This window comes from Lontra canadensis, unplaced genomic scaffold (assembly GCF_010015895.1).
Source record: "Lontra canadensis isolate GAN:19392208 unplaced genomic scaffold, GSC_riverotter_1.0 scaffold239, whole genome shotgun sequence".
NCBI lineage: Eukaryota > Metazoa > Chordata > Mammalia > Carnivora > Mustelidae > Lontra > Lontra canadensis.
The window spans coordinates 149,323-412,651 of NW_022631233.1; the positions used below are offsets into that span (position 1 = coordinate 149,323).

A 263,329-nucleotide genomic window follows, 5' to 3' on the forward strand; every position below is an offset into this window, starting at 1 on the left:
GGGGAATGGGAATGACAAGGACACACCGACTCACTAGGATTTCTCGGGAAGGGCTGAAATCACTCGCGTTCGGGTCCCGCCAGACACACCTGAGCGGCGCCGTAAGGGTTTGATTTCCTAAATGCCAACATGGACCACACGCTGGAGCTTCTGTCCCTGCGGAACTAAGCAAACCTGTGACAAAGATGTTGCAAAGATAATGGATATGTTGGGGGAAAACGTGGTCTTGAAAAATTCCTTCAGTGGGAGCCGGATTGAGTGGCTCCGGGACGACTGGCCTGCAAGGAGGAGGCGCCGGGACCCCCGCAGCGCTGTCCCTGCCCCGCCGTGGCGACGCTGTCCGCACTGGCACTGGCCGCGGCTCCTCCGGGGTCAGGAGGTCCCGCCGCAGGCCAAGCACCTTACCGTGCGGAAGGACCGCAGGGGCCTTTGTGAAACAACAACAGCCAGAGTTAAGGGGTGGAAGGGCCACGGTAGCTTCAAGAACAGGCTCTCCGCTGGCTTCACGGTGGCTTGAAGCGAGCTGGGACTCCATGCGCCCCGGTGACAGCCTGAGAGACTTCCAAGGTTTCCCTCCGGGCCGGTCTTGTCACAGGCGATGCCACAGGAGACCACTAGAGGGCAGGGAAAGCCTCCCTATGCCTGCCTGGGTGGGGGGGTGGCGATATGGGGGGGTGGGGGGGGGGATATGGGGATATGGGGTGGGGTGTTGAGGCTCCCAGGCCTGAAGGCCCAGATAACTTCCCCAAAAGACTTTGCTTAGGCTTTCCCATCGTCCTGCTCTAGAACTTTCCTAATATTGGTTAGTTGCCTCACCTGCTACCAAAGGAAGTCGAAATGTCACAATTTCTCAGCGTCTTCAAGCCTCTCAATGGCAGATTTCCCCCACAGAGCCCAGCACCCTTCCTCCCAGCGTCCTGTCTTCCTCAGTCAACATTTGCAGAAGTCCGTGGCGCGCCTGCCACAGCAGCACGGTCCTAAGTGTGCTCATGTGTACACGGACGTGTATACTCACCCCTCCGGAGCCCAGGTTCCCAGTGCATCTAAGTGGAGGCTGCCATGGAATTCCAGAAAATGCGGGTGCTATGCCAGGGAGACCCAGCGAGTGGGTATCTAGTTGCTTAGGAGATATTAATGCCTGGTGGTGCAAAACGATCGGCTCAAATATTAAGTACGGACCCTCCAGGAAGAAGCTTTCATCTGATGAATGTAAAAGCGAAAGGGGGTGCCTTCCTCACAATAATCTTGTAAAGTAGAAGTTATTGTGCCCATTGCACGAGTCAGGAAGTTGAGGCCCAAAGTGACGTAACTCCCCAAAGGCCAGTCAGTCAGTAACTACCAGAGCAGAAGGTGCCTCCGGATCTCGTTTGCTCTATAGGCCATACTCAACACATCCTTCCCACCTCCCTTCTTATAGAACATTTTAAGTAGAAATTAGAGGTTTATTTTTACTGCATTTTTAAATTTTTAAAAAATTTTATGGAATTTTACTTGTATTTCTGTATTTCTTTAACACATTTACATTAAGAAAACTGGAGGGGCGCCTGGGTGGCTCAGTGGGTTAGGCCGCTGCCTTCGGCTCAGGTCATGATCTCAGGGTCCTGGGATCGAGTCCCGCATCGGGCTCTCTGCTCAGCAGGGAGCCTGCTTCCCTCTCTCTCTCTCTCTGCCTGCCTCTCCATCTACTTGTGATCTCTGTCTGTCAAATAAATAAATAAAATCTTTAAAAAAAAAAAAAGAAAACTGGAAAGTCAAGGTTAAGTTCAAGAAAAAGAAATCAGGGGCGCCTGGGTGGCTCAGTGGGTTGGGCCGCTGCCTTCGGCTCGGGTCGTGATCTCAGGGTCCTGGGATCGAGTCCCGCATCGGGCTCTCTGCTCAGCGGGGAGCCTGCTTCCCTCTCTCTCTCTGCCCTTCTCTCTGTCTACTTGTGATCTCTCTCTCTGTCAAATAAATAAATAAATAAAAATCTTAAAAAAAAAAAAAAAGAAAAAGAAAAAGAAATCACCAGAAAGCTCACTATTTAGCAATCATTCCATTAATACATTGATATCTTATCCCAGAAATGTAAACACACACATACACACACAATTGTCTTATGTGTATATTGTAAAATGTGTATAACAAAAAATGGGTTCCTGCTTAATACACTTTTAGTGTCCGTAATGGTATTATATTCTATGAATGGACAATCTCACAAACTCTCTTATAGACAAACATTTAGAATGTTTCTTTTCTCTCTCTCTCTCTTTGCTATGGCAAATAACTCTCTCTCTTTGCTATGGCAAATAACACAAACAACATTGTACTTCTATCAAAATGTCCTTATTCACTTCTCTAGAATAAGACTCAATATTATGCAAAATGGTAAAGCTTTTAATATATACTGTTCAGAAGTTTGTACCAACTTATACTCCCACCAGCAGGAGTGTCTGAGAGCACCTACTCCCTGCGTTTTTATTCTTTTTTTTTTTAAAGATTTTATTTATTTATTTGACAGACAGAGATTACAAGTAGGCAGAGAAGCAGTCAGAGAGAGGAGGAAGCAGGCTCCCTGCTGAGCAGAGAGCCCGATGTGGGGCTTGATCCCAGGACCCTGGGATTATGACCTGAGCCGAAAGCAGAGGCTTTAACCCACTGAGCCACCCAGGTGCCACCCCCTGCGTTTTTATTCTTGAAGAGTTCTTTTTTCTTTTCATCTCTGCCAGTCAGACACATGAACACCGAGGGCTGGTTGTTTAGTAAAGCTTACATTCTCTTAGTTGAGTTCAACTTTTTAAATGTATATTTATCATTGTAAATTCTTCTATCAATTGCCTGTACAAGTTTTTTGGGTTTGTTTGTTTTTTTTTTTTAATTGGAACAATTTTATTGACTTATAAGCACCCTATCTATTTTTAAGTTAATTAGCCTTTGTCTCATATATTGTGAATGATACATCCCAGGGATTTTTGGGTTCGGGATTTCTCTACCTTACAGGAGGCTTTAATCTATACGTAGTGGGAGAGGGAGAAGCAGGCTCCCTGCTGAGCAGAGAGTCCAACATGGGGCTCTATCCCAGGACCCTGAAACCATGACCTGAGCCAAAGACAGAGGTTTAGCCGACTGGGCCACCCATGCGCCCCGCATCCCACATATTCTTACAGTTTTGTCTTGATGTGATGTTGACATTCCTCCCACCGAGAAGAATGCTTCCGTTCCTTCCTTTGAATCTAAGGGGGCCCGTGACTAGAGAGGGGCTACCTTGTCATGCCTGGGCTAGACTGTGCGAGATAGAAGAGTTTCCTGGTTGCACTGGATTCTCTCTCTAGCATCCCGGCCTCCACAATGTGAGGAGGCTCAGGCCGCATGGGGAGGCCACGTGGACGTGTCTGGCCTGGAGGCCCCGCTGAGGCCCCAGCCTAGAGCAGGCATCGACCACCAGACATTCAGGTGAGGAGACCTCCCAGGTGACTCCAGTCCATACTGCTAACAGCAACCCTGTGGCCGCAGTCTGGTGACCCTAGTCAGCCCTGTGTTGCCTGGGCCAGCCCTGTTTTAAATCAGAACCTCAGAGGCCGGGAGCAGGCTCAGTATTCTTTTGAGCTCTGCACGAGTGACTCTGGTATGTGGCAGGATGAGAATCACTGAAAAAGTTTCTGGGGGAACAAAGAACCTTATGAGATGTTGATAGGGAGCTGTTTGCATCCATAGATAAATCGGGGAAGAATCATTATCTTTTTTTTTCCTTTAAAGATTTATTTGCGAGAGAGAGTTGAGTGGGAGGGGAAAGGGGAGAGACTCTCAGCAGACTCCCCACTGAGCATGGAGCCCGTGCAGGGCTGGATTGCACGACCTGACCCGAGATCACGACCTGAGCCGAAACCAAGGGTCAGATGCTCAATGCACTGAGCCACCCAGGCACGGTGAGAATCAACGTCTTGATAACACTGAGGTTTCCAATCCACCAATACGGAAAGTCTCTCCATTTATTTAAGAAGAACTATAATTCCTGAGCAATTAGGACACTCTGGTCCTTAGCCTAAATCATGTATATAATCATATTTTTACTGATGTGTCATCCGGGCCCAGAGAGGTTAAGACACCTCCAAAGACCACACAGTGAGCGTGCCAGAATTCCGAGCTTGATCTGTCTAATGCTCTTTCTCCTTCAATCTGCTGCCTCTTCTCACTAGTAAGGAGGCAGACAGCTCCCAGCCAGTTCTGGTTTAGAGCATTTTATTGGTATAATCAATTGCCTTTAAAGAGAGATGAGGGATTGATAAAAACGAAAGAGAAATAAGGTTATCTAGAGTAACATGGAAATATGTCCAAAATACCAAGCTAAGTGAATAAGGAAGGCATAGAACACTGTGTATCCTACTACCCATTCTGGAACAACCAACCACATGTGTTTGCACATGGGGAAGGCCTGGAGGGGACACGAGAAATTCCTCACAGTGGCTCAAGGTGGGGGGATGGTTGGGTGCTGGTGGGGTTAGCGGGGTTAGTGAAAAGGATTTTAACTTTCCATTGTAGACTATCCTCTGCTGTCTTCAGAGTGCTTTATTATAAGCATGAGTTACCTTTACAATTAAAAGAATTTCTAGTTATGAGAGATGGGGAAGAGGGTCCCCATGTTGCCAATTGCAGAATCTTGAAAATGAGAAGCTCCTCGGTTCCCCTTCCCCACTGTGGTGACTGTGGAGTAACTCCATCCTTCTGAAGGTCACGGGTACGGGCTGCGCCTGGCAGGGGCGGGGGCGGGGGAGGCAGGTGTGTATGCCTGTGGGAGCAGACCTGTCCCTGTCGTGCCCCGTGTTCCCCCGGGAGGCAGGCTGGGTGTGTCGCTGTAGCCGCTGCCTGCAGGATGAGGCTGTGGGCTGTCCCCGGGGTGTGCACAGACTGCTGACCCCATCTCCAGGGCCGCTCAGCCATGGCTCACGAGGGCTTGCAGCAGTTCCTGTCCACGGACAAGGGCACCATGTGGAAGTGACAAAGAGGAAGCTGTGGCTCTGGGGAGGGCCGCCTGCTCCTGCACTTTGGGGGATGAAGGGCTCCTGCAAAAGGCTCAGCAGGATGGGCCATGCCCCCTAGTGCAGCCTCGGGGGTCCCCGGAGACCCAGGAGTGGATGAAGTCTTCACTCTGGCTCTCTCTCTCCCTTGTGTCATTGCCCACAGCCAACTGCACCCAACAACTCGCCCTCCCCAGGGCACTTTTCACACAGCACTGAAATGGCCTATTTCTGTGTCCACATCCCACACTGGCCTGCGAGTGTTTTGAAGGCAAGAACACCGTCTTACTCCTCTTTGCTTTCCCGATGCCTGGAATCCTGCAGGCAAACAACAGGGATATAACAGGCACACCCTAAGTTTTGGAGGGAGGGACGGAGGCACGGACGGGGCTAATGCAGGGGAAGCTGACATATTCCCACAAAAATGAACGTGCCTCCAGCCCAAACTCTATCTTGTCGCCTAGATGTGGCCCCGCACACACCAGCCCGCTGCCCCATGAGTGTGGGCCGGAGAGGTGCGTCTTGCTCTGCACACACAACACACCCCAGAGACACTGGGTGTCTGTCCTCACTGGTGCTCCTGGGTGTCCAAGAAGAGAGCAGCCTTATGAAGGCTGGTTTGCAGAGCCCCAGGTGGCGCAGGTCGGCCATGAGCACTGTTGGCCACTACTTATGGGGGGTCACTAAGTGGGAGACATGCGGGACAGGTGCAGGCTGTTGCAGGCTCAGGGCCGGGGAGTCTGCCGGGGTGCTGGCCGGCTCCCGACTCACACCTGTGTCACCGCAAAGCCGAGCTACATAGACTGAGCGCAACGCGAGTCCTGAAACATGGTCTGGGTGAGCCTCGGGAGTCGAGAACCCGGCTTTGGGGACCGAGCCCGGTGAGGGAACAGCGCAGCCACCGCCTGTTCACCTAGGGGGTGATTTGACCGACGACGTTGGTTCTTAACACTCGTGGGAGCTTCCCCAGTATAATCTGAGACTACCCCACACACGGAGGTCAGGGGGAGGCCGAAGGAAGAGGCAGGCTACTCCTGGTCGGTGGGTGAGAGATGGTTTTTGTTTTTGTTTTGTTTTTTAAGATTTTATCTATTTATTTGAAAGAGAGAGAGCACAAGCAGGGAGCGAGAGGAGCAGACTCCCCACTGAGCAAGGAGCCCGATGCAGGACTTGATCCCAGGATCTTGAGATCATTCCCCGAGCCAAAGGCAGGTGCTTCGCCGACTGAGCCAGCCAGGCGCCCCCGGTGTCAGGTTTAATACACAAAGGGAACTTGGATAGAAGGCTCATCTTGGGCAGAGGCAAGGGGAATGGATCCCTACAGCTGCTCACCAGATCTTAACAGTTTCTACAGAGAGAGGCCTTAACTGGGGCCAGTTAAGTAGACTGGGCAGGTGTTCTCAACACCACGTCATTATCTCGGGGCTGCGTCCTTGGAGCCGCCTCTAGGAACAGGAGAGGCAAGCAAGACCCCCCATTCTGAGGACGGGGGAGGGGCCGAGAAGCTTCTGATTGCCTGGGCCTGGCTTGGGTCAACTGGTGGTCACATCTTTTTGAAGACTTCGCCCAGAAGCTGGGCACCGGGGCCCTAAGCATAAGCAGATGACGCTTTCTGCCCAGAGGTAAGCGGACATGTTATTTTAGGACAAATGATTCTATTTAATGACTATGAATGTTTAATGCTTCTCCTCTTGCCAAAAAGAATTGAGACAGCTGCCCACATCTTCAGGGAAGTGGATTTTGATATGTTAGGGAGTTCTGTGTTCTGGAAGGCTTCAGGCTTCTCTCAAAGGCTTTGTGGCCATTTGCATGTGAGATTCCTGTGACCCTGGCTTGAGTCACAGGGTCACAGGGGACAGTGGGGAGTAAAGCAGCCTTGAGCCAAGCAAACTGTGTGAGGCTGAACGGGGGGTGCCCAAGGAGCTGGGGAGGAAACAAACGACTGCTGTGGGCGTCCCTCCTCAGCGGGTCCTACGGTCCTGGCAGAGGGTCACATCACTGAACTGTCCTCTTCAGGGGCCAGAAACTGGCCACCGTGTGGAGAAGCCGTATCTGTTCATTTCACTGCGATGTTATGATCATCCCAGCCCTGAGTTTAGTGACTCCTTTAATATTTTTATTCCCTTCGCTCTTCCTGCCTTTGACGTACCCTGGTGATACAACTGAGGAATCATTCCTTTATTTTGAAAAGCTAGAATTTGCTGGTCACCCATTTCATTTTTTTTTTAATAGTATTTGCTTGTGCATCTGGAGTTGAAGCAAAGATAAAAGCTCCTCTCCCCAGGGCAGTGTATCATCTGCTCATTATTAACAAGTACTTTGAACACGGAGGAGAATCGGGATTTTAGCGTGGGGTTAGTTGGCGATTAGAGCTCCTCTGCTGTATTCTTTTTGTATTATTCATTCACTACTCAAAGATCCACTCCGTGCTTATATGTTGCTTACAGAACCTCATGGCTATTTGTAAAAATTCCTTTTTTTTCGAGCTATAATTGACAGATAACATGATATTAGTTCCAGGTGTCCCCCATCAGGATTTGACGTCTGCACACATGGCGAAGCGATCACCACAGTAACTCTAGATAATAGCCATCACCATACAGAGTTGCATGTTCTCTTCCTTGTGATGAAAACTTGCAACATCTCTTACCAATTTTCAAACGTGCAATACAGTATCGTTGACAATATAGTCAGCATGGTACCCATGACGAGCCCAGGATTTATTTTTTTCATTTAATAAGTGGAAGTTTGCATCTTTTGGCCCCCTTCACAGTTATTTAAATTCCCAACAACATGTATTGTTTGCTCTACAAAACTGTTGTTAGGAGGCATCCACACTCCCGGCGGGGCTGGGCTGGAGGAACCCAGCATGTGCAGGTGCTTACTCACTGTGCCGGGTGCCGGTGCCGGAGAGCCTCGGCTGACATCCAGCGCACCCCTAAGCCAGAAGCACGACAGGACTGGGGAGGCTGTTCTCGAAGCTGGATCGCACGGGTCGTGAGGCCTCTGCCCGACTGAGTCCGTCCATCCCTGGGACAATTCCACCTCTCTACGATCACACTCCAGGGAGCCAGTCTGTCCCACGGCCGTATGTCCTTCTTTATAACGACGGGAATGCCCGCAGGAGGGCAGCCGGCGGAGGGCGGGACCTGTGTGCGCCCCCAGTGAATGTTAACATGTTAACCTCACACACAGGCTTATCTCTGCAAAACAGCTGATGTATCGCTGTCTTGGGCCACCAGCCTTCACTGGGGTTTTGTCCACAAACCTCCTCTCTCTCAGCGACCATGACCTGCATCTAGAGGGCAGCAGCGACACACGGGTTCCAGCCTGAGCAGGTCCAAGAACACTGCCGTGGGCAGCATCTCGAGGGAAGGTGAGCCCAGCCCAGGCTGCGGATCCCTGGCCCGGGTCACGGAATTGCCAGAATTTCTGGATGACCCGCTGAATCCAAGGGGAAAAGCGCTGGCGGAGAGGAGATGCTGGGGTAGGAGGACTGGGAGGACTGGGAGGACTGGGTCTTCATCGGGTCGCAGAAGGCCTGGAGTCTCTGCCCAGCCCTGTTGCAACGCGATCTTGGGCAAGGCCAGCTGTGAGTGCCCTGTTGCAAAGTGACGCTTCCCTGAAGGGGCAGGTGGGCGGGAATTCTCTGTGGGCAGAAAGCGGAACCGAAGCTCTGTCCCTGCGGGTGAAAGTCCAGCCCACGAGCCACCCCGCCTCGGTGTGCCTCCACATGTCACCAAATCAGCCCTGGCCGCAGGGCCACCCCACGGCGGCTGTGACCCAGACTCCCAGGGAAGTGCCCTGGCCTGGGGCCCTCTTTGCCCCGGTGCGTGACCTTTCTGCCCTCCACACAAATCCTAATTTTTGTAAGCAGACCTCACCCGTCGTTTGAAAAACATCATTCTCGGGTCTCAGGCCTAATTTTCAATTTCTGGTATTTTTCCTCTAGGCTCAGTGTAGCTTCTTTTTCCAGACCTCAACTGTGAAAGACCCGTTCTCACACCCAACGCCCTCAGGCTTTGGCCCAGGCCCCTCACCACCCTCCTTGTCAAGCCTCCTTGTCCTCCAGCAGCCCCGGAGCGTATGCGTGCGAGCGTGCGAGCGTGCGAGCGTGTGTGCGTGTGTGTGTCTGTATATGTGTGTGTGTGTGAGACTTTCCCCCATGAGGCAGAAGCCAGTAGATGGAACAACATCCAGTCAGTCAGTCAACAAACATTGATTAGGAACTTCCGTGTGCGTGGCCCAGGGCCAGAGCAGTGAGAAAACAAAATCCCTGTCTTTCCGGTGGGGGACGGCCCGGCAGTCACTGCTGAGAAGAGCAGGGTTTTGAGGCGACCGGACCAGGCAGGGCCACGCCGCTAACACCAGAAAAAGGCGAAGCGGGTCTCGAGCTGACCCAGCCGTGCACACCCATCCCGGGCGGGGCTCGCCTTCTGCTCAGTGCCCGAGGGCCTCGGGTTTCATCTAGGGAAACCTTAGGAAAGCATTGTTTCTCCCACCAGGGTCTGAACGCTGTGAGATCTCCGAGAGTCTTCACATCTGCCTGCAGGCTGCTCTCTTTTAAGGAGAGGTTGGGAGGAGAGAAGATGCGTTTCTTTCCAGGCCTCACAGTCTGGAACTGACTCCAGACATTTGACACCCGGGCAGTGGCGGGGATGCCCCAGGGGGGAAATCAGAGGAAGGTGGATCTGGGGCGGGGGGTGAGAGGAGCTGGACGCGAGCCAGGCCAGGTAAGGTGGGAAGAAGCAGGGACCCGAGGGTCACAGGACCACCAGTAAATGACGTTCCTTGAGTGCCGAGAGGAGGTCAGGCACTCGTCACAGTGGTAGCCCATGGGGGGTGTGGGCATTGCACGGTGAGGAGGCCCCATGTCAGTCCTCCTGTTCATCTCCAGCTGTGTGTCCCCTCGTGAGTTACTTAGCCTCTCTGGGCCTCATTTCACTCATCTGGGAAACACTTCTAATGATGCCTCTTTTAGGGGATGGTAGAGATAATGTCTGGAAGGGAATGGGCACAGGAGAGGCCTTCCATAAATAACGCCCATCTTAGTTACCATACATGCGTACAACGAGTCTGGGAGGTTTATTCCCTCGCAGAAATCTTAGAGATCGTCCAGTCCAGTGGTTCTCGAACTTGGATCAGAACTACCCAAAGACACATTAACACGTACATTTCTGAGCTTTACCCCGCAGAGGTTCTGATTCAGTATGTCTGGGTAGAACCTGAGAATGTGCGTTTCTAATAAGTCCCAGGTGATCCTGATGCTCTTGGTTCGAAGACCACACTCTGAGAAACACTGCGGTACCGACGTTACTGATTTTAGAGGTAAGAGTCCTGAGGCTCAGAGCGTTTGCTCCTCGCCCATGGTCAACAGAATCTAGGCTTCCCAGCTCCTGTCCAGGCGAAGGTTGGAGACAGGAGAGCAAAGTGCCAGGCACCCATGGAGTGCCAGATGCAAGAAGAAGTCAGAGACCAGGCAAAGGGCTCCAGGATGCATCCAAGGTTCTAGTAAGAGGACTGAGATTGACAGGGAGCAAAGGAAGGGAACAGGCCTCAGTGCAGGCCTGAGCCACAGCAGCCTAAGTCTCTGGGCTCAAGGAAGTGTGTGTGAGGATAAGGTGTGGGTGTGCAAGTAGATCAATAATTACACAGATGGTGTGGGTGTGGATGGGAGATGAATGTGTGTCTGTGCATGAGTGTGTAAGTGTGAGTGAGTGTGTTTGAATATGTGAGTCTTGTGTGTCTGTGAGAGAGAATGTATTCATCTTTGGGAATGAGTATGTGAGTGTTCGGGTGTGAGTCTGGGTAATAAGTGTGAGTGAGCAAGAGTATGAGTGAGTGTGTTTGAGATGAGTGTGAGCATTTTGGGTGGGTGAGTATAGAAGGTGTGTGATTTGTGTGTGTATAAGTGTGTGAGGATATGTGTGTGAGTGTGTTTGAATACATGAGTCTGGATGGTGTTTAAGTATGTGAGTTTGTGTGTATGTGAATGGGGGTGTTTCTATGTGAGTTTCTATAGGAGTGAGAGGACGTGTGAATGTGGGTGTACTAGTCCGCTTGGGCTGCCACAAATTACCACAGGCCGAGCAGCTTAAACTATATAAGTTAATTTTCTCACAGATCTGGAGGCAAGAGGTCTGAGATCAAGGTGTTGACCATGTAGGTCAGGAAATATTTTCCTTCTACCCCTCTATGTTCTTCGCTGATACACTAAATTGACATGAGATAGATTAACAGGGAGAAATCAAATTTAACTTTGTATGTGCAGGAGCCCCATAAAAATATGAGACCTTGAGGGAGTCAGACAACTGAGGCTTATTGTGCCATCCTAAGCTGGAGCAGATAGAGGTCTGGGGCTTTGGCGGAGGAGGGGGTGGTCTACGGCACAGACCACGAGAAGAACAGATGCTTGTCGTGCCTTGCAGGTTCGTCTTTCAGGTAAGACCGTTATCTCTGGCCATTGCTGTTATTTGAGGCCAGGACCCCATTTAAATTCTTCTAGGCAATTAAGAGAGAGAGAAAATTTTGTCTCTGAATGTTCTGGGTCTTGACTGCCTTCAGCTCAAAATAATAAAAAAGCAGCACATTCTGAGGTCACATACTCTCCGCCTCAGCAGGTTTGGCTTCTTCTAAGGTCTCTGTCCGTGGCTTTAAGGTGGCCACCTTCCCCTGTGTCTTCACATGGTCATCCCTCTGTGTGTCTGGGCCCTAATCTCATTTTATTATAATGACACCAATTAGAGTGGAGTAACTCCTTTTCTAATGACCTCATTTAACCTTAAATGCCTCTTTTAAAGGTCCTGTGTCCAAACGCTGTCACTTTACTGAGAGTCAAGACTTCAACACAGGAATATCAGGGGGAGAGAGTTGGGCCTGTGACAGTGTGTGTGTGTGTGTGTGTGTCTGTGCCTGTGCTTACAGAAAGTTCCAGAGGACACCCTCATCAGCGGCCTGTCCTTCAGGAGCCCTGGCATGTAAGAAATCTGCCTCATCCTGGGCTTGTGAGTTTATGAGGGAGGCTGAAGAGCTCTGACCTGCCACAGGTTCACGTGATTCTTGTCAGGATTGGAGACGAACTCCTCCTAAGTTCCCGTAGTGTGTCACCTGCGTTAGGTGATGCTTTCCCCCAAGCGCTGCCCCGTGACAGCCTCGCCTTCACAAGCCCGCCCTCGCTCACGTTCCCTGCACAGAAGAACAGTTCGAGAAGTGTGACTGCCCTCCAAGGACACGCTGGTTCTGCCCACACCAGCCCCCGTGGCCTTGCCTCCGTCAGGAAGCACTCCTCACACGCTCTGGTCCTTTGCTTGTCTCCGAGGCCAGATCCCATGATTTTTAAAGCTAGAAAAGATGTTTTCGAGACTCCTTCTAGTTAGGAAAGCTTGTTCTTTCATAGAGAAAGAACTGTTTGTGGGCCTGAGGGGGGATGTGGCAATAATTAATTTCAGGCCTTCTGAAAGGCGTGTTTTCCATTTGGAACGGATTATTACCCAATAGACCATCCTTTATAGGAACCGAACAAAGACTCGCTGACACAATCCCAACTGTTGGCTGTTCCCAGGACAGCTGGACGATTATTCTGCTTCTGGGTACGGCACACACAAAAGCAGGGACCCGAGTATGCAGGGACTCTTCGTTTGAACCGGACAAGTGCTGAGCAACGAGCCACCAGTAAAAGGTCTTGAGGGGTCTCTGGGGCTGCAGTCCTGTCACGAGGGTGGACGGCAGGCCGCAGGCCGGTAAGCATGGGGACTGGCTTACTAGTCCGACTCTGTCACCGGGCCCATGCCATCACTGGCACTCACTAAATGTTTGTTGACCGAATGACTGGCTGAATACTGAAAAATTCGAAGTAAAGGGAGGAAAAGAGAAAGCTGGAGAGATGTGATCACAGCCTTCCTTCTGGAAGGGTCACTGCCATGGTGACCCTTCCTTTCAGAAAAGCTTTTGGACAGGACACATGTCAGTCTACCTAAACTCCTTACGGAGCGCCCATTGTATGCAGAGCCCTGGAAGGGAATCAAAAGAGCTGTTCTCAAGAATTTTTATTTCCTGCTTCTGTGCTAGATTTAAAAAAACCATAATTGTAACTCTAGACATGAATTAGGGTTCTCCGGAGAAACAGAACCATTAGGAATATCGACAGGACCCAAAACGAGATTTCTTTTCCAGTTTACCAAGATGCAATTGGCATATGACATTGTCTAAGTTTAAGATGTACAACATAGAGGTGTTTCAGAAAAAGGTTTATCCTGAGGGACCGGCTCAGCAGTTACGGAGGCTGAGAAGTCCTACCGCCGGCTGTCTGCTGGCTGGAGGCCCAGGAAAGCCCATGGGGTCATCCCAGTCCAAAGCCGAAGGCCTGAGATCCAGGGGAGACAATAGTGTAAGTACCAGTCCAAGTCTGAAGGCCTGAGAGCCGGGAGCACTGATGGCCAAGGGCAGGAACAGATGAACTCCCAGCTCAGGAGGAGACAATTCACCCTTCCTTTGCCTTTCTGTTCTCTTCAGGCCCTCATGGACGAATGATGCCCATGGGCATTGGTGAGGCCATCGTTACTCAGTCTACTGATTGAAACGCTAATCTCTTTAGGAAAGGATCTCAGAGATACCTCCAGAATAATGTTTAACCAGCCCTCTATTCACCCCTTAGCCCATTAGGCAGGCACATAAAATTAACCATCACAAGACATGAGGAAAAGGACTGGATGGAAAATAAAAAAATAATGGTCATTGATCATACTGAGGTCGTGGGAATATGGCTAACTTCATTTCTTCGTCCTAACTTTCTATGTCATTTTTTGGCTTTTACCGTCAAAATAGGCTTTTTAAAGTGTGTGAAATGTCTGTGTTGTGGTCACTGCAGTCAGCTTGGACCAGGAGTGCCTCCCTGCAACCCCCTAGAGCCAGGATGGGGGCTCAGTAGCACATGGGGGACGACCCCAACAGGGGCAAACCCCAACCATTCTCGGGGCAGAGTAGGGCCCAGATGTGCACAGAGTGTTCTCTACACCCTCTGCCCCAATAACCTGAAAATCTGCCTCCATTTTTCGCTCTTCTCTGTCATATTTTCCCACTCATTCTTTCATTCAGCCGATCTTTGTTCAGTCGCACCCTATGAACCATGAGCTACCCCAGGCCCTGGGCAAAACAGACTGAGAATCAGGCCCTAGGCGCCCAGCTTTGGCTTCTAGAAGAGGTAGATATTTAAACAAATATGGAAACAGGAACAATGCTGTGACATCAGAGCTCGGGGCTGGGAACCTGAGCTGAAAGAAAGGGAGGCTTCATGGAGGAGGTGATGCATTTGAGGTGAGTCTCAAAGAAAACGTAGCAGATAAATAGTTCCAAAGACTTTCTGTGAGGCGGGAACTATGCCAGGAAGGCATGGAGGATTCAGCTGCTGTTGCCTCATGGGGGGCAATGGATGTTGTTTATAGGAAGTGGCTGTGAGGACATGAGCCCAGGCTCATCTGCAAAGGAGTGTGGACTTATCCTACGGGCAATGGCTTGCTTGGGTCTAAAAGCAGAGTGGGGACATAGTAACTGGCTATTTAGCAAGAGAATTCTGGGGCCATCAGAAGGGTGGGGAAGCCAGGTACCGGGCTAGAAGAGCAGAGAGAAGGCCGGGGCAGAGGGTCGATGAAGGTCTGATCTAAGGACCCAGCAGTGGCTGTTAACAAGCTACTGTATTACTGTGACTTTCCCATCAGTCAGGTGGGAGGGGGAACCCAGCAGATGCAGGCCATCTCCTCTAGTATGAACATACTCCCGACGCCAGGATACCCTCTTAGGTCCTTATGGACCCCTCTGTTTCTGCCGCTGACGCTATGCCTACAGGGTCCCTGGCTGCCCTCCTGCCCTTGTGCCTGGAAGGCAATCTCCAAAGCCCAGGGTTGGGCTCACCTCTTCCGTGAAGCCCACCAGGGAGACCACTCTCCCTCCTCTGATTGTCATGGCATTGATGTCCACACTCTTTCATCCTGGTTTTGCACGATAGTTACACCTTCTGAAAATGTGTCACATCTCAGAGTACAGACGAAGCTCTTTGTGGGGAAGACAACATGATCTAAAGCCTGTCTGGGCCTCAAGGTGCCGGCACGGTAAGCCGGCCTAACCGACAGCAATAGATGATTGAGTGACTGACGGATTGTCACCTGTCACTCTGCTGTCCTCAGTGCTATTTGTGGACAGATGGGGGAGTGGGGGGTGGTTTGTGAGAACAGGCACTGGGCGGGAAGCCAGAAGCCTCTGCACTTACCGTAAACTCACAACCTCGGGCCACTTCACATCTCTGGACTTACTTCCTCATCAACGAAAAAGCGAAGGCAGATCTGTAATCGCTAACTTCTTGTCCCTTTTCACTGACAACAGAATCCCCTTCCAAATGTGGGCTTATTAGAGACAATAGGTGGAAGTGAATCTGCTTTGCACCAAACCCTCCTCTCCCTCTCCTCCCTCCCTCCTCCTTCTCTCGGATCCGTAGCAGACTTAGAAAAACAGCTGCTACACTGCCAGCCTCGGTGGTTTCCTGCAAGACTCAAAGGCCTCCAGGCTCCAGGATGGCACAAGTGACCTGCGGGACAGCTCTAGGTCTGCGCACAGCTCTCGTCTGTTATGCTGTGGCTGGGTCTATGCTGGGGCCTTGGTCAAGCCCGTGCTACCTAACTATAGAGAAACAGTTACTGCAAAATTTCCCGAGGAAACCGAAGCCAGGGTTTGGTTTCCACTTCGATTGAGCAACTTCCTTCCAGGCACTCAGGCTCCTCAACAAAGTGTTCTCTTTCAACAGGGACAAGTCCGGCAACACACAGGGGTTGTGATTGTACGTGTGACATACATACACACACGCACTGTCGGGAGGAAGCCGGGCCCATGGTTACTCTCTTGTGGGGGACGTTTATCGAAGTTTGGCCACCTTAAAACTCTTAAGAACCTGGGCTAGGTTGAGTCATGTTGATGGGCAAGGTGGAGGCAAGGGACAGTGAAGGATGTGATGGCAGATTTAAGCTAATGAGGGTCACAGCAAATCCCAGAGGACAGTTCACGTCCCATAGGCAGCCACCTAAAAGTAGTTTAAATCCACGCTGAAGTGGTCCAAGACTCTCATGAAGAAACCTCCCTTTCAAAGTAGTGTCTTCTCTGCAGGACAGCTGAGGCTCGAGGTCCCCCACCAACCCAGCTGCTAGGCCCCCGCCTGGCCCCAAGCACCCCGGGCAGGACCCTCCACCAGCCTCGCCTGGCCCTGAGAAGGAACAGGAAACCCTTGGCCAACCTGGTCGCCTCAAAAAGGCCTAAATTCCTGGGTTTGCTTTTTTCTGACCTGTTCCTAGTTATGTTTGGGCTAGTTCGGGCTGAGGGACTACAGGCGCTCCTTTCAGGTTTCCCCTTTCTGTGGGTACCTTGATCCCAAACTTCCCAAACCCCACTGCCTACTGGTTACCACTTTTGCCAAATCTTGACTTCCGGGTCGCTAATCCATTTCCAGGCTGCTAATCGAGTCTGTGTCTCTCTCTCTCCCTGTCTGTCTCTGTCTCTCTGTCTGACTCTCGCTCTATATATGTTCAATCTCCACAAATAACTTCCAGCTTCAGCCTTTTCTGTCCCTAAAGGAACAACTGTAGTCAAAGATAGCCCACTGACCCTATCTACCTCTGAACAGCACAGTTCCTGTGCTCGCCTCTCGGGTGCTTGTCATAGGGACTCTTGGGAACTGTGTCATCTCCAACAGAAATGACCTGCAGAGTCATGGTGGTTAGTGTAGACAGGCAGAGGGCGGTGTTATTGTACATGTTTATGGGGGATTCGGCCCAAAGGACCCCTCGGTACTGTGATGGAGTGTGTGTGTGTGTGTGTGTCTAGAGAGAGACAGACAGAGATGGAGACAGAGTTGAGCGTTCTTACCAAGGGGCTTCTGTCAGCATAGATGGGACCCAAAGCGAATGAGCTGTTCGTTCAGTATATGTGCTGCCGGAGCGAGCACAAGCTGTTTGCTCATAGGACAGACGAAATATGGCCTTCCTTTGGCATTCCCTGCAGGCGACGGCAGCTCTGGTTCTGGACATTTACCCCACGATCCGGGAAGGGCCTTGGAAGCGAAGGTGGTCAGGAGAACCGCCCAGCGCTCTGCAGTGGATTCTGGTCATTCCGTGGGAGGTCCCCCTGCTCTACGTGCATTTCACATGTGACGATTTCCCTGTCTCAAGCCGGCTTCGTCTCTGCGGTCACTCATTTCCGTCTAATCACCTTTGGGCACCAATACAATTTAGGAGTAACCACCGGACAGGCCCAGGTTCCAAAAAGCTCCACACGATGATATGTTTATCGTGCTCCAAACACTTTTTTGGGCCCTTAACATGCTCTACCTCATTTAACCCCGGAAGGGTGCTTTTATAACCCTCATTTTTTTTGTTTGTTTGTTTGTTTTTTTAAGTAAACTCTACACCCAACATGGGGCTTGAACTCATGACCCCAAGATCAAGAGTCACATGCTCTATTGACCGAGAGAGCCAGGCACCTCATGTAAACCTTATTTTTAAAAAATCACTTTTGGCAGCTGAGGCTAGTAGCCTGCCCATGGCCACCCCGTCATGATGAGGGTGGGATTGGGAGTCTCCGCTGCAGTCCCCACCGGCGGAGGAAGGAGTTCTTGGAGCCGACCCGCCCAGCTTCAGTCCCCACTCGTCGCACGCCAGCTGCGAGTCTTGGGTGAGTTTCCGCACCTGTGGCGCGGGGCACTAACAATAAATGATACTTATTCTCGGGGCCGTAAGGGGCTCATCGTCATGTGGCTCATCCACCCTGCCTCGTGTTTACGAACACCAAGACAGACTGACAAATGTTTAATCTGAAAACGACAAGTTCAATGAACTCTATACAGCCTCCAGGTCCTCCGAGTACTAATGTTTTGCCGCCTTTTAAAATCTTTTCCTCCTCTGTGTACATGCTATCGTTACAGATATTTTTGTGGGACCATCTGAGAAGTGAATTGCAGTAATTGTAGTATTTTGCCCCTTGCTTCTAGGAATTGGGAGATATAGCTATCTATATAGATATAGCTAGCTAGATAGCTATATCTCCCAATTCCTGGGTTCACTTTCTTCTGACCTGCTCCTTGTTATGTTTGTACTAGTTTTGGTTGGTGGACTACAAGAGCTAGTTTCAGATTTCAGTTTCTAGATATATGTAAATACACACACACACAGATATATACATATATAAGTAAATTGACTACGCACACACACGTCTAAAGCGACAATACAATTGTCGTATTCAGGAAATTCAGCATCAATACAACATATGATCTACTATAGAGCCCATATTCAAATTTCACCAATCAACCCAATACTACCTTTTAGAGAAATTGCTTTTCCCTATTCCAGGAGCCAACCCAGCATCACACTTTGTCCGCAGTTTCGTGCCGCGCTCATCTCCTTCACTCTGGGATAGGCTCTTCAGCCTTGCTGTGTCACTCATGTCAAACCACACAGGGCTTCTAGAACGCCCCTCGCCTGGGCCTGTCTGATTGGTTCCTTGGGATTAGGTTCAGATGACGCACTTTGGGCAGAACCGCTACATAATGTTATGTCCTTTGTGCATCACGCAGAAAGGGACATGATGTTCGTTTGAATTTGTGGGGAGATACCAGGGCACTATATATATCCTGTTCCTCTCAAATTTGCACCCAGGGGTTTCTAGCACAGACCAGAAAGCGACACATTCCACGACACAGGCACCCAGTCTGCGCCTGGCTGCCCACGTCCGCCCACGTCCTGCTGTGGGTACCCCTGCGTTGTCCCCCTTCTCCCCCACTGTGAGGACAGGGTCGGCTCCCCATGCCTCCTCCTCACCCTTCCCCGCCTGTCACAGAAGTTTGGACAGAGAGGGACTCCATAAATACTTGTTAAATCTAAATAAATGTTAAACATGCGTGATCAGAGGTCCTGGGTATCTGGTCAGGATTAATGTCTCAATCATGGTGACGTAAAGAAAGATTTCATTTATACTGAATTGAAGTGAGGCTCAAGGAACACAAACATTCTTTGTTTCATCTGCCTGTGGGGGACTCCGACAAGGAACTTGGAGTGGAATGAATGTAAAAAAGAAGGAGGGAAGGAGAGACAGAGAGAGGGTGGGGGAAGGAGTGAGAGGGGAAGGCAGGGAGCGGGAGGGAAGGAAGGGCTGGGGGTGGGGGAAGGGAGGACTCAGTAGGAACGCACCTCCTGACCCAGCCACTCTCCTCCGTGCTGGGTTTACAGCAGCAGAGTAAGAGACCACCTGCGTGTCCTTCACCGGAGAAAAAGCACATTGTGGTGGATGTGGATTCATTCATTTAGTCAACAAATATTTACTGAGAACCTCTGCGGCCTGGCACAGTTCTATTTGTGGAGGCTATAAAGCAACGTCCCTACCTTGAAGGAACACACACTTGAGTGACGGCTAGCTGACAATGCACAACTATCCCCCACGTGCACACACCCGTGGGACCACACTTACACTCATACATACACATCGGGGTGCAGAGAGAGGCACAGAGGTACAACACCCTGGGCTGCCAGAAGCAATAAGCGAGATTCGAAAACCGAAGAAAACTTAAGAACACAGTCAGCTGAGAGAAGGCAACAGAGGGGACGCCGCAGTCCCATCTGTAGAACTTAGTGTCACACATATACTCACACACGTATACCCCATGCACGGGCAGGAGTGCACATTTACCTCAGGACAGGTACGGACTCGTGTAAGTGTGGAAGCCACACGGCGAGGACGGAAGTCGGCAGGGGATAGATGGGAAAGACGGACATGAAACAGACAAGCTCCACCCAGATGAAGGACAGGAGGCCGGGGACCAGGGTGTCTGAATGTACCGAGGCCAAAAGCCCCGGAAGGGAGACTCTGTCACCAAGGACAAGGAAATGGACACCTTCCCCCTCCTCCCCACATTCTGGAACCAGGGTGGCCTGCAGTCTTTGTGCTTCTCCCTTTGTCTGTGCTGCTCAGCGCCCTGGGGAGCAGCAGGAGTGAGCATGGTAACAGAAGGAGGGGCCAATGGCTCCACTTGGGAAAGCTCAGTTTTCCCCTCTGTGAAATGGGAATGATAAGAGCAACCATTTTTGGCCCCCGGGACCCGAGGCCTGTAAAGCTCTCATCACAAGACCTGGCTCACAGTGCATTCTTGGAAATTCTTTATTAACGTCCTTATCTTTTGCTGCCGTGAAAAGATTGCCAAACCCGCTGGGTGCCAGAGCCTATTCGGAAGACGGCTGATAAAAGTCTGGTAACTTTTGCCAAATGATGCCTGTGGCTTTCACTTTCTAAACACGGCAAACTTGACCCTTCTTGGTCAGTTCCCGGGATCGGGGGCTAGAGATCACTCTGGTACAAACCCCACCTGGGCGTGTTCTTGTGGAAGAACCAGAGGAAACCCAACACGGCCCTGCTGATCTGTCTGAGAACGTATCAGATTGCTCGTGTTTAGTTTTCAACGGACTGTGCTCAAGATGGATTGTTTTTTCTAGAAATTTGCTGTGGGATCCCACAAGTGACCGGGCCAGAGCCGCAGGAAGAAGCGGTGTGTGTGAATGCGGGTGTGCCAGCTTACTGCAGGTGCTTGCTGAGTTTCCATCCGTTTGTTGTATGGCCCCAAATCTCATGTTATGGCACCGGCACTCAACCCTCTGCTCAGACCGGCGTTTATGCCTGAAGTTGGCAGGGTAGCTCTGGCAGGAATTATGAGCACTGTTTGGAAATCTGTCCTTATCAGAGGCTCCAGGTTGCAGCATGGCGGTAATTACAGGCCGACCCAGAGTTTCACCAGAACAAAGGGTGGGGCAGCTCTTTTTGGCTGAGATTACAGAGCTGTCACGAGTGCTCAGCCCACTGAGTGGTTGGAGAACAGAGAGAAGGGTCCCCTGGGAGGACAGGGGGAGGACAGGGACACGCAGCTGTAAGTCCCAGGCAGCTGCATTTCTGCCCTCAAAAACACAAGTCGACAAGCACAACACTTGGGATTGACTCCTCAGAGGTCCGCAGAAGGTGCTGGACGGCGAACTCCTTGTGGTCAGGGACTGTGACTAATGGACCTTGTTCTCCCAGAGGCTGACACAAGACGTGTCTCAAAGCAGCCATTCAGTGTTTGCAAAATAGAGTCAAGGGTTGAGGGAATTTGATTAAAGCTAAAAACAAAGGTAGCTGTCATATCTTTTTGCAGGGCTGCTGTCAAAATGAATACCAGCTCTTATGTACAGAAGGGCACCTAACCACCACCTTATCAGCTTCTAAGATCTTTTTTCCCTTTAGAAATGCCAACTGCAGTGTCTCCCTGGGTGCAATTACCAGGAATGTTCTCGCCAGTTCAACCCTATATTCCTGTTTGCATCAATGGAATAGCGTGTATGCACCTGCCAAATGCTCTAATTCTCCGTTCCCACACTCACCAAAGCCAGGTCACTGGAGCATCTCTGATCTACAACTGCTGGCTCCCGCTGGGAGCAGGGCAGTGGGGTGGGTGGGGGGAGGAGTGGCAGTTGGGGAAGGGGAAGAGGAAAGGCTCCTTCTCTCTCCTGCCTCCTGGGGTCCAGTCTTTTCCTTAAACCTGCAGAGCCGGACCCACACACACATAAAGAAAGAAGAAACGGAGGTTCATTTTGCTCTCTGATGTCTCGCATCTGGTCTTCCCGATCATTTCAAGGTGTCTTCTTCTTCCAAGCAGCTGCCGACCAACCGCAGTCCGTGCTGGGCAGACAGGAGTCTCATGAACCCACACTCTCACCTTTCCCTGCGGACTCCCTTACTAGGCCATTTACTGTGAACACCTCTTTGTTTAGAACGAGCGCTTGTCTCTGCTACCTGAATCACAGATGAGTACAAATATATGATGGCGCATGGAAAATTTCCCTCAGTCTCCCCAGCCTTCTGAGCCAGTTTAGAGCCAAAGAAGTTCTCTCCCTCCCTGGATACACTACATCTATCAGAGCAAGTTCCTCTTCTTAGTCAGTGTCTTACAGACAACGGTAATGGAGTTGATCTTCTCAGTTCTGGAAAGAACCCGCTGAAAAGCTAGGACTCCAGCTCAGAACCAGGAGGACAGCTTTTCCCTTTACTCCTCATCAAATTCATCACTAGGTATCAGAGGAGATTTAGAATTGACAGGTGTAGTGGTTTCTTGATCAAAGAGCGGTGTCTGGCTGTGCATGTCCTGGCACCAGCGCCCACGCAGAGGATCTGGTGAAGAGCGTGGTGCTGAAGGGGGGTAACGTGGTTTGAATGGCGCTCTGCTGTGGCCATCTGCGTTGCCTTGAGCAGAACCGAGAACCGCTCTGGGCTGTCTGCACTGGGAGACGGTCTAGCCGAGCAGTTAGGGCCTGGCCTTCATGCCAAAGTGCCGGGGTTCAAATCCTGGTTCTGTGTTCTCTTTTTTAGCAACTTAACATCATGCACCTTGGACCCAGTTGTCATGATTATAAAAGGAGAATAGTAATTGTACCTATTTATAGACTAGTCCTGAGGATTCAACGATTTAATTTACATAAAGCTCGTAGAAGAACCCTGGGGACCAGGGCAATGGCTCAGAAAAAGAAAAAAAGAGTTGACACTATGGATAAAATGGGGCTCATGTTGCCCACCTTACGGGAGAGTCTTAGGAACGAAGAGCCCCAGCTCCGTATCGGGCGCCCACCAGGCCCTCAGTTGTGCCTCAGTCCCTCCCTTTCCGACGCTGGGGCACCCAGACACTTACTTACGTGAGCACACGTGGGAGCTGTGAAAGAAGAAAAGCAGGAAGCAGATGCCGTGGGTGATGGTGTGTTGGAGCACATGGGAGGTGGGAGTGTTGTTACCCACAGCGGCCTAGGACCCACAAGGTTCCCTGTCCTCTCTGCCATCCCTCTGCCTCCAGCTTGTCGCTCAGCAGGGCAGGCCCCTCGGAGGCACTGGACCAGACTCTCTCTCTCTTTGTTGAACCTCTCTCCGGAGGCTGCTGGATCAATATGGTGGCCCCCAGCACAAGCCCAAGACTCTGGGACAGTCTACGGTTCATCTGAAGAATCATCCATCTTCCAGAGCAAGCTTTGGCAAACTTCTTAAAGAGCCCCAGAGGAGGGGCGCCTGGTTGACTCAGCCTGTTAAGCGTCTGCCTTCAGCTCAGGTCGTAATCCCAGGTTCCTGAGATCGAGTCCCACGTTAGGCTCGGTGTTCAGCAAGGAGCCTGCCTCTCCCTCTGCCTCTCTCTCTCTCTGTATCTCATGAACAAATTAAAAAAAAAAAAAAAAAAGAACCACAGAAGAAACCTTTACTACTTTGTGACCATTTGCCCATATGCTCTCTGTCACCATCACTTGATTCTGCCTTGGAGTTCCAAATCACCAAGGACAATACCTACACGAATGGGCATTTACCAGGAAAAGTTTATTTAGGGGCACGGAAATTTCAACTGCATTTCATTTCCACGGCGCACGAAATGCATGTCTTCTTTTGATTTTTTTCTCAGCCATTAGAAAATCTGAAAACCATTCTTAGTTCACAAGCCACACAGAAACAGGCACGGGGCTGGACTTGGCAAAGAAGCCCTAGTTTGCCAATCCCTGCAAATCTCTTTCCTGGTTTAGAGGATTTCCTTTGGATGGCTAGACACTGTTATTTTTTTTTCTTTTAATGTGATGCTCAACTTACCGTTACCCTTGTAGGCTCACCCCAATGTATGTGGGGGGTCTTCTTAAGTGGATGTGGTTTGTGTATCTGTGAACAGTGTATGCCAAGGACTCCTGTGCAATTTTCTTCTCTTCATTCCATTTTTCTGGATCTGTGTCTGGTGGACACCCATTAATTAACTGATTATGATAAAGTACATGTAGGATAAAAACCACCAGTCTAACCATTGTGACAGGCAGGAAGTACGTTCACCAACTCTCTCCAGTCCCAAAACGTTTTATTCATGCCGCTGTTAATTTATTCTTTCTCCCCTCTGAAGTTATGTGTCCAATGCCTAGAGGAGAGGGCTCCCCTTGCAAGTAATGGTCACCTCCGCATAAACATGGCAATGACCCTGCCTTCCTGGAGTTAGAGTCGGAGAGGGAAACTAAAACAGCGAGTCTGATTTTCAGGAAAATAACAGCTGTCTAATTTATCTTAATATTTTGTCTTGATTTTTCTCTTATTCTAATATCATTTTAAAACATGCAGTTATAAACATCATGATTTTGTAGGTTTGGGGTTTCAAGATCTGTCCAAACAATGAATTATTTTCTCCTAAAATAGCTAGAACTTCTTTCTCCTAAAATAGCAAGAACTAGTTCCTCTTTCTTGGTGGAGAGTGGAACCCCTAGACGATGCAGGGACCAAACCCAACAGTGGCCGGTTGGCATGAGGGAGAGTACATGTGCATACAGTTTCCTCATTCTTTTTTGATACACATAGACGGCTTTGGTATGTCATGAAAACAACATAAGAAATGGCCTGAGCTATTACTGACTCTCTGTGGGAGATCTTGGCACTACGATGTGTAAGACAATTTTCCATTGAACACAGGGAAAGACCTAGCAGGTGTCTTTCACAGTCTTGAGCTGTTTGTCTCAATATCTGATTTCTCTGAACCGGACATCATCAGCCATCAGTCAGTGGACCGTGAAGGCTCCCCAACCTTATTTTGGAACCAAATCCCACTGAGTATGTAAAACTGAGTTACAGTTTTGCTAGAGCAGGGCTTTGACCCAGCCTTCCATCAAAAATCTTTTTAGGTGTGTTTTTGCTCACAGAGCCTTTCTTTCTTATCTTTTCTTTGTTTTTTTTTTTTTTTTAGATTTTATTTATTTATTTAAGAAAGATATTGAGAGAGAGAAGGTGAGAGGTGGGGAGAGGGAGAAGCAGACTCCCCGCTGAGCAGGGAGCCCGATGTGGGGCTTGATCCCAGGACCCTGGGATCACAACCTGAGTAGAAGGCAGATGCTTCACCGACTGAGCCGCCCAAGAGCCCCTCGTAGAGGCTCTTACCTGCCAATTCAAACATTGGGGAAAATGTGCTACGGGTCATGCTCCTGGCACTCCCAGCTGATGGTCTTCAAACTAGCCTCCCAATTCCTGTTTCTTTGCAGAACAGAGAAATGTACTTTAGGAATTTAGTGACTTGGCAAATCTGCGGGGTGGGCAGGGTTAGGGAAGGGAGCTTGAGATCTGCACACAGGTGATCTCAGTGCCCTGTCACAAGCAGACGTGGGGGAGCCCAGTCTCCCCCATACAGGTGACAGATTTCTCAGAATGGAGTTTATAGCTTCCCTAACACATTATTTTCCCCCCAAATAAATATTGACTGAAAAGTTGTCTTCATAGTCAGTGTTTTATAGATTCTATATACACAAATGTGTACACATATATGCAAATATTTGTATATACGTATATGCATATACACACACATATCCATATACACGCAAGCACATATGCATACATATGTACATACAGAGAGCTAAAGGACTGAGGTGTCACCTCTGAGCTAGATCTGTGGGCTACTAGCCTCAACAATTAGATCATCTTTTTTTTTTCCCTCCAGAAGGAGAGGAGATAACACATTCCTTCGATTCCTGAATTTGATGGAAGCAGGTATTTTCCCCGTGACCTGTTCTCAGGCAGGAGTGTTCAACATCAGAGCAGGAATCCAATTACCACGTTGCCACTCTTCTACCCGTCAGCGGTGCTGTACTCATGACAGAAAGGAAATAGACCCTTCAGAAGAGATGAGAGGCCTTTGATCTCTGGCGCCAAGACTGCACGGGAAACATGAGGAAAGTAACGAATGTGGCCAGCAGCACCCCGCCTCCTGGGGACTATTTGTACCGTTGCGACCGTTCTTGTGCCCTAGTCTAAATTAGAGCAGAACAGTAATCTTTGGCTGGGACAGGCTGAAGAATTTTGATATAGGAAGTCCCTGTGATTGAATTTTTGGGCAGAAGCCTTGAGGGACCTTTGCTCTGTCTTTGAGGCTGACTTGCCTGGCCCATGCTATGTCATTGACAAAGCCCTGAAGGGTTTTTAGCTGATAAAATGAAAGACTCAGCATTAGGGTGACTTTAGTGGGCGCTCTCAGAGCTGTTTTTCCCCAGTGCAGATGTCACCCCGAGGTGCCCAACAGCTTCTGCTCTAACACATGTAGCTCGGAGCTCACTGCCTTCCCTCCCCATGAAGCTAGCACACAGGGTTAGCCTCCCTGGAGAGTGACCTGCACAGTTGTGCAGGATGTGCACTCAGCAAAAGCCTGTGTTCATTTGCATGCTCTCCTGCTGTCTTGCAGTGCTCAAGTTTTGAGCAAAGAGGCTCTGCATTTTCATTTTGCACTGGGCCTGACAAACTGTATCTGGTTGTGCCCGCATACATAAGCTACCTTACTACAACACCCACAGCCTGTCTGTGCCAGTGTTCAGCAATGATCTAGAACCCTCTCCCCGGCAGCCCATCTGAATCACTCAGAGAGCGTGTTTGCCCACGTGTTCTGTGGCTGCCCCTCAGACCACCAAATCAGAGGCTCTGGGAGAAGCCCCTGGAGTCTGTGTATCTCAACAACTCAGCAGACTGAACCACATTTGGAAACTGCTACCCTAAAGGCAAGCCACCCAGACATAAACCTCATAAACGGTCCCTCAGTGGGCATCAATCCATTACCTGCATTAGGGTCGGTAGGTATTATTATCGCAATTTTATAGGAATAACCAAGAGACTGTGTGACTTGTCCAAGAGATAGAATGGGGCCAGGACTCAGTGTGTTTGCCTTCTGAGGGCTTCTCTTTCCACTGTCCACGGTACTGTCCCCGTGTGCACCTGTGTGCATGTGTGTTGGTGAGGGTAGGCAAGATCTATGAGCCTTCAGCACCTGCTTGCTGTTCCACATTCTAGACCATAACCTTGGAACCAGCCTGAGCACACAGGCCACATCCAGGCATCACCTGCTAGAAGCCACCTCTCACCGGCCTCCCCCACCCGAACCACTCCCTACTCTGCTCTCTTGTGATCTTGCCACAGAGCTGTGTGGAACTGTCAGGTGCTCATTTGCTCCCCTGTCTTTTCCCCATCATACTCTGGGCTGAGGTGGCCACCGTGCTGGGACATGGGCACTTGAATTGGATGGGGACAGACCCAGGTTAACCCCTCAGTTTGGCTGGCGTGTGAGTTTGCTAGGACTGCCATACAAAGTGCCACAGACTGCGTGGCTTTGAACAACATAAACATATTGTCTCATGGTGCTGAAGGTCAGAGAGCTGAAATCAGTTGTTGGCAGGTTTGGCTCCTAACGAGGGCTGGGAGGAGCATCTCCCCTCACTTATGTAGTGGCGGCAACCTTCGGCATTCCTTGCCTCATAGAGGCTCATCCCAATTCCCTCTTTGTCTTCATGGGGTGCTCTCCCTAGGTGCATGTCTGGGTCCAAATTTCCCTTTTTTTATAAGGACACCAGTCAAATCAGATTAGGGCCGACTCTGATGATTTCATCTTAACCTGATTGCTTCTGGAAAGATCCTGTCTCCAAAAAGGTCACGCTCTGTGGGACTAGAGGTTAGGACACCAGCATAATCTTTTGTAGGGGGTGGGGGTGAAGTTGGAGTGGGGAACGACACAGTTCAACCCATAATAGCCAGTAACTGGATTCATGACTTTGAGCAAGTAATCGAGACTCACAGAATCTCAATTTATCTGTGAAATCTGGATTTTAAAAATACCTATTAAAATTACCACACATTTTTTCTTAATTTTTATCAGATTACATATGACACTTAATATTTTTTCCTTTTTAAAGGTGAAGTACAGAATGATGGAGTTAGTGCTTTAATCTGGGTTCAAAGAGATGCGCGGAGAGATGGGCTACTCACCGTCCCGTCTGCTTGCATGTGTGTGGCGCATGCGCGCCCAGGTGTGCCTCAAAGGCTGGGACTATTTAAATCCTCCAACCGTCAGAGCCCGAGGCAGACCAATGGAGAACACGTATCACACATATATGATGACTTCAAGTTTTCACTCAAATGCAAGGGAATGTCAGCAATACAATCAAGAAGGAGGCGCTTTTGGGGGCACCTAGAATCAGCCTTGTCATTTTCTCCATAGTTAGCAGCATGCTCCCCAGACTTCCTGATCAGACCTATTGAAAGCATAGACCCTCTCTCCACAGAGTCAGGCCTGGTTCGCCTGGGCAGGGTCAGAGGACCTGCATTTTACCGGCTCCTGGGGTGAGCCTTATCGGGCAAGTCTGGGAACACAGGCATGGTGGGACCTGACTCCTCACCTTGGCTTCCCCTGCTGCAGACCAGCCGGGTTGAAGTCATTGAACCTGGGGTAACCTCCGTTTCCTCAACTTTGACCTTGTGCTTGACTTCGAGTTGAGATCTTCAAGTCCTTTCCAGCTTGCAGATGCCATCCCTGTCCGTGTTGGCTCAGACTTGTCTACACTGCTCCTTGAACTCTGTTGGCTCTCCTTCCACGTCCACCTGTCCTCCCACCTGCCGGAGAGGTGGCTGTTCTGTGCTCAGCAGGTGTCTAGCCAGGCTGACCCGCTGACGAACCTGTTCAAATGGGGAGAAGGGTAGCTGGCCAGGGGATTTAGTACAGGAGCCAAACGACCTCAGCACTGTTCTTCTCCCTGACCGCAGAGAGACAGACCAGCTGGTTCTGCCTTTCAAGATACTTTGCCGACCAGCTGGTTTTAGGCTCACCTTTTATTGTGGCTGCTTTGTGAACTTTGTTAGGAAATGTGCTGGGCTGTGTAAATGCCCTTGGCAGACTCTGTGTTTTAGGATGAGCTGATTATTTTCTTGACTTTGTTTTGTTTCCTTGGACAAGAGGACAAGAGAACCCTCTACTGTGCCGGGGGAGGGGCAGGTCCACAATGCCGCAGCCACTCTGGAAAACAGTTGGGCAGTTCATTGAAGTGTTCGACCTGGAGTTACCTCTGACCCTAGGGCATGGAAAGCAAACACCCACACAGAAACGTGTGTGTGAATATTCATAACAGCCGTGAGTGGAAACCACCCAAATGCCCATTGGCGAGGATGGGCTGAGTTGTGGTACATCAACACCAGGGAATAGTCTTCGACCATAAAAAAAGAACGGGGTCCTGTTCTATGCTACACCTTACGTGAGCCTCAAATACACAACACGAAGGGAAAGATACCAGATGCGAGAATTCACATGTCGCAGGATTCCTTTCCTATGAAATGTCTGCGGGAGCCACATCCGCCTGGGCGGGGAGGGGAAGCTGGAGCAACCGCGTCATGCCTTCGGGGACATTGTGGGGTGATGAAAAGTTTAGAAACTAGACAGAGGTGATGCTTGCCCAACAGTGTGAGGCATTAAATGGCACTGAGTCATATGCTTCAAAGTGGTTCCTTGTATGCTCTATGAATTTCACATCAGTAAAAATAGAGCAAAGAGTAAGGGAGGGTGTGGCGAGGACAGGAAGGAAGAATGGGACAGAGCACGAGGGAAGAACTAGCATGATGCCCAGAGAGCGTTTTCTTCGTCTTAAGGATAATGTGACCATTGTGTCCCTAAAATAGAACAGAGCCCTCCACTGAGCCCCTCTGAGCGCTGGGAGCTCTAGCCCTTCCTTCCACCAGGAGCAGCTTGGATACAGGAAGTCACAAGACGTGTTGGCCGCCATGAAGTCTACAGCTCGACTGCTGAGGCCCCCCTGGCTTTCTCCCTCATAAGCGCCTCCAGCTCAGTGGACTCTGCTCTGAGATGCACACACAAGGTCCTTCTGGCCCTGAGGTCTGGTCAAGCACCTGGAGGCTCAGTGGACCTGTGAGGTCCCAAGGGAGAGCAAGCCCTTCTGGGCTGCTGAGTCACTAGCCCACATGTAGGGACCCCTTTGTGTCACCTCTTAACTGTGTGCGTCCTCTCTCTCCCAGTGCTTGGCAGGGTGAAGACTGGATCAAACACCAGCTGCCTGGTGGGCGTTCATGTAGGACGTGTTCTACATGAGCCCCTCACCACTGGCTCTGCCGGTCTTCTGTCAGGTTCCTTTCAGAGGGGCCTGGATGAAGATCATGGTTCAGAATGAAGACAGAGTTCTGCAGGATTCATGAACGGGCCAGTCCAGTCCACACCTGCAGGCAGAACCACTGATCTCGGTTGCTTGCCTGGACTCACACCCCCAGGACCACTCTGCTAGGGGTTTGGAGTCTACTGGTAGGCTCTAGCGACCCACCAGCATCACCCTAAAGCCAAGGCTGCTTCCCGGGTCTCTGGCTGAATCTGTGTCCTGCTCACGGGGGCTCAGCACTAACTGACCATCCTTGCATTCGGGGTCTAGACTGACAGGTGCCGCTCCATCTTCGAAGGGCTGAGAAGCTATTTGAAAAGAGGAAGGTGTGACTCCAAAGCCCAGGCCTTGCCACAGTCAGAGTCAGGGTCTCGTGTTGGGAGCCTCGCCATTCCGTGTGCCCGCGGTCCTGTAGAGCCAAGCCGCTGGCGGCGCCCCGTAGACCAGGACCCTGCTGTGTCCGGGGCAGCCAGGCAGCTCCTTCCAGCAGTTCAAGCAGTGCTTGGTGGTTTGAGATCAATGCTCAGCGGGTGACCTTCTTAGCTTTATAGCTAATTGGTCCTGGAGGATCACTGCCGGAGTCCCTGCCCAAAGGGAGAGAAGGGGACGGTCCTCTGAGGAATGAAATCTATCAAGCCCTCTTTAGTAGTCCCCATGAAGAGCCTCTTCTGGGGTTTCTTATTTAAGGTTTTATTTATTTATTTATTTATTTATTTGAAAGAGAGCGAGCACGAGAAGGAGAGCCTGTTCTGGTGCAAAACTCACGGTTCCCTTAGAATCCGTTTGCTGTTGTCTACTTGAGTACTTGACACATGACTTCATTGCTCTCCAGCCTAAGACTTTCACTAAAGCACAAGGCTTTTTAATCAAATAATTAAAATTAGAGGAGCCTGGGTGGCTCGGTCGGTTGGGCATCTGCCTTCCCCTTAGGTCGTGGTCTTGCGGGCCTAGGATCGGGCCTGTGTTGGGCTCCTTGCTCAGTGGGGAGTCTGCTTGTCCCTTTCCCTCTGCCCCCCACCCTACTCATGCTCTCTCTCAAATTAATAAACTCTTTTTAAAAAAAAAGATATTTCCATTTAAAAAAATAATTAAAATTAAATGAAAATGTTAATTCCCATTAAAAAACTCAAATTTCATTTAAAGTTAAATGACCACTGAATTCTGTTTCCTTTAAAAAAAAAAATTGCAGCATGGGGGCCTGAGTGGCTCAGTTGGTTTAGAGTCTGACTCTTGATTTTAGCTTAGGTCATGCTCTCAGGGTCGTGAGACGGAGCCCCGCATCAGGGTCCCTGCTCAGCGGGGAGTCAGCTTCTCTCTCTCCCTCTGCCCCTCCGCCCATTCTCTCTCTCAAATAAATAAATAAAATCTTTAAAAAATACAAACATTTAAAGATGCAGCCTAGCTGTGAGACTGGAGGCCTGACCGTGCCTCCGCACCCCCCCCCCCCAACACCCTGAAACATCATCCCGCCTGGACACCAGCCTCCCACCCCCGGCAGAATCTGTGCCCAGTCTTGTCTCCAGGGCTGGTGCTCATCGCCTCTCGGTCACATGATGCGGCAACTCATGCTTCTTAATCAGGACATCAGATGACTTAGTTGATGCGGCTGTTTTATTTTTATGAAGCTGCTCCCTGGTGAGGCCTGCGCAGAGCTTGTGGGCCTTTTCTTGGCTCCACTTCAAGAGCTCGAGGACTTTCCTGTGCTGAGGTGCCCTCGAGCCAAGACATCTCACGTGAGTCACCACATTAGGTCCTGAACCTACTTCAGAGCGTTCCTCGGTGGGAGGGCTGTCCCTCTGGGGTTGGGGGCTCTGTAAATAGAGCCCTGGAAGGGGAGGCTGACGTCTGGCTTGAATTCCGGCTTTGCCCCTCAGTAGCTGTGCGACGTCCTACAAGTTAGTTAAGTATCTGGTCTCCCATGTCTGCATCCGTCCAAGAGGACTTACGAACAGGAAGCAAAGAGAGAAAGGAAGTCAGGCCACGGACTGGATCACAGGTTCCTTCACACCCAGCCCCTGGGCTTGCTTGTCTGGCGACCTTGGCAGCCCCCTGACCTTCCAGAGCCTCGGGTGTCTGCTTGGGTGAACGGGAGAGACTCAGCCTGACTCTGGGAGCTCTTGCAGAAATTAGAAGAGAAAGTGTACCTACCGCGCCCAGCCCGGGAAGGAATGTTTCTGTTGACTGTAAAATGACGATAAAACACACCATCTATGTCTACCTGGGGGGACTTCCAAAAGGACCCGATTCACAATATATGTGAAAATACACTGTAAACTATAAAGTCACGTAGGATGGTATTAGCACGATTAGAATCTATTTTTTCTTTTAGAACTTTCAAACCTTCAAAAAAGTTGGAAGAAAACAGTGCAATGAAGAACTGACCGTCCTTTCCCTGGATCTGCAGCGTTTGCTCACACTCTTTGTCTATAGCTACCTCGTTCTCTGTCTGTCTGTGGTCTGTCTGTAATTTGTCAAGCAGTTTGAAAGTAAGTTACAGGAGCGCTTGAGTGGCTCAGTTGGTTAAGCGTCTGCCTTCAGCTCAGGTGGTGATCCCAGGGCCCTGGGATAAAGCCCCACCTTGGGCTCCCTACTCAGCAGGGAGCCTGCTTCTCCCTCTGCCTCCCCACTCATGGTCTCTCTTGCTCTGTCTCTCAAATAAATAAATAAATCTTAAAAAAAAACAAAACAAAGTTATGGATATCAGACATCACACGTAACCAATTTAGCAAATACCTCCTAGGAATAACATCATTCTCCTGCATAACTGAGTACATTTATTACCAAGGACCTTAATGTATATACAAGTATATAGCAAATACACAGTCTACACTCCGTGCAATCTACAAATTTCCCCAGTTATCCCCACAACCTCCCTTAGAGGTATTTTTTTTCCTTCCAAAACAGGCTCCCACATTTCATTTGGTTTTATGACTCTTTAATCTGCTGTAATCTAGAACTATGCCACCCAACACAGAAGCCCCTGGCCAGCATGGTCACTGAGCATGGCCAAGGTAGCTGGGCCACTGATTGTACTAAAGACTCAGTACTAAAGACTCTGTGAGTTGTCTCATCAGCAACCCTGGATACGGACTGCATGCTGAAGTGATAGTACACACACTACACTGGACTAAAAAATAGGAAATTAGAATTCTGGATTAAAATGATTAATTAATAATTATTAATGAAAATTATTAACATTCATTTTACCCCTTTTCTTTTTAATGTGGCCATGTAAAATTTTTAAATTGCTTGTCTGGCTCTCATTGTATTTCTATTGGATCATGTTGTTCCAGAATATTCTCTCTTGCCTTTTTTTTTTTTTCTATTATGGGCACGGACATTTTTTAAGAATCCAAGCTAGTTGTCTTGTAGAATGGCCTACAATCTGCATTTGTCTGTTTCCCTTGATTAGATTCTGGTTCAGTCTTTCCAACAAGAATACAGCCTAAGTGGGTTGGTAACTCGAGAAGGCCTCATATCCATTTGTCTCACTGGGATTACAGAGACTGATCGCTTGGTTAAGCGGCATCTGCCAGATCTCTTTGATAAAAAGATGCCTTTCCTCCCTTGCAAGCAGCAAATAACCTCGAGGGAGATCCTCTGAGACCATGTGACATCCTCCTCCTACAATCACTTACCCGGTGGCGTTAGTGTCTAGTGATGATCTTTGTCTCTATCGATCATCATCAGCGGTTGCGGAAAACACACGCGTCTTAACTTTTCATTTTAACTCAGTGGCTTGACTGATTTCCTGTTTGTGTCTTTTCTGCTTAGACCGGATGTGAATAATTCACTGCTTCCTAAATCTCATCGTGTTGCTGGTGCCGTAGCGCTCTGCTCCATAGAACCTGGAATACAATGCAGTTTATAGAACCTTTCTTGATGATGGTTCAAGTCATTTCTCTTTCTTTGTTTACTGTTAGAAATATTGCTTCCATTAGCATCCTTCAGCCTTGCCCGTGCCGCCATCCATTGCCTTCTTTGAGATCTGTTCCTAGAGTGGGTGTTGCTGAGTATTGGTGAGTAGTCTGGTAGATTCTGACACGTGGAGTCAGGTTGCCGTCCAGAAAGACTGTGCACTTTTAAAAGTTCACACTTCTAGTGAATCATCCAGGAAGTTTTTGGCTGCAAAGGAACAATCCCAACACAAATTGGCTTGATTTTTCTGGCATAAACCTGAACTCCAGATGAAAGGTGTCACATTCTCTATTTGTACCCAATGTCATTTTTTGGGAAAGGAAAGCGCACAGGGTTGTGACCTACCAGATAAATGTTATGTTGCAGTGGGAAAAGCTCTGGCTTTGCAAACTCAGATTCCTTTCTGGTGTGGAGATAGGCAGCTGTGTGAAGGACTTCTGAGTCCTGCTGGGGAGAGGAGAGGAGAGGAGGGACGGACATCCATCACTTTATCTACACTGGGTAGCAGAGCACACTTTTCCCCAAGCCCTCCACACCCTGGACATCATCCAGCTTCCCAGTCTTTGTCAATCTAGTAAGTGATTAAACTCTCTCTCTCTCTTTGCTTAATTTCATCCATCACTGATATTTCAGGGGCAAGCAATATCTGATAGTACAGGCTCTTGCTAGAGGTTTGCCTGGGTTCAGTCTGGCACCAGGACCTGCTGTGTGACAATGAGCAAGTTACTTAACCTCTCTGTTAAAGAACCTCTTGTCTGAAGTGGGATAATAATAGCTGTCACATCTATACAATCTCATGTTCTACAGATAACAGGTGACACCAGTTATTGTAGGACAATGGTGACGTGGAAATTTCCAGGAACCTTAAAAAAATACTTGGGGTTTGCAGGAGATACTTCTTCGACCTTCACTGTGGGAAATAATCAAATCTAAGTCATCTTCATTCTGTGACTAATACTCTTTTCCAGGACTGTCAAATTATGCTACTGTAGACTCTATAATGGCCAAGCCACGAAGATTTTTTTCCTAATGACACATATTGCAAGGACCAAATTCTATTAAGCCAGCCTCTGAGTCTGGACCTGGAAGGTGATTGTATCTCTGCCTTTCACAACTGGGCTAAAAGGGGTGGTATCCATTAACATAATGGGGGCTGGGTTCCCTTCTTCTGGGATGCCTGACCCTTCCAGCTCAGTCCTACCTCTTTCCTAGTGAACCTGCTTTAGTCTCACTGTGGGGAGCTCACCATGACCTCGTCAGCCCGAGAAGCAAGGATATCACGGCCGGCCAGACTGAAATAAAGGCCACCTCAGTGCCCTCCCAGATTCTGTCTGCACCTCAGAGGGAGGTGCAGAAGCCAGATGGAGCTAAATTAAGGCAGCAAACCAGAAAAAAGCATCAATGCTTTTTTTTCCCCACTGGGTGTTATATGCAACTAATGAATCACTGAACATTATATCAAAAACTAATAATGTACTCTACCTTAGCTAATTTAATTTAAATAAAAAATAAAAATATTTACATTTTTTAAAAAGTGCTTTTATACTCAAGCCGACTCCCTCTGAGGTCCTTTCGTCTCTGACAGTCTACAGTTATGACCCCAATATACATTTACCTAGCCAACAGTGCGTAAATTAGTTGACGACTTCTCTCGTTGTTTACAGACTGCAAGGGTCAAAGGTAAAGAGCCAAGTTCAATTAAGTGCCTTGAAACTGAAATCATTTGAGTTGTTGAAACAGATTTACCAAAATTAAACTCTTTGAAATTGTCTGAGAAATTATTTGAGTTCTAGTGATTGATATATTTAATCTTTTCCCAACTAAAATCCTGGCTTTTTTCTCAGCTTCTGAGAATGGAGAAAATCCGATGAGGACATTCCCTTGTCAGTGGTTCCCCTTGTCCCTGGGGTAAAATCCGACACTTGTTGTGGTGAAGAGAGTTCTGCATAGTCCATCCTCTACTTCCGCCTCCCTATCGCTCAACACCCCTTACCTCTGCCCACAGCTAAGCATCAGTCCTACAGGACCAACACACCAGGGCCTCTCTGTGTCTTGCTGGGCCCATGGAACCCCCTCACCATGGAACATCCCCACCCCCTTGCCCCTCCCCCTCCCCTGGCTAAGTGAGTCTTCACACTTCTGTCTCAGCTAAGATGCCATTTCCTCTCCGAGCGGTTCCCCTGCCCTGCCAACCCCCACGCGTGTGGGTGACATTCTTCCATATTCCCACCAAAGGTTTCAGTGGTTTTCACACCGTGATGTAACAGCGTCGATTTACCCTTCTGTCTCTCTGACCTTAAATCCTTGAGAGCAACGACGGTGTTACTTCCCTTCACTGCCACATGCCCCACACCCCGCCCTAAGGTCTGCACTTTAGAAGATACTTGGTCAATTGTGACTGATTGTTATTCATGCCCCTTTGACTTTTGATATTTTTTTTGCTATTTGCAGAGTTATCTGTTCTCTTTATATATTCTCTGCTGCTCACTGAGAACAAGCAAGTGACTCATATTTTCTCCCACCCCGAGCTGACACCTCATAGTGCCATCCGGAAGGCCACCCTCTCCCCACCCCCTCACATGTTCTGAGCCAAGCCTCAACCCTACCGTGTAGGAACCTGAATGTTACTTTGAGGAATTGACTTTTATTCAACAAGAAGCATGAGTCAGTGGAAGTTTGTTTAGGACCAGTGAAATGTGTAATTACAGCTATGTGCCAAGATGAATGCTTCCACAAGGTATCAGATGGGTTGGTGGTAAGAAAAATGTGAGAACCAGAGAGAGATCGGCTAGGGAAGCATGACAATAATCAACATAAATCAGGCTATTGGGGAGAGGAACGGAGCAGAAGAGCCAGATTTGAACTGAGAGGAGGGACTTGGCAATTTGTCAGATAGAGAGACAAAAGAGAAAAAGAGGTTCAAAGTTGATTTCAAACTCTTGAGTCTAGACAATGGGAAAGCAGGCAATACCAGACACAGAGACAGGAATCCTGAGAGGGCCTGTGTCAGGTGATGGTGTTTGAGGGAGCAGAGGTCGGCTACTAGAGTCTGTGAGTGAAAAAGCTCAATTATTCAAATAAAAATTACAGATAACACAGATCAAATGATTCCTATGTGCCAATCACGTTACAAAATCCACTTCTGTAGCACTTACTACACCACCAAGAGGTACCGTCTATTATCCTCCCATTTTATAGACAAGGAAGCTGAGGCTAAAGTCACTTGTCCACATTCACACAGCTGTTCTGGGTGGCAGGGGTGGGATTCCCCCGGTGTGAATCCGGTAGGTGGAACCTGAGGTGGGAGAGAGAGAGAGAGGGGGCTCTGAGCTCTCTGTGACCATGGGGCAGTACACATTGGGAGGCTGATCACACCTCCTGGCCCTGGGATGGGATGAGGTCATCAAGGGAAATGACCTACAGAGGGGAGAGTTGAGAATCAAGAATGGAAATGGGAAAATGGACAGGCAGAAGCAAGAAGAGAAGACAGAGGGGGAGACTAAGTAGGCATAGCTAACAGGAGAAGTGGATAGAGTACAGCATCATAGAATAAGGTGGAAACATGTTCTAGAAGAGAACAAGGAAGGTGTCAAGTGCTGTAAAGAGAGGTCAAGTAAAGAAAGTATGTTAAGGCCAAGAGATTGTTTCTTATTGGTTCATTGGTCAGGTTAATAATCATCATGTTTCCCTGAGGGTTCCCAGGCATCCACAGTGCAGAAAGCAGAGTAACATGAAGGAACAGCACACACAGAATTGTACCGGGGACCAGTCCAGAAAGGTAGAGGGGAATGTGTGTTGTGGCTTCCATGTTTCAAAGATGCAAAGCTGTAACATGGCAGGTATCATCATTAGGTTGCTTGAAACCCACAGGGTGTCATTCCAGTCTAGCTAAAGCCTCAGGATCACGGTAGGTTAACAAACTGGTGTTTAGTTTGAACACATAATCTGGGAGAGCCTTGACTCCAGTGCACAGGGGCCCCTAAGATCATTTGCCGAAGATCCAGATCTGATTTCAAGCTCTCCTTTCAGGCTCCAGCACCAGGAAGCACGGAGTATGGCCATTTCCAGAATTAGCTACAGCCCTCGTTCATCTAGAACTACTCAAATACGACTTCATTATACACATTGGCAGAACTTACAAACTAAGACAATCCCCTTCAACTTTGCTAGTTGCTAAGTCGTGTTTCAGCTTGAGCTGCCCAGTTTCTGAAACTTGGGGAATTTAAGATGATCCCCTTTGGAAGAGGAGAGCTTTCTTTCCTTTTCCTTGGTTAAATAATAAATGAACTGACATCCAGGTCCCTATGACTGAACTCCCGTCAGGGGCTTCATGGCTTTGAAGCGAGTGTTCTAGAGAAGAGGAATAGGATGTACTGGTAGATTTTAGAAAGGGTAGAATGTTAAATTTAAAGGAACATGAAAAAACCATCTTGCGTGGTCACATCTCATTGAGGTTTTGATTTCTGTTTCCCTGATGCCAAGTGATATTGAGCATGTATTCGTGGGTCTCTTGGCAATTTGTATGTCTTCTCTGGAGAAATGTCTGTTCATGTCTTCTGCCCCTTTCTTGACTAGATTTATTTGTTCTTTGGGGGTTGAGTCTGATGCATTCATTTTGGATACTAACCTTTTATTTGATAAGACATTTGCAAATATCTTCTCCCATTCTGTTGGTTGTCTTTTGGTTTTGTCGACTGTTTCCTTTGCTGTGCAAAAGCTTTTTATCTTGTTGAAGTCCCAATAGTTCATTTTTGCTTTTGTTTCCTTTTTCTTTGAAGACTTGTCTAGCAAGAATTCGCTGCAGCCAAGATCAAAGAGGTTGCTGCCTGTGTCTCCTCTGGGATTTTGATGAGATCCAAGACCTCACACCAGTCAGAATGGTTAAAATTAACAAGTCGGGAAACAACAGATGTCAGTGAGGATGTGGGGAAGGAGAACCCTCTTAGACTGTTAGTGGGAACGCAGGCTGGTACAGCCATTCTGGAAAACAGTATGGAGGTTTCTCAGAAAGTTAAAAATAGAGCTGCCCTATGACCCAGCAATTGCACTGCTAGGTATTTACCCCAAGGATACAAATACAGTGATCCGAAGGGGCACCTGCCCCCCAGTGTTTATAACAGCTATATCCATAATTGCCAAACTATGGAAAGAACACAGATGTCCATCAACAGATGAATGGGTAAAGAAAATGTGGCATATGCATACAATGAAATATTACTCAGCGATCAAAAAAAAGAAACCTTACCATTTACGATGACTTGGGTGGACTTAGAGGGCATTATGATAAGCTAAATATGTCAGAAAAAGACAATTATCATGTGATTTCCCTCACATGTAGAATTTAAGAAATAAAACAGAGGGGAAAGGAGGGAAAAATAAAATAAGATGAAATCAGAGAGGGAGACAAACTCTAAGAGACTCTTAACTCCAGGAAACAAACTGAGGGTTGCTGGAGGGGAAGTGGGTGGGGGGAGGAGGTAACTGGGTGATGGGCATGAAGGAGGGCACGGGGTGTTCTATGCAACTGACGGGTCACTAAACTCTATCTCTGATAATAATAATACACCACACATTAATTAACAGACTTTAAACTAAATAAAAAAAAATCCTACACAAGCCCTTTTTGCATATGAGTAAAATGAGGCCCAGAAAGGTTTGCTCAAGTCTTGGAGCTAATTAATACCAGTACTAGGACTGGAGCGTCCATTGACCCAGTTCTCCTTCCGCTATACTACTCAAGAAACAGTTAACTGGCCCGTGGATGAGCTAGCATTCTAGCATGCTAGAATCGTCTGATACATCCTGCCGTCCCCCCAAGTGTACACTCCGCCGTGGGTGAGAGAGCAGAGAAGGAGACTGTTAGACCCGCTCTTCAGAACATGTCGAGCAAATACCCAAGGAATCTCAACAAGTAACAGAAGCTTTGGGGAAAACTGTCCAGGCTTTGGAATATTCACTCTTGGGTTTGGGGGGTTTCCCCACAGTTTTATGGAGATATAATCAATATCACTCTTGGTTTTAATCCTGGCTTCATCCCCTCTGGTTCGTGACATTGGACAAGTTTTCTATTTGCCGCTGTAATAAATTGCCATAAGCCTAGTGGCTTAAAATGACACAGACTTATTCTATGACAGTTCTAGAACAAGTCCAAAATGAGTCTCGCAGATAAAACCAAGTGTTGGGGGCACCTGGGTGGCTCAGTGGGTTAAGCCTCTGCCTTCGGCTCAGGTCATGATCTCGGGGTCCTGGGATCGAGCCCCACATCGGGTTCTGTGCTCAGCAGGGATCCTGCCTCCCTCTCCTCTCTCTGCCTGTCTCTCTGCCTACTTGTGATCTCTCTCTCTGTCGAGTAAATAAATAAAATCTTTAAAAAACAAAACAAAAAAAAACAAGTGTTGGCAGAGGGGTTCCTTCAGGAGCTTGGAAGGAGAATCCATTTTCTTGTTTTTTTTTTTCCGGCTTCTAGAGGCTGCCCACATTCCATGGCCCCTTCCTGCCACTACTCTAATCTCTTGCTTCTATATCCCACTGCTGACTTTGACCTTCCCTCCCTCTTATAGGGGATTACATGTGATTACACTGGGCCTACCCAGATAACTCAAGATAATCTCCCCATCTCCAGATTTTTCACTTAATCACATCAACAAAGTTTCTCCTGCCATACAAGGTAACATATTCACAGGTTCTGTGGATTAGGATGTGGGCGTCTTTGGGGGGCCAGTATTCTGCTTCCCCAGATTCTATTAGGCTGAAAGGTAACTCTGGAGATAGTAATTTCAAATAGTGCTTAGATATCACTTCCTCCAAGAAGAGGTCCATGGCACCCCACCCTGGCTTGGGGTCTCCTCCTATGTGCTCCCACAGCAATCTAGGCTCACCTCTCTGCCCTTGTAATACTGCATTATAAAATTGATCTTGATCATATCTTCCACACTAGACTACAGTTTTGGAGGGCTGGCACTATGCACAATTTATTTTTTCATATCTCCTGTCTCCAACAGTGTCGGGCACATGGGAGTTGCTTAATAAAGATTTGCTGTCATGAGGATTAAATGAGACCCCACAAAATACCCAGTGGTATCTGGCTTAAATTGGTGTTCAGTATATCATGGATGCTTTTGCTAACACTCATATTCCCAAGAAAGTGGGAGACTTTCTTTGGCTGACAAGTAAAATGTCTCCATCCCTAACAGGAAAATGCAAGATTGCTTATCTTCTGGCTCAGAGAAAAAGACCCTGTGGGGCAATTAGAAGAAATGTCTTGGTTCACCTTTTCTGTTTTCATTATAACATTGTTTTGCTCAGAAGCCAGCATACATTTGCTGAAGAAAGAGTGCTGGCAGACTTCCAAGGGCCAAGTAGGACACAAGCCTGTAAAGAAGGAAGAAACCCGCTACCTCCACTTCTCCACCCCAAACAGGGAGAACAGAAATGCAACCTGGGTCTGTCTCTACCCTTTCAAATGCTGTGAACTCTTGGCTTCTGTCTCTTCCCCTCTCAGTGGGCCACAATTTGCTTTTCTCTGTATGTTTGTACCTGGTACAGTGGAGGGATGAGAAAATGGGCAGTGCGCCCGGTCATTCCAGGCAACCTCATGGCCCTGGATTCACTGGATTCTTGGAGTTACTGTCCTGCCTTATGCAAGTCATGCCTCTGTCAGTTTCTCTATCTATAAAATGCATGACTCACCTCACAGATGCCCAGAAATTCAAAGACTTTGTGTTCCTGTCATTAAATGGGAAGAGTTAAAATTAAAAAGGCTGCCAAAGACCTACCTATCAGACTATTATTAGACCAAAGCTGAAGTCAAGACCAAAGCAAGCTTTGATTTCGTTTCAAAGCGTGGAGCAGGGGACCCAGTGCCAAACTCGACAGGTAGACGCTGTTAAGAGGGAGCCTGCCTACTTCTGTGACTTGGAATCAGATTCAAACATGTCTTGCCATAGGGACCGTGATTCCCCTACAGGTACACAGGGTAGGACTTGAACCTGAAGCCTTGCCTCTCTGGCCAACCGGTAGCGTACACTGATTGCAGGAACAGCCACGGCGTGATTGGAATACCCACCATTTTGATGACCAGGTGGGGTCATGTGGTCTGGAGAAGAAACTTTTAGATGATTTGTGAATGTTCTTCTGTGAAGAGTATAACAAAGAAACAAACATGAAACCGACCTCAGTTTTGCATTCAACATGATGCTCTCCTGCAGAACCGTCGGGCCACCATGGACTTCCTGGAGACCGCTTGCTGGGTTTTATTTCTCTTTAAACCCCCATCTTGAAGTAGTTTATGTTTGAATAAATGTTGACTGATTGATTAAATATTCAAAATCAACTCGTGAATCAAACACTAGTTCTATTGTCTGTTGCAGGGATCAAAGGGAACTAGAAGACATAATCTTTGCCATTCATGGAAGCAAGTAGAGCAAACAAAAAGGCAAAGGGACTTGGTACAAGTGACAACAATTTGCATTCCACATGAAACTTATGCAATTTGGTAACATGAGTCACTCATTTACTCTCTCATTTTTATCATCTAGCAAACATTTTGTAAGTAACTTCCTTCTGTGAGACAAAGAGGGAGCAGGCGATGTTAGCTAGCCTGCAGAGCCTGGGGCTCCCCATGGGCTACGCTTCTAGATCACCCAGATAGCTGGCCTGGCTGCCACTTCTCTGGGCAAGCTCAGCTGATGGGAAAGGCCAAGGTCATCATACATCTTGAAAATAGTATCTGTGGTAGTTCAAAATCTGTCACAGAGAGGTGAATAGATATCCTTTCCCGTTATGCTCCCACCTCCCTGGGGTCAAGGTGCAGCAAGCCATGCCTCCCAGAAGCTCTTGACCATTGGCCAATCACATCATAATAAAAACAACACATTCCTTGAATGCTTGCTGTGTGCCGAGGTAAGTGCTTTGGGCTTATTATCTTATTTAATCCTTATAGAGACCTATGAAGTAAGACAATCAGCATTGACATTTTCCCTGAAAGCAACCCAAGGCTCTAGGAGGTAGAGTCACATGAAGTCTGACAGAGAGATGTTCGGATCAGTCTCCAGAGGCTGCACGTCCTTCTTAACTTCTCTGGGCCTCAGTTTCCTAGGGGCAAAATGGGACCACAAACACCTCCCCATAGGAGTGTCCCATAGACCTTGTGACATAATGCATAAAGTCGGCGTTCCACAAAGTCAATTTTCATTAGCAGATTTTACCTATTCTTATAGTAGTGGAAATGGTTACATTTTAATAAAGGACTATAAAGGGAGAATGTGTGTGTGTTTGCATGAGTGTTTATATGTGTCCTGTGAGAAAGGACAATAATGACTAGGTCATAAATTAGAACACTGGTAGAAGAAATTTTGTGGACTTGAATGTGAGACTGGAAAAAAAATTTTTTTGTGCCTCAAATCCTATGGCATACAATAGTTCTTCAAGATGGTTTTCATTTTAATTTAATGATCACCACAATAAGTCTAGCTAACATCTATTATCACACAGTTACAAATTCTTTTTTTTCTTATGATGAGAACATCTAAGATCTACTCTATTAACAATTTTTAAATGTAACATACAATATTATTAACTATTGTCACTATGCTGTACATTATATTCCCATGGCTTATTATTTCATAACTGGAAGTTGGTACTTTTAGACTTTCTGCATCCATTTCATCTGTTCCCCACCCCAGCCAGCAACCTCCCTCCTGTTCTTTATGTCTATGAATTGTTTTTTGTTTTGTTGGTTTTTTTTTAAGATTCCACATATAAGTATGATGATATTGTATTTGTCTTTCTCCGTCTGACCTGTTTCATTTCGCATAATGCCCTCAAGGTCCATACATACAACAAAAGGCAAGATTCCCTTCTTTATTGTGGCTGAATAATATTCCATTGTGTGTAACATATACAATAATAGATACATTCCATTATGGTATATATATATATATATATATATATATGCATGTTATATATCTATATAGATATTATAGATAGATAATATATATCCATATAGATATTGTATATCACATTTTCTTTATCCATTCATCCATTGGTGAACAGTTAGGTTGTGTTTACATGTCTTAGCTATTGTAAATAAGGCCGCAATAAAAAAAGAAAAAATAAGGCTGCAATAAACATAAGGGTGTAGGTACTGTTTTGAGTTGGTAGTTTCATTTTATTCAGATAAACATCTGGAAGTGGGATTGCTGGATCATATGGTAATTCTATTTTTAATATTTTGAGGAGCCTCCATATTGTTTGCCATAGTGGCTACACCAATTTATACTCCCACCAACAGTGCACAAGGGTTCTCTTTCTCCAAGTCCTTGTCAGCTCTTGTTTTTTATTGTTTTCTTGGTAAGAGACATTCTAACAGGTGCAAGGTGATATCTCATTGTGGTTTTGATCTGCATTTCCCTGATGGCTATTGATGTTCAGCACCTTTTCATAAACCTATTGGCCATCTGTATGTCTTCTTTGGAAAAATGTCTATTCAGGTCCTCTGTGCATTTTTAATCAGATTTTTAATTAAATTGTATGAGTTCTTTATATATGTGAGATATCAATCCCTTATCAGATATATGATTTGCAAATATTTTCTCCCATTCTGTAGGTTATTTTTTCCATTTTGTTGATGATTTCCTTTGCCATGCTGAAGCTTTTTAGTTTGATGTCGTCCCACTTGTTTACTTTTACTTTGGTTGCTTTTGCTTTCAAAGTCATATCCAGAACAAATCATCTTCAAAACTGATGTCAAGGAGTTAACTATGTTTTTTTTTCTACGAGTTTTATGGTTTCCAGTCTTTCATTCATGTCTTCAATCCATTTTGAGTTTATTTTTGTGTATGGTGTAAGAGGGCAGTTTCATTCTTCGGCATGTGGTTGTCCAGTTTTCCCAACACCATTTACTCAAGAGTCTGTTCCTTCCCCATTATATAATCTTGCCTCCTGTGTTGTAAATTAATTAATCATATATGTATGGGTTTATTTTTTGGCTCTCTATTCTGTTCCATTAATCTATGTGTCTGTTTTTATGCCAATGTTATACTGTTTTGATTACTACAGCTTTGTGATATAGTTTGAAATCAGGAAATGTGATTCCTCCAGATTGGTTCTTCTTTCTCAAGATTGCTTTGGCTGTTTGGGGTCTTTTGTGGTTTCATAGAAGTTTTAGGATTTTTTTTTAAGTTTTAGGATTTTTTTGTTCTTTCTGTGAAAAATGCTGTTGGAATTTTGATAGGGATTACTTTCAGTAGTATGGACATTTTAATAACACTAATTCTTCTAATCCATGAGTATGAAATAGTTTTTCATTTATTTGTGTCTTCTTAATTTTTTTCATCAGTGTCATAGTTTTTAGTGTATAGGTTTTTCACTTTCTTGGCTATTTTTATTCTTACGTGTTTTATTCTTTTTGGTGCAATTACAAATGGGATTGTTTTCTTTATTTCTCTTTCTGATACTCCATTATTAGTGTAAGGAACACAACTAATTTCTACATATTGATTTTGTATCCTGAAACTTTACTGAATTTATTAGTTCTAACAGTTGTGGGGTTGGTTTTTTGTTTTTGTTTTTTTTTTTCAGTTATGGGTTTTTATGGGGGTTTTTTTGGTGGAATCTTTAGAGTTTTTTTTGTTTTGTTTTACATATAATATGTTGCCAACTGCAAATAGAGATAGTTTCAATTCTTCCTTTCTGCTTTTAATGCCTTTTTTCTTTTTCTTACTTAATTGCTCTGGCTAGGACTTCTAATACTATGTTGAATAAAAGTGTCAAGAGTGAGCATCCTTGTCCTATTCCTGATCTTAGAGTGAAAGCTTTTAGATAAGTAATATTTTAATGGAATATTTCCAAAAGATCAAACTGGCCAACTATGGCCTCTGGGCAACCACCTGTTTTATGTACATAAAGCTTTAACTTCTAATTTAAAAGCAGAATTCTTAATTACACTCCTATACCAGCAAGCATATAAAATGGTTCTAGAATATTTCTGGGTCAATAAGATGTTCATGTTCCTAGGATTGTATATTTTTTCTTTGATTGCCCTATTCAGGTCATCATTATCCAGCTTTGGATATAACTTCAAAAAATATAACATAACACAAAATATACACAAAAAGCTTTCTCTAAGATGACTAACTGATAAAGCAAGTCTTGGCTCTGTTCTCCAAAGTTACATAAGGAAGCTACAAAATAAAGCTATATAGTAACATTCTTTTACAGGAAAAGTGTTTTTGTTGTGGGTTTTTTGGGGGGGAGATGTTTTGTTTTGTTGAGAGAGAGCGCATGAGTAGGGACCGAGGGGCAGATGGAGAGGGAGAGAGAGAATCTTAAGCAGGCTCCATGCCCAGTGTGGAGCTTGGCAAGGGGCTTGATCTCACAACTCTGAGATCATGACCTGAGCTGAAATCAAGAGTCAGGTGCTTAACCAACTGAGCCACACAAGTGCCCTGGAAAAGTGATTTACAATATACTTTCAATCTTCAGAATTACAAAGGGAGGGTGGGGAAGACCCTTACAGTTTTCCTTGTCCCACAGGTGCCCCATTCAACCATGGAGCATTTATAACATGTGAGAGTTCCACTGATACTTACACAATTTGCAATCTCCTCCCTAATATGCTCATTCTAAAACAAGAGATATTTATAGGAATTGTGTACACATCAAAATAGTGCCACCCTGCCATACTCAGCTTGGAACTCAGTTCCAAACACTAGCATTTAACAGAAAAACCAAATTTTCTTTATAGGGCTAACTGGAATCTTGACCCCATTAAAAAGTTTAGTAATTTTTTAGTAATTCTTTAGGTCTTGGCAATGTTAACAGACAATATATTGTGAATGCATTTTTGTCTCTAGGATAAAGTCAGGGAGAGATAAAGAAAGTGTTTTATGAAGGACAATGTGGCAGACTTCCTCAAACAGAAGGATTTCTCCCCATTTAAGGTGGTTCCCCCATTATTGATAGTTTGACCTTGGGCAAGTCACTTATCCATGTGTCAGCTTTGTCATCTCAAAAAATGAAAACTACCTCCTGGTGCTCTTGTGAGGAGTCAAGAAATCAGTACAAGGAAAGCACTTTGAATATACAAAGCACATAGTAGGTGCTCGATAAATCATAGCTCTTGTTAGCTGTTAGAGATCGGCGGCCACCCAAGCCTAGGGGAGGTCTGAAGGCGATGGGTACAAAGTTAACAACCATGAAGGAATGATAACTAAAGGGGGTTCTAACTATATCTAACTTTCTCTCACTCCAGCTGAGAACAAATGTAGGGGTTTCTCCAGAATCCACTTTGGGCCTGCTGCTCTGTGCATCCTACATGCTCTTGGGGACAGGGGGTGATGACTCCAAAACCTAGAATTGCTGCCCTGGTCTCTGGGCCCATTTCTCCTGGGCAGGAACCAAGAGGTTTGCAAGACAAGCACCTCAGACCCAGCATATCTCCAGCATTACGTGTCACCTCACTCCCTCAAGCTCGCCGAACCTGCTTCCCTGGTGTTCTCCTGGTGGACGGAATTCCATCATAACTGCATCTGCCAAGCTATGGACTCTCCCCTTTCCTCAGCAGCCCCCCGGCCAATCTGCCCCACATTTAATCAGTAACCAGGTCCTGCTGGTTCCAGCTCTTCAAGGTTCTCAAAACTGACTCCCTCTCTCTCTCTCTCTCTCTCTCTCTCACTGTTACCTCTGCCCCAGGTCAGATCCTCGTGTTTATCTCGTTGTCCTGCCTCCCCACGCCACTGCCCACCTCCATTAAAACCCAGTGATCCCTTAAAAATCCAAGCTCACAACCAGGCTTCCAGGGCCCTCCTTGGTCAGCCCCTGCCCATCTGAATTCTTTTCCTGCGTTTTCTGATGTGCGCTTCATTTTCTAAACTGCTGTTTCCCTGCCCACAGACGGTTGCTTTTCCAGGCCCATATCTAGGCTCAGGCTGTTCCTCTGCCCGTTACGCTTTCCTCTTCTTCATCTGGCTCCGATCAAATCCCATGTCCTCCAGGAAGCGTCCTGGATCTTCCTTTCTCTCACACTAATTTAGACCCCCTTTCCCTGGGATACGCTCTTTGTCTTGTATTTGCTACACAGGACAATCATGCTTCCATCCCTAGACTGTGAGCTCCTGGAAGACAGGCAGTGTTGTATGTTAAACGTCTTTGTATCCTGAGTGCTTAACATAGTGCCTGGCACCTCACGAATAAATAGGGACCAAGTGACTGTTTACTGAGCCTTTCTCCGGCCCCACTCACAACAGAACGCCATTGGGAGAAACTAGGTTAGTATTAGAGGTCATGCCCTAAGGTGGGGGAAACAGTTCAAACACTGCACAAACAGCCTAAAATCACAGATATTCATTCCAGAGCAGCAGAAGGCAATTCAGAAACCAGTCTCAGGAGTGGAGCATGGGAGGGATCAGAAAGGGCCTGGCAGGGGCTCAGAACAGAAAGAGAGCCGCCAGGATGGACAAGTCACCAAGGTTTGGCAGCTGCCTCGCCATATTGCTGTGCTAGAGGCTTCCAGGCCACCCAACCAGAGGAAAGGTAAAAAGGTTATTCACTCATTCAGCCAATGGTTATTGAACAACTACTAATGCGGCAAGGCCTGAACAATGAACTAAAAAGGCCTTGTCTCTTCCCACCCAGCCGAGCTGGGGGCGGGGAGACAGAAAATACCAACACAATCAAAGAAAAGTGTAATTACACAGAGTAATGAGAAGCGAGGAGAGAAGAAACAGGATGCTGTGAGAGAAAATAGCAGGGCAGGGAAGGGCTCTCTCTAAGGATGTGGTTTTCAAGCTGAAGTCGGCAAAGGCAGGAAGGAGCAGGAGCCCACAGGCCCCTGGGGACTGGCCTGGGCAAGACACTGGAACAGCCTGACATGGCTTCAAAAAGGTGGGCAAGGGAAAGCGAGGCCTGACACCATTTGCTGGGGAGGTTGGCAAACGCAGCATAGGGGATTCAGATTAAGGCATTTGTTTTGTTTTGTTTTGTTTTGTTTTAAAGATTTTATTTATTTATTTGACAGGCAGAGATCACAAGTAGGCAGAGAGAGAGAGAGAGGAGGAAGCAGGCTCCCTGCTGAGCAGAGAGCCCGACACGGGGCTCGATCCCAGGACTCTGGGATCATGACCTGAGCCGAAGGCAGAGGCTTTAACCCGCTGAGCCACCCAGGCGCCCCAGATTAAAGCATTTTGATTCAGTTCTACGGATGGTGGTTGAGGAAGAGGTTGAAGAGAGGGCGTGATGCGGTGATGGGATGTGGTTTCCGTTCGCAGGAGGACGTCCAGGCTGCTGGGTGGAGACGGGACCCCGAAGGAGGTCGGGAAGAAGGGAGAGCAGGAGGAAGTGGCTGGGACTCTACTGAACGCTCCCCTTTGGGGCTTTCGGTAATGTGTCATTTACCCTGTTTTACAGCACAGGGAAACTGAGGCTGGGAGCTGGAATGTGGACCCAGGTCTGTTCTGTCCCAGAGTAGGAGCTTAGCCCCCTACTGTGGGCCCTTGCACTTGGGTAACTAACTTCCAGACTGGCAAAGATGAAAAAGAATGATACTACCCACGTTCAGCGAGGTGGCAGGGGAGAGGGGGAGCTTGCATCCGCTGCAGATGAGAAGGCAAACTGGTGCAGTTTTTCTAGAAGAAAGCCTGTGCCTTAAAGATGTGTGTCCTCCGAGAGGCCCCCCTTCCCAGTTTTAGGTATCCTTATGAAAACAAACCAACTATTGAACAAAGTTGTCTGAACAAGTGTTGTGTCTCAGTATCTGTGACAGCAAAATAGGGCATTAATAAAATAGACTCCAGTACGACACAGCTAATGACTGATAATTTATTGGTGCAGAAAGACTACACCATATTGTCTAGTGAGAAAATTAGGTCACCAAATGATGTGGCATGATTCTGTTTTGCAATGTATGTTTGTATACAGAGAAAAAAAATTCTGGAAGGATCTACATCTGGACATTAAGAGTGGCTATTGTCAGGGAGGAAAATTTTTTCCTTCCACTCTTTTAGGTTCTGTGGTCTCACAGCAAAAATTATAGAAGGCAGATAACTGGAGAAAAGCAAGTTTAATTATATATGTACGAAAGCCCCACAAAGACAAAGCAAATCATGGACAAGTCAGGCAGCTGAGGTTTCTATAGCCTCCAAAGCTAAGGAATGGGAGAGGGGCCTGGGCCTCAAAGGTGGGGAGGGTAACTCATAGGACTTTAAAGACAGATCTTTGGTAATTGGATGTTCACCCTGGTATATGGTCTTTCAGATAAAAAGTTATCTCTGATAAAGGCCATCTTTCTTGGTCAGACCACCTATCTAAATTCTTTAGGGTAGTTCAGCTTTTAAGAAAAGCTTTCACTTTTCTTTAATCCACTGGGCCTTGATGGCCTTCTGCCCAAAATAATCAACATGCCAAAGCGGCGCATTTTGAAGATGTTGATCTGAACCCTTTCACTAGCTCTGGAAGATGGAAAACCTGAAGGCTTTGGATGTTGGCTGCTGCTGTTTTTTTCCAGGTGGTATATAATTTTACTAAATCAAAAATTTTTATTCTTTATTAAAGCAGAGCATATATATGGAAAAGGGCACACATCCTATATTCACAATGTGATGAGTGATCACTAACTGAACACACTCATGTAAACAACACATAGATCAAGAAATAGAACATTTCCAGTGTCCTAGAAGCCCACTTTGTAATATCGTGTTAAACCCACCGTATTGTGCCCAGCTTCTTTCACTCAATGTGACTTCGTGCAATTCTTCCAAGAGACTGCACTGAGTTATAACAAGTTAATAGTATTAATTGTTGAAAATCTTAGAATGTTAACACCGTGTCTGTGGTAAATATGATACCTCAAAATTATAATCACCACGTCACCTTATAAAGCACTTCCCGTAGACTCTAGCTCTAAGCATTATTATCATCCTCACTTAATCAACAAAGGACCAGGGGTGCAGGGGGTAAGTCACCCTGCCCCAGCTCACACACAGAGCTAGTAGGTGGCAAAACCAGGACAGCTTCATGCTACAGCCATGCCCTTTTTGCCCCACTTTATGGGATTGAGAGCAAAGGTAGCAGTGGATTAAATGTCAGGAATAACTTGTTCACCACTAGACTCTTTATTTTTTTTAAAGTTTTTTTTTTATTTATTTGACAGACAGAGATCACAAGTAGGCAGAGAGGCAGGCAGAGAGAGGGGGAAGCAGGCTCCCCACTGACCAGAGAGCCCGATGTGGGGCTCCATCCCAGGACTCTGGGAGCATGACCTGAGCCGAAGGCAGAGGCTTTAACCCACCGAGCCACCCAGGCACCCCACCACTAGGCTCTTTAAACATTGAGGCAATTACCAGGGAAGGTGGTTTCAGCTCTCTCTCTGAAAACCATCTAGAATAGAGTATACAGACGCTTCTAGTTCAGAAGATGAATGTCTCATCAATATTCAACCAGTTTCAATATTAATAATCTCTCGCAAGAATTTCCTTCACTAAAAATCTCTGGTGACATTTCTCATTTAACCCTACTATCTGTGGTACCTTCATTATTACAGTTTATAGTTGGTATACATCTATGCCTCCTTGTCATGTGGACTTCATATTTGCATATGTCCACTTTCCAGCTTTGGGAGTAATATTGATTTCAGCCTCTTAGTGATCACATGTGAGAGTTTTAGTTCTCATTCACAGATGGGAAAGCTGGGTCCCACTGTCAGATAGCTGGTTTCACAGGACTGGGGCAGGACTCGGGTCTCTGGCTTACAGCTCACAGCCAGCTCGACCACACAGCCCTGCATTAGGTGAGAAACTTCTTTTTTCTACCGGGAAACAAATAGTCATGGTCCCAGTTGTTAATAAAACTGTGAGTGGTTTTTTCCCCCCAAGAAAAGTAGAAACACATGAATTAGCTTTATGTATCACAAACTCTTATCTCACTCTAAGATCTAGAATGATCCTCCTTTAAATATTGTGATTCTAGGTGTCTGTAACACATTTCACAATCCAGTACACTTCGTAGAGATTTCAAAAGAAATCAGGTGAATTAGCAGGGAAAACAAGAATGTATCACCTCAAATATTTACTTAAGCACGAACACAGGTGTCCTTGTCTTACAGATCAGAGTTGTCAGCTGTGAAAAGCTGAACTCCTCTCCTTCCCATCCCTACTTCTCCCCTGGACATTATGTCTTTTGTATCAATTTTATTTTTTAAAAAAGTAAACAATTCACATCTGTAGTTTCTCTGCCTCTGAGTCTAGCGTCAGATACGGTGCCTGCGGAAGAATTTAGGACACTGTTTCCCCAGGAAGTGCACTCTGCATTCCTCTGGTTACCTTTCAGGAATTCTTAAACTAGAGGGACTATTTTTCCTGACAAAAGACACAGTATCTGCACGTCAGAGAACAGTTGATAAGCCTGTTCAGTTTCCCAAAGACTTTGGTGGCATTTGCCCTCTTTTAATGTTTCCCAAGTCAGCCTTCCAGAACCTTGCCAGGCCCCAGGTGGTCCCTGCTCTCCTCCCTGGAGGGTTTTCTCTGCCTCCTCTTTGAGAGCATCTGTGAATCTCCACTTTCACAGTTACCGTTTTTTAAGTAGATGTGGAGAGTGGGGACATCTCTCAAGAAACAGATGAATGAGGTCCCAGAACTGTCACTTCTAATGACCTTTAGACATAAGGGAAATAGCCTCAGGAGCAAATAAAGGGTCCCTCAGAGATCTGGATTAGCCCCTGTCTCAGCGGGGTGGGGGTCTAGGTGCACAGCTTGAGTGAATAGAGAGCTGGAGCACAACTCGGGCAGCATCTGTGGTTATCATCCTTGGATACCGAGGCTTCCCCTCTTTCTTTTTTAGTTTAATCGTTTGAAGTGCACAGTTCAGTAGCTCTAAGTACATTCCCAATGCTGTGCGACCATCACAGCCGTCTGTCTCCAGAACTTTCTCTTCTTCCCAAATGGAACTCTGTACCCATTAAACAATATCTCCCCCCTCCTCCCCAACCCTAGCTCGTAGAAACTGTCTTTCTACTTTCCATCTGTCTGAACGTGTCTGTTCCAGGGCCTCACAGAAGTGGACTCATACTTGGTGTATGGCTTATTTCATTTATCATAATGTCTTCGAGATCCAACAGAATTTTTTTCTTTTTAAAGCTGAATAATACTCCAGCGTGTAGATAAACCACATTCTAGTTCATTTATACATCTGTGGACACTTGGGCTATTTCCACCTTTTGACTATTGTAAACAATGTTACTATGAAAATGGCTTATAAATACCTTTTTGAGTCCCTGCTTTCAATTCTTCAGAGTATATACCCAGAAATGGAATTGCTGGATGGTATGGTTTAAGTTTTTGAGAAACTGCCAAGTCCCCCCACCTTTTTTTTAAGAGAGAGAGAGAGGGTGTGTGTGTGTGTGTGTGTGTGTGCACCTGCAGAGTTGGAGGCCAGAGGGAGAGAGAATCCCCAGCAGACTCCACGCTGAGCACAGAGCCCAGTCCGGGGCTGGATCCCTCCGCTCTGAGATCATGACCTGAGCCAAAACCAGGAGTCAAATGCTCAACTGACTGAGCCACTTTTTGAGTTCGAAGCATCTTAGGGTAAATCTAACTTCCTGTTTTTGACTTTACTGACCTGTTTATCTGGCAAAATCAGGACTCTCAGAAAGGATCACTGCTACCGAAAATGTAAATCAGGCATTTTGGATGCTGCAGCCACTCTCACAAGCATTGATGTCCGTCGGTGCGTCAGAAGAAAGTTTAACTTGATGGTAGCAACCTGTAAAGGTCCTCTGTCTTCCAAATGAAGCATTTGCATCCTAGTCATTAACAAGGTCTCCTAAGTTCCTAACAGGGCCAAGATATATTTTCCTCCACAAAGCTTTCAAGGGGAAAACATTAATTCAGTTCATCAAGTTGTGGTAGGATTAAATGAGGCATGAGCCATGCAAGGCACAATTGGAGGGGGATGTCTTTATTTTCTTTTAAATTTTATTTATTTATTTGAAAAAAAGAAAGAGAGAGAATGAACAGGGGGAGGGGCAGAGGCAGAGGGACAAGCAGACTCCTCGCGGAGTAGGGACCCCAGAGCAGGGCTCAGATCCCAGGACCCTGGGATCATGATCTGAGTTGAAGTCAGATGCTTAACCTACTGAGCCCCCCAGGCACCCCGAGGGATGTCTTTAATGTATCAAAATACTTCGGGGCTTCTTTTAGGTGTCACAAAGTGAAACAAGCCAACAAACATCTCAAGGGAAAGAAGAATTTTCCTAGAGACTTTATTTCCACAGCTTTCAGGTGGTTTTCATGTTGGAAAGATAAAGAAGTTTCTTTTGGTCCCTTTGACCCCGACATCTCTGTTGGGTTTGTGTCCCTGAGTTATACTAGACCTGACACAAGGACAACAAGTACAGACATCTGCACTTGTCACTGAGTGTGGCCGGAGGAGTCACGTGAGCCGATGACGGTAATAGCCATCACAGGGCAGAGTCGCAATCACCATTCATTATCAAGGACCTAACACACAGGGCCCATAACATCTCAGAATACATTGACAGTTAGTTGTTTAGAAACTAATTATGAAGACTGTGCCAGGTGTTTCGGTGCTCGGGCAGGCATGGAAATTGAAAACTGTAAATGACGTGGTGACGTCTATTATAAGCATCTACTTTAAAAGCTGTTGTTCTAGGCTCCACCGTGATGTTATAATATGAATTTCTTTAGCGCTCATCTGGAAAATAGTATGCTTGGTATCAATTTCCAGGTACAGCAACAATCCTAAGAGTTCTGAGCAAATACAGATAATATATAATAGTGACTCAACAAATATTTACTGCACATCTACTATGATGTCTGTAGACACATACGTATCTCTCTCACACACACACACACACACACACACACAGAAAGCAGTCTAGTCTGTAGTTAAGAGCATGACACTGGAAGTGAAACAGGACTGGGCTCAAGTGCTGGTACCACCATTTAAAAGCAGTGCGACATTGGGCAAGTCTCAGGTTCCTTATCTGTAAAATGGGAACAAAATACCTCCGGGGCAGAACCGTTGTGAAGATTAAAAACAACAACGCTTGTAAAGCGCTAGCCCAGGCCCTGACTTAAATATTCAATAAAGGGGAGCGACTGATTGTTTTTATATGTACCTGCATATGGGTTTGAAAGTAAAACTATAAATTCAGAAATCCATAAGAGGCGTGGGATTTAAAAGACGACAGCAGTTTTTAATCAAAAAGTCATTTCATGATGTATTTCTTTTAAATCCAAATTTTAAACTAGAAATACTAGCAGCTTTAAAAAGGAGAGAGCCAGATGTCAGCGCAAAGGAACGGTGAAAATCTGCACTACAAGCTGGGTGAAAGTTTGCGACTGGGTGGTTGGTGGCAGTGGTGAGGCTCAGGATTCTCTTTCTCATGGTTAGCTTCGTTCTCTGTCCTCCAAAGGCTGCAGAATTCTCAGATCCAGAGTAATGAAGATCCTCTCCGGGACAAACGCAGGCCCTCCCCCTCTGCAGGACAATCAGGGCGCCGTGACTCATAGGAGCCACCACGAAATCACTAACTGGAAATCCTTGCTGCAGCCCCACTGCAAAGGAATTGGGCCTGATTTGCCAGATGCCCCATGTGATCTGAATGTGGCCACCTGCCAAGGAGCCAGGGGCAGAGAGGGCCACTCGCTTTCCTGGCAACACAGACATTGCCTAGCTCCATCACCAAATGCAAAAGCAGCCTTGGGCAGACTCGCAGCCATTTCCAATGACAGTTTGGCTTGGATGAGGGTAGTTTCAGTGCCCGTGTTTGGTGCATCGCCTCTTTCAGCAGTCACCCGTTCTTCCACGGGGAGGCTGTGTTCTGAGGTTCTTGCGGTCCATGGAGGTACCGCCTTTCCCATCTGCTCCCGTATCTTCCTCTGGTGACATCAGACCGTGCCGCAGGCTTTGCCTTTGCCATCTCTTGGGCTGTTTGACTCAACTGTGCATGTTCTTACGTTGCCAGGAGAATGATCCTCCCCTAAGCTGAACGGAAGCCAGAAGTTAACTACAAACAAGCGCCAAAGATTGCTTCGCAGCGTGGAGGAGAACCTGTTTCTCTGCAGCTGACCCAGAGGCTGGTTGCTAATCAGCCTGCCGTGGGGCTCCCAAAGGAAAGAGTTCCTCGTTCACCCGGAGGAGGGAATCACCGTGCAGGTAGGTGACCGTGTTTCTGAGACTTCCTGTCGCCAGCTGAGCATGTGTGCCGCTCTGGTGGGCCGGCCGGGGACAGACTGAGAACTCGAGAACCGCTGAGTCAGGGGATTAGCAGATGGGGTCCTGGCAGTGCTGGGGCTCCCGGGAGCTGGTCCCGACAGGCTGCTTGCTCAGAGAGTGGTCGGGTACTGTGCAGAAAGAGGAGGAGAATGAAGATATGCCTGTGGAGTGGGCTGAGCCAAAGACCCTCACTAGAAAGACTGCAGCTCTGGTTCTTGGATGCCAGGAAACTGACATGGTTGGTCTGGGGCACGTCGTTAACTCCAAGGACTCATTTAATAAACGGGTGCAGGTGGACTCCCAGGTGCCTGAAACTCAGCAGACCCCAAGGGCACTCACTCTTTCTCTCTCTCACCCCTTGCTGCTAGTCCCCGTCTGACCTCCAGCCTCTGTTATATCCCTAGTCTGTGCTAAGGAGATTTCAAGTCTCTCCCTGCCCCTCTATCTTGGAGGCCAGACGCTGGTGTGTGAGGAAGAGGGAGTGAGCATAGAGCTATGGATAGGAGTGGGGAATTATGAAGGGGACAAGTCCCACAGCTGCAGTTGTAGGGGAGGGAAGGGGAGGTGGGGAGTCTGGAGGAGATTCGAAGGAGTGCTCAGAGGAGCCAGAATGCCCACCCAGCTGGGAGGCAACTGAGGATCATGCGGAAGACGGGATTCTAGAGAGCGGGAGTCGAGAACGAGTCCTGGCTAGGATCATGGTTGTGTGGGTCTTGATCAACTGTTCTGACCCGGGATGTGGATAGCCTGGGGATGGGTCAGCCTGGCTGGGGGATGGATGAAGCCAACCCCGAAGCCTGGGAGCCACCCCCACCGCATGAGCTCCTCTTCCCCACTTCTAAGTGTTTCCCAAAAACCTTTGAATGGCCCCTTCCCTCCCACATCCTCTCAGCTGGGCCCTCGTGATCTCTCCCTTGGCTCATTGCAATGGTCTTACCACCAGAATCCCTGCTTCTCATGTCTTCCCCCTCCAATCCGTTCCTCACACAACTGCCAAACATCATCTTTCCAAAATGAAACCTTGGTCACATCTCCAAGCTTAAAAGATTCCAGTGGCTTCCCACTGCCTGCAGAATAAAGCTCAAACATCTTTCAGGGCAGGCGGGGCATTCAAGACCTGTCCCCGCACCCCGCCATTGTGGCTTCATCTGCTGTAACTTACCTGCAAGTATCCAGGCACCTGGATGAGTTGCTCTTCCTGGAATATGACCTTGCAATCGCCTTATGACTTCCTGACGTTATCCCCTTAGCCCCGAATACCTTTTTCTTCTGTCTCATCTACCACAGCTCTCCTCATCTCTCAAGACAAAGCCATGTCCTCTGAGAAGACTTCTCCAACGCTCTCCTTCCAGATCAAGGTTAATTCCTCTGTCTCCTGGTGTGAGTGTGTGTGTGTGTGTGTGAGAGAGAGAGAGAGAGATAAACTATGTATCACACAAATCTTTCCCAGTTTTACTATTTGAAGTGGACAGTTCTGTGGCATTAAGTACATTCACATAGTTTGGCGACCATCACCAGCAGCGGTCTCTGAACTTTCTTGTCCTCCCCGACTAAAACTGTCCTCATTTAACACGAACTCTCCACCCCCTCCCCCAGCTCCTGGCAAGCAGAATTCTGCTTTCTATCTCCATGAATTTCACTAAACTAGGTGCCTTCTATTAGTGGAATCGTACGCCCTAATTCCCTTCATGACTGGCTTGTTTCACTTTGCGTGATGTCCTCGAGGTCTGTTCGTGTGGCAGCCTGTGTCAGGCAGAACTTCCTCTTTGAGACTGAGTGATGTGCCGTTGTCCGGACCTACTGCGTTTTCTTTGGGCGTTCATTCACCTACGGATCCTTGGGTTGTTCCACCCGGCAATTACTGTGATGCTGGTGCTGTGAACAGCAGCGTTACAAACATCCACTCAAGGCCCTGCTCTCGGTCCCTGGAGAATGCACCTAAGGGCAGAATTACTGGGTCATATGATCATTCTGACTTGTGTCTTTCTCCCTCTGAGGTCACTGTGCCTGGTAAGTGTCACCTTCAACACGGAAACGCAGCCGTATATACTTTCCCTCGCAGTGATGCTGGGAAAATTAAAGCACAACAAACACCCCACAAAGAACATTTGACTGTACCCTGCAGTGAAATATGTTTCCCACGTAGAGAAGTTGCAAACCCCTTGAAACGTGTAAGTGCTAATAACACTTGGACTCTAGAATTAGACTCTGGCAAGCAAGATGCTTCTAAGAAAATCCTTTCAAGAAATCCAGTTAGCGCATTTGTCAGTGACTACTTGGTTAGGACACGCTTGGGAGTGTAGAGACAAGAGTCCCCTGTTCCAGCCCTGCCCTCCCCTACACAGTTTATCTTTCTCTACTAGTTCTCTAGGCTCTGATTCTGCCATCAGTAAAATAACAAATGTTCCTGTACACTCATCAGAAAAGACCGATCCAAATGCTCAGAACACACACACACACACACACACACACACAGATCATCCGAATATCATAGCGCCTGGCACCCTAGGCAACACCGGAGCATCTTTAGCCGTCAGCAGGATCCGTACTCATCTCTCAAAGCAAGCTAAATGGAATTCTTTAAAGGGTGGAGGACACCAATACTTGATCATTCCTATTCCGATTAAAAAAAAAAATCTTCGAGTAGAAAGCACAATTCCAGGGACATTGGGGGCGTATCTGATAGGAAAGGAGCTGGCAGGATTTTAAAACGTGACAGTTGAGGAGATTGGTTTTTGTAAATAAGGAATAGGCACAGAGAAAGAAAGCCCTGAGCCAAGCTGATAAAAAAAAAATCTGAAAAAATACTCTTGGTAAAAATAGATGGTAAGTCCTATGCTTTATGTGTACATCCCATCTGGGCAGTATTGGCATGAGTTTTTCTGAAAACCTGCAGGTAAAATATTCTAGCCTACTCCACATGGTTATTTCTGGCCTATAGTACCAGTGTGCCAAAGATGTCTTCATAGTCACTGTTAGGATGTTGGTGCCAAATTACGACACTTTTCCTGTGTCATAAACCAGCACAGCTCCTTGCCTTCAAAGAACTGACCGACAAAGTTACTTTCTTTTTTCTTTTTTTAAATTCTTAAACCTTATTTTAATTCTAATATAAGTAACATACAAAGTTACATTTGTTTCAGATGTACAATATAGTGATTAAACAACTCCATCCTTCACCCCGTGCTGTCATGACAGGTGCACTCCTTAATCCCCATCACCTGTTCCACCCATCCCTCCAGTCCCCACGCCCTCTGGTAACCAGATTTTGTTCTCTAAAGATAAAAGGCTGTATTTTGGTTTGTCTCCCTCTCTTTTGATCTTTTGGTTTTTAAAAAAATCTTATTTTTCAGTGTTCCAAGATTCACTGTTTACACACCACACCCAGTGCTCTGTGCAATACGTGCCCCCATTATTACCCACGACCAGGCTCACCCATCTCCCCACCCCCTTCCTTCCAAAACCCTCGGTTTGTTTCTCAGAGTCCGCAGTCTCTCGTGGCTCGCCTCCCCCTACAATTTCCCCCAATTCTTGTAAGAAAGTTACTTTCAGATCTTCCAAATGACATCCCTCTCCTCCATGTTTTCAGGTCTTCTCCAGAAGGGAAGGGAGTACAAGGCAAGACTACTGATTTTCTTTTTTTCCACATAGACTGATAAACTAACATTAAGTGGGATGTTTTCTCCCTTCCTCCATTCCTCCCTCTTCACTCCCTGCAACTGAAGAAGCGGTCAGGGAAAAGAACACCTGTTTGGAATGATTACGGGATTCAGACGATACAATCAATCACTTGCGTGTGCAAGGGAGAAAGCCCAGGGCTGCACACATAAAAGGGGGAAAAATGAGACAGCACTTCTGACAACTAATACCCCTTTTGGGGGCTCTTGGTTTATGGATCTGTGTATCTCTATTCTAGAGAGTTCAGAAGCAGCCTGGAAAATAGAAAGGAATTTAGTGTGAAATAGGGTCGCGTTTCGAAGTAGTGGGGAAAAGATGAGGGCAGTGCCTGGTGTTAAGACAAGAGACTATCCATTAGGAGGCAAATGTCCTTTCCCTGCTCTCCTTCCCTGTAAGTGGTGTCTGTCACACTGATTCTCAGGCATCTGGTTAGGCAGCCATGGAGGGTGCCGTTCGGGGGCACTTGAGGTGAATATTGTTGGCACTCAACTCTTTCCCACCACCTTGGCTAGCCCAGTCCCCAGTGGCCACCGAGTCAGCTTATTTTCGAAGACCTCCCTTATATATCTGACTGGAATCTATCAAATTTCAGCAACCACCCCCCCCAACACACCCAAGGGATGAATGTTCTAATTCTATTTCTCATTGCTGAGAATCAGCCACGGTGGGTAGGATAGCTGCTCACCTCGTAGCTGCTTCAACGTGTAAAGGACCCAGGCCACTAGAGTGCCTAAGTTGGTCATGGAGGATCGCCACTGGGGCATTCCGAGCTGGGCTTCCAACCATGAGGGGAGGTACACCTCACAGTAAATTCATGTTGCCTCTATCCCATCAGGAAACCCTCGCTCTGTAGTAGACCTGATTTATCAGTAGGCAGCAGAGTTCCAGAAACGGTATTATAGGCTGGGCAGGAAACAAGTCAGGGAGGTTATCCTGAGGGGTGCGTGACCTTGAGAGGGGTGCTTTACACGACATTTCCTGGTCATGTATTATTCTGATTTGGTGACCTCACATTCTTGGCGTGTGCTTTTAGTGTCTGAGAAGACACTTGCACTGTATGAACAGCCATCATAGAAGCAGAGCTATAGTCACTCTTTTTATTTCCAGTTGCTGTGTCTGATTCTTTGCGAGAGTGTGTCTGATGTTAGGGGGTCTGGGGGATAAGATGGAAAGGGGAGTATCTTTCAGAAATCACGGAATTTGGGAGAATCGGAGTCAAGTGGCAGCTTGCACACCGACCACAAAGTCCACCCATAGGGGCAAGGTTCTTGTCACAGAGTCACTTCCCCCTTGCCCAGGGAGGCAATGCATTTTGGTGAGACCATCTTGCGGCAGGGAGTCCTCATCCCACTGAAGGCGGAGCTTACCTGCTCCTGGGATGCTGCCTTGGGGTTTTGCTGATTCAACTATTCTGCTACACTAACGCGTGAGAAGTGACAGGATGATATCTATTTTTTTAAATTTATGGATAAAAATCCAGAAGATTATGTTATTAAATGGCCCAGATATTTTTATTTTTTTTATTTTTATTTTTATATATTTTTTTAAAGATTTTTTTTTTTTAATTTGACAGATCACAAGTAGGCAGAGAGGCAGGCAGAGAGAGAGAGGAGGAGGAGGCAGGCTCCCTGCTGAGCAGAGAGCCCGATGTGGGACTTGATCCCAGGACCCTGAGATCATGACCTGAGCTGAAGGCAGAGGATTTAACCACTGAGCCACCCAAGTGCCCCTGGCCCAGATATTTTTAGATAGTTGCTTATCTAAGGTCCTTTGTTGTTCACAATGATGCTTTAATATGTTGTCTCTGATAAACCATTTTCTCAGTTCAAGTCCTAGAATCTAGAAACACCCAGTCTTCACTTCCTATTTCAGTGATTGATTTTCCAATATAAGGTCTGTGATTTTTCCCCAATATTATTGTGTGTTCCGGGCCCCTTTTCTGTGTCAGAGCGTCTACTTCCAAACAGAGTCTTCATTTTATTTTCAATGAGATGGCTCACCCGGGCTGCATCTGTTCTGCTAAACGATACCGATTTCTCAGACCTTTGTTCACAGAATAGCTGCATCAGAAACACAAAAGCTGCCCCTGAGACAAGGGTTTCCAAAATGAATTCTAGGTTCCTTGGAGCCCTGTGTTTTCTGCATGGCTTGGATGTCAGCGCACCTGGTCAGGGAGAAGGGCTTTGCTATGATTCAAGACTCCAGGCAGACATCTGATGAAGGACCTCCCTCTGCTGCAACTGACACACTGCAGCCCCTCCCCCGCCCCCATGGGGTCATTTTTGCTCTATATATGACTTTGTTCTCTGATATGACTACTTGTTTGTGTGGATTCTAATGCACGGCTGCCTGGGACCAGGGATTCTACATAAACAGTCTTTTCCATTTTTAATCTCAGATGCCTTTCAAATATCTTTTTTTTAAAGATTTTATTTATTTATTTGACAGACACAGGTAGGCAGAGAGGCAGGCAGAGAGAGAGGAGGAAGCAGGCTCCCTGCAATGCGGGGCTCGATCCCAGGACTTTGGGATCATGACCTGAGCCGAAGGCAGAAGCTTTAACCCACTGAGCCCCGCCTTTCAAATATCTTTGAATCTCAAGACAGAGTTAGAACTAGGGTGCTGGTGGGGAACAAATTTGATTACCAGACCCTGTGCCATATGTACAAGCATCCCTTCCCTCTGCAACCCAAGTTTTATTACTAGAGGAGCTTGTGTTCCCACTTCTCCAGAATACTCCTCCCTGATTCGTGCCAATCTATTCCTGGAGGGTCTCACTGGGACCCCTACAACTCCCACTATCTGAATTCCATAGGTAAATATAGCTTCGGCTATGTTTTAGCATTAATACCCAGTTCTGGCTCCAAATACGTTACAGCTCTTTACCTCTCAGATTAGTTTACATGGTGAATTGGGGAAATGATTATGCAATTTTTATAAGTTTGATTTCCTTTTGCATAAAACAGTGCTTTACTGACAAATAGGATGTCACGTAAGAATGCTCACAGATATAAACCATTTGGATATTGCAGCCACGAATATAAGGATTTAAATAAAATCTCCTTAAGTATAAAAGACACGTCACCTAACAACTGTTGACCATGACTGACTACACCTCTAACAACGGTTGACCATGACTGACTATCGGTCATAGAAAATTCTCCCAGTTACGTGTGTTCCTCTGTGTCGTTATCTTCCTTGTTTACTCAAAAAACCTATTGAGCAGCCTCTATCTGCTCAAAATGAGTCCTAGATAAACTAGAGTCTCTTTGAGTTTATTATGAGTTTATTTATTAGGACTCTAGTTTATCTAGAGTCCTCACGACATAATAAACTCAAAGGGTATTTGAGACTAACAGATAACAAGAATAGGAGTAGTTATTGGGAGGTAGGGAAACAAGGAAGACTATCAGAGGTTGTGTTCTCACTTATCTGCCACAATTACTTGGGATGTACTTTCTCTTTTGGTAGATAAAAGAGAGAAAATGTTGGGTGCCTGGGTGGTGCAGTTGGTTAAGCAACTGCCTTCGGCTCAGGTCATGATCCTGGAGTCCTGGGATCGAGTCCCACATTGGGCTCCCTATTCGGCAGAGAGTCTGCTTCTCCCACTGACCTCTCCCCTCTCATGCTCTCTCTCTCTCTCTCTCTCTCTCTCACTCAAATAAATAAATAATTAGAGAGAGAGAAAAAAAAATGCATACTTTAATTTATACCTTAACCTGTAGTTACCAAGTGCCTCTTGCACATTCGATGCAGCCTCAGGCCAGCATAGGACGAAGTCTAGATAGTCTGAGAGAGCAAAGCTGTTAGGTGGGACCGACTCCTTCTGTCCATCCTGGCTTAGGGTAAACCTTTATCCTTTGGCGTCTGGTCCACCTTAAAACAGACTCTCCGCCAGCCACTCTGGGGAGTCAGCATGACCTGTTGTTATAGTTATAATGCATCCCACTAACAGCCACCCAATAGACCCAAGATATTTATTTGCCCCACAAGAGTTTAACCTATGTTTTGAGGTCCTGCAACAAGTGATTGAGCAATGTAAACAATATGGAACATGGCTTAGTTTAAAATAACCAGGATGGGGGTGCCTGGGTGGCTCAGTCGGTTAAGCATGAGACTCTTGATTTTGGCTCAGGCCATGATCTTGGGGTTGTGAGATGGAGCCCCGTGTGGGGCTCTGCACTGGGCATGGAGTCTGCTTAAGATTCTTTGTCTCCCTCTCCCTTTGCTCCTCCCCTGCCCCCCCAAAAAAATTAGAATAAAAAATAAGAGGACCAGGATGAAATATGGAGCAGTTATCTATCTGGGTAGAGTTGATGCAGAGGGAAAATATCAGTCATCACCCACCCTCCTGCCTGTTCTGCCAACATCACCCCCACCCTCTTTGAAATGGGGCCTTTACTCTTTCAACTTTGGGAAGGATCTTCCTGCCACCGTGATCTCCCTCATCGGTTTGCACACATGCCATTCCCTCTCCTGGAGCGGAGCTTTTTAACTTTCACGTGCATATAAATCATCTGAGGATCTTGTTGAAATGCCAAGTATGACTCAGGAAGTCTGGGGTTGTGGATAGAGATTCTGGATTTCTTACAAGTTCCCAGGTGGTGCTGGCAGTCCGAGGAGAGTCATGGCCCCAGTGCTGGCCTCACTGTTAGTGGCTTCTGGACACATGGTTTTATAGACGGCCACAACAGTAATAGTAACAGCCACTGCATCAACAAAAGAACTGAGCAACAAACCCTCTCAGGGACAAATCAGCTTGCCAACTCTTCATTGCCAATCGCTTTGTCAAGATAAGACACTGAACATATGCGTGGGAATGACTGCCATAGCCTACAGGAAGGTTATTTCAATTCCAAAGAAATACAAAAGCCATAGCTTCAGAAGGGGACTTTTTGAATTGAGTAAACTTAACTTTTTGAATTGAGTAAACTTACTCAATTGTGAAAAGCTCACAACACTCCTTTAATTTTTAAAATTTGGTCCATCTAGACTGGGAGCACCAAAGGCGTATGCAAGAAAAATTGGCCTGCCTGAAGCCTTCTGTGTCTCTAAGTCTCAGGTCTAGGGTCAGCTTGTCCAAGAAGGCTTTTCTCATCCCAGACGTGGGGTTGATGTCCCTCCACCACACCCTAGGAATCCCCATGCATGACACTGTCCTCACCCTCATCACTCTCCATTGTCACTGCTTGTCTTCCTGTCTGGGGTCCCCAGCAGTCCCAGGTCTTTCCTCTACCTTTGTATCCCAAAGCCTCGAACATTGCAAGTACATGGGAAATACCCTGTAGTTGAATCAATGCCTGAAATTAATGGGTCAATCTAACAATATTACTGGTGAATTTGATGTCTGGTATTAGGTAGAGTTAGAGACATTTTTTTGAAATGGTCCAAAATCATGGTGTATATGAAATTAGAGACAAAGTGAGAATCTTTTCATGTAGCATGCTTTTTGAGTGGGCAGTGAAACATATAGATCTTCACCTCTTCTTCCCCTTGAATCTGACCAGCCCTTTCCAACACTTGCTTTGAGCTGGCCAAGTGATATTCTGCTCTGTGAACTTGCAGATACATTTTTCTGGTCTTCTAAATGAGACACCACAAGCTTTAGAGGATTCTTGTGATTTTTGAATCTGCTATCATCCCCTGAGCTCTTGACAATGGATAGCAAACATGCCTTTCTTATAACATTTCTTAATTTCTTCTCACTTGTTAGCCTGTCGTATAGGATGGACTTAGTTTGCTCTTTCAAAATAAACAGCTCATGCAGGTTACAACTCAAAGTTCATCATAAACTTGTTGAGCACAGGAATATATTGGGGATTAAGACAGATAAAATATCAACTGTTAAAATAAGAAATGGCAAGTAAGTCACTTGGGTAAGAATTATGCTCAGTAATGGACAAAATTCCTCCTTTTTCAATGATGGTGACAACTTTATAGCTGTGTGTGAGTGTGTGTGTGTGTGTGTGTGTGTGTATCTGTGGACATGTACATCACTTACTAGTGACTATTTCTGGGATGAGATCACAGAAGACTTACATTTTCTAGATTGTCTTAACATTTGCATTTATTACTATAGCAAGTATTTTCCATTCTAAGCAAAAAGATAATTCAGAATTTAAAAAGAAAAAGACTTTTATGAGAGTTTCATAGCTGTCCACAAGTACAGTCTTTCCTACACACGAAAGTGGGACACTAAAACACATTCAGCAGGAAGTTTCCACAACAAAGAAGAGGGATTTGGGTTGTCTTAACACTTTTAACTGGCTGTAAAAAGCACCTCATAAAGTATTCTTGATGTTTACAAATCTTGCAATATAACGACATAAGAGTTTTTAAAGTAAAATATACATACTTTGGGAAATTTAAAAAGTTAGCAGTGATTTAGTAGAGAAAATTTAATTTAAAAATCTTATTAAAACCTAATCTGGTCAGTTTTGCAAAGAGAAGGAGCAAATGTTGTTAAGCCACTTAATGGAGACATTAAGAACTGACTTCTTCAATAAGTTTTAAGGTGCCTACTAAAAAGCACATTTTAAAAAGTCATATACAGCCTAATAACATAAAACCTTCCAAAACTAAATTTATCTATAATTTTAAAAAAGATTTTATTTGAGATAGCAATCACTTCTCGGTCTTTTGGCTAAGATCAAGTGTATTTATTTGAGTTAGCGAGCACCTAAGAGGGGGAGCACCTACAAGGGGACTCTGCACTCTGCTGAGTGCAGAGCCCCAAGTGGGCTCCATCCAATGACCCTGAGATCACGATCCAAGCCAAAACTGAGAGTTGGATGCTCAAAAAACTGAGCCACCCAGGCACCCCTATAATTTTTTAAAAGACTTTATTTATCCACTTGAGAGAGGGGGAGCACAGAGGGAGAGCAAGAGGAAGAAGCAGACTCCCCCCTGAGCAGAGACTGATGTAGGACTTGATCCCAGGACCCTGGCATCATGACTTGAGCCAAAGGCAGATGCTTAATTGACTGAGCCACCCAGGTGCCCTTATAATTTTTTTAATATAGCAATTACTCCGTCTGTAGTCAAATGTGGAAATCTGTGTAATTTTGACCATGTTACTGTTACGAAAATGAAAGTCCTGCCTCCTGTATCACTTCTTCAAAAATCCATTTCTGTTCCAGTGCAGTTCAGTGGGCATTGAAGTTTCAAACTTCATCTAAAATTATGATTAACTATTTGGATATTTATTTGACTCGAAACCAACTTGTCTCAATTAAACTGTTCATTCCATAAATCTTTGCTGAATGTTTGCTATGTGCCAGGTACTGTCCTGGCACTTGGGATACATCATAAAGAGAACAGAGGGGGCTGCCTTCATGAAAGCTCTATGTGGGAAAGAATAAAAATGAACATAATAGATGTGTAAGTTGTGTAGCACATTCTTATTAAAATTATTTGGGGGTATATTAGTCTACTAGGGTTGCCTTAACCAAATACTATAGACATTTAACCCACTGAGCCACCCAGCCGCCCCCATTGCAGGTTTTTTAAAAAAATATTTATTTATTTGATAGGCATAGATCACAAGTAGGCGGGGGGGGGGGGGTGGACCAAGCTCCCCGATGAGCAGAGAACCCGATATGGGGCTCGATCCCAGGATCCTAGGATCATGCCCTGAGCTGAAGGCAGAGGCTTTAACCCACTGAGCCACTCAGGCACCCCACTGCAGGGTTTTGAGTGGAGGTGTGACATGGTCTGATTTATATATCCATGTAGTCATGAAATTATTTTTAAGGCATTTTGGTGAATAATTAATGAGGAGCGCACATTTACATTTTACCCTTGAACAAGATGGGTTTGAACTGCATAGGTCTACTTAAATAGAGATTTTTTTCAGTAAGTAAAACACACTAGTATAAATGTAATTTCCTTATAATTTTCTCCTTAACATTTCCTTTTCTCTGGCTTACTTTAAGAATACAGTATACAAAATACATGCTAATTAACTGTTTATGTTATAGGTAAGGCTTTCGGTCAACAGAAGGCCATCAATAGTTGAGTTTCAGGGAAGTGAGAAGTTCCTCGTGCAGGGGTCATCACCCCTACCTAACCCTGGGTTGTTCAAGAGTCAATTGTAAAAAAAAAAAAAAAAGAAGAAGGAAAAAAAAAAGAGCTGTAGGTTAACTGCAGCTTTTATAACCTTGATTTGAGCCTAAATTTAGTCAAATTATCTGGAGAACTTCCCACTTATAAAGTTTTCCAAAGTGTGATACATACAGAAGTAATCCTTCCTTCTACATATCTGTAACTTTTTCTTTTTTCTTTCTTCTATTGAATGTACAGTTACGTTTCCTGTGTTCATTTGAAATCTTAGTTGAACTAAGTTTTATCTAATTACGTATACTTAATATCCATGTTCTAAGATACTTTTGAACAGAGTTCATTCTGTGGTAGCTTGGTTATGCAGATATAGAGAGAAGAGAACCGTCAGAAATGACATTACTTTGTGCCCTTTACAAATAAAGAATACTTTGAGGGCTAATCGTGTACCGTTGTAACACAAAGTCTATTTCATTCTGTTTGGCTTTAACAAAATCATGGTCATTGACTACCTTGCATTCAAGAGAAACAGAAATTGGATTGTTACTTGTCATTTCTATGACTTCTTTGTCCATTACAAAAACAACATGTTTTTAAGATAGTGGGTAAACGTTGATGCGAACACAGAGTAGGTTCATTGTTAGGTAAAACTGTGAAACGGGTCAAGTTTGGTTTCCTCTTCCTCTTTTGGTTCAGGGAGATTCATCAGAGGATCTCCAGCCCCTAGCGAGGTACCTGGCCCCTAGCAGGTGCTCGTTATTATCCGTGTAATGATTCGTGAATTCCCGCCTACGTCTCTCACACGGACCCGTCAGCGATTTGGGGTCGTGCACCGCTGGAGTGCTTGGTCCTAGGGGACTGCCGGAGAGAGCGGGCAGCCTCTGCCCGAAGTTACGAGCTAGGGGATGAGCTTCGAGTGTCAGTGGGGAGTGTGTTAAAGTGCGGGATTCTCCCCGGGAGCATCGCCGGCCACAGCACCTGCCCCAGCCCTGACCAACTATCTCCTTCGCTCGCCACGGGCCGCGCGAGAGGGGCATCTGGTCCACCGCCTTACGACACCACGTCCTGAGTTATTTCTGTTTCTCGAACTGCAGATCCTAACGCAAATGCCGTCCGGTCCCTGCTCACGGGGTGCAGGACGAGGCAGGGCCCGAGCCCCGCTCCGGGCCTTCCCGGGCGCGTCCGACAGGCCGCACGCGGAGTCGCCGAGACCGGGCGGGGAGTGGGGTCCTCCCCGACTCTGGTCGGCGGGGTCGGCGGCCCGTCGGGCACGGGCAGGGCCAGGCCCTCGGCGGTGCAGCCCAGCCTCGCCGTGCTGACCCGCGGTCCCCGGCCGGAGGCTCCGGCGCCGTGAAGCACCGGCCGCGGCCGCGCGCGTCCACAAGCGCGTTCCAAGAGCGCGGAACCGAAAGACGCGCGTCCGCGCCGGGTCGTTTCCACAGCGGTTTCGCGGCCCGCGAACGGCCTTCTCCGGCCCGAAGGCGGGCTCGGCCCCCCGCGCAGCTCTCCCGCTCCCACGCCCGCCCCACGCGTCCGGCACCCCGGCCTCCGATCCCGCACAAGGGGGACAGGGCGGGTCTACGCTGACTGGAGGAAGCGGGCGCCGCACAAGGGCTCGATGCCTGTCCGACGGCGGTCGCTTGCTCCGGCGTCCCGCGCAGACCCGGCGAGGGCCACAGGCAAGCCGCCCCCGCGCTGGGAGAACGCCCCGAGGCCCCCCACCCTGAGGCTCAGCCCGGCCCCCCTCCCCGCCCCATTGGCTCGGCCGCCCCACGCGTCACGCCTGCGACGCCGACGCGCCCTACCGGCGAGGGGCGGGGCTCGGGGCGCGCGAGGCGGGGCAGGCGCGCACGCGCAGGCGGCCGGGTCGGGTCCGGACGGGGGAAGGGAGGGGGCGGTGTTCCCGGTTTCCTGGGTTACCTGAGGGGGCGGGGGTGCGGAGTTCGCGGCAGGGGGTGCGGAGTTCGCGGCAGGGGGTGCGGAGTTCGCGGCGGCGGCTGCGGCGATAGCGACGACGACGGGGGATTCTCCCGGTGAGTGGAAGCGCGCGGCGGCGGCCCCACAGCAGGTAAAGGCGGCCGTGGGCGCCGACGACGCCGGCCGGGGGGTTCGGGACACCGTCCGCGGCCTAGAGGGACGGGGGTTTGGAGGCGGTGGCGGCCACCCGGCTGAGGGCGCGGGGGACTCGGCACCAAGCCCGTCCTCGGGCGTCCTCCCGGCTCCGGCTCTCCGAGACGTCCTCCTCGGCGTCCGGGCAGCCCTGGGCAGCCGCTGAGCGGCGGGCGGGAGCGGCGGGCGGGAGCTGGAGCTGCCCCCGGACCCTCGCCGCGGCCGCCCGCCACCAACTTTATTTCCCCGCGCGGGGGGTGGGGGCGGGTCGGCCGGCGGCGACCCGCTGCTGGCGGGGTCGTGTGTGAGGTGCGCTGCGGTGGCACGGGGTCCCCCCCGCCCGGCCCGGACCTCAGGTAGAAGGCGGGAGCGGACGGTTTCCGCGCCGCCACCCTGCGGTCGCTCGTGCGCTCCGGTCCCGCCGCGCGGTCCCAGCTGTCATCTCCCCCGGAGCCTCTCTCTGCCGCCTTCTTCGCGCCTGTGACCCCCTGGCCATGGAGCGAGACGCTCCGGAGAGTCCCCGCGACGTCTGCCGTCTGTGCGGGCGTTCCTGGAGCCCGGCCGAGGGGCCCCTTCACCTCCCGTAGGATTCAGCGGTTGAAGAAGCGACCCAGGAGAACCCCGCCCCTGCTGACCCCACCTTGTGCGGGTCGACGGCTGTGGAGCCGTGCAGGGGCCGGGGTCCGAGGCGTTAGGAGCCGCTCTCTGGCCTTCCCACTTATCGGTCTGAACAAAACAAACCAGCCCGGTGTGCTCGGCAGACTCCGCACCCCGCGACCGCACTTGGTGGTGGGTGAGGCTTGTTTCGAGCCGATAGAAAATGTTGAGTCTCATGCTGAATGCGGACCAGCATTTCCTTGAACACCGCGAGCTCAGCTCTCATTTTCCCCGAGGTTTGTCGAACACATCGATAGGACAGACTGAATTGGGCTTTTCTTCCTGATGGCTCCTGGATGGCCTGCTGCTGCTTTACACTTCCACACCCAGAAACCTTAAGCTAATAAAGATGTTGACTCTGAGCTTTCATTTTATAGATGCAGTTATTAATCCGGGGTATCTGTTTTAAAGAGCTTTGCAACTAGTCAGCAACTTTTTTCCTAATAGCTCTTTGCTGTCTCCATATTGTTACTGCCTAAAGATCGGAGGAATTAGGAGAAAATGAGTTATTATATAATTTAACTCACATAGAAGCAGTTTGAAAGCTATAAAATGATGTATAAATTTAGTAAATCTTTATGGAGCATGGACTGTGTGCCGGTTTTCTGAACAGATAAATATCCCCTCCTTCATGGAGCATACATCCTAGTTGGGGATCTCAGATAATAAAATATGTGCTATGTCATTTTGTGTTAAGGACTATAGACGAAAAAGCAGGAAAGAGGGAGGATAAGGGGAGAGGGTTGCAATTTTAACGAGAGGTAGCCAGGGGAGACTTCCTGGAGAATGTGGATTTGAGCCCAAGATCAGAAGCGGGAAAGTACTCCATACCCCTCTCTAGGGGAAGAGTGTTGAAGCAGCAGGAAAGGCACTTGCAAAAGCTTTGAGTCAGGAGTGTACAGGGCATGTTAGAGAACAGCTCAAAGGCTGATTTGGCTATGGTGGAGTGAGTAAAGTAAGAGTAGTAGAATTGAAGTCAGTTAAGTAGGAATGGGAAATCAGGTTGGGTGAGGCTTTGTAGGCCTTTGGGAGGACTTGGTCTAACATTCTGAGTGAGAAGGGGAGTCATCCCTTTGAATAGAAAAGAGATACAACAGGGTTTTTAAAGGGTCACCCCGGTGGCTGGAGTGGAGAATAGGCAATTTGGGCCAAAAAAAGGGATTGGGCAGCGGTGGAATCAGGGGTGTTAGCTCAGGGACCCTTGCCATAATTCAGGCCAGAGGTGATTATAATTTGGACAGAGTGGAACTGATGGAGTGGTTGATTTCGGATGAACTGAGGGTAGACTCAAGAGGAGACTTACAGTCATCACAGTGTTTTTCCTAAGCAAGTGTAAAGATGAAGTACACATGTACTGAGATGAGGTTTATGAGGGGTTGGTTAGAAAACAGTAAAATGAGATGTCCAAGTAGAGATTATTAGCTGTAGATTGCAGTGACTTTGTACTGAAGATGTTACATTACCTTGACTTTACCAGGGGCTTAATATTTTCACCCATAAACTCCCAAATATTTTTCCATACTCATTTTCTTTTTAGTTCTTTTGGACCAACTTAGTCATTTCATTTCACCAAGGGCAGTTTTGTTCTTATATGCTTGCCCTCAGAGCATCTGTTTGTTAGTTTCAGTTGTAGAGAAGGCCATATAATCCAGAATATCAGAATACCTTTGTAACGTGAACACCTCAAATGATTAATCTTTTCCCAAATTATGTTTAGATGACTGGCTTAAGTTCAAGAATTTTTTTTAAGTCTCAGAAATCTTGTTATCAAACGTGGCTTCACTTGGCCATTTGTGAAATTACAATGGAAATGACCTGTATTTTTAATACTTTATTAATGAGTCAGTAATATAGAGGGATTATCCTAATTCTTTAGTTTCATTAAAGATGGCTTGAAATAAATGGGCCATCACATGTTAAATGGAGATCTTTTCATCAAATTATGCAGTATTTGGAACAATAGAATTTAGCCTAAAATATGTATCAAAACTATATCAGGCTCCTAGAGTTTAAGGTCTAACCCTCACATTGAGAACCCAGGTTATAAACTAATGTTTTAAATGGATTCAACCTAAATATATTCTGAACGTATATTTTAAAAACTGTCAGATTAATAACTAGTTATAAGATCAACTTGGAGTCAGTGGGAACACCATATTCTCTTGGATCCTACTTTCTTTTGCTATTTCTTGTCACCAGTATTTGTCCTTGTTTCTCTTAATGCTCTTGGCCTTGATTTATAGTAATTGAGAGAGACCTGATACATTTGGAAACTTTGAATGCTTTTCAGGTCTAATAAGGAGGGGGATCTTATTTAATAATATGAAAACGTAATGCTTAAAGTGTGATCCTTTTAATTCATCAAGAAAAGAATTAAACAGCTTTCCAAAAGGCTAGTCATCATTGCATCCAAATGTGATTCCTTGAAATTGAAACTCCAAATGCATGAGGAAATAAGAGAACTTCTAGCCACTTTTAATGAGTGGAAGAAATAGATGAACGATAAGGGAGAATACTGCACATACTTAGAAATGTTTATACAACTGCAACCACTCGTCTTTACAAAGTAAAGAGGATACAGGATTTTTGCCAGAAACCTGAAGAATCACATATTTTAAATTTAAGAATGGAGTCAGGGGTGGGTAGTGAAGCCTAGAAACTATACACTGAACCTCTTGACACTAAGTGATTCCTAGAAAAATTATAGATCAGATTGCCAAGCAGATGCTTTGTGATTAGAAAACAAGGCACTGATTATTAAGACACAGAGTTGTTTTCTTAAGAACAAGTCATACTAATCCCTTGCTCACTTTGCCAAAGGTGTGATAATATTAAATAATCTTAAGTACCTCTCATCTTACAGAGTGCATTCCCATTTATTATTGTATTTAACTCTCACAACATCCCTGTGAAGTAGCATCAGAGGAGGAGGCCTCAATGGTATGTGCCCAGGGAAGAAATGAAGGGGACAGATGTGGTAGATTTTAGAAAGGACTTACTTAGATACAGGATAAAAGAAAAGGAGGAATCAAAGTGGGCTTTAAGGATTCTAGATTGTCTGACTGGGTGAATGGTGATGCTGGTAATTGATCTTAAATTTGAAAATATAGGTGGAGGAATAGATTTGGAGATGTGAAATTCATCAGTTCACATCAGTTTGGTGAAAATAGTTATTTTTAAATCAGAACCAAGTAACATGTAATTAAAATTTTCAAAATATGTAGGTCTCGCTGGAACTCAGAAAAGTCTTAACCAAATAAAGAAGTCTTCATTCATTCAGCAGACACATCCTTTCAAATACTTTTGGTAAGGAAGAGAGGACGGTGGGTAGAAGCTTGAGTGGGGAGATGTGATTGGGGAAGGTTTGTTTTTTCTTAAAGATGGAAGAGTCAAGGAACTTTAGTGGACTGATGAGAAGGGTCCATTGAAGAGGAAAGAAAATTAAAGTCAGAAAATTGAAGTCTCAAGAGAAAGTAGAGAATTAGACATAACCTCAGAGGAAATGGAAGGGTTGGGAACAAGAGTGCAGGTGAAAGGGTTACCCCGAAGAAGGGCAGTGATGCATCTTCCTGTTTTAAAAAAAAGAAAATTAAATAGAGTAGGTACCGATACAATATACATAAAAGTCCAGGATGGCATCTCTTGTCTCCATGGAGCCGTTTATCTGCTGAAATTGAGTCAGAAGAGCATGGGTTGGGGTATGTTCATGGGAAGAGTTAGCGTTGTGATTGGGAAAGGGGCTTGACCAGGGACCACTGACCTAATTGCTGTATAGTGATAAACACCCTTGAAATCACAAATGAGGAAAGCAGCCAATCAGAATGGTTAAGGAGTTTTCTCCAGTAGTTCTATGTAACGGTGCAGAAAGCACTGAATCTGCATGAGGATTGGAAGTTAGACTGAGTCTGGATGAGCATTGGAAGGGAGGGTATGATGTAGAACTTGGGTTGGGGGATGGTATAAAGTCAAGGGACTGGGTGATGATGAGGTTGCTAGTGGAAAGGCTGAGCCAGAGGCATCCTGCTTGATTAAGGAAGACAGCCAAGCCAGGACGGGTCTGAGGGATGTGCAGAGCAAAGAGGATGAAGAATCTCAATGAGGGGCTGGAGGATTTGTGGGCGGGAAGGACTACTGGGATGGAAGAGTAGGCACACGATGGGAGGTCCTAACTCTAAGACTCTGGAGTGCAAACAGTTGCGGGTGATGATATGGGCCAATGTACGACCAGTGATAGTAGGTAGCCAAGACTAATAGTGCTAATTACAGCAATTGTAATATTAATAAAAGCTACCATTTATTGAGTACTGTATACTAGTCACCATACTACATGCCTTCCATAGATTATAATACTTATTTTTCACAACCACCTACTAAACCATGCTTACCCTCTATAAAGTAGAGGTCATTGAAGAAGAGGAAATAAAAGAGCTCTGAATCCTAGTATATAGAGATTATTTGTTCTTATAGATAATGCAGCCCTCAGAATAATAGATCTTGTATGGAGAGGAAGCAGGAGTTGTATGACGAAGTTCTCCATAAATGGAGATGAAAGACTCAAAGTCAGCAGTTGACAACTATAAATATAGCTATAATGTAGCCTTAGAAATGGATAAAATGACATAATAAGACTCAAAGTCAGCAGTTGGCAACTATAAATATAGCTATAATGTAGCCTTAGAAATGGATAAAATGACATAATGATGCACAAGTCATCTTGGAAACCAGGTGATAACCAGAATAATGCTAACTTGTCTTCTTGGCCTGGGATCTGGGTGTATACAGTGATGTATTAAGAGGAGGAGATGAAATGATTGCCTTATGTAAAGGTGAGGGATATAACGATGTTTCTTAGCAATGGAACTAGGGTTCCTAAAGCTAGGGAGTAAAGAATCCAGAGAGGAAGAAAGACTCATCCACTTGTGTGTAAAAAAAATCAGGAAGGATGGATGGGCAAGTAGGGTGATCATATAATTTATTGACGAAACAAGTATTATTTTGAAAATGAAAAGAATGTTGTTAATAGTTACTCTGGGACAGCAGGCGCAAACCAGAACTGTCATAGGCAAATCAAGATGTTTAGTCTTATTAGTGACAGGTAACTAGAGGAGCTATCACCTTGGAAAGGGGCTGTGGATGTTGAGAATGAATGGACCCCTAAATTAGAGGGACATGAATGGAGCTTACTAGGCTAAGATTATTCTCTTTAGCTCTATAATACTGCCCTAAAATGTTCTGGGTATGCTTTATTCTATAAGAGTGTGGAGATTTGAAAGTTCTGGATTCATCTCTATATGAAAATCTATCCATCTCTATATGAAAATTTGGAATCCATTAACGCATAGGTCATACTAGAAACCTTAGAAGTAGATGAGATCATCAAAAGAAAACACAAAGAAAGAGAAGTGAGGCAGCGGATCCAGAAACTCACCAACATGAAGGAGCTGGTAAAGAAGATTCCAACTAAGGAAACTGAACAGGAGTGGTTAGGCAAGGTAGAAGGAAAGCCAAAAGAGATTTGTTATCTCATAAATCCAGAAAGGAGAGATTCAAGGAATGAGCGATTCGTCGTTTCATATGCCTTATGTTCTTCAGAGAGGTCAAATATGATAAGGACTGGAATGTGTCTGTTGGCAATTAGAAAGTTGTTGATCTTGGCCCGACTAGTTTTGGGAGAGGAGTGTGGGCAAAAGTCAGACTGAGGTGCCCAGAAAGGTGAGGTGAGGCGGGACCATGCTTGAGTAATCTTGAAAGAGGGAGGTATTAACAGGATATACATGTCTATTTACTTTAGGCAGTAAAGAAGGCAATGGAGATGAGGGTTTAAAAACTAGGAGGGAGCTGGGTTTCCAACCAATGCCTCCTGGTTAAGGTCTAGTTAGTAATTTTGTTATAATGGAAATAGTGAAAGTAAGAGGAAGATACATTTTAAATCAAGTATGACAAACTTTGTAGTAACTACAACCTATTAGAAGCTGAAATAGGTAGAAAGTGTTTATTGAAGAGAGAATTCCTAATTTGGTGAAATACTGTAAGATGACTTTTAGGTTGTAGACTAACTCTAGGGTTCCATTTTTTTTTCCCTCTTCATTTTTTAGGGGGAGGATGGTGTGTATACATAAGCATAAGGCTTATTAGTTCAGGATTCCTGATCCCATAACACTGATTTTTTAAATAATTTGTGTTGATTAGTTTTTATCAAATAGCTTTGACCAAAGTTTCTTTCTTTATATTGCAACATTAACACATTTCAGGAACACTGCCAGCACGTTTTAGAGCTTAAAAAGTAACAAGAGATAATTTCCATCTTATTCTCTGAATGGGGAATCAAAAATCTAGGGATGCTGGAGCAGGGATTGAGGCAGAGCCTCAGTCTGACTCGTGTTCCAGAATTGTATCTCCTACAACCCTCTAAATTTTTTTTCCTGCTACTTTCTTGCTAAGGCATCTTCTCCTTTCATTCTTTGACTCTGACAGATTGTAGAAGACCAACTTTTTACAAATAAGTAAAATAAAGGTCTTAACATATGGACTTCTTCTGGTAGATGAACAAAATGCTCTTGAGATCTTACCTGAAAACTGTAAGATGTTATAAAGTTATTTTTTTATTAATGTAAACACAAGCAAAGGAAGGGGGTAGAGAAAAGCAGGCTCCCTGCTCAGCAGGGAGCCCAATTCGGGGCTCAGTCCTAGGACTCAGGGATCATGACCTGAGCTGAAGGTCGACACTTAATGACTGAGCTGCCCAGGCGCCCCTGCAAAGCATCTTTTAAGAAGTCTCTTCTCTCGCATGCCGGGGTGGCTCAGTAGGTTGAGCATGTGACTCTTGGTTTCTGCTCAGGTCCTAATCTCAGGGTTGTGGGATCTACCCCCACCCCCATGGGGCTCCGCGCAGGCTTGTGCACGCTCTCTCTCTCAGATGGGTAAATAAATCTTTAAAACAGTTTTCAAAAATTAAAAATTAACATAAGTCTCTTCTCTCTTAAGAAGCCTTTGAAAAGAATATAGGCTTCTAGACCAGAGAAATGTGGTTTCTAGAAGCAACTTATCAAATTTACTGGCTAGCATTCTTGACTATTTCTGGATATTTCAGCTGTCTAAAATCATAACAGTTTAATATTTCTGTTATGTGGTACTTTTGAATATTAAGTTATATATAATTATATCTGATATAATTATGTAATTTATATATGTTATATATTGCATGTCATATATATTTGGGACGATGCTTGAAGCCTAGTTACACATTGGATAAATATTGATATATATTAATTTTCTTTCCTCTTCTTTTTGGATTTTTGTTTCTTTGACATGCTATTCTTTATTATTGAAATATAACTAACAGTGTTATATTAGTTTTAGGTGCTATAATGACTCAGCAATTCTGAATATTACTCAGTGCTCATCACGCTAGGGGTACTCTTAAGCCCCTTGATCTATTTTGCCCATCTCCCCCACCTCCCGCCCCTCTGGCAACCACCAGTTTGTTCTCTGTATTTAAGAGTCTGGGGTTGTTTGTTTCTCTTTTTTTTTCTTTGCTCATTTATTTTGTTTCTTAAACTCCACATATGAGTGAAATCCTAACATTTATCTTTCTCTGACTTATTTCGCTTAGCATTATACTTTCGAGCTCCCCCCCCCCTTGTCATTGCAAATGGCAAGATTGTGTTCTTTTTTATGGCTGAATAATATTCCATTGCGTTTATATACCACATCTTCTTTATCCATTCATCTATTGATGGACACTTGGGTTGTTTCCACATCTTAGCTACTGTAAATAATGCTGCGATAAACATAGGGGCATCTATCTTTTTGATTAGTGTTTTCACCGTATTTGGTTAAATACCCAGTAGTGGAATAACTGGACCATAGGGTAGTTCTGTTTTTAGCATCCTGAGGAAGCTTCACACTGCTTTACACAGTAGCTGCACCAGTGTACATTCCCACCAACAGTGCATCCTTCCTCTCCACATCCTCCATTTGTCATTTCTTGCCTTTCTGATTCTAGCTGTTCTGTCATGTTTAAGGTGATATGTTATTGTGGTTCTGATTTGCATTTTTCTGGTGATTAACAATATTGAGCATTTCTTCATGTGTCTGTTATCCATTTGCATGTCTTCTTTGGAAAAATGTGTATTCAGGTCGCCCAGCGATTTATTAATCAGATTATTTGGTTTTTGGTATTGGTTTATATAAATTCTTTATATATTTTAGATATTAACCCCTTATTAGATATATCATTTGCAGACATCTTCTGCCATTCAGCACATTGCCTTTTTGTTTTGTTGATGGTTTCCTTCACTGTGTAGAAGCTTTTTATTTTGGTGTAATCACAATAGTTTAGTTTTGCTTTTGTTTTTTCTTGCCTTGTAAGATATATCTAGAAAAATGTTTCTATGGCTGGTATCAAAGACATTACTGTCTGAGCTCTCTTCTGTGATTTTTATGGTTTCAGGTCTCACATTTAGTCTTCAGTCCTTTTTGAGTTAATTTCTGTGTATAGTATAAGAAAGTGGTCTGGTAGAGACTGTCTTTTTCCCATTGTATATTCTTGCCTCCTTTGTTGTAAATTATATGACCATAGAAGCATGGGTTTATTTCTGGGCTCTCTATTCTGTTCTGTTGATATATGTTTCTGTTTCTGTTCCAGTACCCTATTGTTTTGATTAGTACAGCTTTGTAGTATATATTGAAATCTGAGATTGTGATACCTCTAGCTTTGTTCTTCTTAAGACTGGTTTGCCTAACACTTATTTAAAGGGATTCATGTACCCTGTGTGTATATCAGCATTATTTTCACTAGCCAAATTATGGAAGCGGCTGAAGTATCCGTAAATAGATGAATGGATAAAGAAGATGTGATGTGATGTGTGTGTGTATAAATAAATAAAAGCATTAAAACAGAAGATCAGGTTGGCTATTTGGGTTCTTTTGTAGTTCCATAGAAATTTTAGTATTATTTGTTCTAATTTTGTGAATAATGTTGTTGGCTATTTTTTCTCTACTTTCAAGCCTGTTTTTTGGCGTGGTTTAACCATGTCCCACCCCCAAGATTGTTGTTGGGATGGATTCGCTATTTTTTTAGGAACTTGTTCTTGTGCTTAACTGTTTCAAAGGTAACTGTATCTTTGCTTATTGCAAATATATTTTGGTTAAGTACGTTTAAATTTTTTTGTTGTAGCATTTGATTTTTGGCCAAATGTGTTTTCAGTAATTTATTTAGCATAAGTGAAACAATTCTACATGCTCGCTTGAGTATTATGATTTTTTAAAGAGCAGTAATAGTATATTAATTTTTCCTTTCTCTTCCATCTTTAAGATTGCTCTGATCAAAATGTGATTTGCTACAATAGAATTCTTATTAGTTCTGTAGTTCACTTGTCTGAGTTCTTAGGTTGAAGAAGAATAATCATAATTGCATACGTATTATTTTAGCAGTGTAATTATTTGAGTTTGGATGAGTGTGAAATTAAACAATGCTAAGAATAATTTCCTCTTTTAGTATATTAATGTGGCTTATTTGAAAGGGCAACAAAACATTTATCAGTTCATAAAATGCATTCATTGTTACTGCTTCTGGGTATGGATTCATTGAAGTGCACAGTTCAGTGTATCCTGACCAATGCCAAAAGGAGGTTTTACTGGTGTAACTTGTAGAACAGCTGCTTATACCTATCAGCTTCTTTTATGCTGCTTATTAATATTTGCTTATCTGGACTTTATTAGATCTTTATTGCATTATAACTTAGAGTTCATTAAAGATTAAAATCCTTTACTGTTCTCTGGATTTCCTCTTTAATAATGCTTCCAAAGATGGTAATGCTGGTAACTGTTCTTTTTTCCTGTATTTGAATATTTTGGAGATTGTTTTTGAAATCGTATATTCCATACAGCTGAAAGATATTTATTTTCTCTACACATTATTTCTGAAAAATAGAATCCCAGTAAGGTAGTTTTGACAGAACTTGATTATGCACAATTTAAGGGAACATTTAGAATGTATAATTTTTTAAAAAGAGTTTACTTATTTACTTGAGAGAGAAAGTTGGGGGAGGGGCAGAGGGAGAGGGGGAGAATCTCAAGCAGACTCTGCTTGCGGTCTGGTCAGGCTCTGTCTGTCTGTCTGAGATGAGGCCATGACCTGAGCCAGAACCAAGAGTTGGATGCCTAACCGACTAAGCCACCAAGGTGTCCCTAGAATGTGTGATTTTAATCTTAAATGAATTTGATGTTTACTGTTACTGCATTACTATTTTCTGAATGCTGTACTATCATGAAAGTTCACAGCCTTAAAGATAGAGATCATCTAGTTTTATTTTTGTTTTAATATGTATAAGAAGAATCGGGATCAGAAAGGTTAAGCATTTTACCTGAGATCCTAGAGCGTTGAGGCAAAATAGAAAACCAAAAGTCCCTTGACTTTTAGTGTAGTATTCTTTGTGCCATCGACCTCTTGAACCATTTTAATGGATTTTAAGAAAATAATCTCATAGCCAAAAAATGCCTTATACACTACTCAAAGTGATAGTGTTTGGTTTCTTGTATGTAACTCATTTATAACTTTAACCCTTTGTCTTTGCATGTGTCTACATTTTTGCCGTAGTGGTAGAAACTAAACTGTGATGATACTCAATGAGGCAGAAAAAAAATATTAAGTGTAGGTTGAATCTGAAATGCATTTGCTTTGTATATATGTATATATATATATTCCTTTTTAATTTCTGTTCTCTATCACTCTCACTCCCTATGCCCTTCTCTCCTACTATCTGTCCATCTTCATGGATGGTTAGAGAGCAGTAGATTAAGTAGCTGGATCTGAATTTGATCTCACTGTTAATCTTTCTTGATGTGAAAAGTTTTATAGCAGTGAATGCATTTGTCTGTACTTGACTGTCCCAACTAAATGGTTTTTAGAATAAAGCTAATTTTCACTGTGTCTATGAGAATTATGAAGGAATAAGAGGAAACTATTGCTATGTACACTTATGTGGTATCTTCAAAGCTTGTACATATCTGTGTTCAGTATTTCAGAAACTTATTTTACAAAATCTTTTACCTTATACAAAATATATATTAGAAACTACTGATCATTATGATGTTGCTGTAGAAATTATTTTTATTGTTTTCATTTCACATTTAGGATAAGATGCCAAGCTCTGTTTATAGTGTCTCCTTAAGAGGTATGGAAAACCATGATTTCTAGAATTGGTTTTAAAGAGCTCTTAAACTATATACACTGCATTATAATCTTTAACATAGGAAGAATAAACATCCAAGATTTTATTGCTGAAGTTTTTTGTTTTTAATCTAAGAAGATTTTGTTGAAATTTCTACATGTTTCTGTAGCGCTTTCCTTAGTATCTTAAATGCTTGCTAAGGAATGGAAAAAGGCTTTTGTAAATGTGGCTCTTTCTGAAAGCATTAGCTGCAGGAAGATTTCCTAAAGTAATTTGAATATTAAAATGTTTTCTGTCATAGTCAGTATTAAGTGAATTGGTGTTTATTTGTTGAGCGCTTACTATTCGTGGCACTGTGTTAGGCAAGATTTCTTTTTGTTTGATTTGATTTTCTGTTTGTTTGTTTTAACAAATGAGACCCGACTCCCCTTCTTCAGGGAAGTATAATCTAGTTTGGAAAGAAACAATACAGTACTGTAACACAATGCAGTGAGTCCTAAGAGGCACGTAGAAAGTAATTAACTGGGAATTATTAGGAATTTCTATAGCAGCAGCAACATGACAAAAAGCATTAGTGAAATCCTGTTGAGAAAGTGAGTACCCTTAGGAGGAATTATGGAACGGTAGAGGGTGTCCTGAGGTGTACCAAGAGCTGAGGAAGGTTGGACAGTGAGGGAAGTACAGAGCACCATAATGATAATAGTAATAATGAGTTGGAAACTTCCTCCCTAAGAACTGGAGTGTCGCTTACTATTTTAAGAAACGTGAATGACAGTTTTAGCTGTTACAGAATTTGGATTGGATGGAAAGTCGACCAGGCAGTGTGACCAGTTAAGAGGGTGGCAGAGGGGTCGAGGAGCCGAGGACGCTCAGGCCTCAGGTTGGAGGGGGAGAAACAGATTCAAGGTCATGATGATAATCACGAGTAAGTATTGATCTTCCTACAGTATGCCCGGCACTGTGCAATGCATTTTATGTGCGTTATCTCGTGTAATTTAAATATCCACAACGACGTGACGTGTTTCTAGATAAGACTGAGGCTTAGAGAGAGGAAGCCGAGAAGCCAAGTTCATAGAGTTAGCAAGTGGCTGCTGTCAAGCCAAAGAACTGACTGGGCCCAGATGAAGGGCTGTTCTGGTTGCTCCCTGAGTGACTGGGTAGAGGCCATCCATGGAAACAGCAGTGAGGGAGGAGGAGCTGGTTTGTTGGAGGGAGAAGAGAAAGTCTTTTTTTTTTTTTTTTTAAAGATTTTATTTATTTATTTGACAGAGAGAGAGCACAAGTAGGCAGAGAGGCAGGCAGAGAGAGAGGAAGGGAAGCAGGCTTCCTGCTGAGCAGAGAGCCCGATGCGGGGCTCGATCCTAGGACCCTGAGATCATGACCTGAGCCGAAGGCAGCGGCTTAACCCACTGAGTCACTCAGGCGCCCCGAGAAGAGAAAGTCTTATGCAGAATACAGACAGATTGCCTGCATCTGAATCTTGCCTCTGACAGTAGCTCTGTGACCTGAAACACTTGCTTAACCTTACTGTGCTTCAGCTTTTAACATGTGACAAGTAGGGATCTAATTATACTTATGAGATTGTTGTACAGATTAAACCAACAGCTGTAGGGGAGTGCTTTTAGGAGTGCCTGATGGGTAGTAGTCGCTTGTAGATGGCAGCTATGTCATCGTCGTCGTTATCATTATTCTGTAGAAACCCAGAGATCTGTTTTGAGGACTATGCAGGACTATCAGCTATGCAGTATAAAATTTTTAGCACATTCTTCCAGCAGAGAGGTAAAGCAGGGGAGAGGACGGATGATCTACCTGGATGAGCCTTCATGGTTCTGTTTATTGCTGCCTCACTATAACCACAGGTGTCTCAATTTCCATTCTTTTATGGTGCTCAGGATCAAATGCAGGCTCTTCAGAGATAGCTAGTTGCCCAATCTGTTTTAGGGAAACCGAACTGCTTGTTGAAGGGCTTAACTTTGATACATTTTGGTGTCACTTCCTCTGAATTTATTTTAAAATTCTGACTTGCTACACCGTGCCTGGACCAGTTTTGTCAAATGAGGAGCCACGATGACTTCTCTCTGGGCCAGTAACAGGTGTCCAGGCAAGCACGACAGAGAGAATTGAGAGTGTTAAGCAAAACGTCATGGGCTTAGAGAGGGAGAGGGGAGCAGGCAGTGTTGTTTGTGGACTCCCTGAAATATGAAAAAAAAATAGTATGTTCACTTTCCTGGGGCTATTGCTTTCTTAGATTTCTACCCTTTGCTCTGAACCACTGCCCTTTTCATTTTATTGAGTTTTCTTTGTCAGCCTATGCAATTCTACATAAATTGAAAATATTTCAGCACATTTTTGTACTTTAACTTAGCCTAAAGGCATAATGCAGAATACAAGTAGGAACAGTACAACTGTTTCCCGCCCCACATTTACTGGTTAAGGATTATTGTAGTCCTACATTTTTCTTTTAAAGATTTTATTTATTGTTTATTTATTTGAGAGAGACAGAGAGAGAGTGCACACACGCACAAGCAGGGGGAGCAGGAGAGGGAGACACAGGCTCCCCACCAAGCAGGGAGCCTGATGTGGGGCTTGATCCCAGGACCCCGGGATCGTGATCTAAGCCCAAAGCAGATGTTTAACTGAGCCACCCAGGTGCCCCTGTCGTCCTACATTTTTAATATGGAACATCTATATCAGAGCCAACTTCTACCCCTCTTATGTTGTAATTTCAGTTAGACTGAAGTTGTTGCTTCTTGTTAAAATGTAAATACTTCTTTCTAGGAGGAGCAGAGTGTTTTGCTTCTTGTTTCCCCTCCCCCCAGTTTATTTACTTCTTGATGTAAATGGGAAATGTGGAAACCCATGGGGAAAGATAGCATGAAGCTATAGAACACCTTGAGAAGTTTGGGGTGGCAGGATATTAGCCTGGAGGTGTGAAACTGCATAGGACAGAGTGACTGGATTACTGCCCAGTTGCAGTTGCACTTAGTGCAACAACCAAAAGTTTGTAGAGAGAGGTTTTTGAAGCTTGTTTCCAGGTGTACAGATTGCAATCTAGCGGATTTGAGTAAAGGTTCTGGATAACATTTAGAGATAGTATTTAGTGTTAAGGAAACTTCTTTGCCCATTGTCTAATTTTTAATTGACCTGACCGAAGAAGTAAGGCTGTGTCTTCTAAACTTGGCTATTTTAGTTCTCATTAATTAGCTCTAAAAATATCATGTAACTCCTAAGGCAACCGTCATGGGACTTAACCGTGGGAGAGCGGACCTGTGGACTTCCGTTTTTGTCATCTGTAGAATGTAGGGATGGAGAATATGATGCCTAAAGTTTCTGCCATTGTGAAAATGTGTGATTCTAACTTATTCACATTCATACCTTTATTTATATCACTTATGAAATGGCATAAATAGTGTTATTATTGTTTTCCCGAAGGGTTTTTAATTTTTAGTGTTGTGTTGCAAAGAATATATGAGATCTTTGGGAAAGTCATTAATCAGTCTATATTCCATATATATTGAACTCTGGAGAGATGGGATTTAGCATAATTAATAGTCCATAATGACCAGCCCTTATTTTCAAGAAGGCTGCTTCAAATCACCGCAGGTTCTGGTTCAGCAGAATTCATTGAATACTTATTACTACGTGTCGTGTTGTGTTTAGTGCTCTCAATAATCCTGCAGTTGATAGCAGTCTCCTCCTTTTTGGTACATAATACATTTCTAAAAAAAATTCTTTCCAGTGGTAATTTCTCTAGTATTATATTAATTAAGAAATTTAGGCAAGCACATAATATTATTTTAAAAACGAATTTGCCAGGACTTTGGGCATTTGATGAAAATTAGGAGTTGAGACCTTCAGATATTACCATTTCATGAGGAAAAGGTATGATTTCTAATCAGGCTTTGAGAGTAAATTTCATTATTATGAGCTTTCTTATTGTATTTTTCCTCTACTTCTTTTCTGTAGAAGTCACAAGACATGGAAAAAACAAAATATACTGGTACTCCCTACTTTTATTTTCAGTGCTTCCTTGAAAACTGTATGGTCATAAAGTCTAATATTGACATTTCCATACACACTGCTCCGAGGAAGGATTGTGATGCTCTCTTTCCTCCTCCAGATGGCGCTCTCTACCATCACCTAGTGCTGGGCACCTAGAGGGAACTCTATTTGCCAAGAATGTTTACTGATGTTATATAATCTTCATAGATCTACAGAGTAACTCTGTGGGATGGACATTTCATGGAAGAGGAAGCCAAACTTCACGTTATGTGGCGGCCAGTAGTTGCTAGATTCACGTTCTTCTGCCTTTGTTTTTACCACCATCACTGTGCTGACTATTCACAACAGATTCAACACCTAGGAAAACTGAATGAGTAAGGAGATCAGTACATATTTATTAAAATATTTATTGAATAATAAATTTTGGTTGAATTGAGGAATGAGTGAATGAATGATAGATTTGATAGTTCTTGGAGAGAAAACTTGGTGATGTAGGAGCCCTTATTCTGCTGTTGAGCTTGAGATTTTATTTTTAGTGGTCACTGAAATATTTTTGGTAGCACTGGTTAAAACACAGAAATGACAAGGTATTTAAAAATGCCTAAGACTGAAGAACATAGGCAGTGATGACTTGGTGTAGGGGGAGGTGTAGTAGTTTTATACTGCATGTCAAAGAAATGACTGTGTCAGCATCCTCAGGACTGAGGGTGATAGCTTAATTCTGTGATCTTTTGGATAATGCGTTGTGCCAGTTAATCACAGAACCAGAACAGAGCTAAGATATCATAGTCAACTATCCAAATGTCTGTGGGGAGTCTCACTCAATAAAAGCAGAGCTGCTGCTGACTAATTTTATTGACCATTTCATTTCCAGAAGGTTAAGGAGATAACGAGAAGAGCTGATAACTCAGCCTAATTTCGACTCACTGTGAGGGCTTCATTAGACAAGTGGACATAATGGGAACCCTGAGAGAAACCCATGTCATTCATTTGACAAATTCAGCAAATAGTTGTGCCATGTGGTGGTCTAGATGCTGTAGATTTTGCAGTAAATGCAACAGTCAAAATCCCTGTCATCAAGGAGCTTTCGTTTTAAGAGCTAACGATGATCTGTTGTCCAAAAAACTAGCATCATGGTTTACTCAACTGCAATGACCTTAACCTGCATTTCAGACACCTGCTTGCATGGTTATACTCTGGGTGTTATCATCTGAACTGCTTGTTTCAGAAATCTAAAAATTCCAGTATCCTTTATTCCCTCGTGGTTTTTTTTTCCTTTTAATATTCCCTCATTTTTTCTTCTTTGATTTCAGAGAGATTGATTGCCTGCCTATATTGTAGCTTGTGTATCAACATCTGCCTGGCCTCTTTCTCTTTCCTCGCCAGTCTCAATCTCTGTTTTGACCATATGGATTGTTCTCCCTCTTGTACTTTAGTTCTCTTTCCCTTCCTCCACCCACCCAATCTCTCATTTCTACATCGGTGATACAGTCTGCGCTATCTGCTGCTAGATCCAAGCAGCTGAGCCCTGCTAGAGAGTCTCAACCATCTGAGAAAAGTGATTCTACCCAAAATTCATGGGTTTTGACCTCTGCCGAGCTCTCAGCCCACCAGAAGTTCTTTTTACTTAACCCTTGGTCACTACTCTCCATCCTTATCTGCCTGCTTCTCGTTTTGCCTTTTGATACCAAACTTACCATAATTCTTTCAGGGACTTGACTTGAGCTGCTCTCTCTGTATGCCTTTACTCCCCCCTTTTCTCTTCTTTTCTTTTTTTTTTTTTTAAGATTTTATTTATTTATTTGACAGACAGAGATCATAAGCAGGCAGAGAGGCAGGCAGAGAGGGCGGGGAAGCAGGCTCACCGCCGAGCAGAGAGCCCGATGCAGGGCTCTATCCCAGCACCTGGGATCATGACCTGAGCCAAAGGCAGAAGCTTTTAACCCACTGAGCCACCCAGGTGCCCCAACCCCCCCCCCCCCCCCGCTTCTCTCTTCCTTTACATGTTCAACGTTTAGTGAAAGATTACACCCTTCATGAAGCTTCCCTGACTACCCAAATTGGATTTAGTGTCCCCTTATCAGTACACAACACCCTGTGTGTTGGTTTGCCTTTGCCACTGTAATGGGACCTTCTTAGAGGCAGAAACTGAAATTACTTTCACATTTTGTGTTCTTAGTACCTAGCACAGAGTGGGTGTTTTAGTAAACGGTAAATGAATAAGTAAGAAACGTAAGAGGAATATGGAGGAAAGCTGGAATATAGAGAATTAGAAATACAGAGTTATTTAAAAAAAAAAAAAGGGAATACAGAGTTCCTAAATTTCCAAGTAAAGATAGATATGATGCCATGGATGTAGTCTCCAGAAGGGGAAGTGTGTGTAAGCTGGCCATAGGCAGAGTTTTTATTGAACAACTGGAAATAGTATGTGAAGAAAAGAGCAAGGTCAAGTGGCCAAATGAACTCATATTTTAAAATAACATGTGCGAAAGAAGGAAAGGAGGATATGAAACAAAAATATATAGATGTGGATGCAGGAATCTCATGTAAAAGAGGAATATAGCCCTAAGAGATAATGCGCTGAGGTTTTGAAAAAGGTTCAGGCTGACCTTTTACATTTTATATATAGACGATGAACAGCAAGCAAATAATAGATTTTTGTTTTAAACAAACTGGTAGCCGCACTTGTGGTGAGCACCGCATAGTACAGAGAAGTTGCCTCACTACATTGTACATCTGAAACTAATATAACATTGTGTGTCAACTCCACTCACATTTAAAGATTAAAAAACAAACAAACAAACCTGACCCTATAATTACATACAGAGAGTAAATGAAACTCAGTTTCTGTTTTATTACTGACTTCTCTGGTGTGAAGAATGCCCTCCACACAGATTAATAAAGATGGATGTAAGAATAATAGAAACTTTAAGCCCATGATTAGAGAGGAAATGGTACCAGAATCTCTGGCTGCCCTAAATGCTCACATCTCAGGTTCAGATTCTGAGAAAATGTGTTAATGTCATTGATGAGCGGGTAATCCTTGAGCAATTCTGGGGGATTTGAACACTATTAGAAGACAGTGGAGGACCAAAGTTCCAAAATTATAAAACAAGAACATAGATTCTGTAGACTTTAGTGAGCTTGATGTTACCTTCACAAACAATTCTAGAGATCAACTTAAAAGATTCTCAAATATTTACAGAAGGAAAAGATGAGCAGTAAGGGTTACAGGGGTTTTCTAAGAATAATTCCTTCCGGATAACCCAGTTGCTACCTTTGGCAGGGACACTGCAGGCACAGATGGGAGAATGCTGTGCCTGTCATCTATCTAGACTCCCATAAGGGATTTGACATCCTCCATTCTGTCATTCTGTGCTTGCAAACATGTTGGGGAATTGGACTGGCTGAGGTATGGGTCCAAGAATTGAAGAGCCGAACTCAATCTTAATTACTAATGGCAGCTTCGTAAGAAGTCTCTAATGGGCAGCTGCTTTCGACCCCATTCCACTCAGCAGGTAACACCTCCTCCTACTTCTCACTCTCAGCCCGCAGCCTTGCAGTTTATTCCACCAAGAAAAGAGAAGCACCAAAATATTGGTCCATTCACTGCCAGATATACCAATTTTTCTGCATGTGCTTACATGGTCTGTCATCCTTTTGGTTCCATTCCATGAACTGCCCATGTGCCTAGCACATGTACGCCGCATCCCCTTCAAACTGCCCACTGCAGCGACCTCCTCTCATTCTAGTTTTTCTTCTATTTTCCTTTTTTCTTTGGAGAAATATGCTATATAAACATGCTATAATAGTATCTCAGCTTGCAAATATGCTATAATGTCACTTGTTAAGAAAAAAAAAGCACCACCTCCCCCATCCCATGTTCTGTTCAGCTGCCCCCATCTCCTTGCCGCCCTTTATGGCAGAACTTCTCAAGAGCCATCTTAAACTCCTTGCCCGTCTTCTTCACCGCCTTTGCCACTCCACTGAGACCATCTGACAAGGTTGTTAGTAACTTCCATGTTGCTAAATCTAGTGGTCCGCTCCCAGTCCTCATCTTACTCAGCCTTCCAGCAATATTTGACATGTCTGGTCAGCTTTTCCCGTTTGAGGCTTTCTTTACCTGGTCTTTTGGAGGCACCACTCCCCTGATTTTTCTCCTGCCCTACTTGCTGCTCCTTCTCAGTCTCCTGTGTTGGATCTTACTCCTCTCCCTGGTGTGGGGGTGCTAACCCCAAGGCTCAGTCCTAGAATCTTCTCTGCTTCATTTATATGCATTTCCTAGGTCCCCACAGATCACTACGATAGCCACTGGCTACAGTCCTGTCATTGCAGAAAGTTCTGTTGGACAGCACGCTCTGGGTTCTAGTCCTGTTTAAACACATCTGTAGGCAGGTAACTCCCAAATTGACCTGCCAGGTCCAGCCTCCCCACCTGCGCGCCAGGTTGGCAGATCCGCGGGGTCCTTCACTTGGTTCCCACACCGCCTGTCAAACCCAACATAGCTCACACTGAACTTTATTTTCCCTTTCATCCTGCTCTCCTCCCAGTCTTATCTGTCACTAAACTGTGCTTTTCTTCACACAGGCTTAAAATGCCTTGCAGACTCTCTGCGGTGGGAGGCAGGCAGGAAGGAGACTCCCATTGTTGGGGAGAAACAGTTCCGGGGCAGCACTTCTGTTTCATCTTTCCACACTTTACTTCAATCCCTGGCAAGTGGAAATGAGTGACTTCTCTCACTCGTTGTAATACTTTTTAACTTCTCTTGCACTCAGTATCCAATGCATCAAACATAAACTAACCTCAAGGCCCTGGAATACTTTTCCTAGATGCTCACGTGACCCATTTTCTGACTTCATTCAGGCTTTTGCTCAGATACTACCTCTTAGACAGTCCTTGTCACCCTCTCTGAAGTAGCGTCCCAGTCACTCTGTATCCTTACTGTTTTATTTTTTATAGCACTTACTGATATTACAGTATGTTTGTTTTCATCTGTCTCTACCTCATGAAATCCATGAGGGTGGGGATTTTGTTTTTGCCCTATTCCCCGTGCCAAAAATAGTAGCCAGCAGATAATAAGTGTCCTATAAATATATGTTGAATTAAATGCCATATTAATGAAGTTTCTGATGAAATGAAACTAAGAGGTATAGCTAATACATTGTCAGGTTTTTGCTCTTTGTTTTGACCATTCGTGTTTTATACTTTACCAGTCACTGTATTAGAAAAACTTATTTTCCTGAGTTCATTTATAAGATTATAGGTACTTTGTTATTATGCTTTTCATGTATTTTAATATAAAAATTCTGGTAACATTGTTGTGAGGAAGTTTTATTTATTATGACATTATAATAATAGTTGCATTGGAAGTTGAATATGATAGTAATAAGGATGATTTTTAAATTTAGCATTTTGGCTATAAAGTAGAATAAGTGATAAGACGGGGTCCCCATCCTTAAGGAATTCATGACCTTGGGGGTAAGACAGTCATAAATACCTACAGGGTGTTTATGTAGTTTAGAAACAGAGGCAAATACATATAATGCCCTAAGGACATCTTCAGTCCATTTTTTAAAACTCTATTTGCAGACTTCATGGACACCCAGCGTAATGCAGGATGACAAAAGTTCGAATGCAGCTGTGTTTATCGAGGGTGGTGGCAGAGTAAAAGAGGTCACGCCGACTGTGCTGGCTGGTAGAATTACGATCTCGGATAGAGTGAAACTCCATGGACATCCAAGCTGGGCCGTGCAAAATACAGATAAAGAAGCCATCCCAGTTTAAGAGATTTAGAGAAATCACTCAGCATGGCCTAGAAATGTCCCCCGATAACAAAAAAAAGCAGACGGATCCAGTTGTGTGTCAGCTTCCACTTCTCATGGCCGTGCCGAGTTACCTGGAGTCACCATGGCATCCTCCGATGGAGGGCTCCACCTTGTAGTAGTCCAAACCGGAGGGTAGTCGGAGTCACGGCAGTTAATAAAATACCATCTTTAGACTCATAATTTGATTGATAGTTTGCCTTTCTATAATTTTAGAGTTGAAAATAGGTGGGTGGCTTGTATGAGCTGAGGACGCAGCAGGAGCAGGTGTGGAGGGTGAACTGAGACCACATTTCAGGGCTTTCTCCTTTGGTTGGGCAGTGACACACTGGCCCCTGGTGCTCCGAGTGCTGCAGCAGGACTGAAGCTTAGCCTGTGCTTGGGTAGCTGTGTGCCTGACATGGGGCTGACCGGTCTGGGAAAAGGTGTCTTTCCTGCATCACGCGAAGCCCTGTGTAGTCTTAACAGCCCCCAATCCATTTCCTGCCTCCTTTATCCTCAAGTGCCCAGAATAATGTGGTATAAGTAGTTTGCCAAGCTGAGGGGAATTCAAGAAAGTTCTCTAGATTTGTGCATTTTGAAGGAATTAAAGATCACTCTGATTTAAACACTTGTCTCAAAATAAACATTCATGGTTGCCTTGTACCTGTAATAAAAAAATATTTTTTATGCCTCACTTGGGCACAACTATAGAGAAGGGGAAAACAGGTAACTAAACAGAAGCATTTGTTGCTACCCTAGAAGTAGGAATTCATCCTTTAGTGTTCAGAAATAGCCTTCATTGTATTGTACACAAAAGGTTAATTCATTTTTAAAACTTGAACAAGGATATGAAATTTGGTGGGAGTTTATTCATTGTTTGGTTTTAGTATTTTTTTGAGTTTTCATATATCCTCAGGTGCCTCTCATTCTCACAGGAGAGTAATAACTTGGCTACCCATAGTATGTATGTTGATGGTATTCCACTGTCTCTAGACTCAGTGTTAAGAAGACTGATACTGCGCTGATTCCCCTTATGTTAACTGGTGATTTACCTGGAGGTTGTGAGGAGTTGGAAGGAAGGGAGGATTAGGGATCTGTGATCAAGTTGCCTTGTTCAGATTAAGTATGTTCTAACACTTCCTGTCTCAAGATTCCATTCTTGAAGCTCTAGAAATTTCGTAGTGTGTTCTTTTTTTTTTTTTTAAGATTTTATTTATTTATTTGACAGAGAGAGAGATCACAAGTAGGCAGAGAGGCAGGCAGAGAGAGAGGAAGGGAAGCAGGCTCCCTGCTGAGCAGAGAGCCCAATGCGGTACTCGATCCCAGGACCCTGAGATCATGACCTGAGCCGAAGGCAGCGGCTTAACCCACTGAGCCACCCAGGCACCCCTCGTAGTGTGTTCTTGAGGTTCCAAAAATTTCTTTGGCTTCTTTCACATCAAATATGATGGTTTTTGTGTCAGAACTTTATTAAAATTACTTGTTTTACTATTACCATTAATATGTTTGTCTTTTCTTTAAATAGGTGAAGCTTTATTCTAGGAGTATTTGTTTCATCTGGTTCATGAGCTCAAATTATAAAGACTCTAAATGTTACAGAAGTGTGAGAGATTGGTAAGTATTAATATAATAGATATAAGCAGCCAAAATACTTGTTTCTGTCTAAGCCTTTGAAACTACGTAGTTATGTGATTTTTGTGGCTGTAAACATGTAAAAACTTATAAAAACATGTATAGAAATGATAAACACCAACTAAAGAGAGGAAGAAGTGAGGTGGGGTGTGACTTTCCTGTACTATAAGGTTTGATTTATTTGCACACACATACCCACACCACACATACATACACACACACTGATCTGAACACTGCACACTGTTAATTTTGCTAAATCTGAGCTTTTGCTATATCCGCCTCTTAAATATTCTTTGTACTTTTCTGGATATTTGAAATATTTTAAAGAATCTTTAAAATGTACCATGCAGAGGTGCCTGGGTGGTTCAGTGGGTTAAAGCCTCTGACTTTGGCTCAGGTCATGATCCCAGGGTCCTGGGATTGAGCCCCGCATCGGGCTCCCTGCTCAGTGGGGAGCCTGCTTCCTCCTCTCTCTCTGCCTGCCTTTCTGCCTGCTTGTGATCTCTGTCTGTCAAATAAATAAATAAAATCTTTTAAAAATTAATTAATTTAAATATATCATGCAATCATCTTTTCAGTTGGCATTCAGAATGGCTGAAAGGCATTCATTGAAGTTCAACATCCCCATTAGATGTGCAGGAAGAAATGAAGATTTATTAATGTTCAAGGCAGAAGTATCTCCCATCACCCCTACTGATGATGTTCTGTTAGTGCTAACTAATGCACTTTGAAGAGTAGAAAGTGTGTGAATACTGGGTAGGAGAATTCAGAATTTTTGTTATTTGTAGATGATAGGGTTTTATGTCTGGAAATCTCAAAAAAAATTAATGAAAGTTCAGTAAGAAGTTTGGATATATGATTATTGCATCAGCATAAATATACTTCCATTTGCCTCCTACATACCAGTTTTCTTTCCTAATTAGATTATATAATGGAAACAAAATCCCATTCAGAACAACAGCAAAAGCTACAGAACACCCTGGAAGAGACCTAACAAGAAATGTGTAAAACCTATTGTAGGAGGAAGTAACAGCAGTTTCTGCCACAAGCACATAAAGGATACATTTGCAAGTAGTGTAAGGATGTTCATTGCAGCTCTGTTTATGATAATCAAAACTAGAAATAGCCTAAATACTCAATAAGAGAATGGCTGCATAGTTAACAGTACTCTATATGATGAACATGTTACATATGCAGGCAGCAGCATGCCAGAAGCTAGCAGAAAGAGTAAGAGAGAGAGCATGTGAAAAGATTTCCAAAATATCATCGTGAATCAAAACAGGTCAGATCACTTATATATAATACCCTATTTATGCAACTGTGTCTATTTTATGTACATTTAAAAATCAGGAATAACATACATTTCTGCATATATTGTAATGTTTTTTGCCAACGTGGTATCTTGTGCTTATAGGAAGTAGCATTGAAATGATTTCCTCAGTAATTGTCATACCTAAATATTCATGCTAATTTTCATTATCTTCATTTCCAGAAAATAGACCCTAATTATTACCGTAATTTTAAAGTTTTTCACATTTTTAATTTTGCTAAAGTTGCAGTGTGCCTTGTACTCAGTGGTGTCTAGTAAGCACTGGGAGCCGGCTGTGCTTGGTGAAGGGGTCGCTCTTGCCTGCTCATGGGGGAGCTCCGTCCTTAGTGGTTCATATCAGCACTTTAGCTCAGTTACACGCTTGCTGTACTACATCTGATGAGTTTTAAGTATTTTTGGAAACTTTCTTCTGATCCTATGTGGTAAGATTAGGTGCCAGCATCAAAACTTTCAGAATGATGTCAGCATCTTTGGAAGAAAATCCCAAGAACAGTAGTGTAGCACTCTTAAGAATGATGGGTAGTCTTGACGGCCTAGAAGGTGAGATAAGAAGTCATTGTGTTATACTTTAATTGGCAGTGTTACTTGTTTTAGTGGTGCACTAAATTATGTACCTTAAAATCTGTGACAAATTAGGTGAAATAAGTTAATAAAATCAGTAACTATGGACTGAATATAGATAAGTTTATATATTATGTACATATTATAATATATAATTAGTTTATATTAATATAAATTATAAATTATTTGATTTATTGAATAATTTTACCTTATGAAAGCTTTATAAAAAGCCAATATTTATACAAGGGAGGATATTTTGAGATGAATAATATACATTTTATTTTTTATCCTTTTTCCTAGTAATCAACAATGTTAAAACTAATGAATTTTGTTATGCTACAGAGGAGATTGTTACTATAATAACACCTAGTATTCTGATGGGAATCCAGGACATAAATCATCAGGCCCCAAAATGAACAGGAACCAAAGTAGTATTAGGAATTTCTTTAGTTTCTCCCTTTCATGTCTATCTGCTTCCCTTTGTTTCCTAGTAGTTCATTTTCACCCTGTTGTTTTCTTCCGCGCCTCAGCTACCTCACAAGGACTACCACAGGCCCATCTTTATGTGGCTTTGCAACTCATCAGCTGTGTCCCTTTATTCAAATTCCTGAGACAGAAAGAGCCTGATTGGCTGGTTGCCTCTTTGCAAGCAGCATCGTATAGGTCAGATATTGCCAGCCTGATGCGTGCCAGCTGCTCCTGAATCAGGCGTGCTTCGCTTGGTTAGGGCTCAGAGGCTGGCCCTGCCCCTTGGGAATGGGCTCCACTGCCTTCTCCGAAGGGGCTAGGAGGCATCCACCACCCCCCCACCCGCACCCCATGCCCCGCCCTTGGGTGAAGAAAGACTCCACAATATACTTCTTATTTAATCTCTCCAGGTTAAAACATTTTTAAAGGTTACTGGATGTCTCAAAATTACTTTTTGCCCTAAGATGAAACTGTTCTGAAATTCTTTGGGAATTTTATTGTTCATGATTTTTCCTTTCTAAATAGTTGCCCATCTTTTTTCTTTATATTGGTGTTTTCCCTCTCTTCTGTCTGCTTTATCTTATTATCTTCCTTTATCTCAAAATGTCACATTGCCCTTTGATTTAAATGTATAGGAAGAAGTGAAGTGGCATAGCTTCAGCTGTGAGAATTCTTCAATTTTTATTTACCTGATGATAAATCCTTTTCTCTCCATTAACTGAACCCTGGTTGTTAAGGGGAGGGTGTATGATTGTCAGTTCCATCATGTGAAAAACAGTTTATATTTTTAAAAAGATCCATTCATTCTTTTGGAAGCCACATAGAGCAAGAACAGTGCACTATACATCCTATGATGAGGCTGTTAAAGAAGGTCAGAATTCACCTTAACTGCCACCACTTGTTGTGTATCTTCTCACTGTGCTTTCACTTCCTGTTCTTGGTAATGCTCAGGGGCTGTCACACCCACGACTATTTCTGCCATGTGAGAATATTTAAGGAACACCTAACTAGATCAGGACTATGTCTGAAAATATTATTGGCTTAAATACCAATGCCCGGTAAAGTCAGTCTTTGGTTAAAAACAACTAACCTTAAAAACACTTAGTTTTAAACATAAATTTTTATTTCTCTAATCTTCTTTTTTGGTAATATTTATTTGATAGCTCGGTCATGAGCATCGACAGTAACTCACTGGCACGTGAATTTCTGACGGATGTCAACCGGCTTTGCAATGCGGTGGTCCAGAGGGTGGAGGCCAGGGAGGAAGAAGAGGAGGAGACACACATGGCTACACTGGGCCAATACCTTGTCCACGGCCGAGGATTTCTGTTACTTACCAAGCTAAATTCCATCATTGATCAGGTAACATTTTCATATCAAATATTTTTTTTTACCAGTTTATTATAGTTGATTACAGATACATAATTTCTGGGTTGTTTAGTTTCTGAGAGTCTCTTTGAGATAAAGTCCTATTTCTAACATCACTCCAACAAAGAAAAGTAGCCCAGTTTATGAACATACTGTTTATTTGAAGACTTTTCAAAATGTCTGAAATGTCTTAGGATTATAAATGGCCTTTCTTCTAACATGACCTCATATATATTAAGCTTTTTATCGTAATATTAGTGTGAGATAACTATGATTATTAGTAGAGACCTAAGATTTTGATTCAGAAAAACATTTGCACTTTCAATAAATGTCAGATATGTTTTTGAAAGGTTTAGTGTAATAGAGAATTTACTAATTCTGGGGTGAAAATAGAGAATCCTTAAACAATAATTACTGAGTTCTTTAGCTTAGATACATCCAGTTTTTTTATACCTCATTGTGTTTGCTCAAAGTATGGTCTGAACATATAGTATTTTGCTGTTTCCTTCTTATGGAATTAACAGAACTCTAAAGCTAGTTGGGAAATAGAGATGTCATCCAACCTTCTTTTGTGGATGAAAAACTGAGATGCAGAACATTAACTCAGACAGGCTTAACTCTCAGCCCAAACATGATTTATGTCTTTACTTCATTTTAATAAAAAACAAATATGTATTTTACAAAAGAAAAAATTTACTGTTTGCTTTCAGGGGACTAATTAATGTAGTTAGATAATAATTTCATTAACTTGAAAAGATAATAAGGTCTCTGTAGCACCAATATGACGGACATTTTTCAACACTTAAGACTGTTACTGGCTTTAGTAGAAACTTAACTACTGTTGAAATTTTTTGCTATCAAAGCATTTTGCTAATAAATACATATATTGGGTAAATACAGAGACTAAAATTAAACAATGACTCTGTTTTCACTATACACTAAGGAACCTAACAAATATCAGAGAGTATCTGCTCTTACTGTGGTATCCACCTGTCATGAAATTTTCCAGAGTATTTTCCAAAATACTATGTATTTTTACTCCTTTCATGAATGTTATTTATTAAATGCCTGGCTACATGTAATTTAATTTTTATATTTTTTCTGACTTTTCCATAAATAAATTTTAAAATTAGAAAAATTATTTGTTAGATCATGTGTAGTAATTTTTATTTCAAAATTTTATGATTTAATAAACATATCATGCTCTGTTCATTTTCTTACCCCACATTAGAACATTTCAGTGTTTTTTCTCTTTTTAAGATATCCTATAAGTAGCATCAGAAATATCAAATGTGCAGGAATAAATCTAACATGTACAAATTTCTGTATATAATTCTATAAAACATTTTTGAGAGAAACTAAAGACAACCCAAATAAATGTAGTACTACATAATTTTCATGTATTGGAAAAATCAGTATTATAAGGATACTTGTTTTTTCTAAATTAATGTATAGATTCCAGTGCAATCCTAATCAGAATTTCAGTAGGCTTTTTAATGAAAGCTGTAGATGTTAAGATATAACCCATGTATCACAGAATTTACCTATTTCATATGTACAACTCAAGGGAGGGGTTTTTTTTGTATTTTCTACATCTTTATTTTCTTCTTTCTAGATCTATTTTTTTATAAGACATATTACTTTATTTTTCCCCCTTTTTAAAATTGTGTTATGTTAGTCACCATACAGTACATCATTACTTTTTATGTAGTGTTCCATGATTCATTGTTTGTGTAGAACACCCAGTGCTCCATGCAATACGTGCCCTCCTTAATACCCATCACCGGGCTCACACATCCCTCTACTCCCCTCCCTTCTAAAGCACTCAATTTGTTTCCCGGAGTCCATAGTCTCTCATGGTTTGTCTCCCACTCTGATTTCTCCCCGTTCATTTTTCCCTTCTCTCAGTATCCTCCATGCTATTCCTTATGTTCCACAAATAAATGAAACCATCAGAAAGGATGAATATCCAACTTTTTCATCAACATGGATGGGACTGGAGGAGATTATGCCAAGTGAAATAAGTCATCAGTGGTTTTTAGCATAATCACAGATATGTGCTGCTGTCACATAGCCACATAGTCAATTTTAGAACATTTTCATCACCTCAAACAGGGACCTGGCACCTTTTAGTTGTCACTCCCCTATCCCTCCCATCACCCTCAGACCTAAGCAAACACTAATCTACTTTGTGATTCTATAGATTGTATGCTTTCTCTTTTAAGTCATGAAATATCTTTTAATATATTATTAAATGAATGAAATCATCCAAGTCATAATTGCCACAATATTTTTTCCTAAGGTAATACCTTATGTTCCCTCTTCCCCAGTCATTCACCTTTGGAATATCTGTAGCAGTGATAGTAGGAACCAGTAGGAACAGTAGAAGTAGAGCACAAAATAAGTCCTATTTAAAAAAATAGGATTTATCAAGATTTAATTATTTATTATTTATTTTATTATTTTAATTATTTATTATTTTAAAAATAGGACTTACCAAGATTTAATTATTTAAACCAGGAAATGGAGAATGATAATTTGGATCCTTAAGGTGAATTTAACTAAGCAAGTTTAATCACTTAGGGTGGATTCAAAACAGTAGATCCAAAGCTGTGCATTTCAAGAGGAACTTCACCTTTGTTATCTGTGCCTCTCATGAATGAGAGCACTTCTTGGGTACTCCAAGCAAGAGGCAAATGAAGTCCATAGCTACCCTTCCACTTTTGTGCAAGGACTTTATTAATAGATATTTGGTATAAATAATTAAACAGACTTTTTATTGCTATATAATTTACATGTAGTGAATGCACAAATGTAAAGTGTATAGTTGAATGAGTTTGACAAAGACAAACACCTGTGTAACCATAGCCGAGATCAAAGTTTAGAACATTGCCACCACTCTAGAAAAAGGTTTTCATGCCCCTTTGCAGGCAGCCCCTTCCCTTCCCCCACTGCCACACAACCACAATTCTAATTTCCAGCATCTGAGTGTAGTGTTGCTTGTCCTAGAACTTCATGTAAATGGAATCATGCAATATGTACTCTGGTGTCCCAGAGCTCTATCTGTTATGCATGAAGTAGTAACTCACCAAGTTTTGATTCTGGTATTTTGTTGTATGTATATACCACAATTTGACCATTCACGTGTTGTTTAACCATTTGGCTTTTGTTTCCATTTGGCTATCATAAATAAAGCTGCTCTGAACTCCTTAAAAAAGTCTTTGTCTGAATATATTTTCATTTTTTCTGGGTAACTATCTAGGTATGCAATTGCTGCATCAAAGGGTAGGTGTTCATAAGAAAGTGCCAGACTCTTTACTCAGAGCAGTTGTGTCACTTTTCATTCTCACCAGCAATGTATGAGAATTCTAGTTGTTCTGTATCCTTTCTGATATTTGACATTAACAGCCCTTTTAATATTAGCCATCTTAAGTGAATATGAATCTCATTGTGATTTTAATTTGCATTTCTCTAAAAACTAATGATCTGAGCACTATTTTATGTGTTCATTGGCCGCTCGTACATTTTCTTGAGTCAATGTCTATTTAAGTTTTGTGCCCATTTTAAAAGTCAGGTTATTTGCTTAGCAAAAAGATATTTCATGACTTAAAAGAGAAAGCACAGTTGTAGGTTTTTTTTTGTTTTTTTTTTTATATCCTGGATACATGTCTTTGTTGAATTGAAATATGTTCTTTGTGGCTTGCCTTTTCATTTCTTAACAATGCCTTTAGAACAGCAGATTTTTTATGTAGTGTGTTTTATATCCTAAGAAATCCTTATCTTGCATCCCAAAGTGCAAAAATACTCTCCTGTTTTTTTTCTAGAAGCTTTTTAATTAGTATTTTTAATTTTAGGTCTGTGTTCCATGTGGAATTAATATTTGTGTACAGTGTGAGGCCGCAGCTGTGGTTTCTTCCTCCCTCCTCCTCCCTGTGCAGTTACCCAGTCGTTCCAGCCACATTTCTTCTTGAGAGTCCCCCTTCCCCATGAAGAAATTGACGGCTCCTTTGTGGAAAATCTATTCGCCATATACTTGGGCTTTATTTCTAGACTCTTCTGTTCCACTGTCTATCATCTGTTTGGGTTACCGTGGCCTTTATAGTGTGTCTAGAAATTAGGTGGTATAAGTTCCTCAAAGTGTTCATTTTTCATTCAGTTCATTCATTTCAAGAATGTTGGACTATTCTAAGTTCTTTGCATTTCCATATAAATTTTAGAAGGAGCTTATTATTTCTATAGAAATGCTTGCTAGGATTTTAGTGGTGATAACATTGAATCCAAAAATCAATTTGGAGAAAATTGACAACAGTGTTGGGTTTCTCAGTCTATCAGCATGGTGTAAATATCTGTTTGAGTCTTATCTAATTTTTCTGCCATATTTTTTTTATTTTTAGTGTCTTTTTTTAGTGATTTTTAGTCTTGCATATTTTTGGTTAAACTTATTCTGAATATTTTATTATTTTTAATGCTATCATAAATGGCATTTAAAATTTTTATTTTCTGTCATTTGTTGCTGTCCTATGTTTCTGTCAATTATATAGAAATATAATTGATTTGGTACATTGACCTTGCATCCTGTGCCTTTGCTAAATTCATTTATTTGTATTTATTTTGAAATTCTTCTGCAGATTCCTAGGGTTTTCTGTGCACACGATCAAATCATCTGTGAATAATAATTTCACTTTTCCAATTTTTGTACCTATTATTTCATTTTCTTGCCTTTTGCGTTGGCTTTTAGTGCAGAGGTGGGTGGAAGTGATGAGAGTGAACATCCTGCCTAGTGCTTGGCTTTAGAGAGAAAGCATTCAGTGTTTCCATTAACCATCATGTTAGCTCCGGGTTTTTCTTAGATGCCTTTTATCAGAATGATGGAGTTCTCATCTATTGCCAACCTGCTAGAAAGTTTATCCTGAATGGATATTGGATTTTGTCAAATGCCTTTGCTGAATCTTCACACTGAGACTACCGTATTTTTTTTTTTATTCTGTTAAGATGGGTGAATAACATTGATGGTTTCTAAATGTTGAAACCGTCATTTGCATTCCTGGGATAAACCCCATTTGGTCATGATCTCTTATATACAGACACATTAATCTGTTTATTCTTCAGAAAAAAATAGTCTCCTTAAATAGAAAAAATATATTCTTTTCAATGGTTAAAGATACCGTGGCTGAAGTTTATATGCAGACTTTTACGGATTTTTTGAAAGAAAATTTGTCTAGCCCCAAAAGGAAGAGTTATCTTAAATTTTAATCTTGGCACCAGCATCAGTGAGATGGGTAACTTCAGTTCATGACCAGCTGCTTCAGATCTCCGTGTCCTCATCAGGAACAATTTATTTATTTATTTTTAATGTTATGTGTATTTTTTTTGTAATTTTATTTTATTTTTTTTCAGTGTTCCAAGAAGGAACAATTTAAATACATTTAGTTGGATGACTTAAAAGATGTCTTCCAATATAAAAAGTATTTTTTTTCATATAACATTTGATAACAGTTTCTAATTTTTTCTATACTCTGGTTATAAATATATACAGCTTAATTCTGATGTAGTGGATAGAAAATCACAATAATTTATTACCAACTCAAGTGTGATAAATACTACTTTTTAAAACTTTGGCATATAAATTTCCATACCTGTTCACGCTTTATGCATGTTCTAAAAAGTTGTTTCTTATTTTGCTGAGTAAAATGTGAAGTTTTATTGGAGGAGGTTATGTATTTATGAACAGAACATTATTTAAAATTATAATAGGTATCTTTTTCAGCTATTTTCTGTGTAAGAGAGTACTTATTTCTTCCTACATTTTTGTAGTATTATCACTTTTATATATAGTACTACATAAATGGCCAATCAATGTCATATATAAAATACATATTATAGAAAAATACCAGACCTTTTGTAGTAGGGCTGCACAATTCATTCACTGGTTTATTCAGCAGGCCACAAAGAGCCTGTAATATCAGCAGCTCTGCTAGATGCAGAGGTAAAAGAACAGAGACTGTCCTTACTGGGAGCTCTTAGCTTTTGAAGAGGCAGACAGATTGAAAAAATGCAATGTTGACAAAACATTTTGGGGGACGTGTAAAGGAGAGGGCGATGAGGAAATGCTTCTTAGAGAACTTGGCATCTCTTAGTAGGGATTAGCAATGTAGAAAGGGGGGAAACATTAATTACACCAGGGGAACTGCAAATGCGGACCTTGGAAGCCAGAGAAGGAAGAACGTTCAGTGACCTAGCAGTAGTTTATTGGGGTTAGAGCAAAGGCCGTATGTGCAGTTTTGGGGTACTGAGAGGACTGGAAGGCAAACCCTGTGTACCATATTAAGGAGGCGTAAGTTTTTTCTGAAAACCCTGGGGAGGTTTTTGTTTGTTTTGTTTTGTTTTTTACATGGAGGAGGTTTTGAAGCAAGAAAATAGGCAATGAAAATTATTCTTCAGATCTGACAAGTCATTGAAAATATTAGCAAGAATGATTTCATTAGGAAAATAATGCAAACTTCTAAAATTAGTAGAGATAATTATAATAAGTGAACTTTATTTTACTCTGGTTCTACGGATTCTGTTTACACACATGCCAAGATCTATCTGTGCGTGATTAGCTTGGCAGGAATGAAGGAGTAGGGGAGATGCTGGTATTCCTACTTCTTGGAGTAGTGAGAGTATCCTCTTGGCCACTAGATGGTGGTACTACCCACAGAGAGCAGGTAATCTGGTGCGTTATCTCCCTTTACACCCAGGCTGATGATCCGAGCAGAGTACATCAGGCGATTGCTGCATAACAGAGCACAGTCTAAGAACTTAGCGGCATGAAACAAAAAGGGTTCTTTTGCTCATGTGTCTGTGAGTTGGCAGCTCCGGCAGACCCAGCCAGGATCACGGCCTCCGCTAATTGTGGGGCCAGCTGGGGCCTCTGACTATGCAGTCTATTGGCAGAAGACTGGGGGCTGTTGGATGTTGGCCCGGCTGCCTCAGTTCTCATCCATGTGACTTCTCCGATGTCAGTCGGTAAGGCTCAGCTTCTTTAGTGGTTGTGGAAGCATCATTCCAGAAGGGGAGCAGAATAGCTACAAGGTGTAGCATAACCTCACTTCTGCCACATTCTGTTGTCAGAGCAAGTCACGGGCCAGCACAGGATGAAGGGATAGGAACATAGACTCCATCGTTTCAGGAGTAGAAAATTTGTGACCATATTTTGTCTACCATCATCTCTCTGGCCACAGTTACTAGCATTCCTCCCACACTTCCTCTCCCACAGGACTCTCAAAGTATTGTCCTATCATGGCATCAGGCTTGAAGTTCCTGATCTCATGATGTCTATCAGTTCTGGATGCAGACGAGGCTTCCAGGTACAGTGCTTTGGTTACAGCTCTTCTTGACTGAAAGACTTGTGAACACAAAAGCCACACTCACAGTATACAGTGATGAACAGGGACAAGTTAACCACACTGCATACTTGTATTCAAAATGGAGAGTGACCAGAGGCACGGAGCAGTCACTGACCCACTGATGTCCTAGCGGGCATGTCGCGGTGCCCCTGTTCTTGGGACAAGGAATGTTTTCTTCTGTGGGAGTGCTTCCCTAATCCATGGTTCTCCAGGGCTCTGGGATCCATCCTCCAGGGCGTCTTCTCTTTTCCATACGACACAGCATTCTCACCCTGCTTCACACCTGTAGGAAAGGGGGGGCCCAGTGGTGTCTATTCATTTTGAATTGTCTCTTCCTTTTAGTCCAAGCTGTCGGCATTTTTTAATAATACAGCTTTCTTTAAAAGTGTTATGGGTTTCCTCTGACTTTTAATGGAATTACCACATCCTCCAAAAGCCACGTCTATAATTGCTTTTGAGACAGATCTCTCTACTTCAGGCATATAAAGTTTATGTGGCATAAAGCCCGCAGGATTCTTGGTAGTACTTTTGTCTAGCTGATAGGATTTACTAGGTAGCACCTAAAGTCCTTCTGGAGTCCTAACAAAGAGTGATACAACCAGTTTATAACCCTGCTTTGCTGGGAGGGGAGGAGGAAAGGCCACAGGGACTGGTTGGGCAAACTGGGGCCTGCAGACCCAAATCTTGCGGCCAGTCATCTGTTTCTGGACAGCCCACAAGCTAAGAATAGTTTTTCATTTTTCAAGGGTTGTTAAAAGAAACAGAAGAATGTACAGCAGAGGCCATATATGATTCAAAAAGGCAGAGATGTTTACTAACAAAGATTGCCACCCTTGTTGTAATTCAAGAACTCTGAGCATAATGTTTGACATCAATGGAAAAAGGAGTACATTTAGCTCTACTGGGACATCAGAAATGTTTGATGAAATGAATGCATTCAAAAACTCAAACAGATTAAGAATAGAGGATGCCATATACCAAGAGGAGAAATACCAATAATATTTTTTAGGAATAAGCTCTATAATAGAATCAACATAATAACTCTTTATGACTATTTCTGTTCGTTATCATGTTTTAAAAACACACGGTAGTAAAGTGGATCATGAAAGTAATGACAGCTAAAACGTGAGAAAGATGCAGAAATAAAAATACCATTCTTAAAGTGGCATATACAGAAAAATCCAGAAGAGCGTCATTTCTTTTAGCCACAGCTATATAGCTAGAAAACAAAATTAAAGCTTCTTTTTACAGTACTAATGAAGAAATGTTCTTGTGTGTGTGTGTGTGTGTGTGTGTATACACACATACATTAGAAACAATTATAAAATTCTGATAGAAGAAATAAAGGACTTACATATATTTCTGCCTATGGCTGGAACATTAAATTTAATTAGCATGTCAAAATCCAGATTTAAAGTAATATCATTAATACCAATTAAAGTAACTTTGGTCATCTTCCATCACATTCTGAATCCAGTCCAGGCCCTAAGCTTAGCCCGTCATCCTGAGGTCCTTGAACCCCACTGGTTTGGTTTTCACCTGCCTTTGCAGCATCCTGGCCATCCATCTGCCTCTCCTCTAAGCCCTTCCCCAGACTCACTTGCCCTCCCCCGCCACCCTGCCACCATTACTTGAACTGTGAAAGGAGCAGTGCCTGACACCTGATAGGTACCTAAAATATGTTTCTTGAGTTGAGCTAAAAAATTACCACCTAAATGAGAGTGATTTTACTATTTATAACTGCTGTGGGGAATTTAAAAAGGCATGTTGCTGTCCTTTTTCCTGCAGAAGGGGAAACAGAAAAATGTAAGTAATAAATGAAGAGTGGTATGATTTCTATAGAACGGACGGTGTAGGAATAGCCTATACTGGCGTATGTTGCCAAATATGGCATATTGAGAACTTTCTCCTTGTTGGCGTGATGTAGCACCCCATTCCTCTGGACACTGTGACAATTATCATTAGAACCTTGGGAGAGAAGAACCAGAGCTGGGGTTGAAATAGAGCACTGAAAGTTCTAGTTTACCAGGATACCCACAAATAAGAGCAAGGATTCTCTGACTTGCAAAGGGATAGAATGATCCATGTGGTTTCTTTGGAACTTGAAAGCATAAGTAAATCTGGAAACGTGCAATACCTAAAAAAGTAATAGATCCAGAGGAATAGCAAGAGCTTCCCCAATGACGGATGTGTTAACAAGTACTGTGATTGAACGGGGCCAGGAGTTGGGCACTCACTGCCATATCGGGCCATGGGGAGGCAAGCGGTGTCCTCCTCAGGACTGCAGTTCCAGCAGAGGTGGCAAAAACCAAAATCCTGCACCTGCTTCAGTCTCATTCTTTGGAAAGGCCCATGGTTTCCCAGAACTAATCCACTTGGTGAAATGGGGAAACAGGCATGAGGTCCTGAGCTGGGGTGGGAGGCGGGGGCTGTGGAATGGGGGAATGGCAAACATGGGTTGGTGTGGGAGAAAAAGCTTCTCAAAAGAGGTTTTACTGGAGCTGGGCGTTAAAGGTAGTGAGGGCCCCCTTAGCTAAGGGGGCAGGAGTGAGAGAGGTTGCAGACCATGTGTCATGCAGAGGCTGGGAGGCAGGAACGCCTATTAGTGTGGCAGTGACGATTTGCCAGTATACTGTTACAGGGCAAGGGCTGGGGTGCTTCATACACTTGTAAGGTTTCTGCAAGCTCTGCTAGAATGTATTCATTCATCTGCCAAAGATAAAGACTCATATCGGGAGGACTCTACAGGAATGGCATGCCCAAAATTGGTTTACATTTTTTGAAAGACCTTGGGCATTTTGCTGGCATCTTCAAAAATACCGAGGTACATACCGAGTATGAGCTGTACATGGAAATGTTACCCAGACATCGTTCGTCTTTCTAATTTTGAGGTCAAGCACCTGGAACCTAGGGCCTTTGGGAATAATTTTGACTGTTCATCCAGAATTTAAAGTCATTCAAGGAGATAACATTTAACATCCAACTCTGTACTAGGCATGCCAGGAAAGAGGAGTTATTGCTAAGGACTGGGGCCTGGGCCTGGGAGTCCATGCTCTGAGCAGGGACTGGGAAGAACTTTAGGAAAAGTTTCCCATCCCATTTAGAGATAAATCCAAACTCCTTCACATGGCCCGCAGGCCGCATTAGATCTGGCACCCTCCACCTTGCCAGTCTCTGCCCTCCAGTCTCCTCTCCTACCACTCCCCACTGCTCTTTCAGCCACACCGGCCTGCTTGCCATCCTGTGAAATAACCAGGCCCATTCCCAACCCTTTGTATACTTCCTAGGAGCCCTTTTCCTTCAAATCTTTGCAAGGACTCCTTCTTCTCTTTGAGCATCTGCTCAAGTGGCCCATTCTGAACAACCTATCTAAATGCCCTCCTTTTAGTCACTCTATAATCCCTGTCCTGTTTAGTTTTCTTCATAGCACAGCATCTTGTATGACGTTTTCTTATTTGTACCCATTATTTTCCATCTCCCCTGCTAGAAATGTCAGCTTTGTGAGAAGGCAAATAGTGTCTTCCTTGTTCGCCACTCCCTGCCAAGTGGCACATGGCAGGGGCTCACTAAATATTTGCTGAGTCATGGAGGAAAGTTGGCATTCAGGCAGGAAAGTTCAGTAAGTTGTTTGCTGTACCAGAAGTCAGTCAGGAACATGAGACCCAACTTGCCCGAGGGGGGATTAGAGAAGTCTCTCCGCAGAGGGACTAAGACTTGCCTAAAGAGTGAGTCGACATTCGGCAGATGGGAGGATGGTGGAGAACGACAAGGGCAGTGCACGTGAGGAAGACATGCCGGGGGTACAGCCCGAGCCACGTTTGGGAAGCCCTTCAGACTGGACACGTGGGGATGGGTCAAGGGTGGTGGCGGGAACCAGAAAAGTAGTTCAGATTTTACTTTTGAAGTATTTTCAGCCTTTTCCTAACCAGGGCACTAGGAGGAATAGTCTAGATGCTGTGTTATTGCTTTCTCATTCCTTTCCAGCCCTGCGGCCTACCACCCCCTGACTCGTACCCTTACCACTACCTTAATACTGAGCTTGCTAATGTTGCCAGTGATGCTCTACTGGACAAATGCTTTGCTGCCATCATCTTACACAACTGAAGAACAACAGCTCTTGACTTGGTTGACTTTCTTCTTTCCGGAGCTGCTCTCTTCCCTTGATTTTTCTTGCTCTATGTTTCTTTGGGGGAGCTGCTTTTTGGCCTCCTTGGCAGGCCTCTGTCCAGCACCACCATTCTCCATTCTTGAAGTGTTGCTCTGCAGAGCTCTGTTCCCATCCGTCCTCTCTTGCCATTCTGCATTCTCTCCTTAGGAGATCTCCTATGCCCTTGACTTCTGCCCCAGGGGCTTCCAAGTCCCTTTTTATGTACTTCGCGTCTTTTTCTTAAGCTCCGGATCTATATATATAACTGTTGACTAAAAAGCTCTCTCCGTTAGAATATCCCACAGATGCCTCAAACTTATTATGTCTAAACAATGGATCCATCATCTCTAGCCCAGCCTAGTACCGCTGCTGAATTTCCTGTCTCAGTGAGGACTTCATCAGTCACCTTGTTGCCTAAACCAGAATTCTTCGAGTTCTTCTGGATCTTTCTTTTCCCCTTACACTCCATAGATAACTGCAAGTCATTTCTGTTGTTCTTTGCCGTTTCTCAGTTTTACTGTAGAGCACTTCTGTTTACCATCGTCTCTCATCTGGGTTATTGTTTGCCTTCCTCTAACGCTGGTCAGTTCCTTTCCCTTTCCACCCCAATTCTGTCTCCATACAGTGGCTAGAATGGTCTTTCTAACAAGCAAATCTGAACATATTACTGTGGCTCCTTCCCCACTGACCGGAGTGAGGAACTTAAACTTGATTTGTCATTAATTCCCTGACCACCTGTGTCCCCCCACCCCCGCAGCATCCCAGTCTCGCTCTCCAGCTCCAGTCCCATTTCCACACTTCTAACTGGAACTGATTGCTCCTTTTTCTGAACTCCTAAACTGAGTATCGGTGCCACACCCAGCTACTTACTTATACTACATGCCTTCTGTTGTTCTTTAACTGTCTGTGTGTATGTATTTGATGGACCAAATGAGGGGACCTTCTCCAGGACCATATCCTCCAGAAAGGGTAAGAGAGTAAGTGCTGTGGACATAGTGTGCAGTCAATACTTATTTATTAGATTACCTTCACTAATAAGTCTTTCTCTCTCTCTATATATATATCCTTTATTAATAATGTCAATTTCTCTTTTTAAAATTGTGTTCTCTGAGTTTTACATTTAACTGCATGAAGACTTTGTTTTTCTAGTAACTTCATTTATTGGTTTGCTAATTAATAGGGCTTAACTTTTCATTGTCACCTAGCAAATTTGTTTCTTCAGAGATAAGAGATTCTTGCCACGTGCATGGTGGTAATGACAGCTGTTTGCGGAAACTTTTTGTCAGCAAGAATGTGCTAAATACTGTCAAATACCCTTACATTCTTCTGTCCTTGGAAGGGTTTATAAGTTGAAAAGCACCACAGCTTTCACTGGATTTGAGATTAATTTGACCCTTAGCTTCTCAAATGCAGCCTTTCAAGAAAAAGGATTTTTGGACTCAGTTTAAGACAAGATACTAGGAGTTATGTGTATCATGACCTCAGGACATGAAGGATTGCTTTGTTTCTAATACAGGCGTTGACATGTAGAGAAGAGCTTCTTACTCTACTTCTGTCGCTCCTTCCACTGGTATGGAAGATACCTGTTCAGGAAGAAAAGGCAGCAGGTATGTTTCTTTTATCACATCCCTTGTGTTACCAAAATTCCACTGGGGAAGGAAGACCCGTGGAAAAGCTCCTCCTGCCTTAATAGTTGATCCAGTTCAAATTCAAAGCAGTATAGATTAGCATGATACTTGACAGGAGAAATTCTTTAGGTATTTAGGTATTTAGAAATTCTGTAGGCATTTTTATTCTGCTAATAATACAAAAACGATGTGCTTCTTAGGGGTTTATTCAAATGTAACAATGACCGGAAAATATGCGAGGAAACAGAACACTTAGCAGAAAGGGTCAGTCTAGGTGTGCAGCCCCATCAAAGAAATGGATAGTTGAAAGTTTGAAGAAAGAAATGAAAGCTCCTTTGCTTATTTTATTTTATTTTTATTTTTATTTGAAAGAGAGAGAGAGGCAAAGGGAGAGGGAGTAGCAGTCTCTCTGCTCAGCATCTGGGTCTTGATCCCAGGACCCTGAGAACAGACCTGAGCTGAAGGCAGACAATTGGCTGAGCCACCCAGGTGCCGCTCTGTCACCTATCTTAAAGACTGCTTTTTATTATCAGTACTCTACTGGTGACTTTGGCAGTTTAGTTTAATTTTTTTACTGTTCTTTGAAGAGATTAATTTGAAGTAATATTTTGTTTCAAGACTAGATAGAATTATCACAACTTAAGGTCAACACATACTTTTATGCATCTGATTTTTTTAGTATCTGATTTTGAAAAAAAAATTTTTAATTACACACACACACACACACACACATATATATATCATATTAAGTATCTGAAACTTAGTGTGAATGTCTCAGTGGAGGAGTTAACAGTTTAACAGTTTTCGCCTTTACCATTTCTGTAATATGTGAATTGTGAGATGTTTAACGATCTATCAGGTTAAACATAAATCCTTCTATCTGGTATTTCAGTGTCATATATGCACTTTTAATACATTCCTGATACGGAGCTCTCTTTTTAGGGGATTATCTAAGGTCTTGTAATATTGTTTTACTGCTTATTTGTTGATTCACTAACTCTGCTCTCATTTTCTTGTGAATTTGTAGAATTCACAAATTATTTATCACTTAAGCTATCCGATTAGTGTTCTTTTAGGAAAGTTGTCTTCATTGCCTGCATCCTTTGTATAGGTGGAGTTTGTCAGACTCTTTTTAATTTCTCCCCTTCTCTCTTGAGACCCAGATCTTTTATTTATAGATTGTTATTTATTCATTCTGAATTAGAACTATATTTTTCACATAGATCTTACTATGTAATATTGCAAAGGGAAAGACTGATTTTACTTTTTAATTAGTAAGAAGGGTTTATTCATTTCCTCAAGAAATAGGTGTTGCATGTGGTCCATGTACCAGGCCCTAGGTTCTAGGCACTGAGGATGAAACAGGGATGCCTGTACCTAATTCAGTGTGTGGCACATTCGGTAAATATTTTGAATGAAGAACTCTTTTAACCTCAATCTTAGAGAACAGTTGGTACCTATTATACGATTTTAAAATAATTTTGGACCATCTTAAAGTTCTTACATTATATCAGGGATATAAGCTCAATGCTATTTTTGAGAATATAATATACTCCTGTTTCTTGATTAATGGCACTATTAGAGGAGATTTGTAAGATGGTGTGAATAGTGGTGCTAAATCCCAGATAATCTAGAGTCTCTTATGTTGATGTCAGAATGCAATGTATGGTTTCAAATCAGATTTACGCCCTTAATTTTGTTCTCCTTTGTTGTTTTCAAAATCAATTTGTATCCTTTGAACCAATGCTACCCGGTACATAGCATGAGAAGAATAAGTGTAGGGGGAAATGACCCAGAGAACATGACAGATAGCTAAAGGAAGTCAGCCCTGGGGGGGGGGGGTGGAGAACTGAGGAAAAGCTCCAAAAGTGGAAGATAAATAAGAGAATAATCATCTGTACAAACTGAGTTTGAAAATATATTAAGGTCTAAACTTCCATTTTTTATCTTAACAGATTTTAATCTACCATTCTCAGCTGATATAATCCTGACCAAAGAAAAGAACTCAAGTTCACAAAGATCTACTCAGGAAAAATTATATTTAGAAGGAAGTGCCCCATCTGGTCAGGTTTCTGCGAAAGTAAATGTTTTTCGAAAAAGCAGACGGCAGCGTAAAACTACCCACCGCTATTCAATAAGAGATGCAAGAAAGACACGGCTCTCCACCTCAGATTCAGAAGCCAATTCGGATGACAAGAGCATAGCAATGAATAAGCATCGACGGCCCCGTCTGCTACAGCATTTTATAACCCAGTCACCTAAAGACGACCACCTTATGGCTAAACCTGATCACTTACCAACCAAAGGACAGACTCCTCCTGACACCATGGCTTTGGAACATTCCAAGGAGATTATTCCAAGACAGGAGTCAAACAGTGACATTTTGAGTGAGCCAGCTGCCTTGTCTATTATCAGTCACATGAATAATTCTCCTTTTGACTTATGTCATGTTTTGTTATCTTTATTAGAGAAAGTTTGTAAGTTTGACATGACCTTGAATCATAATTCTGCTCTGGCAGCCACTGTAGTGCCCACACTGACTGAATTTCTAGCAGGCTTTGGGGACTGCTGTAATCTAAGCGACAACTTGGAGAGTCAGACGCTTTCTATGGGTTGGACTGAAGAACCAGTGGCTTTGGTTCAACGGCTGCTTTTTCGAACAGTGTTGCATCTTATGTCAGTAGATATTAGTACTGCAGAGACGATGCCAGAAAATCTTAGGAAAAACTTAACGGAATTGTTGAGAGCAGCTTTAAAAATTAGAACTTGCCTAGAAAAGCAGCCTGACCCCTTTGCACCGAGACAAAAGAGAACACTACAGGAGGTTCGAGAAGGTTTTGCGTTTTCAAAGTATCGTCACAGAGCCCTTCTTTTACCGGAGCTTCTGGAAGGGGTTCTGCAGATCCTGATCTGCTGTCTTCAAAGTGCAGCTTCCAATCCCTTCTTCTTCAGCCAGGCCATGGATTTGGTTCAGGAATTCATTCAGCACCACGGATTCAGTTTATTTGAAACAGCCGTTCTTCAGATGGAGTGGCTGGCTGCACGGGACGGCGCTCCCACCGAGGCCTCGGAACACCTGAAAGCCCTCGTCAGCAGTGTGATGAAAATCATGGGCACCGTCAAGAAGGTGAAATCCGAGCAGCTTCATCATTCCCTGTGTATGAGGAGAAGGCACCGGCGCTGTGAGTACTCTCACTTTATGCACCATCACAGAGACCTCTCGGGCCTCCTGGTTTCGGCTTTTAAAAACCAGGTTTCCCAAAACCCATTCGAGGAGACCGTGGAGGGAGACGTTCATTACCCCGAGCGCTGCTGCTGCATCGCGGTGTGCGCCCACCAGTGCCTGCGCTTGCTGCGGCAGGCGTCCTTGAGCGCCACCTGCGTCCACATCCTGTCCGGCATCCAGACCGTGGGGGTCTGCTGCTGCATGGACCCCAAATCTGTGATCGTCCCTCTGCTCCATGCGTTCCAGCTGCCTGCGCTGAAGCACGTTCAGCAGCATATACTGAATGTCCTCAACAAGCTTATCTTGGATCAGTTGGGAGGAGCCGAGGCCCCGCAAAAAATTAAACAAGCGGCTTGCAATATTTGTACCATGGACCCTGATCAGCTCGCCAGATTGGAAGAGACACTGCAGGGAAACTCGTGTGAGGCCGCCCCTTACCCAGGTCTGGCCAGCCCTGCCTACAGATTTCAAGGGATCCTGCCCAGCAGTGGATCTGAAGACTTGCTGTGGAAATGGGACGCCTTAGAGGCTTATCAGAAGTTTGTTTTTGAGGAAGACAGGTTACGTAGCGTACAGATCGCACATCACATCTGCTCTCTAATGCAGAGAGGCAATGTCGTTGTGCGGTGGAAACTGTACCATTCCGTCTTTAACCCTGTGCTCCAGCGAGGCGTCGAGTTAGCACACCATTGTCAATACCATAGCGTCACGTCAGCTCAGACGCACGCATGTCCCCATCATGACCCGTGTTTGCCCCAGGAAGTGCTGCAGATTTATTTAAAAACCCTGCCTACTCTGCTTAAGTCCAGGTTCGTATGTGGGCATCTGCGCAGATACCGTTTCCTTATTGTGTGCTTTTGAATGTCTTTACCCATTATTCTTTCCTAGGATTTAATTTATCTTAACAACAAAAAGTGTTCCCATCCCATGTCAGAGTCTGCTTTACTTGTATTGATTGGTTGATCTATTGATCTATTAATTTATTTCAGTTTCCTGGAGTAGTTATGGGGAAGAGCACAGAGCCATTGATTTTAATTTCTCAGTGGAAAAAAAGTTTTAAATGTATACCAGTGAGGGAAGGATGGACACAACACAGATATCCAATAGCAGAAGCAAGGTTAAATTAATTAATTTATATTTACTTGACAGAGTGTTATTAGCCATTAAAAATAATGTTTACAAAGACCATGCTATGACATGAGAAACTGCTAATAATATTTTATCAATAAAACATACAAAATTAGAAATATCACCCACTTATTTACAGCTTTGTAAAATACACACATACCTAAAATGATAATTATTTGTCAAGGCAGTAGACTTAAGGGGATTATGAATTCTTAAACACCACATTTACATTTATTATATACACAGTGTATATAGGAAAAACAGAAAATACAGATAAGCAAAAAGAAGATGATTAAGCCACACCTGGGTGGCTCAGTTGGTTAAGCATCTGCCTTTGGCTAGGGTCATGATCCCAGGGTCCTGGGATCGAGTCCCGTGTTGGGCTCCTTGCTCGGTGGGGAGCCTTCTTCCCCCTCTGCCTACCCCTGCTTGTGCTCTCTTTCTCTCTTTCTCTCTTTCTGACAAATAAACTAAAATTTAAACAAAAAGGAAAGAAAATCCAAATTACTTAGAATTCTACCAGTAAATTTTCAGATTTGTGATTGTTAAGTCTGGTACTTAAAAAATAATTACATAAATAAAGCTTGCTTCTGATAGTCTGGTCTTCTAAATTAATGTGTATACCATTTCAAAAACATAATAATATATAACCTGTCATCATTATCTTTACAATTTTTTTAAATTTCTGACATCCTCACGTAGTTTAAATAAAACTGACTTTGATTTGAAAAGTTTTGTAACTCTTTGGCGTATTTGTGGACAACTTGGATCTTTACTGAGCTGACTTACTTAGTTATTAGTAGGATTCCAGTGATCCAGACCCATGAGTCTCACCTGAGACTCAGATCTGCAGCTTGGTTCCTTCCCTTTATGCGGTGCAGATGTAAAACACACAAAAATTCCCAAGTAAGCCAGCAGGCAGACAAACAGATGGACACACAGAGACTTGCCTGTTGTCAGAGTCTGTCCATCTCAAGCGCAGAGGCGGTTGTGTCGTTTAGAATTTACACAGAACCTGCCAGTTGGGGAAAAGTATTCTTCCCTGAGTTGCTTCATTTAACTCGTGTGTGTGTGTAATCTTTTCTTCCTAAATAATGCTGGAGTCATATTTGTGATGTTTGAAGAAGGATGTATATGAAAGTAATTAGAAAATAATTTGAGATCCTGCTGTCATGAAGAACACCAGCCAGATAATTGATGAATCAATTAGTGTTTAATATATACCACATGCAGCAATGATGTATTTAGTATCGTACCTATTTATAAGTGATGTTTCTATATGTAAAATCTTGTGTATTTTTTTTTCTCTCACAGGATAATAAGAGATTTGTTTTTAAGTTGTAATGGAGTAAATCAACTAATTGAATTAAATTACTTAGATGGTATTCGAAGTCATTCCCTAAAAGCCTTTGAAACACTGATAATCAGCCTAGGGGAACAACAAAAAGATTCTTCAATTCCAGGTGTTGATGGGATAGACGAACAGAAGGACTTGTCGTCTTTAAATGTAGGTACTTCTTTTCGTAACCAGCAAGCTTGCTCAGATTCTCCCCAGAGTCTTAGCAAATTTTATGCCAGCCTCAAAGAAGCCTGTCCGAAGAAACGGAAGTCTGTTAATCAGGATGTTCACATCAACATGATAAACCTCTTCCTCTGCGTGGCATTCTTATGTGTCAGTAAGGAAGCAGAATCTGACAGAGAGTCAGCCAATGACTCAGAAGATACTTCTGGCTATGACAGTACAGCCAGTGAGCCTTTACGTCTCATGCCGCCATGTGTATCTCCCGAGAGCCTCGTCTTGCCTTCTCCCAAACATATGCACCAAGCAGCAGACATTTGGTCCATGTGTCATTGGATCTACATGTTAAGTCCGGTTTTCCAGAAACAGTTCTACAGGCTTGGTGGTTTCCAGGCTTGCCATAAATTAATATTTATGATCATACAGAAACTGTTCAGAAGTCAGGGAGAGGAGCAAGGACAAAGGGAAGGAGACCTCCACGCACATGAAAACCAAGATATAAAAGGAACGTCTCCGTCTGAGATCACCATGAGGGAAGACTTATTATCTTCAACTGTCAAAAGAGACCCCACAGTGTCAGAACTGGGTGGTCTAAACAGGACTGCTGACAGTGTAGGTAAATTAGAGTCACAACGTCTCTCTTCCATAAATAGGGGACGTATTTCAGCTACTGAGGCTGCTCCTGAGGAAGCAGAGGGACTCACGAGTCGAGAAAGTGAGACTTCCCTGCAGAGCATCCGACTTTTGGAAGCCCTTCTTGCCATTTGTCTTCACAGCACCAGAGCTAGTCAGCAAAAAACGGAATTAGAGTTCCCTAATCAGGTAATAACTTCTCCTTTGTTCGGCTTTTGTGCTTTACTTTCCTTGTTTGAAAGTTCTAACATAATACTATTGCCATTTTGTTTTTCCAAAGATTATAAGTTCTGAGAAGCTTCTTTATGCTTAGCCCAGTGTCAGGTGCTGTGGAGGACAGAGAAGTGCATGACCCATGTCTTGCCTGAAGACGCTTACCGTTCAGTTTGGAATGCAAAACCACGTGTATAGAAGTTACCAACCCTGAAAGGCATTAGATACGCATTATGTGTCGGATGAGTAGTAATGGGCTTTGTGTTTCAAAGTTCAGACTTTATAATCTCAGTGTGACGCTGTTCAGTGCCCTGCTCAGATCCCCTTTACCAAGCTGAGGCACCCATCTGCCATTGCTCCAGGGATGTGAGTTGTCTCCTCAGGATTGCCCTTGGCTCCTGGAAGACGCCCCTTCTGTAGATGCCTGGGAAGGGTGCTCATAGCCAGTGATGGATGGATACAGCTCTGTGGAGTGGGACAATCTTTGTGGTGCAGTCTGGGCTCCAGAGCTTCCCATGGAATTAGGCTGGAGCCCAGCATTTATTCTGAAACCACATTCTTGCCTGAATTCCCCCCTCCACCACCCCCAAATATATTCTGCTTCCTTCACGACCCTACAGATTTTTCCTGAGAACATTCCTCAGCTGGAAAGAGAATCCTCAGTTTCAGGACCTGCTTCTAAAGAAACTTCAAATATGGCAGACCTCCTGTTCATAACCATCCCTAACTGTTCTGTCAGCCAACAGGCTTTCCCTGCTGCAGTTCCTGTCTCCCTGTTAACTCCTATCTAAAAAATCCTGATGTCTCCACAGTGCTCAAAGTTAAAACCCCAGACTCCGTAGGCCTGCATACAGAGCCCCAGTGTCTTGTGTTCACTTCCGTGCCTAGATTCGCGTCCTGCCTCCCTTCACCATGCTGCCATCCACCGCACTGAGCTAGCTGACAGCTTCTCAAGATGCCACTCCTTGTTAGGAATTCTGGATGTGTTCTTCTGACCCGCAGACTTCTGCTTTGATGCCTGTCCGCTACTACTTGTTCTTGTCCATCTCATACGACCCCTTCCCCGGACTCTTTTGACAGGTCTCTCAGGGACCTTCTCTCTTTTTGATTATCCTAGAACTTTGTTTATAGCTCTAGTGTGGTCATCATCATGCCTTGTCTACAAGAATCTGTTTCTTACGCTAGGTGGAGGGAATTCATTAAGGGAGAAGTCAGTTTCATATCTATCTTTGTGGCCTCATCACCTAATATAGGGACACAGGCCAGCAGCAAGAGTTTCCTTCAAGGACAGAAGGGAGGGAATAAAGAAGGGAGAGAGAAGAAAGGATTAGAATCTAAGCCCTTCTTAGAGTCTTACAGAATCTCTAAGAATAAGGCATTTGTAAAATGTAGAGATAGTTAATTAAAACTCTGAAGTTTCAACTAATCTTTTTTGTGTATGATACAGTTAATTTGTGATCCACTGAAATTCAGAATGAAACAAGGTGAGTGAAGCATTTGATAAATAAAAATGTTATTAACTGTAACTGGGTATTTGTATAAGAGCTAGATATTTGTAGTCCTTTCACTTTCATATCTACTGCAAATAAATGGACTAGGTTTCTACTTATTAAGTAAATATTATTTATTTTGTCACTTTAATTTTTTTAAAGCTGTTATTAATATTCTTAGTATCCTTTATTTTACCTTAGAACTTGTCTGTGGAAAACATATTGTTTGAAATGAGGGACCATCTTTCCCAATCAAAGGTGACTGAAACAGAATTAGCAAAGCCTTTATTTGATGCCCTGCTTCGAGTCGCACTGGGGAATCATTCAGCAGATTTTGAACACCATGATGCTATGACTGAGAAGGTATGGATAAGATCCAGGTGTGTTGTTTGGGTGTGACTGGCAGAGGCAGACATGTGTGGGATGGGAGTAGGGCCCTCATGAATGTGATTAGAACACATGGGCCAGGATTTGGTCAGGTGAATTCTGGGTGTTGTATCTCCATCTGTGGGGTGGATAGCATTTACTCAGTGCCCTATCTCATAAAAAACCAGAGCAATGTGGCAATTTACTGAGACTTACTCTCAGTGGGACAGAAATGTATGATTTGATAAGTCTTACATATAACTGATAGTTTATTAAATGATAGGTCAGGGATGGTGATGACTCAGCTGTTTTTTCTGATCCTATCTTCTGATCCTTTCCTAATATACAGTTAGTATTTCCAGAACCCTCTATTCATTTTAATTTTACATCACTCAAACAAAAATGACTATAGTTGCATAGAAATTAGCTTCTTCTTTCAAGTTTCTTTAACCTTTAACTAATTGTCCTTTATCTAACTTCTTAATAATACTGTCCTTTATTTTTATGTAACTTCTCTTTTAATTTCTCAGTCTAGCCAGATACATGACATTTTATAATCCTCTTCCACAATATTTTATGTTGCTGTTTGTTACAACTTTAAAAAACTTACTGAAATAGCAACCGTTGCCTTTGTCATATTCCTGCATCAGTTGGTTTATTGGAAAGTGTTAAAATACTACTTTATTTCTACCTTTCATTAATGTTGCAGTGGTAAGGTACTCTGACATGCTTCAAGTGGAAATGTGTTCTAAAGTGAAGATATTGGTAGCATTTTTATAAGAAAAGGAAGATTTCATGCAGCAGGTTATTGCACCAGAATTAATGCTCTCAATTTCCCAAATGCTTGTATATGGACAACTGGATTCTGAAATCTTAAAATTAATCCTGTTGAATAATTTTTTTAAATAAACATATAATGTATTTTTATCCCCAGGGGTACAGGTCTGTGAATCACCAGGTTTACACATTTCACAGCACTCATCATAGCACATAGCCTCCCCAATGTCCATATTCCCACCACCCTCTCCCGTCCCCCCTCCCCCCAGCAACCCTCAGTCTGTTTTTTGAGATTGAGTCTGTTGAATAATTTTTATGTCTACTCTGGTTACCTAGTTTATGAAACATTTTATTTATAAAAATCCTATGGAAATGTCTTTTTCCCTGAACAAATTTGTAAAAATAATATTTTTTTAAATTTATTTTTTTTAATTTTTTTGATTTGACAAACAGAAATCACAAGTAGGCAGAGAGGCAGGCAGAGAGAGAGAGGAGGAAGCAGACTCCCCGCCGAGCAGAGAGCCCGACGTGGGGCTCGATCCCAGGACTCTGGGATCATGACCCGAGCCGAAAGGCAGAGGCTTTAACCCACTGAGCCACCTAGGCGCCCCTGTAAAAATAATATTTATTTGCTAGCATTAAGTTGTAAGAAATATAATTCCAACTCATTGTGGTTTTTAGACATTTCCTATTATGTAACTAAGAGTGAAATTTCATAGACTTCTTTTTCAGTAAAACTGAAATGACCTATAGCTTCATCTGTTAGAGACCCCCATTTCCGAAATGTTCATAAAGTTGAGAGAGTCTGGAAATTTTTTGCTGCGTGAATTTCATAATTTATAGTGCATCTTATTGATTCCTGAGACTTTTTTCCTTAAAGAAAACGCAGAAGCTATCCTTAAAATGATTTTGGAGTAATAAACATTCTGTTACTAAACACGAGCAAATATTACAACTTTCACCTTCTGATTGCGCTGATCTTACAGCGCCATTCGTCTGAGGAAGAACTGTCATCACGATCTGGTGATTTTCCAGAAGACGCTGAGGACTCTCGGTGTTGCAGTCTCAAACTTTTGGTTGAAGAAGAAGGCTATGAAGCAGACAGTGAGAGCAATCCTGAGGACAGTGAAGCCCGAGATGATGGTAAAATACCACTGAAGTACTTGTGATTGGATTTGCAAGTCAGATTATCAATTAGCAAAGTGGCTGCAGTGATACCACTTTAGAATTTTGTATTGCCTTGCCATTTAAAAAGTGCATTGCTTCATTTTATTTGATCTTGACAATAAATTCTGGCATTTGTATAGGCAACGTCATACAGATATATTTTGTTATTGCCAAATTGACTGAATGCCTGAGAGTACAGGGTAGAGAGAGTCCCTGCTTTCATCGATATTCCAGTAGAAAAAAACAAACACCAGGTGTCAGAAGTGAACAATATGAAGAAATAAAACAGGCTGATGTGATAGTGGTTGGGCGGTCAGAGAAGGTCTCACTGAAGATGTTCGGTTTATAGTGAGGCCCAAATTTTTAAAAAAATCTATCCAGACAGACACTGACAGGAAGAGCATTTCAGGCAGTTTGTTAGAAAGATGAATTAATGTAAGGAGTATAGAACTCTTTCTGTGACATCCAAGGATGGTGCAGCCCAGATTTCTTAAATCACCACAACCCAGCTTGTCCCTCGGATTGAACATGATCCTTTGTCTCTGGGCTTAAAATTTGGGTAGAACAGAATAGATGGGCTTTTGGAGCCAAGATCTTTCTGGAAGACTCCATCTCTTGAATGTTGGCCTTATGGCCATCCCAGGACTGCTAGTCTTCACCGTTTCCAGCACCTGGTCTTCCTCGGTCTAGTTTCTCTTTCCCATTGCATGAAGGAATAATTGTAGGTGTCCTAAGGGAAAGGTCTTGTTGGACCCATAGCAAGTGTTTGTGTATAATAAAGAGTGAAAAGAGCAAAAGCAGCCACAAATTGAAAGAATCTATGTATGTGTATATGTATATAGCCACACACAGATTCATATAACTTACTCGGTTTATTAAACTATTCTTTTTTCCAGTGTTGTTAAGAAATAATTGACATACATCACTGTAGAAATTTAAGATCTGCAGCATGATGGTTTGACTTACAAATATTATGAAACAATGATCACTATAGTATAAGTTAACTTCCATCATCTTATACACATACAGTAAAAAGAAAAGAAGAAAGGAATTTCTCCCTGTGATGAGAACTTGTACGTTCTATTCTGCTGACCACTTTCTTACGTATCACACAGCAGTGTTCACTATAGTCCTCATGTTGTCCATTACATCCCTCATGCTAATTTATCTTGTAACTAGAAGTTTGCACCTTTTAACCACTTTCCTCCCATCTCCTCCCATTACTACCTTCTGAGCAAGCACTTTTGGAAAAAATATTAGTTCAATGGTGTAGGTTTTATCAGTGTACTGACATTTTATAATGACAGACCTCCTCCTTTTTATAGGCTTGCTGATTAGTTCTTAATCATGTAGACATTTATAAATTTCTTAACTACATGAACATTTTTTTTTAAAGATTTTGTTTATTTATTTGGTAGAGATTACAAGTAGTCAGAGAGGCAGGCAGAGAGAGAGAGAGAGGAAGCAGGCTCCCCGCTGAGCAGAGAGCCTGATGCGGGGTTCGATCCCAGGACCCTGAGATCATGACCTGAGCTGAAGGCAGAGGCCTCAACCCACTGAGCCACCCAGGCGCCCCTACATGAACATTTTTTAAACAGCGCTACAGTCAGTTTTAAGAGCACATCAGTCAAATTTTCCAAAATGTAATATTCAGTGACACTGTCCATTTCTCACTTATGAAGAAGACAAAGTATAGAATTTATCCAACCAATAGCTGAAGCTATCATTTTCACAGAGATCTGAACGGGCAAATGAACTAGACTGTGATTTAGGTATTTTGGGGTCAGAAAGTTTGGGATAGTGTTCTTCCCACTTGTGTCAGAGAAAATGTGTTAAATCTGTATCTTTTTTTAAAAATTTTATTTATTTATTTGACAGGCAGAGATCACAAGTAGGCAGAGAGGCAGGTAGATAGAGAGAGAGGTGGAAGCAGGCTCCCTGCTGAGCAGAGAGCTTGATGTGGGGCTCTATCCCAGGACCCTGGGATCATGACCTGAGCCGAAAGCAGAGGCTTTAACCCACTGAGCCACCCAGGTGCCCCTCTATCTTATGTCTATAAAAGTTACTGTTGATATTTATAATTCTATTGAAGATCAAAATTACTTTTAAGCCACTCATTTATCTTCAAAATATCCATTAGACTTGATTTTCCAAGATACTTATTCTAATCAAAAGTTGCCATGTAGGAAAAGGCTGTGTGAGAATCTTCTTACAAAGGGCACTTTGCCACAAGATCTCCTAAAATGTTAAGTGAAATTTGAAATATTTATTTAGGGTTTAGGAAATAAAAATCATCTTTTTCTTTTCCTCTTTCAGGTGTAGACTTGAAACCTGAAGCAGAAGGTTTTAGTGTGTTAAGCAATCCAAAGGACTTGATTGAAACCTTCACTGAAGGGGAAATCATATATCCTGAGATTTGTATGCTGGAATTAAACTTGCTTTCTACTGGTAAAGTCAAACTTGATGTACTTGCCCACGTATTTGAGAGTTTTTTGAAAATCATCAGACAAAAGGAAAAGAATATTTTTCTACTCATGCAACAGGTAAAAGATGCATATAGTAAATGTGGTGAATGTTTATCATATGCATGCCCCAGTCACTCATCTCCTTATTTAGATCTCAACTTGTCTGAAAATTGAGATGATTATTTATCTTTTATAATACCTTAGGTATGTTTTTATGTACAAATGATGTTCTAAAAATCTTTTAATTCCATAGTTCTCTAAAGCAGCATAAAAAATTAATGTTGTTGGCTAACTAATCCTTGTATTATTTCTGAGAATGGGTAATATTTTATAAATTACATTTAATATATAGTCACTGTTTTTGAAAAACCAGAAAACAAAAACAGTATGAAAAACATAAATGTATAAACCACCTAAAAAAAAAAGAAAATGAAAAGTGTGTAATTGTACACATAGCGTTCTTCTCAGTTATTTGAAAATATTTATATATGTATAGATAGTAGAGTATCAAATCATTTATCATGACATTACAATTACTTCATGCTTTCATGAGGTAAGAAATTTAATTTCTTATGTTTTGTTTTTTAATCTTCAGGGAACTGTGAAAAATCTTTTAGGAGGGTTCTTGAGTATTTTAACACAGGCTGATTCTGATTTTCAAGGTGCGTTGAAACTGTTAGTTTTACACAATAGCTTTGAAATTATTTTGTTGTTATGTGAAATGAAGAGTTAATAATGACTTCCATTGGCATAATGCCCTGTGATTTCAAAAGTCGCTTTATAGGGACGCCTGGGTGGCTCAGTGGGTTAAGCCGCTGCCTTCGGCTCAGGTCATGATCTCGGGATCCTGGGATCGAGTCCCGCATCGGGCTCTCTGCTCGGTGGGGAGCCTGCATCCCTCTCTCTCTCTCTCTGCCTGTCTCTGTCTACTGTGATCTCTCTCTGTCAAATAAATAAAATAAAATCTTAAAAAAAAAAAAAGTCGCTTTATATGCGTCATCTCTTTTGTTCGATAGACATACCATATCATATCTTGATTTTATAGAGAGGAATGTCTAGATTCCAAGTGATTGAGTGAGTTGTTAAGGGTCATGTACATAGACTTGGCCTTGTGTTCCTGCCTTATCAGACACTGAGTGCCACTCTCCACTCTGTACTTTCACAGACATTTGAGGAATTCATAATGAATATGTAATGTGGTGACATTATAATAGAAACTTATATTTTAGTTGGAGAAGTCTGACATACATGTAACATTAATTCAGGTTTGTCAGGTGTTTCTTCATGATTAAATTCGAGAGATACATTTTTGGCAAACAGACCTCGTAAGTGATGTTATGCCTTTCACAGTGCATCATATTGTGGTTCATGATGTCTGTATCTTATTACTGTGATGTTGACTTTGATCACTTGGTTAAGGTAGTGTCTTGCCAGGTTTCTCCATTGTAAAGTTACCGTTTTCTCTTTATAATTAGTAAGTATCTTGTGGGGTACATAACTTGAGACTATGTAAATATTTTCTTTTCATCATACTTGAACCCACTAATCCTTGGCACCCATTGATGATTCTTGACTGAAATTGTTAATTCTGTGGTATTTGCCAAATAGTGATTTTCTATTTCCATTATTCTTTTTATATTTAATTGGGATTATACCATAAAGAAAAGCTTTTCCTTTTCCATTTACTTATTTATTATATGGGTATGTTTGTATTTATTGTGGTAGACAGTTAGTGGGTCCTTTAGATATGAAGACTTATTTCTGGCTTAGCTCTGAGAAACTCTGTCACATTACCTTTTAATGACAGTTTTACTGAGAGAGAATTCCTACCTACACAGTTCACCCATTTAAAATATACAGCTCTGTGTTTTTTGGTATATTTGCAGAGTTGTGCAAACATTACCATTTATTTGCTCTTAGGAATAACACTATGACCACTCACATACTAGCTTCCACATGGACATGTGTTTTCTTTTCTTTTGGGTACAGTGGTAACTTTCAGATGGGGAGCAGCTAGAGTGTTTTCCAAAGTGGCTGCATTATTTTACATTCCATACAGTATATGAAGATTCTGATCTCTACACATCCTTGCTAACACTTGTTATGACCCGTCTTTTTCATTATATCCATCTTAGTGGGCCTGCCATGTTACTCTCATTGTGGTTATGATTTGTATTTTCCTGATGGCTAATGTTGTCACACATACTTTCATGTGCTCGTTGGCCATCTGTGCATCTTCCTTGGATATCTCTAGAGAAATTTCTATTCAATTCTTTACCAGTTTTTTTTTAGATTTTATTTATTTATTTGAGATACAGCTAGAGCAACCAAGGGAGAGAGACAGAGAAAGAGCACAAGCAGGGGGAATGGCAGAGAGAGGGAGAAGCGGGCTCCTGCTGCACAGGGAACCCAACGAGTGGCTCAGTCCCAGGACCCTGGGATCATGATCTGAGCCGAAGGCAGACACTTAATTGACTGAAGGCACCCCCCTTTACCTATTTTCAAATTCGGTAATTTGTGGTTTTAATTGTTGAATATAAGAATTTTTAAGTATGTTCTAGATAAAAGCCCCTTATCAAAGGTGTATGACTTGAAATATTTTCTCTCAATCCTTGGCTTATCTTTTCACTCTCTTGATGATGTATAATTGAAGCACACATTTTTTATTTTGATGAAGACCAATTTATCTGTTTTTGCTTTTGTCACAATGCTTTTGGTGTCATATCTAGGAAGGTCGAACTTACAGTCACAAAGAAAAGAGTAGTTTTCTCCTCTCCATGTTTTCTGCTCTCTTCTTTTCTACATTCTGATCATAATCTTGGGCCTTCCTGAATTGGTCTTGCATGCCTTAGCTTTCCTCTCACATTACCTCCTTCTCTCTTTTTGTGCCATGTTTTGGCAGATTTCTTCCATTCTATTCCAACCTTTTGACCTTTTGTTCAATTTTTAATTTTGGCAGTTATCTCTTAATATTTAAGAGCTTCTTTTTGTTTGTTTGTTTTCTGGTTACTCCATTTTCATATAAGGATATAATATCTTCTTAAATATATCTGGATTTAGTAATTAACATTTTAGAAAGATATCTTCTCTACCCTAAATTATTTATTTTCTCTCTCGGGTCAGTTAATCAATTTGTTTGTCTTTTATATCTTGGTTTTTCTTATTTATGTTGCTGATCCTCAAATACTTTTTGAACCTATTTTGGCTATTTCTATTTAAGAAAGCTGTTGAAGCTAATGTTGTAAATTTGCTTTCCTGTTTGGCATCTGCCCTGAACGGGCAGTGTGTTGAAGAACTCTGTGTGCATGTGCCAGTGGAAGATAGAGGCTCCCCAAATACCATATAAAGAGAGCTTCACTTGGGAGGGCCATTAGGGTACTGTTCCCTCAAATGGCATTTTGTGTACATTAGAAAAATATGTCCTCCACATATAGGGCTTGGCTAGTGAATAGTGTCTTTGTGTAAGAAAAAGCCATCCCTTCATCTGGGCAACACAGCTCAATGCCAGGAGGCATGGCTTGGTGAATAGCATTCCGGTTTTCTTTTAGCTCGTACTTTTTCCCTTAGCTGAGCAACTTGGCCCGTCTGCAGACTGTACATGTCTACCTGGTAGCCTGATGCTGATTGTCCCACGTTCCGTCTCAGTCCTTCCCTGGCAATCCAGGGAGTTTCTTTAAACAGTTATCAGGCTGGGGGCATAAAAGTAAAAGCCGAGCTATCTGTGCTCTGTATTCAGAATTTAGGAGAGAGGTAGGTGTTTCCAGACAGACCTTTTATGAATCCCTGCATTTGTAGCCCTATCCTTACTTCCTCTCCAGAATGTAGACAGACCTATGGGCTCTCCTCTTCTTGGAGCCCCTTTGTAATTCGAAGAGATTCTAAGCAGCAGCTTTCTCTTTTATCTCTCTGCCCTTCCATCTTCAAGAAATATTTTTAAATCTGCTGTGCCCCCAGTGCCCACTGACTTCCTCACTCTTTTTGCTGTTACAGATTTCTTTCTTTTTATAATTCTGTACTTTCAGTTCAGTGGGTTTCCAGTAGTAGACAAAGGCAAATATATATAAATATATATATCTTCATTCCCTTATTTTGAACTGGAACCTTTTAGTTTAGAACGGGAAAAAAAAAATCTAAGCACATACATATACTTTACTTTGATCATACTACTTTATCCCGCCCTCCCAGCCCATGATTATCTAACACTTTATTTTATAGTATTTTTTAAAAAAATCAGAATCCTAGTTAGGTTCATATATTATAGTTAGCAGATATATCTCAAATCTTTTCATCTGTAGGTGACTACTCCCCCCACCCTTGCAATTTTTTTTTGGTTGAAGAAACCAGGTCATCTATCATGAGGCATCTGCATTCTGATTTTTGGCAGTTATATCCCTGGGAATTGTTTAACATGATCCTCTCTGTCTTACATTTCCTTCAGTTGGCAGTAAGATCTAGAAACCTAATCAGATTTGGGTTTTGACCATTTTTTGACTGGAATATTTTACAGGCAGGAATCTGTGCCTCCATTAGAGGCACATAATGTCTGATTGTCTCTCTTTGGGGGACACTAGGAGCCATGGATGGTCATAGCCTAGGAACTTGCAAAATGGTAACATGCTGTCATTCCGTCTTCTTGGATAAGCTGGAATACTTAAAGAAAACTTGCTCTCATCAACTGTTTGGTTATGCTCAGTTAGAATAATTCACAAAGGAAAGGCAAGAGAAATAATTATTTTCCTTTATTTTCTAGTTTTCATAGTTCTTACTCTAAAACCTTTCATGGGTTTGTGTTTTTTACAGGATAAAGTCCATGCTATTTTATAGTCTTGATTCAAGTTTCTTTCCAGATATGCCTACTGTTCCACTACTGCCTCAGCTCATACCTCTACAAAACTTGGTGCTGAAACAGGGCTGCTTTCCTCAGCTTCCTCATCAGGATTATTTCTGTCGTATCTAAAAGGGAGATAAGATTTCACTATAGGGCTTTTTTGGGTGAGGATTAGCTGGGGTAATGCATGTGAATATACTTTGGACACTATAATGTATGCTACAGATATTAGTTACTTTATTCTAAAAAGTTCTATGAATTTATGTACTACCCATGATATTTTATTCTACACCTCACAATGAAATGAGGAAAGTGTTCAAAATAATTGCTTGTGATATTTAAGTATTTTCATAATCTTTACTATTTACACTTCCATTTATTTCATCTAATTTAGAAAGTAATAGTTATAATTTAAACAGTTTCAAGATAAGGTAGCAGACTATTTGTGGTTACTGACAGTGTCAACTTCTTTAACAAATACTGTGTTAATTTACGCTTCTTTAAATAATACGTCTCCTGGGAAAGGGCCCATCTTTAAGAAAAGTGGTTTTGTTTTTTTGTCAGTGGGTTGGTTTGCATTTAATCGTATTGCTATTTTTTCAGCACATTTTTGGATTATTAGTTGTTTATAATCCATTGAAGATGTGACAATAGTATTTGATCTCTTTCAGTGAAATTGTTTGTCTGGAACCTTTAATTATGTATTGGCTTTAATTTTTTCCCCTCTATCTTTCTTTAATTTAGCATGCCAGAGAGTATTGGTGGACCTTTTGGTATCTTTGATGAGCTCAAGAACATGTTCAGAAGAGTTAACCCTTCTTTTGAGAATATTTCTGGAGAAATCTCCTTGTACAGTAAATATGCCATAATTTTAAAATTTTTTCACTGATACTTAATAGAATATTTTAAAAAATGACTTAGAAATCACTAAGTTCTGTCTTTTAATGTGGTAATGATTATGCAGTCGACTCCATGTTAATATGTGTAAAGTTCTTCATCATTTTATTATTTGCACTTATTTTAACTGTTTCACTTCTCTTTTGGCTAACCAGCCTGGTTACTGGACTCATAGTCCCATTGCCTTATCCCACCCCAAGTCGTCGTTCTTAAGAAACGCTAAATAATTTTAATTACTAAAGAGAACTTAATTGTGATTAGTTTTTACCATTTTAAGGATTATCCTCTTTTTAGAAAGTTATTATCTACCCTTCAGGTATCTTCTATCACTTCTTTCCATTGGTGTAGCTTAGTGACTTTTCAACTGTTCTTTGCTGAGAAACTCATTTTAATAATGAAATCTTGGCTTGAAGCATAAACAAATAAAACAAAAGCTTGGAGCTACTTTCTTTGAAGCAAGGTTGAATGTTCCTGAGTCCTGCCCATTTCAGCAGCTTACTCCAGCTTGTGGACCCCAAGGGGCTCTGTGGAACACAAGGTTAACAAACACTAATGTAGACACTTGATAACTGACTGTATTTATGAAATGTTTCTTTTACTTTCCCTGAGTGCAGTTCTCATCATCGTCATCAACATTAGCTGTTATTTTGGGCATAGGGCACACACTCGGCAGTGTATTGGACTAAGATAATCTTCTCTACTCCACTTGTTTCCTTAGTCATTACTTTTCTCTTTAATTAAATGCTCATCTCCTCTCTTACATTTTCTGTAATTCTACATTTAACCCAAAATTTATAATTTGTGAGTAAAATCTAAAAACCCTTATTTTGGTTTACCAAAACAGATGAAAGAAAATTTATTTGATTAGGAAAAGTCATGTAAAATAAGTTGGAAAGTAATTGAGCCACTCAATTTTATGAAGTCAGTCAGGCTATAAATATCATTCAGAAATCTGGAGAATTTGTAAGGTCTCTGGTTCTATCCCTCACTTAAAAATAATTTAAAGAAGTAACTATAGCCTACTAGGAAATATACATCTTTCTTTGTAGAAATTATTCTGGATATAATTATTAGAGTTGACATCTAATACTTAAAACCAATTCATAACTTTCAGGCTTGTGCCCAAATAAAAGGCACCTAAATCTAATATTAACCATGAGAGATTACATATTTAAAGAATAAAATCTTTTTATCTTATGAACATTTTAGTGGTATGGTAGATAGGAAATAGGCATTTAACTAGGAATGCTGATATGTGTGTAGATGTGCTTGTATTTTCATTTATAACCTGAATTTCAGTGTACATTTTGTATTTATTTATTCTTTTTCTCTAGGAAGTACTTCTTCTGGGTATTCTGAAAATTATTGAAAGCGACATTATGATGAGCCCCTCCCAGTACCTAACCTTCCCTCTCCTGCATACTCCAAATTTAAGCAATGGCGTTTCATCACAAAAGGGCCCTGGGATTCTAAACAGTAAGGCCCTGGGATTATTAAGAAGAGCACGGAGTTCCCGAAGCAGGAAAGAGACCGAGAGCAGAAGTTTCCCCCAGCAGCTGCTCTCCTCCTGGCACATAGCCCCAGTCCACTTGGCCTTGCTGGGGCAAAACTGCTGGCCCCACCTGTCGGAAGGCTTCAGCGTCTCGCTGTGGTTTAATGTGGAGTGTGTCCACGAAGCCGAGAGAACCATGGAGAAAGGAAAGAAGATCAAGAAAAGAAACAAATCCGTAACATTACAGGACAGTAGTTTGGATAGAACAGGTATGATGTTGCCGTTACCTGTTACCTGTTACACTAAGCCTTTCCTGACTGCAGGTTTGGTTGAGCTGTAAGAACACAGCAATGTCCTCATGTGCTCCGAGTGTGTTCTTCACCCCAAGTGCCTTCCTAATGGCAGGCCCTGACTACGAAGCCTGGGTTGTCAGATAGCCTTGAAAACATCATTTTTCTTGTATGTTTTTGCCTTGGGGCTGGGGCACTGGGTTACTGCCCAAGCGGGACCACTGCTTATCCAACTGCCCTGGCTGGCAGTCCCCAGCCCCATTTCCTGCCTCTTTCCTGGTCCCATTACTGGATTAGGGTGACTCCTGATATTAGAGAAGGGAAGGATGCGACCCTAGAGCCACTTTTCTGACCTTCTGCTCCCTATGCCCCAGCCAGTGTGAGCCCCATTTCATGTCCTTTCTCTCTTGTCGTTCAACACTCCTCCTTGTGCTGCGTCCTACCTCTGTGCGCTTCTCCTAGCTCCTGTCACAGAATGTCTGGATGCATCAGCTTTTCTCCAGAGTCAGAATCATTCCCATTCCAGTGCTTTCTATAACTGATGGAATCCCTTTTATGCTTCCACAAAACTGTCTCATTCCTCATATGACTAGGGCAGGAAGAACCTGTTTGTTAAAAAACAGTTTATGGTGAGGAGAAGCAACGCAGAGCTGATTGTTAGGAGCCACGGATGAATGAAATGACTAGAGGAGAGAAATGGTTAGGGGTTTATTCTTCATGGACGTCCCTCTGGAGCTCTGCATTGCACAGAGCTTACACCCCGCACTGGCGCCCCGCTTCACAACACCAGGCCTTCAGGGCAGGTCCTCTGCCACTGACTCCCAGACAGAAGGGAAAGTCCTTACTGACACTCTCAAGACTGAGGACTAGGAAAGGTCACCTGATGTCCCCGCAGGAGCTCTGCATCCACTTCTCCGGACACATTTCCATGTTATTAGCACAGCGTATTTGTGTACTTTTGCCAGGTAGCCTAGGAAGCCAAACTTTCTAAAAACTTAGGTAATTAGAGCATTTCTTTTGGGAATCAGAGCTTTGCCACCTAAGAACTGATAGCTCCAAAGCAACATACATGCGATCCTGTCGTGCTGATGCTGTCTCATGAGCGCTGAGCACTCTCTGTGTGGGCGTCCCTTCGCTCAGCTCTTTCTACATAGTTTTTAATCCTCCCAACAATTCAATAAATTAAGTGCTCATACTGTCCATATTTGCAGATGCAGTTAAATAGCATGACCAGTTTATAGAGCTGGTAAGTGATGGAAGGGGACTTAAACCCACCTATATTCGATTCCAGAGCTTAAATGCCACCATGACACTATAAACAGTGCACATTGCTTTCTCATTTAAGTGGGGGCAATCACAATGAGAAACAGGCTCTTATAAAATGAAATAAGTATACACAGTGACCTGAGAAAAGTCAGCATTGGGAATTAAAAAAAATTTTTTTTATAAAAATATATTAGAAAACATATATTTCAGACAACTCTGCATAAACATTTAAAAAGAACATTTAAAAATAGTGTATATACCAAAATTTTGAAGGGAACAGAGAAGAAAATATTACATTAATAACACTTCCTTTGCCACTAAACCAGCTTTGTGACACTGAGCAAGTTATTGAACCCCACAGCACCTCAGTTCTCTCACCCTCTAAAGGGGGACAATAAAATTTACCTCATCAGGTTGTTGTGCGCATTAAATTAAGAAACATTTGTCATATTCCTACTTTACAGTACCTGCGTACACACTGGTTTTTGTTCTAGTCTTTTATTTGTGCAAAGTCAGATTTTATATGGAAACACTAGTATTGTATCAGCCATGAATTCTATATACATCTCATATCTTGGGCAGTGGTCCTCAAAATAATCAATGAATTTAACTCTTCCTTTTAAAGACTATTGTCGTTTAGGGGCAGTATTCTGAAAAATTGGTAGTATTTATACCTGTTGAAAAATGGCAACAAATATATAATATATACAGTCTCATAACTGGTGGTGGTCATCTTCTCTGAAAGTCTGAACCCTTAGATGTGCATTTTGTATTTTGGTACGTCTTTATTAATATAGCTTTATATAAAGTCACATAGCGTAGTAACAGCGTGGATGGCTCAAGGATTCAGGTCATTATACGTACTTGATGGCGCTGGAATTAGCATGGTAAGAAACCACTTAAAATCAGGACTGATAACCCAATAGTCCAAAGCATAAGGCATTATGTTAGCTTGCCTTAGAGAACATTTTAGAGTTTCAGAATCACTTAGCAATTATATTCAAAGATGACTCATCAGGGAGTCTACACCAGAATATATTTAAACACCACAATTTTTCTAAAATCAATTTTCTAAAATCATGCTATTGTAATAATTATAGGATGATTTTGGTAGTGCTGTCGGTGGTTTGTTCATTCCCACAGTTAGCTGCTAGTTATCATAGATTTTGAAATGTGTATCGCACTCAGTTACTGTTTTCAGTCCTCGTGCTTTTTTGGAGTTAACGTCTCAACTTCAGGAATATTGTTTGGAACAGGTTAGACTCAGACATCCCGGTAAATAATTTACTACAAATGGACAACCACATTGTGTTCCTTCAAATTCACTTTTCCACTCAGCTTTTTATCAACCGCTTTACTGATTATTCTAACATCTTTTTTTCGTAGAGAACAACAGACCGGAGGGTGCAGAGTACATAAATCCTGGTGAAAGGCTCATAGAAGAAGGATGTATCCATATGATTTCATTGGGATCCAAAGCTCTGATGATCCAAGTGTGGGCTGATCCCCACAATGGCACTTTTATCTTTCGGTATTGATTATCCTTAACCTCGCCATGAATAGATCATGTATTTAAATAATTTATATGCCAATAAATTTATATGCCATTAAATTTATATGCCAAAATCATTATAGCGAATCAGAAAAAGATTACTTAAATAGAAGATACATTCTAATAGTCACTAATACCACCTCTGTAACAATGTATTATTCTATCCAAAAATCTATAATTAAACTCTAAAGTAGATTGTGTTCATTCTCAATTAGATTTTAGACCAAATGCTTGCTGAAGTCTTATCCATGGCAGTATTCTATCAGATTGTAGTCACCTTAAAATGTTATTATCAGACAACTGTTTTCCTTGCAGATTACATATTTAATAGCCATTATCTTATAAACTTTAGTTATTCTCGCGACCTGGTCTTTTTTTCTGCCTCCTTTGTTAACTAGTATAGATACAAATATTTCACTTATATTGAGTGAGTATGAATAGTATGACACTATCTTTATAAACTTAAAACTAAATAAAAATATGTTATTTAGGGGATATATGCTTTTTGTTATAAATCTTACTTGGTACTTTATAGACATTGTATCCTAATTCTCTCAGTAGTTCCTCCAAGTAGGATAGACCTCCAGTACATCCTGGCATTTAGACATTTATGTAAAACATGTATTAATTTTTGTATGAACAAAATATTTTATTGTAATTTCTGAAAGGACAATGTCTGTAAAAATAGTGACGATAAAGTTTTTTTTTGGAAATGAATTTTGAAAATTAATGCCTAAATTATTAACACCAGCAAATGAACATCTTCTATTTTTTGCTCATGAATTGAGACAACAATATAAGAAAATAAGCAGATTTTATGGTGTAAAACAAAGACCTACTGACTTTTCTAGTTAGTTTAAAAACAGAACTGCTTTTTAATCTCACTTAAATATCTGGAATTGTGGTTGTTATACATTTATTAAATGCTGAGATCAGAAATTCCATGTTTCCAACCTGTACTTTGTCTCTTTTTTGTAGAATGTGCATGGATTCAAATGATGATACAAAAGCTGTTTTACTGGCACAGGTTGAATCACAGGAGAATATTTTCATCCCAAGCAAATGGCAGCATTTAGTTCTCACCTACTTACAGCAGCCCCAAGGGAAAAAGAATAACCACGGGAAAATCTCCATATGGATCTCTGGGCAGAGGTTTGAAACATTTTTAATAAACACTAACTTCTTTTACTATTTTAAGTTTAGTTTGTCATAGCTTCTGAAATAGATTATAGGAAACTATAGATAAAATGTGCTATATGTTAATGCAGGAATCTGTGTCACAGTTGGATTTTTTTCCTACTTATCACTCTAATACAAAATTAATTTCCCATACTGGTAACTGGTGAAAATTAATATTTGAGTTTGGGGGAACATGCACAAACCTGGACATTGAGACATTATGCAGAGTATATGTTAGATCTAAGAACTGAACGTACAGTTGGGCCCTTAAGCCTATATACATTTATAAAATGAATCCATAGGGAATTATTTCAATTAAGTGGCTAATCAGGCTAAAACCTAAATTTTTTTTTTAAGGCTAATACCTAAATTAACTCAGGGTTTCAAAAGAAATTAGAATGACTAGGGAAAAATATAAGCCAGTGTGTCAGGTGGTAGATTAAGATAGGGTCCTTGAAACATACCAGGTGATAGATTCAGGTATAATACTATGTGATATTTACTGAACAGGAGAATTGTGGGTCAAGTTAATAAGAAATATTTTCTGGAATAAATTAATGTAAAATTTAACCCTGAGAAAGCTGTAATATATCTTAGATTTATAAGAGATGGGAAATATTTTATGAATGAAAGAACATAAAAGGAGATACAGAATTGGAAACTGGTATAGCATGGGATGGGGTCAGGCTGGCTGGAAGGAAGATTCTAAGTTGAATAATGAGAAAGAGAAATGAATGCGTATGGCAAAGCTACTTGACAGGCAGGTTTTGAATTTCAAATGAGGTATCTAGGTGTAATTGAACGGACTGTAAAATATTATATACCTGTTGTGTTGCAGACCTTTTACTAGGTGTGTTCTAAACACTGTCTCCCAGTTTTCTCAAATATCCCTCAAAGTAGATTAGACCCACAGAAATCATATATGCTCTTAGTGTAAATGAACCCATTTTTATTTATTCATTTGTTTACCCATTAAATATGTGATGAGGAATGACTGTGTGCCCGGCATGTGCTGTAGTAGGCTGAGGGAAATGGTAAACAATGCTCAAGACTCAAGTTCTGTGCCTTCTTGGAACTCACAGTCTAAGGGGGAAGCAGACAACAAGCAAACACAATTATATGCATATATACAAATTATGACACATTTTATGGAGATATAACAGATCCCCAGAGAGATGGATCAGGTGGATCAGGAAAGGACTCTTTGGGAAAAGATTGATTATTTAAGCTTAGACCTCAAGGGGAGATGGAGCATGTTGTGAGCAGTGGAGGGGGAAGAGCCTTTCAGGCAGAGGAAAGGGCCCTTGGGAACAAAGAGAACGCCAGGGAGGCTATCAAGTTGATGGCTTACAGCTGTCCAGCCTCAGTGCTAGAGGAGGGCAGGGGAGAGGGGGCCTGTAAGTGGCCTAGGGTAGTCAGTCCCCAGGGCCCGCCACAGGATGGAACAGGCTTTGGAAATAAAATCAGTTTTATTCAGTTTTTGTGTGTTCATTTTAAAAATCCATGGAAATATGTCACTGAAGTTTCCATATTCCAAATAAAATATTTTCTGAGAAATTCTCAGTCTTCAGCCAGTCAATAATTTTTTTTTTCAGAACCTAGAGTTAGATAGGTTGGAGTTGGGGATAAGGGCTATGAATAGTGAACCTCTTTCTCCTGGACCCTCGCCTGATTTCTTGAGCTTTCAACATGTGCCAGGCACTGTAGTTAGCACTTTACACAGATTACCATTTGGTCTCCCGACAACACCAGGAAGTAGGTATATTGTTTCCTCTATTTTACATATGAGACAGTTGAGACCCAGAGTGGAGTAAAGTCATGCCAGAAGAATACAGCTGAACCTTGAACTTAGATACAGCCCATGCTTTAGAACCTGAAGTTTTCCTGCCCCCACAGCCTTCTTCTGAATCAGACCATGTAACAGATATAGGAGAGTTTAGATGTTCACTGTAGAGAGTTAGTGAGCATAGTCTCTTCGTTCACATATTCCTACATTACTTTAAAGGAATTTTTTGCCATTTGGTACAAAGTAAGTAATGATTTCATCTGTTAGTAGAGTGCTAAGCAAGTGACCGCGACAATTATATTATTCCCTTGATTTAAATTTGGTACTGTCTTTAATACTTTCCGAACTAATAGAATAATTTCTGTAAATAATATATTTCAAGAGAAAATGTTTAATACATGATAACACTGAAAAACAAGTTATTAGTAGTTTATGTTGTGATTTAATGATGAGCCCACAAATCTGGTAGGAATATATGGCACATGGTGGATATTTAATATTTGTCGATTTCATCTTGTAAAGCAGCTTTCTTTACCCTTAAAAACTGTATGAAGTCATGCTGCCAATAGGTGGCAGTAGTGTTTCAGTCACAGCCACGTATTTGGTTCAAGAAAGATGCCGGCAATAGAAAATACCTCACTCTAAAGGTGTTTGTTACACCTCAATTTAAAAAAAAATAAAAGTTATCATACATCTTTATCAGAAAATGTTTCTATTAAAATCGTTATATTTACATGTTAACTATGAAACAGAAAGCCTTAGGGAAGAGTGTTTAAATAAATAGATACACCAATGTGAAATTTCTCGTTGACAGCTAAGCACGCCATCTTGTTTATGAATTTCCCCTTCGTAAGTTACCGTCATTATCTTATTATGGAACCTAAAACATTCCCCGATTATGGGGAGAGCTTGGTATTCTGCACCTCCAACCAGATGATGACATCCTCTCCTCATGTGTGTCTCTCTTTGAGAAAGTGTTAGTTTTCCTTTTCCTACTCTTTTATAAGGATTTCTGTAAATGCAAGAGACTAATCGAAAGCTCTGTGACTAAGCGTGGAAAGAATAGAAAATGCAGAAAGCACTGGCACTTCAGTGGCTAGTGAGAACAAAACCTGAAGAAGTAATCATCCTTTTCTGAGTGGTCTTTGAAGGCTTCAAAGAAGAAATTTTAGGAATGGCTTACCACGGTGGGGGACTTCTTGGAAAAATTAGGGGGAGGTGGTCAGTTTGTATCTGTAAATCAGGAAGGCGCAGAACTCAGTGACAAAGAAAACTTGCATCACATGTCCGGTCCCACTTCTCACGGCTGCTGCAGGACTAGGAGGCCTTGCTGTTCCGCTCCCCTCATTGGGGTTTGGGTATTGCCAGCACTGTTGACCAGGAGATAGCAGAATCCATTCTCTTTCTTCCTATCACCAGCACTATGCTGCTGAACCAAGAAAACTCTTAAAAGAATTTCCCAATATTAAACATTCATGCTTGCAAAGTACTTAGGTCACTGAAATAATTGACTTAACTTTGTTTTTAACGTAGGAAGCCTGATGTTACTTTGGATTTTGTGCTTCCAAGAAGAACAAGTCTGTCATCTGACAGCAATAAGACATTTTGCATGATTGGCCATTGTTTATCATCCCAAGAAGAGTTTTTGCAATTGGCTGGAAAATGGGACCTGGGAAATTTACTCCTCTTCAATGGTATATTTTTCTCCTTCAAAGGATTTCTAATTTTTTTTTCAATTAACAAGTATTAAACTAGTAAATTATACTAGATAAGATAGTAATTCCTGTTCCTTCTTTGATACTTAATAAGTACTATATTATCTAGATACCAAGATGCACTTTTAAAATTTTTTAAACATTTTTATATTGAGATGCTTCTTTTTTTGTTATTGTTTGTTTGTTTTGTAATTGAGATGCTGCTTACAATTGATACATACATTTCATGTAGGGGGTACATCATACACCAACCCCTCTCCCCCCAAAAGAAAGCTTATGTTAAATTAACTTTGTTTTATAATCATGGAAAATGCAATATTATGAAAAGCAAACTTAGAATGATTCTCTTTCTTGTAATTTTAGAATATTCTACAAAAATACCAAATTTTAGGAAAAAAAGAAATACGTGTTCTAAAATTTATAGCTATATCACTAAGCCTGGCATGTAATAGCATTCAGACAGTGTTTATTGAACAGACGGGTAGAAAGAATAGGAATAGAGACGTCAGTCCACATTTATTTTAAAAAAGAATTTACTGAAGTATAGTTTCCATTTACTTAAAAAAAAAAGCAGAACAAAACCAAAATAACTGTTCTCTAAGGAACAAATAGAATTTTATGATTTTATTTTACCACAAGCTTTCACAGTTAACCTTATATATATTTATTCACTTTCCATCCGTAGCAGGCATAGGTTGCTTGCTCATGACACCAACTTGGAGCTTGAGACTTTATCAATTTTATAGAGATGAAAGAATTTGGCAGAAAAAATTAATTCATGATATCTTGCTTCTTATGAAAAATTCTAGTCAGGGGTGCCTGGGTGGCTCAGTGGGTTAAGCCTCATTCTGGCTCTCTGCTCAGCAAGGAATCTGTTTCCCCCTATGCCCCTCCCCTTGCGCATCCTTTTTCTCAAATAAAAAGAAAGGCTTAAAATAATTCTCATTGGAGTGATAGAAATAAGTAACTTTTTTTTTTTTTTTTTTTTTTTTTTTTTGCTATTCAGGAGCTAAGATTGATTCACAAGAGGCCTTTTATCTATATGCTTGTGGACCCAACCATACATCTATAATGCCATGCAAATATGGCAAGCCTGTGAATGACTACTCCAAATATATTAATAAAGAAATTTTGCAATGTGAGCAAATCAGAGAACTTTTTATGACCAAGAAAGAAGTGGACATTGGTCTCTTAATTGTAAGTTTTCATTTTATAAGTTTTAACTTTATAGTAACTGATAATATATGTTTATTAAATGTGTAATTAGCTATGAATTAAATTTCTAAAGTTTCTCTTTTTTCTTTCTCACTATTTTTGCTCCCTAAGAATATGGCTTTTTCTTAAAAAAAATTGATATACCCAGAATTTGTTTTCAGGTTTCAAATTTTTATTCCCTTTCCCTTAGAACTGTATTTCTATACTAAGTATGAGTTTAGTTTATACCTTTGAGTCATTCAAGAAAAATGTTTATGATATAGTGAAAATACATGTTAGCCTAAAAAATACTGTTCATTACATTTCATTTCCATATTTATAAATGAATACTGATTTTTATTTTATAATATTAGCTTTAATTATATATATTCAGATTTTAGAATATTTATTCTTTAATATCAGTAACACGCAGGAATTTGGCTTTCAAAATATTGCTAACTCTGCTTATATGAGGCTCTCGGATTGTTTTTTATGCATTATTATAATATTTCGTTCTAGTTATACAATTTAGGAAACTGGGGGGATATTTTTCATTATAGCAACTAGAAAGCTGAGCCTTTGTCTTAGAAGATCTACAAAAAATTGGTAGATCTAGCTGTGAACTGGCCTTCTCTTGCTTCTTGTAAGAGGTACGGTTAGGGGTCAGAGGTCATTTTTATTTGAAGAAGACTACTAGTTTGGAATGTATTTTGTTAATGAGATATATATCTCATAATCAGAATAAATCCTATTTTAAAGCTGTAACATTTGACTAAAGGAAAAGAGAAATTCTAGTGTAGATACGTTGTAAAACACAGGTAGGTCTTAAGTGGTGTTAAATATGTGTCTGTGGTCAAGTATCTAGAGGGTAGATGCCTATGGAATTTAGCGAACGATCTGATATTGTGCATACAATCTTTCTCTCCCTGGGGAGTGTTTAAGAATGGGGGCTAGGGGCACTGTGGCAGTCCACTCTGATTGAGTGGGGGTCAGGGATGCTAGACGTCCCACCGAGCAAGGGCAGTATTAAGCCGTGAAGAATCGTCCCAGATGCCTCACCACTGAGAAAACATGCTCAAGGGAATTGTACCTCAAACTGAGCGTGCATCAGAGTCTCTCAGAGGACTTGTTAAAACAGATTGCTGGGCCCGAGTCTCAGATTCAGTAAGGTCTGAAGTGTGGCCTAGGAACTTGAATTTGTAACAAATCCCAGATGATGCTGATGCAGCTGGTTCGGGATCAGCCCGGGATCCTTGTTAGGCAGACCAAGGAGTTCACACAGCTGGCGTTTGTTCAAATAATAATCTTACCGCTCTGGTTTCGGGGTACTCCATTTGTTTTCACACACAAAATTACCTTAATCCTTTTATTTTGCTTGAAAAGAATCACATAAGTCATAAAATTTGACATAAATTATCACAAATGAAAATTCAAAGGGTTTAACACGAAAACTCCTTTTAGAAACCATTTTAGCCTGGTTTAGTAACTGGGGGATTCTGATGTCATACGCGGAAGGTCCATCAAGGTGCTGGTGCCAGGTGGGGCTTGTCTCAGGTAGGTGAACATTTTGGCAGCCTCCTGATGAAAACTCTTGCAGATGGAAGGGTCTGTTTTGCCCGGCATAATCATGTACTGTAGACTGTGGAGTCGTGTTGGTATGCAGATGTGCCAGATGATGTCTGGATGAAACTATTTAAACCTCCGTGGTTGAAAGCGATCAAAGCCCAAGGCCCCCACAGCCTCTGTGCGAAGACATGGACGTCAGTACATGATTTCCCTGAGCCTGAGCTCCCTACCTGAAGTCAGAACCTGATCGAAACGAACCTCTGGGGGGGAGAAATTTTGTAAATTCTTTTCAGTTTTTGTTAGAAATGATGATAGTCTGGAATTTTATTCTAGTAGAAAGAACTGGCTTACAGTCACTGTTAAACAAGTAGCCAGCCTGTGAACACATTCAAGGCAAAAATTTTGAATTCATTGACCCAGAGTCCCCATCTCTTGGGGTTGTAATGATTGGTTAATATTTGTAAGTGCAAACAACAGTGCCTGGTATGAAATGAGTGTGGTATAAAACTCAGCTGTTCTTAGTAGCAATAGGAAGTATAATTTCATGTTTATTCTACAATGGTTAAAGCCGGAATCTTTCTCAGCCTTGACTGTTATTGGTCACTGCTAATTGAAACTGATCTCTTCCTGTCTGGGGAGCCGCCTTGCTCCTCATGTTTACCTTTATTTAGTGATATCTGTCAAAACAATTTGCTGGGCACCTTTTCACTTTGAAATATTTATTTTTTGGTTGATACCTTACTTTTTAAATTTTGTTTAGTTACTAAAGGAAAATATTTGTGTTTCAGGAAAATCTTTCAGTTGTTTATTCCACTAACTGTCCTGCTCAGTATACCATCTATGAGCCAGTTATTAGACTTAAAGGTCAGATGAAAACCCAACTCTCTCAAAGACCCTTCAGCTCAAAAGAAGTGCAGAGCATTTTGTTAGAACCTCATCATCTAAAGAACCTCCGGCCTACTGAATGTAAAACTGTTCAAGGAGTTCTACACGAGATTGGTGGAACTGGTATATTTGTTTTTCTCTTTGCTAGGGTAAGAATCACTGATTAGAATTTTGTCTGAAGAGAAACTTTTTCTTTAATACTAATAAGTGTCAGTGGGTTTTTTTAAATTACAAAAAGTTATAAATCAATTACATTATACTTTTAAAATAAAATTACATATTGTTTAGGATGTCATCAAGCTTTCTGCCACACATGGTCAAAGTTTCTGTTAATTGTAGAGATTTTACAAGTTTTCTATTATCTAGAAATGTAATTAGAACAATTAAATATTGAATGTACAAGATTTAATGGGGTGCATGGCTGACTCAGTGGGTACAGTGTTCGATTCTTAATATCAGGGTAATGAGTTCAAGCCCCACATTGGGTGTAGAGATTACATTTAAATAAGTAAATAAATGTATAAGATTAAAATTGTCAATGAGAAAACAAATACATGCTGTAGTAACCAAAAGAAGAAAGATGTTCTTTGGACAATTGGACACGTTCAAGGTAGTATGGCCATAGGTAAGGAATGTATTCTTTTTTTTTTTTTTTTTTAAAGATTTATTTGAAAGAAAGAGAGAGCATGAGGGAGGGGCAGAGGGAGAGGCAGAAGGAAAGGGAGACTTAAACAGACTCCCTACTGAGCACAGAGTCTGTCCTTGAGGGACTTCATCTCACAACCCTGGGACCAGCACCAAGAGTCAGACACTTAAACCACCTGCCACCCAGGTGCCCCAGGAATGTATTCTTTAAAATATGGTTTGTGAAACTTGTTTTTCCCAAGCTTCCAGATGCATGGAAAAAAACAAGGGTCAGCAAATAAGTACAAAAAATAATTTGAGTTTGCTTGAAGTTTTTTTAAAGAGAAGGAGAAATATAAAAAGTTTGGTGTTGGGGCGCCTGGGTGGCTCAGTGGGCTAAGCCTCTGCCTTCGGCTCGGGTCATGATCTCAGGGTCCTTGGATCGAGGTCCATATTGGGCTCTCTGCTCAGCGGGGAGCCTGCTTCCCCCTCTCTCTCTGCCTGCCAACTTGTAATCTCTCTGTGTCAAATAAAAAAATAAAATCTTTAAAAAGAAAAAAGTTTGATGTCATGAGTACTATATTAGAATAAATTGTTTATTATCTGTTCTACTTTGTCATCTGAGGGCAGGGACAGTATCTTTTCTGACGTAAAGTAGACAGTCAGTAAGTATATACTGATTGTTTACAGGGATTGCTAAAATCCTAAATAGGGGGTACAAATGGTACTAATCATCTCTCCTTCCTGAAGTTCCACTTCCTTGTTAACTAAAGCTGCCTTGATCTTCTTTCATTCTCAGAATTTTATTCCTAGGTGGAACTTCTGCAGCGTTCCCCAGTTTTTACAGTCTCCTTAACTGGCTTGCTTTCCTCCATGGGACTATCACCTCTGATTGATTTTGCAATAAGGAGCACATCAGTGTCTGATATTATCATTACTGTTCTTTTTTTAAATTATTTTTTTATTTTTCATTAACATATAATTAATTATTAGCCCTAGGGGTACAGGTCTGTGAATCGCCAGGTTTACACACTTCACAGCACTCACCATAGCACATACCCTCCCCAATGTCCATAACCCAAGCACCCTCCCCCCGGCAACCCTCAGTTGGTCTTAATTTCATATCATTACTGTTCTTATAAATATTTTGTCAGCATTGACTCACCATACTCTAAACTGTTTTTTTTTTCTTCCTTTTTCAAAATTTTTTTGCATCCAATATCTAGTAGATTTTCCTATAGTATTTAAGAATTTTTTTAAATTTTATTTTTCAGTGTCCCAAGATTCATTGTTTAGGTACCACACCCTGTGTTCCAAAATTAAAAGCTTTTTAACTCCTCATCAGCATTTCATGACTAACTTTTATAGCTTTGTATAATTTCAAAATGTATATCCTTGGCTTTCCTTCTTTCATCAAGATACTAAATGTAATTTTGTTATAATTACTGTTACACAGTGACTAGATCCTAGAGAAAATGGTTAATCTTTTATTTTACCAATTTAGGATCTTGCCAATAAGAATCCTAAAGTATGTTGTCACACTCAAAACTTGGGATCTTTTTTCACTATTTTTCCTCCTCTCCTACAAAAATAAAATTTAATCTCCTTAAAAACCTTGCATGCATAGGCTGCTTTTTAAACTTGATGTCTGCCATCCAGCCAAATGGGCAACTTGCAGCCTCCTCTCTGTACCAAGCTTCTGGCTTTAGACCTTTACCCCTCTCCTGTCTCTCACTCCCAGCCACCCGCTGTTCTTTCTTTCCGGGATTCTGTCATCTTTCCAAGCCATCTTCTCTCCATTTAGGCTTCGCTAACCCAAGCAGAGTAGAGTCAAAAATAGTTTCTGTGCCCTTGTAACACTCGTATCTCATTCTTCTTTGCTTTTTTTTTTTTTTTTTGAGAGATTCTATTTTTATTATTTATTTGAGAGAGAGAGAGATCATGAGAGGAGGGAGGGCCAAAGGGAGAAGCAAACTTCCTGCTGAGTAGGGAGCCTGATGGGGGACTCAATCCTGGGACTCCAGGAACATAACACTGAGCCAAAGGCAGTTGCTTAACCAACTGAGCCACTCAGGCACCCTCTTCTTTGCCTTTAGTCATGATTAAAAGGTGTGTGTTTCATATAAAGTAGTTGCCAGAAAGCATTGGTTTAATTGAAGTACAAGGCAAATCTGTGGTTTATATATATCTTATCTTTAGACTAGATAGCAGGCCCCATTGGGGATAAATATCATGCCTTTTACTTCTTTGTTGCCTCCCACACCATGTAATGCAGAGTCTGTTTGTTGATGGACTAATCAAAAACCTGAGGGATTTTGCTGACATTTCAGATCAATAATAAAATGATGCTGACTTAAACAGTTATAAATGTTATTTTAATTCGTTTTTATGGTATATTTAAGAAACTAAAGATCATGGGATTTATGTCTTTCATTTTTGTTTATTACAGTGCTTAAATAATAAGGAAAGTGAGCAAAAAAAACAGCTTTCGAATAAAACTGATGGATTGATGTTCTGTAATAGTAACCATACATGTTAAATTTTTCTCTCAGTAAATTAAAATATGTATATTTTTTAGGTTGTGGAACTCAGCAGCTGTGAAGAAACTCAAGCATTAGCACTGAGAGTTATACTTTCATTAACTAAATATAACCAACAGAGAATACATGAATTAGAAAATTGTAATGGACTTTCCATGATTCATCAGGTGTTAATTAAACAAAAATGCATTGTTGGCTTTCATGTATTGAAGGTATGTCCTCATAAAATTTATTCTTACTCATATACATTATTCATATGCAATGATACTTCTCTCTTCATTAGTCTTCCAACAATATAATTTTGTGTTTCAGTTATTCCTGAAGAAAATGAAGGAAACTCAACAGTGTATATTTAATCAAACTAAGATACTCTTCTGGTTTTCTTCATCATGTACATAATTACATTTTTGTCTTGTTTAAAGCATTTTAGAAGAGTGAGAGAAAAAAATTAATTCAGAATTTTTTTATCTGGATGGACTGGAGCTGTCTCTTAGGGCCCCTCATTCTGTAGATTGAGGAATTAAGATCCACGGAGATGTTTGCCTCAGCTCCCAGTTGGAAGAGAACGCAGTTCTCTGGACACCTAGTATTAATCCACTTCCAGTAGGCAATGCTTATAGAGAGTTAGTTTTCTAAAGCTGTATTAATTTTTATTTTGATCTAGCTATTGTCATATATTTAAATACCTTTCTAGATAAAGGCATTTGGTAACATTGTGAAACTGTTTCTCTCTGAGGGTTCTAGTAGTAAGACAAAAGACTCCACCTATGCCCTCAACCCCCACTCCTTAAAATATCAAGATCCATACATTCATGGCATGAATCCTTAGTACTTTTTGTAAAAGTTTTTAAAGCCTAACAGATTCATTGAATTTAAAAAATAAGAAAACAAATAAAAATAAAAAATAAAAGTAGAGGGTTTATTTTACCTATGTTTGAAACTGAATTATCATTTACAAATATTTGAAAATTTACATTTTTCTAATTTGAATTGTTTTGCAAAACAAATTAAAGATACTCTGTAATATTGAATTATTCACTAGTTTTCCTTTGAATTTAATGTTATGACTGCTAAGATTGAAAGCTTAATGTTTCTGTTGAATTTTTGGATTAATCAGCAATTAATGCATCTTGTATTAATGCTAATTTTCCATAGACCCTTCTTGAAGGTTGCTGTGGTGAAGATATTATTTATGTCAATGAGAATGGGGAGTTTAAGTTGGATGTGGAGTCTAATGCTATAATCCAAGATGTTAAACTGCTAGAGGAGCTATTGCTTGACTGGAAGATATGGAACAAAGCCAAGGCATGTGCTTTTATTTATTTTATTTTTTAAAATATTTATTTATTTATTTATTTATTCAAGAGAGAGTGCTCATGTGCACGCACGTGTGAGTGGGAGGAGGGGCAGAGGGACAGGGAGTTAGAGAGAATCTCAAGTACACTTCTGCTGAGTGCAAAGCTGCATGCGATGCAGGGCTTGCTCTCGTGACCGTGAGATCATGACCTGAGCCAAAATGAAGAGTCAGATGCTTAATCAGTTGAGCCACTCAGGCACCCCCATGTGCTTTTATTTTTAGTGGTAAAAAACATCTGACATAAATCACCCTCTTAACAATTTTTAAGTGTGCAGGACCGTATTAACTATCTACACTCTGTTGTACAGCAGATATCTAGAATATTTTCATCTTGCTTTACTGAAACTATCCCCACTGAACAACTACCCCTATTTCTCCTGCCCCCCAACCCCCGTCCCTGGCAACCACCATACTATTTTCTGTTTCTATGAGTTTGATTACTTTAGGTATGTCATGGAAGTGTAATCATTCAGTATTTGTCTTTCTGTGGTTGGTTTATTTCACTTAGTGTATGTCCCAAATATTCATTTGTGTTATAGTATAGGACAAGATTTCTTTCTTTTGTAACACTGAACAATACCCATTTTAAGTATATACTACATTTTCTTTATCCTTTCTTCTATCCATAGACATTTAGATTGCTTCCATATATTGGATTTTGTGAATAACACTGTAATGCACATAGGTGTGTGAATGTTTCTTTGAGATCCTGTTTTCAGTTCTTTTGGCTATATAACCAGAAGTGGGATTGCTAAATCATATAGTAATTCTATTTTTTATTTTTCAAGGAACCTGTACAGTTTTTTTCCATAAGAACTGTACCATTTTACCATCCCACAACCAAGGTTCAAGGGTTCTAATTTCTTCACATCCTTGCCAACAATTATATTCGGGTTTTTGGTAGTGGCCATCTTATTGGGTATGAGATGATATTTTATTGTGGTTTTGATTGGCATTTCCCTGATATTTAGTGATGATGAGTATCTTTTCATATACTTGTTGGGCATTTGTGTTTGCTTTGGAGAAATGTCTGTTCAAGTTCTCTATCCATTTTTAAAATAGACTATTTGATTTTTTTTTTTGTTGTTATTTAGTTGTAGGAGTTCTGTGTGTATTCTAGATATTAATCCCTCTCCTGACACGTGTTTGCAGATACATTCTCCCATTCCATAGGTTCAGCTACTCCATAGGTTGATTGTTTCCTTTGCTGCACAAAGAGACATGTACTTTTAAATATTCATCTAATCATTCTTCTGAAGAACGAACAAACTTATTCCTTCAATGTAATGTTGATTATAAATAGAAATGTGGAGATTATTTTCTGTGCAAGTTTTCAAGCAGCCATGGGTAATGCTGAGCTGAGGGGTTAGGATCAGAACTTGGCCTAACTAGAAATGGCTAAGCAGTACTCAGGTTGGAGAACATGGAGCTCATTCAAATGGGCTGGGGACTTGCATTTACCATAAACTTTCAAAGGGGATCCTGCTAAGAATCCGGAGAGTCGAGTCAAAGAGAGAGAAATGTACACACTTCTGAGCAGGGCAGCCAAGTTGCCCAGGAGTCATAGAGTTGATTCAGGGTGTTTAGGGCAAGGCTATGAAGTCTTGGCTTCATTACAGGTGTAAGTTGAGGAACATGGTTGATCTTAGGTCTAGGCACAGCACCTCAACAACTGGATGGATGCACTGGTCTTCTTCACAAGGACCCAGCCAGGGAACGAATACAAGGATATTTACTTTCTGCTCTAGATTTTTTAGGGTTTTTTTTTGGGGGGGGGGGACCTTTTTTGTTTATTTGTTTTTGAAGTAGTCTCCATGCCTAGTGTGGAGCCCAGTGTAAGGCTCGATCTCACAACACTGAGATTAACACCTGGCCCAACATCAAGAGCCAGACACTCAACCAACTGAGCCACCCAGGCACCCAGTGCTCTAGTTCAAAACATGGTATAGGTTCTTATAAGCTCCTTGATTGTAGGGTAGACTATAGATTGTCTAGAGCTATTTAAAGATAACAACATTAACATCCAACCTAATTAAAGACTAAAGTATACAGCTTTAGAATTTTTTAGATTATCAGTTATTCCTAAATTTGTCAATACTCCCCCCATATTTACTCATTATCAATAATGGGTTGGGAAGCTAGAAGAAACCTTTATAATCTATTATTAATAAAGATAAATTTTGACCAGTCATGCTAGAGAAAGACAGAATTATTTTTTTAATCTTCCTATAGAAAATTATATTATAAAAGTATTGTTATAAGAAAGTACAGTCTTCCAGTTATAAAATAAATAAGACATGGAGGTGTAAGGTACAGCATAGGAAATACAGCCAATAATATGATAACAACTTTGTATAGTGATGGATGATAACTGCATTTCTTGTGATAATGACTTTATAATGTATATAAATATTGAATCACTAAGTTGTGTACCTGAAACAAATTATTCTTCAAAAGAAAAAAAAAAGGAAAGAAAAAGCAATTAAAAATATGCAAAAATATGCAAAAAGGAAAAAAGTAATTAAAGAAAAAAGAAATTTAAAAAAAGAAAAAAAAAGCATTAAAGAATATGCAGCCCCACATGGGGGAAAGTATTAGCAGTACAAGCAGCTAACTGAACTATTGCTTTTTTCTGGACTTTATGGTACTTAGCAATTTTTAAAACTTTGTAATTTGTCATGATTTCTTTTCTCGTCCCAAATAAATTCTCACTTTTAGAATAAAAAATAACCATATATGTGTATGCATAAAAATATGTGTGAGATTGCATGAGGAAAAAGCAACTGTATGGTGATAGCCCATGTAAATGCACAAAGGCAGCATAAATATAAAGTGTACAGTAAACAGCTCAGTTGTAGATCGGGAGATGGAACCTAACCAAATGGCCGATGGTTGTTTTAGTTAATATTTCAAAAGAGGATGCTAATTTGGGGTGGTTGATTAAAAAACAAAACATATTTTTACTGAATTCAATAGTGATACACCAATACTTCTGTGAGTTTGCAATAAGGTTTTCTTTCTTAGTGAATAATTTTTAACTGAGATTGTCTTTTGTTTTTGGTTGTTTACATTGCCACTATTCTATCTGGTACTATTTTTCAGACCTGAATCAAGTTTTCATACTTGGGCTGCCTTGCGCTCCAGTTCTCATATGCCTTGTTCTTCTAGGGCATCTTGACCCCTGTCTTATGAAGAGAGAGGCCGTGGTTGTAACAGTAGTCTTAAATCTGTCAATTCCTTGGCATTTTCATTGTTCATTATCATCAAATAATGGCAAGAGAAGTAGCAAGACCTGCAGCCCAAACCAGTTTATTTTGTCTTCTGTTAACTGCTTTGCTGAAAGGTTATTTGGGACAATAAGATGAAATGGAGATTATCTTTCAATATTAGTTATCTATAGAAGGTTCCTCTTTCAATTTAAGATTGATTCTACATGCAAGAATCATTTTTAAGTCACCTTAAAAGGATGTTTGAAAATACACAGTAATCATGCACAGAATTCTATTATTTGGACTTAAAAGTAAATCAATCAAAAAATGCAGAATTTTCACATTGTCTGAGTTTTTCAATTTAGTGCAATTTGTTCTAAAGTTATTTAATGCTGTATACACAAATTATAGAAGTTTATGCATTTTTAGTAATGCTCTTTGAAAATAAATTATTTATAAACAATTACATTGATGATATGTTTCTCTGTATCGAATAAATCCCTCATGAAAATTCATCTCTTGAAAATACCATATATTAGATAATGTCACAGAAAGGTTAATGTACTGAAGCACCTAATACAATAATGCATTCAAGGGGTTTCTGGGTGGCTCAGTGGGTTAAAGCCTCTGCCTTCGGCTCAGGTGATGATCTCAGAGTCCTGGGATCGAGCCCCACATCAGGCTCTCTGCTCAGCGGGGAGCCTGCTTCCTCCTCTCTCTCTGCCTGCCTCTCTGCCTACTTGTAATCTCTGTCAAATAAATAAATAAAATCTTAAAAAAAAATAAAAAACCAATATTGCATTCAACATACGTATTTAGAAATGAGCTAATGATTTAAAAAAATATTAATAACAATAGTGTGGAGTAAATTTTAAGGTTTTCTTTTTCAGATAAATTTAATCTTTGACCCTGAATATACACAGTGATAGACTGATAGATGTCTTCTAAAAAGTGGGAAGCATGTTTTTCAGTAACCATGTGCTAACTGGTGTGTGTTTGCTTTCTCAGCTAGGAGCTTGGGAAACGCTGCTTGCGGCTCTAGAAGTCCTCATCAGAGCAGATCACCATCAGCAGGTCTTTAATATCAAGCAGTTACTGAAAGCCCAAGTGGTCCATCACTTTCTATTGACTTGTCAGGTTTTGCAGGTACTTTTCATGTAACTTTACTGTGTTACATTTTATATGTTTAGTAACTCAGTACTGTGAACTCAAATTTTTGTGGAACTTTCAATGGAAGGATTTTTTTTTCTCTTCTCCATCTTCCCTATTCACCTGGGTTCTTTCTTCTCAACCCTGCCGCATAGAGCTTGACGTTCACACTTCCATCATTCCTAACTCGATTACAAAAGAACAACACTACTGATTTCTGCGATGTCTCCATGTTGGGATATAATAATAATTTTGTCATCTCTTGAATATCAACAATAGCAAAATTTTAACTTCTCACGAGCTTTGCATAGTGGCAGTACGGTGGCCAATGAGGTTAATCTAGGCATGATTATTGCTAACTGAAACTTAAATTCCACATTCCTTAAATAACAAGTGCAAGTATGTTTTGTTTTAATAAGTTTGTATTTGCCGAAGATCTATTATGTGTACTTAGAAGGAGCATATCAAAAATATATCTGAAGTATTATATGAAAAAGTGGCACACTCAGTTCACCAGTAGTGTCTGTGCTATGACCTGGCCTCTAGTTAAATCTTTTGCTCTGCCTTCACAGATGTCCTTTTATCACTGGTCAGCGTACAAGAATATTTTTCAAGCTCGTTTGTTTTTTCATGAGGCATCTAGTAGAACTTTATCAGATCAGATAAGTTCAGATGTTCCCTGGGAGCAGTAATATTTATGTTTGAGTGCCTTTGTTTGGATGACACCAGTGCTTCCCATTGTACTTGGGACAAAATCCAGAATCTGTGACAGTATCTCAAGAGAGCCTGTGTGCTCTGGTCACACCGCACCAGCCTCATCTCATGCCACTGCAAGAAAAAGCCCCTGGCTTTTGTTCTCTTCCTTAGACCAGTGAGTCTTTCTCCTGCCTCAGGGCACATGATAGTTTTTCTGAGAAGTTATTGATCCTTTTCTTTCCATCTGGCCACCTCCTGCTTCTCCTTCGTATCTCCACTTTAAATTTGCTTCCTGAGAGAAGCCCTCTCCCTTCTCTATCCATCTGCCCTCGCCCTTCCTCTGACTCACTCCACGCATCTGCATTTGTTAGTGTCATGTCGTTATTTCTAAAATTATAGTTTATTTCCCTCTGTAAACCTGCTGAGGGCAAGGATATGTTTTTTTTTTTACTTTTTCTTTTTTAAAATTTAAATTCGATTAATTAACATATAGTGTTCTATTAGCTTCAGAGGTAGAATTCAGTGATTCATCAGTCTTTTACCCATTGTCCATTACATCACATACCCTCCTTAATGTCCATCACCCAGTTACCTTATTCCTCCCCACTCCACTCCCCTCCAGCAGATGTTTTTTCTTGATCACACTGTAACTCCAGTACCTGCCACATAACAGGAACCCAATAAATATTTGTTAAATGAATGAATTCTAAAAAAAACAAAACAAAAAGCAAAAAACCCAGAACATTTTATTGCCTTTCTTGGGCCATGTGGTGAATTAGACTTCTTTCTTCAAGAATATAATACGGTGGGGCGCCTGGGTGGCTCAGTGGGTTAAGCCGCTGCCTTTGGCTCGGGTCATGATCTCAGGGTCCTGGGATCGAGCCCCACATCGGGCTCTCTGCTCGGCAGGGAGCCTGCTTCCCTCTCTCTGTCTCTGCCTGCCTCTCTGTCTACTTGTGATCTCTCTCCGTCAAATAAATAAATGAAGTCTTTAAAAAAAAAAGAATATAATACGGTGAACTTTGAGGCCCCTTGCTTGCTGAATAGTTTATGTAACATTTATACAGCAATTTTTCTTTAAACCAATTTCTTTGTATATCCACTTTGAAACCTGCTAATTTTCAAAGAGTTCATGAGACAGTGTGAAGTTTTTATTCAGTCTTTCCATGTCAGAAAAGTAACACTTGTAAACTGGATTTCTATATATATTCTCATTTCCATATATTTATAAAAATGCTAGAAAAATCAAGGTACCAATTCCTTTTCCTCAAAACTATATTTCTTCATCCTTCTTTATTCAAAGAGCCCATTATCAAATCAACAGTTTTTTGTTTTATGTTTTATGTTAGGTATTGTAGGAAGTGTATAAAGAAATGAACTTAATTGTTGTCTTTACAGCATCTCAGAGTATTTAAGAAAGATTGATAAATTGATAGTATATTGGGTGTGGGGCAGCTTCATTAGTTCATGGGTACAGTGTAAAAAACCTGAAGTCAGGTGATAGAAAAGGGAGTGTAAAAGTAGAGAGCAAATAAGAAGGAGATTGTAAAGAGAATTAATAGGGCTTGATTCTATCTAATAGGAGCTGCAGGAGAAATGAAATATATAATGCAAAATTTCCACCTGGGAGACAAGAAGGATGATAGCATCATGAAAGAAGGAATTGAACATACAAGTTTTTATAGCTTATCCATTCTGCCTCTGAGATTACAGTGGGGCGTTCAGCGGCTGTGACCACTGGACACTTAGATGTGCGAGATTGGAACTAGGGAGACAGATGAGAGGGACAGATGAGGTGCTGTCTGCATTGAAGCCACAGAGACAGGTAAGCACCACAAGATAAACAGTGTAGTGAAAGGATCGTAGAGGGCTGTGGCTTACACCTCTGGAAATGTCCATTTTCAGGTATGAAACATGAAAAAGAAACTGTTGAAAGATGTAAAAGGAGTAAGCAAAGAGCTTAGAGAAGAGTCAGGAAACAGCAAAGTGAAAGCCAAGAGTGGACAGAGGGGGGAAGAAAAGGTGGTCTCCAGACCCAAATAATAGGGAAAGTTCAAAGAAGATATGGACAGGTAAAGGGCTACTGACAGAAATTCTTTTTTTTTAATTATTATTTATTTATTTTATTTTATTTTATTTTAATTTTATTTTTTTATAAACATATAATGTATTTTTATCCCCAGGGATACAGGTCTGTGAATCTCCAGGTTTACACACTTCACAGCACTCACCATAGCACATACCCTCCCCAATGTCCATAACCCCACCCCCCTCTCCCGATCCCCCTACCCCCAGCAACCCTCAGTTTATTTTGTGAGATTAAGAGTCACTTATGGTTTGTCTCCCTCCCAATCCCATCTTGTTTCATTCATTCTTCTCCTACCCCCTTAACCCCCCATGTTGCATCTCCACTTCTTCATATCAGGGAGATCATATGACAGTTGTCTTTCTCCGATTGACTTATTTCGCTAAGCATGATACCCTCTAGTTCCATCCACGTCATCGCAAATGGCAAGATTTCATTTCTTTTGATGGCTGCATAGTATTCCATTGTGTATATATACCACATCTTCTTTATCCATTCATCTGTTGATGGACCTCTAGGTTCTTTCCATAGTTTGGCTATTGTAGACATTGCTGTTATAAACATTCGGGTGCACGTGCCCCTTCGGATCACTACGTTTGTATCTTTAGGGTAAATACCCAGTAGTGCAATTGCTGGGTCGTAGAGTAGTTCTATTTTCAACATTTTGAGGAACCTCCAAGCTGTTTTCCAGAGTGGTTGCACCAGCTTGCATTCCCACCAACAGTGTAGGAGGGTTTCCCCTTTCTCCACATCCTCGCCAGCATCTGTACTGACAGAAATTCTTAATGACCCACACAGTTTCAGTAGAATGAAGAGAGCAGGAATTAAGTTTTGGGGACTTTAGTTGGCACGTGTGGTGGATTTATTGGAGGCAGTGAAAATAAATAATGATTAAAAAGTCTAGCAGCGAAAGAAAAAAGAGAAACAGAAAGTTAACAAAAGGCTCCCAAAGTTCAAGTTAAGGGATTTTTTTTTTTAAGAAAGAGTGAGGGGAGGGGCAAAGGAGAGAGGAGGAGAGAATCTTTTTTTTTTTTTTTTTTTGAGAATCTTAAGCAGGCTCCATGCTATGCATTTATCCATCCTATGCATTTATCCATGCTATGCATGGAGCCCAATGCAGGGCTTGATCTTACAGCCAAAGATCACGACCTGAGCCAAAACCAAGAGTGAGACACTTAACTAACTGTGCCACCCAGGTAGCCCAGGGGATTTTTTTTTTTTTAATTAAGTGGGATACCAGTGACTATTTGTAAAGGGTTAGTGGAAAATACAAGATTGAGGATACATAGCCTGGGATGGTCTTGGGAATGAGCGGCTGGGGTGGTGACCAGGAAGGGGGAAGACACCAGGGGCACGATTCTGAAAAGAGGCCGATGGCTGTGGCAGAACCAGCATTGATGCAGCAATTACACAAGAACAAATGAAGAAAAGTGGGTGTAGAGATGTATCATTTTTCGGATGTATCACATGTACAGGGAGAGAGAAAATGAGGAAGTTTAACTTCCTCAGTCTTGATCTAGAGCCCAACTGCTCCCTCGTGGGGGGTGGAGTTGGAGAGTATAAAAAATTTAGTTATTCCTATCTTTATGTCTAGTGATTGCTTGGCATTCTCCAGGTCTCCTTATCCTTATCCTTATCCTCCAGGCAATCGATGATACTGCAGAAAGGGTTCAGAGGTCTGAGTTACAGCCGCACTACTTATGTGTTTTCGGTATGGTTTAAGGTGGTCGTGTAATCACTTTGCGCTTCACAGTCTAGAAGTGGAGGCTCAAACCTCTCAGAGCTGTTGCAAGAAAGAGCTTTGTCAACCGGCACACACGGTAGTACTGTAGTCAGTTTTGTCTATCAGGCATTTCTCCTTGTGATCCCATCGTAGTAGTACAGAGATTGTAGTCGCAATAGTATGGTTCTTAGCTAGCATTTCTGTAGGGCTTCCTATATGTGAAGTGCTCTTCCAAGAGTCTGTGTCATTTAATCTTTTATGTGACAGCCCAGCAAAGTAACAGGATCATTCCCAGACTAAAGATAAGCTGAGGCCTGGAGATGTTAAGTATGCCCCAAATCACCCATCTATTGAGTGGGGAAGCCGGAATGCAGAGCTCGGGGGTTTGGCTTCTGAGCCATGTTCGTGTTTGCCATAATATAACTTTGCCTTGTTAATTAAGATAAATTAGCTCGAAGTAAGGTGCCATTGGTTTTAATGAATTTTTCATGGCAGGATTGGTTGAATTGGGAAGTAGCAACTCAGTTTAATGGTAAATATGGTCAGACTAGAGTAATAAACCAGCACAATTCTGTCTTAAAAGGAGCTATCGCTTAAATGAAAAATGTTAGTTAAGTTGACAGTTCTCTTTAAATCTCTTTAAATCTAAAGAGAGTTTGATCTTTATTTTTTCAGGAACACAAAGAGGGGCAGCTTACCTCCATGCCCCGAGAGGTTTGTAGATCATTTGTGAAAATTATAGCAGAAGTCCTTGGATCTCCTCCAGATTTGGAATTATTGACAATTATCTTCAATTTCCTTTTAGCAGTTCACCCACCTACTAATACTTACGTTTGTCACAACCCCACAAACTTCTACTTTTCTTTGCACATAGGTAGGTATAATCACTTTTTGTTGGATTTTTGGCTGTCCCAGTTTTCATTATTTTTCTTCCCACTCAATCCACATTTGTTTGAGACTCATTGACTGGCTTCTATGTGCCAGAAAGTACCCTAATTACAGACTGGGATCAGGACAGGGGAGAGGGCTCTAGAGTGACCCAGACGTGGTCTCTGCCTGCAGAGAGTGTCACTGCTGAGAGGAGAGAGCAGAAAGATACACAAATTACTATAGAAGCAGTGTCTGTTAAGTACCTACTAAATTCAAAAGAAGGACTGATGAGATTTTAGAAGAGTGAGGGTCTCGTCAGATAGCTACGGAGAAAGAAGATTTAATAGATTCTATATCTGACATGGGCATTGAAGAATTTAGGTAGAATTTGGTAAGTATATTGGAGAATTAGCATTCCAGGTGAAGAGAATGACTTAAAGGGAGAAAAAATAGAGAAAATAAAGAATGATGAATTTTACCCAAGTATAAGGATCTATAAAGGATCTTGAGAAACATATACCATAAAGGGCTGTCACTTATTTAGTTTTTCCCCTAAAGTCATAGTAAATGGGTCCTTGAATGTGAGGCCAGAGAATTTGAACTTATGTTTATTTAGGGGTCACTGAAGGGTTTCATTTTATTATGTTTGTTTTGAGCAAAGAAATATGATGGAATTAAATTATTGCAGTAAAATTCAGGAAAGAGAAACTACCCACATAGAAGGGAGTTGAAGCTCTGAGATGAGATGAGACCATTGAAGTAGAGAGTGAAGGAGAAGGAAGCAAAGTCTAGAACTAAGGAAAGAGTAATTAGTATATGAGAAAGATGGAATAATCAGTTTTAAAAGAACGAGGAAAATGTAATGTGGAAAAAAAAAGCAAGCAAGAGTATACCTATGAGAAAACTAGATAGTAAATTTAGAGAGGAAAACTGGCTGTAAAACAGGCATTTAGGAATGTAATAAATGAATAAAATGATTCATCAGCAGTAAAAATCCAAATGAAAGCAGACAACATGACTTTGCACATTTAGGGAATAAAGTACTGTCAAGATTCTAGAAACAGTGTTATTTGCAAAGATGAGTAAAATGTGCTCCACTTCCATACAAAGCTTACAGCCTAGTTGAGGGGAAAGACACATAAATGGGTAATGACATTGTGTGGAAAGCACAGGGAGAAATACTTTGTTTTCTGGAAGCACAGAACATGGTGAGGAGGTATTTCCTGGAGGAAGTGATGCCTGCTTAAGGGCTGCGGAGGAGTTGAAGCGCAGGGACTTCCAAACAAAGCAAGCAGCTTGATTGGGAGCTGGTGAGAAATGGGTGTTGTGAAAGTGTCATGGCGGAAAGAAGGCTGGAAGGGATCCGGAGGCAGATCACAGAGATTCCCGTAGACAGGAAGCTTGGGCTTTATCCACAGTGGTAAGGAGGCATCGGAGACCCACTGGAAGGTTCTTAGCAGGGATTGACATTTGATAGGATTCCGAAAGCTGTGAAGATTTGAGGGTGACCAAATGTCCATCACTGATACCATTTAGAAGTTTGTGACAGGCCTCCAGGTGAGAGTTAGTAAGCACCTGTGTTATGGCCTCGTGCTGGGGGGAGAGGCCTTCACGCAGCAGAGTCCGATCAGCAGAACCTGTAGACAGACTTTGCATGGATAAAGGAAAGGTAGTGATCAAGGGTGAATCCCGACTTCTACTTAGGAAATGGATGCTTCCGCCAGGTGAACCAGAGAAAACAACAGAAGGACTGGGTTTAGGGCAGAAAGAGGATTCAGATTTAGGTTTGTAGCATGTGGGGTGCATTTAAGAAATCAATTCTACAAGTCTGAGTCAGCTCAGAAAGGAAAATTAAGCTGGAGGTACTCATTTTGGAGTCATATTCATATTGGACATTGAAAGGGATATATAAAAATATAGGAAATGGTCCTTTCCTCAAGGGTGAACAGTTAGCTGCTAAATTATAGAAATAAAATAACTGTAAGTATAGTTGCAATTCAAAGAAAATAAGAGTTAATGTGGCAAGCACAGTAACAATCTGCATATAAGGAATGATACAGCATATGCTTGTGTAACAAATGTGCGTTAGTATAAAACATGCCGCATTTTTTCACTTCGCATATCTTTTTATAAAAATTTATATTTAATGATTTACTTTTAAAATTATATTTTCATTTTATCTTTAAAAAATTTTACTGTCTCAAAAATTTTTTTGATTATAGATGGCAAGATCTTTCAGGAGAAAGTACAGTCCATCATGTACCTGAGACATTCTAGCAGTGGAGGAAAGTCTGTTCCTAGCCCTGACTTTATGGTAATAAGCCCATCTGGTTTTACTGCTTCACAGCCTGAAGGTAAGCATAATGATAATGAAAGTGTAACCCTTCCTGATACAGTTCTGAATATTAGCAGATAAATAAATTGTGCATCTTTTCACAGTATGATATATGTGATATTCAGATCAAATAAATGGAAAGTTAAAACAAAATTGTAGAATATATTTAAGGAATGCATTTCATTACTTTCTGGGATCAGGAGCTCACACTCAGTATAACAAGAGATACACCAGAGAATTAGGAAACAGAAGAGGTGCATGCTGTCTTGCTCCGGAATTCTCTGTCCCCTTTTACTACAGTCATTAAGGTTTTAATTTATTTTCCCATTTTCTTCAAAAGTTTTGCTTGGCTTACTCTCTCCTTTCTACCTAAACATCATTCTAGACAATGACCAGCCAGTACTCCAGCCTCTCGTTCTTGGACTGTCAGGACCTTTCCTTCTACTTTATCTACCAGTATGCGTGGGTTTCATTATCATCAAGAATCCTTCCCCCCTCTGAAACTCCAGTATCCCACTCTCTGATAACAACCTCCTGTCTTTCTGGTTACTTCATCACCATCCAATGTTCCTTACTGCCTGTTTTCCCCATCCAGCCTAGATCCCATTAACCAGTCATTTTCCTGACACTGCCTTTAGCTTTGTTTTCCTCCTGGCATTTTGGCATTCTTGACCTTAAAAGCCCCAACCTTGCCTCCATCTAACTATTCTTGTACTGCCAAAAGCTGCTGGAGAGAATTTGTGTCTTTACGAGGGGTCTCCAACTGTAGCTAGCCTTTTAATGCTGCCCTGTTGTTCCTCAGTAGGTTCAAAATCAATTCCCTCTTCTATTTCCATAGGAAGTATATTCATGTCTTTTAAGTGTACAGTACTCTTCTGTCTTCCTAACTTAACAGACTACCTCATCTCTACTTTTTATAGAGAAAAAAATAGGTACACGTCTCCTAGTAGTGGACTGGCTGTGTATCTTTTCCTTTCCTGACAGCTGTTCTCTTCCAGAGAACATGGATGTGTTTTAATTAGTTTTATTTGGAATTTCATAGGAAATGGCTATTCTTTTTTTTTTTTTAAGATTTTATTTATTTGTCAGAGATTGAGCACTAGCAGGGGAACAGCAGGCAGAGCAGGCAGAGGGAGAAGCAGGCTCCCCACTGAGCAGGGAGCCCAATGCAGGGCTCGATCCCAGGACCCCAGGATCATGACCTAAGCCAAAGGTAGCTGCTTAACTGACTGAGCCACCAAGGTGTCCCAGAAATTTCTATTCTTAAAATCATTGTGCATCACTCTAAAACATTTTCAAATACAATCATTGCCCCCTTTTTTCCCCAGGTCTTTTGAACAGAATCTTTTGGCAACCTTAGCCCTCCAGCCAAAATGCAGAAATAACTAGGAAAAACTTCTGACCTATGGAGCTATTATTGCCAAAAAGCCTGTGCTCTAAAACAGTTCATCCAGTGCCTGTTTACTTTATATCAGTGTTCTCAAGTTTTCGCAGGCAAAAGAAGTCACCTGCGGAGCTTGTTAAAACACAGATCGTTGGGTCCCTCCCTCATACATGCTTATTCAGGAGGTCCAGGGTGGAGCCTGAGAATGTGCATGTGCTGCAGTAGCACGGGTAATGTTTGTGGGTTCCCCACGCTGCTGGCTCACGAACCACTCGGTGAACAGCCGTAGCTTTATCCTGTGCACTTAGAGTGACAGTGATTTCTCTGGTCTCTCCTTATGTAGAGTATTAAAAGCAAACTGATAGCTATAATGGGAAGTCAAAAAACTATTGCTTCTCACTAATAGCATTAAGAAGTGACTACAGAAATGGACAAGAGACAGAATAGTCTAGGGCCATTTAGTCTAGTAATTGTAACAAGTATGAGTATTACTACTGTTTATTGAGCACCTATTATAGGCCAGACACTATGCTGGGAGCATCACAAATATAATCACACTGAATCCTTAGAACAGTCTTGCAAAGTAGATATTCTGAACCATCCTTTTACATTTTTAGAAACTAACAATAATAATTAATAATTAGTATATATTTGAGATAAATATATATCCCGTGCTTGTGTTCTCTCAAATAAATAAAATCCTTAAAATAAAAAAGAACTATCACTTGAGTCCAGTTATATCTTGTTGCAAAGCCCGTGCTTTTCCACTATCTCAAACTGTATCCTAGTGATTGCCAGCCTGAAGTAAATTTTCACTTAATTCACTTAATTTGACTATAGTAGAGCCATTAATCCTAATGACCTTGAATCATTCAGTCACCACAGTGTTTTGTTATGGAGACAGGAAAACACATACATTTTTGGAAGATTTTAATAAAAAGTAGTTAAAAGAAAAAATAGTTTGAGCACTTAAGAATTGGAAGCACTAGTTACTAGGAACATTGTCCTATAGAGATTCTTCTAACATAGCTGGATAAATGGGTCACTGCTGTGGTTGTGACTGGTACTGCAGAAAACAAGTGGTCCCACTTAATAGATTTTTAATGAGTATTTTTTTGTCTGCTCTCACCAGGAAATAATTCATGCAATATTATTCCACAACGGATGACTGCCAACATGCCACGTTCTAGAAGCCTGCCAGCATTTCCTACCATTTCACCTCGAACACAACCACAAAAACTAAATGGAAGTTTGGGTCGTAGTATTGACAAGTTACAAAATATTGCAGATAATTACATTGCTTCGCAAGAAGAGAAACTGAATTCTCTGGTGAGTTCCGAGACCCTGAAAAAAGGCAGAGAGGATGCGCTTGTCAGTAGCTCTGAGTCTGCAAAAGCTGCGTGTGAAACGGAAGCTGCCCTTTCAGCCCGCGCCTCTGTCAATGGTGTCCCAAAAGGAACACTGGGATTTCCGGGGGTCAAAGTGGATCATAATAAAGAATTGGCAGCAGAGCCCAGATCAGATGATGACAGTCCTGGGGACGAGTCCTGCCCACGCCGACCCGATTACCTAAAGGGACTGGCCTCATTCCAGCAAAGCCACAGCACTATTGCAAGCCTAGGTCTAGCTTTTCCTTCCCAGAATGGATCCGCAGCCGTTGGACGCTGGCCAAGTCTCGTTGATAGGAACTCCGATGAGTGGGAGAACTTCGCCTTTTCTCTGGGTTATGAGCCAAACTCCAGCCAAACTGCAAGGACTCACAGGTACTCACAGGGTTTCGCAGGCCCCCCTCTTTTTCTTAATATTCTTGAAAGAACCTCTACCCCTCTAGAAATGTCTTCATTATGTCACTTCTCATGTGCAACAGACATATTGATAACAAACAGGTACCTTTCTCTTTATTTGAATACTAGATAATATTGAATTCCGTGTTTTACCAAAGGCCAGACCATAAATAGTAGTTACTAAAGAAAAAAATGCCATGTGGTCTATTTAATTCTTAGAGTTATTAGAGAAAAACTCTTTGGGGAAACTATAAGATTTATAGTAGCAAGTAGCAACCTCCTGCGAGAGCTTCTGTGGTGGTGGGAATGTTTTACCTGTGCCACGGAGTACGGCAGACACGGCCACATGTGCCTGTTGAGCGCGTGAAAGGTGGACGGTGCCCACCACCTTACTGCACGTCATAGCTGTGGAAGAGAATGGTGTTTAATAGATTGTGTACCTAAGCTGTATCACCGATAAAGTGAAAAAAAGTCATGGCACATTTGTTAGCCACAGTTGAACATTTTATAATTTTATGAGCTTTTGTTTCACATGTTAAAATTATTATTACTCCTCACCGTTCTTAAGATCATCATTATGAACTTGTCTTCCTGATCCCCTGTTAGTAAGACTTCTGGGGTCTCTGTTTTAGTGTAATGGAAGACTGTTTGGTACCGATATGCTGTGGATTATACGAGCTTTTAAGTGGGGTTCTTCTCATCCTGCCCGATGTTATGCTTCAAGATGTGATGGACAAGCTCGTTCAGGCAGATGCGCTTCTAGTCCTCGTTAACCACCCATCGCCCGCTATACAACAAGGAGTTATTAAAGTAAGGACAAACTCTAGATGTGTTGTTTTAATTCAGAAAAAATAAACGTATGTATAGCTTAAAATTTGAATATATGTGTTAAAGTAGACCTAAAGCTTTATTTTATTCTAAACGAATAATGAACCAATATGTGGGTGACCCTTGAACAACATGGGTTTGAACTGTGTGGGCCTACTTATAGGCAGGCTTTTTAATATAAATATAATAGAGTACTATAAATATATTTTCTCCTCCTTATGATTTTCTTAATAACACTTTCTTTTCTCAAGCTTACTTTATTGTGAGAATGCACTATAGGATATGTGGAACACACAAGTTACGTGTTCATCGATTGTTTATGTTTTCAGTAAGGCTCCCAGTCAACAAGAGGCTGTTAGTAGCTAAGTACTGGGGGAGTCAGAAGTTATATGCAGATTTTCAGCTGTGAGGGGGCTCATTCATGGGTCAGCTGTAGTTTGTTACTTCTTGGTCATATTTTTATATGTGTTATCATGCAATTTTAAGCTCTCCTCCATATACCAATTCATACCCATATGCTTTTTAAGTCTACCCAAGTACAAGGAATACATAGTTATTCTTTCCTGCAGTGTAGTATCAAATTGTAGACATTCACGTCAGGCTTTGTTCACATGTCACCTTTTCAGGGACCTGATGACCTTTCAGAATAGTTTCCCTCTGCTGTGTGACTGATTTATTCTGGCACCCAGCCATGTCCTGTCATTATCTTTTTGTTCTGTCTGTGTGCCTGTTCTTTAACTCTCCCACACTGAGGTATCAGCTACACGAGGTGGGCATCTTGTATCTAGTGTACACTAGGTACTAACCATAGTGTTGAATGAATAAATGTTTGATATGAATGGTTTCCATTAGAAAACAACCCAGTATTTAATAAACAATGAATTCTGGTACACTAAAAAGAAATTTAAAAAATTAAAAATAATTTTTAAAAAACCCAATATTGAAATGGTCTTTTAGAGATTGTCCTTTTCTTTCATTTGTCTGAAGTAGGCTGGTTTTTTTTTAAGATTTTATTTATTTATTTGACAGAGAGAGAGATCACAAGTAGGCAGAGAGAGAGGGGGAAGCAGGCTCCTTGCTGAGCAAAGAGCCCAATGTGGGGCTCAATCCCAGGACCTTGATATCATGACCTGAGCTGAAGGCAGAGGCCCAACCCACTGAGCCACCCACGTGCCCCTGAAGTAGGCTGTTTTTTTAAGCACTTGCTGTTCAACCCAGTATTTATTGAGCTTCTGTCCCTGTGCAAAACACTGGGCTAGTTGCTATGTAGGATATGAAGTAGAGTGATTTCCACATTCCAAAAGTTTATAGTGTAGTGAGGGACAAAGACATCTACCCAACTAAGTGAAATGTAAAGACTTCTTGTGACGGGTGCTTTAATGACAGTATTAATAAAGAAAAGTGGGAGCATAGGAAAAGCAATTAATTCTGACAGAGGAACCAGGGAAAGAGTCATGCAAAAGGTGCATTTGGTATCATGCTGTAAACTTAGAAAGCTTTGTAAGTAGGTCAGTCGATGGATGTGTGTTTGGGGAAGAATCGTCTCACAGCACTGGGAGGGAGTGATTGCAGGGGAGAAGCGGTGGGAGTGTCCTGTTTAGCTGCCCAGCACAGTAGTCTGGGGGAGAAATGATGAGTTCCTGATCTGGAAAATGGGAAGTTGAAGGACGCATTGATTTGAGAGAGTTTCACTGGAATGAAGGCGAGAGACCATAATTACATGTGGGCAATCAGGGCTGGAAAAGCCAAAAGTGAGATTAACTGTGAAACCTAGGAAGGTGGCACTACTGTGTGCTCTGAGATTAGAGCCATGAAAGATTGAGTTTGGAAAGAAAATAATTAATTGGGTTTTACACATGTTGTATTTAAGGTGTAAGGGTAGAAATTTAGGCCTGTGCTCAGGATAAATTCTGTCATGAAGTCCAGAAATAGAAGTCTAGGAGACACACGCACACACGTGCGCATGCACACACACTTACAGAGAGGGGATGATACAGTGTTGACTCATTTCTTTTTCCTTCAGAATAAAGCACAAATATACTTACACTTGGGTGAGTTGCCAGTGAGCCACCAGTCTACTAGGGGTTCATGCTCAACTAAAAAAGTTAGTCTCCCCATAACCAAAGCATTAAGATCTCCAAGATGAAGTCATCATTAGCATTCCACCGTAGTCCAAAACACAGGATTATTTTGTTTTGCTGTGGAGATTGCATTTTTTTGAGCTTTCTATGTTCTGTGCATAAGAAATTAAATAGTAACTTGCACGCATTTGCCTGATTTCTATACATCATAGAAAATGTTAATGCACTATGTAAATTGTCTTGATTTTTTTCTTAGCTATTAGAAGCATATTTTAATAGAGCATCTAAGGAACAAAAAGACAAATTCCTAAAGAACCGTGGCTTTTCCTTGCTCGCCAACCAGTTATATCTTCACCGGGGAACACAGGAATTGTTAGAATGCTTCGTTGAAATGTTCTTTGGTCGACGTATTGGCCTTGATGAAGAGTAAGTGGGTTCTTTCCTCCACCATAATTGGAGATCTTTTGTCTTAAAAAGAAAATTTATTAAGCTGACTCTTAATAAAATTATTTGGCCATTTTTGGAAAAAAAACCCTCTAAAAGTCATTTTCCAGGTGAATCAATTTCTTATTTTCCACATGATTTTGTTTCTAACTTCTTCCTTTGTGTTTCATTCATTAGTGAGAAACTAGGCACAAAACTTCATCAAAGGGAAGAAGGTGATCAGTTAAGATTCGGCACACAGATTTAACGTGAGGAGGGTAGCTGAAAAGAAGGTGGCTCCTGTTTGCCCGGCAGCAGATCACATGACCCATCCCTAGAGAAGCTCCCCACTCCCCTCAGCCTCTAGGTTTTCTGGGAGGAGAGTATGTCTCCTCATCTGGAATTCCTGGTTTGGCCAAAAAGTGAAACTATTACCACTCTCTGTGTTAGCATAGTGAGATATGTGTGTATCATCATCATTATTCTTTTTTTAAGATTTTATTTATTTATATGAGAAAGCAAGAAAGAGAGCATGAGCAAGGAGGAGAGGAAGAAACAGGCACCCCACTGAGCAGGGAGCCTGCCACAGGACTCAATCCCAGGACCCCGGGATCATGACCTGACCCAAAGGCAGATGCTGAACCAGCTGAGCACCCCAGGCGTCCCTCTCATCATCATCATTATTAAGCATCTTCTACTTTTTAAGCAGACCAATTCAGACTTTGAGGAATTTATGTACTAAGCGCAGTAGTGACAATAGCACTTCCGTTTGCATGTAGCTGTTAAGCCCTTTCAAAGCAATTCTGCACTATCTCCTTTGATTCTAACAACAGCCTTGAGAAGAAAGTAGGGCAGGCGTCTCCGCACATACTTGACAGATAAGGAAAATAAGGTACAAAAACACTTAAACAATTTCCTTCTCTCACAGAGACAAAGAGTATTGGGACAAGAACTCAAGATTCATTCCTTTCATTAGACCTCTTTTGACTAGGTCACTGTCTCTCAAATACTATTATTGTTATATGTTACGTAATAGTAACAGCATATAATCATATAACTTATATGTATTGTGTGTTATTATATGTTAATGATTATACTATTATAATTTATGCATTATTTTATTAATAATAACTTCATAATATCTTCCTGTGCACCTCTTATATAGACCTCTGAAGTAGGAGTCCTTTGGACACCTAAGGAGGCTGTGGGCAAATTAAAGCGAGTCAATTAAAATTATGAAATTGTATACATGTTTCATTTGGATGTTTGCATATTTACCTTGGGGCAGACTTCTAACAATACTTTTATTTTATTGGGGGTGGGGTCTCTGATCTTAAAGGTTGAGATTCCTTGCTCCCCAGATTAATTTTTGTAACTTCAAAATCTAGTTAGCAAAACTAGATTCATATTGCCATCATCTTTTCTTATTTGGTGGTTGTTTCTAACATGTTCTTAACTGTGTATTTTTCATTACAGGTTTGACCTGGAAGATGTGAAAAACATGGACATTTTTCAGAAGTGGTCTGTTATTCCTATTCTGGGACTAATAGAGACATCTTTATATGACAACATGCTTTTGCATAGTGCTCTCTTACTCCTTCTCCAAATATTAAATTCTTGTTCCAAGGTAGCAGATATGTTGCTGGATAATGGTCTACTGTATGTGTTATGTAATACAGTAGCAGCCCTGAATGGATTAGAAAAAAAGTAAGTTTTAAATCATTATTTAAAGTGGCACCATCTGATAAATACTTTAGAAAAAGAAAACTTTAGTAATAGATTACAGTAGAGCATCTGATTTTCCAAAACACTTTCAAAGAATATCTTTCCTACCAACTGATTGGATTAAAATAATTAAGTTGAATTGAATTTGGAGGGGAAAACATATTCCATCATTTTCAACAAGCTTACTTAAAAAGAAGATGTTTATATGACCTACTTTTAAGTATTTAGAACCTGAAGACAAGTTGAATAAATTCAACTGTCCTCATATACATTTACCAAGCTTCCATTGTGACCTTATAAAAGTTATTATCCCCACTAGTAATAGGAAATTGAGGACTGGAGAAAGAGAGTGACTTGAAGATCACCCAGCCAGTAGATAGCACAGGGCTTGAAACTGAACCGTCTCATTTTAAACACACCTATGCTTTCAACTTAAAATACTCTCCTGCTTTCTACTACTGTAAATGAATTTGTTTCCAGAAGTATATTGGCAAATGGCTCTCTACCAAATTCAATAGCAGCTTTACAAAATGTGTGAGATTATATTTTTACTTGGATTTTGTGCTTTGGTGTCTGCATTTATGACATACAGCATAACATTTTATTAGCATAATGTTAAAATATAAGCTCGAGTAGCACAATCTTACTGTACATTAAGGCATTAAATTTTATCTGTATTTTTAAAAGCAGGCAGAATACATAGTTTTGGCTCTTCTCTAGGCCAGGGAGGGTCTGTGAGCAAGAGAGACTCCTTGTACTGATTGCAGTTCAGTTGTTACTGGGTACCTGTTAAATTCAGGATTTGTGTACTAGGCATGTGAGAAAGACAAAGAAATTCCAAGTATTTTATTTCCTCAAAACAATCTTGGTTATAATAGAATATACCTAGTTGGGAAGAGTTGCCTACAGACTTCTTCTAAAAGTAGTTTGTTGTTTTTGTTTTGTTTTGTTTTGTTTTTAATAAATTGTACTTACTGAATGTGCGTACATGCTAATTGGCCCCAACCAGTTACCATTTCTAACTCTTGCTTGATTTGGAAAAATAAATAAATGGAGAGAAGTATTCAGGCTTAATATCATACACTGAGGTAGATTATCAAGGTTCAAAACTGGGGGGATAGAAATAACTAATTCATATTTAATAAGTATTTATAAGTGATTAATATGTGTTCAAGTCTATTATCTTTTTTAGTCCTTAAAATAACTGTAATTTGGTGTGAGATTCAGAGAGGCTAGATAATGTATTCAAATTCACCTTTTCTGAGGAGCCTTCTAGAACATTCCTGTCCATAGCCGCTAAATCTTCACCTTCTGTGCGATCTAGGAACCTATATGTTCCCATGGAATCTTGTGTTAATCTCTGTTGTTACCCTTACCAGAATTTACTGTTTATAGTTATCTCTTTACTCATCTGGTCTTCTGCAAAACAGTCAACTTTTTGACAGGAGTCAAAGCATGTTTTTTATTTCTGTTTCTAGCATGCAGTTCAAATGACCTACCATAAAGTAAGCCTGAGTAAACAGTGAATGCATGAGTGAATGCTCTAACAACAGGGATTTAAAGGAGTTCTCTTTGGCTTACGTTGTTTGTTCCTTTTCTTTAGCGTTCCTTTGAATGAGTACAGATTGCTTGCCTGTGACATACAGCAACTCCTCATAGCGGTTACAATTCACGCGTGCAGTTCCTCGGGCTCGCAGTATTTTCGAGTTATCGAAGACCTCATTGTACTGCTTGGGTATCTTCAAAATAGCAAAAACAAGAGGACACAAAGTAAGATTTAGTTTTTATGGATTTGGGAGGAAATTATATAGTAGCCAAAAATGTTACTTGAACCTAATCTCTTTCTTGCGGAAACGGTTGTACTAAAAGTTCATCCTTAATTTTGTGATAATACCTATCAGCTTTAAAAGGATTTTTTAAGTGGCAAATGTAAAGAAGCGATGCCTTGGTGTAATTAGTAGCTGGCAACACATCATTAAGAGAAGCCTCTGCTTTTTCTTACCAATTAGAATTAAAAGGCTTATGTTGAATAAAAATGCCCATTAGTTTTCTTTAATGGCAAATACTATATAAGTGAAACACGAAAGTGTGGGAATTTCTGGTAAATTTTGCCTTATATGTTAAAAAACCTATTCTTTAAAATAATGATATAAAATGAAATAATTTTGTGAGCTGATGCTTCCCCATTGAATTTTTTATAATGACCATTTAGAAATTTGCTTTAAAATTTCTTTTAAAGTCCATTTAAAAATGTTTACTACTATCAAGAACCCACGTTGATCAAAATTTTAAAATTTACCTCTAATAAAGTATATACTGACAGTTTAGATGTCTCATGAAAATATAAAACAATTCCGTTTTAAAAATTAACATCCACGTGGCTTGAAAACATTCTAGTATCTTCTGTTTTTAGATATGGCTCTTGCACTACAGTTTAGAGTTCTCCAAGCTGCTATGGAATTTATAAGGACGACTGCAAATCATGATTCTGAAAACCTCGCAGATACATTCCAGTCCCCCTCTGCTGCCCATCAGGCAGTATTTCCCAAGCGGAAGAGCATTGCTGGTGAGTATTGAAATAATATTTTAATAATTATAAATTGAGGGTGGCTTGACTTTCCTGTATTCTGATGCCACTCACACCTTTAAAATGTTTTTAGTTTCAGAAGTTAAACTACAGGGGCACCTGGGTCACCCAGGTGGTTAAGCATCCAACTCCTGATTTTGGCTCAGGTCATGATCTCAGGTCGTGAGGTTGAGCCTCTGTAGGGCTCCACGCTCAACAGGGAGTCTGCTTGCGGTTCTCTCCTCTCCTCTGCCCTCCCCTTCCCCTGTTTTCACTCTCTCTTTTTCTCTCTCTAAAATAAATAAATACATCTTTAAAAAAAATTAAATTAAATAAATAAATCTTTTAAAAAAAGATGTTGAACTACATAATTTGAGGAAGGTTTCCTCCCTGAAAAAGACATCCTACCGATTCCTTTCTGGGCTCTTCTCACCAGTTATTTCTTGAGCAACTACCACATGCCAAGCACAGTGTAGATGTTGAAGGTGCAGTGATGAAGAAAAGAGACATAGAGTCTGCCCTCACGGAGCTGACAGAAGAGTAGAGGAATGCAGAGGGTCAGAGTAGAGACTGTAACAGGGCAACCTGGTTTCCATCAGGAGTCCTAGAAGTCTCTGAGGAAGTGAGATTTCAGTGTAGATTCAAAGGGTGAGAAGGGATCTAGCAAGGTGGGGTCAGAGAAACAGTGCTACAGGCAGAAAGAATGGCTTATGAAGTCATTCAGCCGGAGTGGAACACTCTGGAGAGAATGAGGAGACCCCAGCAGATAAGGCCGTCCAGGGCGTCAGGGGCCAGTACACAGGTAACCATGTAGGCACTGTGAAGGAGTTGAGATTTTTGTCCTACTGGGAAGTCATGACATATGCAGATTTTCATTTTCTAAGGACCACTGTGGTGTGTGTGTTGAGAGTGGGTAGAGGAGAGCAGGAAAGGTAGCAGGGGGTCCAAGTAGGAGACTACCAAGCAGTGAAGGCAGGAGAGGATGGTGGCTTGCGTGTGGCTAGAATGCATGAGGATGCCGCCTTGGGGCTTGCTGTGAACCGGTCACCAAGTCAGTGTCAGTATAGTTAGACTTCCTTATTTCTCCTGAAGAATCTGCTGTGACCTTTATGCACACAATCTAGAAAGTTAGCATAAACACCTCCCCACACACACATAGCCTCTACACGTGCACCTGTGCAAAGACATGTGCAGTATGTATGTATGTAGAGTGGACATGTATGTGCACACATGAACACACATATGTATCTCCAAACAGAGTAGTTGGTAATTTGTTTAAAGTTTATCACCTTTACTGTCATAAAGGCTTTTAAATCAAATCTATCTTCTTTTGTGTTAAACAACTTTATTTTGTTTAGTGCTATGCCAGATTTTAAAACCATATAAGAAACTCATTTGTAGAGAAAAGTTATTAAATACACATTTTTTGCAGCAGTATGTTTCAGTTATGCTAAATATCAGCATGTAAATAAAACTCCCAAGATACCCCCATGACTTTATTGCCCCTCTACAACCTTTCTCAATATAATATCCGAACACAGTCTCTCCTCTTGACCGGATGTCCCAGTAACTCTCTGGTCTCAGGTAGAATTCTGCCTTATATCAAGTCTAGCAGTCACGCTTAGCTAACCACATACTAGAAGATGACTTTCACACCACTTTTCTGTTGCACGATTCCTTACATAGTCAGGGACTGCTTCGATGGAATTCACCCTCTCTCGATATAGGAAAATAAGCCTTTGCCAGTGTTATAGATCACAGGAGTTCTTTCTTGCTGACATTTCTCGTTCTCATGTCCATTTCTCCTGCGCTTTTATACCTAGATCCCTGGTTTAGTTTTTCAACCAGTTCGTTCCTGGGATGACACAGTGGTGCTCTTGCTGTCCTCTGTTTGGTCTGTGATTTCCCTAATAGTCTGTCATCTCTCTCTTTTGATACCAGCATTTTTATCACTTTGAGCCTCAGAGCCCTGCATAGCTCCAAGTTCATTAATTGTTTATTTTTGTTTGTTTGAATCCTTTAAAAGTGGATGACAGACCTTTAGTCCTTTCTTTAAACCATTCTCCCTTTTTTTTTTTTTTCTGCCTCCTCTGGCCTCTTTCCCTGGGCTTATATTTTTCTCTGTGTCTAAGTAAATGCCATTGCTGTAAGCCACATGAGACTTACAGAGTCATACAGAGTTTGAGCTTGAGAAAAGACCTTCAAAGTCTACCAGACCACCAGACCAGCGCCCATGTTTTACAGAAACACAGAGGCCCAGAATTAGAGACTACTGGGACAAGAGCACCTACGCTCCTCCCTTGTCCCCCATATTCCTCCCTCCGTGTCCTACACCACATCTGTTCATTCCAGCTCTGTCATGTCTTTAGGACACATCTGTCACAGGCCTCTCCCACCAGTTCTTCCTGGTTTCAATATGGCCCTTATTTAAATTCTGTCTCTTTGAATCCAGTTTACAAAATACTATATATATTGCTTTGTAATTCTTTCCACATTGTTTTACACAAGTTTTTGGGAAAGACAGTGTTTTGTTTCTTCATTCTTAGTCAAAGTATATTGGCTGTGTACACTGTAGATACAAAAGATAAAAATACTGGAGTGCCTCTGCTTCTGAGCAGTGTGGTCATAAAAGCTCATTAAGGTCTGTTTGCTCATAATGCTAAAGTTACTAAGAAGGATTTCTATTTCCATCATTCCCATTATTTAGATATAATGAGCTATTCTTTCCATAATGTAAAACAATCTGTTCTTATTAGTGATGAATGTTTAGGGAAGATGGTTTCTTCCTAAATAGATCATTCAGAATTTATTGAAAACTGCTGAGAACAGTGACACATCCAACCCTACTGCTCCCCCACCCCTACACCTCCAGCAGAGCTTGTGGGGACGCCCGGCAGCCGCAGCTTCTGTTCCTGCCGCACACCACATGCTCTGCTCATCAACACATCTCAGACCTAAATGCCAGAGCACCCACGGCTTGGGCCCCGTTTCTTCAACAGCGCGGTTGTTGTATCCAGATTTTAAGTTCTCGCACTCTTGGGGAGTTAGATACTACTTTCTTGCCAGGTTCATCTCTTGACAGCCTGACTCTGGTGTGCCGTTATCCTGCTTCGTAGCCTCCATGGTTCCTATGACCCCAGTTAACGAAACTGCTCAGATTCCTTGGCCTCTGCATCTTCTTTTGGTACAGCTAAGAGAAAGATGTTACTTTGCCTAAATGATATGACACCCTGCCCTCTGTTTGTAAACTGATTTCTATTTCTCATCAATATATTTATAGACATTTTCCCATATAATAAAAATATTCCTTATCTTTAATAACTACATAATAATCTATTATATTGACTTGCCATGATCTTGTTTCCTAATCTTTACCAATAAACAAAGGCTTTTTTTTACTTGTTTCTTTTTGCTGTTATAAACAGGATAGTAATGTACCTTCTTTTATAGGTTTTTTTTTTTTCACTTGTCTGCTTATCTCTATGAAAAACTTTAAACATCCCTTTAATGCATGAAGATACATGTAAGCATTAGGGTATTATTTAAATGATACACAAACATACAAATCTCATAAATGAATATAAAAATGTATGTTGTGTTACTAATATGATTCACATAAAATGAATTTCCTTTGTGTTTCAACCATCAGTAATAATACCAACTATTAACAATTTTTGATGCTTTGTAATAGAGAGGCATTGTGTTTTACATCCATTATTTATTTAATATTTTCAAAAGATTTTATTAGAGAAGGGGAGAGTGCATGAGTCAGGGGAGGGGCAGAGGGAGAGTGAATCTCAAGCAGACTCCCCACTAGCACAGAGCCTGATGCAGGGCTTGATCTCACGAGGCTGAGATCATGACCCAAGAGTTGGATGCTCAATTGACTGACTGCCCAGGTGCCCCATCCATTACTTTGTTTATTATTTAATCCATAGAACAACCCTCTTTATCCATTAATTCAACCATCAAATATCTATTGAGCATCAACCACATACCAGGTATTGTTTTATCTGCTTTCATGGAGCTTATATTTGCTGGAGAAATTGGTCAATAGCCCTGTAAACAAATACGTTTAATGTCATGTCAGACAGTGACAAATATCTGTGAGGCGAGCTCTATCTTACTTTCTAATCTACATCTTAACATACAAGGGGATGGAGGCTTAGAAGATATACTTGAAGCCACCCCAGCTGGTGTAGCTTCACACACGAGTGCTAAAGTACTGCACACCCCTCCATTTTTTCAAGTACACAGTAGTGAAGAAGATTTAACATTTCCTTATTCGGTATAGTGCTCTGCCTCTGAATTAGGATTATCTACTGCTTATACAGTGTGAAAGCTGCCAGAGATGTAGACATGAGGAAGAATCTGCTTAAACTAAGTAAGAACATAGTCTGACCATCTTATTCTTGAATATACCCTGGATATGAATTTTTTTTTATTTACTTTGTTTTTGTCTTAAAGACAACTCCACCTACCAAAATGTATTAACAGATAAGAAATAGTGGTTGCCTAAAATACTCTACAATCTAAAATGCTATTAAAATATTGAAACATCTTACAGGATGAGTCATTAAAACCTACTATAATCTAGTCATGTGAGTAATGTGTATAGAGGCTATCTATGGAAATTGATGTTTGTTTTCATAATTTAAAACAAAGGTTCAATTCCAATGAAGGGTTCCATTATTCCTCACCTACCAAGACGTCATTTTGGTTCCTATGGTCAACTTCCGATGCCCTTCTCCTTCAGCCCAATAAGTCAAGACTCATTCTCCCCGCATCTCAGATCCACCAGCTGTGTGGAACCCCGCGGAGCAGGTGTGGTGATGGTGCAGGGGTGCCACTTCTGACTGTTCAATCTGAGGAGACACTTCTCGGGAGACGCTTTTAGAGGACTGAATTCTAAAGAAGTACCAAATCATTTCAATAGCAAATCACTGGAATTCTACCCACTTTTCTGATCTCTTCACTTTCACTGGACTGATTTCTACTAATCTCACTTATATATACTTCTCAAAACTATTTTATAAAATTTAACAATGGTAATTATCCAGAAGTAGTCATGTTCTTACTGAAACATAGTGTGCCTTCAAAACCCGTTGATTATTTTGGCATACAAGGAAGTGAAACAGTATTTGGAAACATTGTGTCCGAACATTCTGAACTACTTACATACATTCTTCTAATTCCTCTGAGTTTTTCTGAAGACTCCAGTTTTGCCGAGTGATGGCAGTCTTCCCAAGCCGTGTCACTAGCTTCAGCATCCTTGTTTGGACTTTGAAATCACAGATACTGTTGCACTTCATCAAAGAGGGAGAAACAGCATTTTCTCTGAATCATGCTCTTCCCTTTGTGTAAATTACCTCGGTATTAATTAAGATTTGCTTCATGGTCGAATAATCAAAAAGCTTGCAAGAAAAAATAATTTCCTTGATCCCTGTTAACTCTGGCATTTGATGTTTTTAATTCATATACTTGAAGGTCCTCGAAAATTTCCCCTTGCTCAGACCGACTCTCTGCTGATGAAAATGCGTTCAGTGGCCAGTGACGAGCTGCACGTGATGATGCAGCGGAGACTGAGCCAGGAGAACCCGGTCCAGGCGAGCGAGACGGAGCTGGCGCAGAGGCTGCAGAGGCTCACCATTTTAGCTGTTAACAGGATTATTTATCAAGGTGGGAACCAGAGGATGCATCGGTGCTTGCTCAGATATGGAACGAGAAGGAAAACAATTTAAGAGGAAATAATTAGGTTTCAAAATTTTAAGCAACATTAATTGTGCATTCCTAACATCCACACAATTTTAAAGAATTTCTTGTTTGGAACCAGGAGTCTTGAATAAAAATCCAATTCTTAACGTGTTATATGCTGGCCTAGAGTGACCGTCGAGTTTAAAACAGTACAGCATCCCCAGTACATTTTTTTTAACCTTTTTTTTGAGATCAGTGTAGATTCACATGCAGTTGTTAAGAAATACTGCAGAGAAATCCCATATATCTTTTACCCCGTTTCCCCCAATGGGTTGTGCAAAATTAGAGTCCGGGGTCATGACCAGAGTACAGACATTGATATAGTCAACAAACCGAGCATTTCATCACACAGGAGATCCTTAAGCTGCTTTTTTTTTTTTTTTTTAAGATTTATTATTAAAGAGAAAGAGAGTGGGAGGTGGGGAGGAAGGAGCAAAGGGAGAGAAAAATCTGAGGCAGGCTCCCTGCTGAGTGTGGAGCCCGAGGCAGGGCTTGATCTCATGACCCTGAGATCAGGACCTGAGCTGAAAAGGAGAATCAGATGCTCAACTGGCTGCACCGACCAGGCGCCCCTCTGTCGCCTTTTAATAGCCACCCCCACTCTCCCCCCACTCTGCCCCTTCCTTTATCCCTGGCAACCTCTAATCTGTTCTCCATTTCTTTATTTTCATTGTTTCAAGAGCTCTGTTAAACGGAATCATACAGTATGCAGCCTTTTAGGATTGGCTCTTTTCCCTCAGCGTCATTCTCTGGAGAGTCATCCTGGTTTCTGTGGGTATCAGCAGTTTGTTGCTATTTTGTTTTTGCTGAGTGGTTTCCCACAGTGTGGAGGCAACATAGTTTGTTTAGTCCTTCACCTGTTGAAAGACTATCTGAGTTGTTTTCCAGCTTTCAGTTATTACAAATGAAGCTAGCTGCTGGAAACATTTATGTGTAGGCTTTGTATGAAAATAAGGCTTCGTTCTTCTGGAATAAGGGTTGTTGTGTGCATTGTTCTTGTTAAGAAACTCAGACTTCCAGAATGACCGTCTAATTTTATATTCCCACCAGCAACGTACGAGGGGTGCAGCTTTCCTCACATCCCTAACCAGTACTTGGCATGGTCACTGTTTTTAATTTTAGCCATTCTGATATACAGGGATATCATATTGTGGGTTCAATTTGCATTTTTATAGGGGCTACTGACTTATATGTTTATATATGAAACATAATACCTAGAGCAACCACTAAAACGGTATGCAAAGAAATATACTCAAAAACATTATAGAGGGGCACCTGGTGGCTCAGTCAATTAAGTATCTGCCTTTGGCTTAGGCCATGAGCTCAGGGTCCTGGGATCAAGCCCCAGATTCTTGCTCAGCAGGAAGCTTGCTTTTCCCTCTCCCTCTGTCTGCTGCTCCCCCTGCTTGTGTTCTCTCTCTCTGTGTCAAATAAATAAATACTTTTTTTTTTTTAATAAAAAAGCACTATAGGTAAGTCCAAATGGAATTCCCCCAAGAATGTTTAAGTAACCCCAAGAAAATAGGAAAAAGAAGACAGTAATTGTTAATCACTAGAAATGCATAATACAAGGCTCATATTTTTAACTTTTCTGATTGTATTTGAGTCAACCAGATCCCAGGCTAATCTCTGAAATTGAGTCATTTATCACATGCAGGTATCATAGGATAGCACATGCACTAAAACACCCCTGCATATTCTCCTGATGTAAATATCATGTGGTCTTTAGGTTTGATTTGTACAAGAACCTCATGACTTTAATAATGTTGCAATTTAACTCATCTTCATTAATAAAATATTTAGTTTAGAATTATATGGCATACATTTCTACATTGTTTTGGGTGAATTTATTATATTGTTATCTTCTATACCTAATACACTTGTTACACATTTATATATTGTGACAACTGAATTGGTAATTACCTAGAATATTTTTACTAGCTTCATGACCATTTGTAATGGCTAGGTATCAGTGATGTGACTAATTGTTTATTCTTCTTTTAATTCAAAGAGTTTAATCCAGATATTATTGACATTTTGAGTACTCCAGAGAATGCAACTCAAAGCAAGATCTCAGTTTCCCAGACTGAAATTTCTGAAGATGTTCATCATGAACAGCCTTCCATTTTCAATCCATTTCAGAAGGAGATACTCACATATCTGATAGAAGGATTCAAAGTATCTATTGTAAGTAAATGAGTTGCATGGGACATGTTCATACACACAAAAGGATTAGGGTTTTATGTGTCTACTTACTCTTGAATTATTATTATTATGAATTATTATAAAGGTTAATCTTGGCTTAAACATATCTAATACACATCTTAAACATATCTAATACCTTCAAAATTTTAAAGTATCAGACTCCATTAATCACTGGTGCACTTGGGTATCTGTGGGTCACATATAGTTGACCCTAGGGAGCAAATGAGTTAGTACACTTCGTAGACAACAAAAATCAATTTCATTCTAGCAGAACTCATGAACCACAATTCTGCCAATCTCTAAATCTAAACTAGATTTTGGTGTCTGCAGGTTTTACTTAGAACTAAATGATATACATAGGGCCCTTAGGGCTGGCGGTAATTTGGAGAGTCATTTCCAAAACTCAAAATAAATTCTAAAATGCACTGATTCCAGTTTTAAATGAGATACAGGAGATCTGATCAAGATTGAGTTAGCCTTAGCTGGACCACAGTTGAAGCAGCTTATTTTGTAACCTATTACAGAATATTGGTGGTCAGTGTATATGCTGTTCTTATTTTGTGACTGTTATACTCCATATTTTAACAGTAATTCTTTATTATGATTCCTTCTCTTTTATATTGTAAAATCAATCTACTGTTGTTTTTTGATGGTTCTTTTTTTTGTTTTTTTAAGTTTAAAATTTTAAGTTCTAGGTAATTCAAGTGACCTTCGCTTCCTAACCCATCTCTCTCTTTTTTTGTGTGGTAAAATTCACTGTTTTAACCATCTTAAAGGTATAATTCAGCGGTACTAAGTACATTCATATTGTTGTACAACCATTACCACTCTCCATCTCCAGAGCTGCTTCATTTTCCCAGATTGCTCTGTACCCATTAAATAATAATTCCTCATACTGCCCCTCCCCCAGCCCCTGAGAACTACTATTGTACTTTCTGTCTCTATGAATTTAACTTTCTAGATACCTCATATAAGTTTTACAGTACAATATTTCATACAATATTTATCCTTTTTTATGTGGTTTATTTCATTTAACGTGATATTTTCAAGTTCATCCATGTTAAAGCATGTATCAGAACTTCATTCCTTTTAAAGGCTGAATAATATTCCGTTCTATGTATATACTACATTTTGTTTATCCACTCATCCATCAGTGGACATCTGGATTGTTTCAGCCTCTTGGCTCTTTTGAACAATGCTGCTGTAAATGTCAGTGTATGTCTATTGTTTTTAACTACCTGTACATAGGGAGGTATATGTCATTCTAATTTCTACTACTAAAAAAACAAGCTACAGTAAAACATGTCCCGTGATCTTCTCTAGGGCTGTGTAGAGAGGTTAGTGTATTATTGCTTGAGGAGTCAGATCCTAATTGTTCCTGTTCTGATTGAAGGGTTCAAGTAAAACCGGTGGTTCCAAGCAGCAGTGGCCTAAAATCCTATGGTCTTGTAAGGAAACCTTCCGAATGCAGCTTGGCAGACTCCTAGCTCACATTTTGTCACCAGCGCACTCTTCTCAAGAGAGAAAGCAAATTTTTGAAATAGTTCGTGAACCAAATCATCAGGAAATACTACGAGACTGTCTTAGCCCATCCCTGCAAGTAAGTATCTCAACAATTCATAAGTAAAAAGTAGTGGTGAAGTATAAAACTGAACAAACAAGAACCGAAGATAATTTTCATGCCAAACATCCTTTACATAGTTTTCTTACCAAAAATCTACTGAAGTCTTTCTTCAGAAGCTTCATACCAGATTCAAATTGACCGCTTTGTTTATTTCCCATTCCTTCTTCCGGGGCTGAGATTAAGAATTCTAGGGGCGCCTGGGTGGCTCAGTGGGTTAAGCCGCTGCCTTCGGCTCAGGTCATGATCTCAGGGTCCTGGGATCGAGCCCCGCATCGGGCTCTCTGCTCAGCAGGGAGCCTGCTTCCTCCTCTCTCTCTGCCTGCCTCTCTGCCTGCTTGTGATCTCTGTCTGTCAAATAAATAAATAAAATCTTTAAAAAAAAAAAAAAAAGAAAGAAATTCATTAAAAAAAAAAAAAAGAATTCTGTATCTGAGCTCTTATAAGATCCTTTGTAGTTTTTTCTTTACTAAATCTTCAAGTGTTTTCTTTTTTTTTTTTTTAATTTCTTTTCAGCATAACAGAATTCATTGTTTTTGCACCACACCCAGTGCTCCATGCAATCCGTGCCCTCCTTAATACCCACCACCTGGCTCCCCCAACCTCCCACCCCCACCCCTTCAAAACCCTCAGGTTGTTTTTCAGAGTCCATAGTCTCTCATGGTTCACCTCCCCTTCCAATTTCCCTCACCTCTCTTTTAAAAGCATTGTATTATCCAAAAGACATCCAAATTGAGTAGTCAAACAGTAGTACATATGATATATTTTTTAAATGCTTATAGTAAGTTAAAATTTTTAAAAATGTGTTAATCATTTGGAATGATCAACATTCAAATACTTAAAAGAATTTCAGAGTCTATAAATTCTCACACTTAAAGAGTGATGGATGGAGAGTTTAAATGGTACAACCAGTTTAAGGAGTTGTTTAGCAGTTTCTTATAAAATTAAACATACACGTAACCTGACCCTAAAATTCCATTTTTAGGTATTTACCTAAGAGAAATTAAACATACGTCCATAAAAGGACTTGTACAAGAATATCAATGTCAACCTTTTTGCTAATAGCCAAAAACTGGAAATAAACCAAATGTCAATCAACAAGCCAATTATATGTGACATATGATTATATAATAGACTATTACACAGCAATAAAAGGAAACAGACTATTGATGTAACTACCATTATGGACGAAGTTCGAGGACATTATGTTAGCAAAAGGAACAACCAAACACAAAGGAGCACACATTCTGTGATTCTATTCATATGAAGTCTGAGAACAGACAGAATTAAGATATGGTGGTAGAATTCAAGACAGTAGTTGTGTCCATGAGGAAGGGGGAAGTGAGAATGTGAATTGATTGGAAAGGGGAATTAAGAAACTTTCTGGAGCAATAAAACTGTCCTACATCCTATTTTGGGTATTGCTAAAATGGATGTGTGCAGTTGTCGAAACTCGGAAATGAACACTTAATATCTGTATGCTTTCCTGTATGTAAATTGTATCTCTGTAAGTACAGTAATAGATGATATGTACAGACAGGCATCCCTTTTAATACCCGGGCAACTCAGATATATCATTTTTTTTTTTAAGATTTTATTTATTTATCAGAGAGAGAGGGAGAGAGAGCAAGCACAGGCAGACAGAATGGCAGGCAGAGGCAGAGGGAGAAGCAGGCTCCCTGCAGAGCAAGGAGCCCGATGCGGGACTCAATCCCAGGACGCTGGGATCATGACCTGAGCCGAAGGCAGCTGCTTAACCAACTGAGCCACCCAGGCGTCCCTCAGATATATCATTTTAAGAACCAAAGGCTATAGTTTGGAAGTGATGCTCTCTCTACTACTAAGATTCTCTCAGATGCCCCCAGGCCATTGTCTTCCCTCTCCCAAGGCAGAAGCACATCCAGCCCGCAGTCTCCTGTGGACAATTTAGAGGGATGTTCTTTCCTGCCTTTATAAATCTCAGCAGAGTTGCCTCTACTAAAACCCAGCCTGGTGCCGATAGTCTTTTCCCCACACCAGCTTTCCTCTCCGTTACTCCATTTTGTCGGTGGTGTCTGTACAAATGGGATCCATGGCTGACTTTTTCCTCTCCCATAAATCATGTCATCACCAAAGCCAGTCATTTATTTAGTGTCTTCAACTGTCTTCTACCCGCCCCACCGTAGTTCAGACTTTCGCCCTTGTGCTCAAATCACTACAATAACCTCTTCTTTACCTCAAAACCACATTATTGTGCCTGGTTTCTGTTTTTGTTTTTTTAAAGATTTTATTTATTTATCTGACAGATCACAAGTAGGCAGAGAGGCAGGCAGAGAGAGAGGGGGAAGCAGGCTCCCCGCCAAGCAGAGAGCCCGATGCGGGGCTCCATCCCAGGACCCTGAGACCAGGGCCTGAGCCAAGGCAGAGGTTCAACCCACTGAGCACCCAGGTGCCCCTGTGCCTGGTTTTTTAAAGTTTATTATGGAGACTTTCAAAGATACCTAAAAGTTGGGAGAAATCAAACAAGGATCCACCTGACCATTACCCAACTTTAACTTTTCTTTGCAGTGTTTTGAAATAAATGTCAGGTATCGGATCATTTTACCTGTAAATCCTTTACCCGTCCACATCTCTGCCTGACAAGGACTTCCACAAAATTTGTCATGCTCAATAATGATGGCAGTTCTTTATTGTCATCTAATACTCAGTGTGTAAACTTTCCTAAGTCTTATAATTTTTTAATAGTTTGCTTGATTCTGGATGCAAATAAGGCCCACACATGGCATTGGTTTGATGTATGCTAAATCTTTTTAATCCCTGGCAAGTACCCTCCCCAGCCATTTTTTTAAATGTCAGCTGTTTCTTGATGAAACTGGGTCTTTTGTTCTATAGGATTTCCCATATTCTGGATTGAGCTGATCATATGCTTGAGGCTGTAGGTTTCAAGGCTTCCTAGATTCCAGTTCCTGGTTTCCCATTTGGTTTTGTGTTTGTTTGTTTTAAGACTGTCTTATTAAGAGTGCTTTGCATTTTCCATTACAGCATAGCAGGAGACAGAGAATGTCTCATTGCCCTGCTTTTTGAGATGATATCAGCCTGATCCATTCATTATAAAGTTCACCCTCAATCTTTAACCTAATAGTTTTAGCCACCACTGATAATAGTTGCCAAGATCCACTTTTTTCAAATAGGAATTGCTAAACAGTGATTTCTCAGAGTTTCTCATTCCGCCAGCATCTATTAGCTCGGAGTCTTGTGGAGGAAGACTGTTCCCTCATCCACTATCTGATGACCCTGAAGCATAGTCTGTGTAAGAAAGGCAACTCTTGTTTCTTTTCCCTGTTTATTAGAATAATGAGTTGGTGCCCTAGCAGCCTCCAATTTTTGTATTCATTTTTATTTTTGAGGTATCATTATGAATTCAGGTATTTTTTACAAAAGCAGTTTCAAATCTTTGTGGTTATTATTCCGTTTGATAGTCGCGTTGGCACCTCTGTAGACTCAGATTGTTACATGCCTTTAACACAGCCTTTCCAATTTTAAACAAGCTAATATGATTAACTGCTTTGCTTTCTGAAACGGAAGAATGTCCCAGGTTTATCCTGCACATTCCTTCCTGGATCTGGAACCAGACTTTTCCCCCAAGAAGACCCTGTTTCCTTTTCATGAGATAATGGTATTTAGAAATTATAAATTTAAGGACTAGAAACAGTCATTTCTACTTGGTTGTTATTTCTTCTCGTGTTTCTGGTGGAAAAGCTAAGGAATATGAATCTTTTAAGAAAGAAAAATGAATCATGAGTTCATGTTGATATTTCCACATTTCCTTGGATTTTATATTTATATTTCCTTTTATTAATGTTGATAGCCTTGATTCCTGATGTCATTAGTATATTTATTTGTATGTGTGCTCGCTCTCTCTCTCTGTGTATACATAGAACATTTTCAAAATAGGATGACCAACATTATCACTAATAACAAACCCAGTGGACAGATTAAGGCTTCCTCATAATTCTTTTGTTCTTAGGATACCGTTATGAGTACACTATGAAAATACTGTAAAAATACTTCATATAATTTTCTGTATTTAGTTGTGCCACCAACTTCAACTAACTAGTCATGTTCTTCTTCTTTTTTTTTTTTTGCCATTTGTTTTCTATTTCTAGGGATTCCTTTGGGTTGTTTTGGTTTTTTTTTTAAGATTTTATTTATTTATTTGATAGATCACAAGTAGGCAGAGAGGCAGGCAGAGAGATGACGGGGAAGCAGGCTCCCTGCTGAGCAGAGAGCCCGATGCGGCATTTGATCCCGGGACCCTGGGATCCCGACCTAAGCTGAAGGCAGAGGCTTAACCCACTGAGCCACCCAGGCGCCCTCCATTGGGTTTTTATTTGTTCAACTTTGTTTTTTGTTTTTTTTTTTTTAAGATTTGTTTGTTTATTTATTTATTTATTTGACAGAGAGAGGGAGAGTACAAGTAGGCAGAGCAGCAGGCAGAGGGAGAGGAAGAAGCAGGCTCTCCATTCAGCAGGGAGCCCGATGCGGGGCTCGATCCCAGGACCCTGGGATCATAACCCGAGCTGAAGGCAGCTGCCGAACTGACTGAGCCACCCAGGTGCCCCAACTTTGTTTTTAATTATGTGAAATGTCACCATGGTTCCAGAATCAAAACTGTGAAACATGGCTCATTCAGAGAGGTTCTAGCTCTTAATCTCTTTCCCTCCCTTCATTCCATCTTTTTCCCTGTAGGTCACCGTCTTTTTTATTATTACTTTTTCTTTGAGAGATATAAGTAAATCTGTGCACACACACATACATGTATGTGCACATACACACGTGTGTATTATCCACCCCCTTCTCAGCACAAAGAGAGCAGTACACATTCTTCTGCACTTTACTTTCTTCAACTAACGGTACATCCTAGAGATCATTCCATAGCAGGATCTAGAGATGTTCTTGTGCCTTTTTAAAGCTGCCTTTTTACAACCTGTATTCTGTTTGTAATCTGCTTGATTTTTAAAGCCCAGCACCTCTCTTCTGCTGTCATGACTTGAGTCTGATTAATCCCTCAGTCTGGAACTCCTCTTTTCAATGTCACCTCGTCTTCGTCTCGTGCAACCTCGTCACATCCCGTGCGTTCTTACGGACCTGCCGCTCTGCTCATGCTTTCCCCTCTGCTGAAGTGCCTTCCGTCCTCTCCTTGTCTGTCTGTACACCCGTTCTGTCATTTCATCCATATGCCCAGCTCCCTTTCCCCACCTTCAAAATCTGTCTTTCTTAGTCCATTCAGAGCTCTTCCTTCTTAGACACATCCCTGAAAATGTTATTTTCATACAGGTTAGCATTTATTATCTCCTAAGGATTTGTATGTAATAGATTTGGTTCCTTAAATCAGTTTTTTGAGGGCTGAAAACAAGGCATTTCCCTTTTTTGCATTCATCCTAATCACACCTTTTCTAGTCCCAGGAACTACAGTCAATAAAGTATTGATCAGATGTTGAGATGAGATTCTAGAAACAACTTCAGTGTCTAAGAAAACCATGTGTTCTTTTGGATATTCGGGATGAATAAAAATATTTTTGATAGCTTTTCAAGATGATTTTTGGAATGTCACTGAATACTAAACTATTTTTAGATTATATCAAGAGCATTACCTTTAAGACACACATGAGAACATAGTCTAGTCATTTACTGTTTCTCTTTATTTGCCAACTCTTCAGGCCTTTTCCTCGCAGAGTGTCTGTTCATTTTTCTCTTTTGGTCAGGAAGCAGCTGTCTCCTGACTAATTTAAAATGTTGCATTAAAATGAGCTTTGCTATTTTCATCATTGCATATGTTCATCTTATGCTTTTGGGAAGTGACATGATGTGATTCCATGTGTTAATTTAAATATCATCCAAAATGTAAGAGCTTCCAAATTCATTTGTTGACATTTAATACTATTCACAGTTTAAAATGTCATAAAGCCAAACGCAGTGGTATTTGTATCAGTGCAGATTTTTAAAAAGTAAAACTCTGCATGTTTCACTTGCTGGCATACTTAATGTTTAAAGAATACATAGTGTACAACATAACAATTAGGTGTAAGATCTGTAGCAAAGAAGGGCCACTTAAAAAATCATGAATCAAAGTTTGGTTTAGGTTTCTGCTATGAAAGACAGTTGTCATTACCTTAAGTAACATTCTGATTTTGGTTACAGGGTAGTTCATAAGACTGGCCTAACCCAGCCCTTCTCCGGACATTGTGCACAGGTTCTGGTGCTGACATCTCACTGGTTTTAGAGTTTTCCACTGTTAGCTGTCCCTAGGGAGTAAAGACTGCTTACAGGTTAATCCAAAGAAAGGGTTTTGTTCTGGATGTTTCACAAACTTCATTCTACCAAGCAGAAATCAAAGGAGAAAGACTAAATAAGCATAATTCTCTTACCTGGAAGATTTAAAGGAAAGTTTCCCTTCCAGTTCATTTTTTTCTATGAGAAGAACTAAGAATTATTTTCCTTTATCCCCACCTATTTCCTATATTCCTTTAGCAAATCTTCTCCAAAAAATTTTCCCCAAAAGCTTACTTGCTTGCTTTTCTTTTCCTTCTCTCTTACTTTCCTTCCTTTTTCTTTTTTATTTTACCTCTTACAATGAAAATTTTTAAATGTAATAAGAGAAACAGGGAATAGTATAATGAGTACCATATAGCCATCACCTAGATTTAACAGTTGTTAATACTTTTATCATAATGACGTCATTCCTTTTTTGAAGTATTTTAAAGGAAATTGTAGAAATCTTTTTCCAAAGACATTATCTTATGTAACATAGGATTATTTTACCTAACAAAATTAGCTTACACCCTAATGTCACTGTGTTTCTAATGCAAAACCCAATTTTTTTGATTGTTCCCAAAATGTCTCTTTTACTGCTTTATTGTAACCAGATCCTTCCAAATAAATCTAGTGATATGATTTAACTTAATTACTGTTAAATAATTTAAATGTGAGAAATAAAAAACTTTATATGACTAAAAAAATTGTTTCTTTCTCTTAAAGCATGGAGCCAAGTTAGTTTTGTATCTGTCAGAGTTGATACATAATCACCAAGATGAATTGACTGAGGAAGAACTAGACACAGCGGAGCTGCTTATGAACGCTTTAAAACTGTGTGGGCAGAAGTGCACCCCTCCCAGGGCAGCAACAAAAGTGGAGCTTATTAAAATAATCAAAGAGGTGAGTCAGTGAACTCATAAGACATAGTTTTCTTAGGAGAGCCCATCAAATGTAGTTAAAGGAGGATTGAAAGAATTTTTTTTATTATAGAATATCATGGATGATAAATTTGAAATGATGATTTTTTTTTTTTTTTACCCAATATGGCTTTTTTACTGTGAGAGAATAAATAGGCTCATTGTAAGGAGCATTTTCTTCGTTACTGTCATCCTTATCCTTTATCAGTAGCTTTCGGTGAAGGACAGATTTTTATGTGACAAGCAAGTTGAAGCGTCAGCCTTGAAGCAAGCGACTGTGCAAACCCCTTAGGTTTGTCACCCTTGTTCACTATTCTGCCCTCACATCTGTGCCCCAAATTGTGTAGAAACAAAGGGGAATTATATCATTATTTAAGTAGTTATTGTATTTTAACATTCTGGTGTCTTGGAGACAGTATTTTTTTCCCTTTGTTAGCTCGGTTTTAAAATTAGTTTGTTTGCCTTGGCGCCAATGTTAAATTATAAATAATACATTTTATACTACATATTATTATCCACATCTTTTAGGAACAAAAGAAATATGAAACTGAAGAAGCTACAAATAAAGCCACCTGGCAGAAAACGGTTAATAATAATCAACAAAGGTAGGTTTTTATATATTCTGAAAGTCATGCCTTTTTTAATTCATTTGACTTCACACATACTTTTAGTTTTCCAGTATCATGCTTTTGTATCTGTGTAACAGTCCACTTAGGCTTAACTTATGGGGCTGTCTCGTTTATTTACGTAGTCTCTTTCAGCGTCTGGACTCAAAATCAAAGGATATATCTAAAATCGCTGCAGACATCACCCAGGCAGTGTCTCTCTCCCAAGGAATTGAGAGGAAAAAGGTGATCCAGCATATCAGAGGAATGTATAAAGTAGATCTGAGTGCCAGCAGACACTGGCAGGAACTTATTCAACAGCTGACACATGATAGGTAAGCAAAGTGGGAGGACATTTTAGGTTGTCCGTCGTTACTATTGAATATTTTAATGTGAAATGCTATTTTCATTTTGACATAAAGATCATAACATTATTTCATTAGTTTAAATATTTTTTGTTTAATCACTTGTGATTTATTTCATCTTCAATAATCCTATGAGAATCTTTGTTTAAACTCTTGGGGGTAAAGGAGGTAATTATGAGAAAAAGAGGCGTTATTAGCTCTTCCAAATAATAAAATCTTATATATTGGCTTTAATTTTAAAATATAATCTTTGCAGAAGAATAGAGAAATCACTAAAACAGGATAGTTGAGAAATAGATCTTTTTCTAGATAAGACTTTAATATAAAATTTAAAAGATGCATCACAGATAATGAAAAGGGGAAAATTAAGGTATTAATCTCTAAATTTGGTTAACTAATTAGCATGACTTGGGGGTGCTAAAATGCACAAAACATTAGACTCTAAAGGAAATCCCAGGTGAAAAAAAGAATAAACTCATAAAAAGTTTATAAAGTAGAAGAAAACAGGGTGTTTACCAACTCTGCGATAGATGATTAACTCTCTAAGCTCAAACACCGTAGAAAAAACTATCAAGAAGAAATAAATGGATTTGAGCTTTAATTTTTTCCAGTGTATTTAACAACTATAACAACAAAACATGAAAATTTATTTTCACCAACTATATCAAAAAGTTAATATTTTTATAGTTTTAAACGTGTGCCAACTTAAAAGTAAAATGTAAGATCCCAAGAATTTGAGCAAAAGATGTGAATACACTCTTCCACGTAAGACAAATAAATTAATAAACAGATAGGAAAATATTCAATATGGCTAGAGTCTAATTTAATTTGTTAAAACTTTTAAATACCTTTTATGTTTCACATACCCACGACAGGAAGAAATGTAACCTAGTCCATGGTTGGAGGTTCAGTGGCATTGTACACTCTGACAGCATATGTCAGGAATCCTGTAAACATTTTATTTCTAGCTCCAGTTATCCTATTTTAGTAATTCTCTCCTAGGGAAAATATTCCAAATATAGAAAGGCAATAAGCGTAAAGGTTTTCATCTCTGTTTTATTTATACTAGTGAATGAACTAAAAACAACTTAAATATATAGTAATGGTAGTAGAGTTAAATTCATTATAATACGCCCACCCAGTACATTAGTCAGCCCTTTTCAGTGATGATAATAAAGATTAAAATATGTCCAGTGAAAGAACAAAGGATATAGAAATGTATATACATAATAATTCTAACTATGGTTTTAAAAAAGGAAAGAAAATAATCTCTACCAGTAATTGGTATGTTTAGAATAGTAGGATTCAGGGTGATTTTTCTTTTCTCTTATCTATTTCTAAAAATATATTCAATGTAGTTATACCATTTTCTTTCATTTAAATATAAACTTATTTTGGGGGAACCTCGGTGGCTCAGTCAGTTAAGCGCCTGCCTTTGGCTCAGGTCATGATCTCATGGTCCTGGGATTGAGCCCCATGTCAGGCTCCCTGCTCAGCGGGGAGTCTGCTTCTACTTCTCCCTTCCCCTGCTTGTTCTCTTTCTCTCTCAAATAAATAAAATCTTTTTTTTTTTAAATAAAATATGAACTTATTTTTCAGCATTTTAAGAAATGTGGCTTATACTACAAAAATGAACTAATTTTATTTATTATATTAAATAGTAGGCAAGATGAGAAATATAGAAACTTAACTTGGAAAATGAATTTTTTTTCCTTATCAGTCTGTATTAAGTCCAACCAATGTATTGCTAGAGCATACAATGTTGCTAAAGCATTCAGAATAGTTGTGATATATCTTTTTAAAAATTTAGCAGGTACAAGAAACTGGTGGTAGAGCATGCCTCCAGGCAGGGAACCAGAAGACTGGGGTTTAGGAGAAGAAGGACACTTATTTTTTATCTTACTCTGTTGTACTATGTGTATGCATTCCCTAGTCTAATTACATAAGCAGTTGGGTTTTTTTTTTTAATTGAATAGATCAATTTTGATTTCCTTATTCAAGTTCCATAATGATTTTATCTAAAGCTGTAAGTACTATAGATTGCTCCTTAAAACTTTATTTTATTTTCACTTGCAGAGCAGCCTGGTATGACCCCCTTTACTATCCAACTTCCTGGCAATTGGATCCTACAGAAGGGCCTAATCGAGAGAGGAGACGTTTACAGAGGTGTTACTTAACCATTCCAAATAAGTATCTCCTTCTGGACAGACAAAAATCGGAAGGTAAAAATGACTTCTTGATGGAACGTACAAATGTAGCACATAACTATGATCATTACATAAAGACAATACTTATTTTTTTCCTCAACAGATGTGGTCAAACCACCACTCTCTTTCCTGTTTGAAGATAAAACTCATTCTTCTTTCTCTTCGACTGTAAAAGACAAAGCTGCAAGTGAGTCTATAAGGTAAGTATGAATCCGTGAGATGTCCTTTCTTTTGTTGAATGAGTTAAAGAGTTTAATAGTTTATTGTAGTGTTTAGGTAATACTTTATTCCAGAAAATGCTGTGGTTTTAGGAAAGGTCCTGTGCATAGCTCAAGAGAAGACAAAGTTGGATGACCAAAATCCAGAAGGAAAAGACATTTTCGATAGCGAGGATCCATTGACGTTCAGGCGTCACGCTCTGTCCCTTCTCGGCATGTGTCTATCTTTGTAGTTGTCTGTGAAACAGATAGCACGCTGGTCATGACCCCAAGTGACTAAAGGTTCAAATTTTAGTTCCCTGTCTTACTAACTATCCGGTCTTGGGCAAGCTACTTAGCCTCTCTGTGTCAGTGTCTGTATCTGTGACACAAGAAAGATAATAATACCTAAAGTATCAGCGTATTGTTGCTTGTCAAATGGGTCCGTATATGTTCGCTATTGATAGTATTTGTTATGGTGGTGGCAGTTATTATTGAGCCCATTTAATAGATAAAGAACTCGGACTTGAAGGAGGTGAGTGACTTGACAAAAGAGTAGGTCTTTTCTGAGTCTAAATCCCCTGTTTTTCCTAGAATACAAAGATTTTTTAATGTCTTTGAAAATACCAGAGGCATGATCCAATGTTTGTTTAATTACTAGAAAACATAAAATACTGAAGTTTCTTTTTAAAAATTGAATGCCTATATTCTATATACATGGCATAGGACTTAGGAGCCTTCTCTAAAAGTTTTTATCTTCTCCTCTACTAGATCATTGGAGTTTGAGATAATATTTTCATGTGAGTTTAGACAAGACTTCTCATACTTTTGAAACTCTAGTCTGCTATGCTAAAATCTTTTACTATATAGAGATAGCTTATACTCTACTCGCTGAAATTGGTCAAAACACTTAATCATAGGGATTTTAAATATATTTTGACAGAGTGAATCGAAGATGTATCAGCGTTGCACCATCTAGAGAGACGGCTGGTGAATTGTTATTAGGTAAGTCATGCTTTGAAGACTTTTACACAAACTTACCCTGTCTTTATTCTTAGACAATATGAAGCATTGTTTGTTGTAATACCATTAAATCAGATAAACTTTCTCTAACAGCACATAGGTGATTTTGCCTTAACATTATATATAGTGCTTATGACCCACAAATGTGAAGAAATGACAATCTTATTTTCTAAAAAGCACATGAATAGCATTTTAATTTTCATAAAGTTGACTTTCCTCATAAGTATACATCTTTATATTTAATCATTCCTTTTACCTATATCCATTTTTTATTTTTAAAGTGAAGAATTATTGGAATACTAAGAAATATATCCACCTTGAGACAGTTGATAATTTATATTCCCTGTTGTGCTTCTGAGAGAAAGGCCAAGGTTGTCCATCCATGGATATCTATATAATTACATTTGGTCAGACATTTTTTCCTTAAGATATGAAGGAATAAGTTTGCACCACTTGGTCTGTCTTCCCTTAAGGAACCAGTATGTATGCTGTAGGCCAGTTCTTGAAGCATGGCCCCCAAATCCAGAACATCAGCATCACATGGGAACTACATAGAAATATACATTCTTGGGCTCCAGCGTAGACCTCTTGAGGCTGAAACTCTGTGGGGCAGAGCCCAGAAGTGTGCATTTCTGTGAGCCCTCCAGCAATTCAGATGCACCCTCAAATTTGAGAGTCGCTGCTATACGCTAAAGCTACAGCCTCCAGGGCTCCAGAGGCAAGCTTCAAGCTTGTCTGGACTGAGCCCCATGGTCGTGAGGATGGAGATAGTGCCCTTCTCTGAGCCAGCAGTGCTCAGTGCTCAGGGGTGACCAGCATACAGTGCTGAGCCCCAGAGAAATTCCTACCTGTTGGATATATGGTGTAGTGACATGTGTTAACACAGCCAACCTATAAAGCAGAACTTGGGGGCTATCTTTTAAGGTCTCCTCTGCTCTGTTGAGTGTTTAAATAAAAATAATGAAGGATTCCTCTTTTGCTAGAAAATTTGTTTACAAGTTGACTTAAGCTAATATGTGAGAAAATAAAGCAAATTAATATGCTAGTAATATAAAAAGAGTACTGGTAATAATAAATGGCCACCTTTTTTTTTTAGCACTGAGTGCCAGATACTAGTAATAAGTGTTTTACATATATTCTAATTTAATTCCCACAGTAACCCTGTGAAATAAAGTCCTCCCTCCACCCCTTTTTTTAAGACAAAAAGAAGCAACTTACCCAAGATCTCATGGATACTATTAAAAAATGTTATTGGGTGAAAGGAACAGTTTCTGTGTGCTGGGATTTAAATTCAGGCCAATGACTCCAGAGGTCATATTTGTAATCACATACGGTAATAGTACACGTACGTTCTTAAACTCATGTCCGAATGCTTTCTATAGGTAAATGTGGGATGTACTTTGTGGAAGATAATGCTTCTGATACAGTTGAAAGTTCGGTGAGTAGAGGCTTAAGTTTGCACTTACATAAATCTAGACAAATTCCCAAAATGTATAACTTTGGGATAACAAGAGAGTAGGTAGAACTATAAGACTTCATGTATTGTCACTCTATGTATAGATTGGTCTTAATTCCCAAACTTTTTCTTTTAAAGATATTTTTAAGAAGAAGACCATACCATCTCGTCTGGCTTACAGTCTGATCTCATAGCAGTTAGTATTATGAGTCAAATTCCAAAGCGCTGCTGTTAAAACGAGCAAGCAAAGGGGGAAAAAGTGAGAGAGAGAGAGAGAAAGCAAGAAACAGACTCTTAATTATAGAGAACAAACTGATGGCTACCAGAGGGCAGGTGGGTAGGGGATGGGTGAACCAGGTGAAGGGGATTGACGAGAGCACTTGTGGTGAGCACCAGGTGATGTAGGGAAGTACTGAGTCATTATATTGTACCCCTAGAACTATACAACACCGTATGTTAACTAACTAGAATTAAAATAAAAACTTGAAAAGTAAAAAATTTTTTTAAAAAGGAAAGAAAAATGCTTGTTATGTTAATTTATTTATATTTATTCTTTTTATCACTATCCTCAGTAGCAACAAATAACTACTTCTTACCAGTCCCAGTTCACTGTCAAGTACACTTACCTTCACAAAGAAAGGAAAGTGTTGTATAATTGAATAACTTAAGTAATTCTGATATTCACATGCCTTAGTACCATAATTTTTATTCTGCTGGAAGTACTGCTGTTAGTGAGAAAATAACAAAAATGACTCTTAATTCACATTTTTTTGTATTGCAAGACTTTTTGTCCTTATGAATTAGCTTGTGTGCCATTAAAATATTGTTTTGAGATCCCGGTAATAAGAGAAATAAGGCTTTTTGTTTCAGAAAAGTTCTAAAACCAAGAATTGCTAAGGATATACTAAATAAGATTGCATGTGGTTTAATAGTGAATACATAGGTGATTTTAAAAAAATGAGCTAAAACATAAAATTTTGTTGTAAAACAATATGAAAAAAACATATGAAAATATTTAATATAGCCCCCCAAGTTGAGTAGGCATTCTTTCGTGTGGGATTTATCTAGCAGTTGCTACAGTATTTATCCCAGATAGTAGAAGTATGGGTTAATTATTTTTCAAGATGTCTCCTTTTTAGCAACCAAGAAATTTAATAGTATATATAAGCAAACATTTTTCTGGATCCAAAAGATGCCATTTTCCCCCCTTTAAAACTCTCCTTAAAATAATTTTTTTTTTTTTAAGAGTGAAAGAGCCTTCTCTCCTCCATTCTTTAGCATTTGTTCCCACTTTACATATGACATTTGCTGTCTTGCATTTTGAATGTTTATACACTTTCCATCTTACACAGATGTATTGCATGCAGAACACTTAGCAGAGCACCTTGCTCCTAGATACTTAATTAACATCTGCTGAGTTGCAGGAATGAATGAAAGTTAAAGCTCAACAAGAAGGAATTCAGTTTTATGTATGAGAGTATTAGATTTTCATTAAAATGTTTAATTTTATTTGTAATATATTTCCAACCCCTACTTCTAAAATCCAGTTGGAACCCAGTACAATACCGTAATACACATGGAACAGGACAAGTCAAATTTTTAAAATTTCGAATAAGGTTTTAGAAGGATGAAGAGCCTGGGGTAAGATAGTCATGTGATTGAGTTCTAAGTTTTGCACTGAGCTCCTGTTCCAACACAAAGGAGAAGTAAATGCAGTTTTCCAAAAGGGAAGACTGATGAAAAACCAAAATAGGATGCAGGTTAACTTGATGAGGTAAATTCTAACTAGTTTAAAACTTTAGTAGAAGCTTTTATCATGATTTTTCTATTGAAAGCATTGAGTAATGTAATTCATGTATTCAGTTGCAGTTTACAGACTTAGATATGTTTTTAAAAGTTTTCTTGATCTTGTACTTTGGCAAGGGCCCAGTGGTGGTAAGAAGTATAGGATCATGGCCCCTAATCCTTCATTCTAGAATGTGGGGATTTGGGATGCCTGAGTGGCTCAGGTCATGATCCCAGGGTCCGGGGATGAAGCCCGAGGGAGACTCTTTGCTCAGCGGGGAGCCTGCTTCTCCCTCTGCCTGCTGCTCCTCTTGCTTGTGCTCTCTCTCTCTGACAAATAAATAAAATCTTAAAAAAAAATAAAAGAAAAAGAAAAAAGAAAGAAAGAAAAGAATGTGGGGATTTGTTGAGGGAGGCTGGGATTAATGCTGTCAGGAAGATCCAGCCTTCTGGTGGTCACTGTATCTCTTCCTTCCTTCTGCTGACCACATAGGAGAGGAACATAGCCATCTGGTGGGCGACGATCTGTGAGCTTACAGTCGGTGGGGCTGATTGGCAGAGGCTGCTTTGCCTTTCCTGGGAGATGCAGAGGCATGTGAACTGTGCGTCAGAGCTGGCGAGCTCCCAGGCATGCAGATAGGTCAATTTTAACCCAATCCATGTGAGGGCAGGCCCACAGTTTCGAGTTCTCAGGGAGAACTTGTTGTCCACTCTCCAACCCGACCCCAGGCCAAGAGAGATAAGCTACTGCTTCTTTCTCTATCGGTGGGCTCATGTGTTTATCTACAACAGGAACATGTCCCTTTCTGAAGTAATTTCATCCGATACTCTGATCCAGAGAACCCAGTGCCTCATCTTCTTTCTTCCAGTGGTTGTCGATCTGATCACTTAGTCTGTGACCCCAGCATGCTTTTCACATTTCTTGTTATTTTTGCTTCCTGGGGTTCATTTTCCCCTTAATTTCTTGCCAGCTCAGCTTTAAACTCAGTCAGTCTAGAATGGCTACATATTGTATGAGTCTAACCATATGACATTCTGGGAAGGGAAAACCATGGCGATAGTAAAAAGATCAGGGGTCCTCAGGGCAGGAGGGAAGGAGGAGGTGGAGCACGAGGGAATTCTGTGGGAGGCGGTGGTGGTGGACACGTTTCCCTGGAGACATTAGTCAAAACCGACAACTGCGTCACGCCAAGAGTGAACCCTAGTGTAAATTATGGCCTTTAGTCAAGAATAATGTATTCAGTGGTGGCTCAACAATTATTACAAAGGCACCACACTACTCACACTGATGGGAGACGTTAATCATAGGGCAATTATGAGTGCAGGCAGGGAATACATGGGAACTTTCTACGCTATTTGCTCGGTTTCCTGCAAACCTAAAACTGCTATAAAAAATAAAGTCTCTTAAAAAATACAAATAAAGTCTTTTTTTAAATTCCTTTAAATTTCATCCAGCATTTTGAAGTGTTTTGTAGTAAGGGGGTGGGGCAGGTCAGGGAATCTTATCTGCCATATTGCCACAAAAGGAAGATGTCTTATTTCATTTTGATGTTTTAAAAAATCTAAGATTAAAATGATTATTTATATTTTCGGGCGCCTGGGTGGCTCAGTGGGTTAAGCCGCTGCCTTAGGCTGGGGTCATGATCTCAGGGCCCTGGGATCAAGTCCCGCATCAGGCTCTCTGCTCAGCAGGGAGCCTGCTCCCTCCTCTCTCTCTGCCTGCCTCCCTGTCTACTTGTGATCTCTCTGTCAAATAAATAAATAAAATCTTAAAAAAAAAAAAAAGAGTTATATTTCCTATGAAGCAAACACTTTCATTTATTTCTTTTGTCTTAGAGCCTTCAGGGAGAATTGGAACCAGCGTCCTTCTCCTGGACATATGAAGAAATTAAAGAAGTCCACAAGCGTTGGTGGCAGTTGAGAGACAACGCTGTAGAGATCTTTTTAACAAATGGTAGAACACTCCTGTTAGCATTTGATAACACCAAGGTAAATTTGGCTTTATTAATAGATACATATTTTTGAAGTTATCATGGGTCCAGTGTAACTGTACTCAAACTGATTTTATCAGGGTTTAACTTATTTAAACTTTGATTTGCTGTTTCTGTCATCAAGTAAAAATTGCTCTTCTTAGTCCTAATTAAAGTGAACCTTGGCTATATTAGAATGATTTTTGTCCTTCAAAACTGTGTTAAATTCAGATACTCCAGAGTGACTGTATCTGTAAAAAGTAAGTGAATGCATAATCGACCTCAAAAGAGCAATTTAAACTTGAGAGCAGATTCCATTGTTTACAAACCCTTTCTTAACCCCCACCACATCCCTTCGGCTTCAGTTTGTCTGCTGTCCTTTATAGAAAGGAGAAGTGATGTGTGCTCACTGCCTCCATTCTCTTTTGAAATGCTCCTGGCTGGTTTTCTTCTCACCACTTCACCTAGAACTCTGGTTGGGGTTCTCAGTGACCTCCGTGTCTAAACCCTATGGTCACATTTCTCGGTCCTCATTTTACTTGGCCTATCAGCAGCATTTGACACCAGTGATTATTTTTTCCTTTTTAAAAAAGATAATAATATTAATAACCTTCCCAGGGCACCTGGGTGGTGCAGTCTATGGAGCAGTTGACCTTCCAACTCTTGGTTTCGGCTCAGGTCATGATCATGATCAGCGTCATGAGATCAAGCCCCACACTGGGCTCCATGCTCAGCAGGGAGTCTGCTAGTGCCTCTTCCTTTCCATCTCCCTCTCCCACGCTCTCTCAAATAAGAAATAAATAAAATCTTTAAGAAAAAATTAATCTTCTCCACTAGGTCATCACTTTTCATTGGCTCTCCTCCTGCCGTCAGGGCTTTCCTTCTCAGTCTTCCTCGAAGATGCTGCTTGGAATGCCTCTGGGTTCACTCCGCAGACCTATTCTCTTCTCATCTACTCTTCAGACTTTAAATACTACCTGTATTGTAACAACTTACAAATTTGTGTCACTACCGAAACCTCTCCTGGGAATGCCACGCTCAAATACTTAACTCCCTCCTGGGCATCTCCACTTGAAAGTCAAATTGGCATCTCATATTGAACAAGCACAAAACCAAATTTCTAATCTACGCCCTCAAAATCTTGTTGCCGTTTTCCCCGTTCCAAAAATTAGCAACTCGAATCTCTCTGATTGCCCAGGCTAGAAATGTTGGGATTCCCCTAGACTCCTCTTACTCTTTCATGCCCTACATGCTCTCCATCAGTCCTGCTGACTCTCCCTCAAGATAAGTCCGCAATCTGACTACGTACACTACTACCCTCTTGGTCTAAGCCAGCATCATCTCCTGCCTACATCATTACAGTAGCCTCCTAACTGTCCTCCCTGCTCCCATTGCTCCCCCTTCTTTCAGACTATTCTCAACACAATAGCTAAAGTGTGTTGATCATGTCATCCTCTACTCACAACCCTCCAGTCACTTCCTGTCTCACTTGGTTAATGCCACAGTCCTTATAATAGCTGAATGAAGCACTGAATGATCTGGCATCTTGTTATCTCACTGACCTTCTTTTCTATCATTGTATCCCCTGCTCTATCCATCCATGGTGACTTTTTTTCCCTTGACTAGGCACACTAATGCCTCGGAATTACTGATCCTGCTCCGGAATACTGCCTGGAATGTTTTTCCTTTTTGAAATTCACATGACTCACTTGCTCACTTTTTCAGGTTCCTTGATCAAATGTCTCCTTCTCAGACCTTCCTGACTACTCTTAATAAAATAAAATAGCAACCCCTCTCTTACTCCTATCCCCAAGTCTCCTTCCCTTTGTTCTGTTTTCCTCTATAGGACTTAATAACATCCAACATTGTCTCTCTAATAAAATGTAAATAGTTTGTTTTGTTAAGTGCTATAGCTTCAACAGTTTGAATGTACCTGATCAGTATTTGTCAAATAGCTTCCTTTTTCTTGTGTGGTTTGGTATGCAGTCTGTCATAAACTATCAGCCTTAGCTTTAGAAGGTGGCAGTCTTCAGATTTAAACTATAGGTTTAGGTTTGTTTGTTTTTCTTGAACTGATTCATTTTTTTTAATCGTCGTTAAAAAAAATACATAGAAGAAGATGGCCATTTTTAAAAAGATTTTATTTATTTATTAGAGAGAGTGAGTGAGCACGAGTGGAGGGAGTGGAGGGAAGCAGAGGGAGAAGCAGGCTCCCCATTAAGCAAGGAACCCAATGGGGGTCTTGATCCCAGGACTCTGAGATCATGACCTGAGCTGAAGGCCCATGCTTACCCACTGAGCCACCCAGGTACCCTCATGTTAGCCATTTTTATGTGTTAAATATATTCACATTGTTGTGGAACAAGTTTGTGGTGTAGATTTTTAAACCCCCTGTGATCTTGCCTGTTCCATAGCCATAGCTCCATTTCCTCATTTACTTTTAGTCCTGTCTCTGGTTATCCGCGAGTGTGGCTCTCATTCCTATGCCTTAAGTCCATACACATTTAGGATAAATATTTCAAATTTGTTTTTAGTAAATTCCTGGCTTGTCTGTTTTTTCCCTTTATTACCAATCATCATTTAATGGCTTTAGAAAAAATCAGATTACCCTTTTCTGTGACAAGTTTTGTGAATCTCTAAAAAAACCAAACAAACAAACACAAAAATTTATTGCTTTTCAGTCAGTAGTGAAAATCAAATACCGTATTTTACATAGGATATTTTATTTCATATTCATGAAATATTTGAAATTTGAAATTTATTTCATATTCATTTTAAGATGGAAACGAGGCTATGTCTGTCTAATTAAGACGACCATGCTCTTTCTAAATACCATATTGCATTTATTTAGATGAAGATTCTTCTTTATCCTTTATTTTTTTTCAGGATCTGTATATAAGTGACTTTTCTATACAGACGTTTTCTTACCTTCTTATGAGCTGATTTCTCTGGCAACACAACATAACGTTTAAGAGTCCAGGTTTCGGAGGAAGCCCCGGAGTTGAATCTCAGTTCACCAGCAGTGGATGTTATTGGGGCAACAAGAATTTTCTTGGTGGCCTTGAAGTTACTAATGTACCTAAAATATGGAGACTTTGGAGAAAAGTATCAGTAGCCTAAAAGAAAATCTGTTTTTTTTTTCTCTCCTTCCTTTGCAGGTTCGTGATGACGTGTACCACAGTATACTAACAAATAACCTCCCTAATCTCCTGGAATACGGCAACATCAATGCTCTGACAAATTTATGGTATACTGGACAAATCACTAACTTTGAGTATTTGACTCACTTAAACAAACACGCCGGCCGATCCTTCAATGATCTCATGCAGTATCCAGTGTTCCCGTTCATACTCGCTGACTATGTCAGTGAGACCCTTGACCTCAATGATCCTTCAGTTTACAGGTAACTGAAAATGGTGTCACTTGTTGGCTTTGTCTATATGCTGTCTTTATTTCGTTAAAGACCTATCAGGATTTTCAACCATGCACCAATCTAGAAGGAATATACAATGAACCCCATCTGTCCATAACCTCAACTCGACAGTTATGAATATTTCTGCCAAGCTTGTGTCATCTCTTTTTTTCTTTTTAAGACAAATCACAGACATTTTGTTATGTTATTCCTGTGTTCTTCAGCACACATCTCTTGAGAAAGTATTGAACATTTTCTTACTTATGTTACAGTGACACTATCATATCTAAGAAAATTAACAATAATTTCATGGTATCATCTAATACTCAGCCCATTTTCCAGTATCCTCCAATTATATGAAAGATGTCTTTTTATAGTTGACTGGCTTATATCAGGCCCAGTATCACCTTTGGTCGCTCTGTCTCTGAAGACACATCTAGAACAAGCCCTTGTTTGTTGGTGTGCATTTTCCTCTTCTTTTTTTCCTAACATTGACTTGTTGAAGAACGGGTCAGTTATTTTGTAGGCTATCCCCCATTCCCATGTTAGTATTTACCTTCTTCCTTCAGCCTCTGTATTTCCTAGAGACTGGAAACTAGTTCTGCAGTCTCGCTTAGACCGAGGGTGAGCCTTTTGGGGCAGGTGTCCTTTGTAGGGGGTGTGAGCTTCATATTGACCAACATATTGACCAACTCAGGAGACACGTGGCGTCCACTCTAATGATGCTCACTTTGATCCATGGTATCAGGCTTCCCCTGAATTTGTTTCTGTCATTGATGACTATCTCTTAAGTCAGTTATTTATTTCACTAGGGGTCACAAAATGGTGGTTTCCTATTCTCTCATTTCTTCTAAAATTCTTCTAAAATTTTTTAGAAGAAAACATACAAGATGAGCCTGGGGTCTTTGTTGTGTCAGAAAGCAAGGAAACAGGGGTGCCTGGGTGCCTGGGTGGCTCAGTGGGTTAAAGCCTCTGATTCAGCTCAGGTCATGGTCCCAAGGTCCTGGGATTGAGCCCCACATCGGGCTCTCTGCTCAGCAGGAAGCCTGCTTCCTCCTCTCTCTCTCTCTCTGCCTGCCTCTCCGCCTACCTGAGATCTCTCTCTGTCAAGTAAATAAATAAAATCTTTACAAAAAAAAAAGAAAAGAAAAAAAAGCAAGGAAACTAATAGTCTTGTCGGAAGGACGTGGAGGCCATATTTACATACCTGTGTTCGTTGCAACATTGCTCACAACAGCCAGCTGGGGGAGGCAGCCCGTGTCTATCTGTGGTTGGATGGATGGGGAATTTGTGGTACATACATACAATGGAACATCATTCCTCCTTAAAAAGGAGGGAAGTCCTGTCATACGCTATAACATGGATGAACCTTGGGAACATTGTGCTAAGTGAAATACGCTAGCCGCAAAACAGACAGATACTGTGACATTCCACTTATGTGAGTTATCTGGGGTCATTAGACTCAGAGGCAGAGAGGGGAATGGTGGTTGCTAGGGGATGAGGTTGCACAGGGGAGTGGGAAATGGGGAGTTGTTTAGTGGGGGTAGAGTTTTACAAGATGAAAAAGTTTTAGATGTTTCATGCAACAATGTAAATATGGTCAACACTATTGAACTGTTTATTTGAGGAGTGTTATGATTATTAATTTTGTATTGTGTATTTTTTTCAACACAACCAAAAAGAAAAATAACAAAGGACTCAAGAGCCAACTTGAAGTGGCTAACACCGCCAAAGATAGGACAGTCGGAGCACTAGGAAAAATAATGACTACAATTGATTAAAACACATTAAAAAAAAACTCTTAGGTTAATAATGATGCTTTTTAAAGGCCCCAGAAACAAACTTACTAGTCACCACTGGATATAACTAGGGCACCAGTTTCATACCTTTGACATTTGCCAATTAAAGCAAAAGAATTAAGCATTTATCCTGCCTTTCTTGAATGAATTGCCTTTTAGAGTAACCACATAGCCCTAGTTGGTGAGGAAATATTCTGGTTATTTAATTTTTTTTAAGTTCTCTTAGGTTATTTAAAGAAAAATTGACTCCAAATATTCTACTTGGTATATTAGAATATATATATCTTAGAATATTTTAACTACTGAGAAGTAGTCCTAGCTTAAGACAGTTTTCAAGAAATCAGATGCAGCTTAGTATGTTTGTCAATTTAAAAAACAGCAAGTGGCGTGTTATTTCCAGACATTTTTATCTGCTGCTGATGGACATTTAGACATTTTTGCACTACTGGCATAAATAGATCCAGTCTTTCTGGAAGGCATTTGACAATATATCGCCAAAGAACTCTTCAAATGTGTATACTCTGCTTTAGCAATTTAACTTCTTGGACTTTTTTTTTTAGGAATACTTAAGAATATATACTTTACCAGAAAGGTTCCCACTGGAAGTAAGTTTCATGAGGGCAAGAACTCTGTCTGGTTCATTGCTGATAATGGTGCCTGGCATTGCGTGCAAAAATTTGGCCATATGGATGGATAGTCCTTACATCATTTTTTTTAAGTGGCTAAAATTTAGAAACAACCTCAATGCCCAGCACCAGGTTTGAGTAAACTGTTTTACACCGCAGCCATTAAAAATGGTATTTTAGAAATATTTAGTGTAGGTAGGGAAGCCTGTTATTTTTATTTTTAAACATGAACATACATATGCAGATAACCAGAAAAACAACTGGAAAGGTATATACCAAAATGTTTTACCTGTGAATAATGGCATTTTAGCTGATTTGGGGGTTATTCTGTCTGCTCATCAGTAATTTCTGATTTTTCAACCACAACAGTATTATTTGTGTTCAAAAAAACCTATTTACACTGTTTAGAAAAAAACCGCATACCTGGATCTTAAACATGATTTCTCCTATTTTGAGATGTGAATTTTTATCTATTCTGTAAAACTGTTTTTACTTTTTAATGAATTTTTTAAGATTATAGAAAGGTCTCAAAAACCAAATTAGTGCTTACTATCACCGATTTCAGTATCCCTAGGATTCAGGCATATGACTGTCTGCCTCAGCAGACCTGGTTTGATCCACTGAGCTTTGGGCAAGTCTTGATGTTGATCTAGTTACAGAGCCAGAGGTTGGAACTCCAGATGGCTGCCCCCCGACACTAGCCCGGGTGGCCCCTCAGCCCGGGAGGCTTCGGCCTCAGCGGATCTTTTCCTCTTGCTCTTCCAAGTGCTTACACAGGGAGGCTGCTTGCCTCTGTGGCTTGGAAAAGTGAGGATTCATCCCAGTGTTCTCTAGTGCCCCTGACAGAGCGTGAACACCAGCACAGACACAGCTCTACTGTGCAGACGAGGATGTCACTCCCTGTCTGTGAGTTAGACAATAAAACTTGGATTTCAACACGCACATGCCTAGTCTCCACTTGGTCATTTTTAAATTTGTGTCATTTTGGGGTGCCTGGCTGACTCAGTCCGTAGAGTGTGTGACTCTTACTCTCAGGGTCATGAGTTCAAGCCCCACGTTGGACATGGGGTCCACTTAAAATTTAAAAAAAAAAATTTTTTTTAAGTGTCATTTCATTAATTTTTAGTACGTAACCTGATAATTCTATAACATCTCCTCATGGTCCTGCTTCCCATCCAAACCGCCCTTCCGTCTTTACCGCCGGATGGGTGTAGGTCTGGAAAGTGGGGACAGGCATGTCAGGGCTCAGCAGGAATCAGGTGCCCTGGACAGCATCTGTTCTGATTCTGGAGGAAATGGAGGAAGCAAAGAGAGCAGGGGCCCCAGCAGCCCTTTTTGTCTAGGTTACTCGTAAGCCAGGAACTCCTGAGTGGGTATGGATCTGTTTAGGAAAATCCCACCATCTACCAGTTGATTCAGTCATAATCTTGAATGATGGCTGTTACGTTGCAAAGCAACATGTGTAACCACTAAACTAAGGGCCAAGTGTTTGCTGATCACAGGCTTACTTACGGATGCAGGCATGTAGGCAGCTTAAGCTTGACAGTATCGAAAGACTTCATCTTTTTCCGTCCTCTCTTCGTTTGTAGAAATCTCTCTAAGCCCATAGCCGTGCAGTATAAAGAAAAAGAAGATCGTTACGTGGACACCTACAAGGTGGGCTTCATTTTTCCTCATATTTTGATACATGAGAACTCAAGTTTTGTTCTACAGACTTGTGTTTTACCTAATTTAAAATTTATAATATTGACTTTTCTGTTTTTTTACCTTCTTGTGCTTCGAGTGACAAACAACTGGAAATCATTTATGATTTTAGGTATTGTTGTCTATCTCAGTTCTCTGAAAACACTTTACCCAGAAAAAGAAATACGCTTGTTGTGGCATAAATTGGAAGCTAATAGTCCATTGTTACATCCATATATAAATAACTATATTCCTTTAAAAAAAATCACAGATTTTCAGGATCCTGCTCTTTGTATCCGCTAGTGTTATTTATAGAACAATATCAGTCTATTTATGATGTACCATAATTCCTTATTATTCATATTCAGCAAATTATGCATTAGTTTATTAGCAGAAATTTACCAGATTTTGAAGTTTAGAAGTATAATTTATCTATTTCTGAGAAATTAACATTAATGGAATTCTGTTGGAAATTTTTTAAAAAACTCATTAGCCACATGCTGCATTCTTCACAGCAGTATCAAGGTAAGAGCAGCTGAAGCAGTCTTCTTGCATTCGCATTGTTTTGTAGCACAGTTCCAGAAAGATCTCTCCAAGTGTCTTGTAACGGTCACTTCTTGATTCTTCTGTAGTTGAAAGTGGAATCAAGGAGAAGTGACTCCAGAAATTCACTATTGCTTGACTTTGTTATCAGAGCCAGACAGAAGCTATGGGAGATGAGTGACAGATATTAAATATTTGGTTGAGCTTCCTACGTCATGATGGGAAGATAGGAGTCGTGAGAAATCACTGTATTCGTTCTTATCTCAGTGAAACAACATTGCAAAACAGTCATAAAATGTTACCTTAATACCTAAGAACCTTAGTAACGTGGTACAGTTTTCCCACTGCTACTGCCTTTCCACGCTAGAGAGTTTCTCTAAAGAACATAGCATTGTATCTTGAGACTCACTTTTAAAATGCAGATGTCTCTAGTGACAGTAGCAGCTTCCTTTATCGAGCGCTTGATCAACTTACACGTGATAGGCTACGTTGGGAGCCAGAGTGCTGGGAGGCAGGGTGCAGAGCAGGTGAGTTTCCTGTGACAGAATGAGAGACTAAAGGTGCAGACTGTGACATGCTTCTCCAGGAGCCAGGCCTCAGCGGGGCACTGAGGAGGAGACACTTTAGGTGTCTGAGGTCCAAACACAGGTGGCAGGGCAAGCCATAGAAAATGGTGTCAAAGGGATGGGACACGGGCATCTGGGTGGCTCAGATGGTTATGATCCAGGTCTTGATTTCGGCTCAGGTCATGATGCTCAGGGTCATGAGATCGAGCCCTGTGTTGGGTTCTGTGCTAAGTGTGGAGCCTGCTTGGGATTTTCTCTTTCTCTCTGCACCCCACCCCACACCCCCACTTGTGCTCTTTCTCTCTCAAAATAAAAAAATAAAATAATGATTTTTTTAAAAGGGGGATTAGTAGAGAAGATAGAAAGAAAACTGGTGATACCTGGAGCACTCTCTCATGAACACTGTCTGATTGCCTATTCCCTTCAGTACTTGGAGGAGGAGTACCGCAAAGGGGCCCGAGAGGATGACCCCATGCCCCCCGTGCAGCCCTACCACTACGGCTCCCACTATTCCAACAGCGGCACCGTGCTTCACTTCCTGGTCAGGATGCCTCCGTTCACAAAAATGTTTTTAGCCTATCAAGGTAAGAATTGTTTTATAACTACCTAAAATATCTTACTGGGTCATTAGGGGGGAAAAAAAAACTTGACATACTTCCTGAGACTGTATTGAGACTTACCAAACCACAGGAAAAATAATTCTACTTATTCCTTCAATAAAATTCTTTCCAAAAATTTGTAGTGAACCAGATTATCTTGCTAATATGTTGAGTTTTCGCAGCAGATTAGACATGTATGTTTATAAAAATGCAATTCACTTTTTAAAAATTAGGATGTAATTCACATCCTGTGTAATTCGCAAACTTTATCCTTATCAAATGTATGCAATTTACTTTTTAAAGATGTAAATTTAATCAATTTAATAGTTAATTTCTAGAGGGAATATGTTACTGTCATTTATTGTAAGTAGTTAATAGGAGAGCCACACTTCCACCGTCACCGTAGGAACTGTCTAGTTAATGAACTTCTGCCTCTGGGGCACCTGGGTGTCTCATTCAGTTGAGTGTCCAGCTCTTGATTTCAGCTCGAGTCATGATCTCAGCGTCATGAGATCAAGCCCCCAATGTGGAGCCGTCTTAAGGTCGTAATCTGGGCCCCACCCTGTGGAGCTTTGAGCTCTCTCCCTCTTGCTCCGCCTCTCCTCCCTGCTCAGCCTCTCTGTGTCTCTCAAAAAAGAGAGAAGAATGATAATATCTTCTACCTCAGTGTTTTAAGTGGCAGCTGGCAGGCTGGAAGATTAGTTGGAGGTGAATTTACTGACTTGTGTGCAAATGGGGACATTCTCTCCTACCAATTTCTAATGAGGACTGTGGTATGAGCTCTGTAGTTTTTCCTCATGGCACTCAGAATCCTTTGTGGGGTCATTATCCATTCATTTACTCAACCTTCTTGAACTTCTTTATATATTTTTACTCACATACCATCTCTTGGAGGAATGAATTTTGCTTTGTCTCTGCTTGGTCTATAGAAGGGGCTTTCTTCTGTTTGTCCTTGTGTAAGTACACAGAATGAATGTTCCACGTGACAGCTGTTCAAATATTTGAAGACTCTTGCCCTGTCCCCTTTTTCCCTTTCAGTCTTGTTTATCCCCAAGCTAATTATCCTTAGTTAATTTGACATCAGGTTGAGAGCCTCCTATATGCAGGGTCGTATCCCAGCTGCTGCAAGGAATCCAAAACATAAATAAGACCGTTCTGTACTTACTGAAGAGTTTTAAAAACCAGCGCGTAAGCCGTCCTTGTTTGTTCTGGTTTCCAAACCTGTCACTTTTCTGATCATTCTTCTAGACATGTTCTGGTTTGCAAATGCCCTTATTAAAAAGTGGCACTCAGAATAAAAAAGAGTACTTCACATGTGGTTTGGGACTGCTGCAGTGTGTTACAGGACTCTTCCTGCCCTCCACTTTTTTCATGTAGCCCAAGAATCTATTAATATAAAACTCCCAATCAACTAAAATGTCTTAATTTTTAAATATATATTGCTATTATGCTAGTTTTCTTCATGCTGTATTTATGCATGATTAAAAAAAAAAAAACAACAACCAGAGGCTACTGCAGTCCCTGTCAGCTTCATCTGATTAGCTAGAAGTGATCTACGTTGGCTTTTAAATTTATGTCTAGACTTGGGGACTGGTCCTGGGCTTCTCATCTTGGCCCTGTAGTCCTTTTGAGGCGCATCCTCTTTGTTGTGAAGACTGTCCTGTGCACTCTAGGCTGTTTTTGCAGCATCCCTGGCTTCTACCCAGTTGATGCTGGTGGCATTCCCCCACCAGTTCCATTGTGAGAACCAAAAATATCTCTAGGCATTGCTAAATGTCGCTTGGGGACAGAAATGCTAGCTTCAGAACCCCTCGTTTAGTACATGCACATTCTAGATTATAGGAATTTGTAGAATAGGTTTTCTTTTTAAGTTAAGAAACAATGCAGAACTTGACAGTTTGAACAGACCCTCAGTGTGCGTCTTTCATGCCACGTTCCTTAGTCTCTAGTCTAGATGCTATGAATCTGCCGTAGCCTTACAGAATTGCTTTTTCTAGATGCCATTTAGATTGGACTTTTCCTCTGAGCTAACTGACTCCGCAAAACAGATGAGAAAGTAATGAAAATAATAGAAAATGTTGCTGGACAGGGAAGCACAGACCTGCGGAAGAAATTTAGCCTATCTTTTTAAAATTGTGCCTTGCTTGATGCTGAGATTAGTCTGTGACAGTCTCTAAATGAAAAGATAAGTACAAAATTTCAGCAACTTCAAAGGAGTTTTCGATAGTACAATATATACAGCTGGTGTTCTCAGGGGCTGGCCTCTGGATACCATTTCATGTTCTGCTAACTGTTGACAGGAAAGAGACCGGTCAAAACTCAGTTCTTAATTATTAGTCTACAGCAGAAAAACTTAACAGAGGAGTGACTGTGTTTAGTTTTTTCGTTTATAGGAAATTGTACTTCATTCTTTACTTCAGTTACATCTAAAAAGCAGTGCTCCCCCCACCAAAAAAAGAAAAAGTAGTCTTAATTTTTAAAGGTGAAGGAATAATTTTGCTTTCTGATGAGGAAAAAACTGTTTTACCCACTTGAACTTCAATTTTCCTTCTTTATTATTCATTCAATAAATAGGTCATTATCAGGTACCTAGGATGTGCTCATTGTGGGTTATACCCAAGGTCCCTGCTGTTATGGGACTTCAATTCTGCTTGGGTAGACAGATAGTAGTTAATTAAACAAAAAAGTGATATAAATTCACCCATTTCTATGTACCAGGAAAACATAATACAGATTAACAATACTATAATATGGTCTCAAATAATGTATAGAAATACTTATTTTCAAGAACATGAAAAACCTCTTTAAAACTGAAAAACAAAACGAACATCATTTTAATCTTTTCAAAGTAGCAGAAATAAACTATAACAAGCTTTAAACAGAATAAGGTCTTTGTGTCTTAATTGCATTGTTTGTCTTTCTTTATAGATCAAAGTTTTGACATTCCAGACAGAACTTTTCATTCTACAAATACAACTTGGCGCCTTTCATCTTTTGAATCCATGACTGACGTCAAAGAACTGATCCCAGAGTTTTTTTATCTTCCAGAGTTCTTAGTCAACCGTGAAGGTATAGCAATACATCATTTCTAATTTATAATTCTGTACTCATTTTATACTTTTCTAAAAATAAGAATAGCTTTTTTAAGTCCTATAATTTGAGTTCCCCAATAAGAGAAATACCTTTATTTATCAAGTGTATCATTTTATTTCCAAGCGAGCATGAAGATTGTAACTATTTTATAGGACCAAATATGTGTGGGAAAATTGGTAACTTTTACCTATTAAAGGTATCTGTAAAATGTACTTTAGTTTTATTACAGAAATGCTTTTTTTCCTGATTGCAAAGGTTATCATATGCTCATTAAAAAATAAGTCATGAATTTATTGAAGCACAATGTAAGTTAACCAAAATCTCAATGACTTTATGCGGAGTGACCAACTTAGAAATAAAACACCCTAGCCAGAATCTTCTAATACCAAAAAGGATAGTAGAGGATAAAATCCAGTTTCTGTGATGCCAATGACCAACAATCTGGGCCAACCTTACCTATTTTTTAGTAGAAGATCAGGTATCCCTTTGAGAGATGTTTGTGGATCATTTTTCTACCTTACTTAATTTTATTTTTTATGTGACCTTTAGGAATATATGCAATTGATAACTATATCTTTAGAGAAGTTAGTGTTGGGAAAATTCCTTTAGAATTTTATTCTATGCTAACTGGCCTCTCTGGAGCTGTTTGGAGAACCGTTAATAAATCCATGTGGCTCATTACCCGGAGCATGGTTATAGTGTTGCCCAGATGAGAACCGCCTTAATGGGCTGTCGGCACCCGCACTTTGGAGTACCTACCTGGTGGCTTTCGGCTTGGGACTCATTTCAGTCTATGCTTGTTTTCTCTGTCCATGATTTCTTCTATGTATGTTTCCGTTATCTCTGGCTGCATAACAAATACCTCCAACACTTAGTGCCTCAAAGCAATAAGAAATTGATTATCATTACAGGTTTCGCAGGTCAGAAATTCAGGAGCAGCTCCGCCCCGAGCCTTCAGTGGTTTGGGCTCAGGGTGTGCATTCAGATTAGCTGGAGCTGGACCAGTCGGGATCAGAGCAGCTGGGGGCTGGCAGGCATCTCTCTCATGTAGTGTCCGTGATTTTCCGTGTGGTCTCTCCATGTGGACCAGTTTGGGTTTCCTCATGGCATGGAGGCCTTGGACATTCTCCTCGGCAACTGGGGGTTCCAAAGGCGAGTGTCCCAAGAGAGAAATGAGTAGAAGCTGCATGGCCTCTACGAACCTCGCCTTGGAGGTCACAGAGTGGCACACCTGCTGTGTTCTGGTCACAAGTGCCTTGCCCACATTCAAAAGGAAGGAGCATAAACTTTGCTACTTGATGGGGGAGTAGTGAGATTCCGGAAAAGCATGCAGCACAGCAAGGGTTGTTACAGCTATTTTTGGAAAACACTGTTTGCTATCATGTACATCGTGTCATTTGCTATCAGCATTCCATTAAGCCTTTGATTAGTCCCCTAGTCATCTGCTGTGTGTGAAGAGTGCCCACCCGGGATGTGCCCACAGAGCATTTGACAGTTGAGAATGATTTGAGTTTATGCAGACCCCCTGCTGCTCAGCCCCTCCCCAGTTCAGCTTAGAAGTCTCACTCACTGTTGTTACATCAGTAGATCCCTGCTGCTCGCAGAGAGCTCTGGGGGTTCTGGGCCAGTCCGTCTTAAATCACTCTGCAGCTGCCTGTAGGATGAGCTGAGCTTCTGGAGATGACCCCCACCCTCACTCCATGTTCATTTATATAAGCCCTTGCTTTATATTTCACATCATATCATTTCAGAATACTTCCAGAATTAGCGAATATCCTTTAACTGTTTTCACAAGATCTAGAAGGAGGCAGACAGCAACTTAATTTTGTATGGAGTGTAATCAGCTTTTAAGAAAGCCTTTTTAATTTTTATTCTGTTATGCTGTTCACATTTTCTACCCATAAAAGGTAGCACAAAAACATCTCTGTAACATTTCTTTTAGGACAGTTTTGTTTTTTTTTAAACAAACACTTCTGAGATTTTTGTTTACACTAGCAGACAAATGAAACAATTAGAGAACAGCTTATTTAGATCACAAAAGAACCCTCTCATTCAATGTGTGGGGATAAGTTTGTTGTCTATAGGAGTGCTTAGTGGAAATGATGTTAGGACAGACCTCTTGACTTACCATAAAGTTAATAGTTCATTTAGGATGTGTGTACTTTGCATTAATTGGATTTATTTAAGCTACAGAATGCTAATATTTACTAAATATAGCCTTAAATTTATTGTGATGTTAACACCTTAGTTTGATTTTGTAATCGAGTTTATAATTGAATAGAATAGATATTTAAGTACTTACTACATTTGAAGTTCTGATAATATTGAAATTAAATAGCAGTGATTTTCTGCTGTTTTTTTCAATATGGTATAAAGTGGTAGAATGATAAAGTTGAAAGATCTCAAATTTAACGAGGATAGCATTAACCCATGTACTTCTGTCAGTAGGTAGGTAAGTAGATGAACAATGATGTCACTCTCCTCTTTGCCTCTGCTTTCCCTGGTTATAGCACATAATATCTGTTTTGGGGAACTCTTAAGACCTGCTCATTGGGCCAAATGAGGTGTGCTTTGGGGAGATAAGCATTAATGTTAATCTTCTCTTTTAGGTTTTGATTTTGGTGTGCGTCAGAACGGTGAACGGGTTAATCACGTCAACCTCCCTCCTTGGGCACGTAACGATCCTCGTCTTTTTATCCTCATTCACCGACAGGCTCTAGAGTCTGACTACGTGTCCCAGAACATCTGTCAGTGGATTGACTTGGTATTCGGGTATAAGCAAAAAGGGAAGGCTTCTGTTCAAGCCATCAACGTTTTTCATCCTGCTGTAAGTGACTCTTTAAAAATATGCATTTAAAAAAAATATATGCATTTATATAAGGCAAAACTGGAATAAAAGGTTAGCTGTGGGGCTATTTCTTTAAAATACCCAAGTTATCAAAGAGAATTAGCAACAGCTTAAATTGCTGTCCAAGACTTTCCAGGCTTTGTATTTCACCTCTTTGAAAATAACTAAGATGCTGTTCACTGGGGGTTCCTCAAGACTATCCCCAGGCTGAATGAGGACTTGAAGACTCGGCAAATAGTCGTACTTACAGAAGGTTTAGAACAGTGATGGGTCCAATGCAAAATCATCAAAAGGAAAAGATATATAGGACAAAGCTGGAGGACCCTAGGCACAAGTTTCCGAGAGTCTTCTCCCAGTAAATCACAAAGAACATTCTTATTTCCTCCAGCAACATGTATGATGTGGTCAAGCCAGGCAGCTCATTAGGGACTCAGAGCCCAGGGTTTTTACTAAGGGTGGTCGCGGAAACACTCTCTCTCTTACATGTACTGAAATCCCAGGCCTCCAGAAGGAGAAAAGGCATTCAGTATAAGCCACACTGTTTGTACAAACAGTTTAGACACAGTAAGCCACTCTTACCCGGTTAGGAAATGGTGGGAACTCTCCTGAAATCCACATTGCCATATACCAGCCAAGGGCCAACCATGCACGCAGGCCCTTCCAAGGAAAGCAGTTCGGGCCCGCCACCTTAACTCTTTTTGGCACAATGTAAATTCTTAGAAGTAGAATTGTTACACTTTCACATGTACTTTTTGATGTTGTTAGATAGGCTATCTTTTTAAAAAAAAAAAAAAAAAAGAAAAGAAAGAAAGAGAAATCAATCAATCAGTCAATCAATCAGTCAATCAATCAATCAATCAATCTGGGGCACCTGGGTGGCTCAGTCCTTAATCATCTGCCTTCGACTCAGGTCATGATCCCAGGATCCTGGGTTGAGCCCCGCATCAGGCTCCCTGCTCGGCAGGAAGCCTGCTTCTCCCTCTCCCACTTCCCCTGCTTGTGTTCCCTTTCTCGCTGTTGTCTCTGTCAAATGAATAAATAAAATCTTAAAAAAAAAAAAAAAGAATGAAATCTATTGAGGAAACGCTTCATCTGGTAGGCTCTGGTGTTGTGAAGGTGAGTAAGATTCACTTGGGGACAGCGGGGCGAGAAGGGAAAGTTGGGGTGGTTGTGCCTACTAGATGTGGTAGTGGGATCCAGATGAGGCCTCCAGAAGGAAATTCCTCAAGGAATGAAGGGCAAAAAGGCAAATTATAAAAAGCTATAGCCTGGTGTTGCCTAGTGGCTACTCCAAGACTGTGAGTCCAGCTCAGGAGCTATTACTCCCCTGCATATGGTGTTCAGCCTCTCGGCTCCCCCAGCTTTGTAATTAGGAGGTAGGGCGGGGTGGATCTTGGACTTCCCCTCTAGCTATAGTTCTCTGAGTAGGTTCATCAAGCGTTTGTGACAAATGCTGCAAAAATGCGCACATGAACCCAGAGAATGTACTCTGTACCTAATTTATGCCAGAGACCCATTCCTGAATAGCAGTTTTAAAATAAAAATCTCTTTAGTCCATTTTGCTTAGTAATTATTTTAAATACCTCTAAAATAGCAGAAAATTCAATTCCTTAAGAGACTTAAGGTCTAGGAGACAGAGTAAGACAAATTTACTGATGACCCTGATAAAAGAAGTGTTATGGCAAAGTGTTTTGGAAAAGGGGAATAATACAGTTTCATGGGTGAATCATAATTCTCTGCATAAGAGTAGTATGAAGTAAAGCAAGGCTTCAGGTATAATTTTTGGCCTTCCTTCATATTTGATCTAAAATGTAACTTTAAAACCAACTAGGAATTTTGACATTAACCTCATTATACTCTGCGCCTATGATTCTAGCATATCTTTTCAATTATTCTTATGTGAAATTCACATTAAAAGTATCTGGATGCTGAAATATACCACATAATTGTCATTTTGCCACTTTTGTCACTGTTTCTTTGGGACTTTAGAACTTTAAAAAGCATAGAGTTTATGCCATTGTTCTAGGAATTTGATAACAATTCATGGAGCCAAGGAAAGTGCAGTGACTACCTACACAGTCTCTGAATTCAGAATTGAGTTCAAGCCCTCACCCTGTGACCCTGCCACTAGCTGTGTGACCTCGGGCAAATAGCTTAACCTCTCCGTACCTAAATGTACAAATCTGTAAAAGGGAACAATAATACTAACCTCCTAAATAAGGAAGGAAATCCATACAGGATAATGTGCACCATAGAACCACATATAAGAAACGTTAATCTTTTTAAGGAACGTAGAAATGCCTTTTGATCATAATTCATCATTCATATATAAGGTTCACATAGAAACTGATACCATAGAATGTAGAGAAACACTATTTTCAAATATACTTTTTAAAGCTCTGGCTGGAGGATTATTCCAATCTTCATTTGAATTTTTTAGTGTACCAAGTCAAGCAGCCGTTGAGAATGACCATGCTTACATAAGCATTTCTAACAAGTATTTGATCCCTTGTGGTGGCAGTCGAGGGGGTGGGGGTGGCAAGGAGAGTAGTGTTGGAGATTATTTAACTTCCAAGGAATCTTTGAGATTTTATTTTGGCATTTACAGAAAGGTTATGTCTAGTTATGTAATGAAATTGGCTATGCTTGATGAAATGCTAAAAGCTGCATTGTACAAGTGGGTACTCCCAGGACATGACAGATCTGTACCCAGCTCCTGACTCTCTCTGAGGAAGTCAGGAAGGAGACACACCTTGCTCTCCATCTCACCCCAGGGGATGATAACATGAGGAGGGAGAGTGTAATAGCGCTCTTTACCTTAAAGAGCTTGCAATTTTCACCACACTTTTTCAGAGTCACCCCCTGTTTTTGTTAGAACCTAAATAGTACTCTCTTGAACTACCTACCAACATCGTATCTTAACTTCATTTTTGCCTTTTTCCTATAATCACTTTAAGCAGATGACTTTTTCCATAACTTAGCATTTTACACGGTCTTTTTTTTTTATTTTAACACTGAGGAAGGCAAAATAGGACCATGTCAGGTCCTGAATCTTTACTCCTCTTCCAGTCTGATTATCACCCTGACCACCCTCCCACACACACCTTTCTCTTCAGCTTCATGTCCTAAGAAGGTGCTTAATAGAGGACAGCACTCTCCCTACAGCGTCTTGGTCAAAATGGAATCCTTTGACTTTGTTTCTTATCCAGTCTTCCATTTCCTGCCAGGGAGGTGAAGCTGTCTTGTCCTCCGGCCTCCTCCGCTGGCAGCATCACCAAGATGGGGTGAGGGAGGCTGAAGGGATTTGCAGCACATCCCAGCCTTCTCCCCTCCAACCTTCTAGTCCATTTTAGTGGCTCATGTGAAAACCTCCAAAGCAAACAGAGACAGGAAATCAAGATTCAGATAATCCTCTCTGAGGATGCATAAGGCCGACATGCGTTGGTCTTGAGCTTACAGAATGGAAATCAGAAAAATTTTGCTTGGGTCTCAGTGATACTAGTGTTCAAATCCCTAACTCTTCTGCCCAGGAAAAAGAGAGAGAGAGACCTCAAAAATCTAGGCTCCTTACTAATGTCTATATAGGTGCCTCAATAGTTAATATTCATGGACATCTCCAACATGGTGTGTGTGAGTGAAGGGAATGAGAAATTCTTTCTCTACCCTTCAAGATCTCCCAGCTGGCCTAAGAGTTAAATTCACATAAGACAGATTAATAGAAAACAACAACAACAACAACAACAACAAAAACCAGAGTTCAATTATGCGCAGAGGCTCAATAATGAAGTCAAGACCTCAAGAAATGACCAAGGCAGACAGTTTTTACACTTTAGACAGAGAGACGATGAATCTGTGAGGAATTGATAGGACAAAGAAAACTTAACTTTGGGAGCTTCAGTTAGTAAGGATCTCTAAACAGACTTTGGGCTGGGACAGCAAATTAATGAAAAGTTGCAAGTGTTGTTTACACAGTCTTTTCTACTCTAAATTTCCCATCTCTGGTCATAAGGATAGCTCTTTACCTCCTGGTATGGGGAGGATACCTTTCACATGGAAAATTTATTTCCTGCTTTCAGGGGAACGGAGGAGGGTCTGGGTCTCCATATACAAGCTGTCTCCTAAGTAACTTATTTGAAACAATTGATATGCTTGGGGTGCCTGAGTGGCTCAGTTGGTTAAGCATCTAACTCTTCATTTTGGCTCAGGTCATGGTCCCAGGGTCGTGAGATAGAGCCCTGTGTCAGGCTCTACATGGAGCCTGCTTAGGATTCTCATTGTCCCTCTATCTGCCTAACCCTGCATGCGCGCTCTCTCTCTCTCGCTCGCGCGTGTGCTAATAAATAATCTTTAAAATAAAATAAAATCAATAGGCCAAAGTGGTCCATCTTTGGGCAGCCTGCCCTTGGCCCTGACATGAGTTAGCACAGAAAATCGTCCTCTGAAATCAGCTGTTGTGTCTTGAGAGAAGAGTAATCCAAATCTTTCTTTGAGCACATTAAAGTCCAAGAACAAAAGAGTATTTGGCTATCACATAATTAAAGGCCAGATACAAATGGCTTTGAACTTCTAGTCCTCATTTGTACAAATTGAGAAAATCAGGGCGGGGCAGGGTCATCTACTTTCCTTCTGCCTCTGTGTTGCCATAAGCTGAAATTGTCTTGTTCAATTTTGTTGACCACCTGAAATGATTTTGACAAACCCCTTCACTCTAGTTTTCTGACCAATATCGGACAGGCAACTACAGAAAAAAATACATCCACTTGCTAATCTGCTTGTTATTTTGGATCAACTCAAGTGAAAATCTTGCTTTTTTTTCATCTGTCTTCATTGAAAGAAAACACCAAAGAAAAAACCTCATTTTTTTATTGAGGTATAATTGATATATGAGACATTATTTAGTTTCTGATGCTAACTGATCAAAACATTTAAAAACCATTTCCATTTGAAATAGAGGGGAGTAAATTACTATCTAGAGAATAAAACAAGTTGTTTGTTTCCCCTTTGGTGTCATTGCCAACCTTGATTTTGACAAACCTCTTGTTCTCTTCTACTCTCTCACCCTGCAGACGTATTTTGGAATGGATGTCTCCGCAGTTGAAGATCCCGTTCAGAGGCGAGCGCTGGAAACCATGATAAAAACCTACGGCCAGACCCCTCGCCAGTTGTTCCAGTCGGCGCACGCCAGCAGGCCTGGATCCAAGCTCAACCTTGAAGGAGAGCTTCCTGCCGCTGTGGGGTTACTAGTGCAGTTTGCTTTCAGGGAAACCCGAGAACAGGTCAAAGAAATCACCTATCCGGTATGTCATTTGAATTTCTTTCTTTTTCCCCCATTTTCTTTTCTTTTATTTCTTTTTAGTGTTCCAGAATTCATTGTTTATGCACCACGCCCTGTGCTCCATGCAATCCGTGCCCTCCGTAATACCCACCACCAGGCTCACCCTACCCCTACCCCACCTCCCCTCCAGAACCCTCAGTGTGTTTCTCAGAGTCCACAGTCTCTCATGGTTTTGAATTTCAATAGAATTCAGCAGAAGTTGACTCAACCCCGCAGTTGTCAGGCCCCCTCCGAGGCGCTAGTGAACAGAAGGGTCCCGGCCAGCAGGGTACACTGCAGCCAGCGAATGCAGATGCGCTGTGAGCGGCAGTGTCCTGTGTGTGGTAAAGGCTGTCCCTGTCCCGGAGAGGAGGGCTCTGCGGAGCTCAAGTCAGATGGCCAGCCCCCGGGGGTCTAGTAGCAGGGAAAGCCTGCCGGAGCAGTGGCCTTAACAGGAACCTGCCCACCGGAGGAGAGAAGGCATCCAGGACTGGAGAGTGGTCCGAATGTGGGTATGGCTGTACACACGTGCATGGCAAACCTTTGGCCACCTTCCACCAAAAGTACTCACCAGAAGTGTGGGTGTTGTGGCCTAAAGTGAAGGGAGAACCTTACGTATGACTTTGGATGCCCCCCCATAGTAACGGTGAAAAGTATTGCCTCTTAAACTGCAAAGTAGGCTTAGTTTTTACTTTGAAATACAAAAATAAAGCAGACAAACCATTAAAGTAAAATGGATCCTAACCCTCAGCTAAATTCTTCATCATAAAAGGAGCAGAGGGTGGGAGACCACGAATTATAAAATGTAAAGGTTTGTGGAGAGGAATAGCAGAAAATGGAAAGGCATGGGAGAGAGGTTGGGAAGAACCTTCGTGGAGAAATAAAGCAACATGTTCCCGATTGCAGGAAACTGTGACCCATTTTAAGAGAAAATGGCTTTCACAGACCTTGTCTTGACAGTTGTTTCTTAAAATAATGTTACTTAAATACAGTAAATGTAGAACACAGAAGACATGTAAATCCTTTATGTTCAGAGCTCACATGTGTCAAATTTGCATGTTAAACACAAACCAGAGCAATAGAACCAGTAAAATTCAAATTTCAAACACCAGTGTGATGTGATAGATAGATAGATCGATCTCAGTATATTATTTTGCCCAAACCAGATCACCGATGTTGTTTCGTAGTTGACTTTATTCTATTCTTTTTTCATGCCAAAATAATTTAATAGCACATCCCTAAAAAGTAATAAGTGCCATTTAATCTACACTACACTTAGTGCTAACTAACTTCACAGCTGGTACGTGTAACGATCAGAGCCGTGTGTCCGCTCACAGTGGGACCCTGGTACTGACTGGCCTCATTCCCACCTCAGAACCTTTGTGTCGACTGTTTCCTCCACCTAGGATGGCCTGTCCCCAGATGAGCCCCATTTTGCTGTCTCATTTACTTCAGGTCTCTGCTCAGATATCCTCTCCTCAGTTCCCTGACCCCGAATCTAAGATAGCAGCTCCTGTGCTCTCAGTCCTCTCCCTCCCTCTTGCTAGAGCTTTCAGCCCCCACTGAGCCTGTGTCTGTTTATCTCTGGTCTGCCCCTCCTCCCAGCTGGAAGGCAACTCGGTGAGGACCAGGATTTTGTCTGTATTTTCATCACTGTGTCTAGCAACAAGGAGCATATACTTCTATATGCTAAGTATGGGGGAAGTAAAAAATATATATATAAAATAATGTTTGTTTACGAAGAGCTTGTATTCAGGCTGCTTACTCTTTGTTTAGACTTCAAATTAGGAGTCACTCTAAATTTACTACATTTTTTTTAAAAATCATACTTTTTATTTTCCTCTGTTTTAGAGTCCTTTGTCCTGGATAAAAGGCTTGAAGTGGGGGGAGTATGTAGGCTCTCCAAGTGCTCCCGTACCTGTGGTCTGCTTCAGCCAGCCCCATGGAGAAAGATTTGGTTCCCTCCAGGCTCTGCCCACCAGAGCCATCTGTGGTTTGTCCCAAAATTTCTGTCTTCTGATGACGTACAGCAAAGAACAAGGTAAAAGAAAACATAATGAGAATCACTCTAGGTATATTTTTCATGGGATTTGATGTTTTCAGCTCCTCCGTGCCACTATTTTATTTGCAAGTGTTGAGTCCATGGTGAAAAATCGTTCAAATTTGTGGCTATTTAGTGCAAAGTAGGAATTAAACACACCACATGGGGAAAAGGGGGGAGATTAAATGTAGCGCCGTTTGGAATGAGAGAGGAAGAGTCAGAGACAAGAATAAATGGTTAGACTCACAAGATTAAAAGAGTATCAGTCTTAGAGAAATGTACCTTTTGAGACTCTTGAATCGCAGAATAAGCAGAGTTATTTAGCAAAGCTCGAACCTCAGCAGGCAGAGTCAGGAGATTAAAACAAACAGAACAAAACAAAACAAGGAAGTCGTGCTGTCCTTGAAAACAGGTTTTAAAAATAGGTATGCCTGGAAAGCAATCCTTTTCTCACCCTCAGTACACTGACTCACTAACAGCAACACATGGGAAAGTGCTGTAATTACTTTATGGTAAATGTAATTAACCATTTCGTTCAATGAGAAGGAATTCTCCCTCCTTCCTAGGCTTGGGCTTGGGCACTCAAATCAGTGATGACGCTTGACTGTTCGTATCGGGCGTGTGCAGATGTGCCTAGAAGCCAGCGTGTGGACTAGATGCCTCCTGACAGTCCACTGTTTGGGTTTAACGTGATTTTTGATGGACCATGCTCCTTGGGGGTCCGTGTAGCCTCCCACCATGTACAGCTCTGCACTGTACAGATGTGGTACCCGTGTCGAGCAGAGGGCCCTCAGAGAAATTAAGTGTGCTGGCTGGACCACAGTTCTTTGTAGACTTTCTCTTATTTATATCATAGAATCAATGATTGCCTTTATACTTGTTAGCAGTAAGAGAGGCTGCTTATCATTTTCTTTAATTTTGGTGAATTAGTAGGACTGGGTAAATCTGTTTAATCATAACTATTGTAATATCAGTGTTGCAGTTAGTTGTGAGACATGTGACAATTTACTACAAATAATACTTAAAGTACCAAAATGTGTCAATAATTTGCTTTTAAAAAATTAGACTGGATTGAAGTTTGTCTCTGTTGAACAGAAGAGAGAGGGCTGGTGTTACCACTTACCATGATGGAACGTAAATATGTCAAATGTCATTGTCAGCCTATTTTATTTGTGGCACTATAGTCAGAGCCCTTAGTAGTAGTGTTCATTCAAATTATGCTTTATTCCCTTGTAGAATGTACTTGAGGCTTGCCAGCACCTAGGTTGTGTGGGGAAGCAGTATAATACAACAGACTGTAATACACAACAGTGTAATACAACAGATTGTAATAAACAACAGTATAACACAACAGATACAAGGCACTGGCCTCAGGAGGCGCAGAGCCCTGAGTTTACATCTCCCAGCTCTGCTACTTATTAGCTGTTTGACCTTGAGAAAATTATGTAAACCTTCTAAATCCTGGCTTTTGATCTATAAATCGGGAATAACAAAAGGATTGACCTCACGGGGTAATTTACTATAAAGATTTAATGAAATATGGGGTGCCTAGGTGGCTCAGTGGGTTAAAGCCTCTGCCTTCGGCTCAGGTCATGATCCCAGGGTCCTGGGATTGAGCCCCGCATCGGGCTCTCTGCCCAGCGGGGAGCCTGCTTCTTCCTCTCTCTCTGCCTGCCTCTCTGCTTACTTGTGATCTCTGCCTGTCAAATAAATAAATAAAATCTTAAAAAAAAAAAAAGATTTAATGAAATAATGTAGGGAATGATTAGCACAGTGCCTGACTCCTCCTAAGTGCTCAGTAAAGGTCCATCAGGCCATAAGCACCCTGGGGCTCCCTGGGGACTGTGTGAGCTCTCACTGCTGCACCCAGCACATTACAGAGGAGCGAGAGGAATGCTCACCCACCCCATAGCAGCCTTAGGGCTGCTTACAGATGTGGGTCAGGTCACGTGCTACAGCTGCAAGGTACTAAGCACTGCTTTATCAAGTAACCGTATGGTTTTGCTGAGTATACGTGCATAGAACAATGTAACTGTGACGGTTTTGATGACCTTAAAGCCTTTCTCGAAAATTGTGCCTCCAAATTGCCTGAGATCCCTTTTTTCCAAAATATACTTGCCTGGGTCTCATTTGAGCCACACAGTGTCAGAACCTCTGGGGCTCAAGTCCAAGCCCAGGCGTGTGAGAAATGCCATTTTCTTGCAAACTCCTGTTTAAGATTCACTGTCCTAGTAGGTAAAGGAGAAGTTTATTTTTCTTAAAAAAAAAAAAAAAAGAAAGAAAAAGAGGTGGTGCATCTTGTAAGTGCTAGAATGAGAAACTGGGGGCAGTTACTAGATGTACTTAATTCATTGAGCACACGGGCTATTGAAGTGCCCGCTACATGCCAGGCGTTATGGTTGAATTTGAGAATTTGAACCACATGAAATGTGGTTCCTTTCCCTAGCAGCTTAGATTTAGAGGGGATTTTATTAAGTGGGTATGTTCCAGTTCCTTTATTGCAAAACTGATGTCAGCATTTGGTATTATACTCAACAAAAGAAGACAAAAATCTATGAATTACATTTTCACTGTGTTATTGATTCTTTCAACAAATATGTATTTGTTTCATTCCTTTATATGTGGGCTTATTTTGCTAGGTGCTAGAATAAATAAAGCCCATTCTCTCTCCTTAAGGGACTTAAGCAGTGCAGATTTCCAGGGCAGCCCCAGTTATAGCATTTCTGTTGCATTAGCTATATCCAGCATACCAACAAGGCATAGATTATGAATAGTACTGAAAAGGGATGTCAAAATCTCCAAATCTTTATCCCAAAAGACATAAAACTATGTTGGAAAAAAGAGGAAGAGGAAAAGAGCAGAAGCTCGTCAGGTCTGTCTGCTCTGCAAAGCCCTGGCAGTTGACAGGATTAAATGGTCCCTTCCCAGGACAGGTGTTGCTTCTAGGGTGGCAGTGTTCTTTATAGTATCGACAGTTGTCCATACTGATTTATCAGCAGGTGGTAGCTACAAAGTTATTTAAACGGTGTCTAGTTTATATTTCTCTTTAAACATAGAAGTGTGATAGAACATGAACAGAATAAGCTTGACTATCATTGTCTTCCATAAAAATTTCTGAACATTTTGGTGCTAAATCAGATAAGCCCTAACCAAACACCACGAGTGAAAAAGAATTCAGTTTCCACTCTTAAACTCCCATTAGCATTAAAGGAATAAAAGCAACTTAAGTCCATCCATCTTATGAATACAAAGATGATTTGCTCTGGAAAGATACTGTGTTCTGCTGTGCAAACTTCAGCTCTTAACCCGCCGTCTTGGGGGCTATCAAATCCCGGTTGAGCGGCAGCAGTCTGACGCTTTTCTTTTTCCTTTCTGAGGTGTGAGAAGCATGAACAGTACTGACATTCAGTGGTCAGCCATCCTGAGCTGGGGATACGCTGACAACATTTTAAGGCTGAAGAGTAAACAAAGCGAGCCTCCAATAAACTTTATCCAAAGTTCACAACAGTATCAGGTAAACTTCGTTACGAGTCCTTTATCGTCATAATGAAGTGTAATGTTCTGGAAAGGGGTCAGACTGCAAGCAGCTCGTCTTTAATATTCTGCCGTTAATCCAGTCTGGAAGCTGGTGACGCTGGACTTAGGCCTTGTTTACAGTGCGCGGACCTTCCTGACTGTTGCTATTCTGTGTCCCCAAAATTTGTCTTCTCCCCAGTATCTCACTGAGATGGTATTATAAGCACTTAGCATCAGCGACTGGCAGTGTTGGAACAAAATCAGCACCACTTTCTTCTCAGGGTTCACTCGCCTTTTGTCACTGTGTCATTTTCTGTAACCAGAGTGCAGTCCTCTGTACCTGATTTTGGCTATTAGACTAGGTGTTCAGGCATCACAATGGGTAGAAAGAGCATGGGGCCCCATTAAAGCCGTCTGATCTGTGTTAGTGTCCTGCCTTTATTATTTACTCTGTAGCCTTTGGCAAGTGCCTTAACCTTTCCAAACTTGAGGTTCTTTCCTCTTTGAAACTGGGGTAATAGTACCCCCCACTACTCTCTCCTAAAGCTGTTATAAAAATATTTCCAATTGTATATATACTGTATATATACTGTGTGTGTGTACGTATACATATATATGTGTGCATGTATGGACACACACACACAATACTGCCACAACTTTTTCCCATACTAAATTGTATGTTAAACAATGGGAAATTCTTTTGCCATTTCCTGATTCCCATTACCTTCATAACATCTCCTGCCTATTCATGTGTCCTAACATTTCCCCATTCCCTGAGCATGTTAGGAATGGAGTAAGCTGCCAGTTGTGGGGAGTTTTAGCAGTGAAAGGAAAGGAAGGCAATGACTTACTCCCTTAACCCTCAATATACCTAAAAAAATGGTCATCACCTTTTGTTATCTGATTATCAGTAAACTAACAAAACTAAACATAAGGACAGTGGAAAACAACCTTATTAGAAATTTTAGTAAGAATTTGAGCATTGCAAAATTACTTCTATTATGTAAAGTTTGACACATCAGCATCATTAAAGATGAAAGAAAACTGCCATAAGTCCCTTTAGCAAAACAGCATTGTCCAGATTCTTCTAGCAAAATACTCTGTGGTAAAGAACTTGCGCCAAACGGCAATATATTTCCTTAGAAATATATTGTCCTCTACATGGTTCTCTGGTTTGAGAAAATTCATCCAGGATGTTATTATCATATGAGGACCCACACTCAACTCTCACTTCTACAATCATAGTCTCAGGGTTAGAGATTAGAGTTCTGCCATCTCTTTGCCTTCTGACTCATCTCATAATTGTGAAACCTAGTCCTCTGTCAGTTTCATTCTCTTTTCTATTATCAGTAGAACATGAGAAATTCTGAATTCCCGGCTGTGTTCAGTGAAAGCTAAAAGCAGAGTACGAAGCAGTGTCTCCAGTCTTCCTTTATATTTTCTTGAAAGATGACACCACTCTTTGGACAGTACAATCAGAAAACCAAAAGATGATGGTTTATTTCACAGATTACATTATCCTTCCTGGAGATCCATTGTTCTGCATTTCCCGGTTTGTTTTGCTCTAGCAGAGTTGGGAATAATTGTTGAATAGTCATGACATAATTCCTACAGTGATGAAACAGCATAATGTTTCAAGACAGAGGGAAGATGAAATTATTAAAACCCTGTAATGGGGGCGCCTGGGTGGCTCAGTGGGTTAAAGCCTCTGCCTTCGGCTCAGGTCATGATCCCAGGTCCTGGGATCAAGCCCCGCATCGGGCTCTCTGCTCAACAGGGAGCCTGCTTCCTCCTCTCTCTCTGCCTGCCTCTCTGCCTACTTTTGATCTCTATCTGTCAAAAAAATAAAATCTTTAAAAAAAACAAAAACAAAAAAAACCCTGTAATGTAACTTAGGTTTATGAAAGGGTTCAGTAGACCCATATGGTAATGCTAAGACACTGAGTTTTATTCTAATATTAAAAAAAAAAAAAACTTTCTCTTTGTTCTTTGGAAGGCCTCTAAAAAAGAATGTAAGTCATGAAATATTAATCCTTACCAATAGTTAGAACTATTCAAGAAAGAAATTCAAACAGTGAAATTGTGTCCAGTGGACTCTGGTCATGTTTCAAGAGTTAAGAAGAGCCAGGATGAAAGAAGGTCATTGTTAATGTAGCAGACACTCGAGCACGTTTGCAGGTCCGGGGGAAGAAGCCAGCAAGAGACAGCTTGAAAGTCTGAGAGTGAGGACAAGGGTTTGGAGGAACTCTGGTATGGGGTGGGTTCGCCCTTAAAAGCAGAGGAGCTTCCTACTTTAAATCAGGAGAAGCACCAAGACACTTGAGGCACAAAGGAAGGAAGGGGATGAGATCTGTGGCTGATGGCCTCTGTCCCCTTAGTGCAGTGCAGTGTGAGCGCAGGCTATGGGACAGGTGGGAGTGGAGAAGTGACCCATGGGAGCAGAGGTGCTGGGGACCGGTGCCGGGCGTCAGCGGGCTCCCAGAGCCAGAGGAAGACTTATTGGGCCAGAGAGTTGAGTGGTCCTGAATAGCACCTCCATGGTTAGGACTGAAGGGTTTATAGTCCCAAAGGAATAATCTGAGATTTTTTTCTCCATGTTTATCTTTCCTTTGTCTCCTACTTAACAATCTTTAGAACTTTAGAAGCAATACCTCTTTCTTTGTATGTACCCCAATTCCCCACCAAAAGGAGAAAAAAGAAAAAAAAAGTAAATATCATATAGATGTGAAACCATGCATATATGTGCATCACACACACACACACACACACACACACAACACACACACTCAACTTTGGACCTCATCAATCCTGGATCATTAAATTTCTGAGGAACAAGTGGCTCTGTGTATGTGTGTGTGTAAAGTGTAAAATCACAGACAATGATGTAACACATTTTAACTAGCCTTTAGCATCTGGCTTAACATTATAGAATATTATCATATCTTGCACATTTTTAATCAGTCCAAGTAAAATGTTTATTAAATTTTGTGGTTATATATTTTTTAAATAACCATTAGGGAAGTAGAAACATTTCTCATGCTTTTCAACACCATGATCTTTGGTTCGTCCTCACCCACAGGTGACAAGTTGTGCCTGGGTGCCTGACAGCTGCCAGCTGTTCACCGGAAGCAAATGCGGGGTCATCACGGCTTATGCTAACAGGTTTACCAGCAGCACGGTAGGTCCGGGCCTCATTTTGTCAGTAGTTTGGGATTTTCATGCTCATGAGAAGAAGAAAAGGCTTCGGAAGTGTAATTCATTGGTAGAAGATTAACTGAAAATGTTTGTACTTCAATCTTTTGTTCTTTAATCTTTTCTTCCTATAAGCTCTTAAAATGTGAAAGGTCACATATCTGACTCTTTAGTTGTAGGTTTATTAGGATCATGAAAATTTCTGAAAATAATTATAGCAATCCTATCTTTTGGTGTCAAAGACATAGTATTTTGCATCATGATCTGTTTTGTATTTAGACTTTTTCATGACACTGTGATGCTTCCTGTATTCTCAGTGTCAGCCTGCAAGCTTAGGAGTACACTACAAGATTCTGTAAAATTTGGAAGCTTAGAACACCTAATATTTAACCTTCCTATAGTCTCTGGACTATAGCAAAATCCAAGGAGCCCATCTTGATTTCTGCCACTTACTGAAATAAATTTATTTTAGCCATTTGCTGAATTTTCAGGATTTGAAAATTAAATTATAAAACAGTCTAGTGAAGAAAAGACATATTATGCAATACTTCTTTTAATTTACTGTTGTTCCTTTCTTGAATCAACTCTTGATGGTGCTGCTGAGGATAAGTGGCAAATTTAGGGTGATAATTATCTTTTCCTTCTAGAACTGGGATAATTATTTTAGTCTAGAACTTTCTTTTGCTTCCCTCCATTACAGTTTTCTCCATTAAATTATTAAATGTGTTCTACTGGGTAGAACCAGTCTTCCTAGCATGGGGTGATGCTGGGTTCCTCTTACTTTTCTGTCCAAGTTTGTTCCCTTTTAAACTCTTATTAAGATTCTTTCCCATGATCCTTGGGGTATAAATGTGACCATAATATTGTTTCCATCTCTTAGCCTAAGGAGCCATCAAACTGTCTTAAGCAGTTGTAATATGACCTAGCAAGCATTTTAGGAAGCCCACTGTAGTGCCTGCCAGAAACAGCACTTGGGGGTATGACACTGGAGGCAAGGGTGCCCACCATAGTGGCCCAGGTGGGCTTTGGTGTGGGGCTCTTTGCAGAAGGAAGGCACGTACCAGTTATTACAGGACACTAATGTGTGTGCTCTGAGAACAGAGAGCACAGAGCTGGGGCCGGTTGTCAGAAAGCCTGGAAAGTTCCACCTGAGCTGGATCTTAAAGGATCATTTTACGAAGTGGAGGAAAGAGGACAGAGTATTTCAGCACAAGAAACCCACAACCCGGAAACAAAGACATGGTAACTTGGGGGCTAGCAAATACTTTTATGTGTAGTTTAGAGTATTAGATGCTGGGAGCCAGGGTCAAAGCAAGGCAGGAGAGGGAGACTGAGGCAAGTTCTCATATTCCAGCATGAAAAGAATGCCAAGGTCTCCACAGGGAAGTGTCTTAACCGTTGGAATGTCTTCTTTGGACTCTTAGAACACCTCCAATATTGACTCCAGACATCACATTTATCTGCTAAACACATCCTCTGTTTCTTGTGTTCTCCAAATACGTTCTCATCCCCGCTGTGAGAGCAGCCGTCCGCGTGGGCGCTCCTGGTTGTGCACCGTGCCATCAGACTGCTCTGCAAACACTCCTGGTTGCGCACTGTGCCGTCCGACTGCTCTGCAAACAGGAGCTGCTGCTTTTGCTTTTGTTTTCTTTCGCTTTTCCCAGCACTTTGCATAGCCTTGTTCCCAGTTTTCCTTACCGCCGTTCTTCCCGTCAGAATTCTCAGTGTACACTGACATGGTGTGTAGTAGAGCTAGAGAGAAGATGAGGTTGTCGGCGTAGGAGTCACCAGGCCCTGCAGAGCTCCAGACGCACCGGATGGGGCTGTCATAGTGCGAGCGCAGCAAGACGTGTGCCTCCTTGACGGGTGAAGCCGTTGTAAATCTGCGAAGCTCGTGTTGCTTACCTTCCCACAGCTATACATTTGCCTGAAAGTAGGTTTTTCAGCTTTATTTTTGAGGGTTTTCTCTTTCTCCTAAGTGTAATAGTATTAGGTAATCAAGTCATGAGATTAAGTTACTAGTTAAACCACATCCCACGGTGCATCTTAGCTGCACGCTTTTACCAGTGTTTGCTCTGAGGGGAGGAGCTGTGGGTTTTCGTGGATGTTCTTGCGACTTTTTCTCACCACCTCAGCATCCCACAAGCTGCGTTGTGACCCCGTCCCTGTGAGGCTAGCCGGAGAAAACTCATATTCTGCTTGCTGTTCTCCCAACCCACGGAGCAGCGGTGTTCTGGAAGTATTCATGTTCTTATTTGTGGTAGCTTTAACACAGACAAAAGACGGGCTCCCCAAGTGCTGTGTAGGATGTGACCAAAATAATTACTGTCAGAAAATCTTTTCAAGGGGATCTTAGGAAATACATTCCTTACCTAGTGAAGCATATTTAACTCTGAACATCGTAAGTTCTGTTCAATCTCCCAAGATTGTCTTCTAAAACATATTCTAGGTAAGGATGAATAAGTTGATTCGTTATAAGGAATTATCTATAAGCCATTTACATATTAGAGAAGAATGTCTTCCAAAAGTGATAAATGATTTTAAAATAGCTGCTCTTGAGTCATTTTTTTCACTAATTAAGTAGCATGGCCACCTCGTCCTCACGCATGGCTGCAGAAGGACTACACCGGAAGAGTGAGGGTGCATTCTGGGGGCTCCTCTTGTATGGAATTGCAGCCTGGGTTACAGTTCCCTGGGTGGTCCAGATCTCCAGACTTGACTTCAGCTAAGGTACGCATAGACCCATATGGTGGTTCAGGTTATCCGGCAGAAACAAAGACGAATCCCTCCAAATAATTTTTTCTTTTTTTTTTATGTGTTTTTACTTCTTTTATTTTATTTTATTTTAATAAACATATAATGTATTATTAGCCCCAGGAGTACAGGTCTATGAATCGCCAGTTCACAGTACTCACCATAGCACGTACCCTCCCCAATGTCCATAACCCAACCACCCTCTCCCTACCACCCTCCCCCCGGCCACCCTCAGTTTGTTTTGTGAGATTAAGAGTCTCTTACGGTTTGTCTTCCTCCCGAACCCATCTTGTTTTATTTATTCTTTTCCTACTCCCCAAACCCCCCACATTGCTTCTCAACTTCCTCATATCAGGGAGATCATATGATAGTTGTCTTTCTCTGATTGACTTATTTCACTAAGCATAATACCCTCTAGTTCCATCCCCGTCGTCGCAAATGGCAAGATTTCATTTCTTTTGATGGCTGCATAGTATTCCATTGTGTATATATACCATATCTTCTTTATCCATTCATCTGTTGATGGACATCTAGGTTCTTTCCATAGTTTGGCTATTGTGGACATTGTTGCTATAAACATCTGGGTGCATATGCCCCTTCAGATCACTATATTTGTATCTTTAGGGTAAATACCCTATAGTGCAATTGCTGGGTCATAGGGTAGCTCTATTTTCAACTTTTTGAGGAACCTCCATGCTGTTTTCCAGAGTGGCTGCACCAACTTGCATTCCCACCAACAGTGTAAGAGGGTTCCCCTTTCTCCACATCCTCACCAGCATCTGTCATTTCCTGACTTGTTAATTTTAGCCATTCTGACTGGTGTGAGGTGGATTCTCATTGTGGTTTTGATTTGTATTTCCCTGATGCCGAGTGATGTGGAGCACTTTTTCATGTGTCTGTTGGCCATCTGGATGTCTTCTTTGCAGAAATATCTGTTCATGTCCTCTGCCCATTTCTTGATTGGATTATTTGTTCTTTGGGTATTGAGTTTGGTAAGTTCTTTATAGATTTTGGATACTAGCCCTTTATCTGATATGTTATTTGCAGATATCTTCTCCCATTCTGTCGGTTGTCTTTTGGTTTTGTTGACTGTTTCCTTTGCTGTGCAAAAGCTTTTGATCTTGATGAAGCCCCAATAGTTCATTTTTGCCCTTGCTTCCCTTGCCTTTGGCGATGTTCCTAAGAAGTGGCTGCGGCTGAGGTCAAAGAGGTTGCTGCCTGTGTTCTCCTCAAGGATTTTGATGGATTCCTTTCTCCCATTGAGGTCCTTCATCCATTTTGAGTCTATTTTCATGTGTGCTGTAAGGAAATGGTCCAGTTTCATTTTTCTGCATGTGGCTGTCCAATTTTCCCAATACCATTTGTTGAAGAGTCTGTCTTTATTCCATTGGACATTCTTTCCTGCTTCGTCAAAGATTAGTTGACCATAGAGTTGAGGGTCCATTTCTGGGCTCTCTCTTCTGTTCCATTGATCTATGTGCCTGTTTTTGTGCCAGTACCGTACTGTCTTGATGATGACAGCTTTGTAATAGAGCTTGAAGTCCGGAATTGTGATGCCCCCAACTTTGTCTTTCTTTTTCAATATTCCTCTGGCTATTCGAGGTCTTTTCTGTTTCCATACAAATTTTAGGATTATTTGTTCCATTTCTTTGAAAAAAAAAACTGATGGTATTTTGATAGGGATTGCATTAAATGTGTAGATTGCTTTAGGTAGCATAGACATTTTCACAATATTTGTTCTTCCAATCCATGAGCATGGAACGTTTTTCCATTTCTTTGTGTCTTCCTCAATTTCTTTCATGAGTACTTTATAGTTTTCTGAGTACAGATCTTTGCCTCTTTGGTTAGGTTTATTCCTAGGTATCTTACGGTTTTGGTTGCAATTATAAATGGAATTGACTCCTTAATTTCTCTTTCTTCTGTCTTGCTGTTGGTGTATAGAAATGCAACTGATTTCTGTGCATTGATTTTATATCCTGACACTTTACTGAATTCCTGTACAAGTTCTAGCAGATTTGGAGTGGAGTCTTTTGGGTTTTCCAGTTTTTTCTTATTTTTTAAAAAGACTATTTTAGTGAGCGAGAGCTTGCAAGCAGGGAGAGGGGCAGAGAGGGGGGTGGGCAGAGAAGCAGACTCCCCCTGAGTGGGTAATCAGAGGCTTAACCAACATATCCCCCCAGGGCGCCCCCAAATAATTTTTTTACATGTAGTAACAAATGCACAAAACCAGGCACACCAATTTACATGCAAGAAAATGAGTATGTGGAAAAGTGAAACTTGGTTATAATAAGAGAAATGCGATTTAGAGCAAACTTCGCTGACATTTAGAAGTTTGGGCAATTTTCAGAGACTTACAGTGTGAAGTGGGTCACGGACTCCGGTGCTCAAGAGTTCAGGCAGGAAAAGAAGGGGATCGGGCCTTTGCCATCAGGGCATTCCTTGGTCCCAGGTCCCCGGAAGCACGGTCTGAAAGGGTTTTGGGCACATGCCTTTGGCCCTGCAGACACCTCCCCTTGTTGAGGGGGTCACAGTCCGAAGAGAGACAGCAGGGGCTCAGACCCAGGACTCTGGGCCTTGTAAAAGCACGTCTCCTGCCTGTGACTGTGTGTGGTTGAGTGTCACTTGTCCTTGCTAAACAGAAGCACCCGCCACGCCGCTGCAGCCAGTCATTCCAAGAAAGACTGTGAGCCTGGTATTGCCCGTTTATTTGATTCTTTTAGTGTAAAATACGTATTTTTCTGTGAGTAAAACTCTGGACTATGTAACACTTAAAGTAGGTGAGCAGCAGCTACTGTATCAACACAGATATGTTTCCAAAGCAGTGGTGAACAAAAAGGCAAGATGCGAAAGACACTTAAAGAGTAGTAGCACTTACAGAATGTGATTCGTCAACATGAGAAACCATACAGTGTCTTGTTCATGTTTATGGCAACGTACAGTAGAACACATGTTCTATACATGTGGGAAACAAATGCAAAATTCAGGATGGTAGTAACTTCTGGTGTGAGAGGAAATAGAACAGTACACAAACTGGGTAATGTTTAATTTCTTCTCTGTTTAAAAAAATAAATCGATCTTAGAAAATGTGAGGATTAGTTTAACCGAGTGGTCAATATACAGCTTTTTATTATACTTACTCTTTCTACTTTGCTGTATCCTTTGAGGTGGAAATATTGAAATACTTTAAGACAATAAACAGCTTAGTTTAATGAAATCACGAATCAAATCCAGTATAAACATCTGGCATCTGTGAGCCAACGTGGCCCTTGGAACATCGGTTTGCAGCCTTTCATTTAGAAAACCAGTCTGTAACTATGGACAGGTAATGGTGGTTTGAGAGGACGTCACTGTTGGTGGCATCATGAATTGGTACAATGTCTTTGGAAAGTCCCTTGTCAAGAGCTATAAAATTGTTAGTACTCACTGACCTACTAGTAGGGTTCTGGAAGTTTATTCTGAAGAAACCATTCACAAGAACTAAACTTTCACACATGAAGGATTTAGTTATGGTATCTATAATTTTGAAAATATTAGAAACAATTTTAAATGTCTATCAGTAAAAATGCTCAAGTAAATTATGGCATACCAACTGCACAGAATATTGTAACACCATTAAATTCATTTTGAAGACAATGTCAAAAATAGAAAATACTTATGGGAGAATGTTTAAATATAAGATATAAAATTATTTGGGTGGCAGTAATCATAACTATAAAAATACTTGTGTATGTATTTGGACAAAGATTGGACAGGAAGACAAAAAATGAAAAGGCATTTTAATTCTTGAAATTATGGACAATTAAAAATGTTTTAAAGTTTAATTAGTTTTACCCTTTAGGAAAGATTTGAACTGCAATGGATTGAAACATGATGTGCTTGAGAAAAATGTTTGAGTCCCTTGAGTTGTTCTTATTTTTGAAACAGAGTACTAGGAAAACTTTTGTCATGCTTTTTATCTTGTATTTCACCGACTTTTTTCAATTTCAGCCCTCAGAGATAGAAATGGAGTCTCAGATACATCTGTATGGGCACACAGAAGAGATAACCAGCTTATTTGTTTGCAAACCCTACAGTATAATGATAAGTGTGAGCAGAGATGGAACCTGCATCATATGGGATTTAAACAGGTACAGAAGAAGGTTTCCAACTGAGACACAACCGCCTCTATGTTTCTGTTCTTCCTGTGTGAAACAGGTGCACTGAAATAAGATCTTTACCTTATGATCATTTTAAGCATGAAATACAAACTTTAGTTTGTAATCCTATTGAAATCAAAAGATCAGTTAGGAATATAGTGGGGAATGCCTTATGAATGATAGGTCCATACACTAAGGGAAGGAATTATACAAGAGAATCTAATGATATTTAATGATCAGATGCAAATTTGTCTTTGATCTTTCAGGTTATGCTATGTACAAAGCCTGGCGGGACACAAAAGCCCCGTCACGGCCGTCTCTGCCAGTGAAACTACTGGGGACATCGCCACTGTGTGTGATTCAGGTGAGCAAGCCCAGAACTAAAGCACAGAGTCATTAGCTGGTGCCTGCGTAGTTTAAACTATTGGATTCCATCTCAGGTCCCTAATCACATCTAAAATACTATGGCAGTAGCGTATTTGTGTGTTAAAATACATTACGGTCCAAGAGCAAGGTCATCAATTTAGGGGCCAACTTATGCAAAAGTTAATATTGTCATCATTTAACTCCTTTTCTGATAGATGAAAGAGTGCATTTGGGCACATCTAAGTTAAGCAAATTATTGTTACATAATTATCTGAATTTCTTGGCTTTTGTTTCTCTCTCTTTTTTTTTTTCTTTTGGCTTCTGCTTTTTAACTACTAACTTTACTACCTCCCCATGACATAAGTTCAAAGCAAAACCAATGATCAGCTTTGACTATATGTATCTTCCAGTTCCTAAGTGAGAACCATACTGCATTATAATACAAAGAGGTATAATTTGCCTTGAAATTTACATGATAGAGTTATATCTCCTCATCAGAGGTTTTGCTTTTAGTTTTTGTTTTTTCAAGTAGTACATATTTAAAAACTTGTGTTTTCAAACACACACACACACACACACACACACATCCAGCAGGAAAGAACAGTTGGAAAATACATAAATTTTCTGTTGCATTTCTATTCTTAAGGATCCTAATAGCATCGAAAGAATCCTTTGAAAAATTGTCTCTTTCTGCCCACTCAGTATAGATTATCTTTGACTTATCTGTAGGGGGCGGCCCTCTATCCTTTGCTTGTGTGTTTTATATTGTTGGGTGTTTTCTGACGCCCAATAGTTTTCCAATCCCGCGACACCACCTGGGTGCTCAACAGTGCCATTTGATCCTGACACTAACTACTTGAAGCTAGCAAATTTGGGAGTGCCCAACCCCCCACCACACTCACAGAGCTTAGGAAAACACTCTACTTAACTACAGTCGTTTACTACAAAGTGTAGAAATGAACAGCCAGAGGTACCTCGGTGGCTCAACTGAGTGTTGACTCCTGACTTCTTCTCGGTCACAATCTCAGGGTTGTGAGATTGAGCCCACTTTGGGCTCAGGTTACCTACTTGAGATTCTTTCTCGCCTTCTCCCTTGAGCCCTCCCCCTACCTCACTCTTGCTCTCTCTCTCAAAAAAAGGCGTAAGCAGCAAGCTGCAGAGGTACACGGGGGAGATCCAGAGGGCCAGTCTGAGTGGAGTTGGAGTGCGCCTCCCTCCTGACACATGAATGTGCTCACGAGCTCAAGCCCTCCTAACCCTGTTCTTAGGGGTTTTTCTGAGGTTCCTTTCTGTAGGCACAGTTGATGGAATCAGTGGCTGTGGACCTGAGCTCAATCTCCAGCCTCTCTCCGTCCCCAGAGGTGGGGAGGTACTGTAAATTCTAACCTCCTAACCACATGGCTTGGTTTGTCTAGTGACAGGCCTCCAACCTGAAGCTATCTAGGGCCTACCCCCTGGAGCCAGCTTGTTAGCCTACAGAAGGTGGTAAATTACAAGGGTCCCAGGAGCTGTATGCCAGGGACCTGGGACAAAGACCAAATGTATATTTTTTATTACACTACAGCTGTCTCTTGGAGTTTTGTTGTTGATTTTATAAAAATTCATTCATTCTTGTATTCTGGAAAACTAATGTCTTCAGTCATCCTTTAAAGGTATCAAATGTGAAACATTTGCCAATCTTACCATCCAGTTATTGAATAGTGCCTTAGAAACATTTTTATTTCCTAATTGTCGTAAGTAAAGGAACGATTTTGAACCGTTAACTTTGATAATACAAGTGTAGGCCGATGATTGATGACTAATGCTAATTGTTCTCCCATGATTTGTACATTAGCATCTTTTAGTATTGTCATACCAAGGGGGAATCTGGGGGAATAATATAATGATTATTTATATAGTGTTCTCTACTTTCTTGTTTTGGCAACATTTGGAAGTTAGGACTGATCCTTAGGGAGCTGAATTTTGTAAAGTTAATTACTTTCCTGCTGCCAGTAGTGATTTATATCTGTGATGTTTTATCAGCCAGTCTTATGGGAACAAAAAACAAAATTACTTTTGCTGCAATTACTAACCCGCTAGTAGGGTATTCAGGTGTCCCTGGGGAGAACACAGTATAATAGAGTAATGGCTGGAACTTTCTTTTTCAATATGAACAAAAAGGCCTCCTCCACTTTCTTAAGGCCTCTTGGTGCATATATAAGAGAAGTCATAACAAGAATTGGGTATATAGAAAATATAATAAATATAATGATTTTTCTAAAGAGAGGCTAGATTTATGTTTAGTGACCCAAACTAGAGTTCATCCTCCTAGTCTTATAGTCCAAAAAGGAAAGAAAGTTAACAGATTTAGCCTGCCAAACATCTTGACCCATTTAGTGAGTACCAGCCAGGTAACTTTAAAATCAAAATTTAAATAAAACATGTGTATGTGTATGTATATATGTTATATATTTGTGTGTGCACGTATATACATATTATACACACAGATATAAAATATCTGTGTCGGGGCTGAAGTTACACTAGCGAGCTCTTTCCTCTTGCTCGTAATTCGCCAGCCATATAAGGTGTGATTTTTATAATGATAAGATGTGAAATTTATTAAACTATGTGAATATTATAATAGACGGTTTTTGTCTTTTTAAAAATCATTCTGCCACTGGATCAAAATATATGCCTTTTAACTAGGGTTCATAGCCTGTTGTGTGTTGCCAATGGCATTATAAAGTTAATATAATATGAAATTCGGGATGGGCAGTGACTCTCCAATTTATTTTAATTTCAGTGGCCATGTATAGGAAGAATAAATTTTTTTTCAGGAATGTCCAGCTTTCTTTTAGTTGACATGCTAAATTACATATGAAAGCTATCTGGTCTTGAGTGAAGGCCTCAGTTTGACATTTACAACCTTAGGCAGATGAGTTGTTACTTGGTATTGAGGTGGCCCAAGGTCCTGGGTAATCTGCTAGGGTGATTTTTTGCCTGTTGAGTTCTGTACCCCATTGCAGAGAGTCAAGACCCACATTTTGATTTTTGGTTTTGAAGGACTGAGCCCGCAGTAGCTGTCAGTTCCAGGCAGTGATCAACCCCTGCATCGGTATCTTTGGGAAGCCTTCTAACCTTACTAGCACACATCTGGTTGCTTTATAAATTTTACAAATTTTTTATCAAGTATTAAATTCAAAAGCAAGAGTGAAATGTCTACTCACGGAAAAGAGGTTATCGCCTACAGCTGCATCTCGTTAATATATTGAACTCCTACATCTGATGTTTCGTTTAGGTAATCTCTCCGAATTGGTGAGAAGTCTTAAGTAAAACACTGGGCATCCGTTAACCTTCTCTTCTCTGCGTGTGTGGGAAATACGTTTACCGTTACAGTCGCGGTCCGAACCATTCTACAGCATGTGATCCAGTGGCATCACCACACCCACAACGTGGTACAACCACGATCTCAAAAACTTCTTCATCACCCCAAGCAGAAACTCTGTAACCATAACTTATTCCTCCTTGCCGCAAAGCTTCAAGTAACCACTGTTCTACTTCCGATCTCTATGAATTTGCCTATTCTAGATATTTTATCTAAGTGAAATCATACACTCCACGTCCTTTTATGTCTTTTTTACTTCTGTTTATTTCACTCAGCCTCATGTTAAGGCTCATCCGTGTTGCAGCACAGAGCAGAACTTCATTACTTTCCGTGACTGAGTAGTAGCCCCTTGTAAATCTCTACCTTCCGTCTGCGGACAGACATTTGGTTGTTTCCACTTCTTGGCTATTGTGAATAATGCTGCAACACAGAAGGCATTTGGGTTTGGAATATTTGAAGGTCTTCAGCATATCTTTTTTTTTTTAATCTTTTTTTAAGATTTTATTTATTTATTTGGCAGACAGAGATCACGAGGAGGCAGAGAGGCAGGCAGAGAGAGGGAAAAGCAGGCTCCCCACTGAGCAGAGAGCCCGAAGCGGGGCTCGATCCCAGGACCCTGAGACCATGACCTGAGCCAAAGGCAGAGGCTTAACCCACTGAGCCATCCAGGCACCCTCTTCAGCATATCTTGACATAAAGGAGTATTTTCACAATTTGTTTCTTTGCTATAAGTAGGAAATCTATGCAATCTTTTCATTGCCTTAATAAAGGAATGAGTTAAAGTCTGCACTTTTTTTGTTAGTTCTAGTGGAGAGATAAATTTAAGTGGAGTAACATGGCCCCCAGACTTTACTGCGCCTCTTAACCTGTCTTATCAGCTTGAGCATGTTTCTCTGAAGAAGGCTAGGCACATCATCATGGGGCCCCAATATAGAAGATGGCAAGAAAGTACTGCCTCTCCCACCCCCTGGAAAACTCCAGAAAGTTTAGTTACTCGTGGTCTTTGAAAAGGAAAAACTAGTCTAATAAGTCATTGACCTACAAGATTCAATCTTAGACATGCTGAGGAATTAGATATCTTTTCTTTTTAAGAAGTAACTTTTAACTCCACTAAGTTTTATTATAACTTTTTTTTTCTTCAAAAGTTACCTAAGTCACTTCTTACAGGTGGTTTCACAGAATATTTTCGTCTGGTTTAGGAGATTGTTTAACTTTCTGGGTACTGTCAAATTCAGCCTTGGCAGCTCCTTTGCTAAAATATGATTACACAAAGATATATGATTAATTTACCTTGTTGCTCTAGATTTCGAAATTAATCTTTTTATTTTTATTTTTCCACTGGTCATTGTCTCTAGATAAATCTGCAGAGCCTTTTGACTTATTACATAGTAATTTTATTTACACAGCGTCAGTCCTGAGCTGCCTATAAATTTTTTATCACTGAAACAATCAAGCTGGATGCACAGGGATGCCCCTCTGGGACTCAGGGTGGTGGGCTCTGACATACCCACACTCTGGTGACCTGTGGATGATCCCGGTGTTTTAGCTGGTGGAGGCAGCGATCTCAGACTCTGGACAGTGAACGGGGACCTCGTTGGACATGTGCACTGCAGGGAGATCATCTGTTCTGTTGCCTTCTCTAACCAGCCCGAGGGGGTGTCTATCAATGTGATTGCCGGGGGATTAGAAAATGGAATCGTAAGGTAAGAGGAGTTCTGATTCTCTTTGTTCACTCTTGTTCATAAGGACGCAGCAGTCGCAAAAACTAGCCTTAAATATCTAGGCGTGTTCATATTTAATATTTAGAGATTTAAAATCACCTTCAGATATAGGTTCTTCACTAATCCCTATTTTATTTTTAAGTAATAAACTTAGCTTGCATGTGGTTTTGAAATTGTATATTGTCTATTAATTGTATAAAAGATTAATATGAAATTTTACCAAGTTTTCTTACTCCCACATCTACCCCTTACAAACCTCCCACAAGTAGCTACTGTTAATGGCTTATTGTGTTTCCTTCCAGATGATTTTTAACAAACAAATATATAGGTGTTTTTTGCGAAGACAGTTGTAGTTTGCATAATTAGATGATGACTTTTTCCCTCTCTAGGTTATGGAGTACATGGGACCTAAAGCCGGTGCGGGAAATCACATTTCCTAAATCAAATAAGCCTATTGTAAGGTAAACCACCCCCAGATTCTTCATCATATATTTTGTGACTCTACTTTTGTTAGAGATGAAAGCACACAGACTGAACTGTGTGATGAGAGTCTACTAAACAGCTGACCACTTATCAAACACTAGGTTGACCTGGACCTTTTACAAGGAGACACAGTCCATGTCTTTGTGGAGCTTAATATCTGAGTCAGGAGCTCCTAGTTGGATAGAAGGCATCCTGGGAGGGTGTCCAGGGGAGCTTTTGAATTATAGAAACTATATTTTTTTCTTTCCTTACTAAAAATACTATAATGGTGATTGACAGCTGCATGAATGCGCTTGATAAGACTGATAAACAATCAGTTACCCTTTGTTCCACCAACAAATTTGACTTTAAAAATCAATCGGAAGTAAGGGATTTAAATTATACTTTATTAAATTTATTTTCAGTGCACTAAATTTAAATATTAATGAACTCCAATGAATTATTTATTAATGTTAACAGGTTTGCCTTTTTCTTTTTCTGGGAAATAAAATATCTCCCTATAATCATCATTTATTTCTATAAAGAGAAATTGTAGCCCCATTATATGATCTAAACTTTCCTAAACTCAAGTATTTGTTAAGTAATAAGAGCATAAAGAAGGTGGTAAAAGAAAATGTACAAAGAAGGTGGTAAAAGAAAATGTACAAAGAAGGAACAGAATACACTGACCTCTTTGCTCTGGTTTTGTTCTGTGTCCCCTAGTTAGAATGACCTTCACAAAGTCATCAGCAGAGTAATTAGACTATATTAGAATTACACCGGAAACCAATGAGTCGTAAGCAGTCATTTCGCTGGTCTCTCTGCTCCGGTGAAGATATCTTCGCTTCTTTACACCGATTTCTATATGATCACCAATATGCTAATGCAGTTTTAAGAGATGATGTACATGTGGGATTTCTTTTGACAGCCTTACGTTTTCCTGTGACGGCCACCATCTGTACACAGCAAATAGTGACGGGACTGTGATCGCCTGGTGTCGGAAGGACCAGCAGCGTCTGAAACAGCCAATGTTCTATTCCTTCCTTAGCAGCTATGCAGCTGGATGAATGAGAGAGAACTTCACTTCTCCAAAGCACTTTAGCTCCAAACTAGATGTGTGGACCTCACCAGTTTTAGGAGGTTGAACTAAAGAAAGAAATGGATGACCAAACACATCATCCAAATAATGATCATCTGCAGGACATTCTGCGGCCTCCCAAGATCCGGAGAGAACAGTTTTGTTCTAATTTTGTGATCATCTAGAGGGTTGTGTGAGTATGTTCTAACCAACAAGGTGTAAGTTGTACGCGATAAATTAAAATTGTATTTTTAAAGTGTTTGCCCGCAAGGTTATTCTAAAGAAAGAATTGGGGTCTCTCCTTTATTCTATTATTCCAAAAAGACCAGGAGAATTTAAATTGGTTAGCTAGTTGTTTATATAAAGTACTCTAAAAATTATATTTTAAAAATTTTATGCCGAGATAATCCACCTTCCCCCACCCCCGACACACACACACGAAATTGAAGAAGAGGATAAGAAGTTAGAACTTGCGAAGTGCTTTCTTTGAGAAGTAAATTGTTCAGTAGGTGCCTCTGCACCAAACGTTTTATGGAAGATCTGAATACTAAAAACAAACTACTCATGAATCTTAGTGTTGGCAGGTTTTTTTCTAGTTGCCTGCTTAGCTCAAAGAGGAACCAGAACTTTTTGACCGCCACAACACACATCTGATTTCAGATACATCTGTTTTTTCATAAAAAATTCTGCTTAAAATTCATAACACTAGATACTGAATACCCTTAGTTGAGTCACTAAGATTTAAACACAATGATAATTATTTTAATATCTGCCATCTACAGAGCACTGGACACTTAACAGTTTGCAATAGAAAGCCTCCACTATGGAGAAAGATGGCACGGATACTAAGAGTCCATTCTAGATAAGACATTAAATCTAATGGGCAGGGTATGTTTTCTTCCATAAAACAGAATTACAAAAGAAAGGAGACAGCCTACTCTGTTTGCCACAGGATGCTGAATAATTCTTGTAGGAAACTGTCTGTTCTGTTTCTACTAATCTATACGACCTGAGAATTCTGGGAACAACAGAAAGGTCTAAGTATATGCCACAGAGAACTTGCATACCATGAAGACAGAATTCCTAAAAATCTCTACTATAGTCTGTCTCTACCATTACGGCTCTATTTTGGGGTGCTGCTTATTGGCTTTGAGAACACTGTAAAATAAGCTCAGTAAGATGTTACCATGGGGTAAAAATATGTATTCCTGCCTAAGAATAACTTGCGTGTTTGTTATGGAAATTCACTTCATATGGTGTTTACAGAACTACTTTTGTAACTTCCAGACTTTCTAAAACATTCTGCTTAAAAACTGTATAAAACACAATTCCAACATCTCTGCCACTGAGATGTGGGCAAGAGGAAGCGAGTGGCCACGTGTGCTTGTCACTGGAACAGCATACATCCCTCAGAACGGCTCACGGGCCACATTGACACCGTGGTTTGCCCAGGCCAGCTCGGAGCTCTGAGGTCCAGCTGGGTGCAGAGATGACATTATTCCTATTCACGTTGAAGTGATTTGCTTTGTTAAAAGGAAAAAAAAAATTGCAGCTACTGTCTGGCTTTCATTTTTTTCTACCAAGAACTTGGAACTAGTACCCTATTAGAATAGGGTTGCTACTCAGTCTTCTTTGTTTTTTTAAGGCCGAATTCCATCATTTATTTAAAGAGAAAATATGCAAAATAACTGGTCTTGTTAAGAGTGCAATATTATATTTTTATGTAAAAATAAAAATTAATTTGGGGGGATTATTTATTCAGCATGAAACTTAATATGTATATGTTTGAAACACTTCATAATGTGCATGTTGCTGTAAACATTTCTGTAATATATCACAAGCTCTGTTATCTTTGTATACACTGCCACTTCAAATTGGGAATAAATTTCATAAAAATAGATTTAAAGACCTATTCTTTACATAATATAAATATTTATGACCAGAGCTCAAATTGGTGACTTTATTGCTTTGTAACCCAGATAGGTTCTCTCTTTAGCTCCCCTATACATTGATGTCACAAAGAAAAGATAAGTTTCATTTCTTAATTATATTTTTAAAAGATTTTATTTATTTATTTATTTGAGAGAGAGAGAGAGCAGGAGCTGGGAGAGGGAGCAGAGGCCCTCCCCACTGAGCGCACAGCCCGGCACAGGCCTCTATTCCAGGACCCTGGGGTCATGACCTGAGCCGAAGGCAGACACTTAACTGACTGAGCCAGCCAGGTGCCCTTAATTGTATTTTTATGAGAAATTTTATTTCAGCCCTTTATTTTAATACCCTTTATATCAATGCTTCATTTAATACCCTTACATAGAGTTCAGACAGAAGTGTCCAGGTCAAACCACACATTTTAAAGAAAAAAATATGTGCCCCTCCCACCCCCGAGAGCAGATATATAACACACCAGGTATAGGCACTGCCCTGGGTGCTGGGCACACAGTCATTTCCTGCACTCCCAGAGGTTACTGGCTGGAGAGAGAAGTGTGCTGTCAGGAACCCGCGCTGTGCATGGCTACACAATACAGTAAGTGCCGTTAAGGAGGAGTGTGGGGTCCTCTGAGCGAATATAACCGGAAGATTCGAGCTCAGATCAAAAGGATCTGGGAGAGCCTCTAGAGAAAGTGAAATTTTTGTTCAAATGGACGAATAGAAATCTGACAGGTGAGGATGGGAGATGTGTTCCAGACAACGCATTTACGAATGCCTGAGGCAGGACCATCAGTGAACCAGGCCCAGTGAAGGAGGGAGCCTCGGCTACACTCCTCAGCTGCTCTGGCGGGCACTGCAAAGGGGTGTGTGAACTCAACAAACACTAGCCCAACACCCCCAGAATTATTCTTTTACTCTGCCTTGCATCCGAGAGGTTTTAAGGGTCTTCAAGAGTAGAGCACCTGTTTCTAGGTGTCTGTCCCCAAAAGAACTCAGGAGTAGCATCTAGCAGTGTAAGCCTCCAACCCAAATATCCCCCCCTTACTTGCAAATCTCAGCTCACCTCTTCCTTCAACTACATTCACCGAATGCCAGTTACGCGCAAGTACCAGGCTCGGTGATGGGGCCGGGTAAGAGAAGAGTAAGGAAATCCTAGCCCTTCAGAGCTCATACCTGGTGATCTGCTTCTCATTATTTTGGATGACTTGTTAGTATTTTCAACCAAAGAAAGAACTACAGGGTGTTCCTGTTCAGGTGGTGAAATAGGAGGATCCTGAACCCACCTCCTCCCACAGTTATAGTGAATATACAGCTACATGCATATAGGAAATTTCCCTGTGAAAGCAATCCCAAAACTAGCTGAGCAGCTCTTATATCTTATTGGGGGGTGGGGGGTGGGAACAACCACCACCAAAATGGTTAGGAGAGGCTGAGACACAATGTCACCATAAACCACACTCAGTATGGCAACCCACAAATAGCAGAGAACTCCAAACCTTGAGCTTCTCCTGGAGAAGCAAAGGTTTGAACCCTACACCTGACACCTAAATTTTAAGACCTGCTGCTGAGCGAAGAGACCCCAAAACATCTAGCTTTGAAAGACAATGGGGCTTGCATCCGCAAGACCACAAGCTTACAGCAAACTGAGAAACCGATCTTAAAGGGGTCTTGTGGACTCGCCATGGCTAAACCCCAGGGGCACAGTGTAGAGGCAGCTGACTGAAACGCAACACATCTTTCTGTGAAAGAAAGACTTTCTGTTGTTTATCTTAAAAGATTCCATCAGAGTGTCAGGCATTTAATATAACACACATCTAGAGGCCACTGGAATACTTCTCAAAGCCTGTGGAGTCTGGTAAGTACCACCTTTGTACTGTCCCTCTGCCTTGCTCCAGCTGTCTCTCAGGAGCTTGTGCATATGTCTGTGTCCCCAGTTTTTGCAGCTGCCCCCTAGGGAACACCCCTGATCACGGGCTCTGGTGGCCAGCGGGGCTTCTGTTCAGTGCTCTCACAGGACTGTAACAAATGGAGAAATAGTCCCTACCCAGCGACCCACTCAAGGCACAGCACTGAGACAGCAGGCGTAAACCCCAGTCTTTCCCTGGGGGGTTATTATTAATAAACAATAAAGAGTCTACTAGCTTATCTTCATAGCTGTGGCAAGCGGTGTTAGGGTGTGGAGGCTTCTAATTAAACACATCTGCAGTCCTCTCCAGAGATCAGGGAGAGCAGTAGGCACCATCTTCATGTTCTCCCTCTGCCCTGCCCCAGGGTGCCAGTGTCTCCAAGAAAGGAGAATTATGTACATAGCTGGCATCCCTGTTTTTGTGGGATGCCTTTAACAGGTGGGCCCTGGGTGCCAGTGGGGCTGGTGTTCGTAGGTTCAATGGGACATTAGCAACGAAGAAACTGTTCTTCACTGGCTAACACCCCAGAGCTCACTGCAGAGGGAGCATGTAGAAATACCCATTTTCCAGTCTTCCCATTAAAGAAGTATATTTGCATACCTTAAAAGCTGCTGCCTGAAGGTATGGCTTCCAGTGAGCCTGAATCTAGGTGCTGACTGAGATCCTCCCTTAGATACACTGACTGATCTTGGCCCATCCTCGACTTCCGAGGCCACTAAGAACCACTAAGTCACCTGGATAATCACAAAGCTTCAAAGAGACAGCCAGGAGCTAGGGCAGGGTTGAACAATAAGGTTCACCTCCTAAAAGAGGCCACTCCTTCAAGACTGAGAGAGGTGGCTGTTTTATTTAATGCACAGAAACCAACAGAGAAAGTCAAGGAAAATAAAGAAACAGAGAAATATGTTCCAAATGAAAGAATGAGATAAAATCTTAGAAAAATACCTTAATGAAACAGATAAGTGGTTTACTTGAGAAAGATTTCAAAATAATGGTCATACAGATGCTCACCACGGTCGGGAGAACAAGGCATGAATAAAGTGAGAATTCTAACAGAGAGAAGGAAAATAAAAGAATGTACCAAATAATAGGAAAATATAGGAAATCACAGAGCTGAAGAATAACTGAACTGAAAAATACAATAAAGGGGTTCAACAGCAGACTAGATGGAGAACGAGAAAGGATCAGTGAATTCAAAGATAGGGCAGTGGAACTGCACTATGAGAGCAGGAAAAAAAAAAAAAAGTAAAGATATGTTCAGTGGCATATAGGACAACATCAAATAGACCAGACTTCACAATACAACGGTCCCAGAAGAAGAGAGTGAGAGGGGGCAGAAGACTTGTTTGAAGAAATAATGGCTGAAAACCTCCCTAACCTGGGAAAGAAACAGTCATCCAGATCTGGAAAGCCCAGAGAGTTCCAATGAGATAAATCCAAAGAGATCCACACCAAGACACACTATAATTAAAGCATCAAAAATTAAAGAGCTACAAAGTCAATGTTTGAAAAGTAAGTTGGGGGCGCCTGCTTGGCTCAGTTGGTTAAGCAACTGCCTTCAGCTCAGGTCATGATCCTGGAGTTCCAGGATCGAGTTGCACATCAGGCTCCCTGCTCAGTGGGGAGTCTGCTTCTCCCACTGACCTCTCTCCTCTCATGCTCTCTCTCTCTCTTTCATTCTCTCTCTCAAATAAAACCTTTCTTTAAAAATTAAAAAAAAAAAAAAGAAAAATGAGTAGGGAGGAAAGAAACTCAATTGCCTATATTTGGAGATTGAAACTATTGTGTGCTTCTTGGATTATTCATGTTACCTTTACTAATTACCCTCAGCTATTCCCAGCTTGTCCCAAATTGGGGGCAATATGTCCCCATTTGTTCCAATCTGTCTTAATTCTTGGACAACTGTATTATTTTTCAAAATCCTCTCCTTCTCAGGATCACACTCTATATACTATGAAGCCAAAGCACTTCAAAATTTTATAGGCTTAAAACCTTTAACTAAGAAAACCAACAGAAAAGCATTAAGAGTTAGGTTGAGCAGAGTAGACAGCCAATTGAAGTAAGTCAAGATTGAGGTCAAAGGAAAGCAAAAAAGGTTTTAAGTTCAGCGCAAACTGGTATTTTGGAGTATCACATTGAGTATCGCATTACACAGTATTTATCTGACATTTCCCGCAGGTTATGTCCAATTTAAACTCCACAATTTAAAAAGCAGCTACATTTGCTAATACAAAATGTGTACACTTGAATGGCCAATGAGATGGGAAAGAGATACCACTAGTTTTATTGTGTGTTATATGACCTGAACAGAAAAATACATCCTGCCACTTTGGGGACACTGGGTTGCAACTCAGCTATTTGAGAGAAATTAAACAATGCAATGTGACCTTTGAGGTCAAAACAACTAGGTGATTATTTGAGGCCGGGCTGTAATATTCTAATTCAAGTGCTAAGCATGTTTCTCCTCTCCTATAAACGTACGTAAATTTTGAAAACAACCAAAAGTCTTTCAGCACTGAATCTGATAAATAAAATATTTGGTAACAGTTTTAGTCAAAAACAAAGTATAATTACAAGGTAGTAAGAAAATTATGATCCTGCAGGTAATTCCATAAGAGGAATTTTTAAATGTTTTGAGCAATTTGCTATCATGGGGTAGAGTAGGCACATACTAGAAAAGAAGGATGGATGGATGGGTGGATGGATCAGGAGGTGGGAGTAGGGGGACCACCAAGGGATGGGTGGGTGAACAGATGGACAGAGAGTAAGCCCCATTTGTTTGTTTCTTTGCTTGTTTTTAAGAAAACACTCTAACCCAAACTACCAAGTTCTGGGTTGCCCTTCCTTATCTTTGAATAAGTTTTCCTCAGAGTATGAAGCCCACGCTTGGTTTATCTTCACTTTCACACTTTCCTCAAGTTTCTTCTTTGCTAAGAAGCTCCTCCCATTAGAGTGAATTTATTTTAGTTCTGCCCGAAGAGTCCCTAACTCCTTTCTTGTCTATGGTTTTAGTAGATCACAGTTCTTCTATATTTATCTCAGGATAATTCTAACACAAATATTAAAGTAGGATAAGAATGACAGAGCCATATATTCATGGACGTTTAGGTATTTTAATAGCTCCTTATAGATCCACCAAAGAAAAGTTCTTGTAGACCCCTATTTAAACCAAAAATTTGGCTATCACTCAGCGATGCATTATGCCAGAAGCAAGCAGTCTTTCAATCCAGTAATCCTTAGAATCATACTGGGAAAACCAACAATAAAGGGAAAATCATATAAGCAGATAGAAAAAGATTTATTACATTCCAAAAAAACAAAGGTAATAATACTGCAGATCTCTTATGGGAAACTATGAAAGCACAATGCTTGATATCTTTAAACAGCTTCAAATTGTCAAACTAGAAAAAGATCCCTCAAAAATGAAGGCAATATACAGACTTATTCAGATAAACAAAAGCTGAGATAATTCCTCATCAGCAATCTACAAGACATGGTAAAAAATGCTCTTCAGGTAGGAGGAAATGATACCACATAAAAATTGCGTCTTCACAAATGAATGAAATAAATATTCACAAATGAATATTTACCAGAAGTGGTAAATATAAAAGACTTTTTAAAAAATCATTTCAAAATTTTTACATAAGAGAACTGACAACTTAAAGCAAAAATAACGTGTTGTGAGATTTATTATATACATAAAAGGATAACATGACAAAAATAATTCAAAGGCTGGAAGAAGAGAAATGGAAGCATACTATTGTAAAAATCTTATAGTAAATAAGTAGTATAATGGTATTTGAAGGTAGACTGCAGTAAGTTTAAGATGCTTATTATAAACCCTAGAACCATGAGAGAGAGAGAGAGAGAAAGAGAGAATAAAAGCCAATACTTGAAATAAAGTGGAATACTAAAGTATAGTATTATTTTGAATTAACTCCGTTAATTCAAAAGGAGACAGGAAAAAAGAAATGACAAGTAAGAGGACAAGAAGAAAACAAAGAGCAAGATTGTAGATTTAAACCCAACAGTATGATAACTACGTAAGAAGTAGATGACCTCAACACTGCCAAGTAAAAGGCACAGTTTCCCGGGCTGAATTAAAAAACAAGATCCAACTCTGTGTTGTCTTCAAGAGTAGAGAACCCCACTTCAAGAATAAAGACACAGGTTAAAGTCAAAGGATGGGAAAGGATATGCCATGCAAACACCAGTCTCAGAAATCTGTAGTGGCCATATCAACATTGGACAAAGAGCTGAGAACAAGGACTATTACCAGGGACAAAGGAAAGAAGATGGTTGTCCCTGGTCCTAACAGTCTTAGGTGATAAACAGGGATGGACAGAATCAGAATCCCCTGGAGGACTTAAAACACAGATTGCTGGGTCCCGTCCCCAGAGTTTGTAATCCAGTATGGCTGGGGTCAAATCTGATAATTTGCATTTCTAGTAAGTTCCCAGGTAGTGCTGATACTGCTGTGCTGATGGGATCCACTCGGGAACCACGCCCCGACTCTCTTCTTTGTTTTTGAAGTGGATATGTCAGCCTTAACGGATAGTGTAATAAACTAGAAAGATAAAATAAGGAAGTAGGGTATCTGGAACTGTAGGTACTGATTTCCCTTACAATTGATTACTTGGGCTTGCCTGAGATAGGACTTGGGATGATCGGAAACCAGGATTTTGCCTTAGCCAACCAAGTGGGGAGGGGCAAGAAATACAGGAGAAAACGGGGTGCCTGGGTAGCTCAGTTGGTTAAGTGTCTGACTTTGGCTCAGGTCATGATCCTGGGGTCCTGGGATCCAGCTGCCTGGGGCTCCCTGTTCGGCTTCGCTCCCTCCCTCTATCCCTCCCCCCCTTCTCTCAAGCTCTGCTCTCAAGAATAAATAAATAATCTTTAAAAAGAAAGAAAAAGAAATACAGGAGAAATATCTGGGGGTAGAAATAATGGATCCAGTTTGGGATTTGTTGAATTTTAAGTGCAGTACTCATATACCTTTCTTACTTTTTTTTTTTTTAAAAGGTCAGTGCTGTAGGTATATTTACGGCCTTCGTCCTTTTACCATAGTTAAATTCTGCGCCTTAAATGGGCACTTGCAAGCTGTGAAGAAAATCTACGTTGAGATGTTTGCCGGCCCCAGGTGGGCACGTCTGAACTCCGCATTTGCATCGTCAGACGCTCGAGTCAGCAAAGCTGCACATTTGTCTGGAGCAAATGTCAAGTCCGTGGGGATCCGAGATCTAAGAAACAAGTAATCCCTGCATCGTGTGCATCCAGGCGCGGCTGCCCGACGGTGGACCAGGCCGGCGCACGGAGATCTCCAGGCGACAGGTCCTAACTGTCGGCCATGATTTCACATAGTTGCAGGAACGGAGCTCGCCTCGGCCTCCTTTTCCTACCCACCCCGCTCACAGCGCCTGAAACGTCGTCGCTGCTTCCCTGCTGCCGCGACTCTGTGTCGTCTCACTCGCAGGCGGCCACGGACGGCGGCCACGCTGTCCCCCCCGGAGGCAGGGACTGTGGTTACGCGGTCCGAACTGCCCCCGCCGCGGAACGCCGGTGCGGAGCGGCCGCGGGCTCCCCACGCAACGGGCTCCCGCTCTCCGGCGCACGGGGAACCCGCGCCCGCCCTGCTGGCCGCGCCCCGGCGGTGGGCCTGCTCCGCGGCCCCTTCCTCGCCCGCCGATCGGCGACGTTAAGCGCGGCCCTTCGGCCCGAGAGCGCGACGGCGCCTTGTGAATCCTCATGGGTCGGGAGCGTCTCTCCACTCGCCCCCTTCTCGGGGGCCGGGGCGGATGGTGCATTTCTTGGGGCGGCTGGAAACGGGCTCACCCCGCCTCGCTGGTCCCGGAACTAACCCCCAGGCCCGGGGGAGGCCGCGGGAGGCGCAGGGGCAGGAATCCCGCGAGGACCGCGGCCCCGCGAGCCCACCGCCCCCAGCCACGGCCACCGCCCCGCTCCCCCAGCCCCTGGGCGGTGCGCGCGCCCTGACCGGAGCGCCGGGCCCCGCGGGGGCGCGCGGCCGGCCTGGGGGCGAGCGGGGCGGGGCGAGGGGCGCGAGGCGGGGGGCGCGGGGCGTGCGCGGAGCCCTGGCGCGGGAGCCCCGGTGACGCACCAGTGACGTCGGCGGCCGCGGGCGGGATTTCCCGGCCCCTCCCGGGCGCCCGGCAAGACCCTGCCGCCGAGTGGGCGCGACCAACGTGGAAGGAGGGCGGCGGGGGTCCGGGGTCCCGCGCCCCGCACTCCGCCGGGCCCGCACGCGGTCCAGGAGCCCCGCACCGGGGGCGGGGAGCAGACGAAGTACTTTGGGTCTGGGTGACTTCGGTGGCGCGCGGGGCACGGGCTCGCCCCCCACGCCCCTCCCCCCGCGCCCCGCACCCCCGCCCCCAGCCTCACGTCGTCTCTCCCCGGCCCGGGCGGGGCTGCTGACGCGGCCCGGAGACCCCGGGGGCTGCGGGCGGGGCGGGGCGGGGCGGGGCGCGCCTTCCCACCGCGAGCCCGTGAGCGCCGGGGCGCGCGGGAGCCGGGGCGCGGAGTCGGAGCCGCCCCCCGGCCGAGGAGCGATGCCGCGCGGTCTGGCCGCCCCCCTCGAGCGCCGCGCCGGAGACAAAGCCCGCGCATGAGCGGCGCCCTCGGCCCGCGCGCCCCGCTCCGGGTAAGTGGGCGTCCGGCCGGCGGGCCGGGCCCGGTGTGCCGTGGGGGAACGGACGGCCCGGCCCTGGCTCGCGAGTCCCGGGCGAGCCAGAAGCCAAAGGGCAACTCGGGCGGGAAAGTCCCTGCAACTGGAGACACGGTTTGGTGCGCGCGTCGTCCCGCCGCCGTCAGTGGGGCACGCGACACCCGGACCTGGGGTTCCCCGGCCGCCCGCCCCAGCCGGCCTTCGCGCGGCCGCACAGGTGGGCGTCGGCGGTGGGCGCCAGCAGGTGAGCGCGCCCCTCGAACCCACGACCCTCAGCGACCCCGAGCGCGGGCTTGGACCGACTGCTCCGAACGCTGGGCGGGGGGGAGGCTCGGGGTGGCCGGCGTCTCCCGATCTCTGGGGCTTGAGCGGGGGGAGGCTCCGGGGGCTCCTTTCCATATATAGGTCGCGAACGCCCGCCGTTGTCCGGGCGGGGACGTCCCCGGTGGAAGAGGACCCCGCAGTGGAAGGGCTGGAGTGGCTAGTTGTCGTTTTATTTGTGAAAATGTTTCCGGCCCGTGCTTGAAGAAGCTCTCGGGATCTCGCAGTTCCCCAGGACTCCTTCCTCGGAGCGGTTCGGCGGCGACAGTAGACGCTGGGGCGAGGGCTCCGTCCCCGCGGCCTGATGGCGTCTGTCCCCGAGGCTGGTGCTGAAACCGGCTGCGCTCGCCGCGCGCAACCCGCGGCATTGGGGGAGCTTTGGCTGAATCAATTGCCTTAGAAATAATTGCGGGAGGGTGAGAGGGGCAGAGGTGTGGCTGGAGAAGACTTCTTCATTTGGGGGGATTTGCTTATTTTCGTGTATTTTGGGCTAGGGTGTCAGGAAATCGAAAAATGTTGAAGTTTGATCAAGTGAAAAAGTGCATCCTGAACGCCCGGCCTCCCCTCCCCAGCAGGGCCGGTCTTCGTCTCTTTCTGTTTCTGTTACCTCCCAGGGCCGTAAAAGGCTGGCACGGGGCCTGCCTTTTCAGGGAGAGCAGAAGGCCTCCTGGGCTGCGTCGTGCTGCCCATTAAAACGTGTCAGTCTTGTCATCTGCTCGTGAGTCCTCACTATGAGGCTTCTTTCCCACTGTGGGACAGGCAAATTCAGTGGTAAATGCCTCAAAGCAGCAGCGAGACCCGGGCTCTGTGGCTGGCTTCTTGATTCTTTGGGGAAATCCTTTTCCTGATTTTTGCGTGCTGCGGGGGAAGGGAGGCACACCGCCATCTGATCTGGCCCTGTTCCCTGCAAGAAGCTACTGTGGGAACAACTGAGATGTTGAACGGAAAGCCTTTTTCAGTTCCAAGAAACAAGACATAAACTATGAATTAATTTTCAAGGGTGGACTTGGCTCAGTTATCAGTGTGGATAAAAGATGGATATGACACTTAATAAATGGTAGGTATTCATGTAAATACAGGGTTTATTATGGTGCTTGGCTAGTTAATGAGTAGCCTCACCGCGGGGTTATTAAGCTGAAATAACTATTTAGGACAATGGCCTTCCTGTTTGCTCCTCTACCACCAATCCTCAGCCTCCTTAAAATAAAATTGCCCAAAGGGAACCAGGGGAAGATGTCTGGCCAGCAGAGACATAGCACAACAAAAGGGTCATTCCCAGGAGTCCCATGATCGGCTAGGCAATTGCCTTTGACATTTCTTGGGCAAGTAGACAGTGGAGAAACCAGGAAAAAGGTTTTCCCATATTCATTTTACAGTCTTTAAAGGTAAATTTAGTGACAGTATCCAGAGTCCCCCTTATCTCAGCACATTCTGTGAAATGGTGGAACATCAGGTAAGAACTCGGACACTGTTGTCCCCTTGGTCCCTGGGGAAGCAAGTGCCCTGTAGCTGTCTCAGGAGGTCCGGCTTGGGCTGTAGGAGGGGTTGGGGAAAACGCCCTCCCAGCCCCCCCACCCCCCCCCCACACAACTGCTGCTTACTGAGAAAGCCAAGTGGCTAAGAAAAGACAGAAGTCTGCAAGACAATTCATTCTCGTTTATTTATAGCCACATCTCACTATCACATTGTTCTTACCTTGATTCATTTTTGTTCTACTTGAAAAGGGGAGAATACCTAATCATGCAATGCATGTCTGTGGATTGCCCTTTTTCTTCATGACATTTTGAGACAATGTCTTTAAGATCTTACCTTTATGAACATATACTGTTCTGTAATCTCACAGATTTCCCCTTTTTATTGGTAAATAGATATGGTAGACGTGGTCTGGCATGGAGACTTATTATTATACAGGTAGAGAGAGTCTTCGTTCAGTGTTTTTAAACCAGAAATTAAAACTTAACTTCTTTAGTACACCAAAAATACTACAAAAATATCCTTTCCATAGTAGCCAGCAAGGGTATTTTAACTGAAAATCGGAGACGCTAAGTGAGTGTCAGCAAAGAAAACCAGGGGGGCCCAATACATAACAGCATAATACGACTGTAAGATTTTAACTAGTTCTTTCCAACCATATGAATAATAAACCAAATATCTTAAATAAATTAGCAGAAGTGAAAAAATGCAAATGAAATTTCCGTTTAGGGAAGGAAATAGAGGCAAGAATTACTGCTGAAAGAAAAAAATCACCATAGAGGAAAACAATGGGTACTGAAGAGAGGGTCGTTTCAGTAAGCTAGCTGGAGGGTTCCAGGTCGCTTTAATTGTTGACGAGCTTTTGTTAGGTCAAATGGTAGGTGACATGCAATGAGGCTTCCTAGTGGAACCCAGCAGCCAAAATGGCAGTTCTGGGTGGATGGGTTAAAGAAAGGTTGCTCATGGACTGGGCTCCAGTGTCCTAGGAGGAGTGAGGACGTATATGAGGCTGTGGAGAAGCCACCGGCCCCTGAAGCCCTGAGGTTGCCGGATATCTGCAAGCAGTCAGAGGGCCAGACTGGGCGGGAGCCTGGGTTAGTGGGCCGTGGGGCAGAGGGAGGACAGACAAGCTTCAGGTCCACAAGCCACTTGGATTTAATCCTCACCCCATACATCCAAAGCTTCTTTTTAGCAGAAACAACTGTCCCGGAGTGTTCTGGCAGGGTGCTTGGTGGGTCGTGGTGACTTTTTTAATGAACCAAGGAAAAGCATATGCAAATGCAAAGGGAGAGCACTCGAGCCACACAAGGGGAGAAACGGTGATGTGGGGGGACCGCTCCCAGGGACGGCGCATGGCTCCGCTCACAGAGGTGCGGATTTCCTTCTTGCTCCGCTTTCTCCAACCGTTTCACCTTGGGTCACCAGGTTGGGGCTCTCCAGCGGAATGTGAGGTGTGAGGCTAAGGAAGAAGAGAGAGACAGCACCCTGGAAGCTTCCCTGGGGCCCCGCTGACAGTCACATGCACTGCACTAAGCAGCAGCCCCGTGCCCACTCACTTGCACCACCTGTGCCTGCTTTCTCGTTAGCGCCTGTTTCCTCCTGGCATTCAGGTCTAGGTTGCAGTTCTAGGACTTCTCGGCCACCCCCTGCTCAGGGTCACCACCAAAGGAAGAGGGCCAGGGAGATAGCAATAGGAAAAAAGGGAACCTCTTATTGGAACATCTTTTCAACTACAACAAAAGGTGTTAATATAATAATATGAAAAATGTACCTCCCCCCATAGATGATGCACCACCCGAATTCTACTGTATTCCCTTCTGGTGTTCTAGCCTACAAATTTGTAAAACTGAGAGATCCTCACCAAAAACACAGTGCAAGTATGAAAGTCCAAGTAGGAGAAACGGAATTTGAAGCAGAAAGGAAAGATGGAGGGAAGGCTGAAAGGGGGTTAGAAAGCAGAGCGATGTATGAAAGTTGCTGGAGGCGATCCGCTGGGAGCAGGTTACGTCAGTGGGGGCCCAGCCGGCTCCGTTGCTCGCTTCTGAACACTGTCGGAGAGGCAGAGGCAGGGGTGGCAGACGGTGGGTGGTGCCTCATGCTGGCAGTCTGGGTTGTTGGGGGCAGGGGGGCAGATCTGGCAGTACGTGGGCGGGGGAGCCAGCGTTTGCTGATACCCCCTGGCACAGCCCCCATATAGCAAGGTCTGCCTTCCAAGTCAACAACAGAACCCAGAATCGAATCACTAATACACTTTCAAAAAACCGTTTTCTCCCCGCACCCCAATACCCACTGTTATTGGGAAGTTCTGGCATCCTAGGACCCCCTCCCATACATACACACACAGACTGAATCTTTGCTGCCTGATGACCTCCTTTTTGTCTGTAAGACCCACTGTCACAGTGGCCTCTACCTTCCCATCTCTCCTTATCTCCTTATCTGAGGGTCCAGGCACACCCAAGGACTGGTATCCTCCCCTGACAGGTTTTTCTAGCCTGATCTGGGGAGGCATTTGCCCTCTCCTATTGCCCTGGAGTACCTACTGTGCATGCCCTCGGAGGGAACTGTAGGAAAGGAAAAAAGCTTTTCCTCTACCCTCTTAGGTTTAGTGACTGGAGCCTGTGAATTAAAGTGACAACAGGAGAGATTAACAGGAGAAAAAGAGCCAAATTAATAGGAGAAAAAGTTTATTATACATACACACGGGAGCTTCACGGGCAAGAAGAGAAATCCTGAAGAAGCAGTTAAGCTTGAGAGCTTATATATGATCTTTTAAAAAGGGAAATTAAGTTGTGGTAAAGGGACAAGATAAAAAGGAATACGGGCTTTTAGGAGCAGTAAATTGTGAGAAGGTAAATACAGGGGAGCAACTTACAGAAGATCAGAGTTATTTTAGCAAGGTTTGTTTGTGCAGACCCCATCTTGACGCCTGCTTTCTCTCTCCAGTGATGGCAGTGGTGTTCTCCCTCCTGGTCTGGGAGATGGAAGGAATAAACTCCTCCACAAACAGAAACGTGCCTCTTGGCAGGAAGGGCGAGGCCAGGGAGGTCCTCCTGCATCTGCTGTTTCTTACTTGCATTCGGCTCAAAATAGTCCTTATGCCAAAGTGGCATATTTGGGGGTGGTATTTTCTGAACCCCCTTCAACAGGTCTGGTAGGACCTTTCCTTGGTCCCTTCGAAGGGACACGACTGCCCAGCAGTGCCAGAGCTCTGCTCCGGCCGCCAGTGTCTGGGAGGCCACAGCAAGCCGCTGACGCGCTCCCCGGGATGACTCATTTCTTTCTGTGCTCAGGCAGTTGCAGCTCTGTCTCTTGTTTATGATTCCTTTGTCCCCTGACGCTTTTGAATTTGATCTGATGCGGCCGCACCATCTCTCCCTGCATGTGGCTGTCAGGGATTACTGTTGATTAGCCTTCGGGGACAACCTGTCTGTCCAAGGTTGAGTTTGGGGGGGGCGGTTTCCCCCAGACCTGGTCACCCTCCACCTAGCCCCAAGCTCTGGTGGCCTGAGGCAGGAGGGCTGGGCCCTGGCCTTGCTGCCCAGTAACCATGGCAACTCACCTAAGATGCCCACACAGTGGCCCAGGGCCCACTCTTGACTTCTCTCCGGTTCTTCCTGCCCTGCCTCTCCTTGGGCCTCTGTTAGCTGTGAAATGTGGCCCGTGGTGGGGTCTCTTGTCTTTCTCCTCACTGTCTGCCTTGTGCTGGCTTCTCCGCTCCCCAACCGCGGAACTCTCCGAGTGCAAGGGGACAAGGAGCAGCCAGGGGAAGGGGAGACAAAGTCCTGCCCTCACAGAATTGACATTCTAGTAGAGGGAGCAGGCTGGTAAGAACAAGCCTGAGGATCAAAAGTGAGTTCAATAATAACTTAATAATGAGCATCTTAAAATGTGCGAGTGCTTGGGAGAAAAACAAAATGAGGAGGGAAGATAACAGAATTCCAGGGAAAGACTACTGCAGATTTTAAACAAGATACTTCTGGAAGGACTCTGTGTTGGGATCCAAGAAGGAGAAGGGAAAGGGACTTGTCTCCTAGGTGCAGAGGCAGCAAAAGTGGAACGAGATGACAATGTGCTGGACCCACAGACGGCTTCTGCCCAGCTGCTTTCCTCGATAGCCTCCACCACACCCCAGCATCCAGGGAAGCTAAAAGGAACATTTGATCTGACTCAAGGTGGAGGGAGAAACTTGTGGCAAAATAACACGCAGCACCAGGATCTCCCTGTGTTGTGGATGTCCCACCCATCCAGCCGCTGGACTGAGGGGCCGAAAGGAGGCCATAGGGAGGGAGCCCTAATCCAAGGGCATTTGAGCTACCCAGAGCCCTCCAGAGGGTGCCCTTGAGAGGCCCGATCAAAGACCTGGGGGCTAACCGGGGGAGGGAGCTGTCACCCTTCGGCTGCTCCGCTGTGGACACGGGTGGGCTGGGAGACAATGCTTCGTGGAATCCTGCTGTGTGGCCTGGAGGGTGAACTGTGAACTTGCATCATGACGGGCCCCGTCGGCCGTGCCTTCCATTTTCACACACCTGTTTTAGGAATCATTTCATGGTGGCAGTCTGTCTGGAAAATTCCAGGCAGAATCGTCCGTGGCTCCCAAACCTGGCTGCGTAGCAAAATGACTTCGAGCCATTTTCCAAAATCCCACCTCACCCCTGGGCGTCTGACTCAGCGGTTCGGAGCTGGGGCCAGGGAATCTGTGTTTTTCGAGTTTTGTAAACCTCTGAAGCAGGTGATTTCCGCAGGTCGTCCTTCCGTGCGACTGAAAACCCCCAAGCTCCCCACAGCAGTCCCAGACCAGTTCCTATGCCAGCCTCTCCCTGCCAACCCTTGGGTGGGTGAGACCGTGACTCCCCACAGACACCAGAAGGCCAAAACCCCTGGAAGAGGAAGAGCTCCTTTCCCGGCTGGACGCGGGGCTCTGTCCACGCCTCCTTTCCACAGGACAGCTCCACTGACCCAGAAACCAGCTCTTCACCTTGAAGACCTAACTGCATCTGTGCGCAGCATGATGACCCCAAAATACAGACCCCCTGCCGCCGTCCCGCAGCTCCCGTGGGGCGGGCCACAGCAGCTCCAGGGGTCCGGCACCTGCAGGCACATGAACCGGCCTCACCCTTCTTTGCTGAGGCTCAGGGAGGATCATTAGTCACTGAGGAGACTTGTGAGCGCTACTAGGCCAGCGGGCAGGAGCCCAGAGATGAGTAAAGGGAGGTCCTGGGTCTTGAGGAATGTACACGCCAGTCAGAGAGACGGAGGCTTACGACGCAGCCCAGAATTAAGAACCTGAACACAGCGGGACACCACACGCAGTCTAGGTCAGGAAAGGCTTCCAGAAAGAGGTCTCGGGACTTGGCCAGAGGGAAGGGTTGCATCACAGCTAATGAACAGTGACTTTGGAGGCTGCGAGTTTTTGTTTAAGCAAATAATGATAAAAGCAGCTAACATTTATTGAGGACCCCCTACAAGCCAGGCTCTAAGTGTCTTATATGGTATTAAGTGTGTATTTCCTCAAGGGGGTACTGGGTGGCTCCATCACTTCCGCGGCAGCCAACTCCTGATCTCAGTTCAGGTCTTTTTGATCTCGGGGTCGTAACTTCAAGCCCCGCGTTGGGCTCCATACTGGGTATGGAGCCAACTTAAAAAATAAATATGTTCATACGTATTTATGCCTTGGCAACTATGGTTGGAGGAAACACAGTGCCCCCAACAGCAAAGATGGCCACAGTGGAACCAGTAACTGTGTTACCTTACAGAGCAAAAGGGATTTTGTGGATGTGCTTAAGACGCTTGAGATGGAGAAAGTATCCAGGATTATTTGGTGGATCCGATATAATCACATGTTTCCTTATAAAAGGAGGACGGTGGTGTCCGAGGGACGGGACGATGATGTTGGGCTGCTGGCTTGGAAGGTGGAGGAGGGGCTGTGAGCAAGGTGTGCAGGGAGACCCTCCCTGGAGCCTCCAGCAGCCCTGCGGACAGTGTGCTTTCTAACACCAGAGCTCTCACATCACAGATTTGGGTTGTTGAAGCCGTAAGTTTGTTGTCCTCCATTGCAGCAGCCATAGGAAGCTCATACTGACTCTTCCTGGTTTACAGCCAAAGGAAACAAGGGGCTGAGTACTTTGCCCCCAGGGTCGCACAGCAAGCAAGGAGAAGATCCAGCATTCCAAATTCAGCCTCTTGGCTCCCGATCCTGCACTGGCTCCCTCTTGCCCGTGTCCTGCCGAAAGGATGGTTGGGAGACCCTGGAGCTTCCAGAGATGAACCCAACAAGGCAGGCAGGCAGGAGCTGGATCCTAGGTCCTTTTTGGTTGAGGGGAAGGGTAGCCTCTGCTGTTTCTTTGCCCGAGCTCCTTTCCAGAGGTTTGCTCACGTCCATGCTGACTGTGAGTGCCCCCACCCGGGAGGCAAGGCCAGCTCCCCGTCCCTATTCACACCGCTCCACCTGATGCCACGTGCAGCCCGAGCTGTGTGCTGATGCACACCTCCGCCTTCCTCCATCATCGCGTGGTTTTAAAGCGCGCGATGGCCTGGCGGTGAGGGGACACTCTGGTTAAACACAGCATCCCTGTGCGTATTCGATTCTCCTGTCTCCAAACATCTGCCTGTGTCTTGGGCATCTCTCATCCGTTCTAATAGTTTAACATAGACAATTCTTTATATTGGGGGTCCTTCAACATAAAGCATCCTCACCCCTCGGTCTTTGACTGAAATAAGTGGTCGGAAGAATTTTTAGACAGCGTTTCAAGTTTTGTTTTGTTTTTTTAAATATTAAGCGCAGTAAATGCTTCCTGGAACCACTACCCCAGCTATGTCTGCTGAAGTTGTATTTCGTGTATCTCACAGACACTGCCTAGACTCTCGAAAGAGCCCTCGCAAACATTTGATTGGCGTCTTGTGCTTTGCCAAAAGCATTCCTGTGACCTGTCCACTTGATCTTTCCAGAAGCGCTGGGAGGCCTGCATGCTTATCCCCATTCTTGACTGAGAAACTGAGCCTCAACTGTAAGCAGCCAAGGACAGAAACTCGGGGCTTCTACACGTCAGTTGCATTCTGCTGCCTCTTGGGTGGAAAATGGCCTCAGACGCCCTTTTGGGGCCATAGGGTTCCAGATTCCAGGTCAGGGGTGCCCCTCCCAAGTACAGAAATGAGATGCTGGGGCATCCACGCACCATCACCACCTATCTGTGGCCCCACCTGCTGGACGGAGCGCGTGAGACCCCCCAGGCATTTGACATGAGCGCACCCTAGGGCATAGCTTGGATGAGGCTCACCAGTGTCTCGGGGCACAGGTGGGCATCCTGCGGGGGACCCACAGGGATATGCAGGTCTGCTGGCAGGAGGCCTGTCGAGAACACGGCCTCAGCATGGGGGACGTGACCCTGAGTGAGCACAAGCTTGCAGCAAGCGTGGGCTCCCTGTGTGATGAAGACAAAGGGAGGGCAGGCCTGCCTCCCAGCATGAGCTGCTCGCCTCCCACGGGTGTCCCCCGGGCTCCGGAGTTACTCTGCACTGCTGGCCGCATGTCTCCCAGCACAGGTGTCCTAGGAACAGGTGAATCCTGGCCATTTTCTCTCTCCTTTCTAGGTGTCCTTGGGGCCCTCCCTTTCCGTAAGCCTTCTTCACATAAATCAAAATCTCTGGCATCCAAAACATGTCCCCCAAGAGGGCTTTCGGAACCTGCTTTGAAAGAAAAAAGCAGAATGCCTCCTCGTCTTTCTGTATTCCTGCTTTGATAATCCCAGTCCCCCCTGAGGCACCATGGGTCCCCTGGCTGGCAGGGGATGGATGGGAGACAAGGGAGCACAGGGAGAGAAAGCACAGAGCAATACGTCAGGACATCATCTTGCTGCACAGAGCACCGGTTTCTCCCCTCCCTTGTCTGGGCTTTCCTACACAGTAAAGGGAAAGACCCTCCCGCAGGGTCTCCCAGAGAGAGGGCCCCCGGCTCTGACCCACGAGTCCCCTGGCAGTGTGGAGCTGCCAGCTTCTCCACCGCTAGCTGCCCAGCTAAAGGCTTCTTCAAGCCTTTAGCTTCAGCCAGGGCATCCCCAGAGTGACTGCAAGAGGTCTCTGAGTCCAGGTCCAGCCCAGGAGCCCCGTGGAGACTGAATGTGCAATGTCAGATGCTCGTCTACTGCTAATCTGCAAGTGTGCGTGACATCCTTGGGATCAGGAAGATGACATGAATTTGAGTGTATTCCTGAACTCTTTATGTCACTCTAAATCTTCTGAGTCAATAGATACTGAAAGAACTGCCATAGGGTGGCTACATTTTTTTTTTTTAATTTTAGAAGAGACTTTTATGCTTTAAAACCACTGGATCCCTAGTCTGTGAAATCCTTTCCATTTCGAGCACTCTTTGGTTCATTAACAAATGTTACGGTAGATTTTCTAAAATACCGCACATTTATTTGCTCTCTACCTTTTTCTGCATTGCGTTCCTATATCAGCTGCTGGCTTCAGAGCTGAAGAATTGCTAAGCAGCCTTACTCCTTCTGCAGGGACCTGGCTGGAGGATTTCCAGAGGACGGGTCTTCCCCGTGTAGGGATAGAAGATGTTTTTGCTACATCTCAGATTTGGGAACTCATCTTTGCATCTTATGGAAACTTTGTGGGTGAGCTGGACCGTGTGTATGTTTTTTCCTGCTTCTTAAAGCCTTATTTTCTTCATTAGACTTTTCCCTTCTCAGGTCCCTCTTCCCAACAACATGCTGACTTCTGGCTCAAAGGAGAAATGGCCAGGGCCAGCCTCCCAGGCAGACTGTCTGGCTCAGAGACAGCCTTCTGGTGCTGGTGCTGCATTTAGGGGTGGGTCGTAATGCACCGCGATTGGGTCAGTGAACAGATCCTACGGTCCACGGCTTCCTTGGCTATTGGAAAAGGTAGAACTTCTCTCCACTTGCCTCTAGCCACAGCCCAGCCACTCGCCACCCTCACCTGTACCGCTCAGGGACAGTCACCCTGGACAACTACTTTGCAGAGGTCATCAACAGGCTGCCAATGCATTAAAGAAAAACTCACATCAGACTGTATCTTTTTTCCTGGAAAATACCCAGATCACTTTCAGACTTATTTAATGTGTCTTTTTTTTTTTTTTTTTCTTCACTGCTGCTAAAACATTCTCCTCCATGCATAGCTCACAAGTCAGTCTGCAAAATATGAATAAAGACCTTGGAGAGATCCATTAACGTCTGTAACACATGATCAGCGGTGTTTGTGGGTGATGGCCTCTGAGGTCAGGCTTCCTTTCTCTTTTGAAGACAGGTGTCTGAGCAGTCATTTGGTCATAAATTCTCCTAAACTAGAATGAAAACTCTGTGACTAATTTTCTTTGTTTGTTTTTTCATCATGATCGAGCCATGAGGTTGTTATCTTTTCTCAGAAAGTCGAGTGATGGGGCCCCTTGGTGGCTCATTTGGTTGGGTGGCTGCCTTCACCTTGGGTCATGATCCCAGGGTCCTGGGATCGAGCCCCGCATCGGGCTCCCTGCTTGGTGGAGAGCCTGCTTATCCCTCTCCCTCTGCTTGCTGCTCTGCCTGCTTGTGCGTTCTGTGTCCGTCTCTCTCTCTGTCTGTCAAATAAATAAGTAAAATCTTTAAAAAAGTCAAGTGACAGTTTCTCAGATTTCATGTATTTGCTAAGTTGTCTTGTTGGTTTTGTTCCTGCTTGAGGCATCATACTTGACTGTGCTCTTTTGCGGACAATGACAGACTGTTACAAAGGGGAGCCCCGAAATGCAGGGACGGAAACTTGCTCGCAGTCAGACAAGTAACCAAACTTGAAATGGGATTAGATGTAAATCTCCTGGCTTCTCAGCCACCCTTCCTATCTGGAAAAACAAAAAATAAAACCCTCTTTGTCCTCAGAACGAGCGTCGGAGCATTCTGACTGCTCCTACCTGGCCTGCAGGAGGATTCTTGGACTCGGTCTGGTAGCTGGTTTGCAGAGAAGGTGCAGGATTTGCGCGAAGCTGAGAAGTCTGACCCGGGAGTCCTGCCTGCAGGAGGTGCTCTCCCGCGGGGAAGGAGCCGGCCTCTCCCCGCAGCCCGCGGACCCTCTCGGCTTGCGGTCCACCGTGTCCTCTCAGGGGTTCTCTTAAACTCATGGGACATGGCCCCAGATTGAAGTTTTCATGCCTGTCGGTGCCATCATTTGGTCAGCTGAGGAGTAATTCCTGCATCACCACTTTCAGAAGAATGAGAAGACAGGAATTGCACGGGAGGTGTAGATCGCGTGAAGTCAGAAGTCATGGGAGCGTCCTGGGGTGCCTCCCCTGGGGGTGTGAGGGTCGGGCTGCGGTCTGTTGCGTCCAGGAGTGCTGAGTAACCGAGGCGTCCAGCCCACAGAGCGGCGGGTGGCTGGCTATGACAGCAGTTCAAGAGCTCCTCTCCTGTACAGTGGGCGGGCCAGGCTTCCCAAGGGGTGCTGGGCTGTGCCCACACCACTCCGGGTGGCTCTCGTGTATGACAGGCAGACCCCCGGGGCCTCACACTGGCGTCTCGGCCATCAGAATCCCCAGGACAAAACGCCTGATTTTGTCGGCTCTGCCTTGACGGGGCCTCTGCTCTGCGGACCCCGCCACAGAGCTGGCCTCGGCCGACCTTGGTCTGCTGTGCTCAACAGCAAAGTCAAGCACTTACCGTGCTCTGAAGGTGTGTATCTGACAGCTTTCAGGTGCTGGGGGTTTGAGGATCGTTTTGAAACACTCTCACAAGAGAATTCTTAGGTCCTTTGGATAAAGCGTGTGCTTGATTTACGCGAAGTTAGGGTGACGGAAAGGGGACCTCAAATATCTTAACTGTTGTCCTATTTGAAAGAAAGGGAAAGGGCGCCTGAGTGGCTCAGATGGGGAAGCATCTGCCTTCGGCTCAGGTCGTGATCCTGGGGTCCTGGGATGGAGTCCCGCGTCCGCTCCCTGCTCAGTGGGGAGCCTGCTTCTCCCTCTGCCTGCTGCTCCCCCTGCTTGTGCATGCGCGCTCTCTCTCTCTGCCAAATAAATAAATAAAAATCTTTAAAAAGTAAAAAAATGAACTTAACAAATATCCTGTGCTCAAAGAGTTGGCAGTCTAGGAAGGAAGAAAACACATATTCACCACTACTTGAGTACCAAAGTACGAGGTCTCAGGCAGTGAGGACAACGGAAAGCCTAGAAGCATCACAGCGATGGGCAGTGGCGCTCGGCTCCAGGGGCCACGGGGGCAAGCCAGCTCAAGAAAGTTTTGTTTGAGAGGGTGGTAGCGTCTGAATGAGACCCTGAAAATGAGCAGAGGCAGCTTTTACCGGCAAGAGTTGGGCTGGCGAACAACTAGCGAAAGCAAAAGACAGTGGCAAAGTTCCAGGCACCTACGAGCCAGGGCAGGCAGCCGACTCTGAGTTGGGATTGGAATTATTTAATTTTGAATATCATACGGAGGAAGCTTGGTACCAATTTTTCAAAAGCCTCTCGCATATTTGACATTTCGGAAGAAATTACATTACATTAAAATGTGGAATCAGAAATAAAATATCTGAGCCTCTGCTTCCTCTTGTCTTGTATAAACGTCAGGTTGACTCATGAAACATCAAGCAGGTGTTAAAACTTCTGCACGTCCAAGTAGAGCAATCGCGAATTCCATTGGAGGGGTTGCCCGGCCGCCTCCCGGTCCTGCTCAGTTCCGTGGGAGGCCCGGTTCAGTAATGAACTTGGGGGTGCTCCAGCTGCCGCACCATCGGTCACGAAGGTTCCAACGAAACAAGCTTCTGAAGAGGGGGCTGGGTCGCGAGTGACTGGTGAGCTGCAGAGAGCCGGACCCCAAAGTGCTGGGACCTGGCGCCCCAGACCGGGGGACTTGCACGGAGGCCCCAGAATCACAGGAGGCTGAGGCCTCCGTCACGGCAGCGGAGGGAGCAGCTGCGGGAGCCTCCTTAACCCGGACCCGGCCGGCGTGGGGGAGGCCGCATGGATAGGCTGGTGTGAATCTCAGTCCCCAGCCTCGGGTGTGGGGGAGCAACGGGTTTTTCTGATTCTCCCGTAACTCGTCTTTTGCTGAAGCGTCCATCCCTCCAGCCGTCAGTCAGGGGACTCCTGTCTCGGGAGTCCCCAGCCTCCCGGTGATTCCCCAGAACTCAGGCAGGTCTGGGGTGTGGCAGAGGGGCCCCCTTGGTCCTTGAGGCATCTCGAGGACCAGGTGACCATGAGAACCCATCAGCTGGGTACGGCCCTTGAGGCTAGTGGCTCTTGGTGGTTTCAGGTCCTGCCTGGGGGCACAACAGTCTCCTCCAGGAACCACCCCCCCCCCTGGCCATTTTCCGCTGGGATCTTGCCACCCCCCCCCCCACCATGCCCTACTCAGGAGGGT

General features: G+C 42.1%; 1 protein-coding gene across 7 annotated transcripts; it reads left to right on the forward strand.

Moving 5' to 3' along the window:
* The first annotated feature begins 55,749 nt into the window (after positions 1-55,749).
* Positions 55,750-240,579, forward strand: LYST (lysosomal trafficking regulator). 7 transcript variants are annotated; one of them, XM_032849679.1, is made up of 54 exons: positions 55,750-56,089; positions 93,157-93,245; positions 96,786-96,984; positions 110,042-110,132; positions 112,109-114,188; positions 115,822-116,848; positions 118,564-118,725; positions 120,492-120,648; positions 122,989-123,215; positions 123,733-123,799; positions 128,710-128,819; positions 130,197-130,623; positions 133,297-133,441; positions 134,441-134,614; positions 137,961-138,121; positions 139,149-139,339; positions 141,691-141,936; positions 144,990-145,163; positions 146,107-146,256; positions 150,526-150,663; positions 155,847-156,045; positions 158,264-158,395; positions 160,893-161,523; positions 162,177-162,354; positions 164,710-164,879; positions 166,353-166,583; positions 168,205-168,371; positions 169,015-169,167; positions 173,833-173,991; positions 174,655-174,846; positions 176,933-177,108; positions 178,520-178,726; positions 185,765-185,941; positions 186,487-186,563; positions 186,710-186,898; positions 189,005-189,150; positions 189,239-189,335; positions 190,276-190,337; positions 191,738-191,793; positions 195,433-195,585; positions 198,725-198,969; positions 202,993-203,059; positions 204,623-204,779; positions 207,723-207,863; positions 210,497-210,714; positions 215,802-216,032; positions 217,901-218,090; positions 221,468-221,604; positions 224,686-224,784; positions 231,540-231,679; positions 231,955-232,052; positions 236,965-237,121; positions 237,529-237,600; positions 238,530-240,579. In XM_032849679.1, exons 2-54 carry the CDS (start codon positions 93,196-93,198, stop codon positions 238,666-238,668), a joined length of 11,619 nt encoding a protein of 3,872 aa, XP_032705570.1. In that variant the 5' UTR covers positions 55,750-56,089; positions 93,157-93,195; the 3' UTR covers positions 238,669-240,579. The 7 variants fall into 7 exon arrangements, with proteins under 7 accessions (XP_032705570.1, XP_032705569.1, XP_032705568.1 ...); XM_032849678.1 differs by lacking the exon at positions 55,750-56,089 and adding an exon at positions 58,265-58,320; XM_032849677.1 differs by lacking the exon at positions 55,750-56,089 and adding an exon at positions 69,879-69,918.
* Positions 240,580-263,329: the final 22,750 nt, after the last annotated feature.

Bases quoted from the DNA above. Each gene is read 5' to 3' on its own strand.
- LYST (XM_032849679.1), top strand. From the start codon at position 93,196: ATGAGCTCAAATTATAAAGACTCTAAATGTTACAGAAGTGTGAGAGAT. The intron at 114,189-115,821 runs GTTCGTATGTGG...TTTCTCTCACAG, and splicing joins CCTACTCTGCTTAAGTCCAG to GATAATAAGAGATTTGTTTT. The intron at 164,880-166,352 runs GTAAGTGGGTTC...TTTTCATTACAG, and splicing joins CGTATTGGCCTTGATGAAGA to GTTTGACCTGGAAGATGTGA.